This window comes from Astatotilapia calliptera, chromosome 10 (genome assembly GCF_964374335.1).
Source record: "Astatotilapia calliptera chromosome 10, fAstCal68.1, whole genome shotgun sequence".
NCBI classification, from domain to species: Eukaryota; Metazoa; Chordata; class Actinopteri; order Cichliformes; family Cichlidae; genus Astatotilapia; species Astatotilapia calliptera.
The window spans coordinates 16940071-17227138 of record NC_137431.1 but is presented as its reverse complement, the minus strand read 5'-3'; the positions used below and the strand labels follow the sequence as shown (position 1 = coordinate 17227138).

Genomic DNA, 287068 nt, shown 5'->3' with positions numbered 1-287068 from the left:
GAAATTAGAGACGAAGGATAAGTAGAAAGGACAGCATTATTCATTTAGGTGCGAATCCCCAGCTGCCTGGCTGCTTAACATTGCAAAATTCTTTCCTGAGCTGGTATGGAAGTATGAAGATTAATAGGAGTTCTAAGTGTGTTCTAATATTCCCTGTGGAGATTTATATTATGTTTTTGCTTTTTCATTCACTGACGCCTCACTTGTTGCCCTTAAGGACAAACTGTAAATTTTATGCATTGTAACCGGTTTATGTCTGCAAATTGATTTCGTTCAGCTGTAAAAACAGCTTTGATCTCGGAAAATTTCCTCCCTTTGTGATTTTATCCCATAATAATACACCAGGCATGTATTAAAAGGGAAAGTAATTGTTGTTCTGCAAGACATTAATTTATAACACTTTGTGTCTTAAAACTCATTGCAACAATTCTGAGATCATTCATAAGGTGGAAATAAATGCAAATGAAAGGTCACCTTCTTTGTATTTTTTTCAATCATTCCAGTGTTTTTCCCCATTATTCTGGCAGATTAGACCTTTTCTCAAGTTGACATTGGGCAGACACCAAACTTAATATACGTAAAAAAATAAATAGAAGAGCAAACTCTCCCACGGTGAGAGGTACAACAAAACAAACAAAGCCACAGAGTCATCAATCAACCACCTATATGGAAAAAATCTATATAAATCTTATAAAGTTTGTATCTGTCTTGCGTGGAACTTGTATGCAAAGCATACACGAGTGAAAACAGATATAAGATCCCTTGAAAAATTATATAAATGAAACGTGTATGCATTGCATAAATGTGCCTTTGGGTCAATTACATATCCTAGGAAAAAAATAAAATAAAATAAAACCCTAAAATGCAGTGTGGCAGGATGTATTAGTAACAAAAATCAAAATAAGCCTTTATAAGCAGTCAAACTAAAACAACTGAGTGGAAGCCAGGAATAAGACACAAGGCCCCAGCAGACAACATGGGACAACTCAGCATCCGGAGAATCACTATCCCTATATGTGAAGCATTGTGAAGTCTGAAATATGTGAAGTATTTTGTATTTTATCATGGAAAACAACAATTATTCGAACTGTTTCTGTTAGTTCATCTAAAGCATTCTGACAGCATTTTTTTGTATTATAGTGAAATGTGGATAATTCAGGAAGCTATCAAGTTTGATGGTGTCCTAGCTATTAAAGTAGATAAGCAGCTAATTATATATGAGCTAACTAGACCCAGATGTGCCACAATAATCCTCTTACGGGGTAATATCTAATAATTCTAGATCGTTAAGGGCATTGTTTTCGTGTTTCATCCTCTAGTATCTTGTTTCTACCCTTCATGGTTTGACACATTGCAGTATCTCTACCTTAACATGTAAACACTTACATATTGCCAAAAATATCTGCTTATTTGCGTTCCCATGCATAGGAACTTGACTGCTTGACATGAGTCAAGTCTTCTGGGAAGGCTTTCCACAAAATTTATGCATTAAATTATTTTTTTGTTTTTTTGTTTATGGGAAATTTTGACCATTCTTCTAGATTCACATTACAATACATTATTGAAAAACACTTGCAGTTCTTTTGTAGCACTAACTGGAGAAGTAGAATCACCAAACCCCCATCAGAACTGAATGTGTACATGCACTGTATTGCGAAAAATATTTGCGCTTCTTCGCCTTCGCACACCTAATATGAATTTGTGTTTACATTCCATTTATGTCTTTATGTCTTGGTGACCTCTATGCACTATGCGCTTAACAAAACAGTATTAACAGTTCTTTTTAAGATTTCTCAAATGCTTTAAATATTTTACAGAACTTAATTAAGACATCAGTTTAGTCCCAATGTGAAAGAAAAATCTTTGTCTGAATTTTTTATCAAAGAAATGTTGCTTTATTCTTTGGGTGGACTAAAGTTTCTAATGCAAACTCCTATCAGGTCGTGTTTCTCCTTGCTGTGGTTAGAAAACGTCTAAGAACCTCAAATTGCCTCAGATATTCATGCATAGCTGTCGTGTACTGGCAGCAGGCTCATACCTTAATCCCAGATTAAGCTCTGAAGCAAGGTTACTCGTTGATTAATCTTGGAAGCTGTGCATCATTTGGTACGTATCCATCAGTATTTAACTGCAACTTTCAGTTCCTCGACTGCAGAGTGTGGATTGGATGGACTGCATTAGAGAAAAATGAGACTCATTAATGATTTATCATTATGCGTTCACTTAATTTTCACTCCTTTTATCCTACTTTTAAAAATAACCTTCCCATTGATCACTTTTTGCACTTGAAAAAGCAGATTATTGGTTGACTTGTCAAGCATAAATACCTTTTCTATAAAAAGCAGCGCTTTTAGAGGCCAGTTTCTAAAAACATAATGCTGGATGTCGAAACTATTCCACTTAATTATTTTCTGGACTTAAATGGCTTGCCTGAATGGTGCATATGACCAAATCTATCAACGCCAAAAAGCAGTGAGCCAGCATCTGTGCTGCACAATTTGTGTAGAGTGCTCACTGGCAATGGCTGACACTAGTCAAACTATCAACTATAAACTGTAATTATTTTAGAAATGTTGGCACTATCTGATTGTACTAACTTGTGGTTATTGGATACTACTTCTACAGCTGCTGATAGTTAGTTCAAGCTGTAAAGAATATTTTTCAGAAAATATTAAGCTAGACAGATGTTTTGTGTACATGTGCATTGCAGGTTCATTATTCTGGTAAGTAAATACAAATGACTTGCTGTAGAAGGAAACTGACACCAATCAAGTGGTGTCCATATAGTAGGGCACGGTGTCAGGTAGACTCATTATAGCCTCTGTAACATTTAAACCAAAGTTCCCCCAGACATCACATGTTCTCGTCCTGCTCTGCCCGAGCCAGAGGTCTGCAATTCACCGTGTGGTCCTGCTACGCCTGAGCCAGTGGTATGCACTTCACCCGAGTCAGTGGTCACTGATGCAGACATGACTTGTCCTGCACCGTCTGGCCATCTGTGGCTGCCTCCTAAACTGCTAGTTCTTTGTTTTTCAATCGTATGCTCCTGTTTCTCTTTATGTTCCCTTTCAGGTCCTGTTTGTCATGGTCTGTGTATTTTTTCCAGCCTGCCATGTCTCCCTCTCTGTCACTGTCCCTCACTCTTTGTCTCTGTGTTGTTTCCTGTTTTACTATGGCAGTCCTTGTCCAGGGCTCCAGAGTGCGACCATTCTGGTCACACATGCGACCTAATTTCTAATACCTAATAAATCCTAGGTCGCATAGGTACGACCAGCTGTTCGAGTAAAAAAAAGTATCTGCGACTGTGAAAGTCTCGGTGTGGTTAACAACAGACACACATTGTGCCCATATCAGGGTCTAAACCAATCAGAGATAGTCAAGGACGAGACCTCTCTGATTGGGATTGGCCGTGGTCCAGATATTCTTTTAGGCTACGTGCTACGTGTGTGTACGTTTGAAAGTGCAGGCGGATACAGAGAGGTGAGTAGCCTAGGCCTGATAGAAGCGGATGTAATGAGAAAAGATGAAAAGAACGATTGACAACTTTTTTGTTAAGTTAAAGCCTGATCCACCCAAAATTCATAGCCAGCGTTCTGACACGGAGCCATCAACTTCTCAGGTTATGTCTAACACTGGTTCAGAGACGGCATCAGATAGTGAGCCACATACGATCGACTCCGAGCGAGAGCCCACTGAAAGTAAAAGGGAGAAAGTGTATACATTTCGAAGAGAGTGGCTTGACCAGTTTCCCTGGCTATGATACAGTAAAGCCGACAACATGATGCACTGATTTTGATGACCCCAGAAAATCTGTATTTATAAAAAGCCCTAATCAAAGCAGAAATAGATCAGAATTATTAGGAACAACTGACTGACAACGTCACAAACACCCATGAGGTAAGACAAAAAAGATACTTTTTTTGATACTAAAGACACCTTATATATTTCCTCCCAGTACCATGTCCGAACCTCTACACCCCACACACTTCTAACACTTTGATGTCTGCCAGCATTATTTGCTACATATTTCTATCTATTGCATTTGTGCTGCAGTGTCTGTCTTTTTTTATATTAGTTTGTTTTTAGTACATGTGATTGTGATGTGGTTCTTTGGCTGATATTGCAATTCCTGTATTGCTTAAATAAAGACATGCCTTTTTGTTATTTGTTACTCGTGCTTACTGACAAATTGATTGTGTTTCAGGACACTAGTTTGTTTTGTTTTAATTAAATCAATTACTTTTAAGTGCACATTTTGTAGAAACATCCTTTACAAAGATTCAATAAATCTGTCGTACAGATTTTTTTTTTCATACAATGGGGATATTTTTATATTCTTGACTCAAACTATTATAACTGTACTTTACCAATATAGTGTGAAGTATCCTGTGAACTCTTAGACATATTTTGAAATGTGGACTTGTGTATACATTTCTTTTCCATCACATAATATGACCAAAAATGATCCAAAAACCCAACTCCAATATTTCGAGAAGAAGCTTGTGTTCTGTCTGAAATTGAGTGGCCAGCACAGTCACTGACCTACTGTGCTGTTGTGGAGAAATCTGATACATAAAAAGTACTCATCACACCAATCCAACTTATGAAAGGCAATTCAGAAAGTATGGGGCAAGATGTTCCAGTACATCAATAAATGGACAGCTAAAATTCCAGAGCCTTCATGGCTGCGGTTGTGCAAATTAAATGATTCTTTCATAGCAAAGTTGGTCACCCTGACTTTTCAGCTTCTCATATCTTACATAATTCAATCTTGATATACATAATATAAGGATATCCACTTGGATAAATCAAAATTAATTCTGCAGCTGGCCATGAACACCATGCATAACAGCCTCAAAGAAAATGCACCAATACATGGCATAATCAAGACTACATACATATACAATTAGGAACAAGAAGATAAGTACATATCTCATAATGGTGTCGTTTCATGTCAGTCTTAGCTCCACTTTTAAAAAATACATAAGACTTAAATTAATAGCAAAATATTGTCTTGGAGAACTACTTTTTCATAAAGAAAAAATATTTCTGTGCCAAACCTCTTTTGTGTAAGACAGTGTTAATTAAATACTGGTGTCAACTACCTCCTCCACATTATGGTCAACCTTACTGCTAACAAAAAGAAAGCATAGTCCTTTTATCTTGTACTAATTATTTTTTACTATCGGCAGTGATTTAAATCGTTGTTATATAAAGGCGATTACACCTATTTAGATTAAATCTAACAGAAATGATGTTTTGTAATTAAAATGTACAATACTGTTGGTGTCACATTTACGTGGAAAAGAACGTTTTACCATGCTAAGCAACATCCTTGATTCAATATTTGAGGTAACTGTTTTCAGTATGACTTTATGAGTGTCTGAAAATGAGGTCTGTGTACGAAGGCTGATGCTGTCTGTAGGTTTGTATTTCAATTGCATAATTATTGTTTGATTTCAAGTTCACTATTGTTGTGTACAGAGACAAAATTACAAATTGCCTCACTGGCTAAATACCTATGGATCTAAATGTATTTGAATGTTTTTCTTTTTTTTAAACTTTTAAATAATAAAAAAACGATTATAAATATGTTTTCATGATTGAATGATGATTGAGCTTACATACTTAAAGGATCTCTTTTTGTCTTTCTTTCTTGTTCTTTGGCGGGGTAATAGGGTTTTGTGAGCATAAATCCTGTGAAATGAAAAATCACATCCAAGTTCCACGTCAGAAAGAAGACTGAATGAACAGCAGAACAGGAAAGTAAATCCTCGCAAAACATTTTACACAAAGAGGTTGGCAGACAGGTGACGACTGTCCATCAATGACGTTAATTCACACAGAAAAAATATGTGTGGGTTCATGTGGCAAATCTAAGGCTAGTTTGCACATGTTTTATATTGTTTTTGCAGTGATGGCACCCCTTTTTAAGAAATGGGAGGTGTGTTCCAACTTAAGATGGATAATACTCCTCAGCCCTGATGGGATAGTCTATCCCAGGGTGCTGGAAAGGAGTCTGTCAGCTAGTCAAACCTTGGATTCAGCAGGGACAAAGCAGTTTGTCCTTGTGGGGAACACAGAAAGAGAATGACAGAAAGGGAGACTGATAAATGATTTGGTGCAATGATTAGTAGAAGAGAAAGATGAGAATGAATGCAAAACGTTTCATTTCCTGGTTGATCTACATTCCTACCCTATTGTATGTGGCACTGGCTAAAAGCTATGTGTAGTGAAAAGAGAATAAGACTGCAGATACAAGCAGAAGAAATGGATGGTTGAATCAATGTTTCAATATTGTATTTAAAGTATGTTTGAGGTTTTTTTGTTGCTTTTTTTATTATTATTATTATTACTGTGCCTTGAAGATGCTCATTCAAAACTCAATGGATTTGGGTATTGATCTTAATGAACGTGGCTTCATAGTTTCGAGTATGTGGCTGATCCAGGAGGAAAAAAAGTAATGTAAACATGTTGGCAGCATGGATCTCTCAAAATTATTTATCTGTTTCTTTGCCACAAATATTTAAATTACTTTTCTAAAGATGAAAATGTATTATTACATTTTTGAAAAAAAAACTTGCAATTCTTATGTAGCATTAACTGAACTGGAGAACTAGAATCACCAAACACCACCAAATCACCAAAACTCGCCAATCACCAAACCCCATCAGAACAGAATGTTTTGCATGCACTATATTACAAAGTGTTTTCTCTTCTTCGCCCTCACACACGAGTTTACATCCCGTTTTTAAGCCATAGGGTTTAACATGATTTAATTCATCCCAAAGGCGTTTGGGATATCGTTTTTGAGGTCAGGAGTCTGTGCAGGCCAAGTTCTTCCACAGCAAACTTGCTCATTTATGTCTTTATGGACCTTGCTTTGTGCACTGGTTTGCAGTCTTGTTGGAACCATGGCCATGACCACGTGTGGGACCATCCTCACACCGTTCCCACAAAGTTGGAAGCAAGAAAATGTCCAAGATGTCTTGCTGTGCTTCTCCACTACTCTAGAGTCCAGTAGCAATGTGTTTTATACCACTCCATGTGGTGCAGCTGCTCATTCATGGAAACCCATCACACGAAGCTACACACTGCTCTTGAGTTATTCTGAAGGCCACATGAAGTTTGGAGGTCTGTAGCGATTGGCTCTGCAGGTGACCTCTGCACACTATGCGCCTCAGTATCCGCTGACTCCTCTCTGTAATTTTTGATGGTTTACCTGTTCATGGCTAACATGTTGTCATTCCCAATCATTATATTACCAGTAAAAGTTGACTGTGGAATATTTAGTGGCGAGGAAATTTCACAACTGGACTTGTTGTACAGCTGGCATCTATCATGTTATCATGCTGGAATTCACTGTTTCTACAACATTTCTTTGCCTAGGTGCTTGATTTTATCCACCTCTGGCCACGGAAGTGATCGGAACACCTGATGTGGCGTGAATGAGACACGGCGAGTCCACAGGTCAAGTTTCTGAGACATTTTATTGAATGCGGCGGCAGCTCACAGACTGCCAGCCGCGCATACACTACGCCACAACTCACAACTCTCTCTTCCCAAACCCTGTTTCCCCGTGTTTAACACAGCAGGCGTGATTGCGGATGCAGTGCAGGTGCATCCGAACGGCACCGCAGACCACACCTCACCACACCTGAATTTAGTGATTTAAATGGGTGAGTGAATACTTTTTGCAGTATACCATATATCTTGTGGAGAGTAGAGCCCCCGCACAGTGCAGCCAGGATGAAAGTCCAAGTAAAAATCTCATATGTATTTTTTTATTTAGATGGGTCAATCTTGCCCATTGGGAAATAAAATCCAATAAATCCTACAACTCTGTAGTTTCAGAGTGAGTCAGGATTTTAGGGCAGTACTGTGCCACATTTTGCTTAGGTGAGCATATTTTCTCATATAAATCTAATAGAAACTTATTTCCAATATCAGTGAGATACCACAAGCTGTTTTGATTTGTATGCATCCACTAACAGACAGGGTATATAGTCCACAATGCTTTCAACTGAATGGTAATTTGGCATTTTGATCAAACAAGGCAAGTAAAATTTAACAACAGGTAGCTAAACATATACTCACTGCCTTTATTGGGTACACTGTTCAACTGCTTATTTACACAAATATTAACCAGTGACATGGCAGAAACCCAATGCATACAGCTATGGTCCAAATGAGCTGCTGATGTTCAAACTGAGGATTAGAATGGGGAAGAAATGATTTAAATAACCTTAAATATGGGATGGTAGTTGATGTGAGAGACGCTAGTCTGAGCATTTCAGAAAGTAACAATCTTCTAGGATTTTCCAGCACAATCACTTCTAGGGTCTGAAATAATGACTCTTTACAACCAAGGGAGACAGAAGAGCATCTCTGAGCTCAAAACACATAGAACCTTGAAGCAGATGGACTACAGCAGCAGAGCAACGCACTAGGTGTCACTCCTGTCAGCTAATAAAAAGAAACTGAGGCTATACTGTTTGCACAGGCTCACCAAAATTTGATAATAATAGTTTGGATTGCCTGGTCTGATTTGTACTGTGACATTGAGATGGAAGGGTCAGAATTTGGTGTAAACAACATTAAAGCATGGATCCATCCTGCTTTGTATCAATGGTTCAGGTTAGTGATGGTGCTGTAATGGTGTGGGGGAATTTTTTATTTATTTATTTATTTAGGCACACTATTATTTAGGCCTTTTAGTATCAACTTTAAACACCACAGCCTGCCTAAGTATTGTTGTTCACCCCTCTATGAACACAGTGTACCCATGTTCAGATGGATAACGTGCCAAAAAGCTCAAATAATTTAATTAACAGTTTGTTAACAATGTGTGATGCCTCTCACAGTTACAAGATATCAATCCAGGAGAGCACATGCGGGAACGGATGCTTCACATCACAGAGGTGCAGCCGACCAATCTGCAGTACCGTGTGATGCTGTCATGTTGATATGGGCCAAAATCCCAAAGCAATGTTTCCCACATTTTTGAATCTATGTCACAAAGAATTAGGCTCATTCTCAAAGCAAAGGTACTAGCAAAGTAGCCAGTGAGTGTATCTTTTTATTCATTTACCCTCATCAATAGAGTTGCTGTTGCATCTGATCAACAACTCCTGGTTGATGATATTTTCAACAAACTTATTATTTAATCATCAGTATGTCAAGTTAAAGCAGACAGGCTCTAGCTGATGAGACTGTAATATTCAACCTTCCTGAAAATTAGAATTAATCTTACATGACTTAACTATGACCTTCAGAATGCAAAGAGGCAGAGCTTAAAAAAAAACATAGCACCCAGTATCAAATATTTAAATTTACTGCATACACATAGTGAGTTCTGTCACTAAATGTTCCTCTCTTTGTAAACTAGTTGATATGCAATCAATATTTTAGTCAGATATCAGTTTTTCATTATATGATAATATAGACGTGTGTGATAGAGCAACTGGGTTTACCAATGAGGCAAAAAGATTCTTTTATCTTCAGCACAGACTCTGTCTCTGTGTTTTTTCTCTAACCTGGTCTCAGATCCTACACACTCATATTGCCTAAAGACATACGGTACATTTTATCCCCAAATGCATTACCACTACAAATGCATTGGTGAGCTCTCCACAAAAGAATAATACCATAAAATACATTGACATAATTTAATTTTCTCCTAACATTCACGTGTTTCTCTGAATTTTTCAGAGAGAATAGCAGGTGAGAGTTACAAATGCGGGCACAAATAAAAGGCTGGAACACGTAACTTAATTAAAAGTCTTGAAAATGTCATTCTGTGTATTTATTAATAAAAGAAGGTTTATAATTAAGAGCCCTGATTGAATTCTGCCCTTGTCCTGAAGACGGCGTACTGAATTTAAAACATTTGCCAATTTTACTGCAAAATATAACTAGAAAAAATTGCATTTCCTGCGAAAATGCAGTGTGGATGCTGTAAAGCTGAAGCTGTCTGCTGAAGATAGTTGAAAATAGCTGAAGAAGCTGAAGAAATCAAAGTCAGTTTTTAAAAAGTTGTTGAAATTTTAATAACTTTGCAGAACGACATCAAGTTAACAAAAATGCAATAACTTAGCAGAAATGCAATAACTTAGAAGAAACATAACAATTCAGCAGAAACGTTGTAGTTTACCAGAAGCTACAACTTAGCAGAAATGTAATAATTTAGAATAACATAACTTAGCAGAAATGATATAATTTAGTAGAAAATTAATAACTTGGCAGAAATATTACAACTTATCAGAACTGCTATAATTTTGCAGAAATGTAATTATTAGGAAAAAACTGTAAACAGATAACAGCTGAAAATGATGAAGTAACCTCAAAGTTACTTGTTTAACTGTGAAAAATGACCAGAAACATTAGAAAAGGAAGAAAACCAATTCAATTCAATTTATATAGCGCCAAATCACAACAAAAGTCATAGATACAGAGAAAAACCCAACAATCATATGACCCCCTATGAGCAAGCACTTTGGCGACAGTGGGAAGGAAAAACTCCCTTTTAACAAGAAGAAACCTCCAGCAGAACCAGGCTCAGGGAGGGGCGGCCATCTGCTGCGACCGGTTGGGGTGAGAGAAGGAAGACAGGAATGCCAGCCAGCAGATAAACTGATGTGAAACAAAACCAAGGTAAAATTGCAGAATTTACACAGTTGGTGAAATGTAAAAATGGCAACAAAAAAACCCCAAACAAACAAACAAAAAAAACCACACAAACAACATTTAGGTAATAAATGCACAAGATGATTTGATGATAAATATGGTACCAATCTACAAAATACTGTCGAAATGAAGTCCGTATTGTGATATATTTCAGGTGTGGAGAGTCACACAGCTAAACAATTGATGTGCATATTTAAAGAATCAAATAAAGAAAATTGTTGTGTAATAAATTACAGTGAAAAATAATCACTGCCCTGCATTAGAGAGTGACTTATGATGAGGTATTAATTGGCTTAACTTTACCTCTAACAGCTTTTCACATAGTGCTGTGACCAGGGTGAAATCCATCATAAAGTAACTGTAAACAGTAGAACCATTAGCATGAATGTTATGGTTCTACTCTGATCAAAACTGAAGTCAGCTGTGTGACCTGATATAAAATGATAAAGAGGAACACATATAAATGGATGTGACCTTTATGAACTTTTCAAAATGACTTTATATATATCTGAACAATAGACTGGACTGGACTCATAACTCAGACGCCCTCTACAGGAAAGGGAAGAGCAGGCTGTACCTGCTGCGGAGACTCAGGTCGTTTGGAGTGGAGGGCCCACTCCTGAAGACCTTCTATGACTCTGTTGTGGCTTCTGCTATCTTTTATGGCGTGGTCTGCTGGGGCGGCAGCATCTCTGCTGGGGACAGGAAGAGACTGAACAGGCTGATCAGAAGGGCCAGCTCTGTTCTAGGATGCCCTCTGGACCCAGTGGAGGTGGTGAGTGACAGGAGAACGGCGGCTAAGCTGTCATCACTGTTGGACAACATCTCCCACCCCATGCAGCAGACTGTGACAGCACTGAGCAGCTCCTTCAGTGGGAGACTGCGGCACCCACGGTGTGGGACGGAGAGATTTCGCAGGTCTTTCCTCCCCACTGCTGTCAGACTCCATAATAAAGACTTTAACTGATCAAGCACACACATCCATACATATGCAATAATACTAAGTGCAATAATCCTTTCTGTCATCGTTGTATTTTTACTCAGTTGTATATAGTATTTGTATTTGTATTCTATTTTTATCTTATTGTATATTTATTTTATTTTATTCTACTGTATATAGTATTTTATTCTATTCTGTACAGTTGTGTACTGTATTTATTCTTATTGTTTTCTAATTTTTGCCTCATAACTTTTGCACTGTCCACTTCCTGCTGTGACAAAACAAATTTCCCACGTGTGGGACTAATAAAGGTTATCTTATCTTATCTTATCTTATATGTCTGACCCATTATCTATATATATTAGAGCAGCGGTCCCCAACCCCCGGGCCTCGGACCGGTACCGGTCCGCGAGTCGTTTGGTACCGGGTTTTACTGAGTTGAGGCTCAGGTGTGAAATGTATAGTTTTCAGGGTTTTTGTCGGTTTTCAGCGTTATTTTGTTATCGTTTTTATCGTTTACTCGGTTTTCCTTGGTCTTTTCACGTGTGTCATGAATAAATTTTCTTTTTTTCGGTACCAGTACTAGTTTTATTTTGTTGTATTTATCCGCGACACCTTAAAGGCCGGTCCATGAAAATATTGTCGGGCATAAACCGGTCCGTGGCGCAAAAAAGGTTGGGGACCGCTGTATTAGAGCAGATGTGGAAAACCACTGTTAGACCTACTCTATACTAATGTAGTTACTGACACCCCATACTAAGGCAGGATTCATACAAACACACATTATTTATTCTCTTAAACACTTCTTTTTTCACAATTTGAGATTGTGTAATTTCTATAAATAATACGTGTAATGGTTCAATAGATATAGTTATTTAAATGTCCATAATAATCACACGATCATTTTTGTACATCCTACAATTCAAGATTTAGAGCTGTGTGTCTGTATAAATTCAGCTTGCTATACTTATAGACTTAGATATATTAATCTACTATTTACCCATCCATCCATCCATTCACTTCCGCTTATCCTTTTCAGGGTCGCGGGGGGCGCTGGAGCCTATCCCAGCTGTCATAGGGCGAGAGGCGGGGTACACCCTGGACAGGTCGCCAGTCTGTCGCAAGGCTAACACACAGGGACAAACAACCATTCACACTCACATTCATTTGCACATTCACACCTAGTGACAATTTGGGTTATCCAATTAACCTATCCCCACAAGCTGCATGTCTTTGGACGGTGGGAGGAAGCCGGAGTACCCAGAGGGAACCCACGCAGACACGGGGAGAACATGCAAACTCCACACAGAAAGACCCCGGCCTGATGTTGGAATTGAACTCAGGACCTTCTTGCAGTGCGGCAACAGTGCTAACCACCGTGCCACCGTGCTTACCCAAACAAGTTAAATTGTTAAAGGCCAAGTCAGAAAATGGATGCAGAAACTTTCCATGTACTTCTAAATCAGTTTTTATACATATTCTGTAAGCTGTAAAAATGTTTTTCTCTACATAATGTATCATTATAGACATCTCTGGTAGCCTAAAGATAGTTTAAAACTTTTAAAAAATTTAACCTGTAAAACATGATAAGCAAAACCTCATTCATCCCAAAAACATCTGATTCTACAAAATTTACTATAATCAAGAAAATATAATTGTCTGTATTTATTCATGTGACCCATAATAAATACCTGCATTTATCTGGAATTTATTTATTTACTATTTCATATTTGAAAGCTCTTGGAGGGGAAGATCTTGTTTGTTAAGATACATATGTCAGAGTAAAAAAAGTATCAAAAAAGGAGATGACAATTAACATCCATGAAAAAATGCATTAGTAGATTTAGTCATTTAAAACATGAGAATAAAAAATAAATTATGTCAGTTTAATACTTTTTGCAGCATATTTCAGATCTGAGGTGCATGATAACAGAAAGCAGATCTCCCGGCTCTGCATGAACTACAGCCATGATTTGGTGAAATGATTAATAACATTGCAATAAGAAAGGGTCTTCTTACAGACAGAGTAGGGAAGACAATATGAAGAAATGTGATTTTTCAATGAAAAATCTTTTTCATGCTCTACAATCAGTAAACTCTGTAACAAACATGATCTGTAATTGTTTCAAAACTCACCAGACGACTTCATGATTGGCTCGAGGACAGGACACAAAAGACAGGGTTGTGGTAACTGTAATATGTCCTCAGAACACCTGAATGGATGTAATAAATGTGTAAGACCTCAGTTGGACATTCTTCTGGTGCAGTCACAGCCTGTGACAACAAATCTCTGTCGCACTGAGAAAGCTCATCTGCCTTTTCTTTCACTCTAATCCTGTTCAACATCTCTGCAAAGGCCACATCATCTTTCTGACGCATGATCTCGGTTAGAGTGATCATCTGAAAATGCTCCTGCCATAGGTCAGTCTGTTCTGGATCGTAAACTCAGAGAGGTTTAGACTGTCTGGTGGCAGCTGGTAAAAATCTCCAACAGCTAAAACTGACATTCCACCAAAAGGTCTCTGAGTGCCTTTGATTTGTTTCAGTCTTGCATCCACATAAGCAAAAAGGGGTTTTGAAACCATTGAAATCTCATCAATAACAATAATTTCAGCATTCATCAGCTCAGATCTGACTTCATCCAGTTGGTTACCAAGTCCTTGAATGGGTGGTTTCAGACTCCTGGGTAGTTTCAGTAGAGAATGTAATGTAGAGCCATTGATAGAAAAAGCTTCTGTACCGGTAAATGAAGTCAGTAAAACAGTTGGATTTGATATGTCAGCTTCTTCTGCATTAGCAGGCAGTCTGCTCAGGATCTTTGATGCTTCAGAGTGAATACATTTAATCAGATGTGACTTTCCAGTTCCTGCACCACCGTTGATATAGAAGAAAAATGGATCTGGGTTCAAACCACGAACTCGCTGAATACACCAGTCTCTTATAGCATAGAACACGCAGGCCTGCTTCTGGTTCAGATTCTGATACATTACACGTACCACGGCTGGATCTACTGCAGGTTGTTCTCTGATGGCTCTGATCTCTGTTACAGCATCAGACTGACGACTGTAGTCAGGGACATTTTCCTGTTCGTTCTCATCATCAGAATGTCTCTCAGGAAGATTCTCATCACATTGCAGCCTCACAACTTCAGATTCAGGAGCCAAATTACACCATTCATCGATCACAACATCCCTATTTTGTTCAAACTCTTCCAGTGCACTCTCAATATCCTCAGAGTTCTTCTCATACTTGTCTTTATTTCTTTTCACAATCCGTTTCACAGACTCACTGTGGTCTGAACATGGAAGTCGCACAAAACCCGAGTTGTAGATGGACTGATAGGTTTGGAAACATTGTGGTTTCAGTTCCTGCTCTGATCTGTGTGGAAGGTAAAGTCTCAACAGTCGTCCATAATATTGCTCAGGATCTTTTTCCTGTGAACAGTGGTAATATCTGATTATAGCTGGTTTATTATTCTTTCGCCTTTGTACAAATCCAAGCTGGTTCAGAAGAGGAAGCGATCGTGGCTCAAGAGTTGGGAGTTTGCCTTGTAATCGGAAGGTTGCCGGTTCGAGCCCTGGCTTGGACAGTCTCAGTCGTTGTGTCCTTGGGCAAGACAATTCACCCGTTGCCTACTGGTAGTGGTCAGAGGGCCCGGTGGTGCCAGTGTCCGGCAGCCTCGCCTCTGTCAGTGCGCCCCAGGGTGGCTGTGGCTACAATTGTAGCTTGCCATCACCAGTGGGTGGATGACTGGATATGTAAAGCACTTTGGGGTCCTTAGGGACTAGTAAAGCGCTATATAAATACAGGCCATTTAGAAGCACATCTTTTCCTTCATTTGGACCACTCACCAACCGGCACAGGGCAGCAAAATCAGCCAGCGACATTTCCTCATATTCTGGGGTCTCAGGTCTGCATTTGTATTTATCACTCAAACTTGTCATCCAAATATTACAACTGTCATGTGTTGTGCTTTGCAGATAGCTCATGGGGCGACTCATTTTTACCGGGTTATCATCTGTTGGTACAAATACAACACTGCGGGAACATTTTTTCATTTTTAGGCCACAGACTCGAGTCACACACTCCTGTGCGCTAATCTCTCTCTTTTTTGAGTAAGCCTGCATCACAGCTCTCATTTCATCACATTCATTGACCATGTTGTTTCCAGAGTTATCAATAACTGTCTTCAGGTATTCAGAGAGGCCAGATTCTTTCTTCGTTATATATTTACAGAGGTATTCTATACATGAATAGGCATTCAAACTGAATGAGACATCTAAATTAGAGTTCCAGGCTTCAAGCAGGTGTGGGTTGTAATTGTTGATCCAACAGTCCTTTGGGTCACGTTTCAGAATGAGACCTGTTTTCTTGTTTATGTCTTGGAGGCATTGTTCATACTCATTCATTGTCAAGTTGCATCGTGACAGAATCTGCTCTATGGTGAGGGAAGCAGCTTCAGGTTCCTTCAGGAGGTTCAACAAAGGTCTGAGTTTGGCTTTTGCAGCTTCAGTGTCTGAATCCTCATCCTGTCTCACAATCATTGTTCTTGTGGCTGGTGGTTTTGGAAACCCAAATCTACAACCAGAGTTCACACTCTTAAAGCATGTTTTTGTGTGGTTTTTTCTGTGCTTTTGTAGTTCCGTGACTTTTTTGTGCAGTACAGGTTGTTTTTCTGGGTCAGGGAGTTGAGCTGAGATGTATCTGTCCACAAAGTCACAGACAGTTTGGTCGTCATCCACATCTACTTCTACCTTTTCTTGAATCCACAGCAACATGTGTATATGCGGACTACCTCTGTGCTGGAACTCAACTCTGTAAAAGTAATCAATGATTTCACCAAGGGGCTGTGCAGGAGAAAAAAGCAAATCTCTGAACAAAGCCTCAACACACTTATCAAACATTCGCATGGTGGTTACTGGATTTGATCTTAGAATTTCACACTTTTCTGACCAGTCCAGGGCTTCAAAATCAACCTCTTCACCTTGCTGTCTCTTTATTGCTTGAATCACTTCAGGCCATCTCATCTCAGCAGCAGAGAAAGTGACAAAGAACTGAGGTGTTCCTATTTGACGAATCATACTGAATAAGTCTTTGGTAGTTTTCTGCCAGTAAGCTGGAGTTCCTCTGAGTGGCTGCATAAATCTGATTGCATCTTTATTTCTTACCAGCTTCTCTACTTCTGTCTTACTTTGTAACATTCCTGATGTGATTTTGCATCCATCTTTGGTCATAGTTTTACCTTTCCTTAGCTGTATTGTCATGCTGGAATTAGCCAAGTGTATTTCAGTGACAAACTGTGAGAAAAACAGGTAATTTGTATCTTTAGCAAATCTTGCATCAATGTTGAAAAGCCTTGACTTGAAGTAAGCACTTGGTGTGAGCTTGAGACGTCTCATTTCATCCAGTGTATTCTGACCAGTAGGAAACTGCACAGGAAATGCCATGGCTTCCAAATGAGGAGTTCTGAAGAAGCTAACAGGATTGTTTCTTTCTGCAGGAGCCACACAATATGTGTTATCAGTGAAACAGAGAATCTCTTCTGAAATGTCAACAGGCTGCAGACAACTTTCTAGAGCAAAACTTCCATTGTTCAAATCAATTTCTGGTTCCTCTGGATTTTGTTCCTCTGGTTGTTCATCACAGGATTGCATATTAATAGCTTGTTCACTTTCAGGCTCACTTTCGCACAAAAGGGCATCTTTTTCATAGTTGTCAATTTCCATTAAATCTGCTTCATCATAATCATCACTTCCCATGCTAGCTTCATCACTGCTGTCATCATCAGGTAAAGTTGGATCACAAAGCAATGCATCATCTCTGATAACAACATCTGTGTACTGTGGGTGAATCTGTTTGAGTTTACGCGGGGCTTCAATGATTTTAGACCTGGTGACAGTCTGGAACAGCTGATGGCCTTTGTAGCACAGTCGTCTTTTCAGCTTGATCCTCATTACCTGTGATTGGCTTCTGACCCTCGGTAAACAGTCAACTGTTTGTTGGACTTCAGGTGGCACACACACCACATTACCACGTATGAGTCTCTGTCTGCCCTTTGGAAGTGGAATAATCTTAGCAAAAGGTATGCATTTGGCAATCAGATGTCTCTCCAAAATGTTGAGATCACACAGTTCAGCTGGAATATCCTGCAGTTCTAAACCGTTAACAGCAGCAAGCCTTGGCATGCGTCCACTTTTGAGGGAACTGTGACACGTGTGACAGATATACTCCTTTTTTCTCTCAACAGAAAAGCTGCAGTGATCATTACATGCTTCATCACACACATGAACAAATTTACCAGTTAGACACTGCTGAGCTACAGTTTGGTGTTTTGAGTAATTTTCTCTTTTGCAGATTTTCACCTGATTAGGAAAAGAAGCTTTTAGACAAACAGTACAAACATAAGATGGTGCTGACCTAATGTTTGATCTGAAACGAGATATGGCCTCATTCATTAAACTGTTCTCTGGATGACACTGTAAACTTTCAGCTGGTCGATGCATCTGACAATATTTTCTTTTTATTTTCATTGCACATCTGATATTATGCATCTGTCTAAAAGAAAAACTGTTCCAATATTTCACTCTCATTCGTTCTCTCATATTGTCCTTGTGTTGCTGCTGAAATTGTCTTTCTTCTCCATAACGTTTAGTGATATAACATTGTTTTTTCTGTCTAAATTCTACACTTTCTTTATATAGGTTAGAAACTTATGACCTCATGTAAGCTTTATATTTCTCTCTGAATTCAGCACAAGTTCTGTATGTTCTTGTTATTCGTTCCTTCTGCTTTTCTTTGAATATAGGATTGTCTTTATACATCCTTATGACACGTTCTCTTTTTCTCTCTCTAATTTTAGTACTTTCTCTATAGATCCTTCTCATTTGCTCCTTCTGTTTTTCCTTAAAATCATCTCTTTCCTTATAGATCTTTCTCAAATGTTCCCTCTGTTTCTCTCTATATGTAGGATTTAGCTTATATAGATTACTTTTGTACACACTCTTCTTTTGTCTGTGATCAGGATCATTAGACATCTGCCTTTCTTTATTTTTCTGATTTTCCTTTCTTTTTGGTAGTTTTTGTTGGGCCAATGATCTTCTTCTCATTTTTTCCCTTTCCTGTTTACTATATTTCCGCAGTTTATGAGAAAGTTCCTGTGTTGTCTTGGTTGAACAGGAGGCAGCGGTTGGATCCTTCTGAGGAACAGAATCTGATGTTACCTGAGGTTCTCTCACAGAAGATGCAGATGTTTCTTTTTGTAAAAAATCAGAAGGATGATGGTTGCTTTCAGGAGCAGCTGTCTCATTTGAAGAATTCACTCTGGATGATGTCACTTCTGTGGTTAAAGTGTCAGTCACAGTTTTCTGTGTCTGCTCATTGGATGTCTGGGAGTTTAATTCAGGAACAGGTTCATTTAAATCTGGTGTTGGAGCACTTGTAGCGCATTGTCTGTATTCGGCATCTCTTTGGTAAGCAGCGTTTTCGCTGTGAAACTCAACAGGCTGTAGCTCATAAGTGCAGGTTGGTGCGATGCTAAACATTCGGTACAAACGTTTGCTCCTGTCAATCATGTCGTTAAGACGTGTGAATTTTAACACAACTGCAGTTCCACCACTTACACCTAGCGACAATGGCATTCCTGTAGACTTACGTGGGTGAGGGTCAAAGTATGCGTATTCACCTGAAGTCAGCCTGCAAACTGCGATGACTGTTCCTCCCATGACTAGCAAAGCGTAGCGAAACTCTGAAGCCAAACGCTGTAGTCCCTGTTCAAGGCTCGGAAAGTGATCTGTACCATCAAATGTGCTGTAACGAGCAAACTGAGACATGTCGACTTGATACTCGTGTCTGCGGCTGGTGACCACTGAGGGAAGTTCATCGCAGGCTAGAAACACGCTGTTCACAAACCTCTTTCTGGCATCTGAATACACAGCATGGCCTTTGTCCAACACACGGTTAAGATCTGCTCTGGTAATGAATTCATCCTCGTGTAAGAATGAGAGGAAAACCAAACTGTTCGCCATGCATTGCTGATTCCGGTACTTTCCATACTTAGCAGAAGCCTGGCTTCGGGATGCACAGACGCTACTCACTCGTGGGCGACTTTCACTGTTTGTAACCTGTACATGAGACGGTCCTGGAGCTTCTCCATCATGCTGCGTTTGCACAGTTTCCTGGGGTTCAGTCTGGATTACCTGCTGTACTTTAGCATTTGGCACAGATGATGAGCAAACACCTCTCTTTACTACATCTGCATAAGACACTGCGGCTGTCTGAACGCTGAGCTGCACTTCTGGACTGGGAATACTTGTAACAGACACCTTTACCTGCTCACCGGTCTGAGAAACATTTACCTGTTCCTTCTCCTTTTGCCATCTAAGCTTCTGGGACTGTGACCTTTGACCTTTCCTTGGCATTTTGTGCAAGTACAAACTGGACCTTATATGTATTTATACACAAATGTAAACAAAACTCAACCTGTAAACACTGAAAAACTCCTCAAGTTTCTATTAAATGGATAAATGTAAAACTATACAAATGGTAAAGTGTTCTTATAACTGTGTAATTGATGTAAAAGGCTGACTTAAATACAAACTCAATATAAAAGTTATTGAAAGATCTTTAAAAACAGTTTTATTGTAGCTTTTTCAAAAACTGTATATTCTCTTTTTTTAACCAGACTGGTTAATGAATAGGTCTATACTTCTGTGAAGTAATATGCACAATAAATCTCAACAATCAACAGGCTATAATAAAACTCTTAGCTTTGAAGTAGACTTTGTGTAAATCTTTTATATATCTAAAATTTAAAGCAAATATAAGGAGCTGTGGTGGTGTGGTGATCAGATGACAGGCGATGAGGATTCTTCAGCTGGATGTTCTGCAGCAGTCAATAAACAGGAAGTCCGGGTCCTCAGGGCAGCTTCTCAATGACAATTGTAACTCAATACTTACACTGAGTAACAGAAATGGGTTTGTCCTTAAATAATATTAGTATAAAGTTACTGTAGTCAAATGTTATAGTCAATGAAACAGACTTGAAAAATGTATTTGAATCTAATTTAATATTTATGTAAATACAGCAGTCTGAATGTATATATTACAAAATAACCAGATTGTCTTATTACAAATAAACCTTTAAGAGATGTATATTTTATATAATTTATTAAAGTAATTGCACCTGTAAGCCAAACAGCCAATCAATGTTTATTCCAAAGTGTAATGCAAAATTAAAATGACAAATGTAGGGCTGTGTAAGTAGTTTCTACTGTGAGTTCTACTGTACTGTAATTCTACTACTGTAATTTTAACTTTCTACTTGTGATTTCCAGCAAAATGACTGGATGTGAGAGAGTTTAACGACAGGAAAGATAGAGCAATGAGAGGGGGATCTCTCAGAATTCTGAAAACAGATCGCCGAAGTTGTGGTAACTTCAATTTCCAAAAACTTGGTTTCTTGTCAAACTTGGTTTCTTGTCAACACAGGTTTAAGCTTGTCAAAATTAGATAGAGCTCATGGCGGAGAAATGATAGAAGATAGAATGGCTTGTCAAAAACGACGGAGCAGGGAGAGGGAGAGTGATAGGACAGACTGAATTTGCTTGTTAATGGCTTGTCAATGATAGAGTGAGAGGGTTTTCTGCAGCAGGTCACCTGTAAGACAGAAAGAAAGTGGAATTACACACTTCCAATAAACCTGCCTTTACTGTATTTTTCAGACTATAAGGCACATTTAAAAGCCTTTAATTTTCTTAAAAATAGACAGTGCACCTTATGTATGGTTGTGCTTACTGATTTCAAACCAATTTTATGTGGTACACGGCACTCTGTCAAATCTGTCAAATGTTTTAGTATGACTTTGGTAAGCTACAAAGCAGCACCATTTGATGTATTGTCGGAGCATGGCTACCATAGTCAGCACCCTTATAGAGTAATTCGTACTGTGCTTCAACATAATATGGTGTGTGTGTATAAGGGCCTGGCAGCTGTTGAGAGCCATGCTTATGAAGCAGATTTCAAACTGATCAATCCACATTCATCAATCCATAAATCCTGAAAAGTGAGTGTATTGTTCTGTATTTTATGTCTTCAACTGAACAATTTTGAGAGTTATTGTAAATGAGTTGAATAAAGTTTGACTTATCTGTTTTGTTTGGCTTAATGTGCCTTAGAATTTAGTGCGCCTTACAGTCCGAAAAATACAGAACATATATATCATTACACACTGAAGAGTTGTACAGTACATTATTAGATTCAACTGAATGAAAATGTTTATCATATGGTGGTGGAACATTTCTAAGGACATTTTTGCATTCTATTAACACAATAAAAACAAACAGAGTCTGTAAACCAAGATGTGGTGCTACAGTAACTTACTATAAACATTATATGGTCAAGCTAAACCCACACAATGAAGTCAGAGCAGACAGTTTCAGACCACCTGCTTTAAACACTTCACATGCACTCAACTCACATGATCCTTAATGCCCAAAGGTCTCAAATTCCTGTTTCTGTGTGTACTTACCTGGTACAACAGTATATCATAATGTCTGGGGAGCCGTTAACATAAAAGTAAAAAATAATTTACTCAGTATGACTTTTGACAAAATGAAAAATTTGGAGACAGATGACTCCTATATATGGGCTCAAAATGTGGTCATAAATATTTTGTACTTGTAAAAAAGATTTGTATGTGTAAAAAAGATTTGTGTGTGCGTAAAAAAGATTTGTGTGTGGACTTAGAAAAAAACCCCTGCAAGTTACAAGTACGGATTTTGACCCTATTTTTCTTCCTTTCATCTGATTGGTCAATGTCATGTCAATCACAAATGTAACAATCCAATCAGAAAACAGATGGGTTTGGCTGTCGGAGGGGCGATTTTTTGAACTGCAGGTCCTTGAAGGGTGATACAGTTTGAAGCTGGAGGATCGCTATATAAATATCCGATAGCAGCTAGGTCCCCTAACTTTCAGTAGCTGTTGAAAGGAAAAAGTTGTGGTATATCAGTGGTTAGAAATACCATTATTACTTTAGGATTAGTTTAACACAAAGTCAAGGCTGACCCAGGACCATTGCTGTGAGTCACAGTGCGCAGCATAAAAGTCCTTTCACATCGGACGCAGGATGTGCTGCTAATGCTAACTGCTAACTAAAAGCAAAGGATCCAGAATTTGTTACGCTGGCTGCTGGGCTCTGTGGGTTTTTGCAGCAGCTCTACCTGTACTAGATGCACCTGCTCCTTGTCTTTTCTATCTCTGACTTTATGTCCTCTACAAGAGTTTGGTTTTTTTGCTGGTTCTTCAAATGTTCAATAAAAACATGTATGCTAATTCATAACGAAGAAAGCTTTGTAATGAAGACTGTCATTTCCAAAACACTGCCCGCCCCCACCCCGCGTCCGCAGCACTGTTGAAAAGGCTGTGGAAGTCCCTGTATTAAACACGTAGACCTGTGACACAAAAATCACCAAACTCGGACGACCACAGACTGTTTTCCTTCGTGGTGATGAAGGAAAACACTGGGTTGGCATGTAAAAGGGCATTTATTCCCTTCAAAGACCTGCAGTTCAGAAAAAGCGCCCCTCGACAGCCAAACCCATCTGTTCTCTGATTGGATTGTTACATTTGTGATTGACATGACATTGACCAATCAGATGAAAGGAAGAAAAATAGGGTCAAAATCAGATCAGCAGTCTAGAGAAAGGAAACAATTCATCAGATCACTGTTTGATGATTCAGACTGTTGAGCCTCTTCACACACAATCCAATTTACTGTGACATAAATTAACTAGTAAAATTCTCAATTTATTTAAGGCTTTATGAGCTTACTGTAGTCTAAAGAGGAGATAAATGAACTGCAGCGTCTCACATGGTTATAGCAAGTGTAATAAAAGCATTCATTACTACAGAAATACAAAGAATAGCCACCAATATTTGTTGGCACAAGTGCAGGATATGCCAAATATTTCCTAAACAGAAGCTTTGTGGCTCCAACATTTTCTACAACAGGTCAGTACTAGTAAAGTGTGAAAACCAAAACTTTTAAAAACTTTTTGCCCATCAGTAAATGGAAACATATCACAAAAAGTCAAACTACTGCATGTAAGTTGCCAAATGTGCTACGCAATGCCAGGTTCATACTGCTTCAGTTACAATCACTGTTTACTTACCAGCAAAGGCAAAACCAAAGATCTCTTTCATTCTGTGTAACAAAAGACAAAGCACAAAAACACAGAATGAGACAACTCAAATCAGCATCACAGTCAATACTGCATCACTCTGTGTAGTCCAAAAGATTCAGTATACTTCTTTGTTTACCACAGCAACAAACAACTCTCCTCTTTTTTCTACACCTTATTAAAGATTACTGTCTTCATTAAGGTAATATGTGGTTTCATCCATTTGTAATAAGCCACACACGTTTCTCAGTTATGTGATAGCTCTATTAGTTTGGTGCCATTAGATAACACAGTAGATTTAATAAGCAATGATTTGCTACACCTAGCACTGCACACTTTATCAAATTCTGACATCACAATTTCAAGGCATGAACAATCATAAATGAAAGCTTGGATGATATTTTTGTAGGCTTCAACATTTGAGTTGGTCTGCTTCCTAAAAATATTATCACCTACACACAGTATCATTTAATATGCTGTTGTTTTAAATATCTACATATCATATTTTTAATATTAATGGTGAACTGCTGCATTTTATTTATTTGAAGGTGGACTTTTTTATATTTCGTTAATTTTTCACAAAGTGAGAAGTTAACCCTTTAAGACCTACCATAGAACCAAGTTCGCCAGAGCTTATATTATATTTTTACATGCTGTGGAGCCATTTTTGGGAGCATTTCAAGTTGCTATACATCAATACAACCATTATAGCCCAAACTTTAATAATATGTCTGCATTAGGTGCATAGTAATTACATAAATTGCAAAAAAGTGCAATAAACTACAAAAAAATTGAAAATCGTTTTTGTTTTTTTAACATATATTTCTAGTTAGAGAAATTTAAGAGGCTTATCCCTCAAAACTGTAAATACAAAAAAGTTACACAAACTAGTTTCCCACCACAGGAAATTTATTTTGAGTGTCTTCATAGTTTTCTTTTTGAAATACACCAATTTTTATATACTGCAGGAAAAACGAAAATAAATATTATAGTGCAAATTTGCAAAATAACAGCATATGCATCAAAATAAACTATTTCCAGCAGTGCAATAGGAGTCCTAAGCATCCCAGAAACGACACAGAAAGTCATAAACTCAAACATAACTTTTTAAAACACATAACAAGTAAAACACAAGCTCATAAGGCCCCGATCGTAAAAAACTACATTTCCGCAAAATGACGTCACTTCCGGTTTCGGGCAGGTCATGCGGTCATGTGATAGTTCGCGCTGATGGACGTAGGAAGTGTTACAAACAGCTGATGGATCGGCGAAGCCTGTTTCTGGAATATCATGTTTTGTTGCTGCAAGTGATTTTTATGCAGTTTTTGCAAAGCTATATGTGGAAGGAAACTGTGACCTAGGACAAGCTGATGGCATCAGATGTAAGTACAACTCCTCCAGTTTCATATGCAAAAAAAATTATTGCGCTAGCTTACGTGGTTGCAGAGCTACCGGGATTTAAAAATAGTTACGCAAAACAGAGCGTGCCCGCTCCGATCGGCTGTAAAGGGTTAAACAGAGCTGCAGGTGTAGGTTTTCTTTAAAAAAAAAAACAACCTGCACAAACAAGTGCTTGTTAAACAGTTCTTAAAATTTAACTAAAAAACTAAAATTAACTTATTAAAAAAAACTTCCTGTTAAGAGATGTTATTATTCTTATATTATGTGTTTTATCCTCACTCTCTCTCTCCCTTCTGTTAATTAACTCAAAGCACAAAAACACGTTTTGGGACACAGCTAATGGCGGTAAAATGGCTCCTTTGAAGTTGCCGACCCTGCTGCTTCAGCAGCTAATCAGTGGTTCTAAAATTACCTTACAACCTAAAGAATGAGGCCGTTTTAACTGACTGATTTGTGAAGAGGAGAACTAACTTCACTTTCCTAAGAGACTCAGAAACACTAACACACCGAATGAACCAAATACAACACAATAACTGTATTAAACAATCAAATGAACCACATTAATTTCACACTGGGCCTATAGCAGCTAGGCTAGGCGTTAGCGCTTAGGTTGTTAGGGCTAGCATACCAAACACTCCTTTTAAATACTAAAATTACAACGTTTCACTAAAAAAGTAGTCATTGTGTTACTTTAACATGACTTATACTTCAACTGCCTTTATAAGTCACTAACAACAACTGGGTAAATCACTCAAACAGCTTATAGACATTTCATTTCAGAGAAGAGAGACAGAGAAGCAGCGCTTACCGGCAGGGACGAGCAGAGAGTGGGCAGAGATTCAGGCGTCAGCCGGAGACATAAAAAAAGAGGCATTCACGGGTAGTGGGAAACTCCGCAATTACACAAAATTGAAAACGTGAAAAATATATGTAAATTTAAATATTATTATACTAGATTTTTTTGCAACAAAAAGCAACTAACAGAAATTTTATTCTATATATTTTAAGAAGCCCCACATCACCGGCCTGAATGACTACAGACCGGATGCTCTTCGTGGATTACTGCTCAGCTTTTAACACCATCCTTCCACACAAACTGGTGGCCAAGCTACAAGACCTGGGGCTTCCATACAGCACCTGCATGTGGATCAACAGCTTCCTCTCGGGCCGTAGACAGAGAGTCAGAGTTGGCCATCACACATCCTCAGCCCTGAGTCTCAGCACTGGCTCACCCCAGGGCTGTGTGCTCAGTCCACTGCTCTACTCTCTCTACACACACGACTGCACTCCTCGCCACCATAGCAACATCTTTGTGAAATTTGCAGATGACACCACAGTGGTGGGGCTCATTTCCAAGGGAGACGAGTCTACGTACAGAGACGAGGTGGAGCAGCTGACGTCATGGTGTAAGGCCAATAACCTCCTCCTCAACACTTCAAAAACCAAAGAACTCATAATAGATTTCAGAAGGAAAAAGGCAGAGATCCAACCACTATTCATAAATGGGGACTGTGTAGAAAGGGTGGCAAGCTTCCGCTTCCTGGGAGTCAATATAGAGGAGAACCTTTCCTGGAGTGTGAACACCTCCGAGCTGCTGAAAAAGGCCCAACAGAGACTGTACTTCCTGAGAATTCTCAGGAGGAATAACATCACACAGAGACTGCTGGTGTCCTTCTACAGAGCCACCATTGAGAGTGTTCTAACTTACTGCATATGTATTTGGTACACTAGCTGCACAGGGGCTCAGAGGAAAGCACTCCAAGGGATCATTAACACAGCCCAAAAGATCACTGGCTGCCCTCTCCCCACACTGGAAGTTCTACACAATGCCCACTGTTTTAAAAAGGCCCAAAACATCATAAAAGACACCTCACATCCTGGCCACTCCCTGTTCGAACTGTTGCCCTCAGGCAGACGGGGCAATCAGAGCAAGGACTAATAGACTCAAACACAGCTGTTATCCAACTGCAATAACACATCTGAATACTACAAAAAAATGTCCATCACGCCACTCTTGTGTTAATCTATGCACGGCCTGAAGCATGTGTGTGGGAATGTATGTGAATGTTTTACTGTTACATCTTATTAGTATTTTAAGTATTCTATCTATTTTATTTATTGAATTTTATTGTTTTATTTATATTTTGATATTGCTAGGGATGATGCAATGATCGGGGACCATTCTTCATTTCGTTGTTCTCGTGACAATGACAATAAAGTTTCTGATTCTGATTCTGATTCTGAATAAATGTTTCAAACAGGATTCTTTGAATTTGAAATAATGGTTAAAAGACATAAATAAACACAAGGTCATTATGTTAAAATGTACTTTATTATGATAGATTTATTTAACTGACTGTAATAGCAGTAATAAGAACAGTCTTCTTCTGAACACCAACACCAAGGAGCTGGTGTTGGTGTTCATGAAGCTTCAGCTTCAAAGCTGAAGCTGTCTGCAAAAACTAGCTGAAAAAGCTGAGAAGTTGCAGAAATTGTAAAAACTTTGCAGAAGCAAAGGAACTTTGCTAAAATGGAATAACTTAGCAGAACTGCAATATCTTAGAGGAAACATAATACTTGGCAGAAATACAATAGCATAGCAGAACTTAGCAGAAATATTGTAACTTACCAGAAACACGATAACCTCTCAAAAATACAAGAATTTAGGAGAAATAGTATAAGATAATAGAAATAATATATTTAGCCAAAAATACTTAAACATTACGGAAACACGATGATTTAGAAAAATAGTACAACATAGCAGAAATACTGTGATTTACCAGAGACACTGTGATGAACTATGAATATTGTAATTTTAAATCAATACTATGTTTTAGCACAAATAGTATAATTTGACAGAAATACTATCATTGGGCAGAAATACTATGTTTCAGCACAAATACTCTGGTTTAGCACAAATATTATAACATAGCAGAAATACAATTATATAGCAGAAATACTGTATTTAGCACAAGTACCAAAAAGTAGCAGAAATACTATGATTTAGCAGTAATACTATGATTGAGCAGAAGTAGTAAGATGTAGTAAAAGTACTTTGATTTAACAGAAATACAATTATGGAGGAGTAATACTTTAAAATGGGAGAAATATTGATACACACAAACATACACAGAGCGTAAAGGGAAGAGTATTTGTGCCATGGAGTGTTAACAAGAATGTGAGGTCCATATTAGAAAAGCTGGTAAAATCATAAAAGTTTGCAGAATTGTAATGAATGATCAATATGAATTACTGGTCTGTGATAGTGTATTAATTTGTAGGGAAAAAAACATGTTGACGAAGGGGGAATCGAACCCACGACCTCTGGCTTGCAGACTGCGCCACTGGGAAAGAGAGCGGGCGACTTGAAAAACAGGGTGATGAGCAGTCAGAATTAGATCGCGGTGAGAGGCGAAAAACGCTGTTTTTTGGAATTACAAAATGTTGTGTAACTCAAAAATTAGGTGGGCTAGAAGCATAATTCTTCTACTGGCTGAATGAGCGGACTTTGGTGTACTTTGACCACGATTTTCATTGATCTTTGTACATCCGTCGCTGAGATATGACAAGGGAAGGAACGGCAGACCTCAGATATGATTGGCATGCTGGGAAGCCGTGCAGGCCCTGATATGTGCATTTGCATGTCTGAGTCCTCACAGAGGATTGGCTGCCTGGGGACCAGGAAGAAATATATAGAAATACTATGATTAAGCATAAATACTACATTTAGCAGAAATACTATATTAAGCACAAATCCTATAAAAAGCAGAAATAGTATATTAAGAACAAATCCAATAAAAAGCAAAAATACTATATTAAGCAATATAAATATCAGGAGTGTCTGAAGATATACTGGGACAAGCCTTATGTCTTAACTTTGCTTCGTTAAGGAGATATGACGATTCGAATATGCCTCTCATTACAGAAATCAAGCGGTGATTTTGAACAAGCTCTCCATTGACTTTCTATGGAGAATTTTCCGACTTTGTGTTGGTCTGAGGAGATTTGCCAAAATTCTATAAATCACACAACAATGATAGTGACATTTTCAGAAAGCCAGCAAAAATACCTACGTTTTGATGTATAATTTGTGGAAGTTGAGTGAAAATTGAGCAAGTAGCAAGAAGTTGTTCAGACATGAAGAGAAGACTGCAAAACCTTCAGTGGCACACTGGAAGCCAAGTGCATAGCAACCATAACAACGCATGTATTTTGTGAAAAATCACAATTTTGCAACTGAAAACTTTAAGAGGCATAAAAGTAAAACGGTAAAAGATTTGAAAAAGCTGATTTATACCTGAATAGCCCAATAATTTGAGAACATTTTAAAGTTTGAATGGTTGTTCTACGTGAAAATATGAGGAAGTAGTTAAGTTTCAAAAACAAGAAAATTTTAGCAGAATTGCAGAATTTTCCCATTCATTTCAATGGGACAAATTAAGCTTAATATTTTAAAAAGTATAATAGTGAAAAATACCAAAAGACATAGCACACATTAGCAGAAATAGCAATTTGAACGATGAAAATCGGCTGAAAATTGTGGAAGTAGTTAAGTGCCAAAAAGTGCACGGAAGTCCCAAGAGGAACTCAATAGTGTGGATGCTTAAAGCATCCACACAATAAAGAGAAACAGGAACTCAATAGTGTGAATGTCTACAGCATTCACACAATAATAAAGATAAAGAATAAAGAGAAACAGGATCTCAAAAGAGAAACAGGAACTCAGCCATGTTGGCTGTTGGTCAGTGTCAGAGTGAGTGACGAGTGACAGTCGCTTTGATTGGGTGACTGATGCCTCACTTTTTCAGACTTAAATGTAGAAACACTGTCCCTACATTATAAAGAGAAACAGGAACTCAATAGTGTGGATGCTTAAAGCATCCACACAATTACTATTACTTTATTGTAGATTGAGTCCAGTGCATTCACAATAAGGGAAGCAGAGGATAAGGAGACTGGGTGGATCAAGTGAAGTGTGAGAGTGAAGGGTCCTTAAACAAGGAAAAGAAATGCATGTTCTGGACCATATCAAAGCCTTTGGGTTTGTGTGTCTGTCTTTCCCTCTTATATTTCACTCATTGTACTTTAGTATAATATTCTGTGACTTTTACCTCACCTCTTCCACCCAGACAGTTAGGTAATGCAGTATAATATATCTAACAACGAAATGTGTCCCTATTCAGAAAACATCTTACCAAATCCATCTATTAAAAGTGTCTTGACTTTGTAATATTGGAGCTGGAGAATCCAGAGAGTCAAACAATTTAGGGAGGACAGCAAATATACAATATACCATGAGGAAAAACAGCATTTAATCTAAAAAAAAAAAAAGGTTGAGGATGTGTGTAAAATAGGGACAGTGTTTCTACATTTAAGCCTGAAAAAGTGAGGCATCAGTCACCCAATCAAAGTGACTGTCACTCGTCACTCACTCTGACACTGACCAACAGCCAACATGGCTGAGGCTGCCCCCTCAATTAAAAAAAAGAAAAGAAATAAAATGCCTGGAAGTGAAAGCCAGTAGCTGATTTCAACATAGTTAAGAGCTTTGCAATCAATGAGGAAGGGATGGTTTTTAAAGCTTAAGCCAAAGTACAGCCTCTTCTCACCTGATTCATTTTATCTTTGGCTTCCTAACAGTAATTCTGTATTAATCCTTGAATCTTATGAATCCTTAATAGAGTTCAATCTCTATTTTTAATCCTATGTTTACAATGTGTAAGAAGTGAGAGCTGACTTCTAATTCGACAACATTAAATGAAAGGTTAACACTTCTATGCTTGCCTTTTAATCAGTAGGAACGTGTCAACATTCACAGTTTAAGGTGTGAAACAGGAACTGATGTGTCTTTACACCTTACAGCTTAGACCAGATGTCATCAGATTCTCTTATCAGTATAAGAGGAGCACCAAAACAGGGTGTGCGCACTTTAGACCGTATTACTCAAAGTATGCTTTCACCAGCATCAACATCCATCTTCATATATATTTTTTTGTACTCTCAGTAATGACCCTAAATCGCAGATGTCAAGTACCAGGAAAATATAGTAAAAGCATCAAAAAGCTGGATGATGTGGCCCAAAAGGCATGCCAGCTGACTCCAGGTATGCAATGTGCATCTCAAGCATGCAGGGTTACTTCTCTGTAAAAAAACGAAAAAAAAACAAAAAACAAAAACATAAATAAAAAATAAAGGGGGACACAAAGTTTTGGCATGGTTTTAAAGACCATGTCACATTTGAATTCACCTTTTAACCTGCCTCTGTTCTTTCCTTGTGCATCTCTGGACTGTCTTCTACCTTTTAGAAAGCTCACTACATCCCACTCAAGCCATTTGAGCTTATAGAAGAGAGAGACTTTTTCTCCAGTGCTGGTAAATTCCTGTGTTATAGCAGCCAAAACAGCAAGAGAAAAACACCAAATGACAAAAATAAAATAATAATAGTAAGTAATAATAAGTTAAATAGAATAGCTAAATAAAATAGAATGACAAAAGAAAATAAGAGTAAGGTAAAATGACTAGCAAGAACTTAACTGGTAACTTAACAAGTAAAAAATCGAAATGCTTTGTAAAACATTGAAAATGACACATAAAACAACCGCAGCAAATATCAAATGACACTGAAGTGGTTCACTATAACCAGTTTAACGTGAAGTGAACAGTGCAATGAAGTGATTAGCGTCTCATCTTCTCTAGTGTGTCAGAGGAGATATAGCTCGTGCCAACTCTTTCAAATAGATATTTATTTTAGAGGAAGAGGACAATGTCACAGAGGAGGCAAGTACAGCAGGAAGTGGTAAGTGAAGATTGTGCTTGTGTGTTAAAAAAATAAAATAAAATTCCTGTTTCACTGTGTGAGCGCACAGCAGCATGCTGGCACAAGCCACAGTCTCCCTAAGACACTTTACAACGTTACAGTGACATCCTGACTCTCATGAGTGTCACAAAAAAAGACAAGCGTTCTCCTGGTTGCACTTTTCACCTGCTGCTTGGACACGTTGCCACTGAAAACTGCCATTTGGTTTGGTTGTTGTTGCAGTTGGGGGCATGGGTTATTTGGAAAATATGAGTGAAGAGTGATGAAAACCCCTTTATAGCTTTGTGAAAGAAATGGGTTATGTAAAGCAACATAATGCAACTCCAGTTCCCAAACAGGCACTACAATATGTAAAATGCAAAGAAATAAAAAAAAAACAGAGTCCAATGGGTTGTAAGTCTCATAAACACATTTTATTCACAGTAGAAAAGAAAGCAATCACATGGTTAACTGGAGAAAATGTATAATTATTTAAAAAAATATTCACTGATTTTGAATTTGGTGGCAGCAACATATCTCAAAAAAGCTGTGACAGGGCCATGTTTACCAGTGCAAAGCCTCCCCAAATCATTTAACAGCCCGTTCCTCTTTAGTCCAGGAGATGCAACATCCATTTTTAAAAGGTTTTACCCCGAGGAACGTCATTTCAAAATCGTTCCACAATTTTTTTCAGATTTTGATGAACCTCTGCCTATCTTTACTTTTGAGAAACTCCACCGCTCTGAGATGCTCTTTTTATATCCAATCACCTTGCTTACCTGCTGCAAATCAACCTAATTAGATGCAAATGTTCCCATAGCCTTTTCTGTTTAGCATCGCTTTCTTTTCCAGACTTTTTTTTTCTCCACCTAAACTTTTTTGAGATGTGCTGCTGGTACCAAATTCAAAATGACCTTATTGTTTTTGCTTACAGTGATAAAAAACAACAATTTTCTCACTTTAAGTATTTAATATGTTTTCTGGGTTCTTTTATAGATAAAAGTGTGTTTATGACATTTGCAAATCATTGCATTCTGTTTTTACTCAATACAACATGTTTAAAAATGATTGTCGGGGCACTGTACTGATATAAACTACACTTTATCCTTTATTCTATTGCAACACATTTTACTTTAAAATGCTATGTATTTTAAAAGGTTTCTATGCTGCCTATCCTTACTTTCAAGATACTTCAGTGTGCCCACAGTACCTGGCATCTGCTATATTTCACAAGTCCTGAATCAGTGACTTAATCTGATAGGCTTATAGCACTGTGCAATGTCACATAGATTGTCTCTTCAAATACGTATGCACCAAAGAAGAATGCTAATATTAAAAGTAAAAAAGGAGAAATTTCTTCAAAGTTGACATGGACAAAGGACTGGTTAGAGGCATAATAAACTCTTGAGTATAAGAGAAGCGAAGGACACTTAGCTGAAAAGGGTTCAAGAACTAACGTGAACAGCAACCCTATCAGAGAGGAAGTACAGAGAGAAACAGATCTGAAAGAAGCGGATCAACAACCCTCCCTGCTGCAGAGATCATTAAGACTTATTCTGCTGCATGCAGTTTGCCCAGTACTTCATTGAGAGGGACAGTTAGATCATACCCTTGTAGAATTGCAGCACAGAGTGCACTTGGGACTGCAGTGCAACAGCAAGCTCCTGTCACATTAAGTCTTTTCACATGACGCTTCCAGGGACTGCAAAAGCAAAATACAACTGCACATTACATAGTCTCAGCAGATGCTGGAAGTTGGCAATGTAAAAGAGACTTCACCCACAATACACAAGAGGCTCAAAGTCAAGATATATAAACATAGTATATTTAGGATCCACCCTGTCAACAGGAATGTTCATTGTATAAAATGATTTGCTTTGGCAAATCTATTTTAAACAACATGTCTGTTAGATAGTGTTGCAGACTTCTGCTGAACTACACTGAGATGCTTAGTGAAGACAAATGAAGACCCAAAAAAATTGTGTCACTATGTGTCACTATGCATATATATATATATATATATATATATATATATATATATATATATATATATATATATATATATATATATATATAGACTCACAGCCTTGGCCAGCCGCTTGAGGAGGTACACCAGAGAGATAGAAGGCAGGAGAATAAACCAGCTGTTCTCCACAGAACCAGCAAAGGTGTACTCTCAGTGGCAAGGGAACAATAAGAGAACAGCACCACCAAGGCTGGAGACGGAGCAATACTGGAAGGGCATATGGGAGAAGGACGCAACCCATAATGGCAATGCTCAGTGGCTAGTGGATCTGAGGGCAAACCACAGCGACCTCCCTGAACAGGGTCCAGTAACCATCACAGTGGCAGATATCCAAGAAAGGGTCTCCAGTATGAAGAGTTGGACAGCACCAGGGCCCGACATGGTTCACGCCTACTGGCTAAAGAAGCTGACTGCACTCCACGAGCGTCTGGCAGCACAAATGAACCAGCTGCTAGTTAACGAGAGACACCCGGAATGGCTAACCGAAGGTCGGACGGTCCTGATCCCCAAGGACCCCAAGAAGGGACCGGTCCCCTCCAACTACCGACCAATAACCTGCCTCAGTACTACATGGAAGCTCCTGTCAGGCATCATATCAGCTAAGATGAACAGGCACATGGGTCAATACATGAGTGGGACACAGAAAGGAATTGGCAAGAGTACCAGAGGCGCAAAACACCAGCTACTGGTAGACAGAACAGTCAGCCGAGACTGCAAGACCAGACTGACCAACCTGTGCACTGCCTGGATTGATTACAAGAAGGCCTATGACTCAATGCCCCACAGCTGGATACTGGAATGCCTAGAATTGTACAAGATCAATGGGACCCTAAGAGCCTTCATCAGGAACTCAATGGGGATGTGGCGTACAACACTAGAGGCCAACTCCAAGCCCATAGCACAAGTCACCATCAAGTGCGGGATCTACCAAGGAGATGCTCTGTCCCCACTGCTGTTCTGCATAGGCCTGAACCCCCTCAGTGAGATCATTAACAAGGCTGGCTACGGATACCGACTACGGAACGGAGCAGTTGTCAGCCACCTCCTGTACATGGATGACATCAAGCTGTATGCCAAGAGTGAACGAGACATCGATTCACTGATCCACACTACCAGGCTATACAGCAATGACATTGGAATGTCGTTCGGACTGGAGAAGTGTAGTCGGATGGTAACAAAGAGAGGGAAGGTAGTCAGAACTGAGGGGATTGAACTACCAGAAGGCAACATTGCAGACATAGAGGACAGTTACAAGTACCTGGGGATCCCGCAGGCGAATGGGAACCATAAAGAGACCGCTAGAAAAGCTGCAACCACCAAGTACCTGCAGAGGGTCAGGCAAGTCCTGAGGAGTCAGCTGAATGGTAAGAACAAGATCCGGGCCATCAACACATACGCCCTGCCCGTGATCAGGTACCCTGCTGGGGTAATAGGCTGGCCAAAGGAGGAGATAGAAGCCACTGACATAAAGACAAGAAAGCTCCTTACCATGCATGGAGGGTTTCACCCCAAGTCCAGCACCCTGAGGCTGTACGCTAAGCGGAAGGAAGGGGGCCGGGGACTGGTGAGTGTCAGCACCACAGTCCAGGATGAGACAACGAACATCCAAGAATACATTGGGAAGATGGCCCCAACTGACCGAGTGCTCAGTGAATACCTCAGGCAGCAGAAACCCAAGAAAGAGGAGGGAGACGAGGAACCATCACGGAAGGACAGGCCCCTGCACGGTATGTACCACCGGCAGATAGAGGAGGTGGCTGATATCCAGAAATCCTACCAGTGGCTGGACAAAGCTGGACTGAAAGACAGCACAGAGGCACTAATCATGGCAGCACAAGAACAAGCTCTGAGTACAAGATCCATAGAGGCTGGGGTCTATCACACCAGGCAAGACCCCAGGTGCAGGCTGTGTAAAGATGCCCCAGAGACAATCCAGCACATAACAGCAGGGTGCAAGATGCTAGCAGGCAAGGCATACATGGAACGCCATAACCAAGTGGCCGGCATAGTGTACAGGAACATCTGTGCCGAGTATAACCTGGAAGTCCCGAGATCAAAATGGGAGATGCCCCCAAGGGTGGTGGAGAATGACCGAGCTAAGATCCTGTGGGACTTCCAGATACAGACGGACAAAATGGTGGTGGCTAACCAACCGGACATAGTGGTGGTAGACAAACAGAAGAAGACGGCCGTAGTGATCGATGTAGCGGTTCCAAATGACAGCAATATCAGGAAGAAGGAACACGAGAAGCTGGAGAAATACCAAGGGCTCAGAGAAGAGCTCGAGAGGATGTGGAGGGTGAAGGTAACGGTGGTCCCCGTGGTAATCGGAGCACTAGGTGCGGTGACTCCCAAGCTAGGCGAGTGGCTCCAGCAGATCCCGGGAACAACATCGGAGATCTCTGTCCAGAAGAGCGCAGTCCTGGGAACAGCTAAGATACTGCGCAGGACCCTCAAGCTCCCAGGCCTCTGGTAGAGGACCCGAGCTTGAAGGATAAACCGCCCGCAGGGGCGTGCTGGGTGTTTTTTTTTTTTATATAGTAATAATCCACTCTTCTTTAATATGCCAGTGTGCAAATAAAATAATTATGAATATTGGGTTGTTTTGTTTTTACAGAAATCACATTTATGTAAGCATTTTAGTTATTGCTGCACAAACTAGTGTCAGAGTGTCCATCTTCCATTAAAATAGAGTCTCTGTACCAAATTTGGTTTGCATAGGTGTGAGATAAGGGCTCAGTCACATTACAGTAAAAATAGGATGGCAACCTCCCCAAGGTGATTGCATAGAACTTTTTTTTTTTACCTTCCATGACACATTGCAAGTAGCTGCAGCAACTGCAGGTGTTGCAATGTCAGCCAGAGCAAAGATCACCCGGTGAGAGGCAGGAGCAATCACTCTTATACAGAATGGTGAAGGTATGGAAATATCTGCATATTATTTAAAAATCCAGACATACTGCGAACATGTTGCAATCAATCTTAGTCAGCTGATGAGTGCAACGTGTCTGTAACGCATCCCTTTGCAATAGAGGACTAGACTCAACTGGTTAAAAGCTGGTTGTATTCCAGTTATATTCTGAAAAAGAAAGGTTGCTGACCACTTATGGTATTTTCCTATTTACCTTCAAAGGCAAAGCTACCAAACACCAGCAAAACTCTATCATTAGTCACAGATGAATTTTAGAATTTTAGTTCTGGCTGGACTCTGTCAGTAGTTAATGTGAATTTTTGTCTGTAGTTCATTACAAGCAGGTTGCATGTAACTACCCATTCAGTTGCAAACAGATAACATGACTGTCTCCATTGTATTGCTTTCTTATTGCTGTGCTGAGTCCCCAAACGGCACGTTGAGGGTGCCAGTTGACTGCAAGTGGTTATTTTAAGCAACCATTTCGGAGGCAATGAAGTCATTAGTTCATTGCACACAGTCGCAGTAATTTTGGTCATGCCACAGTTTTCCCTAGTTGTGACTGTAGTGTCACCTAACTTCACTTTAGGCAGCTTTGTGCTATTTTTAATTGCTTGTGACAAATAAACACTTTTAAAATCTATCTGATTTTATTATGCTTGATCAGAAGATCATCTTTACCAACTTTGATAAAAATATGTAGAAAAAAAAATAATGTGGCCTGCGACAATTATTTGAATGTTTTCATAAAATGCGGTATGATAGGAAACTTGGATTTAGGCCCAGACTTTGTGAATCAAGTTCATCAAGTTTAAAAGTACATAACAAAATTTAATGGGCTTCGTCTTTGCCTGTGCTTCACTTCAACCTTCATGAAAATTGGCATGATAGGCAATGACATCACAACCTCCTTGGCAGAGGAAACCAATCATTTATACAGTGGTGTAAATATCAGAGGAGACACAGGGGACATGTCCCACTCAGGACGTAGAACATGGGCATTTATCCCCATCTCATCAAATAAAAACATGAAAGTAGCAAAGGAATTATTTAGGGGGGGGGAAGATCATTTTACTTAGCAATGGGTCTTTTCTACTCCCAGAATATGAATATGAATTATGAGTTCATATAACCACTGAAGCTTTTGTAGCAAACATAATTATGCTCACCATGCACAAACACACTCAGTCACCAGCAGCAGCAGAGCCTCTCCTCTGGTGCTGTGCTCAAGCAAGCAGGTTGATAAACGTGGAAGAGTCAGAAGGAAAAGAAGTTGAATATTTTATTTTATTCTTTGTTTTTTTCTCAAACTGTGTCAAAACTAAGTAACCTGCTTCACAGACACACATTTGTGACACGTTCTGTGTTCAGAAAGTTTGGAACATGAGCTGAAATCTCAATGAATCACATACCAGATATTAAAATTAAAATAATTTATCATTGAACTGAACAGGTGACACATACATATTTAAGCAGGTTACTTCCCCAAACAAAAGACACAAAGCCATTTTGATATCAGACAGAACTGCCAACTCATTACACTCATGACTCTCATGTCTGGAATCAGAAAACCAGAGTAAAATCAGTAAGTGACAGTGGCGGCTGCTGGTAAATTATTAATTTAAATTTAAATTTTTTGGTCGTCCGATGGGTCAAACAATCTAAAGCATCTTACAGGCAGGCCAAGAAAAAAACAAACAAATCTAAAATCTACGCAAACACTTTCTTATCTTTTAAACCTTTGCAATTAAAAAAATACCCCTTTAAAAACAAAAGTATCTACATAAATCTTGAATAAACATGAACCCTTCATAACAAGACCAACTGGGGCAGGTAGCCTCTACTTGAACATGAATTTTCTCTCCAAACCACAGAAAATCCCTGGATTATCAGAATCTGCATTTTTATCATGGCCAAGCAAGGCCAACTCAAAGGCTTCACAAAATTTAACACAGTCTGTGATTCTAGACAGAAGGTGGTGATTTTTCATCACCTCTTCGTTGTGCTGTCTTCTGCCAATTTGATTGCTCTCATTCAGTTGTTCTACTTTGCTAAAAAAGTGTAGCTTCATGATACTGTCCAAGCGGTCACTGCGACTCTTGAGCCTTTTGCACTTTTCAGTTAAGTGCTTCAAGTCCCGTACACCTGTGGAGCCATGGAAAACAAAATCATTGCTCACACATCCAGTTAGCCAACTCAGCTTGTCGTATAGCGTACTGGAGAAGGTCCATGTATATGCTTTTCCACAATCGATGGACTGCTGCTGACTAAAAGCAGGGTCGGGTCCACCAACTACCTTAAAATGAAGTAGACATCTTCAGTTAAGAGCTAGCTAACAACAAGTGTCTGTTCTTGTTCAAGACAGGAGTGTTTGTGCTGTGTGAATGTTGCTGAATTGTCTGATCAAATTCTTAAACAAGGTAGGTCATTCATGCCAGTTGGTCATGCCCGTGAGGGGCAAATTTCAAGCTAAAACTGAAACTCAGCCTTTAATTTTTGTCATTAATTGTTTGTGATGGATTTGTTTCCTTGCAACATTTTTACGGATGCGGCACCTCAGCAGCCCTCTATTGATGAGCCACCACTGGTAAGTGATGCCTATTTCTGTGACTGGTTAGCAGGGGTAACATTAAATGACAAAGTATAACAATTATTTGAGAGAAACACAGAGTGCCTGAGTGTTACACCCCAGCTCTGCTAGGTGACAGGGGAGGTAGCATAAATGAGCCCAAGGACAGGAGAATCAGTTTAAAAAAAAGGTTTACTACAAACTTTGAACAGAAAACCGGCAACCAATTAACACATAAGGCATTAACATGGGTGAGACTAAAAGCTAAAATTTAACTAAGGCAAGCTAGCATCAAAAAACTCTAAACAAACTAAGCTCAACAATATACTGGGGTTAACATGCAAAGTTCAACACTATGAACAGAGTTGAGCGAGCACAGTTCAAAGAGGAAGGCAAGAAGGGCAAACTGCATGTTCACTCCTAAGCAGCAGCCCACTGAGTGAAGGATCTCCAGCCTTTTGTAGCTGCAGGTGAGCACGATCAGCCACTGATTGCTTCATGGAGCGCCACAGGATTCCCAGGAAGCCAACAGTCTATGTGGGTTGACACATGCAATCAGCATACACGAGGGCTGGCATGAGCCTCCAGCTAGCCAATCATCAGCGAGTCCTGGCACTCTTGGATTTGCTTTAAGAGAAAGGCGGTCTCACTCCCTCCGAGGCCCAGGGCCGTAACACTGAGATTTTGACATTATATTCCACTGCATGTCAAACTGCTTCATATTTCGTGAGCCTACACTCCAGTGCTCAAACAAAAACTACAAACATGCATTTTATTTCAAAGTTAGATCCTTTACATCTCATACGTGTAACTTCTCTCAGGGGATTAAAGCATCATTATCATTAGAGGTAGCAGTGTTTCATGTTTTGCTCCACATTAAAAAAAATATTGAGACAGTATTCTGGTACAAACACTTTAGGTTTGACTAAAGTGATCATTGCTCTTCTTTTTCTTGGTTGGGACAGTTGCGAGGAATGGCTCACCATGGGTATTTTTTTATGAATTTTACTTATTTTTCCTCTTTAAGCTCACTGTCCATATGTTCCATTGGTATAGAGTCCTCAGTTCAAATAGAGCAGCCATCTAACCAGCTGGTAGTCAGAATGCACGGCCCATGACCATGCTCTTTCTCAGCGAGTGGATACTGAAACTGCTGTTACTGCTGTGCTTTACAAGCTGGCTTTACGAACTGGCTGTTTGCCTGAACAAGAACAGTGGTAGTTGCACAAGCAGGCCTGATGTGGATTGAGGAGTAAAACAGAGATTAGGCTTTGTAATACTGAGATGTCTAATGTTTAACCGTCTTTGACATCCCATTTGCTCCCTTTGGCAGCCCTTTGAAGATGACGAGAGCACTGCTATTTAACTTGGTGTTTTGTGATATTTTATAGGTCTATATCCAGACGGTTATGTAATTGACTAATTGACATGTCTTCTGTTGTTTTTATGTTTATTGCTGCTCCCTGTAATATCGTATTGTTTAGAATCACCAGTTAACCTAACAAGTAGTATTTGAACTGTAGGTACCCAGAGAGGACCCACGCAGCCACAGGGAGAACATGCAAGCTCCACATATAACGTGAACCAACAGCAGGCAGGTTGACACCTGGAACTTGTTGTGAGGTAACAGTGATCTGCACCGCTGTGCCAGCCCAATAAAATGTGATAAAACAACAAAAAATAGAAGAGATTTGGCTTACTAAATGTGTAAAGCTATAATAACCACAGCAAACATCATATGACATTAAAGTGGCTCAGTTATTAATGGTGCAAAATGCAGTGGACAGTGAAATAAAGCAAATTGTAACTGTGGTGACCCCTGCATAACCTGCTGGCATGCAAATATAGCAGTTAGACTACTGTGTTTTCCTATTTGCCCTTGAAGGTACCGGGCAAACATAGTCGCTACATCCAGAGAGCAGGATTTGAACACCTGGGTGAAGCTTAGAGGAGAAAAGTACAACCAGATATTTTCTCTCTCTTTCTCCTCCTCCTCGCTCTGCCCCACTCCTTTAGTTTCATTTTTGTCTTCTTTTCACAACGCCCATTAGTGCCCCATTATTTCACACTCTCACATCTACATCACTGATGTTACTGACTGACACACCCCATTTTTGGAGCACTGAAATAAATATCTTAATTTGCAGCTATCAGCTGTGTCCCTTTCCATTTATTGTGGCCTATAAGCCGAGTTAAGACAAAATGGGGTTTCGTGCAGCAAATACCTAATTTTTCCACACCCTTACCATTTTCTACTCCACCTAAAAGGACCTCACTGATATTTTGATAAATGTCATTACTTTGATAATGTCACTGGAGCCGTCTTAGCCCTGATGAAAGTAGGGTGCTCTGTCAGGTGTTTTATTGTGCTCTTTATCTACAGATGGAAGGGCTCTGTCAATTCTTCACCCCTTTACTTAACTAGCTTTGAGAAAGGTCAGCAAATCCAGATTTTAATAAATAGGAAGTGATTCAAATCTAGTTTTTCTAGTCAGACTGTAACAAAAGTTACTCTTCTCCTTTACTACTGTTTTTCTTTCTCCATGACAATTATTCTTGGCATTAAAACAGACATCTTGATAATTAATATCAAACCTCATGTAATCATTGATCAGAAGAATACTGTAATTGCTGCCATTTAAGCCGTTAATATTGAGTTTGGTTACAAGGAACGATATAAATTATGTAATGTACATGGTAGTTCTCTCAGTCAGAGGCGGCTGAAGTGGAGACAATCATGACGACTAATAGGAGGGTGTTGTTGATGAAGTGGAAGTGAAATTATCCACAAGGATAATGAGTCATGTCTCAATGTGACTCCGTCACACCATGCCAGCACTGCAGCACCTTATGCCACTCTAAATACTGCTGCTATCTGGCAACTCTTTGCTCACTCCTGAAACTCGTTAATTGACCGCAGAAACCTTATAGTGCTTTGTCTGCAGTTTTTCATGAACCAAGGAAAAATGATTTACCATTTATTAATTCTCAATTTATTGTGCAATTATTATGCCTATTTGATTTAAAATGTATTAAAATAACCAGGGAGAATTTTGAATTTTGCCAGTTAGACCAGTTTGCTATGTTCAGTGTTGTAAAATCAAATGCTAGTTCTCTTGCTTCTTTTGTTGTTTTTGTTTTTCAGAAGGTAAAAATGCCTTCTTGTTTTTAAAACTCTTACCATTAGCTGGTAAACTTTACTTTCCATACAGTTGACATTGGTACACAGAATTTAGACAGTTGGTACAAGAAAATCTAGACGTTTCTCGGCACTTTATGGTGAATTGCAGTAAGTTAGTCATCCATGGTGGCATGCAATTAGAAGTGCCTGTGGCTATGTGCTACTTGAATTACTTCCCAAACACTATTTTCCCACAACACTGGATCTACTTCACTCACAAACAGATTCTTGAAAGGGAAACGGTCAGTCAGTAATTGGTGCATCACTTCAACTTGCATTTCAGCTTCTCTCGTCAGCTGACAATGAGTGCAGCACACGTTGCCATGTGGCTAAATGAATGCTCGACTCACAAAATCTGAGAAGATTTAGAGGTCTCTGGCTGAATTTATCCAAGTATTAACTTTTAGGAGGCTGTTCTACTGCATAAACATTACTTGACTTCTTGCTTTTACAACAATCTGAATTAAAAATTGTCACACAAGTCTATATAGTCATAAGAAAAGGCTTTCACATGTTACGCAGTCCTTTGAAAACCTAAGTACACCACATCATTTAACAGCTTGTACAACCACCTTTATCAGAAATAAGATGAAGTAGTTGTTTTCTTTCTCGCTTTGGTCTCTTACACTGATATGGAGGAATTTTCTTTTTTACAATATTACTTCAGGTCTTTCAGAGCTGATAAGGTCCCACCACAGAATCTCAATCAGGCCATTGCAACACCTTAATTCTTTTCTTTTCAAGCCTTTCAGTTTAAGATTTGCTGCTGCATTGTCGTGGTTCACCAGTTTTTAAAAAGCTTTAGCTGTTAGACAGACAGTCTCATATTTTATACTTTGTTATATAGAGTAGTTCATGGTCAGCTCAATCACTGCAAGGTGTCCAAGTCCTGTAGCTCCAAAACAAGCCCAAATCATCAACTTTCTATCATCGTGCTTACAGCTGATATGAGGTGTTTGTGGTGATATGCTGCATTTAGCTTTCTCCATACATGGCTCTGTGTATTATGGCCAAACTTCTCCACTTTGGTCTCATCTGTCCAAAGGACGTTGTTCCAGAAGTCTTTGTTCAGATGTAACTTTGCAAACCTAGGCCATGCTCCTATGTTCTTTAAAAAAAAAAAAGACGAATCTTTCTTTCTTTCTCTGTTCCAAACGAGCCAAACTCGTTTAGTCTCTTTCTTATTGTACTGTCATTAACTTTAACCGTAAACACTCTAACTGAGGCTAACTGTAGAGTGTGAGATGAAGTAGCTCTTGGGCTTTTTCAGTTTTGTTGACCATTGCGTGATCTATTTTTGGGATGATCTGAGGGGACAGCCACTACAAGAAAGATTGTGGCATTGTGCGAATACATGTCTGAATTTTCCAGACCAGCAAACTGAGGTGATTACATTTAATTAATGGATTACATCATCCATTAATTAATTGCATTTGATTAGCAGAAATTGGCTGCTATTTACCCTTTTACTCAGAAAGCAGTTTAACTATGTTTTTTGTACACACTGCATAGAGTCCTGTGGATACTTTCTTTTCCACATGACTGTAAAATAAACATGGTAGAATGTCTATAAGGGTTTTGAAGACTTTTGAAGCCATTTTCTCTAGAAGTAGAATGTTTTCCTCCTCGTAGCATGACATTTTTCTCACTGGATGGGGACCTTTGGTGGAATCAATGTGATCAAAAGTAATCACAAAAAGCAACACAATGTTTGTGTGTGCTCATCTGTACATTTGAAGGTACATAGAAATGTCTTGAAAGAAAAATACCATCATGAAACTGCTTTCTCAGAAATGGAAACATTTTTCAAAGGTATTATTACAGAAGAGTTTGTAAAGAATATTTTGTTGCTGCTGTTTTGTTCTGGGTGAAAAAAAGAGTTGCTCTCTGCTTCTCAGTTATTACAGTTCTTTGTATATCACACACGTGTGCTCGTGCTACTGAATACCAAGTAAGGAACATTAACAGACAAAGTATGCTAAATGGAGCAGGGCCCTGTTTCAGGAAGCCGGTTTAGTGGAAAAACTGAGTAAGTATACCCTGAGTTAACGAAAACTCTGGGTTTTCGGTTTCACAAAGCGAGTTCAGCTGCAGCCTGAGTGAGTCACTATGACGACACACGCCGTGAAGCTAACCTGCCCCCTAGCAGGTTTACCACAACTAACCCTGACTGTCTCCGCCCCTTTGTCGGAAACCTGACAGTAGGAAGTCTCAGACATGGCGTGTCCCTTCCTTGAAGAGCCGGTAGATATCGAAGCCCAAATTCTCCGCAGAGCTCTCCGCCGGGAGAGAGTGATTCGAGCGCGTCTGGACATCTTACCTGATGATTTCCTGTGCGAACGTTACCGTTTCTCAGCACAATCTATAATTTATTTGGATAACATCCTCAGGCCATATATTAGGCATGTGACACATCGCGGACATGCTCTCAGTTCTGTACATATTATTTGTATTGCACTTCGGTTTCTTGCAAACGGGAGCTTTCTGTATAATATTGGTGACGCTGAGCACGTTTCCAAGGCTACCGTCTGTCGGGCAGTCAGGAATGTTACAGTTGCACTGAAACGTCTCCTGTACTCGTTTGTGGTGTTCCCCGGTCATAGACCCACAAGATTTATCAAAGAGGGATGCCACAAAATTGCAGGTATCAGGATGACCAAAACTTAATGTATGATGTGGTGATACTTGAACTACTACTTAAATTTTACATTTATTTTCAGGGTTCCCAGGCGTGATTGGCTGTATAGATGGTACTCACATTCCAATTATTGCTCCTTCAGTAAATGAAGGAGACTATGTGAACAGGAAGTCTTTCCACAGCATTAATGTACAGGTACATAGTTCCCTGTAGCATTTCAAACTAACAAATTATTTCATCATAGTAATGGATGCTAATTTGTGTTCTCTGCACTGTGAAGATCATATATGATGCTGCCAACATTATCACAAATGTGGAAGCCAAGTGGCCAGGCTCTGTCCATGACTCACAAATATTCCGTGAATGTACACTGAGCACAAAATTTGGACATGGTGAGTTGAGAATACTTTAAAATATATAAAGACCAATTGCTTCAGGGACATTTGAACTGAAGTGTATCCTTCTGTCTTAGGAGAGTTCACTGGCTACTTGCTTGGTGATAGGGGGTATCCATGTTTACCCTATTTGCTTACCCCTTACCCTGACCCTGAACCGGGCCCACAGCAGCGATATAATCTGGCTAATTGCAGGACAAGAGCCAGAGTTGAAATGACTATCGGAATGCTTAAGGCCCGGTTCCAGTGCCTGCAAAGACTCAGGGTCACCCCAGAAAGGGCATGTGACATTATTGTGGCATGTGTGATTCTTCACAACATTGCCACAATTAGAGGAGAACACTGTCCTTCTGAACCAAACATCAGCAGTGATCCAAACCATGAACATCCTGACCCTCCCACGGACATACAAGATGGAAGAGCAGTCAGAGACACCATATGTCACAATCATTTCTTTTGACCCATCACCTCAACATGTTGAAAGAAGAATAAACAGATTTTTTGTTCAACTGGCTTTATTGGTCGCCTGTGTTTCCTGTACACAAAGTATTAAAAGATGTAAACCTCATAAAGTGTCTCTGTTGCTTCCTCCTCTGTAACAGCTGTCAATGTTTCTCCATTATTTTCCTGTAGTAAAGAAATAAACAACATTGCTGTTCTACTGTAAACTCATATAATCTGTGGAGTATTACTCACAACTGCATGTTGGTCTGGCTCAACAGGAGGCTGCACCAGATGCAGTACACCATCACCATCAACTGATAGAATATGAGGTTTATACAGGTCACTTATAACTTACAAGGGACCAAATGGCAATTAACAAACATACCAAGCACCTTACACTTCATTGTCATTATGCTCTCAAAGACAACCAAGACTGAGGCAAGGCAAAATCAGTAGGAAAATAACTTCACTAAAAAATAATTCATTATGGTAAAGAGTTTATCAAATGAATGAGTAGCACTGCGAAGGTGACTGTGAAGAAAGGATGTATGCACATCATGTATTATTTTGAATTTACCCCCTATGTAGGCACTTGTGTCTTGCGGGGTTATTGACTCAGAGGATGTCCCCGCAGAGATGCCTTCGGCCACAGGGCGCCCACTGTTTTGGCTGAGGGCCAACTGCTCAGCCTCTGTGAGTGGTGGTGGTGGAGGACCCCCATCTGTTTTTCGGGCCTCCGCTTTTTTTCTGTTGGCTATAACGGGTCACATTTGAGCATACAGAGTAAGCAAATATGTACTTGTAATGTGCTCAGATAATTTCAATAAGTGCTTACAGACAGAAAATTAATGTAGCCTCTAACTGCAATTGATTTACATGGGACAAACAGACCAAGCACTATGGCTCATAATACAATTACACCTTACCTGTTTGGACTATATTTTTATATTTCATTTTTACTTGCTGCCAGGAACGTTTGGGGCCTGTTGGGTTGCACCTGCGCTCACATCACGTCACAAAATAAAATGTATAAAATAACAAATAAAATAACATATGATAAAATAACGTGTTAAATGGGTGGAAATCCCTCGATCAATGTTTATATTAACACTCACGCATTGACTCTGTCGGCTATGTTTTGCCATGCATGCTCACTTTCTTTTGCAGCTGTCGCTGTGTTACTTTTTTCCGCGGAATTTGCATGTTATCGGCATATGCTGCCATCAGAATTTCGGCCTCAAGCGCTGTAAAATACATTGACCGCGCCTTCTTTCCCTCCGTCTCCATGGTGACTCGCTTAATCTGTGCTCCGCTTATCAGGGCTTTATGTATCCTCGTCCGCGCGCTTCACTTGGGGTTAAAGCAACTCCGCCTTGATTGAACTAATTGTTATCAGCCTTTCTGAAACGGAATATTCCGAGTTGGACAGTTCGGGGTTACTCAACCGTGAGTGTCGTTTTTCACTCTGAGTTTTCCAAACCGGCTTCCTGAAACAGGGCCCAGGAGCTGAAATTGTTGTTAAAGAATTGCTAATATGATCTCATTTCAATTAAGGAAAAATGCATTTTTAAGCTATTTAAGATTTAATTCCTTTGTTACCATACCTTTCTCTACTAATCTTGATTCACAATGTGCATTCTCAAATCCTTCGACAGTTTGTTAACATTGTAAACATTCTCAAATATCATAATGAATAATTACAAACAAAAGATCTGACCTTATAACAGTCAGGCAAGAATTTTCTGTTCGTTGCCATGCATATATCCAAATGAATTAGGATTTTGGATGATTTAGTGTTATTAGTTTCTATGACTTTAACTTATGAGGAAACCACATCAGTCACTGTCAATCAGAAATGTATTATATGTTGCTTTGCAGAAATCATAATACCTGTAGATATATGGCACAAACGGGTTATAACTATTATATGTAATTATAATAACAAGTTTATGTGCCTATGAATATTTTATTTTAGTGCAGCTGGTTGAGAGCATGGGGCAACACAAATCCAGCTTGAGAGAGTCAAAAGCTAGTGTACTCCTAGTCATAGATCCCAAGTCTCAAGATATTAGAGAATAGAGATGGTAGTACGTTAGGTGATTGAATATAATTAGTTGCATTGACCAACTGTTCGCCCAGGGGTTGAACGTGCAACATCTGGGTAACATCTGAGGTTGTGGCTGGAGTCTGAATGTAAGTAGTTAATGAGAATTTCCTTTTAATGTGAATTTCTGTTTATGTAGATGCAACAGATTTGCAATTTTCACCAATTTATCTCATTTAGCTATATAACTACAGATTACATGGATTTGACAATTTGATGCTATTAAATTAAAAAACCTGATAATAGACTACATCTTATTGACACTTTATTTCTATCTTGACAGACCAAACTCAGTGTGAAGACGGCAACCAATTGCAAGCAATCACACACTTGTTCCCCGTCTTCAAAGCAACCATTTCAAGGTAAAAAGAGCTCACAACGAATAATTTTAGTCGTGCCATGATTGCCAACCACTTTTTTTCCAAGTGTAACTCTGGTACACGAGTAAAAACTGTTAGTAAAACAGTAACTTACAAACTTGGCAGTTAGTACCTTTAAGTCGTTGCTAACTTCCAATTTTTTTTAAATATATACTTGACTGAAAAAGACAGTTTAGATAAAACTCCATAAGGGAGGTGAAAACCACTAATGTGTTATGACAGTAATATTTTTTTCCGTTTTTTTTTTTTTTTTTAAAACAGCTGCCTGCTGCTGTTGGAGATAAGGTTCTTGATAGCTGTGAAATTAAACCATACATCAAATTTGTCAAGAAAACTGAAACAATCAGAGCTAAAGCCAACTATAAAGGTAGGGTTGCAGAAGGTCTTTGAAACAGCTTCGTGTCCATTTTATTGTGCAGTACGGTAGCTATTTCACAACTTGGAAGAAAAGCTGCCTGGTTTAAAAGCAATTGCATTCTGCTGCAGCTCCAAGTAAGCATCAGGACTTATACAGGTGTAAGAAAAATAATTTATGTGACTAATAAATTTCCATTAGGCACATATAACCTTAATCAACAGAAAATATTATAGAAAGAGACAGAAGCAGACTGCTGAAGGAAAAGACAGTAAAGTACAAGTTGGAGTAAGAGGCCAAATATGGGATTGCGCTAACAGTTGCTGCCTGAGGCTCTCATATGTTGAGTTACTTTCTCTTCAGTGCACTAAATCAGATTCCCAGGAGACCTGCATTCAGACAAAAAGCCCTGAGACATTAGAGGAAGGGTTCTGTATAACAGAGAAAAATGAACAAAGTCAAATAGGATACTTTAAGGCACTTTAGCATCACAATGAGAACATGGCTCATTATGTGCCAGAGTGTTGTCGAACTATAAGAATTATAATAATAACTAAACAAAACTACAACTCAACAAAATCTCTTTGTGCTGTCAAAGTGATGAGTTTAAATGCGAGAGGCATTAAAGCGAAAAGCATATCTCAACCATATAAAGGGAATTAAGATAAACAAGAGAATTTAATACATTTCACATGGAAGAAATCCCACTTGATGCTCTTTGTTTTAGTAGCTTGATAAGCTAAGAAAATAGTTTCAGATTTACCACAAATAAACTCCTCTACACCACTAGAGGAAAGTGGCTAGATGCCATTTCTTTTGTTGTGCAGGGATAGCAATGGGAAAAAAATATATCACGCTTTGGAAATTCTAGCTTTCTGTCACTTCCACTTTTATTCATCCTCTACGCTTTGTTTGATAGAGATATTTTATTCATATCCAGGGGATAATTGGGGATTATCAACTCTCAGCTGGCATTTTGATGGCTTTTAAAGAACACTGATTTGCTTTGAGAGAACCAACAGTGCGTGACTAAGTTTAGCTTTATTATGAGCTTTCCAGTATACGGAAAAGAGGGTGCGACTGTGAAAACATTAAAGTGTTTCACAAGGAAAGGAAGTGAACTCAAACTAAAACAAAGTTGTCCACCCAATTAAATCAATCTCTTTTTGTTATGTAAAATATTTATGCGGTCTTGAGTTTAAAGAAGCTGCAAGTGTTGCTGGATTTTGTAAAAGTCCTGAGTGGGCTCGCATAATCACATTAGATTGGAGATACCGTTTGCGGTTTTTGGTTGTATAATGAGATTTGCTATTCTGCTTCTTTGTCATTCTTGATGGCACTGAATAAAAATGTATATTGTAATTCTTCTGCTCCTACTTGGTTTGGTCTGTATGTAGAACATCTCTCCATAAGACATAATCTTCTTCTGTTGATCTGAAGTTTCTCTGATGTTTTTTTTTTCACCATTATGTTTTCAGGGTGTCGTCTGTACATTGCAAATGCAAGGCTCTCCTATTCTTCTCTGCATTACATCTCAGAATGTAATTTTTTTTCAAATTAAAAAAGATTTTCCTTTGATCTTATGTACAAACTGATTAGAATTTAGTGGGAAATGGTCAAGTTGCGGCAGCACAGTGGCACGGTGGTTAGCACTGTTGCCGCACAGCAAGAAGGTCCTGAGTTCAATTCCAACATCAGGCCGGGGTCTTACTTTCTGTGTGGAGTTTGCATGTTCTCCCCGTGTTTGCGTGGGTTCCCTCCGGGTACTCCGGCTTCCTCCCACCGTCCAAAGACATGCAGCTTGAGGGGATAGGTTAATTGGAAAATCCAAATTGCCATTGTGTGAATGGTGTGAAAGTGCGAGTGAATGTGAGTGCGAATGGTTGTCTGTCCCTGTGTGTTGGCCCTGCGACAGACTGGCGACCTGTCCAGGGTGTACCCCGCCTCTCGCGGGGCCAGCGCCCCCCGCGACCCTGAAAAGGATAAGCGGAAGCGAATGGATGGATGGTCAAGTTGCCACAACCAGTCATCTACCTGACATAACCCTCCCCATGATAGCCATACACTCACTGGCCACTGAAATAGAGCTGCACAATTATTATCGTAATTAGTTTGAACAAGCCCCAAAAGTTGATTCTGTTCATTTGGACGTAGCGTTCAGTGGGAGAACCATTTCATCACTCATCCAAGTGACTCCCTCAGTCTCAGCTGACTGCAGGTCAGTTCCTTGATCATTAATATGCAAATTCTCATGACCATAGTTTGATCAATAGTGAGGTCGCAATCATTTCTCATGATTGTTCTTTGATTTTTGTGACACTTTCATGTAAACATAACACTGCTTACTTTGTGCAACGTTTTTGCTAATATATGCATATATGCATTTTGGTATCACTCATGCTAGTCAGTCAGTATTGGTTAATCATTTTCCGTGAATTGTGGGAGGTCAAAATCATGATGAGGACTAAAATGTGATTAATTCTGCAGCCATATATTTAAGCATCTAGACATGGCCAAGACAGCCTGCTGAAGTTCAAACTAAGCACCAGAAGGAGGAAGAAAGTTTTAAACTCTTTACAGAGAAACTTTCTGGTGAACTCAAGGAGAAGATTTCATGCCATAGGTCAGAGGAGAATGGTCAGACTGCTTGAGCTGATAGGAAGGCAACAGTAACTCAAATAATGAGTCTTTACAACCAAGGTATGCAGAAGAGCATTGCTGACTGCACAACATGTTCAACCTTGAAGCTGGTAAGACAGCAGAAGACTACACCAGGTAGCCCTCCTGTTAGCTAAGAACAGGAAGCACACCAAATTCAGACAACAGAAAATTAAAAAAAAAAATAACATGGTGATGACTAATGATGTGGGGATACTGGCTTGGCACACTTCCGGCCATGAGCAATTTTCCAGCACTTTGTTGAATTTATCAGAAGAACTAAGGCAGTTCTGAAGGCAGAACTGAGCTCAGGACTAGTGTACTAGCTGGTGAGTGTGTAATTGCTTATTTTGGGGGCACAAAAGCATAAATAACACCCTCACAACCAACCCACTGATCATTTCTGAAAACAGTTTTTCCTTTCTCCCACACTGATTTCAGTGTCTTCCTCACTTGACTGCTTCAAATGATTAAAAGCATCAAAAGGTCCTATCTTTCAGGTATACTGCACACATAACTAGTCTGGTTCATTTGTGATTGACCAGAATAGGTGATCACAAATGAAGAAATTGGTACAGCTAACGAACTTACTGAATAACTAACCTAATAATTTATTCATATCTTTCAAGATTGGATATTAGAAGAAATGCAGCCACTAGTGAGGGAATTTTCATAATATGTCAGTGGTTGTGATTAGTTCAGCTGTTAAAATGACAGTTGCTGGTGGTGCTTCTCATTTTTATGAGGTGTGTGAGTGAATGAGTAATGAATAAATTGTTGCATTTCTATTTTTTTTTTAAATATCCCACATTACAATCCCATATACTGTTCAGCATTGTAAGACATTCATTCTGCAGCCCATTGTCAGCGGTCTTGACAAGTTATAAAACAACGTTTTATCAAGCACAATGCCTTACTCAATTTGTCCCTTCCTCTTCATTCAAACTCCCACTCATGACGGTCTCCAAAATGTCATACTTTCACAAAGTTTAATGTTGTTCAGAGTTTGATGTTTGCAGTGCTTGTTATTTGTGTCTCTCCATTTATCCTTCAAAAGAAACAGTGAACTTTTTTTCCCAAAAATATTGGGCAGAGAGTTGAAAATATTAGACACACATAAAAGAAACACCTGAGCAACAGTCAAAGAGGTGAAAGCAATCATTGTAAATGCGTCATTTTCTGAATGGGTCAGTGCCCTCCCTACAAATAAGGGGAGTAATAAAAGAATCCCAGATTTTGTGTCTTAATCCAGCCGTCTGATTTCAGTCTGCCCTTCACCACATGCCAAAGTTGAACAAAATAGTTTCCCACCACCCGAAATTTATTTTGAGTGTCTTCATAGTTTTATTTTTGAAATATACCAATTTTTATATACTGAAGGAAAAACGAAAAATAAATAAATATTATAAATAAATAAATAAATATTATAACGGAAATTTGCAAATAAAAACAGCATATACATCAAAATAAACTATTTCCAGCAGTGCAAACGACACAGAAAGTCATAAAGTCAAACATAACTTTTAAAAACACCAGTATAGGCTCATAAGGCCCTGATGGTAAAAAACTACATTTCCGCAAAATGACGTCACTTCCGGTTTTGGGCAGGACATGGAGGACATGCGATAGTTCGCGCTGATGGACGTAGGAAGTGTTACAAATAGCTGATCAGATCGACAAAGCGTGTTTCTGGAATATTATGTTTTTGTTGCTGCAAGCGCTTTTTATGCAGTTTTTGCAAAGCTATATGTGGAAGGAAACTGTGACCTAGGACAAGCTGATGGCATAAGATGTAAGTACAACTCCTCTGGTTTCATATGCAAAAAAAATTTTTGCGCTAGCTTATGTGGTTGCAGTGCTACCGGGATTTAAAAATAGTTACGTAAAACGGAGCGTGCCTGCTCTGACCGGCTTTAAAGGGTTAAATGATGATTTTATTTGTCAAGGGGGAAAAAGGTATCTAAAACCTAAGTAATCCTGTGTGAAAAGGTAATTGCCACCCCATTAATTAACTGTGTATAATCACAGGAAAGCTGAGTTCAATATCACTAGTCTGTCTGTGAAAGTTCTCAGTCATCCAGGTCATCAAAGTCTAAGAAGCTTGGAAAGAAAACTTTCTGGACTTCTTTAAGTTTCCTTGAAGACGTTTCACCTCTCATCTGAGAAGCTTCTTCAATTCTAAGAGAAATTGGTGAAGAGTCCCAGATTTAAGCCCTAAGGGAATGTCCCCAAGAGAGTCATGGACTCCTCCACCTAATCACACAAGCCAAGGTGTGAAAATGGGTGTGGTTCACAATCAGCCATGAACCCATTGTGAAACCTAGCCTCACCCTATCATGTGATTTACTGAGGTCAAATGGCCCAGGGTGTGAGTAGGCGTTAAGGCGCCTGGGAAGGGATCTCAAAACTGGATAAAAATCTGGGACTCTCCACCAATTGCTTATAGAACTAAAGAAGCTTCTCAGATAAGGCTACGTTCACACTGCAGGCGAAAGCGCATCAAATCCGATTTTTTGACCCTATGCGACCCATATCCGATCATGCTATGACAGTGTGAACGGCGCAAATCCGATATTTTCAAATCCGATCTGGGTCACTTTCGTATGTGGTACTGAATCCGATACATATCCGATGTTTTAGAAAGCGACTGCTGTTTGAACGGTCAAGTCGCATTAAATCCGCCTTTTACGTCACCGACACATGACTGAAGCCAATTATCAGCGCCAGAGAAGCGCCCGAGAAGACATCGCGAACGCTTCCTGGCCATCCAGTGTGGATGTCAGTGAAACTGTTGGGAAGACAACGTAAACATTTTATTTGTACTGTATAATCTGCAGATTCTGACAGAAATCTACAGCTATCCTTTGAAGCACCGCTCCTCTCTTAAACAGCAATAAGGATCATTATTAGGTTATTTACATTATTATGTAAATAACAAAATAACTTAAAGCAAAAATTGGGAAACGTGAAGACCGAAGTCTTTATATTAAGGGCCATCAGTCAAACAATACTGTTGCTCTGGGTCTAAACAGAGCGCGTTGTGTGTGACGTCTTCTTTTGCGCATGCGGGCCGCTTCGAGCGTTCACACTAGAGCGCGTTTGCTGTCGCATTTTATTTGTAGCAATAAGGATCATTATTAGGTTATTTACATTATTATGTAAATAACAAAATAACTTAAAGCAAAAATTGGGAAACGTGAAGACCGAAGTCTTTATATTAAGGGCCATCAGTCAAACAATACTGTTGCTCTGGGTCTAAACAGAGCGCGTTGTGTGTGACGTCTTCTTTTGCGCATGCGGGCCGCTTCGAGCGTTCACACTAGAGCGCGTTTGCTGTCGCATTTTATTTGTAGTGTGAACGAGCAGACAAAAAAATCGGATTTGATCAAAAAATCGGAATTGAGCATTAAGACCTGCAGTGTGAACGTAGCCTTAGAGATGGAACGTCTTCAAGGAAACTTAAAGAAGTCCAGGCACTTTTCTATCCAAGCTCCTTAGAATATCACTATTCACACCCAGGCCTGAGTAGTGCCAGACCTGGTGAATCAAGAAATCGCTTAAATAGAACCTTTCTGAAAAAGTAAAGTAGACTATAAGATCTCAAAAAGCAACACATCATGTCAAGAAACTAAAGACACATTAAAATGTCAAATCCATTGACATCTATCAGTCTAGAAAGAGTTACAAAACCATTTAAGGCTTTAGGACTCCTGCAAACCACAGTGAGAGGCATCATCCCAAAATAGGGAAAACAGTGGTGAACCTTCAACTCATCTAGGAGTTCAGAAAAGAAAACAGAGCAACATCTAAAGAACTGTATGCCTCACTTGCCTCAGTTAAGGTCAGAGTTCATGATTCAACAATAAAAAAGAGGCTGGACAAAAATGGCACCAATTGGAGAGTTCCAAGGCAAAACCCCCTGCTTACCAAAAAGAACACAAAGGCTGGTCTCACATTTGCAAAACAACTTGAAGAGCCAAAAGTCAACATTTTTGGAAGGTTTGTGTCCCATTACATCTGGTATAAAACTAACACAGCATTTCCTAAAACACATCATCCCAATAGCCTAATATGGTATTGGTAGAGTGATGGTCTGGGGCTGCTTTGCTGCTTCAGGACGTGACTATTTGTAGGATTTTCAGCTCTCTAACTCCACCAGTTAAAAAAATGAAAGTTTTGGAGTGCGTAGTTAAAGTTTGGACTTCAATCTGATTGAGATTCTTTGGCATGCCCTCATGTTGGAAAACCCACTAATGTGGCTCAATCAAAACAATTCTGCAAAGAAGAGTGGGCCTAAATTCTTCCACAGTGATGTAAAAGATTCATTGGCAGTTATCATAAATGCTTGATTGCAGTTCTTGTGGCCAAGGGTGGCACAGCCAGTTATTAAATTTAGGGGAAAATTCCTTTTTCACATACAGCCAAGGTTTTGTTTTTTTTTGCCTAATAAATGAAATCATCATTTTAAAACTGCATTTTGCATTTACTCAAGTTATAATTGTCTAATATTAAAGTTTCTTTGATGATTAAAGTGTGACTAACATGCAAAAAACTAACAAATCAGAAAGGCTTTGGGTTTGTTTTTTTACAGCACTCTATCGCAGTTGAAGATAAAGCGCTATAATCAATACTGAGGAAGTTTCACAAAAGGTCAAAAACGTGTTAATTAGTTTGTACCAGAAGAACACAATATGAAAGCAGCAAAACTTACACTTAGATTTAGATACAGTACAAATAAAATGTCTCTCAGGGCTCCGACTGGCTTGTAGTTAATCTCCACTACATGTTCGAATTTTAATAATGCATTGCCTTTAAAAACCACACTTGTTCTCGGAGATAACACTGTGCTCAAAGCAAAAACCAAGCGTTGAATGTGTCCAAGTGAGCAATGCAGCATGTGTGAATGTGTAACAGCATAGGTGTCACATATCCCCTTGAGGTCAGTGCATAAAAATTCACCCCACATACACGGACACATACACGCACACGCGCACACAAGGTTTACAATTAGTGTTCTGGTGCAATAGGCTGCAAAAAGTGCAATTCCCCTGTATCTAGGAAGCCCAGAGATTTTCTGAGCAGACATGACCTCTGACTGGGACTATGAGTAATAGTGTGTGCAAGAGGGGCAGGGTGCAACAGCAGGTTAGAGCACTTTCATTCCTTCTCAGCACATCAAAGAAGGCAGAAACAGCATACTAAAACAAGTGACAGAGGTTTTCTTCATTCATTCTTTTAATTGTAAGTTAATAGAAGGAGTGAGAGAATGATTCATTTTCACCTAATTCTTATTTTATGACAGGAACAGTGGTTAGTGATTTGAAATTACGCTGATTCTAATTAGTGGAATACTTATCATTCTTTTGTCACATTTTTCTTGGACTACTTAATGAAGTAATCACAGGGATCATGTGATTGGCAGAAATTTTTGAGATTTCTGTGAGTCACAGTGGAAGTGATGCTGTTATTATCAAATAACTAAATTAATAATATAATAAATAGATTTTTTTTAAAAAGCAACTTGGATCGTACTGGCATCAGTTAAATTATAAGAGAGACACACTGTGAAACATATGAGCCAGTCACAGTATAGCATATGCACAGGTATGGTTCACAGCAGTTTCTTCTAATTTAGAGAGTTTTAGTTCAAAATAAATATTCAAAATTAATTAAAAGACTTCCAGCACTATGTGAAGAAGTAAATATGTGGGAAAGCAGTAGGTATTGTGGGGTACTAAAACAGCATTAGGGGGGCCTAATATCAATAACAAGTGCTTTCTCTCTGCTTCCACAGATTTGACATTGAAAAAAGCTGCAGTCTCTAAAACGTTGCAACTTATTCATCAAATAAGATTACCAACAGTTTTCTTAATCTTAAATCCCTGAAGAGTAATTTTCCGAAAATATTTTTCGGAATTATCGGCTTTCACTTGGCCTGCAGCCCTCATTAGTTACACACATGTATCCTTGCAGCCTTTGGTTAGAAGATTTAAACAAATTTTCCAGTTTATTCTTATGATCTGTGCTAATTGGATATAGCTATTTGAAGCTATCATTCACAAAGCCGCATGCAAATGATTCAATTTTCTTTGAAGAATTAATTTATGCATTACGATTTGAGTATTGTGACACAACGTCTTACAGGAACAATGTTTCTCGTCTCTAATGAATGGGATAAACAAATTATTTACTGGAGTAATAAAATCATATTTGCTGAAAATTGCCCATTATTTCTGTAATACTTTTTGTTTTTTTATCTCTTGATCCCAAAGCAAGTGTGACGAGCTTTATAATTACTTCTGCTTGGAGACGTTAACCGCCAACCAAACAGATAATATAAGGCAATCAATTTAGCCAACTGCTATAATATGTCGATGCACATTTTGTCTTCTGAGGCCTACATCTAACAGCCCGCACTGAAAAGTAAATAAATTAAATTAGGAAAGATATTTTTATTTGCTCGTGTCTGTTGAGATGTGTGACGGGCATGCATAGATAGATTCTTTTGATTGCAGCGATGTATTTTTATTCATTTAACAATCTAGTTTTATTTGTGTTTTTCACAATGGTCATACTAATTATACATTGTGACTGTGTTTTATTTTCAGGCGACTTTATTGTGTTGTGTGACAAACGAGTTTTCTGTGTGACTATTATTTTTTCACACTATTCATCTATATACTATATATATATATAATGTTCTTCCTCTACCCCCCCCCCCCCCCCCTTTTTTTGCACATGTCGAGGAGCGTGTCAGGTTACATTTCACTGTGTGTTATACTTGTATAACTATGCATGTGACAAATAAAGAACCTTGAACCTTGAACCTAACATAGAGAAATATTTGCAAATTTCTTCTTTACTTCAAGTCATTATGGTTTGTAGACGTTTGTTTATTCACGCTCTCTTAAGATCCCACTGAAGCATTTCAATGTGGTTCCTGTCTGGACTTTGACTGGGCCACTGCAATACACTGAATCACTGTCCTGTTGCTTGACATCGTGTGTTGGACAGTCGGACTCAAATTTGACTATAGAATACCTGAGTTTACAGAGGAGTTTACAGTTGACTCAATCACTGCAAGGTGAACTGTGGCTGCAAAACAAGCCCAAATCATCTCCCCTCCACCACAGTGGTTGACAGCTGGTGTGAGGTGTTTGAACTAATATGTTGTGTTATGTTTTCGCTACACGACTCTTGCTGGTGTTATGGCCAGACATCTCCAATTTGTCCTTGTGTGTCAAAAGGACATTGTTCCAAAAGTCTTGTGGTTTGTTTAGGTGCTACCTTGTGCTGCCATGTTTGTTTTTGAGAAAAGAGGTTTTCTCCTAACAGCCCTCATACTTTTTGAGCTCTTTTCTAATTGTCTGCAATGTTGCTCTTATGTTTTTTTGTTTGTAGCGTTGCATGCTACTTACCCTCCTAAATCCTGTGGAAGACTGAACCGCTGTACTTCATTTTGATTTTGTTTTTGTTATATTAAATAATATCACAACATATTATGTCACATGTCGTTGTTCATCTGTGGTGTATTAAGGATATACTAAAGATGAGGTCTGAGTGGACTGATGTATCAACCAAACACTACACATTAAGAAGTTGGTTTTAATTTAAATCATTTTTAATTTTTTTCTTGTTTGGGTTTGTGTGTCCCCTTGGTATCATTCTTGTTAAAATGATATGAGTCTGACTCTTGTTAGTTAGTCCTGACAAAAGGAGAAGTGACTGAAGCACATGCTACTGCAAATGTATGCTTTGCACCAGGTTCTTTTTACCACAAAGCTTCAATAATACACGAATGAGTCACTGTCTCTATGCGACTTCCTGTAAAGATAGGCCTTCCTGTCTCGCAGTTTCTGCCCCATTTTTTAACCTCAGTTGACATTCTACTCTTTCTGCCTTTCCTGAGTGCCTCAATCAGGCTCGATGGATACAGTCTGATTTGTCGTAATGAGTTTGGGGACCTCAAAAATGGCTGGAAATGCATTGGGAATAGTTTTCTGTCTTCTACTTCTTGCTTCTACTATTCAAGGTAATTCTGGATATCCACATGTTTTTGGGGGGTTATGATATACTGGCAAAGATTAATGTTTATCATTAGTTTTGAAATATGTTTTGGCTTCTGGTGTGACAAGCTGTGTTACTATAATCCTAAGCCTGCACCCCAGCAGACTGCAGTCTATTTTATCACCTTCAAAGTATAAGTGATTTTGTGTCCTGACTTTTGTCACTTCTAACACTATCTGATGTGTCTGACAGGGATCCAGGGTGTTGAGTTGTTCTATTATGAAAAGATGGAAGCTGTAGTGGGCCAGAATGTTTCCTTACCCTGCACTTTAAAAAGTGCTACTGATAACAAGATTGTCAGCATTGAATGGAGTAAGGAAACAAATAAAACTACAAAGCTGGGTTTGCACAGCCAATTTTATGGATTCCATCTATTCTGGCAAAATATTACCATCCAGATTGAGAAAAACGGTAGAGATGTCCTGGGTTCCCATCTAATACTTTCTGATGTGAAGAAATCGGATGAAGGCATCTATGTTTGTGACATGGCCACCTTTCCTGATGGATCCAAAAAGGTTAAAACACAGCTAATAATCAAAGGTAAGAGAACCTAGTACACACAAAGCCATATCTAAGTACCTAAACCAGACTTTGTAGACCACCCTGGATTTAATATTTAAATAGAAATGCACAACATCTTTCTATCTAATGCTGTATTGCATATATTTCACATTACTTGAGGTTGCATCAGAGCACTCAGTCTCTGCCAATCTCAGCAGCTATTTACCGCTCAGCAAATCCAAGTAAGAACGAAAAGAACACATCTAGGAGCTTTGCTAAAAGACAGTTTTCTTTTTCATATTACTTGTCTCATAACACACGACACAACACACTCTTTTGTTCAGTTGAAGATGTTGTGATCACAACACTGGCAGAAGACATATTACAAAAATGTGCTTTTCACATCACTCAGTCGGTTGATTTTTTTTTTTTACGTTTTTTGTGTGATCAACAAATCTAATTAATCTCATGTTTTCCTCAATAGATGACATTAAAATAACGTGTGATGTGAATGGCACTGTTGAAGTCCAAAATGGAGAAAATGTGACAATTCGCTGCACATCATTTCCAAACGCAAAGTACAGATGGACCAAGGTAAAGGAAACTTGGAATTTAAAACTGAATTTAACTCTGACTTCTTTTCAAAATAAAAGGTTTTTATGTGCTACATAATCATGCTTTGCCCCAGAATGATGAAGTGTTGTCAGAGACTGAATCTCTGGAGCTCTGGTGGGTGACTGATGCTAATGCAGGGGTTTATACACTGACTGTCAACACAGGAAGCAAAGAGTTTGTGGTCACAGTGCTAACGACAACCACAAGTTTGAAGACAGGTGAGCGTCTTCAGTTCATTGCTGCTGTTTGCCTCTTTGTGTCATATTCAATTTCATCATTTCCCGAGGGCTGGATTAGCAATCTAGTAGAGGGCCCAAGAGACTGAATGACTTAATAAACTGCACTGGACCAGAAAGCTGATACTTGAACTTTTGTTATTATACTGTAGCTCACTCAATTTTAATTTTTAATTAGCTGAAGGGAAGGCAAGAGATTCAAAGGATTGTGATGCTGCCAGCCATGTTATGAGAATGTGGAAGGAACTAGGAATAAATTGGGAACTACTAAAACTAAAAAGAAAAAGAAACTCAATTATTTGCTTTAAATCGGTTGTCCATTGGGATTTGAAGGAATACTGAATTACACCCAGCTAAAACATAATTCAAAAGTTTAAATTTCAATACAACCAAGCAGCATGTGGTCTGCCTGCCACCACTGGTTAAATAGTTTGATGGAGTGCTGTGAGCTGGCTGTGCTCAGTTAGGAAAATAATCCCCAGTTGTCTACTTTTTCATCCTTTGTAGACGCTTCTCATGAGAATTTGAATACGTGACAAAAAAATACAAACAGTAGCCACACAGACGTCACAACTTACTTCCCGTTCTTTCATTCTATGTTTCAAACCACAAGCACAAACACACAAACACAACGCACTGCACACTATAACAGTAGCTCAACACCAGCTATGAATCGTGATATGGGGTAAGAGCACAGTCTGTTGGTCAGATTGGAGTAGTACAGCAAATGTAGAACTGAAAACGTCGAAATAGGTCACAATTTCCCGTAGCTCTCATCTAAATTTAATAGAAATGTACATTATCAAACTATGGCATCTCAGTTGTGTCTCATTGGACATCAAACCTCTCTGGGTGTATATATCAGGGTAGGCACGGTAGCATTAAAATTGACACTCAGAAGAGAAACTGTCCTAATTAAAAAGAAACACCTGTACATTGTACTATTGATATTGCAAATTCATGCCAACACCGTTACCTCATAAATCTGTGCCCAAGGCTCCAAACTCTAGATACTTGAAATATTTTAGTTGTATTGATTATGCATATTCTCCCGAATGCCAACATGAGCCGTGTTTTAATGATGTATTACTCTTCATTGGGTAATTTAAAGTTTTCGTCAACTATAATTATAATCCCTACTCTTTATGCAGGTTCAATGAATAGCTTTACATTTGGGAAATACATTGAACACACAGCTCTATATCTCATATTAAATACGAGGCTCTGACCGTAAAGTTTGAGTGTTGGCGAGCAAGCAATTAAGTTTATTTCCCAATAGATTGAAGTATGTTGTAAACAGTAATGCAAGCTAGCATGATTCTAATGTGATGGATAGACTACAGATTTCTACAATATGAAGACACAACCAATCTGCACAGTACATTCTGATAACAGGATTATTTCTTCTTTCACTGTCTTGACAGTGTCACCACAGGGTTTGACTGAATCAGCAGGCATCAGCCTTACAACATCACCAACCCCCGAGCTTTCAACCCACACAGATCGGACCACCTTCATTGCTACAAATGCTCCAAACACCACAAATGTTACAATCACAGCTGATGAGCACATAACCTCTTTTACAAATTCTACACACATCTCTGTCACAGCATCCCCTACCACACACTCTCACACCCAAGATTTGTTCAATACGACTGTCCAGAGGACAACAGAATCAGGCTATCCTAGCACAATGTTGACCTCAACGCAAGAATCGGCCAGTGATGAGATGAGGAATGAGACTGAGGTACATACAGAGCAACCAGAGGGCATTTCCTCAGCAACGCCAGAAGAATACAGCACCACAGGAAACATTTTTAAAAGTCCTGAAAGACCTTCATCTGGAGATAAATATGGAGAAAATGAAAATAAGGGTAAAGTTTTAAAACCGCAGTATTTTACTTTATTTACATCTAAACATGTATCGGTACGATGTGAGAATTTTTTTATACATTGCCAGTCTGCCTCTAGCTCGTTAGTGATGCTATTAGACCATTTGGTGCATTTTCTTTGGGGACTACCAACAAAGTGAGCACTTCGGTTTGTGAATATCAAGGCAAGGTCACAGTGTTGGGGAAAAAAATTGCTTGTAAACAGGCAAACAGCAGATATAAATGCTCAAAAGGCAAAACCTGAAAAGCCAGAGATTCTTTGCTTTCACCATCTGCATCTTCATCATATATTGCTCAGCCTCCGGCTAGAGGCCTTTCCCAGGTAGAAAACTCATTAAGAGGAGCATCTACTTCTAGGGATGCTGCATGACAAACTGAGGGGGAGGATTGTAAGACACACTTCTCTGCCTCGAGGCAGAAAGTTTCTGCGTTGTAGCTTTACATTTATTATCAGTATTTGTTGAAGTTTTGCTCGGTTTCACCAGAGCAAGACAATCAATATGTTAGAAACTGCAGCTGTTGCTGTACAAATAATCACATTTTCCCTTCTCACAATCTGCTTCTTAGATACGGCACCGATTCATCTGTTGTTGGTGGTAATCATTGTTCCGGTGCTGGTATTGATCGCCGTGGCTGGCTTTCTTTTTAGAAGACAAGTTATAAAAACCAGGTAAAACCCTTACTATCTATGCATTCAACCGTCCTCCACACCTGCACAGGGTCGTGCACTGGGTGACCCTCAATGACCTCAAAAATATTGATATCTGTCAAATTTTCCAGTAGACACACATGACCTACAATACATACCTCCACATTCAATTCAATTCAATTTTATTTATATAGCGCCAAATCACAACAAAAGTTGCCTCAATGCTTTCTGGTTTCAACTAACTGTCTAACAATGCCACAAGTCAATATTTGCACTCTGACTCTGTCTTTGTAGGCTGGATTCGCCGCCTTCGTTCAAACCCCCTCCACCTCCAGTGAAGTATACAGCAATAAGACACAGCGAGACTCTGACAGACTCTTTTCCCATTTCAAGGTGCAACTCTTTAACAGAGACTCAAATATGAATGACTCAAATTTTTGTCCTCTCTTGGTCATGTTGAGAGTTACAGAATGAAGTTATTTTTACTCATTACAAACCAGTCACAGGAAATTTTCCAAATGTGGCTCTGTGTATATACTTTGTGAGGTTTTTTGGGGGGGGGGTTGTTTGTTTGTTTTTGTATAAAATGCACCCAAATATATCAATAGCTGAAAATGAACGCATATTAAAGTTCATTAAACTGACTTTTAAACCGTGTTTGTGTTATTTACTTTTCTCTTGTGACATTGTTTCAAATATTGTACTGCTTACTCCATATACTACCAATTCATACACAGTGACAGAACTTTTTAAGGTGTACTTTCTATAGTTTCTTTATCTTTCAAAGGAATGCTGCTTCTGCTGTAATACTTCATTCATTAGTCTGACGAGGCATTTCCTGCCCAGAAACCCAAGGATTTTCTCTAATTTAGCTCAGTATGTTTAGTTGATGCAACAATGTTACAAATGTCTTAATATCAAAGACCCCTGTTGTCCACAGGTACCGCAGAGCGACAATCATGATCACAAAGCAGGGCTAAAACCACAAACCACATGGGCTTAATGGCTAAAAGAAACATAGCAACCACTTGATGAAAGAAAATATGAATCAGTATGGGTTTCATAAACATTAACAAGTGAAGTTCTCTGATGTTTTTTTAAATATATTTTTTAATCCTTTGAGTTAATGAATTGCTAAGTTTTAATGAGCAATTTAAATGGATACTGCTTATATTTATTTAGCCATCGACATTTGTGTTTATCTGCCCTGCAGACACTCACGTATGTAGATGTTCTGGGAAACTTTTCACAACTGCATTTTTTTTCTTATTTTCCAACCACAACAGCTAAACCACAAAGCGCTACGTCTATGCAAGATTTAAATTCTTGATATATACATAGCATACGTAACAATGGCCCTTGCATACAGCTGACAGAACACTATAAATGTGAGCTTATCGTTCAAGACCACATTGTGGTTTTCACCATTTTTCGACTCTTTATTTCTTTTTTAACTCTAACGTTGAGAGCAGACCAGTCTGTGTGAAATTCTCTGCTTTCTTATTGTAGATAGTTTTTTACTGTATTTGTTTATAACTGTGACAAACAATATTAAAGTTGCTATCGTTTCTAAACAGTTGTCATGTTTATATTATAATACAGCGATCTATATGAAATTATTCTGTATCCCACTGTAGTGTTGAGACTGCGTGCCTCAGAATGAGGTTACCTCGCTTCCTGTTTGTAACTGAAGAACATTCAGTTTTCAAAGTACCGTGATACCAGCGAGGTAACAGAGGGAGGGTAAAAATAGACTACAGTGTTGCACATCTCACTGATTAAACAACGTGATGCCCTGTAACCTGAGAGCAGTCGTATCAGACAGAGAACACGTTTTCTTCAAGACGGCTGGAATATGGGTAGGATATGAAGACCTTTTAGAAATTTTAAAGTTATACATATCTGTTATATCTATATCTATATATATATATATATATATATATATATATATATATATATATATATATATGATATGTATATTTCACAACATTATTCATATCTCACATACGTCGTATATCGCTAAGTATAATTCTGTATAATTTGCTATTTTCCAAAATACTAGAAAAATATTTTTCTAGTTATGTTATGATTATGCCAGGACAAAAGATAAAAGTCAAAACTCCAGGCTGACTGAGTTAGTAATCATGTCTGTGTATATATGTATGTAATCGTATGGTTCTTTGTCTACAGTAGTTAAGCATGTTGTGCTTGTGGGAACATGGCAAAAGCATTTTATGTAAATTTGTCAATAATTTCTAGTTGTGAACAAAACTGAGAGGGAAAGATTACTTTTGAAAAGCAAACCTACGACGCTTCGCTTGTAGAAACACTCGAAGCTGTATACGTTAATAACTTTAAAGTAGCCATATCAGGCTTTAAAGTATGCAAGGTCGTAGTTTTCTTAAAAATTCTCCTCTTCACCATCAGTGATTGGATTTGTCCAACAATGTTAAAGCATCTAATTGTTTTTAGAAAACATGCTAGAATCATTTCTTTTTCTCTTTGATACTGTGATGCATAGAAAGGGGGTTGTAATATTAATGACAGCGCAAGAAAATAAATAGGTTTGAAATATGAACACTGAGTTCTAAAATGTGTCATTTTTCAATATTAGTGGTCATTTTGTTTTTGTCTCTTAGTAGATATTCTAACTGGAGCCGTGGCGCTGCTATCTGTGGCCCTGTCGATCTCTTTATGCCTCAATGTGATCTTTTGCATCAAGCGAAGAACTATTTTGTGCAGAGGTAAGGTGATATGTAATCTAAATGTATTCACAGTTATTTCTAACGCACTCTTTACTTTCTGTAAATTTGCAACATATTTTATTCACACAGAAAAAAATGGATCCTGCTGCCCCCACACTTCTGAAGAAGAAACGTATGTTTTTTAATATATATTTGTTTATTTATTTATTTTGTTGGCAATGTATTATTTAGTCCAATAGACAACACTTGATTGTAAGTAACAGTAATAGATACTGGAGTATTTTCATTTTATTTTTTGATAAAATTACAATATGCAAATAGCATCACATTGTTTAAACAAACTGTCCAAATGTTCTTTCATATTTTGAAGCCTGTCACACAATGAAGGGCATTATTTTCATGACCTTAATCATCAAGAGCAGAGGGAAAATCCCCACAATCATCATGAGCAACAGGAAAATCCAATCTATGGCAACATCAGCACAGAGAGAAGAAGTGAGTGTGTCTGCTTTCTGACTCGTTTCGAAAAAAACAAGACAAAATCAGTGCGTTAGCATTAAGAAACACTTGTATACCTTAATGTATAACTGTGTATGGTTTGCTGATATATACAAAAACATTTTTGGCAAAAACAAACATGGAAAACATGTTTTAATATGGACTAAAACTTAATGGATTAACATGTGCAAATTTGCCTTAATTGTACATCCCCCCAATTGTTGACTTATAATTTAGTTGTCTTGTTATTAGCATTCCGTCCGAATGTTTAACCCTGTAAGACCCAACCCATCAAAAAATAGCCAGAAAATTCTGATTTTTTGGAACTGAGATGTTTATTAGCCCTTAAAACAAAATCCACAATTTTTCTTCGCTATATCATGTTGTGTATGATCATGTTGACGAGGTCTCAGAAACTCATGTATCAAATATGATACAAAGGGCATTGTTGTTAATAAAAGAAAACATTATTTGTGTTTTACTTCAGGTTCTGCAGAGGGTTGCTATGAGATGATGACCATGCAACGCACAAGAGAAAGTAAGAAGGTAAGTGCTGTTCATAAGTTTATTCAAATCTATCTGCAAGTGTATTTTAGTGGATTAACATATTCCTATTACATGATCCAGTAAAGACTTTGAAATACCCTAATAAGACTCTCATAAATTAATAAAAAGCTCATTTAACTCCATCTTTATTTACAGAATTTCTATTAACTGCATAACTCACAGGTTCTTTGAAGTTCCTTTGAGTTGTTACATACAGTATTCTGCACACTAATGTATGTGAATGGCACTTGTAACTTGTGTATATAGTTCTTCTGTCATTCTTACACTTCTTTCATTGATTACTTTACTTGCTGATGATGTGACTTGTGAAATATATGTTAGTCACGTAAAATTAGCGCGTCGATTGATAGCGTTTAAAAATGTGAAAGGATGACACATTATGCTTCTGTGTCGGCGCTACTCAATTAAAGAAGAAATATCAAAATAATTACTGTTTGACACAGTTAGTCGCTTACTTTTAAAACGCTCATTTGTTGAGCGCTTGTGATTGTTGAATTTGAACAAAGACTATTCATCATCTTGGCTAAATCTGTTACTGCCTGATGCTTTTAAGAGTGTACTGCTCTGGAGTAAAGAGACGCGCCAAAATTATTACAAAAGACAAGAACAAAATTGCGAAATGGAATGCAGCGCAATAAACATTTTACCTTATTTCCATAACTGAAGATACAATTGTAACCAAAAATAACTGATTAGTTGCCGTGCCCTCCTTCTACTTTCTATTTTTTGTGATGGTAGGAATTCATTTTACTTGTTTTTCACTTTGTCCTACTGCACACGGTTTGCAGTTATGATTTTGACCAAACTCGACACTAAGTTCAGTTACATCGTTTCTTTTACAACCATTTTATAACCATTAAGGAGACTAAGATAGATATTATGACATAAAATGGACTTCAACTGTCAGTATTTCACACAGTATAATAATGTTCTGCACTGACTATCTGACTATACTCAAGAAGTCAGCTCAATCTAAAACTAAATACTTACATTTTGTGCAAAAATACAACAGTCAAATCAGTTGAACTGATGCTTACAGAAGTGCTTTCAAAACGGAAGGCAACTGACACCAGAGACTCTTTGTGGTCAATAAAGCTGTGAACCAATGAACACAATTAAGCCTGAAGCCTTCTAAAAATAAACTCGACAAACTCAAATACATGAGAACATACACAGGAGCCACTAAATAGGATGCAGAAACCGGTGCAGAGTAAAGCAAAACCTGAAATCAATTTTACAATCAATCTATTTTTGTCTGTGTTGTCTGAAACCAGCCTTTCCAGAATGACCTGAATTACGCCTCACTGGACCTGAAGACTGCAAAGAAACGAAAGAAGAAGCATCGCCATCAGCATAGCCAGTCACAGGGACGAAATCATTTCCCCGAACAGCTGTCAGTCCACCACACACCTCCTCCGAATACATTCTTGGAGGTGGATGCAGACATGGATGCTCATCTTCCGTCCAGAGACACCAGCACCATGGTTTCACACAGCAGCATCTACCTCAACAGTCAACAAATAGCTCAACAGACAGAGGAAATGGAAAGAGAAAAGAATCTGACGCTGGAGAGGAATGTTGGTTGGAATAGTATGCGAAGGCGCGAGGATGGAGGAAATCAAGAGAGTGAAGAAATGAAAGATGAACAAGAGTGTAACAATGGGAGTTTATGTGAACAGCTTTCAGAAGTAGAAACCTTTCAGAGCTGCACAGATCCTTTCATTGGTAGCTTTAGCCAGGATGGTCACCAGCACGGTTAAACAAACATATCAAGTTTTACTGTTTCAAACTGTTTTGAACTGAAATCTATATCACCTGAAAAAGACTTTTTGGTTTTTATTTTATTTTATGTGCAAAAAACAAACTACTGTCTATTACTACAGCTGTAAAATGAAACTACGTCACCTAAAATATTCAAACTGCTTGCAGGGTTGAGCAATTTCCTCTCCGAGATAGACAAGATGAGGTCTCCTCATTGAGCAACAGAGGAAGAAAAGTGTACCTTTCATGCAGAGGGTGTAATAAATGTAAATAAAGCTAAAAGGAAACTCTTTGCGTGACATTTAGATGTCAAGGCCCGTGTGGAAATTTTTCAGTTTATTGCAAAAGATGAGGAAAACACCAAATCATCACAGGCCATGGAAGAACTCTCACTGTTTTGATGTCTCATCATCATATATTACCAGATGTCTCATAGAAAGGTGTGAAGAAATTATTTCTTACATTTGTTTTCCACGATGTGGGCGCTGGCTATGTGCTGAGAGGGAATGTTTCACTGAAAAACTCGACATGCTCAGCATATGTGAAACCGCCTCTCGGTAATGCTAAGGGTGAAGATAACATTAACGTGACGATAACGTTTAAAAAACAGAGAAGTAAAAACAAAAAAGGGGGGGGAAGCTTTAAGTGGGACATAAGTGATGACATTTTGTTTTCCCTGTGGGCACCTTACTTTGTTGTAAATGTCATGTAGGATTTCACACGTCATGGTTATGACAATGGTTGTTACTTTAGTAATCTATTGCACATATGAGCTAATTTGCCATCTGCTTAAATGATTATTTCCCTCACTGTAATCCCTTGGCAGGATAATTTACTGCCCGGCTATCTGCCGAGGGAATTGAGCTATGGAGTGAACTCAGCAGTCAGAAGCCTGCAGCCCACTCTTTGTTGACAGTTTTTCAATAGCTGACCATGGCCTACTTCCCCTCTATGGATTAAATTTTGCCCTTGGGCATTTTGGATGCAACTCTTGCAGACATATGGGAATGTCACAAAAGAAACTTTTCACGGATAACAGGCACCGTTAGTAACTGTCATGTATGAGGACATAAAGGCAGTCATTTATACAGGATGTTTTCAAAATTATAAAGTCACGCTTCTATAAAGAATCAGTTGTAATTAGGAGCAGTTTATCATTTAAATATGGGTATTAATCTTATACTGTAGCCTATTAAGTTGATTTGCAGTGGGCATTTCCTAAGTTACTCTTTAAATAAGTATGAATTGACAACTTAGCTTTTAGATCTATCTTAATCGTGTAATTGAAAAAAGAGATAACGCTTTTAATGTGTTCTGTAATCTAATATGACATGATGAGAAGCAAAAGGCAACACACTTATCTTTACATAGACAAAGGAAAATGTACTGTTTTATACTATGCTCTTAGAGTAAACATACAACCAAGTACCAAAGTTTATGACTGGGTTACAGTAAAGTATTAAAGGGACATTGACAATGCAGGAAATCATTCAACTACGTAACGTCTTCATAATAATGATTTGAGTAATTAAATGATTATGCAGTCCACAAGAATGGCTCAGCCAAGCTGACGCCCATTTTGGGGACCCTGCAGAGAATCGTGCTTCACTGCTGACTTAACTTTGATCAAGCGGTAAGAAAATGAGGTACATTTTCAAAGGTATTTATCTGCCTTTCAGCAAGGCTCAGCAAAAATCTGCAAATTGCATGATGTGGCTGTGAGGAGACAGAAAATACAAAAGAAGATTAATTTTTTAGTTAAAAAAATAAAATGAAAAAAAAAAGTAAAGTAAAAAAAAAAAAATTAGTAGTAATTAAGATATGACATTGGCTTTCAAACTCACAGTACAAATTTGTGGTTGCATAATCACAACCCCTTAACGCCTAGTGTATCGTATTTGATACATACAGTTTTTTTGTGACTTTTTAAACTGAAATGCCAGATGTAGCAAATACAATACAAATTAAACACCATATATGGAAATTAAAACGTATAATAATTTATAAACAAATTTGTCAGATGGCTCAATAAACTCTCTGTTTTCAAGAATTAGAATTTTCTGCCGATTGTTTCACAGCTCAGGCTTTAAAGGGTTAATTTCAGCCATGAAAAAGCAATGCAACAATTCTCTTTCAGCTTGTAGTCGGGCATGTGGTTTCTTTGTAAGATTGCTATCATTGTACAGTTTGCTTATGATGCCACATGTGACCTGCAGTAATTGGAACAGGTGTTATTTTTAAGTTGCTTATTTGTTTCATGTATGTGTGCGAAGAGAGCGAGAGGAGGGGGGATGAGATGAAACAAAGATTACATGACAGATATGAAATATAAAGTGGGTTACACTGCAGCTTGTGAATTGTGCATTAAATTTCTATAGTGCGTTTCGAACAACTGTTAAAGTAAGTGTGACATTCAATAGAATAGTTCAGTAGAGACAAACAGCTCACGATCCAAAGCACACCACTGAAGGTGACTGCGGGAAAGGTTAATGCTGGACATCTTAATACAGAAAAGGCAGCATTTGGTGATGTCCATGGGTTCTGGACGTCAGGTAAATGTTGACATCCATCCAAGTATTAAAAACTAGTCATAATTTTTTAAATTATGTTAGCTTGTTCAATTACAAAATACTTTTGAGCCTCTGAAAATGGGGGATTATGTATAAAAATGCATGCAATTTTAAAACAACTAACACAATACTTTTGTTAAAGCACTTACATTAAAGCTAAAAGTTCGCACCTCAATGTAATCACATCTTGATTGTTTGATTTAAAACCCACTGTGGTGATGGACAGAGGCAATATTAGCAAAAAAAAAAGTACTTTGTTCAAAAACCTATGGACTTAACTGTAAGTGGGTTTTCTAATCTGTTCCACCTCCTTGTAAAACTGCTATTAGTCATCTAAATTTATTTGGCAATGGTTACAACGGACAAAGGTTGCAATCAAGGATATCAATATTATTATGAACGCGTTATTTTTTTTAAATCTTTAATAATAATTTTGCTACTCAGACAGTTACAGGTTGAGGCCAAGTATACTGTTTTCAAAGAACATAACCTTATTTTGTATTATAAACAACAGAACTCAGATTGTAGTATTTCAACCTCATAATACACAAATGATGCTAAAATTCTAACATTTGTAACTACTGCCATAACAATCTAGGATATTATTTTCAGTACATAAAGTACTTACCAGCAGATACAGTTGCACAAAGGAGTAGCAACCAGAGACCTTAAAAGAAAGAAACAAATTGAAGGATCAGTATTTTTAAGTAATAAGTGCCGCTGGAGATTTATTTTTGATTTGTTCTTTTTAAAGGATGTTAAGTTATACTGTATTTTTAAGTATTTTTTAAGTAGTGATTACTCACAAGTACTAATTTAAGTAATGAGTGCCAACCATAGTTCTTTAGAGAGAAAAACTAAATTGTAGCAAAGTGGTTTGTTCTGAGGCAGTGAAGGGTCATATTATCCACTTGCGGCCTACCTGTAGAGACTGGCTAGCTTCTCGGCTGTTTTTCTCAAACTATGATAGGAAGCTCGCTACGGTACAACAACTCATTTCTGTTATTAAGTTTAAATAGCATGGTTTGGTTACGACCTTGGTTACCTGCACGAACCTGAATAAACCATAAATTTAGGTCTTCCACCTTTCAGACGGCAACCCAATGCTACTATGCTAGTAAAATACAGTAGCAAACAGGCAGAGAGATGATGGTAGATAATTTACACGAAATATAAGAATGTATAACAAAAATTTAAAAAAATAAAATAAAAATATCATGTTATCTTTCACTTTTTTTCTAACCAGCCGGAAATGGAAACTTTTTTTTTCACAGACTACGTAGTGAAGCCTCTGATGGGCGGAGACGATCTTCGTAACCAACATGGCAGCGTGCATGTGAATGTCATGCAGTTGTTGCGAATTATTCAGGTGCGCTTATTTCAAATGCGAATATTCCGTTGTTAAAGCCTATATGTGACTTATATCTTGTCGATTTGTACCGTCACCCAACCCAGACAATCTAAAAGTGGGATCATTTGTTCAGTACCGCAGCTGATCACCGCTCATGCTAACATATTAGCTTAGAAGTAGACAAATTTCCATGATGGATCCTGACCAACAGCTGAGAAACGTAAGTCACTTTAAGTCACTGCTTTATAACCCAATCAGCAACACGGCTGGATGATGAGTGTGAGTGTATGTTTTTCAGCTGCGGGATTTTCTTCTGGTTTACAACCGAATGACTGAAATCTGCTTCCAGCGATGCAGCAGCAACTTCAACTACAGAAACCTCACAATGGACGAGGTAGGAAAAGCGAAGATCACAGTTACTGTGTCGGCTACGTGGTGGTATTGTTTGATTGCCGTGTTCTGCGTCTCAACACGATTTCTTTCAAGTGTTTTTTTCTGTCGGCTGTTCCATTTAGGGGTCGCCACAGCGGATCGTCTGCCTTCATCTCACTTTACCCCTAGCATCGTCCTCTGTCACATCAACCTTTCCCCTCCTCCACTATATCCATGAATTTTCTCTGTGGTCAATGGATTTTCCTCTTTTCTTCCTGCCTACTGTCTCAACCGTCAACAAACTTTGTCCAATATATCACCTATCTCTCCTATGCACGTCCAAACCTTCTCTACCTTACCTCTCTAACTTCGTCTCCAAATTGCCAAATCTAAGCTCTTTAATATACTCATCTCTAAATCTGTCCATCCTGGTCATGCTGCTTTATTGTATTTACAAACACATTTGATGTTGTGTAACATCTTTGACAGAGAGGACTTTGCCTGTGACCCTACTCTGTGAAAGAGAAACTTTGTAGCATTCATAGGCCCTTACTGAATTTAACCTGCAATAAAGAAGCCAGTTTTATGTTGCAGCTTGAATATTTTCAGTCCAGTCAAACCACTAAAAATAGTCCCAGCCAGGATGTGGATAACACATTTGCCTACTAATGCATATATACTGTGTGATCACAATATACTGTAGTTTTCTGCTTTCTACCTCTGACTGCTGTTTGCCTTCCAGGAGCGCTGTGTGGACAACTGTGCAGGGAAGCTCATTCGATCTAACCATCGTTTAATGGGCACCTATGTGCAGCTGATGCCTCGGATGGTCCAGCGGCGGATGGAGGAGCTGGAGAGCAAAGCTGCAGAGAATGCCAAGGAAGAGGCAGCATCTGGAGCTGCTGGGACTGAAATTTCAGCAACACATCATGCTCCTAACACCTCATCTCCACTTCCAGCTGAGCTGGATGCGTCTGTGTCCTCAGAACTCAAATTATCAGCTGCCACACCGCTCACTCCCACAAATGAAACGCTAAATGCTCCAGTGCTTGATAAAGCTGGCATTGGACCTTCATATACAGGAGGATTTTCTCAGCCTTCAGTAGCTGGTGGCCAGATTGATTCTGCCAGCTCTCCGGCACTGTTTACGTCATCTAACTCTTCATACTTATCAGAAGATGCATCTAAATCAGAGAGCCTATCAGGACAAAAAGAGTCTAATAAATAGGGTATAGTTGATATCTTGTGACCAAATGTCAGCATTTTTTTTCCTTTTCCTTAGTCAGCAATAGATGAATCTAAAGTCAATTAATGACCATGAAAGGCATTACATGTTACAGGTTTGACACAGTTATCGATCAAGAGCGTTATATGAATCATTTTGATCAAAAGGCATGAGGAGGAGGAATGTCATTCATGATAGGAATTTCAATTGTGCAGTAATTTTATGGTGACTTCTTACACAGTAGGGAAAAAATTGTAAAAGGTTAACATTAAAAGGCTACCCATAAAAGGTGATGTTGTTTGCTAATGAGAGTTGTTTGACAGCATGTGTGTGTTTGTGTGCATCTGTACCTACAATTCAATTTTATTTATATAGTGCCAATTCATAACAAGAGTCTCCTCAAAGCTCTTTATATTGTAAGGTAAGTACCCGAAACTATTAGAAAGAACCACCAACTATCACATGATCTCCTAAAAACAAGCGCTGGGTGACAGTTGGAAGGGAAAACACTCTTTTAAAAGGAAGAAACCTCCAGCAGGATTATGCTCAGGGAGTAGCAGCTATCTGCCACGACCAATTTGGGATGAGGGGAAAGAGAAGAGAACAAAGAGAGATGGGACAAAGGACACACTACAGGAGAAAGAGTCAGAGTTTGGTTGTTACTCATGATTAAATGCAGTTGTGTGTATATACACACAGGGAGTGAAAAGGACTGAGTAAAAAAAAAAAGCCGGGGATTTCAACAATAAATGCATGATTCTAAATCAAAGCACAATCGTACACCTGGTATAAAGACCAATCTGGTGTTTACCCAGATGTGCTTAGCCAAGACAGATGTTTTTTGGAATTGCACAGTTTAACAGTACAGCGTGTAGTATATAGTGTAAGTTATAAAATGGTAGGATGACCCTCTCTGAAAAATGACAGCTTTTAAAATATAACAGTGACAGAACGTTACTTTTATGGTTTGAAAACATTAAAGGCCATCCCGCCTTCATCCTGTTCAGGTGTCTGAACACAGTCGGGGGAACGCCACGTGCTCTGGCTTGTGTAGCTCTGAAGGCAGTTCACGACCTTTGTCACATATCATCATCTTCCCCTCCTCCCCATCATTTCCTGTGTTTGCACAATCTGTGTTGCACACCCTCTAAATCCAGAAGGAGAGCCGCAATAAACAGCCAGCAACTGTGCGTTCCTATGGCTGTGAATGAAGACGTTTGGTTCCAGTTATTGATGTTGTTTGGAGAAAATGTTTTTTGCCACAATATTTCACCGCCCTGCTGCTGCAGAGAGGGAGCCAATGAGATTTACATTCCTTGTCAATAACAAGCTAGTTAAAACAGATGAGGGGATTTCACGTTGCCATAGGGAGTTATTTGTCCTAAAAACACTAAGTAACTGAAGAACATAAATCTTGCTGTTTTGTTATTTTTCAAGTTATAAATTGGCAAAAAAAAAAAAAAATCTATGTAAGAACAACCAAGTTTATGAAACTATGACACTTAATAGTTTTAATTTGTATACATATATAATCCTGTTGTGATGCATTAAAATGCTATGAAAATTCATAATTAGCCAACATTAATTACTGGGTTATTCTTTAATAATAATGGATTGGATTTATATAGCGCTTTTCAAGGCACCCAAAGCACTTTACAATACCACTATTCATTCACTCTCACATTCACACACTGGTGGAGGCAAGCTACGGTTGTAGCCACAGCTGCCCTGGGGCAGACTGACAGAAGCGAGGCTGCCATATCGCGCCATCGGCCCCTCTGGCCAACACCAGTAGGGTAAAGTGTCTTGCCCAAGGACACAACGACCAGGACAGAGAGCCCAGGGATTGAACCGGCGACCTTCCGGTTACAGATGCGCTTCCCAACCCCCTGACCCCCTGAGCCACATTCTTCAACACAGTTTGAACTCTCTTAGATAAGTTTTCTTGTAATTTCTTTAAGTAGTCTTCAGTTCTTTAGGCTTTTTGAAGGACATTCAAAGCTCTTTTTTGGCTGTTGGGTGCCTTTGATTCCATTCTCTGTCAACATGATCTCAAACTGCTTCCCAATGTTGAGGTCCGACCTCTGGGGAGGCCAATCCATGACTGATAGTGTGGCCTTTTCATCCGTGTTTCTTTCAGATACTGTTAATCTGCTGTAGATAGTTTTTTAGTCCTGCCACCTGCCATCACCAGTAGGCGGTAGGTGAAGTGACTTGCCCAAGGACAGAACGACCAAAACAGACAGAGCTGGGGATCGAACCGGCAACCTGCTGGTTACAAGATGAGCTTCAGCAGACCTCAGAACATCTAAATACCCTGCTTGCTTTTGCATGGTTGCGTTGCCTCCAGCAGGGAGCGCTGGTGCTTCGGTGTCCCGGGATATGGTTGCCAGTAGCGGACACCTCCTCGAACTTCTCTCCAGCAGTAGCCCACATCAGCTCTGAGGAGCGGGGCGTGGACTCGGAGCGACCATTCCCTGCTCTTAAATTTGAGGAGACGGCAGACTTTCGCGGGGGAAAAAGAAACCAACAAGAAATCGATCGCTCACCAGCTGGTAAAAGGTTTGAAAACTTTTTTTCTATACAGTTCATACTTTTCCTAAACATACAACAAACCCGAGAAGCTTCGTTGTTGACTGAACTTGAACATTTTTTTACAGTAGTTTTCAAAGTGATCCAATAGGCCAGCCCATCCGATTCAACGGAGGCAGATGAAGCCAAGAGGAAACGTGGGGGCTTTATATTCTGCTGGCTTCTGGATATTTTTGCAGCAAAAATAGTGAATTTAACATTTTGATCATTTTTAAGGCGCCCACGGACCTTAAAACTAGTCAGCCATCAGAATAGCGCTGATAGCAATCTAGATTCAAAAGTGAGTGATGTCTGATAATGTGCTGGAAGGTGTGCAAAGCTTTTAAGTGTGAGGGGGTGAAAACCTATTAATAAAACCTCTTACAGGCTCTGTGATCCTGAGCTTAAACCAGGCGGAACCTGCAGCATACCCATGGATGACATCTTCACACAGTGCAGAGAGGGCAACTCTGTGGCTGTTCGTCTGTGGCTGGACAACACGGAGAATGACCTCAACCTGGGGTAAGCAGATAACTGTGCACACTCATTCAAACAGACAAGGCTTTGAAGAGGACTGCTGCTGGACTTTCTGCTGAATCCAGCTGTGATGTTGAAGCCTGTGCAACGAGACCTGGACTTTTAAAGAATTTGTATTAAAAGCAAATGATTCTTTGGTGTTTTTGTGTGCTGGTGTGCATTAGAAAAAGGTGATCTTTGGCGCATTGGAGCTGGTCACATAGTTTCCATATTGTTCTCGCTCTGCAACTCCACGTACTGCTGAGCATCACTAAGCTACAGTCTGTACTTTTTCCCCCCCTTCTTCTTATGAGGTCATTTCCAAAAACTGCTTATGGGTAATTCAGAGGAGGTTTCACAGTAACTTACGTGACTCAGAGAGCTTAAGATTTGCCCCTCTAGAAGTGTGTTGTGTTTAAAAAACAGCTACTTTTAAAGAAGCCACACTTTGGGATTAAAAGTGAAATCCAAACTATTACTGCCAGATGATTTTATATTAATCAAAGGGTGCAGCCCCGTCAACATCTGCCCTTTCCAAAAAGAAGACCTCACTGCTAAAGATCTCAGTTATCTCATTCTTTGGTCAGGCCATATATGTGCAGTTTGTTGACGTTGCCTCTGAGGGCTGCAGAGCTTCTAGCCAACCACGCAACAGCCAAGACCATTTCCTCTGTTTCAGCTCCATACAGGGCCAAGCCCTCGCCGACAGAGCTACCCAGACAGCTCTCTGCAGTCCCGCATAAACATTTGAGAGGCCACTCATTATGCTGGAGGCCTCCTTTTTGGCTCTTACTCTGAGGAAGCTCAGCTATGCGGTCAGGCCTGTTTTTACCTTTAGAATATCTAATAATGTGCAATTAAAGCGTCATGTGTCGGCAGGGGAAATGTGCTACATGTTAGTGGAATTCCTTTACCTCTACATCTGGTACAAAAGGAAAGGGAACTTAGAAACAAACATTTTACCAAACAAACAAAAAAGCTGTTTCAGATCAGCCCCCTGGAAACGTGTGACATAAAGAGACATGAGGAGAAAGAGAGAGAGAATGTGTAGCTCAGGATTCCACTGTGTTTTTTCCACCCTGTCATTCCTGAGTTTTTTTCTCTCTCTTCTGTTACTTTTTATAGCCCAAAGGGCTGGTTAGACTGCACTGTCTGTCCACACAGTGCTGGATCAGAACAGACAGAATGTGCCTAACTGGCATTTCACTTAAGTGTTAACCTAGTTCTGGAGCTACTTCCTACGGGCTGTACAAGCTCTCTTAGGGTTTATTGTTAAATAGAGTGAAGAGGTTGTGGCTTTGCAACGAGCTGCGAGAATCCCCAGCAGCTGCCTTGGGGTCAGGTAAAGCAAAACGGGTGAAAGAGGGCCAAGTCACATGGAGGTGATATCCTGGGCTCCTCGCAGGCTGCTAGAGTGCAGTGCTGCAAGTGTTTGCGCCTTTACATATGTTAGTAGCTATTCCAGCTTGCACTGGCATTTTTATCACATGCCAGTCATCAGAGGAGTCACCAGAGGAGTATAGGCTGCAGGAAAAGTGCAGTAGCATATGCTTAAGTCTAAATAAAGATTAGCAGTTGGTGTGTGTGTGTGTCTGTGTGTGAGAACCTGGGTGTCTCCGTGTCATAGAGGAAGCCACACATGTACAATTTTGTCAGAGGCCGCCAGCATCCTCCTACATGCAGTTCAGCGAAACAAGAATGTCATCACCTCACAGTGACACACACTTCATCAACTGAAAATATACTTGTCAGACTTTATAAAGTAAGTTTACAGTAAAAGTATGTCTTCTTTGCTTCCCGTACTGTGCTTGCCCTGTGGCTTAGTGATGACCACGGCTTCAGCCCTCTCCACTGGGCGTGCAGGGAAGGGAAGAACGGCGTTGTCGACATGCTCATCATGCGAGGTGCCCGCATAAATGTGATGAACCGTGGTGACGATACGCCGCTGCATCTCGCCGCAAGTCATGGACACAGAGACATCGTGGCCAAGGTAAACACAGCGCTTTATACAATACACTTTATATATTCACGTAGGCACTTTTTTTCTAGAGCTGAGTGCTTGCTATCTGACATTCACACACATTTACATACCGATCAACTCAGAACGACTGAACTGCCAACCTTCCAGTTAGCAGATGACCTGCTCTCCTGAACCAAAGCAACCCAGATACAGATACAGTGTTGTTAATCAGTGGGTCTGTGTATGTGTTTTATTTTTTTTTAGGTGGGTCAAATCTTATTTATCATTATGCCCTTTTGTTTTTTAATGGCAGCTGATCCAGTGCAAAGCCGACCCCAACACAGTCAATGAGCACGGGAACACCCCGCTCCACTACGCCTGCTTCTGGGGCCAGGATGAAGTGGCCGAGGTGCAGTACTTTACTATATACCCATACACAGATGCTCTCTCTTTACTTTACCATTATCTCTTTGCTCCCTCTTCTGGTCAGAGATGGTCACTGCAGTCTTTTTCTGTGAAGCTCTTCAGTATCTAATCTGTGCACATTACATTGTTTGACCACTTTTTCTTTTAGGACCTGGTGGCCAGTGGTGCCCAGGTGTGTATATGCAATAGGTATGGACAAACACCTTTGGACAAAGCCAAGCCTCACCTAAGACAGCTGCTACAAGGTGCTACAGGGGACTATTTTTGGATATTTTAACAGACAAACAGGGGTTTTTTGAAAAGGAAATAATTATGCATTCTTAATTTTTGTTGTTTTCTTTTTAGAAAAGGCAGAGAAAATGGGCCAGAGTCTGATCAAAGTTCCATACAAGGAAACTTTCTGGAAGGGCACCATGCGGACACGACCCCGTGAGTAGCATTTATTCCACACTCTAGGGGCCAATCATCATATCAAAGCAGAATGTTTGCAATAATAGCGATGTTTTTGACCTTGTAGGTAATGGCACCCTCAACAAGCAGGCTGGTATCGATTATAAGCAACTCTCGCTGCTGGCAAAGATCAATGAAAACCAGTCTGGAGAGGTTAGCTGCACTCTGTTTTTATTGCTGCGTGCCAGTCTTTTTCAGCTCCCCGGCTGTTTAACACCATGCGCTCTGTTTGTAGTTATGGCAGGGTCGGTGGCAAGGGGACGAAATTGTAGTAAAAGTGCTACAAGTGAGAGACTGGACCACCAGGAAGAGCAGAGACTTCAACGAGGAACATCCTAAACTGAGGTGATTCAAATAACCGTACTGTAGGAATGAGAAAGGTTATAGTGGTGGGTCTGGGGCAGCAGTGCTTCTTGTGGTATCCGAACAATGAATCGGTATTCCATTGCATTGACTGTATATGAAAGATGGATCTAGCCATTGTTACAGCACGCACTGGTTTGTGGAGTTACATTTCGACTCTTATGACCTTTGCCATAATTCTTGAGCCAGAACTCACCATATTTGGACAATTGTATTATGAATTTGGGTGGGTAAACGGCACAAGGAGTCATCATATTTATCATAAAGCTAAATATTCCAGGAGGCACTAACACTGCATGTATCATACAGTTCAGTGACTTAGTTTGGTGGTGTTAAATTCACACTGTATCTTGGCCCTAATAATGCATAATTTTGAGCTTTAAGCTTTAAATGAGATAGTGTAAATAAAAAAAACATATCCTGGGAATTTATCTTTATAATTTAATTCTTGAATTAAGCTTGTTTCACCTCTGCTTTTCGTGTCATGGATCATGGGCAAACATCACAGGGTCACATGCTGTCAGCCTGCGTGTTTATGTAAACTGAGGCAAATACATTTGGTGCTGCAGTTTCTTATCTTGAGTCGGCTTAGCGTCTGTTTGAGTTACATAGAATCAGTCGACATTTGGCCTGGTGGCCATGCACTGGTAAACACAGTCCTTGTGTAGAGTACAGATGACCGCGATGAACCGCCGGTGAAGTCTGTGGTCAAAGATTAGCTAGGATGTTGTGCAGGATTCTTATGCAATGGAGGAGAGGACCCTTTATTTTTGCTAAGTCGGGTTCTACAGCAAACATGAACCTCTTTTATAAGATGAAACCAGACCCTTCACAATGTGACTCAAGCATTACTTTCTAATCCTGTTTTCTGTTATGAACTTATCGTGCAATAACCGTCGAACCCTGCAGAACGTGTTAAGACGGGCCCAGGCGGGCCCACAGAATGACTTCAGCATTCTGAAGCGTCCTCTGAATAGTATTAAATCACCTGAGCAAAACTGCATTCCCATCTCATCTACTTTTAATAAATTCTGTCATCCTCGGGATAAAATGACCAGAACAGAAGGTGAGAGAATCCTTTGAGCAGGCCAAATCAAAGAAACCTCACCAGGAAGGCTGAGTGCGCAGTAGGAACGTCCTGGCTGTGCTTGATGCAATCATCAAAGCGCTGGTTATGCGTGCGCCGAAGATTAGAGGCAACATAAGCTCTTTCATGTACTGCAAAAATAGGTGACAGTGAAATGCAAAAACACTGCTGCTGGGCTTAACTTTAAAGGTGACACAAATGGTGGGGTGGTTTCTCGTGGATTTGCAAAGCATTCTCGTGATTCAGACCAAACTTTGAGGCCATTTCTTCTCTGTTAGTCTCTTCTTATCCCAGACAGACCATCTTGAGCTTAGAATAAATAGCTATTTATTAAATAATATTTAGAAACACTTCACAATCTCTCTTTTTTTTCTGTTGTGGCTTGATAGGATTTTTTCTCACCCAAACATCCTACCTGTTCTTGGGGCCTGTCAGTCACCGCCATCCCCTCACCCTATAATCATTACCCACTACATGCCCTACGGATCCCTCTACAACATATTACACCAGGGCACCAGTAAGTCATTTGACAATGTGTGCATGCGTTAAAATGAAAAGGCTCAAATTTGTCTTTTGTCTCAGCCTGAAAGAGCTAAGACTGCGGCAGGTTTGCCACTGTGGATGACGCTGTGTGGCTTCATACATTATGGATAAAGAAACGTATTTGTGCATGCATCTTTCTCTCACTTATTTCTCTTATTTCTCTCACTCCCCCCCATCTCACTCATTCATGTCAGCTAGTCAGTTAAGTGACATTTAGATGTTGGTATCATGGCACTTAATTAAACCCCATATCCTACTTCTGCCTTCTGTTCCCTCAGCTCTCGTGGTCGACCAGAGCCAGGCAGTGAAGTTTGCACTGGACATTGCCAGTGGCATGGCTTTCCTCCACACCTTAGAACCAATGGTTTCGCGGCTTTACCTCAACAGTAAGCACATCATGGTGAGAGGCCTTTCTGCTGTCTTTTATTTCATTAGATATCCGCATGTTTATTATCAGATGTGATCACAAGATGTAATTCGTCTACAGATTGATGAGGACATGACCGCCAGGATAAGTATGGCGGATGCTAAGTTGTCCTTCCAGTGTCCTGGTCGTATGTACTCTCCAGCGTGGATGGCTCCTGAAGGTATTTATTCCCTTTTGTTTTTCTCCTCGCTCACTCACTGTTCCCTCCTGCTTCCTGCTCACTAAATGCCTCCTTCGACTTTATGAGTCTTTCAGCCAGGAGGAAACTGCGCTGTATAATTTAGTACCAATTAAGAAGCAGTCGTGCTGTTTTACCTGGTAAAGTTACATAATGAAGATCTAAGCTATAGTGCTTATGTTTATGGGGTTTTTTTTCTTTCTTCAGCTTTGCAGAAGAAGCCCGAGGACATTAACAGAAGATCTGCAGACATGTGGAGTTTCGCTGTGTTATTGTGGGAGCTCGTTACCAGAGAAGTCCCCTTTGCTGATCTCTCACACATGGAGATAGGCATGAAAGTAAGTTGACACAGTATTTATCTGCCCATAGGCTTCAACATTACATTACAAACACGTGCAGCTTTTCTACTTAACACCGCCCCAATATAAACAGGTGTCTCTCGAGGGTCTTCGGCCGACCATTCCCCCGGGGATTTCCCCTCACATCTGTAAGCTGATGAGGCTCTGCATGAATGAAGACCCAGCCAAGAGACCCAAGTTTGATATGATTGTTCCCATCTTGGAGAAAATGCAAGACAAGTGAATGCTTGTGCATCAGTTCACGCACTTCCTTTTTCATGTTTAATCACCAAACCACTCTATAGCATCACTTCCTTTATGTATCTGCCAAGCCACTGTAAATAATTCCAGGAACCACTTCAGCGACCCACAGTTCAGACACTAATATTGTATTGCTTTTCTTGTATAAGTTAAATTTGTAGTTAAATGTTCTTTTTGGCTAAGCAGCTCTTTTGTAATGACTGAGACTTGGTCACTGAAATGCTGGCAAGCTCTTTTTTTGATCCAGTGTGGATTTCATTCAGTGAAATATGTATAGAATCGATTCTTTTATGCACACCACTGACTGCCAATGCAATAAATGTTTTATATTTATGACAAATGCTTGTTCGTTTCATTTGAGACATCATTTTACTTTCATCACAGACTAAACATTGTCACATTTTCACTTCTTAAAAATCGTTTTCGCTACCTGGATGGGGTTTTGTTTATGTCATTGGGATTTTCTGTCAATGATTGCTTCCGCTCTTTTGTCTCCGGTGGAAAATTCTTCAAATATTACACAATTCTTCACTTAAACTCGTGGAGAAAAAAACAGATTTTGGTGGTTAAAGGTCAAGGTAAGTGACTTTACAGCCATTTTTTGGTCTTAAGAATTCACACTCTGATTCTGACACTGACTGATGTCTAAACACTATGATATTAAAGATCAGCTTCTCAAAAACCAAGATTGCAATATTTTAACTAAGACTAGATGTGACGAAAGCATTTTTCCAATTTGGAAAACTAACTAGAATAAAGTAGAAAATAAAAAGGAAATCTTTTTAGTTTTAGTATTTGGCAGTTTATTTGAATGTGTTTGGTGAAACTTCGGATATGAGTCAACTGCTTTCAAAAGTTCCATGTTTTTACTGTAATGCTAAATCTAACCTCTGCCATATCTGCCCTCCATACCGTAATAATTAAGAAGACAAACTAACACTAATACTTTTAAACAATAAAAACGAAACTAAAATGATCAAAACCCAATCTGGAAATTACGTGAAACTAAACCGAATTTAAAAAATCAGTAGAGTCATATCATACTAATATGATAACGATATTAGAAAAAAAAATGCAATAACTGTCAGAGATATCACGGTGTACTTCAAAAATGTTTGACCTTATTCCATGTTTGGTTGGATTGGGAATCAGTCATCTTGGTTGCTTGCACATTCAAGTTAATAACTATATAGAAATTTGAATATTTTGTTGATTCTTTGCAGTAGTATCCATATTTACATGTGTCATAATAGACCCGCTGGTACTGGTGATAGCGTTACACTTATAAAATAATAAATTATGAATCAGTAACGCATGCACACACAAAGGAAATAAGCAACTTACAACTGTTTTGACCAAAATTAAGACTTTATTGGTTTTATTTTAAGATAGCGGACATAAAGCAGAATATACTGACGATCAGCACATTGAATTTATAGTCCCAAATTTATAAAAGTTTGCTTAGGCAGCTATTTCTGGACTTCAGTCACTGTGTAATTAAGGAAGAATTTGGTCAAAGGGGAGGTAAAAATATAAACGGTCAGCGCGTGACCTCAGCTTTGATAATCTTTAATTGACTTCATTTGACAGCTGCAGACTGTGGGCCAATCAGAAAACAGGAGGGGGGGGGGGAGCGCACGAGTGAACCCGGCCTCACGTGACGTGTCAGCTGACTTTTTCAGAAGTCAGAGGAAGCAGCAGCAGCGGCTGAGGTGACAGTCGGACTTCCACAAAGAAAGAAGGCTGCCGTGCTCCTTTCGTTGCACTTTGTGGACGTGGGAGCTGGGCCGCTCTTGACCTTCCCGCTTCTCACTCAGGGAAAACTGCGGCACTTTGTTATATTCAGAGGTATGGTATCAGAAGAGTAGCTAGCTTTGTTAAGTGTGTGTTCTCGCTGCTGCTGTGTTAGTAGCTGACATACAGAGGAATATTGCTTGCGGTTGTTTGTGAGTCACTTATTCTGAAGCTGAAGCTGAAGCTGAAGTGTTAAGTTAAGCACCGCGACAGTAAGTGTTACTTCCTTGACACCCATCCTTGTTTTGTTCTTGTTGTGCCTGTTGTGTTGCTGTCCTGTACAGAGGCTGAGGCAAACGCTCTCTGAGGACACCTGCTGTCTGGACCATGAGGCTCTCCTCTCAGCCGCCCTCCTTTGGGCTGATAACCTGCTCTTTGGTCTTGATATTGCCGCTGTTTGGCTCCTGTCATCCAGCGCAGCTTTCCGGAAACCCCAGCCTGGTGTTCATGGAGCAGCTGAGCCACTCAAGTGTCAGATTCAACTGGAGAAATGTCACCTGCTACGTCTGCAAAGCTGTCTTCACCATTGTTGATGTTGCCCTTCTGGTAATGTGTTAAAAATGTCCTATTAAACCACAAGTTGCACAAGTGCAACAGACCATCCGGTCCTTAGAGCAGCTCAGGAAGTCATTTGTTTTAAAAGTGAAAAACATTTAGGAGACGTTTACTGGAGTATTAAAACTGCATTTAAGTGTAGTTATACATTACTTGTTGTTGTGGACTGCATTTTGACTACATGTATAATTAGAGCTTACGTTTTTACAGTCCGTAGAAAATCTTGATCAAAGTCCAACAAATGTTGGAAGACTGCAGCTGCCTCATAAAATGCTGTGCAGGAAGATTATGTTTTCCATATTAACCTGCATCATGAAATAGTGAGAGGTGCTTCTAGTATATTCAATATTCCCTTTACCATTTACATCAGTGTGTTTTCTAATGTTGAGAAGTAGAAACATTTAAACTGGATGGCTGAAGACTAGATTTGATATCAACATATGCTTCTGGTTTAACTGTTTTTTGTTTTTTTGTTTGTTTGTTTTTTATTTCTTCTTTGTGATTTGTGGTTTGTTCTGTTTATTGCACATTGTCCAACTTCCTAAACTGAACAAGGGACTTCTCTTAAGCTGTGGCAGTTACGCTTTTATTTATTTGTTTATTCAATTCTGGTACAGCCAAATTGGGTTAAAAAGACAATAAATCTGAGCAGTTCGCATTATGTTTCCAAATGTGAATCACCAATTATGTTAGAGAATATTACTGCACTTGCAGAGCATAAAAAGTTTAAAAATGTTCGTGGTGTATGATACAAGTCGTATGACACTCTGCTTCTTCTGTGTTTAGCATAAAAGTCCTTAGACTATGTCATGTGGTCTCTATTGACCACAAATAACATGTTTATCGTTAGCTGTAACTGCTGACCTCAACCACATGTGTTTGCATATTCTCCTGTTTTTTAAGTGCAGATGCTGCACTTAAATTCTGTGACTTATGTTCGTACTGTGAAATGTTTCTTTTGAGCATGTTTAAATTCAGATTGTTCTAAACAAATTTTAGCTTGGCCTGCTTTGCAGGAAGTTCAAATGCAGTGGTTCGTTTTCTTAATTTCCTCCTCTCAGAGCTTGTTTTTTCTCTGTTAACCCCTTCCCCCAGAGTGATGCAAATGAAGAGCGAGTGGCACAAGCAGTAGGTGAGGCGTGTATCCGTCTCCATCTGGCTGATGAGCAAGTCTGTCGGGATATAATTGAGCTGTTCAGGGATGACTTCATAAGGGCCCTGCAGGAGTCATTTCTGTGGCCCACTGAAGCGTGTGCTATACTGGTGGGCCCTTCCTGTGGCAAATTTGATGTGTATGCACCTTGGAACATCACTTTGCCAAATGTTCCTAAGCCCCCCGTTAAACCACCCTCTCCTCCCAAACCGGGTTCTCCACAGAGCAGAGTACTGTTTCTCACAGACGTCCACTGGGACAGGGTGAGTGTGTGAAACGAAAAGAGCCAAAATTGAAGTGAAATCCTGGCAAACTTGGCTATTCTTGTCCTAATTTTGTGTATATATGTAGTCCCTCAAAGTGTGTCTGTCAGTAGGTGTGTATATGAAACCTTTTTATATTAAGGTCATACGTTTGTTAAAAACAAGGTTAAAGTTAGTGATTTACAGCGTCTGTATATTTTCGGCTTGACTCAGCATAAAGTGTTATGGCTTTGATCACCTGACTTGTTTTGGTTTAACTCGTGCCTTAAAAAAAAATATTACTCTTTGTTCCTCCTGACAGGAATATGACGTCGGCAGTGCTGCAGACTGCAAGGAACCTCTGTGTTGTCGTAACAATTCAGGCTCTCCAAACTTGAGCAGGAGGAAGGCTGGGCACTGGGGAACTTATGGAAAGTGTGACCTGCCTCTTTGGACAGTGGAGAACCTTCTGGAAAATGCTGCCAAAGCTGGGCCATGGGACTGGGTTTACTGGACTGGAGACATACCAGCACACAATGTGTGGTCACAGACCAGGGAGCAGCAGTTGTCAGAGCTTACTGTCATCTCCAGACTCATCCACAAGTAAGTTAGCTTTAAGTTTAACTGACTTTTTTTGATACGTGCTACTTTAGCTCATAAAACAGCAGATCAGAGTAGTTTTAATATTATAAAACTAACAATATATGTTGTGCTGGTTTATGGCTACATTCATTACAAACACACTGTAGTCTGACTCAGACCATGTTAACATTCATAGGGTTGTCCAGTCATAAGTTTGTCATGTGCTATCTTGAACTGGTCCAATCTCATGTTGACTCTTAACTTTTGTCCTCAGACACCTGGGACCTAATGTGATGGTTTACCCTGCTGTAGGAAACCACGAGAGCACACCAGTAAACAGCTTCCCTCCACCCTATATTCATGGCAACAGATCCTCTTCCTGGCTATATGACCAAATGGCAGAGGAATGGGCCCCGTGGTTGCCAGATCAGGCATTGAAGACTTTAAGGTTACTGAATTTTATGATTTTATTATATGTGAATGTCCTTTGCCACAGTACTGCAGTTAAAGCTACCCGTAGGTAACAAAGCATTTACACTGGAACACGAGGAAACTGTGTTTATGATGCAGTTTCACTTTGACTGGTTACCAGTGATGGAAAGTGTTTCTTATAAACTTACTGGCCACTTTTTTAGGTGTAGCTGTTAAACTGCTCATTAATGCAGATATCTAAACAGCCAATCACATAGCAGCAACTAACCTGATTAACTGCTCATTAATGCAACTATCTCATTAGGCAATCACATGACAGCCACTCAGTGTGTTTAATCACGCAGACATGATGAAGACAGTCTGCTGAAGTTCAAACCGAACATCAGAATGTGGAACATGGTTATTTAATTTAATTTGAATGTGGTATGGTTGGTGGTGTCAGATGGACTGGTGTGATTATGTCCGAAACTGCTGATCTGTTGGGATTTTCCCACTCAACCATTTCTAGGATTTACAGAGAATGGGCTGAAAAAGAGAAAATGCCCAGTGAACAGCAGTTCTTTGGGTGAAAATTCCTTGTTGATGCCAGAGGTCGGAGAAGAACCTAAAGAACCATTTGTTACAACCATGGTATACAAATGGGCTACAAAAGACCACTTCGGTCCCAGTCCTGTTGTTGTATACACTCACTGGCCTCTGCTGGCCAGTGAGTGTATACAACACTTTGAGCTTCAATAAGTGACCCAGAGCCTGATAATGTCTAGAGTTTCATTTAAATTTGAGTCATTCAGAGGTCCTGTTGTTGTAATTACAGATATGGAGGATTCTACACAGTGCAGATTCAGCCTGGTCTGAGGCTGGTTTCTCTCAATATGAACTTTTGTGCACGAGAAAACTTTTGGCTGATGGTGAACTCCACCGATCCCGGGGATCAGCTGCAGTGGCTCATACACATTCTCCAGGCCAGCGAGGACAAGGGAGAAAAAGTGAGTTTGATCATTTAACACTGTGACATTGGGATTCTCTTATTTTAATTACCTCTGATCTCATTTATTAAGCAAAGGAAAACATTTATTTTTCTTTAAAAATATCTCCTCCTTTATTGTAGGTACATATCATTGGTCACATCCCACCTGGCCTTTGTCTTAGCAGCTGGAGCTGGAACTATTATCACATTGTCAACAGGTAGCTGCAGTAGCCACTGAAGATTTAATATAAAGCTGTTAGAAACTGTTAGAAGATAACTGGAGTACTAAAGTCAGTCTGGCTACCTCTTTGTCACTTGGAGAATGATTTGGGCTCGTATTCATTAAGCAATGGTTTATTGTTTAATTGCAGAGCATTAAATGTTTCCCAATGTGAATTTAGAAAAGGTGCGTGTGTAATGCTGATCAATGCAACTAAATCCCAATAAGCAGTATTCTTGGAATTACAGCAGCGAGATACAGAGCTGGCTTATTACTAGAAACACTTTTCAGCATCTGAAGCATGTGAACAGAGATGAATTGGTTGGTTTCTCTTTGGTAAACTACTCTCGCATCCTTTCTTCAGGTATGAAAGTACAATCACTGGACAGTTTTTTGGCCATACGCACCTGGATGAGTTCCAGATGTTTTATGATGAGGAAACCATGACCCACCCATTGGGGGTAGTGTTTATTGCTCCCAGTGTCACTACCTTTGTTGGCCTTAATCCAGGTGAGTTAATAATTGAGTTAAATCATCTTCCAGCATTTCATAAGCAGCACACTCACACGCAGCAAAAATATATCTTTTCAGGATACCGTGTCTACTATGTTGATGGGAACTACCAAGGAAGCTCTCGGCTGGTACTCGACCATGAAACCTACATCATGAACCTTACAGAGGCAAACCACAGTCCATGGGCACCACATAGTCCACAAAAGGATCCTAAATGGACACTACTGTACCGTGCCACTGAAGCTTATGGTCTGTCTACTCTGTTCCCCTCCGATTTTAATCGGCTGATTGGGACCTTTATCAATGATGATCCTGTCTTCCAGAAGTTCTGGTATTTGAGGTATAAAGGACACGTCTCAAAGCCTTGCAAAGAGGTCTGCAAGACCGGTATACTGTGCTACCTGCGAAGTGGGCGTTATGATGACCTGAAGCAGTGCGACTACCTTAATGGTTTTAAAGGAAGCTTAGCCAGAGCTGCCACAAAAACTCTCTGTTGATCTGATGGAGTTTAGCCTGGAAAAGGCAGGGTGAGGGGGAAAAAGCAATATGACTAAATATGATACTGAGCCAAAAACAAATCATCCTCTGTTGCAGATGGACAATGATTGTTTTTTTTGTTTTTATAGGTTTGGTTTCATAAAGTCACTTGACCTATTATTCATGTTCACATGGATGTGGAACTTAGAAACCCAACTTGAGTATTTGCTGTGCCTCATCACTAATAATGTGTTTTAAATCACTTAGATGAATGTGGGACGGTTGACTTTTTTTCTTTAATGTCAGTTGTGAAAAGGGTGGTTAAAATTGTTCTGAAGCGCACACAGTGTTAGGCATTACAAGGATTCTTCAGTTCTCATGATTTAAGCAGTTCTTTTGAAGCCAGTGCCTTTTCTTTTTTTCTTTTTTTTTGTTAAACATGAACTTATCGATTCTTGCGATATATCTTTTAAACCTCTGTCCCTCTGAAATTTTAGTCATCCATTAATTTTCTTCTTTTTATATAAATTTGGGGTTGCAAAGTGGCTGGAGCCTTTCCAGCGGTCGTGGGGCAAGAGGTGGAGCACACCCTCTATAGGTTGCAAGCCTGTGGCTAACACAGACAGGCAGCCATTCACACCCACATTGACACAAGAACCGACACATATACAGTAACCTTGCAAACTCCACACAGAAAGACACCTGCTGGCAGACCTTATTCTTGTGCCGCGATGAAGCTAATCTCAGTCCCACAGTGTGACTCAAATGTTCTGGCACTTTAATATCTTTTTTTTTTAAGTCCTTCGTCAGCACCATTGTTTGGATTTTAGGCCTGTGCTTTATGTAATCCACCTTATGTGCAACATTTTTTGCCTCGGCAAAAACATCTTTTAGCCAACCAAAGAGCAGTATTTTACATTCCTAATGTTTACTTCTGCCTGCACTTTGTTTTTAGCCACTTTCTTTAGCAGTGAATAAATCTGACATGCTTGTTTGGCTCCTCAAATCTGGGGAATTAATGGTGTAACAGGAAAGTGCTTGTAATATAAGCAGTAATTTAAGCGATTGTACAGAGTGTGAATAAAATTGCTTGCTCGTTACCTATTTGTGGGGCAAATATTGAGTTTAAATTAAAATGATTATTTTTAATTAATCAAACACATGCACAGCTCCAACACTTTATTACAGTTTTTTGTTCTTCAGAAATTTGATACAAAAACTGCCATCAAATCATTATTTGCATTGAAGTGACCCTTAATTCATCAAAATCAATACAGTTTCTACAATAGCTGCTGCTTTGAAAGCTCAAATTCTAAATCATTGTGAGACTAACATCTTTTCTGAGCTCTCGTTAGCAATGTCTTAGCTTCCTCTCTCCCTTTTCCACATTTCCACCAAAGACAACTCTAACCCTAACCAATACCTAGGCTACTTTAGGTTTCAATAAATCCTCAAGTGGGGCTGAATAGGTAACAGCATTGGGAAATAGTTCACAAATAAAGCACTGAGCTATGAAAAGAAAAGCCACATATAGCTTTATAATTTCATGAATGCTAAATGTTGATCATTTTACTACATACAAAAGTACCTGCACATACAGATTAATTTAAATGTGGACATTATTCTTTGTGTATTGGTAATTCTCCATGTCTCACAAATTTAAGTGGCAAAAGCTGAGAGTAGAATTTTAGTCTACATTATTTGTAAAGTGGAGAATTGTAAGCACTTAAGATCACAACATTTAAACATGTAAATGTGCGGTATTCCTCTGGTCAATTTTAAACACCAAAACTGCATTTTTTAAATTAGTGTTCAATTTGCATATTTCTGTTCATTATGCATCATTAAAGCTAGAACAGGTTTTCCCATCTTTCGATCTTTCTTTTATTCAGATTCTAAGAAGAACATAGTGACACCAAAGTCTTCCTTGTACAGGTCCCAGGTCTTTGGTTTGTGTGGGTTGTCCAGCTCTTCCCTGGGTAAAAACAACCTGAGGACAGTTTAAAGAGTGTAAGTCATGATAATACAGTCAAAAGAATACAAAAAAACGGTCTCTGATCTGCTGAAATAGAAAAAGAAACACACTTGTTATCTTCTATGAAGGATGTATTGAACCAGAAGTAGAATGGAACATCTTCATATCCTTTCGGGAGACCCTAAGGGTGATGAGAACAGATCACATGAATCTAATTCACAAGCTTTCCTTTAATATAGGTGAAAGGTGAAAAAGTAAGCACTCACTGCACTCGATTCAAACATGACCTTCACATCTCCTTCAACCACAGGTCCATTCTGCAGGCTGATGACTGCTGCGTTATTACCCACATCAGGAAATACCTAACAAAACGCATAAACGGGTTAAAACGCTAAAACTCTTCAATCCTGTTGTGTGAATTTGTGAGTGTGTGACAGACTTACCGTGCAGTTCTCCTGCTTGGCACACACACACTCAAACACCAGCTCTTTTCTCACAATTATCTTGACCTTGAAATCGCTACCATTACCTTTACCAACGCCTGAGCAGGGGTAGAGGGAGAAAAAAAAAAAAAGCTCATATGTGCCACTGTTGGTGGTGCAGCTATAAACGAACATGATTCAGGTTTTCTAGTTTACCTGCTATGGAGTGGATACGGATGCTTTTAATCCTGAGGCTTTTCGGTGGAGGCAATTGTCTGTTGAACTTATTCTTCATGATTTCATAGTACCCTACGTACCGGCTCTGCAGGACACAAAAACAACAAAACCTTTTAACATATTGTGGCTGTAGGAGGTAGAGCAAGCCATCTACTAATTGGAAGGTTGGTGGTTTGATCCCTGGCTCTGCCTAGTCTGCATACCAAATATCCTTGGGCAAGATATTAACCCCAAGTAGCTATGTGATGCATCCATCGGAGTATGAATGTGTGTGAATGGTGGTTAGAAAGCATAGAAGATAGTGAATATGTGAATTTGGCATGTTCTATAGAGCGCTTTGAGTACTCTGGGAAAGTAGAAAAGAATAAGAATCAGTCCATTTACCATTAAAAAAAGCAAGCATTTAGTTTTTGTACGTGTATTCCAACAGGCTTAAGAAGATGTTGAGACTCCAGAATCCCTTTTATGCTTCTTGGAATTGATTTCACCAGTGCCTAAAACTCTAATATACTTATTCCAAAAGACATTCCTTTACTATTTGTTTTGATGATGGTTGTGAAGAGCGATGTCTCACAGGTACGCCCAAAATCTCCCACAAATGATTTGTAAGACAGAACCATTGGCTGTTTCCAAATACTTTCCTAGAAAAGGTTTGGCCAAAACCTGGCAACTTTCTGTGGCGATGTTACAAATTTTGTAAAAAAAAACAAAACAAAACAGTTGCCTCACATGTGAAGAAGGCCGTTGTATTGCTGCCATGCTTTTGTGTTTCTGCCACATGGAGCTGCTCATCATAATGATTAGAGGTCTTCACTACAAAGAGTTTTTGATGACTTGTTGTTACCTGAGAGGGAGTCTCCACCCCCTGAAACTTGGAGCTCTGACTTTTGTCCGTCCTCCGCTCGCCAAAATACTCCAGACTGTCCTTCAGTGCGAAAAGAAACAGATGTAAGGATATAGCTTTGTTTTAAAGCACTTATCTATTTACCCTAGTTTCACAAGTAAGTAAGAGAGATGTACCTGTGCACTCTCAAACTGGTCACTGTCGATAAGCCAGGTGCACACCATAGTACCGGTGCGTCCTGGGAAAGGGAGCAGTAGAATTCACATTTAAAAAGACGCATATTTTCAAATAAGTGAGCCAATGATAATGAGTCAAGGAGAGCTCACTAATGTTACCTTTCCCTCCTTTGCAGTGGATCGCAATGATGTTTTGGGGATCAGCAGACATCCACTCTCTCACGCTCGCTGTGTATTTGAGCATGTCCCTGAAACAATCCAGTACAAGAACAAAGAAATAAGGTGTGAAAATACTAATTGGCACTGGAATTGATGCAGTTGTGATGCATCTTTTTCCTGGATCCGAGTCATTTATAGAAATGCTTGAAGTCTCAACATTGGTATAGGTTTACTACAAGAAAAAGATCCAGATTAAAGAAAAGGCCACATATGAAACAGAAACCGTGCTCACTCCAAGGAGGGGACATTGTGGTCATCAATAAACACCCGTTCAACCCTGTAGTGGAAGAACTGGGGGTCGTAGCCTTTCTCACCTGGAAGCAAAAAGAAACTACGCTGTTTTGTAATCCTCAACAAAAGGGCATACAGTGCATGTGAGGAAAGGTGGTGCACACTTACTGCAAAGATTGTAAACTTTATAATGGCCTTCATGTTTAGTGTCTAGAAACCTTGCCACTTCCTGCACAAAGAGAGAAGAGAAGTCAGTTAAAAGCCAATGGTAACTGTGATTGGGATCATCTTGATCTTTGTCTATGTTATTATTATGTTTGTAAAATGAAGCAGGTGGTGCATGGTTCGCATCCAAGGCCACTCACTTACCCTGATTGGATTCCTATAGAAGGCTTGCTTCCCAGAGGAGGGGAAAGACATGGCGATGACGCGGTCTACAGAGCGGGTAAAGATGCAAAATCATTGTTTTTCTTTTTTTTAAATCTCAAAATGTATTTTCCTGACATGCATAATTGTTTAACTTCAAACACCTGCCTGTGACATAGGTAAGATCGAGGTCAAATCCATCCTTCTGATAACGCCGCTTGTTTTCAGAAATCTGAAAAATAAGCAATTTTTCCAGTGTTCTTTCTTGATGCCAACCCTAACACTTGTAACTGTCCAGTTTGCGTCTAGAATGACGACCTTACCATCCTCCTGGTGACTTTCTCCAGCTCTTTCTTCTGAGCAGCCAGTCTGAAAACCCTCACGAGGATTATTATTCTCAAGAAGCGGAGAAATGTCACAACCCTGAAAGGAAAATTGCAAAAGTGAATCATTATTCCAGGTGTTCGAAGTCCAGTGCATTCAAAAGGAGATTATAAAATCTGTAATATGGTTTACGATACTCTATGCAACTACTGCATGTAGCTTAAAACCATATGGTTAAGCTAAACAGTCATTAGACAATCAGCCAAGTCAGTCATTCATTCTCAGATTTTCACCACCAAATAAGAAAACAAAAATAACTTCAACATTTTTTTGCTTTTGTTTTTAAAGTACAATATGGCTAATTGCAAATTTACTGAAAACATTGCTCTATTGCTTTCTTTTTGGAGTAGTTTGTACACAGATCTATGAGGTCAGTCAGGAATCATAAGAGAAAACAAGTAGGTGGGCTATTGGTGTAAATTCCCATATGGAAAAGAAATACAAGATTTTTTTTAATTCAAATATTAAATGTGTTATACTATGATATGCTCATTAAAGTGGCCCCTTTTGCATTTTTCTTATCCAACAAAATGTTTATTTACTGATCATACTTAATTATTTAATTGTTCCTTCCGACTGTATGCCTGTTGTGATGGGAATGCAATGAGCAAACATGTACCTGGGGATGAGGCTGGGACCTGACAGGTCAGAGAAGGTGTAGACCATGGTGACCACCAGTGTGACAATCACCACGCAGGCGTCTATGATGTTCAGCTTGGAGCTGAAGTACACTTTGAAACTAAAAGGAGGCCAAGATAAGTGGAAACATGACACAAGACAATTAGTAAACAGCTGGAGAAAGACTCCGCACAGATCATGCAATGGACATATTCAGTGATTTCTCTGACACTCTGATGACTGTGCCATTACATTTCCTAATCCCTAACCCAAAACATTTCCTGTCTGACTTCCTTTTCACAACTTCCTGTTTAATGACAAATCAGACTTGGTTTCAGCTGATTCAAAACTCCGGTGGGAATCACTGCTTTAAACATTTCTCTTTCTCACATTAGCACGGAAACAGTTGCGATCGCGATCCACTGCATCAATGTGAGCACTTCTTCTAGCGCAGTGTCAGCAAAAAGTTACTTTTGCAAAAGTAAGTTTTGTCTGATTTGTTAGGCAATCCACTGGCTTCCTCAGAACAGAGGCTATTCTTCCTGGAAGGCTGGCTCATGCGCATGACTTCTTACTCACAAACGGGTGTTGATGGTTACAGAGGTGCAGAAAACAACGACTAGACTCCCACAAGCATTTCTCACTCACCCCTCCACATAGACACGCAGGAGGACATCGGCAAGGAAGAAGAAAGAGATGGTGAGGGACACAGCCTCTAACGCATTTCCAGCATCTCTACTCTTGGCTGGCAGCGAGAGATCCACAATCACCAGCACAAAGTCCACTATGATCAGTGTTACTCCAAATAAACTGGAAAGAAAGACATGCAAATGATGATAAAACATCCACTTAATTAAAAAGACAAGCAGGTAGGGGTGTACCCTTTTCCAATTTGCAAAAAAACACACTCACCGAAAGCCAAAGGACATGACAAACGGGGCTATCCTTTTCCGAAGATTGCTGCAAAACAGGGGACAGGGTTATATGTGCCTGTATGTAGAGCTGAAGGGTTGTGCAAATTGGATCTCTGTAAACTTACTAGTACAGCGTGTCTGGTAGTGCACTCTCCTCCTTTCCATCATCAATCTCTACTTTAGCGTTCTCCATCTTTGTCATGTTTCTGAGAAGACAGATAGAGATTACGGACAAAGACACACAAATATATGTATTTGTTTGATATATAGAGAGAGATAAATAAATAAAAACCTCACCCATTTACACTTGATTCTAACCCTGGGCTAAAGTACACAGAGGACATGATGCTTCTGTTTCCTTTCTCTTTTTGTCCTGAACGTGGAGTTTCTGCATTTGGAGACAAAAGCGTGATAAGATTGAGTGCACCCATTTCGGCGCGATGCTACGTGGTTACAATGTGGAAACAAATGAGACAAGAGTGCATAAACTTTGTGTCATCGTCCTAAAACGCTGCTTTTCTTCAAACCAGTCTCTCACGCATTTCCCGGTGCTACCTGCAGGATGCAGGAGTCCACAGCGCGTCCCTAAACCACTACATTCAGCTGCAGCACGTACAAAGAAACTGCTCAAGAAAGGAATCGCTCATTCCGTTTACCTCTGGGTAAATTTTAACAAAATTTCACCGCCCGGTCCACAGTCTGTGTGATCACCATTCACTGTCCTGTTGCTTTCCTTGCAGCGTTGACGCGTTCACAACAAATCAGACCCTCAAAAAGCCCAACTAAACTAAACTCCCACCGCCTGCTTACCGTCGGGACTGTCATTCGTCAAATTATAGGAGACTTCGTCTTGTGACTTCTCCCGGGGACAAAGGAAGACGGTTCAAAGGTTAACCGGGTGGATTTTTTTCTATCCATCCACTATTCCTCATCGTTTTTGCAAACGTAGCGGTTTCGAACTTCCTGGAGCTCAGTAGAAAAAAAAAAGAAAAAACAGGAGGAAAAAATGCCCCCCCTCTTTATTCATATTTCCTCCTCAGCTTACTTTGACTCAAAAACAGAGTCTGACGGTAACCCTTCTGCACAGACGTATTTAAACCGCCGATAGTTACTAAACTAGCCCAACGGGCTGCCTAATTTGGAACATCTGGTTCTAATAGACTGGCCAAAATAACGAAATAGTACATTCCTGCCTTTTGCGTCACTTGTTTGTTTGTTTTTTGTCATGAATTCATGAAATTTGGGTATGATATTCAGAAAAGTAAAAAGTAAAAAAAAAAAATGAAATAAATACATAGAAAACACAAAATACCTCAACTACTCCCTTTAGGGGTCGCCACAGCGCATGTCTGCCTCCATCTGACCCATTTTCCTTGCATCATCTTTTATTACAACAACCCTCTGCGTGTTTACTTCACATGCAGAGGGTCATTTATCGTCTTCCCACACGCTGACTTCCTACACTACAGTTTGCACCTTTCCCGTGTTTTATACCATTGCATATTAAATATGTGTAAATATTATAACTTTAGTGTCCTGGGTAATGTTCACCCGGATGCTCTGCTGTTCATGAAATTACTAAGAAATCATATATTGCATTACTTTATTGCTCGAATTAGTGTTTGAAGTAGGACATTTATATAAAAAGAATGTAATTTTTTTTAGGAATAATTGTCTCCCCCCAATAGATCACTGTGTTATATTTAAAAGGCAAACCCCACAAGCAGCGCTTCTGGTATGTAAAGAATGGAGCTCTTTCAACATTTTCGGTCAGTGAAGCTATTTGCAGCTCTGAGATCAGCTCTACTTTCAAGACAATGCGATGGTTTATGAAGGAGCAAGCACAAAACTGACCTGAGTTCAGTGTTTGACGAAACCGTTCTAGTCCGAATCCTCTAATGTGAAACATGCAGACGCCCAGCCTATAAATAATGCTGACAAATTTTAGGGGAAGAGAACACTGAACCTGAAGAAAACAAGGGAAGCTTTGTGAAATGAAGGTAAGGCTTGTGGCTTCGAGATTCTTCAGGTGTTTAAAAAAAGCATTTAAAGTTTTGGATAACTTTTTGATTTTTCTTAAAGTTTTAATCTAAATTGTCTTGTTTATTTTAGAAAACGTGGTTTTTCCTAAAAGTCATGCCAGTGTTGCTGTTCTTGACTCTGCTGTGCCCAGTCTTGGTCTCCTCTTCACAGCCGTCTGTATGTATCTACTCTGTAACAAATATTTTCATTTATTTTTGTATTGACTGTGAAAACTGAAAATGTTTGCCTTAAATTGTGTTTTTTCTAGATGTGTAGAAAAAAACTGTGATGCATTACTTGCTTCCTCTGTGTGTTATCAGAATAAAAACAGAGGTATTTTTTTCCTTCCTTATTTTAAGGCAACAGACTCGTGCGGGCCTGAGTTTGCTGTTCTCAAGCGCAGCATAAGGAAACTTGAAAATAGTCTTTTGATCAGAAAATGGCAGGTTGAGCACTTGCAGACGCACAAATACTTCCGTCCGTTTCAGCCTGCTGCGTCTAACAGCAAACCTCAGGCTGATTCAGACCCCGATTCTGGTTTAAACCACAACAAGAGCGCAGCACTAGATGGACTGGATATGACGCTGACTAAACCACTTCCACCGACAGGCAGTTTAATTGTATATGATAAAGGTAAGAAAAGCGCACTATGTTTGGTGCAAATCTACAGTGCATGACGCATTTTTCTATTTCTAGTTCACTGAGTTTTGCACATGCACAGCTATTTTTACTTGACATGCAACACAAAGTCAAAATGTCAATGTAAGAACAATAATCAGCAATCTCTGAAGCATTTAGTCTTTCTTCTAGACTGTTCTGAACTGTTCGACAGACAGAGACCATCAAGCGGTTTCTACCGCATAAGACCCAAATTACATCAGGAGCCCTTTTTAGTTTACTGTGACATGGATGATGGAGGAGGGTGGACAGTGTTTCAAAAACGCCGGCATGGAAGAGTTGACTTTCACAGGTAATTGTGCAGAAGAAGTAGCCCACAGCATGTGGGTGGAAGATCCCACAGCCTGTCTATCTAGTATGATGCTGATAAAGCTTGTGGGGTTTTCTGTTTGAAGTCAACTGCCAGCCTACTTCTCATTTCAGAGACTGGGTGGACTACAGAGATGGCTTTGGCGACTTCAAACTGTGGAATGACGAGTTTTGGTTGGGCAATGAACATATTTACTCTCTGCTCTCAGAAGGTCAGCAGGTCACGTTATGCACTAATGCTTCACATTAGACACCCAGTATGTGTTTTTTCATTCATATGTTGCATTTTAAAAAGTTCTATTTCCTGTCTTATTAGCTTCTCCTTTACCAACTTTACTTTGTGTCTTTTTTGTGCTAAAGGTAAGAACCTTGTGAAGATCGATCTTATGGATTGGGATGGACAGAGAAGCTATGCGTTTTATGACAACTTCAGGATCACCGATGAGGCTGTGAGAAAAACACTTTGTGTAGCTTTTCCTTAGAATCATAAGTATAACGATCCTCCCAGGAAACATTGTTCTAATGCTCATTCCAGGATAAATATCGTCTTCAGTATGGGCAGTACAGTGGGTCAGCGGGAGATGCTCTCAGTGGAAGCAGGGGTGTGGTGGAGCAGTGGTCTTCTTGCCTCAGTGGCATGCATTTCAGCACCAGGGATCAGGTTAGTCGCACATCTGTCAAAACCATTACCACTCCAAGATGGCAAGTTGATGTTTCACAGCACGTCTAATAGACTACTCATGTGCAAATGATGAATGTGAAAACACTGATGCCGGTGGTTGACAGGATAACGACCGGTACCTCCAGGGAAGCTGTGCCCAGGAGAATAAAGCAGGTTGGTGGTACAACAGGTGAGGCTGTCACCCACCCTTTCTGTTTCATGATGAGTCTGCATCACTTCAAATGTGATTATGAAGTTTCTGTCCCTTCACCGGGTTTTGTAATTTGGAAAATTTACCTTTGACATTGTGCCCTTAACTTCTGATCTACAGATGTCATGCAGCCAACTTAAATGGAAAATTCTATCGCAGAGGGAAGTACAAAGCCGAGTATGATGACGGTATTGTTTGGGGGACCTGGAAAGGCCTTTGGTATTCACTTAAACACACCACCATGAAGGTGCGGCCTCTGGTTTTCCTAGACGCCGTGGGCAGTGGAGCGGGCGAAATTTAAAAACCTAAACGCTAAAAAACAAAAACAAACATTCTTTGCCATATTTTAATTTCTCCCTTTGCTATTTTTCTATCAAATATCAGTAATACCGTATTGTATGCATTTCTTTCTGTAAAGTGTCTATTAACCAAACACTAAAATAAACAGCATTTCATCCATAACACCTCTCTGATGTTCATTTGATTGTCCTCAAGCATAGTTACAATGGATACAACTGTGTAATTTTCATTACATATTTGACACTGCTTAGATCTCACATTAAACAGTGAAGCTGTCAGGATCTGGAGACTCGACTGGAAAGTGCTATCAGGCACCTGAGTTCCTTGGTCTCCACCCCTGGGCGGAGCCATCTCCCTGCTGCAGTCCTGCACACCTGAGACTGATTCGGGGTAATCAGGTTGAGGATTTAAGGTCCCCTCAGACTCTCCTTCACCGCCAGTGCGTCAAAGACCTCACGTTGGTATAGACTCTACGGCTTTTCACGCTCTTGCCACTTTTTCATTGTTAACCTTGGTTTCATGTGCATTTCCTGGACCTTCGTTGTCATCGCCCTCAACCCCAGCTCGCCTTACCTGCCCTCCAGCCTCACTCACCACCTTGGACACAGCGGAACTCAGGTCTGCCAGCCGTTCCACTACTCCCCTGGACTACCACCGCCTCTCCCTGAAAGCGAGATTCACGCCGATCACCAACGCAACCGCTCCGTTCCCGTCTCAACCTGCTAAATCCCCGTTCACCCCCGACCCACGGCTACTTCGTTAGCAACTCCTTGTCACGAATTCACTGGTTGACTAAATAATAAACACTGCAAAACGTTTGAGCCGTCTCTGTTTGTGGTTATCTGCAATCGAGTCCAATTTAGCTATCGGCCCGTGGCCATTGTGACAGAAGCAGTGTAGCTGGTGCGGTTTCAGTATTGTAGAGTACTGTAATTGCAGAAGACTTGGCAGCACTATAAAAGAAACACATACAGTTATGTGGAAATAAAACTAGAGCATTATCTGGGCCTAGGTATTGATTTTAAGAGTGCATTTAGAAAATGTGACAGGTTTATTGTACCAGCTGTTGAAGTACAGAGGAGAAATGTATTTCCAAAGTGTGTTAAAAATCTCAGCAATGGCATACAGTGAATTAAATAAAACTTTCAGTCAGTAATAATATTACAAAATATCAAAAACAAACCTTAAAAAATTCCAAACTAAAGTAAAAAATAAGAACTTTAAAAGATAAACATATAGAGATAAATCTAACATTACAATACATAGGTGGGTACAGAGATGTAGGGTGAAGGGTAAAGAATAAATGTGATTTTCAGTGGCAGCTTTTCTCAGCTGTCGTTTGTGATCTACTCCTCCTCCCATACATATGACGAGGACAGATCTAGATCCAGCATCTTTTGTTCTGCCTTGCTCAGCTTGTAGGGAGAGCCATCACTGCTGGTGTACTCCTCAGTCACGGGCAGAGAGTGGCAGCGACCTTTCCTCTGGTCTGAAGATGAAGCAGTAAAGCTGGAGCTGCGCTTGCGCCCCTTGGCTGCAGAGTTGGACTGAGCCTCCTTTAATTTCCGGGCCAGGATGTTCCTCTGAATTGGTGAGGGGCCACGACGATTCCAGTTCTGTTCAGCCCGATCCAAACTCAACTGGTTCACTTCCTGAGAACTAACAAGTGCTGCGGCGGGACCCCCGATCCCTGAAACTTGGTCACTGTTTTTTCTCCTCTCTGCTGTGCTATTAAAGTCAGATTTACCCTGTGTCCCAGATGCTGAAATTGTGTTTGTGTTGGTTCCAGCATGTTTGATTTCATTAATGTGTGAAAGCACTGGTTTCTCTGTCCAGGGGTTCCTCTGGTCACTTTTCTGTAATCTGGATCTAGCCCACTCTGAAGCCCCATGCTCTGGAATTGGATAAGAGCGATATGGCTGTCTCTCCCACCCTCCTTTGCTCCAACAGCTTCCTTCGGGAAGAGTCCGAGATCCCACCTGGAAAGGACATAACGGTTAATCTTGACCATTCGTGGCACTAAAATGTTTTACAGCAATAATAAATAAACAAAATAAAAAATAAATTAAAATCATACTAAAGAGTATATAAGTTACCTGGGTCAGGCTTCTTTCTCTGAACTGTCTGGACTGTGAGAAGGACGGTAGCTGAGGTTTGGCATCATTAAAACTGGAAGTCCGTCGGAAATTTGGATTCTTATGACAAGAGTTTCCCGCTGCTGCATGTCCTTCTTCTCTGAAACCTGTTAGCCCACTCCTCTCTACCATCTCTACCCAGTCAGCAGTGCGGTCATGCCACTTGGAGCTGCTCCTACTTGCGTGAGCAGCAACAGGAGGACCTACGATCAGTTCCACTCTAGGACTCAGTCTGTCCGGTGTGGCCCTAAAAGTTTGTGGTGGTGGTTCAGAAAAGGGAGCTGCAATGTGAAAATTCTTGAGTTTAGAATCACCCTGTAGACCTAAAGGGGAGGCAGAATGAGCAAATCCAATCGGTGTAGGAATGGGAGAGATGGTGGGTGAAGCAGATGTGTCTACAACAGTGTCATGGACAGGGCTGGAAGAGACATGGTACAGCTGTGTAGCCTCCTTTAAGCCCTTCTTCTTCATCTCTTTCAACTGTTGTTGTGCCAATTTGTACCTAGGCAAAAAATAGTTTCCGGTTTATTGTGTGTGTGTTTTTTTTAATAGCTGTGACAAAAAGGGCGACATCTGGGATAGAATATTATAAATTTTAAAACATACCCAAATATTGGTGGAAACACCTTCTGGCCAGTGGGAGATAGTCTTTCTGGGTCCTGTGGGAGTGGTATCACCACGGTCTGTGAGAGAGGTTGACTTCCCAAGAAAGCCCCATCTTTTTGGGCTGCAGCCACACCCACGCCCCCTGAAGGGCTGTGAACATCAGACAGGCTGGGTCTTTGTAGGCTGTGCCCACAGATGGAAGCCTCATCTGAGAGCTTGCGCCCTCCAGGAGAATGCATGGAGCTTCTCCGGACAGAGCTGCACTGAGGGCTCTGGCAAAATTTTCTCCACACCGTCACCACAACAGTAGCCATAATCACAGCCAGACAAAGGGAGATACCAACTACCACAATCATGTTACCGCCCAAGGGTGCAACTCCAACCGGTGCAGGTGAGAGAGATGGAGAAGGAGCTGGTACCACTGGGACAAAAAGAAAAACAAAGTTTGGACACAAAACTGAAGAGAAAAAGCTTTAATCTAAGATACTGAAGTTTAGAAAGAGCAAGTTAAGGGTAAACAAACTCACCGACACAATCCTCTAATGAACACAGGGACTGCTCCTTGATCATGCCAGTGCACTGCATCCCTCGCACACCTGAGGGCAGTAAACACTCACGCACTCGTTCCCTCACCCCTTCTCCACAGCTCACGCTGCACACACTCCACGGCTGCCATGGCCCCCATGACTCTGCAGGATGCAAGGAAAGTGTTAAAACACGATAAAGCAGATTAGTAGTTTAAAACCTTTAACTCTGCATTGCTACATAAATTCCCTCCACTCCAATACACCAAAAACACACGGGCTAAACAATCTCACCTGCACTTTTGTAAGCCACCAGACACGTCTGTGCTGGACTGGGCGAGCGGCTGTAGTTGAAAACAAAGCGAAAGCAGTACTTATGCCTTCCCGGGTAAAACACGGAGCAGTTGAATTCAGTTTCATTCTCTCCCTGAGTCAGCCAGTTAAAGGCCAACGGGGGAGAAGTGGGCTCCTCTGCAGATGAAGCAGCATCACTATACAGTAATACTTTCCCATTGATGTGAGCACAGGGCGGGGTGATCAATTTAACAGTCATAGTGCCCTCACAGCCACTCTTGTACGCATTGGCATTTTCCACTAGCAGCTTATAGGAGAAGATACGGGACAGGTAGAGCGGTCCAGAGCTCTTCACCTCCTGTGCTGTGTGAGGAGACTGTAGAGCAACTCTTATGAAATCTCTGTCTGTGAATGGGAAGGCACAGGACAGTTCAACACTCTGAGAACGGAGGGGTTTGATTGGGATTCGCGTGAGGGCTCGGACCTTGTTGATGCTCTTATGACCTATTTGGTTGTACTCCATGTAGCTGACTTCTAGTGAGAGAGCAGAATCAATGCCGCTGGAACAAGCCTGAAAGTGTTCATTAGTGGATATCCCAACCTGAAGAGAAACAACAGAAGAGAAGTATGATAATTATTTATGGTCATTGTTTTACAGCAGTATACACTGAAATGTTGTTTTTATTGCCTGAAAGGATCCAGAGTGGTTCCCAGCTCTCTCCACGGCAATATGAAAGGTTGGCCAATGGACTTGTAGTTCTGAACTCCACCACCAGGTAGTGCTCTCTATGCTACTGCCCTCTGTGCTATTAGTAGGGAAAACAGTGGAGATGCTGGTTTGTCTCAGCAGGAACCGGAAAGTTCCTGCGTACGGGAAGCAGGAGCAGTTGAACTCCACCCTGCCAGCCGGTTGATTGTTGTGGAGAGTCTTGGTCAGAACAGTGGTGTTGCTTTCCGTGTTGACGAGAGATAGGCTCCTTCTCCGGATGGTGCTGCTGTTGGATTTTATGCTGAAGTCCACAAATACACTGCTGTTGCTTAGGGCAGAATGCAAAGAGGGCCAGATATTGAGCCCTGCAAAAGCTGCAGGAAAGAAAACACACAAGTAGATGTGAGAAAGACAGAGAAAGGAAAAAGAAAATGTTACACATTGTTCTACAAGTGGTGAATACACCTTCTTAATATGTCCACAATGGGTAAAATTAAGTCTGGTTGTAGTTAACCATTAATGCATTTATTTAAAAAAAAATCCAGATTTTCCAAGCATGCAAGCAAAGTTTTACTGTACCTAAAGGTTTTTTCTAGTTCCATTTTGTTAGGTAAATTAATCAGAATGATAAGCTCAAGTGTGAGTTAATATTTGTGGCTGTTTAAAAAAATACTAGGAGTGTATGGGTCTGTTCATTTTTGTTGGTAATTTTACAAATTGTAGAAGGTTTTCTAGTAAAACTTGGCCTCAATTGTGAGTTTATAAAGCGTCAGTTTTGACAACACATTGTAACCATAATTTATAACAACGTGTCCTATGTCTAATTATAATACTTTTATAAACCTCTTATACATTTCCCTTATCCAACATCAGATATATTGCCCAAACAACCACAAAGTATAGTTTTTTGCTCAGAACGACAGAACAAGCTCAGTGGAGTCCACATTAACAGGTTCAAAAGCAGTAAAGTATAGATATCAAACAGACAAAGAGTTAAACATGTTTGAGTATATAAGCCAGGAATCAGGGTGCTATTAGTGGGGGGAAACGCACTAGTAGCATGTTATTTTAAGAGCTATTGTGCTCTGTATTGTGTAAATCCTGTTGTTGGGACCTCACATCCTCACAAAGGAAAGCGGGTGTCTGAAGAGGCCACGCATTAGCCTCGTTCAACAGTCAATTAAAATGCAGTAAGATGATAGATTTGTAGAAACTCACCATATCCAATGAGCACTAGCAGGAAGGACAGCAGTGAGACAGCCTGTGGCATTCCGATACCTGTGCCTCCTTCTTCTCCAACACCACATGATCGTCCTATTCCACCATCACAACGCTGTAAAAAGCTTTAAATGGGGAAATCATAGAACAATAAAACAAAAAAACCAAGAAGATAATCCACAGAGAAGTACTAGATAGCAGTTAAGTGTGTGTACAAGAAGCTGTGCGCTCTTCTGCATGTATGGAAAACAGGAAGGCTAGAGTATGAACAGTGAACATGACTTTTCTGAATTTACACTGGCGTCTTCCTCTTCCTTTCATCTTCACAATGGGTATGGGGAGCTGCCACCATCACACAAGAGAGGTTTCAAAAAAAAGAAGGGGAGGGGGCTTTGTTCATCACAAACATGTAGTAGGCTGAAGCCAAACACTTGTCTGAATTGATCTATATAACAAACAATGTATATATATATTTTTTTTTTTTTCAAAAACCGACTATTTCAGACTTTTGAAGTCAGAGCAGAATCAGAAAATTTACTACTAGTTATTATTTCCATCATAAAGTCAGCCAAACTTCCAAGCAAATACAAAGTTAAGGTGGAGCCTGGTGTTTGCTTGTTTTTAACCCCCTGCTCATACTGTGTAGCTCATTTGGGTGAATATTTTCAGGATATGACTGGTTTTTAATCCGCGAATAAACACAGCGCCCTTTGTATGCGCAATACCTTCTGCTTAGTGAATCTAAACCTTGATTTTCAGTCTAGATTAGCATGCATGGTGCTTTACATAGTGACTCTAACCCTTTACTGTTTTGTGTAGTGCAGTCTGATTAAATCAAATTGTACTCACGTGTCTTGAAGACTCAGAAAAGTATGGTTCCTCGACGCTTTCCCCCGCACAGCACCCACAGTAACTGTCCCTCCATATGCTCGTTGCGAATTTCTTTTGCCAGATAAGCTGCTAATAAATTTCACTGACAGTCAGGGGGACAAGTATGACAGCCCCACGAGCGCTCCAGAGGCGCGCGCTGGGGTTCAGAGCGCGTGAAAGAGATCCGCTCAGTAAGGTCAACAAGAGGGCGTATTATGTTTGCGACAAACTCCCTTTTCCTCTCAGAAATTAGACACGCAGTTAAACGGTTTACGACTTAAGTCTTAAATATTATCTGCCTTGAAGCTTCCATTTAAGAAGATATTTAAAAAATAAAGAACGTTTTGCGTCCAAAACGACTCTCGCCCTTTTTATTCCTGCCTGAGATTAATAGCAGGTAAAATGAAGCAGTGAGAAGTGGAACTGGTTCTAACGTGCTTTAGCTCTGGGAAATTTCATGCTAGATGAAAAAAGGCACAAATGAAAGATACATTTCCTGCTCTGGCAGTTAAAGGATCGCATTGCATTAAGTCTATCATTCCAAAGATCGATATCAGTTTTAACAGGCGCCCGGATCATCAAAACATTTAAGATGGCAGTGCCGCAGGAAAAATATGTGAAATTCAACATAGGGATCTGTAGTTCAATACTTTATGTGACAGTGTGAGAAAAAAAATCTAACGTTTTAATCAGTATTGTATAGTAAACTATATATGTCGTTTTTCTATGATTAACCAATTAGAGTTAAAAATAAAATAAAATAAAATAAAATAAAAGCACACCAAATCATAAATTATGCAGAAAGCCGTAGTCAATCTCATTGTAAGAGCAACTGGACTCATGTCGTGCGGTAAAATGTTCACCTAACCTAAATATTGTGCATGCATCCCCAATTATGAGAATCAGACCTGCCTCGGCTCGGCTCGGCTCGGCTCTCGAGACTTCCTGAACTAGTTGAATTCATCTATCAATAAGCGGGCCACATGGCAGGGTAATCTAATCAACTCTGCAGACCTTCATTCTTCCTCTGGCGAGAGTCCACACAGAACAGGAAACCTCTCTGGAGATGAAACGTTCATGTTCACAATGGGAACAATGAACTTTTCTATTCTGTTTGTTAAAATACTTTATGGTGACAACAGAAGCACCATTCTAACACTACTTGTTGCCATAGGCTCCTCATTCATATGTAGTTACTTGCTATATGGTAACTGTGGGTGAATATGATAAAGTATTGTTTTGAAAGATTTGTTGTGCCAGTTGATCACGTGCTTAACTTTCAGTTTTGCCTTCAAAACACACACTCTGGTATTTGTCTAGCACAACTTTCCTCTGAACTGGGACTGAGTATTACTCACATGCACTCTGTAAACTGGATTGACAGGAGACGCATTTTAGTCTGTCTTGTCTGGTCTTGAATTTACCCAAAGCTATTACACTCACAGGAGCGTTTGCTGGGAAAGGGACAGGAACTGATGTTGATGGACTAAATTAAATGACCAACAAAAGATGCAATGTGGAGCAGGTCATTTGGATTAATTGAAACCTGGGCATCTATGTCAGCAGGGAACGCTACAGTCCCTAACCACTTATTATATATTTTACTCTGGAAAATGTCATTAGCGATGGTATTTTTCATAACAGAATGCTTTGGTTGCATTGAATAGGTATACCCGACTTTTCCAGAATGAGTACATTGTGAATGAAAACAAAGTATAAAACATAAAGTGCCGTTTTCCAAAAAGCATTTATTACCAAACACACCCGATGGTCACTCTACCAACGAGAGTGGACCTGAAGCTTGAAACATTTTGAAAACAGTCCAGTATCGCTCGTAGTTCTAGATAAAAACATATCTATAGGTGGATTCACAGTGCTCTATTATAATCAGAACACCAAATGGATACATACATTGGATACATACAGCATGTATGAAAAGTACAGCACCTGTAGAGGTCAGCTGATATAGTTTTTTTTTTTTAAAGAAATCATCTGTTAATATATTCCACTTTAATTGTAAACAGGTTAAAATAGGTTTGGGTAGAATCTTAAACCCTCAACAGAGTCATCTCTACAAAGGTGGCCCATCTTCTCAGCCAGCAACAACCTGGACATGGGGAGTGAAGAAGGCAAATAAATTACAACATGACAAACTGCAGCAACAAAGAACTATAAAATATGAGACACAGACAAGTATTTCACACTTCTACACCATGACGATAAAGTAAAACTGACTGACATGACTAACTTACCGCTCTTTTGACAGAAGAACAGAGAGACCCAAGAGCTTTGCAAACTCCTCTGCAGTCAAGGAGCCTTTCTCTGACACCTGTCCATGACAGGAAGAGATACAGAATTGGTTATAAATGTATCGGTTTTCTCTTAACCTTCAGAAAACGTGTAGTTGAACGCTTGTTCACACTTGTTGGAGCAGTGTCTGTACTGCACAGATTGTTCTTGGTTAGAAGAAAGCAATTGCTACTTATTCACCTTTTTTTCTGTGTTGAAATAACTCTCTGTTGACCAAAATCAGCTTAGTTTAATGCAACCCATAAATCAGTATCATAGATTAGATTACCTAGTGAAGTCATTTAAAGGAGTAGCCAACTTAGCCATTTAGTATTTTCCTAGCAATAACAAGGTTAGACAACTTGCAGTAATTTCCCTGAAGTTGGTAGGGATATATATAGAATTATACATTTTTGTGCTATAACAAAGAGTTCATGTTAAAGGCTATGCTGTGCTGGGAGAAGATCATTTGCTGACATTAGTGGACTGAGTTTTTAAGCTTACTCTAGCCAGTGTTTTACACTAGCTTGCAGTGTGGCAATAAAGGGAGGAACTGAGTAGAGTCTAACCAATATCAGAGTTTTTAGACCAATACCAATACCGATATTTGATCATTTAAAAATCTGATATACTGTCCAGTTTTTTTAATTATTCTGTCAGACACTCAAAACATAAACAGATTTCCCTAACATTTGTTATCTGTAGTTATTAATTTACTTGTTTGCCCAATTCTGGGCCGATCAGCTGTTTGTTGTGTTTGTGGTTCCAAACATACATCGCAGAACGCTCTCCGGTGAACGAACTGTGCAAGCTCAACACTCATAACATGTTTGAATAGTGTGTCTTTTGTCTCGTCTTTAGTTAAAAATAAATAAATAAATCAATTATCAGCCATTATAAATGCTGACCCTGATAGATCAGCAAATAGCCAATATCACCAATATCGCCACAACAGCTCATCTGGCTCCATCTCAACCTCTCCTCTAATGCCCTTATACAGAACTACAGTTCTTATCTAGGCAGCCCATCATATGCTTTCTCTACAGCCACACACAGTCCTTCTGATTTTCTCTATAATTCTCCATCAGGACTACACAGAACAGTTAAGGGTTAGACCCACTATGTAAAGCACCATGCATGCTAATTTTTGCTTTCTGATTCACCAGCTGTCCTTCATCCATTCTCCCCTCCTTCTGATTTTCTACATTCATCAGCTCCTTCCATCTTAGCACACTCTCTTCGCTTTTTAGCACATTTTCCATCTCTATCCTTACTTACCCTAACCTGCTGCACATCCTTTCCAGCTTGGCCTCTCTGTCTAGCAAATATATACAAGTCCTTTTCCCCTTCCTTTGTGTCCGGCTTCACATAGAACCTACTATAAGTCTTTTCCTTTGCCACCTCTCTCATTGCCATATGCTCCCAATACGCCTGTCTACTTTCTTTATTTCCTTGATTATCCCAGTTTTTTCTTTGCTAACCTCTTCCTTTTCATGACAAAATCATGCCCCGAGTCCTTTAAAAAGATGCCAGCCAACATACTGTTTTGAGCAAATAAAAGGTTGTTACATGTAAATTGCTTTACATTCCTATTCACAGCACCTTTAAATTATTTAGTTCATTTTGATAAGTAGTGGAATGTGATGTTTAGTCACCCTAAAGCATGATAACGTCACAGACTGTATTATGATTGTAACAGTTAAAGCTTACATTGTCCAGTGCTGAAGCTATCATTTCCTCTTCACTGTGAGACTGCAGCTGGACCACCATCACTCCGCTATCAAACACACGCAACCTACACACAAGATGAGATATGAGAAAAAAGGGGTTAAGTGTGCATGGAAGGAATAGAGACCAGTTTTAGGGTTTTAGGCTGTTTTATTAAATATTATAGACAGTTAAAATATGGCAACTAGCTTGTAGTGCTGGGATCAACTTTGTACGCAAACAGTAAAACAAGCCAGTTTTTTGTTTTTTTTTCTGAAACTGAGAAGTAACAGGAAATGACAGCTGCGGAGGCCTGGACAGCCCTTCAATCAACAGGAAGCCTGGCAGGAAGAGCCTGGCCTTTGTGAAGTGGGCACCAACCTAGCACTATAGTAACATAGCCTGTCTCTATTCAAATTAATTTAGTGCACACCTAATTTAAAACGGAATACAAAGACAAATGCAACACAAACTCACCTCAACGGGAGCTTCAATGACTCAAACATTTTACACGCATTCACCAAATCTTCTGGAGATAACAGCTGTGGAAAGAGGAAAAAAAATAACCAAAGATGTTTGTGTGTAGTGTGGAAGTACAATGTTGTGTTACAGTTATGTGTGCATTTTCGAAGAATTACCTCCATCCCTCTAGCACGATTGACGAGACAGTACACCTCTGTAAGAGCCATCATACCTCCACGTTCCTGTGAGAGTGGGGAGTGGGAGAAAGAACGTGAGAGAAAGAGGATCATGAAGAGAATAAAATAAAAGCAAGTAAGTAAATATAAAAGGTATCTCTTTTTTCCTGTTTCACCCCCCACCCCCCAAAAAATAAAAATCACACCCACCTCCAGAGGGGCCTGCAGCATATCCCCCAGTTGCTTAGCCAGTTGCAGGTGATAATGTGTACCGGATCCATGTGTTTCTCTGGTAACAGGGTTAGCGATACCCATGCTCAAGAGGTATGCCTTAAACCGTATTGTCTATTGAATAAAACACAAGAATAAATAAAAAACAAGCTGCTAAAAAAGTTATTTTAGAGTCACAATTTTCTAAAACGCTAAGGTAACCGTATCATGCAATAAAACATGTGTTGTGTTAAATTTGTGCGATTTGTGTGATTCAATAAGATGTGAGGAGGATTACAGTACAGTGACTTGAAGGTACAGATATTATCCTTCATGTTTCTGTCTCATCACATCAGGAAACTCTTTACCTCATCTTCTGTTATGTCTCCCTGCTTGTCTTTGATCTTGTTGGCTATAGATCTGGAGAGCTCCACCATCTCTTTGGCCTGTTAGGAAGAGAATCATGAAGAAAATCCCACTAAGGAAATGAGTTTTACACAGCTCTGCTATTTATGATTATATAAATTTACACATTTGTCAGTGGATAACTTAAAGCTTCCCTAATTCTGTTATAACTCAGCAACTATAGAAACATGTAAACATGAAATGAGAGCTTCCTTACCTTCACCATCAGCTTACTGAGGTCCTCAAAGGCCTGAAAAGCAGAGACTGAATGAGTAATGGCTTTCAAAATTGTTGACAATAAAATAAACCACAAAACTTCCTGGCTGCAGATATAATTTAAATGTCATTCCACAGCAAACCCCCCACCCCTGTAGCTGGATATAAAACATACTTCCTAACTTTAAACCCCATTTTTGTAAAAGCTATACTTGCCATGTATTTGTATCTGTCATTTGGATTAAATTAGTATTTTTAAATACTGATATATCATATAATGTATTCAATAGAAGTTATATAAACAACTTTCCAGTTGCCTTCCAGAGTGTCACAGTGGCTGTGGTCATCTTGCTTTGCAATAACGTCCAATGTTGACAAGTTTTTACAGAAGAAAAAACTAATAAAAAATGTAAAAAAAAAAAAAAAGTCCAAATCCAAACCATATTTATTTTAAAATATATTTACAGTTAATTTAGTCAAAATGACTTTGGTTAAATACAAGACCTCAGCTAAGGGTTTCAAGGAGATGGCGATGGATTTTATCCATAACTCTGCATCAGAGAGAGTATACCATAATTCCAGTTCTGGCCCATTTCTCACTCTTTATTTTTCCCATTACCTCAGAAATGTTTTTGTCTGTTTCTTTCCTCTTCTCCTCGATCTTCCTCTCAATGCCAACAATCCCAACTGCACGTGTCTTTCCTGCCTACATGACCACAAAGGAAAAGAAAACACACATAATCAAGTTAAACACGGGCAACTTGTCTCAAAGGACAAGGAAGGACAAAAACAAACAAAAGAAATCCAGGAGGGAACTCTTTGTGGTCAGCAGTTGTTATAGTACATACGTTAATTTTACTGACCATTATCCTGTTCAACAAAAAATGAAGTAATGTACTTTTTGGAGACACATGACCTAATGCAAGTGGAATGACTTCTTGCACTAATTTCTGTGAAACATTAAATCTAATTTGATGCATATTGATACTTAAAAAAAAACGTTGGAAAAATCTAAATGTCAGGCAGTAATTCTTACTAATTGTTAAAAACTGAAAGGTACAAGAATTAAGTGCCTACGCTGCCATCATGTGGAACATATCTTACACTGACAGTGACTCCAAGCTTCATTTTATCATATACTGAACTGTTACGGTACATGGAAGTTGCGTTTATACGCTGGTGAGTGAAAACAATGTGCCACCTACACCTACAAATCCCCATAAACATAACAGAGCACAAAGGACAGATGGTTATCAGTGAGGAAACACGGTGTGCTCTTTTGTTTCTAACCTGAGATCCAGTTCCTGTGGGAATGGGCTGTGAAACTGGTGTATTCTCCCACCTTTTCTTGGTCATCTCTTCAGTGAGCCTCCTGTAAAACTGCAAGGAAAAACAACAAAACAGAGCCATGTCAGTTCCAAGTCATCAAAAAAAAAAGCAGTACAAAAAGTGAAAATGAGGAAGTTGAATCACTACCTCAATCTGCCCATGTTCCTTAAAGGATAGCTTGATGTAAGAGTACTTGCTGTATTGGTATGGACCTGGCTCCTTGTTGGCAGGTACTGGATGCAGGTGGATCACTATTTTTGCACTTAAGAATAAGAAAAACCAGTAGTTAGGAGATACATATTTTCTTGTACTAAATTTAAGTTAGTGTATTTATATGTTCTCTGTGAAGGTTCTCCGTCATCCAGGTCATTGTAGTCTAAGGAGCTTGGAAAGAAAAGCTTCTGGTCTTCTTTAAGTTTCTTGAAGGGAGTCCCCATCAATTGCTCCTTACAGGATTTATTAGTTTACTCTCCCCATACTTTTTTATTCTGTAGCTGTTACCACATCTATTGATGTAAGAGTGATGCTTGCCTCTTTCAAAGTACAACTAGTGAGATCATCATGTTTTGATCTTTGTTTTCACTACATATTTAGTAGCAATGGAGCCTAGTTAGCTCTCCTATCTTGTCCCTTTTGTCTTACTTCTCTCTGTCCCTTTGAAGAAGTGAGGCTCCATAAATATTAAAGAGGTACATATTATTTCTAAGTTGCAGTGAATAGACAGAAAAATAAACTGTAGAAAACTAAACAGCAGAAAGAAGAAGAGAAATAACAATTTTAACATAAAGCAGTGACACACTCTGTAGCCTGATCAACCCTGGCATGGCCTCCTTGGATGAGGGTGTCTAGTGATAATAGCCGAAACGCCTGATGAATCCAAAAGTTTACTACTGACGATGTGTCCCAAATTTTAATATGATAAGATAGATCAGATCTCTAATTTCTAAACCAAACCAATGAAGAAAAAAATGGCAGATTAGCTGGTGTAAAAGACCAAAAGTTGAGGCACACTAGATGTGTGCCGCTGGTAAAGTTTCTGGGCTGCCTTTACTAATAACAGCCATCCCTCAAGATTCTCTCCATTTAAAGCAATGCATTATCAGGGATTGTAACATCTAGTCCTTTTACTGAATCAGTAAGGGGCAACACAGATGCTATTTATAATAATTTGGCAGTTGTCTATCCTAAATAATTTAGACCTTTTGCTCTTTATCACACTATTTATGTACAAAATTGACATGATGCACACAATAGACTATTGAATAAGTAAACATTAGGACTGATATTCACAATGATTTAAGTGCATTCCTGATAATTTTTAACTGTCTTTGTTGACCATTGCAGTGTGCTGAAAAAAAAATGTATTCAGCAGTGTTTACCTCTTTCCTATTCCTGCAGCCTGCTCCTCAAAGAAGATGATCTGTGACAGGGGCATGGCGATGCAGCATTCCTGGAGACAGCAAAGGCAAAAGGAGCCATCATATCAGCAATAGGCACCAGCTGGCACACAAGGTGGGTAGTTAGGGTGTGTTTAATGCTCCCTTACATGATTTTTGATATCCCTCCAGATTAAACGATGGGTGCTCAGCAAGGTAACTCCGAGATCCAGCTTAGCCTGTACAATGACACGAAAGACTTGACGTTACTTACTTGCGCAGCTTTCCGAGCTACAAACACTCCCCACGGTACACATGCAACCACATAAAGCAACAACTCTTCATCAGCATCTGACATATATGGTTTTTGTAACAGTAATATGGTGTAAGTTTTAGCCACCGCGTTGTTGGACCAGGCTGTTAAATCACAAAGCAAAACGATACCTTATCATCACCGTCATACAGTCTGACACCTCGCTGCTGGATCACTAAAGTTTCGTTTATTTCTAGGAGCCCATTTGACCACGAAAACCGGTCCATTTTTAAGAAAAGCAAGAACAATTCAGGTCGCACTTCACTTCTTCTCCGGTAAGACTCATCCTATGTTTTCTTCCTGTATGCTGTTCAAAATTCGCCTGCGACAAAAACCAAAATAGATATTATAATATAAGCTAAAGTCAACTGAACTCACAAATATATTGTTTATACATTAACTCTCTTCATTGGTGATGTTACCCCAGTTAACTGTAGCTTTGATATTTTTTCTCTAACACTTTTGCTACACGCTGTATTTTTTAAACTAGCTACCTCTAAGGGGTCCTTTCAGTGTTGACGTTCACAGCGCCAGCTGTCAGGAGCTAGCAGGACTGCTATCTTCCCGGGTTAATTTGAGATTTTAAAATATATATTTTGACATTTTTTCACTCCTATTTAATAGATCATCAAAAAATGTAACGATGATTGAATGAAAACACCTGCAAATATTTGTTTCCGGGTGTCTAGTCGTTTCTCTAGTTGCGCTGTCCTCCGAGTCGAGTTAGCTGTAGCCCGCTAGCTTGTTGTTAGCTGCGGGCAAATCTGGTACAGACGGGTTCTGCTCTGCAGACTGCTCCTCTTCTTTGGAAGTCATTGTTGTATTGTATGTAACGATCATGCAATTTTTAAGTAGTATGCTGCGAATATTTATTGCTTTAAATTTCGACGAATTAATAGTATAAGTGAGTAACTTTGGTCATCAAAATAAAAGTCATCTGAATGAATTTGACATCATTTGACTTAATCTGCTGTATCATAATCAGTCTGTTTATTTAAGTTCAGCTTTTTGGTAGTATTCATTGTTAAAGAGTCTAGCGTTTGTTTAAGTCAACAAACATGGATAAGAAATCATTTGACATTGTATTGGATGAGATAAGAAAGGTAAGAAGCGGCTAATGTCAAAATATCTTATTTATTTTGGAATCGCTTAAGCTTCTAGCTTGCTCTCTCGTCATCCTGTTTCTGTAGTGCGTCTTGACCGATCAGCGCATCAGAGCCATTGAGCAGGTGCATGGCTATTTCTCCAGTAAACAGGTAAATGTTTTACAAGCTTCCTCCATATTTAATAGCCCCAGCTATCCTCATGTGATAAAAGATTAGATTAATTAAGATTAGATTAATCAATCACAAAGCAAAACGATACCTCGAATCATAGATTACTCACTGTATAACCCGTGTTGCATGATCGTTTGTTTACAGTTGTTACAAGATGAATTGTATGATTATTTATTAAAAAAGAGGATGATTGCAAAGAACTCATATTTCAGGATAAAAACACACACACACACACACACACACACACACACACACACACACACACACACACACACACATATATATATATATATATATATATATATATATATATATATATATATATATATATATATATATATATATATACATACACATACATACACACACATAAACACTTTTTTAATGCTTCTGCTTCTGCACTAATACTGTCCTGAAAAATCCACAGGTGATGGAAATATTGAAGTATTTCTCATGGGCTGAACCACAGATCAAAGCTGTTAAAGCTCTGCAGCATGTAAGTAAACCACTGATTTATTTTTATTTATTTGTTCGATTGGGGCCCCAGTTTTATTTTCTCTATTTATATTGTGTGAGATAATCAACTACAACGTTAAAGAAATTAAGACTACCTGCCTAATATTGTGTAGGTCAACCTTCCACCAGCAAAATGGCTCTGAACCTTAGGGACATGGACACGGGACCTCTGGGGGTTTCCTGTTGTGTACAGGGACAGCGGATTCGTTTGGTCCTGATGGTTTCGGGGTGGGGCCTCTGTGGATCAGGGTTGTTCCTACAAATCTTCCTGATGTTTGTTTGGGATCATGGAAGTTTGAAGGCCAGGTCAATGTCAGCAAATCTTTGTCATGCTCTTTGAGTTGTTCCTGAGCATTTGTTTTTTGGGGTTTAACGGTGCATTGTCCTACTGGGGGAGGCCCCTGTCGTTGGGGAGAGCCATTGCCATAGGGGGGTGTGCTTAGTCTACAGCAACGTGGGTGGTATGTGTCAAAGTAATATTTACATAAATAGCTGGTCACAGAATTGAACTGTAGCAATAGTCAAACTATGGTATTTTTATACACTTTCATAATTGTTTGTAATCTGTATCACAGATGTATCTGTGATTAATATAAACAAGTGCAGCAAATACTATGAACTTAGAAAATGTGTTTGTTTAAGTGAAGTTGAAACCTCTTTGTTCCTCAAATATGCTTTCTAATCTGTTGCCTTTAGAAAATGGTTGCAATCCCCACAACAGAAGTCGCAAATATCTTGAACTGCTTCACGTTCTCAAAAGACAGACTGATTGTCTTGGAACTGATAGCCTTGTGAGTACATTTTACAAATGTGTCCAGTAGGTTAAACAACTCATTTTAAACACTGTAACTCAGATGTTGCGTTTAAATCTTAGTGATTTGTACAATTGTTGACTAACTGTTATCCCTTTAAATATTACTCTTCCCATTCAGAAACATTTCAGATGCTCAGAATTATCGGCCAGTGGAGGATCTCTTTCGTATACACTTGTCTGAGAAGAAGCGTGCCCGCAGGATCCTGGAACAGGCAAGTTTAACTTTTAAAAAAATAAGGAGATGATAAACTGTTGTCTGTTGTTTAGGAAGAAGTAATTAATGTAATAAAAAACTAAGATAAACTTTTAAACTAAGAGTGCTATTGTGTTATTTTCCATTAGTTTGCATATTTTAATGTACACACACACACATACAACCTTTAAAATAATAATATTTCTCTCTTATTAGGTCTGTAAGGTTGGCTGCAAGGCTCCCATAGCAATGATCTCCTCCTGTGGAATAATACCAGGAAATCCATATCCTAAAGGCAAACCCAGCTTGGTCACTGGGTCATTTCCTGTAAGTATGAGGTTTGTTGAAGGATACCCAAGTTCTGAACTAACAGACTTTACATACAACTAACATTGCATTACATTACATTGGAAATAAAAATTGATTTTTTTTATTTAAATTGTAAACAACAAAATGGTGCTCAAAGGAGCTTGCAAAGAAAAGCGTCTGGAATTCTTTAAGTTGCTAGAATCACATGAGCCAATTAGAGGATCATCAAGGGGTCCTTTTGTCCCTCTTTGGGAGGATACTCCCACTGGGTTTAAATCTGGGACTCCCCACCATTTGACCTTAGAACTGAAGAAGCTTCTCGGATGAGAGGTGAAACGTCTTCTAGCAACTTAAAGAAGTCCAGACGCTTTTCTTTGCAAGCTCCTTTGACTACGATGACCTGGATGACTGAGAACCTTCACAGACAACAAAATGGTGCATTTCTGGATGTCCTTATCTGTTTTAAATGGGCCTAGTCATTTGAAATAATATAATTTTGTTTTATGGTAACAGGGAAACCCACCAGTAAAAAAGGAAGGCGAGAAGAAAGAAGACACCTCTAACAATATGGAGGGGAAAGGAATTGCTTCCCGAATTATAGGACCATTCAAACCTGTAAGCATGAACGTCAAACACAGACTATAATGATGGTATAAAAAAATAATTTGCTTCACTTGTTAACCATTGATCATACAAAGGATGTTTTTTCTTATTTTCCTTGATTCTTCCTCACATTCTGACTTTATGTATTCCAGTTATACAGAACTTGCTGATCACCTAAGTGTTTTATATCTTTGTGATCCTTTTTTCAAGTTCCCCTCAACATACAATCCTCATCGACCTGTTCCTTACCCAATACCACCGTGCCGACCCCACGCCACCATTGCACCAAGTAAGAAACACCACAGAAGCAACACACTCCCACCTCTGGTTTCCTTTGCATTTCCCTATACAACCTATCAGTTATTGAAAAGGTGGATACCAAGCTCCGAGACAATTCAATTAATACTGATGCCTAAAGAGGTGCACTTAACCATGTTTTCTTATTGCCATCTGGGATTGGTTTGGGTGCAGTAAGTAGTGGGGTGTGTGATTCTTTTATGTGTATGAATGTGTGGTGGACACGCTTAATATTTACAACTGCTGCTTAGGTGCATACAACAACGCAGGCCTTGTTTCTATGGGAGGGGTTATAACAGCCAACGTACCCCCACCCCCCTACAACTCCACCCACAAAGTAGCAGGTATGATCCAATGACAGCAACCATGTACGTGTGAGTGTGAGAGCAAATAGACACTCGTTGAAGCTTGCTGCCTAACACACTGGCATGCTGCTTACCTGTGCTTCTCCAGTTTAATGGCTTTATCAGGTAAAGATGTCTTTCCCACTTCTCTTGGGAACACTGAGTGACCAGAAATAAAGTCCACTGTGATTTTAATTAAAATCGTCCATTTAGATTAGTCGGAGAACATTTTATTGTCGTTTTTCCCATCCACTTCCAGTATTACAGTATTTCGGATACATTTAACTTGATAATTCTTCTTGTAATAAATGTGGAGGACTAAACTGAAAAAGTACCAAATTACCTTTCAGTGCAAGTGATGCAGTAGCACAGTACAACACTACAAAGCACCCAGCACATGTACCAGACAAATGAGAAGTAGTTTCAGTAAAAACAAATCAGTGATTTTTCTACTGTTTTTTTTTTTTTTTTCTCTTGTAGATATTTTGGTTTTCTGGTCAGTCAGTGTAGATGTATGTTTTTGATCACTTGTGGGGTTGGGATTTGGGTTGACTAGCCTGGGAATAACTTCAAACTAATGTCACTCGTTTTCTTTCTGGATTCATGCTTTGTGCTGGCATTTAACACGCATCGCTTGGGATGACTTGTTTTCCAAATGCAGCGTCTTATCACTTTTCACAATTGAAATACATCTTTTGAAGGCCTTTGGGGAGATTTGTGATCTTAAATGCAAAGATTTATTGTAGCCAGAATGTTCAGATAAAAACAATTTTAGCATGTCCCAGTGTGTTATGTAAACCTTTCCCCAAAGGTAAAAAGAAGACATATTTTGATCTTGAAAATTGTTTTAAATTTCAATTTAATGAGCTGCATGTATGAATGCTCTATATGCAAGTTTATTGGCTCTTTGCTGGGCGTTCCTGCCTCCATCCTGGAGTAAAACATGTTTGTAAACAGTATTACTAAAAAAAACCATTTAAAAAATAAATAAAATGCAACATTTTTTCGATTTAAGTCCATGCATGTCAGATAATAGTAGTCATTAGTTCGCACATTTAGCTAACTATAATCTCCTTCTTTACAGGTTACAATAAACCAGGCAATCCACAGAACACCACACCTGGAATTAACAGCGGGCCCCTCCTCATTCCTCATGGGTCCACACCAGTCCCAAACCAGGCCTCTCCTGCTCCTCCCACTACCCCCATCACGCCAGTTTTCCCAGGAATGGTGCCCTCTCACAACCTCAACGCCCCCTCTCCCTCACCTGCTCCATCCCCATCTGTAATCAAAGCAGGACCACAGACTCCCACTGGTCATGCTACACCTACACCCTCATCTGTCATTAAAGCGCACACCCCATCAGGCACACCTTGTGGAACTCCTGTCCCTGGCAGTGGGGGCTTCTCCCCTTTCCACGCAATTTCCCGACCAGGCACCCCTGCTACTTCACGCAGTGCCCCAGAGTCCCTGTCTCAGACGAACTCCAGTCAGCAGAAGGTTTATTCTCAGTCCACAGAACACCAGTCAGGATCACCCTTCCCTGGCATACACCCACAAGCAGGTAACTCTTCTGGGTCAGTGATCCGAAGTTACACCCCATCTGGACCGCAGTCTCTTCCCCCTGGACGCTCCACGCCAGTAATTCCGAGCTGTTCCACCCCAGGTCCCAGTCCTAAACCTTCCCCTGCTCATTCTGCACAGGCTCAGGCAGTTGTGGCTGGAGCCTTGAACAGACACAGTGCGGGTAGTAGCAGTGGCAGTAATAGCCCTGTACCCTCTGCCTTCAAGGGTACCTCTCGCTCTGGCACACCAAGCTCTGCACAGGCTGCTCTAGCACGTCCCTACGGCCTCTCACACCCTTCAGGTTCTCCTCAAGTCTCTCTCCCTAGTCCTGTTGGTCTCACTGGCCTACAAGCGCTGTCTTCCAGCAATGCACCCTCTCATTACCCGGGCCTGTCACCTTTTCCCTCCCTTTCTTCATCTCTGCCTCCTTCAACTGTCCCCTCATCCATGCCAACAATGTCCCCAACTACCAAGATTTCTAACCACCCACCAACAACCATCTACTCTGGCTTGGCTCCAAATGCTCCTCCGAGTGCAGCCTCTCCTTTTGGTCTAGGCCTCACCTCTGCTCCCTCTATATTCCCAGGCCTTCCACCTGGGGCTAGCCCAACTGCCTTCCCTGGACTTGGTGTGGCAGGGGGGCATGGTGCTGGGAGCCCTGTTTTAACTTCATTTATTGGACTACCAGGGGCCACTCCATCTACAGTGGCATCAGTGGCACCACTGCAGGCGGCGGCGGCGGCAGCAGCAGCAGCAGTCGGCGTTCCATCATCTTCACCAGTTTTACCAGGCTTTGCGTCTGCCTTCAGCTCCAATTTCCAGCCTGGGTATGTGTCCTCTTTACTAGCCAGTATACAGAAACTGGGCTGTGTGTGCCATAATCTGCTCTATGTGTGACAATACAGCATTGACTTCCTGATATTAAACTGAGTTTGAACGCCAAACGCTTACCTGTTATAGTATTCATGTATTGTAGTAATGAAAGGGAAAAGTAGACTGCATTAAGAATTTGGACACGATGACACCATGTGACACAGATTTCCAGTAGCTTATAAAATAGCTGGAAAAAAGGGCATCGTAAATCATAACTACTTTCCACTTTGTTATTGTCTGATAACCGAACAGTTCATTTAGATAGTGCAAGGAGCACATGGAGTGCAAGCATTAGACTTTTTTTTGTGATGTCTCAAATAGTCCTTCAGCAGCATTGCTCAACTGTTTACTCCGTCATATGTAGTGTGATATGTTTTCCTTGAACAAGTAATGCAAGCAGAAGGTTTCCTTTTGTTGAACTCGAAAGGGACAAACTGTCTTGTAGGAGGAATTAAATGAGCCACCACATTATTTAGTAACAACAAGTATAATAATATGCACACACATGACAAGTGTCATATCATAAGCTGCCTTTATGTTGCTAGTATAATTCTTACATTCTTATGAAAAGTAGTCTTAGAATTGGCTGGATACTAACACCATGCACACAGACTTAGAGAGTCTTCGCTGGTTGCATGGCAACGGCTCAGCTGTACAGCAGTACATGGACTTTTTGTCAGCTGTTTTTAAATGTCAGCTCGTGTACACATTAAAAAAAGGACAGATAACATGCAGGTGGTGTTATTGTTTATTATGTGCCATTTTTAAGACCATGCATGCGCATATTCCAGGTTGAGCGGTGGACTCCAGCCTCCAGGCAGTAGCGGGTTTCCTGGCTTACTGTCGTTCCAAGTGCCAGGCTTCTCTCCCTCTGCCTCCCCCGCTGCACTCAGTGGCCTCCACAACCCAGCTGTGCAGTCTGCCCTGCTGCAGGTAAATGCGCACAAAACCACACACACACAAATGTTCTGACCAAGTTTTAAAAAAACAAAAAGAACTGAATATTATGTTGTTGTAAACACTGATTTTCTTATCTTGTTCCAGCCTCATCCCCCTTCTGCTTTGGAGAACTTCACTACTCAACCTAACAGCTTCACCAACTACCCTGCAGGCCCAGGACACACGTTCCCTATCCAATCGGGGCTGCACCAACCGTTGGGCTGGCCGTGAAACCTACAATAGTTGTGAAACATTGAGTAAAAAAGTAACATTGACTCCTGCCACACCTCTTAGCAGGTGATACAATTTCTATTTGTCCTTGAACCCCAGATGAGCACATGACAGTTAATCACTGTGTATGTTGGAACAGGAGTGAAATGGGTCAAATAGTCTGTGGGGGAAAAGGCATAATTGTAATAGTGAAGCGTTGTAAATATTAATTGTGAAAGTTGTTAGTTTGACAGGTAGACTGTGAGTGATTTCATTATTAGCCTGACTTGCCTGTTTTTAATCAAACTTAGAACATTTATAAATGAATAATGAATTATAGAGTATTAGAAAAGTCCACATAACATTATGTAATAAATTGACCTCAGTCCTGAGCCACAGTAGTATCTCATTTCCAATTACAGAGCAAATGAAATGCTAATGAAATAGATTGACAGGCATAAGATATAGTATTGTAACATGATTTTTTTTTTTGATGATGTCCCCATTATGCTAATTTCTAATCTAAAAATTTACAGCACAGTGGTCTTCTTTAACATGTGAAAATGTTAAGTTTGTCTCAGTTTTTTTTTTCTTCTAAAAACATCAGGTTTTTAGCAGTACACTTTGGGCTGTTTTAAATTGGTAACGAGGGGGTGCTTCACCAATTCTTGTTTGTTCAGTTATGTAACACAAAAATAGGTAAATGAGAACAGTTTTATTTACAGTTAAGCTGCATTAAATTAAAGTTACTGTGAGCACAGCGTGTAGAAAAGGGGCAGACAGATCCGATTCTGTAATTTTAGCGATGGAAACAACTTCTTTTTTTTCTGCTAATGCTGGGACATTGCCACCACCTCAGTTGCTGGGAGTGCACGGAGATTCTTGATGCTTTTGTAGCTGAAGTGCAGATCATTGTAAGGACTCTGTCTACATCTCAGTTTCAAATTGAGTGTTTCCAGCACTTCTAAACTTCATTTGGAGAAGGCTTTCGTAAAGAATAAATAGGAAAAACCTCACAAAGCATAGCAGGGGCACATACTAAAGTATGCAAACTACAAATGAATGTGCTGTGTCAGGGGTTAGTTTGTAGTACATACAAAAACTTGCATTTGGCAGCTCTACACAAGTGTGTTTTTTGTTTGGTTTTTTTTTTCATTCTTTTCTTTTCAGTGAACATATTTGTGACTGCAATTTTCTGTGATTCTCATGTTTACAAAGTTTATTTCTCATATGTGACACTGCTGTGACTGCTACTACAACATTTATCCAGAATAAGGGTATGCAGGCATTTTTTTTTTGACATTGTCACTTTTTTTTTATTATATTCTGTAGTTTAACAGATTGAAAGCTGTACTTTTGCCCCTCTTTGCTCCTTAGGAGTTTTCTATTCTACTGGGATTATCTCAATGACAATGACCTTTGTCTTGAGTAATAGATGTTTTGTATGCTACACAGTTTTTATTTTATTTTTTGCCCTTTTTAAAAAAATGTTTCCAGTGAACTGCTGGTTACTGTATCTGTAGTCTATGTGATGCCATTACTGTCAACATCTCTTGAATAAAAATACTGGAGCTGGACAAAATAATGGAAACAAAGTTTATTTTAACCATAAAGCTACACGTATACATCAACTCAATTTTGAAGATTCACTTAACTACAAATCCTAAATGACTGCATCTATTTAATATCCACTTTGGTTCCTAACCTTGATTTGAATGGTTTTACAACCTGCGTACGTTCCACTTACCCCACCATATGCAAAGCTTATCACAAGCGTCGCTATTGCTCAACACACAAAGTCATGTGTCAATTAGTCATGGAAAAAATTTTTCCATTTGAGTTCTTTGATCAGAATATGTTTGCTAATTATATATAAAAAAACTTTTTGTGATTTTTGTTTTGTACAGTTTAGCTTTTTTGTAAAACTATTAAACACTTTTTCAGTCAGTGCAATTAGGATTATTCATCTAAACCTGTATACATGTATTTAATTTTCTAGGGAATTACAGAAGTAAAAAGGGTTATTGCTCCAATGGATCCTCAGCAGTAAAGCTGGCTGGCTGATTTTCCCCTACATAGTAAAAGTACAGCATAAGTAAATTGAATTACATTTTACATCGTACGTACACTGTACTGTTCAGGTCGTGGGCAATGTTATGGAGTGACATTTTTGTGTGTAACGTGAAGTGTACTTTGCAACATTTCACAAAATCTGCTTTCAACATCAGGCTTTAACTGGTTCCTCATTCTAGTAGTAAGGGAAACAAAGGAATGCATTTCTATTTGACAGAAGCATGGTGGGGAAATTATTAAAATGTAATTATAGCTTAATTATATTATTTCCAGCTTACATCTTACTATAAATTACATTTTAATCGTGAACACAAATTGTATCTTATTTGATTTAAATGATTTGTTTCTTTGCTATCTATCCGTCTATCTTAAAATGAAATAAAACCCGAAGATCTTTAGTGTTAAACTTAAAGCATTAAGAAATAAAAAATAATGAAAATACAAAATTATAATACGGTTTTTTTATGTAAACATCACAGCAGAAATAAAAGTTTATAGTAATAAATATATCGATATACTGTACTGTTTCCCATGTGGTTCATACATGTCACGTGGTTTTTGATTTTCTTCTTCTTTTCTTTTTTTGCACGTGCTATCTAGAATTTTACAGCCTCTAAGATTATCCATTTGCCTGGAAGAATCATGATGATAGTACTCTGTTACTGTGGCGATGATTGACCCTGAATCAGAGCCACGCCTACACCTTGAGCCACATTGTATTGCAGCAGGGCTTCTTTAAAAGGCGCACTTGCTCCAGTTCAGGCACACTTCAACAAACTCTCTCTAAACGCACTTCCTACTAACCACTCTCAGTTTTACCAGCATATGGAAATGGAAGACCAGATGGAAAGCCAGAAGAGGAGAGGAATGAGCAAAGAGGACTTGATATGTAAGCTGACTTTCAATATCATTATTATTATTACTTCGTGTTTTTAGGGTTCGATATCCTGTTACTGGCTGTGCTAAGTAAGCTATTACTATTACTACTACTACTTCATTCGAGAACAGAGTTATATCCTTCTCCAACAAGGCACAGTGTTATTGTTGGCCAACAATTACATGTAAAATATCATCCTTGTTCTGTGAGTCATTTTAGTATCAGTTTTATATCTGTATAGTCGGTGTGGAGATGGAAAGCAGCTAAACAGACTAGGGTTATAGTTTGACTCTATCGTCATAGTGACAGAAATCACATGCCACCAAGACAAACAGTCCCAAAGCATGTGACTTTTTTTATGTGTGTGTGCACTGGTGAAAAGGAAGCGCTGTCATGTTCGCATGTATGGAAATGTCCTTTATGTGGGCGTTGATAAGGGGTTGTTTCCATATCACTTTTTACCCCATTGTTTTTATTATCACCAGCCTGTCGGACAAGATAATGCCAAACGGATAGCTGTGCGGGCAGCATTTCTATTTTTGACGTAGGTAAAATATTACCTGGGTGCAGAGATCGGTTAGTGTACTGAGACAGCTAAGATTTCCTTAAATGTCTTAGCTAAGTTTCTACAACTCAACTAAAAGTATGCAAGTATGCTTATTATTTTTTCTCTAAAATGAAATATACAGATATTAAAAACAGGCACAATGAAAGCTGTGATTGAAATAACATGATCATCTTGTATTATTTTTAAAATATATAACTTCTAAATAATAATGGATTGGATTTATATAGCGCTTTTCAAGGCACCCAAAGCACTTTACAATACCACTATTCATTCACTCTCACATTCACACACTGGTGGAGGCAAGCTACAGTTGTAGCCACAGCTGCACTGGGGTAGACTGACAGAAGCGAGGCTGCCATATCGCGCCATCGCCCCTCTGGCCAAGACCCGTAGGCAAGTAGGGTAAAGTGTCTTGCCCAGGGACACAACGACCAGGACAGAGAGCCCTGGGATCGAACCGGCGACCTTCCGGTTACAGATGCGATTCCCAACCCCCTGAGCCACGGTCGCCCAATAATAGCCATAGAACATATGAAACATCTGAGGTGGGTTTGCAAGGTGGATTGAAACGCCTGCAGACTTCAGTACAGTGGTCTCAGTCTCACAGCAACACATTCAAACCACAGGAAGCTGTTTCCTGTTGCTGATCTATGTCCTCTTGTTTGAAGGCATAAACAACACCTTTCTTTCTTCTTCTTCTTTTTTTTTTTTTTTTTACCACAGAAAAGATACCACAGAGCATAATAGCAAAATAAAGGTCATCTCTCAACTTTATATTAAAGTATACTTAAGATCATCCTATAGTAGCCCTGTTTAGTGATTCACATTGGAGTCATTTTGTAATGCTTTTATTGTAAACCATATAAAGAGGCTCAAATGCTGTTATTAGAGGTAAACCCTATTACACATAGCACCTCTCCCAAATTAATTTTTTTTAAAGGAGATGATATTGCATGACTAAACATTTGTGTAAACTGTAGGATGGAAAACTGAGTGTGAGTGTAATTGTCTGAAGGAAAATATGAATTACAACTGTGTAAACAGGCCTTCTTATTTACCCGTGCCTGCGCTCTGGTTTCCACCCACGCACTTTTGCATTGTGTGGCGGCCTACTTGGCAGATGAGGGTTAAAAGCCGTCCCTCAGGTGTCCTGTGTGGTAGATACAGAAAGCCAAAAGATCTCACCTCCAGTTCCAAAGGGATCCACAATAAATTTAAGCAGGTTAGTCATCTGGGACATTCTGTACTTATATGTCTCAGATAAGTTTTTTTTTTGCCTTGTTACAATTCCAGGCGCTCATTTTATTTTTATTATTCCCAATGAAAACCAGCTCACGTATAAAATAAGCAGATAAATTAGCCGTGAAGCTGAGACTTACGCTTCAACATTACAACATTTCCCTAATGCTGCTTAATAATCCAACATAAAGTTAAACATCATTGTTTAATGGCCACGTCACAAAACCGCAGAGAAAGACTGTACACCATGAGTCTGGAATACACTGACCCTTCTCTGTTTTTAATGGCTTCTTTTCACAAACAAAGCAGAAATCCCAAGATTGTATTGCGTGAGTAAATATTTCAGTGTGTGCACAGAGCATGGGAGAGTGTTTTCATGTGTACGCTAACAGTTTAGCTCTCTGTGTATCTGTGTTTGCTCTAGGATGGAAATCTGAGGAAATATACACAGATAGGTATCACAATAACAAAGAAAATATTTATTTTAATGGTTGACACGGACCTTTTGTTTATACCCAACATTTAAGATAAGCTGGAAATGTGAGGAGCAGTCCAACAATAAGACCATTATGAACTGTGGGAAAATATTAATTACAATTGTCGGCACGTAATCCACTTTTGAATAGTTTGTTGATCTTTTAGCAGCTGAAGCTTGAGAGCTTGAAGAAGATCTTTGTGTACCTCACCGAATCAGAACCAATTTTCTATGTAAGCGTGATTAAAGCTAATACTTATGACAAGGTAACTTTCTTCTCCATCCACGTATGGGTGTCAAAGTGTGCCAAACACTGTTTTTCTCTCTCTTTAGCCGAACGCACAGGGTCTTTGGGAGCATGCGGCTGGATCATAGTTATACTCGCTGGCCTGTTCACAGTTCTGCTCTTCCCCATAACGATCTGGTTTTGTCTGAAGGTGAGCGAGATAACTAAATAAGCACAGTGGGCTGAGGAGCTGAAACCACAGTTTCCTTTGCTGCTGTGAACATGAACTCAGCTTGTGTTTTTGGTCTTGCAGATCGTTCAGGAGTATGAGCGAGCTGTCATCTTCCGACTGGGCCGCATCACAGACAGGAAGCCTAAAGGACCAGGTAGAAACGCTCAGGGTTTGCACATTTGTTGGGTTCTTAGACAAAAGAATTTGTATTTACTTTATTTATTTTGTCCACAGGAATTTTCTTTGTTTTGCCATGCACTGACTCCTTTGTGAAAGTGGATCTGCGAACCATTTCATTTGACATCCCACCACAAGAGGTAGGATTGTAGACGAACAACAAAATGATGTAAAATTGCCCCCTTGCAGCATTATAAAATGACTCATCATGCTGGTATATGTATTTCTTTTATAGATCCTGACCAAAGATTCAGTTACAGTTAGCGTAGATGGCGTGGTCTACTTCCGCGTCAGTGACCCCATCGCATCTGTGGCCAATGTTAGCAATGCTGACTTTTCCACCCGTCTGCTGGCACAAACCACCCTTAGAAATGTCCTGGGAACCAAGAACCTGGCTGAAGTCTTGTCTGACCGCGAGGGCATCGCTCACAGCATGCAGGTATAAAACGTGTGTGATGTGGTTTTTAGAGGTTTTTCAGAAGCCAGAAAATCCCCTTTAGATGAATCTGAATATGAAAAACCCAGTTCCATTTTATTTTTGGCATCATATTTCTAATACCTAAAAAAAGACTCGGATGTGCGTAGTATCTGCTCTGTTTCCCAAACATACTCTGTATTTACACTGTAAGCTGTAGCTGTGATCATCTCTTCTTCTTGACTTTTCCAGTCTAACTTGGATGAAGCCACAGACAACTGGGGGATCAAGGTGGAGCGTGTGGAGATAAAAGACGTGAAGCTGCCGGTTCAGCTGCAGAGGGCCATGGCCGCTGAGGCCGAGGCTGCGCGAGAGGCCAGGGCTAAGGTCTGGAAATGTCGCACATGAAATACTTCCTAGAAGTGCATTATTCATTTCACGCTTTTGACTTTTAAATGACTTATTTTGCATTTCCTGATTACTCACTCTGTTTTGATCCACGCACAGGTGATCGCAGCAGAGGGTGAGATGAATGCATCCCGGGCCCTGAAAGAGGCTTCCCTTGTGATTGCCGAGTCTCCCTCAGCCCTTCAGCTTCGCTACCTCCAGACTCTCAACACCATCGCAGCAGAGAAGAACTCCACCATTATCTTCCCCCTGCCCATGGATGTCATTTCCCACTTCATGAGGAAGTGAGGTCGCCGGCTTGATGACGCCTCAGCTTGTTGCTCATCGTGAAGCTTGAATCAAACGACTGATTTGCATATATGTGCATAAAAAAACAAAAAGCTGTTGCGAATGCCAAACAGTAATCACAGAAAATCTTCATGTTTACTTCAAGGTGTGACTTGACTAAACCTGTTGTTATTTGTCTAGAACAATATTCTGATAAACTTTTCCAGTAAGTTGTCTGCAATTCATTATACAGTGCACGAATGACTGAATGTTTTCTTATATTTCCGTAAATGAACAAAGCTTTTGCTGCTTTGTAATTATTGTGTTTGTAACATTCTTTATAGTTTATATTCTCATCGCTTAACAGATTGTTATTTCTCTTTTGAATTTATTTGTTAACTACCAAAAGATTCTTTCATTTCCAAAAATAAAAGTAATATAAAAAGAAGTAACATCTTGTGTAGAGAATTATTTCGTGGCGTCTTAAAAGATGAGAAGATTGTTGTTTGAAGAAAAGACAAGTGATGACAAAAAGTAAGTCAGGGCTTTGAACTATTAAACTAGCTCTGAATATACAGCAGCTAAACACACGTTAGTACTACTAAAATGAACACAAGGATTTCCCTCACTTTTCTTAAACATTTTAATACTCTGCTCTCCCCCAAAAAGAACAAATCAAAGGCATCAACATACTGTGCATCACATTACATTGATGAACTATTTCATTCTTCATTTTCTAGGTCTCCTACGCTACAGTTACATTTTTGACAATCACAAATGCTGAGAGGTTAAATAAGAGAAAGGGAGAGCGATAAAACAGCAAAGACAGAAAAGAAAAACAAAACAAAAAACATGCTTCTATTACTCTGTTGGTGCACTAAGACACAGCTCATGTTGTAAATGTATTTACATTCAAACGTACAATCAGTGCCAGAACAAACAATATTCTGTAAACCTTGTTCCTCTACCAGTTCCAAAATGAGTCTTTGTATAGTTTACACACACAAATTCAAATTTAAGAGCTGAAAGTCGACAAACATTTGCTACGACAGCATTTAAATATTAAAATGGGCATTTTGCCCCCTAATAAATGGAATAAATTACTCGTGTATTACGGGGAGGCTCAGCCAAGTGCTACATGTTAAATGGCTGCTACATAGTCGTCAGACAAAAGGTCCTTGTATATTAAACAAAATCACATGAACAAATTGTAAAAAAGGAAAAAAAAAACCCTAAAACGCAGTAGTTAGGTTTTTGACATTCAGCACATAGTAAGATGTCCACAGGACACATTGCAGGGTCACTACAATACCAGTTTATTGTTTAGAAATGAAAGTCCATTCAGTGGTGAAATATTCATTAAATACGACACTGGTAACTTTGCGCTGTCACTTGTAAACAGTAGTTTTGTTGCATCCATGTTGACTGTAGTTTTTTGCAGCTTAAATAACTTTTTAGGAGAAACCTAAAGAATCTTTCAGTGTCGGTGAATTGTGGTCCTAAAAAAACTGAAAACACAGTGACTTTCTGACTGGCATGTTCTTTTTGACATTCTCAAAAACTGTTAGTATAGGTACAAAATCAGTCACAATTGAGATACTTTTTTCCCCCCCCTTTTCAACGCCAACATTTGCTCGTTTAAGAACAGTTAACCCTGTGTACGTCTCATACAAAAAAAAAGATCCATGAAAAGAATCCCGCTTCTATTTCTTTCTTTCTTTTCAGGACTGTCAAAAGTGCTGGTATAGCAAATACAACTTTAGTTAAAGGTAATGAAAAACTGGTAACTCAGAAACGCCATATATTTTACATGCTGGTAACATTTTCATCTGTAAGTGAACAGAAGATGAAACCAGGGGCGGTTTTAGAAATGTTAAGAATTGGTGCCCCCCGACGCAGCCCTATTCCCCCCTTTCATGCATCTATTAAACTATTAACAATATTTGATCAGCTTCTAAATCTAACTCATGCTCCCATTAGCGCTGCCAACTTCATCTTTTCTCCTGGGCCTGATGTATTTACAGTGACCCCTTTTTAACATATCTGGACTTTTTTAGCTTTGTTGTTGTTGTTGTTGTTGTTGTTGTTTATTTGTGAGTAAATCTGAGATTATACTGTACACAAATTTGATCTTGGCTTGTTCGAAGCTGGACGAGAGATTAAGACCCTGAGGGGAAGTTAATCTGAAGAGTACAGTACAGGAGGCAGGTATAACATACTGTGTGCTATAAAATATTTCTCATTTGTATATATCAGTTGTTGGTTTCTCTGTTGTATTTGATATAAATGAAAAATGATCTTGGGGAATATCTTGGAAATGTATAATGCTGTGTTGAGAAGCTCTCTCTATATTTATATAAAAAAGAAAGGATTTCTAATCTAATTTTAGAAAACAACTCCCTGAACAATATATTCTCGCACACCGGAAATCCAGCGTAGCTCGCAACAACATGATAATCAAAGAATAAAAAGTGTTGTTCAGATAAACAAACCAGAAGAATATCTGAAGAAGTTAACAGACCGAGAAAGGACTACGTTACTGTACTACACCACGAAGAGGTAAACGGAGGGTTCGTTTTTGAAAATTTACATAGCTTATAGATACTATATTTTACCATACGACACCATCAATGTACAGTTTTCTGCAGAAGTTTGTGCATCAGTGGGCAAATTACATTCTTTACAGCATGTTGTCTTATAAAAATCTTTAAGGTCTGTTAAGTTAACAAAGCTTTGATGCTTTAAAAGTTAGCTAGCTATTAAATAGTAAGATAGATTTTGTGCATGCTGCAAAGTTTTAAAGTTAATGAAACAAGAATCTGGGCATTAGGGTCTGAACAAAAGGGTTTCACTTCAAAAACTTTGCAGTCTCCTCAGAGGTGCAAAACTTTTGCAAAAAACTGCATGTGTGAAGACAACCAGTCACATAATATGCAGTATATCCGCTTTCTCCTCAGGTACATCACGTTCGACTTGTGACCTGTAGGTGATATTTTATAAGTAACTAACGCCATTTATCTTCTTCACACCTCGAGCTTAATAAATAGACAAATCACAGCAATAATAAGTTCCATGTTAAAACTGGAAGACTTTCACAGTACATGCTTGCTAAGTAGCAAAACACATGTAATAAATTAGATAGAAACGTTTCTTTATAAAGAAATCCACAACATTTAAAACAGTGATTCCTGTGCTAGGTTTTCCCCCCTTAGCTTTGAGCTCCGCGGTAGCTGTGTGATTTTTGTTGACGTTGCCGTTGAGCTAGAGACACAACAGACGGCACATTCCCACTGAGGTAAATCCAAAATGGCAGACATAGTTTTTGCAAGTTGACCTGAGGGATCCCAGAAGTGAAGAGTAGCTCATGTGTAGGAAGACCTGGCAAGGTTTTAAAAGACATAAGTTCTTTGTGTTTTGCTGATAAAAATGGCTGGGGTTCCAAGTAAATCTGTCAGCTAAAATTAAGTAATTACAAAATTTTAAATACAGTTTGAGGAAGGTAAGAAACATGACTTTTAGGTGTTTTTTTTAATATACAAACCAATTCTTTATCCAAAGTCCTTTATAAATAAAACATTGGTCGTTCTCTGCTGGTGAGGTTGCAGGACCCAGTTTAAGGCGCTTTGTTAGGGATTTTTTTAGAGATACAATCCAAAAAAGGAGAAACATTAATTCATGATTTCATGAAAGCATGGGAAACTAATCCCAATTAGAAATTATAGCTTATTTTACATAGTTGATATATTTGTGTTCGTACCACCCCAGAGTATGTGCTGTAGTGCCAGCAGTGTGCTACTTTCCATCTGTAAATGTGCACTGTTGTACTATGTACTGTGCAGGACTCACAACTACCCATGCAGGGGAAGTTTACAGCACCGTTTGTGCCGCTATCATACATTATCTACAACCTACAAGTCAAGACTATTTCAGTAAAAGTGTGGGCTGGGAAAAAGGAGCTTGCTGTCATTATCACAGTATGTATCCACATTGTGTTTCTGTGTATGATGATACTTTCATATGATGGACACCAACAGCTGTAGAGCCTGATAAAAGTACAGGACTGTGTAACCTCATTGCTTTAGCACTGAGTGTACAGTCTGTCCAGTTTATGCTGTGATGACTGGAAACCACAGGCTTGCAAAAAACAACAAACTGAAGGTTGGGAAAGAGAAAATAAAATAAAGGTCAAATGAGTCAGAAGAGAAAATTGAGAAGGGAAAGAACTTATCTCTGCAAAGAGCTGAGAGAAGTATTTGAATTACAGCGACTGCGTGATGCCCTGTGCGTGGGTGTGACATGGGTGGGTGAGTAATTCTGATTAGTTACTGCCCTGTGTGTGGGTGTGGCTGGTCCCGGTGAGAGATTCTGATTGGTAGCAGCAGCTCTGTGGGAGGGAGAGGAGTACTGGGCCTGCTGAGGACAGCCATGGCAGTGAGTGGGGGAGTCACACCCTGCTACAGGTGAAGAGGAAAATAATGGGGATGAGGGAAGTGGTGAGGTAGAGAAGGAGCGGTGGAGTGGGGAGGACGCTGGAGACACGAGAGGGCTGGTCTGGAGACGCCACAGCAACTCCTCGTTGTTCCGACTCAGGCGCTTCTTCTCAGTGCTCTCCTTCTCAACGGACTCGTGGAGGTTTGCGTTCTCCTCAGACAGTTGTCTGCAGGGAAAAAGACAAAAAGGGAGGTAAAGTTAACTTTCACCTCAAAGGTTGACTCTGGATGTACCTACAGGAGAGGTAGGCATGAAGTAGTGAATGCTGAGCATTAATGTTAATGATGATGCCTCTTACCTGGACAGGGCTAGGTTCTTTTCAATGCGAGCTTTAAGATCTTCATTCTGCTGTTGCAGAACCTGCACTTTTTCCTCGAGGAACACGTTCTTTTGGGCCTGCTCAAAAGCAGAAAACAACCATACCGCAATCTATCATTATACAGACCACACTGACCTTTCTGTCTATTCAAAATAGTGCGAATTTGTGGAAAAGGCAGTGTAGAAGATGCTGGTTACGGTGGCTTATTTGAGCCTACCACTTTCTCCAGGTCAGAGATCTTCTTCTCCTGCTGGTGTATCTGCTGGTTCTTCATTTCCACGACCTCCTTCAAACTCTTGAGGTCTTGCTCGATGTGTTGATATGGCGCTAAAGCATCCTGCCAAAAAATAAGCGCATTTAAAAATAAATGAATGAAAGGGAGTGTTTGAATAAAAGGCACCCAGCGTCTCAGAAGTATGCCAAGTTTCTGTTTGCGCTCTTTGTATATATATGCAGGGTATTTACTCACCACTATCTGTTCATCTGTGCTCCTCCTCAAAGCCTCCTCAAAGCGTTTGGCCTTGTCCCTCAGACTCTGGTTTTGAAAGGTGAGCGTATCCACTTGATCCTGAGAAAATGCACACACAAAAATACAAGATTACACACTGTACCAGTACAGACGTCTATGTTTAAACCTAAAAAAAAGATCTTCTTTTCAGTATCATACCTGTAGAGAAAGTCTAAGCTTCTCAAAGTCCTCCTCTAGAAGGATCTTCTGTTGCTCGTGAGCTTTCCTTAAGTCTATGTGCAGATTTAGAAGGATGATAAAAGAAGAGAGCTGGTGTGACTCCCTGCAGTGCTTGCATCATATTGTGTTTTTTTTTTTTATTAAACAAACCCCACATTCATACCTCTCATAGTACGGGCGTGCTCTTCATGGAGTGTTGCCATGGTGATGTTGTGCATGTCTCTGAGTTCCTGAATGGCTGCCTGATGGCTGACTGTCATCTCTTCGATCTAACGCACAGCCACACACGTGTACACGTGCACGTTAAAGCCAGCTAATAACAGAAACAAACCAGTCACCTCCCACCGATGCCTTTCTCCTACCTGCTCCTGCTGTTGAGTCCTACACTCCTCCATCTCTGACCGATGCTCCGCCTTCAGGTGCTCCGCCTCTGCTGAGTGACACTTCCTGAGTCCTTCCTCCACAGCAGCCAGCTCTGCCTCCTGTTGCAGCTGCAGCTCCTGCAGCTCTCGCTCAAACGCCACCTCCAGCGCTGCCTTCTCTCTCTGGAGTCTCTCCCAGCGCACTGAGTTTGAGGCTGTGCATGAAGTACATCTAGTCATCTAGTTATGCGATGAGGACACTAGCAGCTATAGAAAGCTTAAAACCAACATTTCTATTTGGAAATCATTAATGCAAGTCGTTTTATGTTGAAATATAAAATGTAAAAATAAAAATATCTGCCTTTTACACTGATTACACCTTTACAATTCACTGTATGAACAGCCCAGGTGTGAATAATAGGTAGTTATAATGGTCTAGTGATTCTAACTAGAATACATTAACTGTGCTTTAGTTAATGTAACAGCCGTACATTACTTTAAGTGATTTGATTTTTACCCATTTCCTCTCTGATCTTTTGCATTTCCAAAGACAACTTCCTTTGATTTTCTTCTGCGGTTTCATTCTGAAAAACAAAAATGAACGTCATTGTTGACACAGTGCACAGCCCAAGTACAAATCAACTGGAATTCTTAAACTCAAATGACCTCAGACTGGCCTTGAATTTGGCCAAAGAGAATAATAAAAGTTTAAATAATGAACAGAAGGCCAATAGTCTATCTTTGAAATGATTTAATTATGGATTTACTGGCCTTTTAACTACAAAAAACTTGTTGACACTGGGTTTGTTTGGCATTTTAGCTGCAGTACTGACTGCTTTAGTGACATTTAAAAGATTTGACAGAAAAATAAGCATTGTAAGAACCTGTTAAATAATCTGAATTTAGTAAAGTAGAAAAAAGTCTAGCTCATGCCCTAAATTGAGTATTACTGCTTTGTACAATTCACTTACTAGGATGTTATTTGTGAGGCTACAGGTAAGGTTGATGGGTATATTAACAGATGCGTTTTTCATTCATTAACCAACGTAGTGGACAGCATGCTTTGATTTGAAATGTACCCAAAAATCCACACTGCCACAAACAGCTCTTAATCTTTACCTTAAATAGCAGTAAGGGATTTTTTTTTACTGCCAGAAAAAAAAATTCTGTTGCTAATCAGAAGCTTTCCAGATGTTATTGCACTGATTAAAGCCTCAAACCATATCAGAGCCCTGACTGTGGTTCACAGATGGCTGTAGACATTCACTTTACTTCTCTCATACATGATGACGATGATTCAAACCAAAAGTTTCAAATTTGCATTTTCTTGTTGGTGCAAAAATACTCTTTTATGTCAGATTATGTTGTCTTTAGTAATTTTGGTAGGCTCTGCTTGAGAAAAGGGAAACATATGTGCGTTTGTGACACATAACAAAGTGCCCAAAGACACAATTTCAAATAGTTTTTTTGCTAAGTTGTGTATTATGTTTAGACACCACACTAGTTTAGGTGTTTTTTTGTGTGTGAATGATTCATAGGTTAATGTTAAGTGTCTTAAACAAAAGGCCATTCATCAGAAAATGGTCGGGTTCACGTACAGGACTGAAAATGAGTGAAAAAGCAGCCAATGATGCCAAAGACCTTCAGAAACCCTACCTACCGCTTAACACCACTTTAAAAAAGTACAAGAAAGTCTGGCTTATACAGAACTGTTTACACAGTATTATATACAATGCTCTAGCTGTAGTTTTTGACTGATGCCAGCAGAGGGAGCTCAAATCCACTCAAAAGTCACACTTGTACTTTCCCTGTCTTGAATATCTGCAGTGTGGACCTGTGATTGCAGCACTCAGACAATGACCATAAAGAAGTCAGACAGTCCCCCGACAGTCTGGCACTGGTATTACTACCACAGCACCTCAGAGGTGAAATCATCCCATTAGACAGAGAACTGGATGAAACCAGATCAGTGACACACTGAACTCTGGTAGACCCTTTCCACAGTCACACTGTTCAAACTGTTTGTCATCCAGCATGTCATTGACCATGCTGTGAACACTTCATGCTGTTAAATACTGCATGTGCCCTTAAATTCACGCGTGTGCACTGTGTGCACGTGTGTCATACATATTAGGCTTGGTGTAAACACTAAGACTGCGGTATTATGTTGTAAATCTGCATGGGATGGCAGGTGAACCTTTAAGCCTTAATATGGTGATTACAGTAATACTGTGCACAGTATCATTCCAGTTCGCTACCTTGAGGCAATAATGCTGAGTGGTGACTATGAAAGCTTCTAGACCCAGCGAAGTCTTCTTCAGTTCATCTCTAAGAGCTTTCAGCTGCCTCTCCTGCTGTTCACAGCGTCCCTGCAGCCTCTGAACCTGAAAAGCGACACAGAATAATACCAGAATGAACAGCCCAAACAGTGCTGCAGAGTTTCTCAGTTACCCACCTCTTCTCTTTGCTTTTCTTTTTCTCTCTCCTCCGCTTGCCTCTGTTTCTCTTTCTGTTGAGCCTCCTCTTTCTCTCTCTGCAGGTTCTCCTGCTGTTCTTGCTGTAGCCTCAGGGGGGCCACGCGGCGAGGGGAACCAGAGGGAGCTGAGCCCCGGACTGCTGCTGCACGCAACAAAGACAATCAAATAAGGTTAGAATGAGCGTGTGTGTGTGTGTATGTGTGTGTGTGTGTGTGTTTTAAGGAAACTAACAAGACATTAGGGACTCACAAATGTATCAACTGAACATCAGCCAATTAAACATATATACCGAAGTTTATCTGTTCTGTCACATCAGTTTTAGTGTTGAATGACAGTGACAAAAAGGAGAGGCACTTTTAAAACAGTTCAGTAGTTTCCCAGCATAAAGAGGTAACAAACAGGAAGTAAATACATGAAACCAAAAAAATATCCTTAATGGAATCTGGCAATTTTAAACATCAAAATTCAACTGGTGAATCAGTGATCGCATTTTCAGGATAAATGGTAGTAATTTAATTAAATCTATTTTTTAATACAGTCTTCAGGTAGTTTCTCATAATGAACCATTTAAACTCATGATAAATGTGTAAACTTCTCTCATATAACGATTTAACACCACGATTATGCTAACGTGGGTGTTTTATTTACAACATGCATATGTAAAGAAACATTTGGGCACATCAAAGTAACGGTGTCTGAAGGGGCACAATCATTAAATCATAGCTGACACACAAGCAAGGCGATTAACCCTTGCGCCACCTTGTTACAGTGCGAGTGTGTGTATACCATAAAATTTACTCTATATTAGCAACAGACTCACAAACCAGCCTGTAGGTGGAAATGTGCTTGCACACAAAATAAAATCACAGCAGAACACCAAATCACCTGCCTCAACGTTATAATTCAGGCCTGCTGGAGCATGGGGAGTGGTCTCCATGGCAACACGAGGCTGGGCTTGGGGAGCAGGGTCCCAGGTAATGAGTGCAAAATTGTTTGGAGGGAGGTGGGGGTGCGGAGGGTAAAATACAAAAAAAAAGAAAGAAAAAAAGAGCAACGAACGGATAGAGCGGAATAGCTGCAGATGAACTGAATAACTGTCTTGGTGATTGATGTCTATAACCCGTTTAACCAAATATAACCAAAGGGCTTTGGGTAGAAATGTAACACATTAGTAGGAGTAGCTCTCTGAAAAAATGACAGAAATAAAGACCAAAAGGTAAAAAACTGCAGAGATGTTTTGATGTCATCTGTTAAAAAAATGCAAGCGTCAGCAATTGTTCCAGAGCTCCATCTATCTCAATGTCCTTTCTTTGCCTTGAAGCCTTATTAGGAATCCCTTTCCCTTATTTTCAGCAAATGCTCTCTGCCTCTTTTTCAGGCACATGTGCACAAGCATGCATGTGCACACACCTAGACATGTGCAGGTTCTAGTTGAAAGGTTAGAGAGAGGATACTGAATACTACAGTGGGGCAAAAAAGTATTTAGTCAGCCACCGATTGTGCAAGTTCCCCCACTTAAAATGATGACAGAGGTCAGTAATTTGCACCAGAGGTACACTTCAACTGTGAGAGACAGAATGTGAAAAAAAAATCCATGAATTCACATGGTAGGATTTGTAAAGAATTTATTCGGAAATCAGGGTGGAAAATAAGTATTTGGTCACCTCAAACAAGGAAAATCTCTGGCTCTCACAGACCTGTAACGTCTTCTGTAAGAAGCTTTTCTGTCCCCCACTCGTTACCTGTATGAATGGCACCTGTTTGAACTCATCATCTGTATAAAAGACACCTGTCCACAGCCTCAAACAGTCAGACTCCAAACTCCGCCATGGCCAAGACCAAAGAGCTTTCGAAGGACACCAGGAAAAGTATTGTAGACCTGCACCAGACTGGGAAGAGTGAATCTACAATAGGCAAGCAGCTTGGTGTGAAAAAATCAACTGTGGGAGCAATCATCAGAAAATGGAAGACATACAAGACCACTGATAATCTCCCTCGATCTGGGGCTCCACGCAAGATCTCATCCCGTGGGGTCAAAATGATCATGAGAACGGTGAGCAAAGATCCCAGAACCACACGGGGGGACCTGGTGAATGACCTGCAGAGAGCTGGGACCAAAGTAACAAAGGTCACCATCAGTAACACACTACAACGGCAGGGAATCAAATCCCGCAGTGCCAGACGTGTTCCGCTGCTGAAGCCAGTGCATGTCCAGGCCCGTCTGAAGTTTGCCAGAGAGCACATGGATGATACAGCAGAGGATTGGGAGAATGTCATGTGGTCAGATGAAACCAAAGTAGAACTTTTTGGTATAAACTCAACTCGTCGTGTTTGGAGGAAGAAGAATACTGAGTTGCATCCCAAGAACACCATACCTACTGTGAAGCATGGGGGTGGAAACATCATGCTATGGGGCTGTTTTTCTGCCAAGGGGACAGGACGACTGATCCGTGTTAAGGACAGAATGAATGGGGCCATGTATCGTGAGATTTTGAGCCAAAACCTCCTTCCATCAGTGAGAACTTTGAAGATGAAACGAGGCTGGGTCTTCCAACATGACAATGATCCAAAACACACCGCCCGGGCAACAAAGGAGTGGCTCCGTAAGAAGCATTTGAAAGTCCTGGAGTGGCCTAGCCAGTCTCCAGACCTCAACCCCATAGAAAATCTGTGGCGGGAGTTGAAAGTCCGTGTTGCTCGGCGACAGCCCCAAAACATCACTGCTCTCGAGAAGATCTGCATGGAGGAATGGGCCAAAATACCAGCTACTGTGTGTGCAAACCTGGTAAAGACCTATAGTAAACGTTTGACCTCTGTTATTGCCAACAAAGGTTATGTTACAAAGTATTGAGTTGTATTTTTGTTATTGACCAAATACTTATTTTCCACCCTGATTTACAAATAAATTCTTTACAAATCCTACCATGTGAATTCATGGATTTTTTTTTCACATTCTGTCTCTCACAGTTGAAGTGTACCTCTGGTGCAAATTACTGACCTCTGTCATCATTTTAGGTGGGGGAACTTGCACAATCGGTGGCTGACTAAATACTTTTTTGCCCCACTGTAAATGAGCCTATATGGATGAGTGTGAAGGCAGCATGCAGATGAGAGCGGAGAGGTGGATGGATGAGAAATAACGATGCAAGAAACAATGAGAAAAGGTAATGGCAAATCTTGCGGAGAGCATAGATGGAAGTGTTTGTCTGTGTGTTTTTAGGGTGTTCTTAAAGATATCAAGGCCGAGATATTCACGAGGTGAATATCAGTTTCACTTTCTCTCGCTAGCATCTTGCTGGGATCGTGTCCAGAGCAACTTCAAGGTGGAACAACAGTGTGCAAATTTCAGTAAACAAGAGCAAAATCAATGATGCTGGGAATTTGAAAGAAGAAAAATGCTTTCATTTTGGGACCGTGTAGGAGTAGACGAGGTCCGAGAAAGTAGCAGTAAAGACAAAGGTGAACAGCAGCACCAAAGTGAGAAAATAAGTGGCCTGAGGAGATGTGTTTGACTCTGCTAGGAAACATCTGGATTCTCTCCGCAATCCCAAAAGAAAATTACTCTGCTCTTTCCAGACCACATGGATGAAACCACAACATAGAAGAAATTGTTAAATATCACAAATCTCCACCTCAAACTGTTTAGAACCACATCTGGGTATTAGAAATATTTGGGGGGCGGGACACCCCAGAGCAGAGTGAGGTGGAGCTATACAATACGTGTCTTATTGATCAGGATGAATAGTGTACAATTAGTCAGCCACCGGGATTCTGGCACAGGCTTTTTTAATTACATACAATTTGACTTGCCATCGTAGGACAAGCACAGGTGTCTATATTACCATCAATAGTTTTCTGCCCCTGTGTGCGAGTCAAACTGTTCGATTTCTAGCACCTCTGTTTTGTATTGTAGACAAAGAAAACCACTATTCCATATATCTACACTTTGCATAATAACAAAGAGGAAAAACTTACCTGGAGACTGAGGTTTGGGAGGAACCACAGCCAGCCTTTTTGGAGAGGACGGGAGAGAACGTGTGACTTCTGAACTCCGCTGAAACTCCTTCCTGCTCACTGTCACGACACAAGGTGTTGATTAGGCTCCGAATATCACACAGTGACATTTGGCTAGTACAGCATGTCAGATATACACACATGAGTGTCAAATCGACTTTGCCTGCCTGCCTCAATCTTTTTTTATTGTACTTTTTTCCATTTCTTGGCTGATTTTCCTCCTCTCCTAACTTTTTTCCAATCTTTCCAGTTACCCCTTCTGCTTTCATCTCCAGCTACATCCCCCCTGCTGTGTAGTATAACTATGTCCCACAGGATTGCGGGTCAAAAAGAAGCTGAGCAGATGTGCTAAAAATCCTCCTTCGTCTATGTGACACTATTGCACTTTGTAGTCAAGACAGGAAACAATTAGGAACTCCCAATGATTTATTAATATTATTTCAACCCTCAAAAACATTCTCCTGCGTTTCACATTGAATCTTTTGCAGAATAGTGAATGTAAGAACAAGTGGCTGGATTTGAAACAAGTACACGGGAGCTCGAAATGTAGAAAATTGGGGCGAAAAATTCTAAGTGGAGGAGAAAAAAGAGGTGACGCAAATAAAGAAGTAGGAAGGAAGGAAGTTTCAAGAGGTTAGCAGGGAGACTGGTGTGAAGAAGGCAGGAGAGTGGGAGCGAGACCTTGAAAAGAAACTAATTAGACCTGTTACGGGAAAGAAGCCTCTGATCCTGAACAAATCCCCATATAACCCTGGAGGTTTCTTTTGCTCTGCAGCAACACTGTGTGTGCGGTGTTCAGTGTGCATGTTTTGGTAAAATCATGCAAATGTGGCTCTCAGAGGGAATCTTTATTGCCACACACTGTCACATCACATCACCGTACTGACTCGAACACACAGTGAGGCTTTGTAGAATCTGAATTTAAATCTGGATGGGCTACTTGAAAATAAAAGGTCAGCAGATGCTTGTGATGTGAAGCTGTTTAGGATAGCACAGCTACATTTCCCATTGCCTACACGGAACACCATGCTTGTATGAGCACCTTTTCCAAACAAGTAGAACATGTTCAGATGACGATACAGATATTTTTTACATGAAATAACCGTTGTTATTTTTTACAGGCTGAAGCAGAAATACACGTGCTCATGACATGTTACTTCAGTTTTTTTGCTGCTAAAAGTGTTTCTACAAGTTACTTAATCATGGGGGTGTATTTAGTTTTTCCACATACAGTTTCTGCATTTCTGTCAGGGTCCTGGGTCTGAGCGACCCAGGATCCCTGGGCAGTCATGGACTTGTGATATTATATGTATTTTTGGTGTTGCTGCCCCTCTTCTCCATGTTTGTAGATATGAGTGTGTGTGTGGGTGTGTGTATGGGTACAGGTGTGTCTGAACACTTGTTTACAGGCGCCTTCAGGCCTGGTGGGTGTGGCCCTGCTAGGGGACTGGCCACACCCAAGCCACACACCCGCTGCTGATCACGGCTCGTCGGGGGAGCTACTTAGGAGAGTCTTGGAGCTCCCACCGATGTGGGATCATTGAGTTAGACTCCCAAGTCAGTGTTACTCCAGGAAGTACTGATCGTGTTTGCCCGCGGGGGTCAGTGTCTAACGGCTGCTTCCATTGTTTTCCCTGCAGGAGGAGCATGGAGAGGAAGGACAGCACGCACAGGGTGTGCACAGTCACGACAGCGGGGCGCACGAACACGGACGCCACTGGAAGACACACGCGGGAGTCTTGGGGAGCACGGGGATTAATTGTGCATCAGTATTTACCGCACTGTAAATAAACGCACAGTCTACACACAGAGCTCCGCGCTTGGGTCCTCACTCCCTACATCCCCACGGTCTGCCAGCCAGACCGTGACAATTTCGGCTTGATTTTTGGTAAATAAATAATAAATAATGAAACACTGCATGTGTTGGTGCTCATCTGAGGTTCTATTTACCTCATTGTGGGACCTGATGCATAAAACCTTAGAATTCAAAGATGGTGTACCTTCTGTTTTATTGCCATGACTGTACATATGAGTCTGTACAACCCTATAGAGAGCCAAAAAAAGCCTTAATGCAACGCTAATATAAAAAAAGGGTATGAGTCAGGTTGCCAGGAACTTTCTACATCAATAATTCATAACACACTCTGTATCAGCTCAGGGCACACAGGGTGAAGGATATTTTCTCATCCCCACAACACCGTCTGCATCCCTGATAAGAACCTGTTGGCAACAATAGCGATGTCTGCATTGTTTTGTCTCAAATGTATTTCGCTTATGTCACAGAAGAGAACATGTAGCTCTGTGTCATCTATTCAAGCAGAAGCAGGACATTTTTATAACATCATATAAATGTGGCAGAGTGAAGTGCGATACTATGGAGCGCCTGGTGTTACTTCATGTATGATAATACAAATGCATTTGAAAAAGAATATTGCTGCTGTCAATTCCATCCTCTTATTCCTGGTGGCACTCGATTGGATATGCTGCATAGTGTGCCTCCTCTAATGTGGATTTCTCATGATATTTTTAATTATTTTAACATATGTGCACAATAGGTGCCTGTAAACCACATATGTGACGACAGCGTGAGACAATAGGACACAATCTGTTACTGGAAACATGCATCTCTCTCTTTTGCACACATCCATAGAGAACAAATGTGCATGTAAAATATATATTTCCTACATTTACTACACAGAGCTTATGGGTTTCGACTGATGTGTGGTAGTGCAGAAATGTTAGCTGTGCCAAATCACAGAAAAAACAAAAAAATGCTTTCAGTTTTATCAAACCAAGACTCTGTGCGCTGTTCCAGGAAAACTACTGACCTCCAGGGGAGCTTCTTGACTGGGGTGGCAGGTAGCGTCGGGGCAGTGCCGGAGTGGAGGGGGGCTGGAGGCTGTTGCTGCGACATTGTGCCCCTCTCTGGTGATCTGTTGACGCAGTGCCAGTTGTCACTCTATGAAGAGGAGGCTCCTCACTCACACTCAGACCTAGAATACAAAAAAAACAAAAACCAACTCATTACCTTCAGAGTTTTCTGCCCTATTTTCTGTATTTCACATCTCTTGCGATCACATATTATTCCTATAACTGGACAGGGTTATATTCTGACTGAATTTAGGGTCACTGGACCGGGAAATGGTTTCTAACCTCAGGGTCTCACTGCTGCTGCCCCCAATTTCTTGTCCGTTAACCTGGGACATACACTTGTCTTTCATATACCCACACAATCTCAAACACACACACATACAGGGATTTGTTTACACAGGGAAACATCGACAGGCATACAATACTTGGAACATGTATACTTGCAGTGATTACTGCTCTTCCTGACTCTTAATGGAGCTCTAATCTATTGAAAAACGGACAGATAGTTTACACACTCTCTCTCGCACGGCATAAATCCTGCTCATCTCCCCGTTCCTGATCAATAGTGACACAAGAGATTACCGGCATTTCTCAAGCTTCAAAATTTTTCCATCAAACAGGGATTAAGAATTGGTTTTAAAGCTGATCGAAAGAAGCTATGAAATTATCATTAAGCCATTTAGCACAACTTGTACCTCACTGTAACGCAAGTTGGTTGCTTAACAACACAGGAAAAAAATCCTGTTTGAATGTATCTATCAATACTTTCCTTTGACCAGCCGCAAGCCCATAGTGACTGCAAACTTACTTTGCTCTTTGATGCATGAATATTGTGCAAATATAAAAACAGCAATATTATATGTAATATTCCAGAAGCAGGAAACAACCTGGACAGGTCACCAGTCCATCACTGCAAACTCTCACATCCACCCCTACAGCCAATTTAGAGTCACCAGTTAACCTTACTAGCATGTCTTATTGTTCACTGATTTGTCAGCACACAGTTGACATATGTTGCATTCCCCAAGCTTCCATATTATCCCAGAGCTCCTCTGGGAGTTCATTACTAAGGCTGCTGACAGTCTGACAGCATTTCTTTCTCATTAACCAGCTGAAGATATGGTCAGTTTATCTCATTCAAATCTAATCTTGGAGAGAGGAGTGGACTACGTTCACAGAGCTCTGTGGCTCAACCTGTCAGCATCCTTTATATTAGAGGTTTAAAAGATGAAAACCTAGCCTAGAACATTTAAACTGAGTTGACATAGATCAGTTGGCTGGCTGATATAAACAGAGATGAGCTCATTCGTCAGAGGTCAAATATGGACAAATGAACTCCCGGAGCACAGAGAGGAAGAGAAAACGATGATGTGGGGAATACAAAACTGGGGAATGCTGTGAAAGAGAAGATGGCGACTATTTTGAGGGCTTAGAGAAGGAGAAAAGGGGGGATGCATTTCATTATCAAGCTGATATGCATCACTTATTGGCTAATTGCCAGCTGATGATGGATAACAGAGAAAGAAAGAGGGAAAAGGCTGGATGCATGGAATTAGGAGGAAGGCAACAAAAGGATATAAAAAGACCTACAAGGAGCAATAATTGGTGCTGCAATGGAGCCAGCAGCAAGCTTAGTATTTTACAGAGACGGATGAAAAATAGCAAAGAAATGAAAAAGGGACCATGAATAAGAGGAAACAGCTGGGAACAAAAGACAGCAGGCTTTTGTTCTCAGCGGGAGGCCATTTTATTGGATGGGTTTGTTCCTCATAGCTAAACCAAGACCAGCAGAACTGACCTGGCTTTTTGGTTTTCACTGGTATTCACTGGCAAAAACGACATTTTAATTTGAAAGTGAAATAGTCAAATGCTTCGTTCTCACTGCGACATGAACTCTTTTGGTGTTTTTCACATTCACATTTATAGCACGGAACTGATCAAGCCCATTCACGTTGAAAGTAACCCAGGGGGAATGCATCCAGGTGCAAACATGCATACGCAGGCGCTGATGTAGGAGCTTGCAGTGCAGCTTGCAGTGCTGACATGGCAAATCAATAGCCCCCCTTTTTTTCCTGAAAAACACCTACCACCCAACAAAAAGGCGAATGATGTATTATGTATTATATGAAAAGAAGAACCATGCGGTAACAGATTCTTTGAGATATTTGTAAGATAACTAATGAAGCAGGTAAAGGGGTTACATTGGTCCTGTTTTAAGTCAGGGCAGCACGGTGGTGGTTAGCACTGTTGCCTCACACCAAGAAGATCGTGACTTTGATTTCACCATATTTCCTTCATGTCCTTTCCTTCACCAGCTCTCTCCCAAAGACAAATAACCTAGTTGGGTTAGGTTAACTGCTGATTCTAAATTGTCATAGGTGTGAATGTGAGAGCATATTGTTGTCTGTCTCTCTGCGTTAGCCCTGCAACAGACTGGCGACCTGTCCAGGGTGTACTCTGCCGTTCATCACATGTTAACTGGGATAGGCTCCTGCGACCCTGATAAGAACAAGTGGAAGAGTATAGATGTTTTAAGTTGTGGTTTGTGAGCATTTCTCGTTAATACCTACTGAGCTGGAGGTACTCGTGTCCTGTATACTGTATAAATAGATGAAGCAGCCTCACAGTGCGCAAATATTTCATTTAAAATCACTACACTCAAACTTGTACTTGAAGAACAAAAGAAGTACAAAAAGTATTCATGTTGACACAATGAACAGATATCATCGTTTCCCTGTTAATATTATTATGTTTAACTTTAAGTTAATGTTAATTAATGCGCTTTCTTTGCGTTTTAATCAATAAATCCATTCCTTTATTTTATCTCACTTTTTTTTGTTTAACAACAAAAGTACAAATACCTTAAGACAGAGATTACACCTTGCGCCTTAAAATGACTGAGTTTAAGTCATTAAAAGAAATAATAATTAAATAATATTTTTATTTTATTTTTAATAATAATTAGAAGAAATAATCAGAAAAACAAACAGCAAGAAATTAATTCACAAAGTTAAAAGTAACAGATCCAGGTTTGCTTGCACGCTGCTTTTGTAGTGTGATTTAAAACAAACTATAAGTGATGAGTAATGTAAGTCAGTGTGTAAACCTACTGAAAATTTTTTCCATTTATACACCAACTTTTAAGCCTAACCCTAATATTAACTTTTTAAACTTTTTTTTTAATTAGACCACATGTTCTCACAGACAGATGTCAGTTTCCTTTAACACTGTTCAGTGCGAAAGACAGCGTGTGTAATGAAGCTTGAAACTCATATTCATCAGAGGCCATAATTTGTTCTGCTTATTAATGGCTTCCTGCTGATTCCTTCCTTCAGCTGGTTTTAAAGGTGGAATAAATGAAATTCAGAACAACTGTCAAAAGAAAAAAAAATCTAGCCACATAAGGAAGGGAATTTGACTCCATCGACTCTATCCAGTATTTGTAGATGAACCAGTAAAAGAATATTTGGAAGAAAAGCTATCTAAATAAAATCACATTAATAATATTAAATATTAAAAACTGGTCAACAAACAGATTAACTTGAATACTGGGTTTCCAAAGCATGCTAACAGAGTAAGATGAATAAAACATAGAATAAGATACAGATTTGATATTCAATATTCAGGTTACATTAATCGTTTTAATTGAAAGTGCAACCTGGAATTGACAAAGGAGGTTGATTGGTTCAAAATTAGAAAGTGTGGCTTTAAATATGCTCCAAACTGAAATTTATCTCAAGCTACATTAACTTAAAACTTTAAGTTAAGATTGTCACCAAATGTCTTCTCATGGTAACTAAAAAACAGTTTGCAAACGCACGGAATTGTACATCCCACAATTCTCAGTTTTATATCAGGGAATAAAATGCTACAATCATGTGTGATGTTCTTGAAAGTCATGGTAAGGTTATATCTGAATATATAAATATCAAATTAATAACCCCACAGAGCAAAGGCATGGGTTGTAGACAGTCGAATTAAATGATAACACAGGAGCTGACGGCAGCAGCCTCGGGCCTCCTTTCCTCTCTTAGGACACAGATGCCAAGAGATTAAAAGTTCATTCCAGCTAAAAGGACAGCGTTTCTCCTCTCATGGTCAACAAGAGAGAGATGCTCCTCTATGATAAGGAGCACTGACTGAAAGCAGTCAAATGGTAATTTAAAGTTCAGTCTTAAGAAATGATCTCAGAGTTAGACTGGAGGAAAAGCATTTTCTCTTGATTAACCTCCTAAGACCCGAACTCTTCCAGAGGATGCATTTTTAATTTCTCTTTGACATTTGGGCATATTGGGGCCCGATGAATGTAAAAACAAAGAATTATCAAATGTTTTTTTTTTTTTACCTGCTTTTTGTTTCTAAGAAAAATGAGAGCCACAAATGAAGATATTTGTTAGAATTTTGATAGAACAGTGGCAGTATAATGTCCTCGTAAGTGGATATCAGGCCCTTGTAGAGCATAAGTGAGTATTTTGGTCTAAATAAAATGTGATGTCCACATATGTGGACGCAGGGTCCTAGAAGGTTAAATATAACACTGCTGTTAGGCTCTTGATCAGTCTTGAAGAAAGTAGATTTCTGAACATTCAAAGCAGGAGAGAATAAGCGAAAGATTTAGGATGGAGAGAGGAGGCAGTAGAAGGAGACCATCTGTTAACCACAGTCTGGGTTCAAAGTGACAGCCAGAATCATCCCTGCTGAAGTGTTCTTAAGCCGAGCCATTTGCTCTGCATTTCTTTCAGCTTCTGGTCACAAGCTTGGACAAAAACAGTCATTTCACTCACTGAGGCAACATCACGAGAAGTGAGCACAGGCAGTCAGCACTATTTCAGCAGTATTCAGACTCTGTCTCCAGGCACTAAGCCTTTTACAGAATAAGTTAATGAAAATGCATTTACCACCATGGTGCTGCTACACCCGCCTGTTAGTTATTGACACTTTTTGGGATAATATCAAGCTCCCTGTTTAGGTTTCTGAAAGAACAAAGCAAAAAAATAAATATTCATTTATTAATTTTACAAGCTTACATTTTTCAGCCATGAAATTACATATAACAAGTGTGACGACATTATTTATGTGTCTATAAAAGAGGTTGCCTTTGAGGCTGTGAAATAAAAAATATAATAAAAAGGCAAAAACTAGTAAATAAAAAACAGGAAAAGAAACGATACTGGCTGACAACATGAAACTTTCTAATAAAACTCAAACAAAACTTAACTTGTGTTAGCAGCTATTTTGTTATTCCAAAATCTTTTCAAAAATGTTTGACTTCCTGCAATTATCTCATTAAAAAAGATATTTCCTGGAGTTATTTGCTTCTTCTAAGAGATGCATCAGTGAAAAACTAAAATAGCAATAAGAGCTCCTCAGCGGGGAGAGAACGAAGGACAGGGGTGCTGCCTCTTGACTAATATGCATGCATCTTTGTCAGTCTAAAGCATCTTTTAAGCTCATAAAGCTCGATTAACACAGAGCTGGTTGAAATAGAGTGGGAGTTTAGCAGTTAATAAACAGCCCCGTCGAGCCCATCCTCACCGCTAGAGCACTGCCGCTTCAATAAGCCTCTGCCATGTTAGTTTTTTCTCTCCTCTACCACAGAATGCCAGCCATATCTAATTGGCCCATCTAATGTTCTCCTCCACCAGCGTGTGTGTGTGTATGCTTATAAGTGTGTGCGCACATGCACCACAGAAACCATCTGTTCACAGTGAGCGAGCATGAGTCAGAGACTAGATCTGAGCCATGGCATCTGGGGTACGGCATTCACTCTCCTCTCTATGCAGCTCTCCGCATGCCTCGCTTTCCGCTCCTTTTTCCCCCGTCTTCCTTCCTCTCTCCCCTTAGCTCATTTTGACTCATTGAATTTGCTTTCACCGCTGCATCTCCCTTCAGCTCTTCTTCTCCCCTCAGCTCCCTGCTCGCTCCAGCCCGCCCTTCGTTTGATTTCTTACAATATTTTATTATCGCAAGACAAGACAAATAGAGCTGATAATACACAGTTTGTTTTGGCGATTGAGTTTCTGTCATGGAGTCGGTGTTGCTCAAAGGCACAGGCTTAATCAACTGTCTTCTGCTGGAATCTTCTCTCAGCTATGAAACAGAGTCTGTCAATCACAGAGGAATTAACAGCACACACCCCTCTTTCATGTGCGGATGCAAGAGGGGTGTCTTCAGTGCAAAAGCACGCAGACATCCACACACACACACATGAAACATCTTGGGAGATGTCAGCCACTGGGCTAAAGCATGGATTGAATTAATGGCTAATCAATGCCATGTAGAGTAAGCTATGTGCCTCTAGATACTCTACTCTAGCCTCTAGACTAACTCATACATATTTCCATGTATACTTATATACAAACCGCTGATAAGAATCAATTATGGTCAAAGCAGTTTAGCCTAGTATTAGCTTAGTGTGTGAATGTTATGTGTTCCTATGCAGAAAAATGCCCTAATTCCAATTAGCTCTAATAGTATCAAATAATTGCAAATAATTTTCATTAATTTCCCCAGTTTCCTGATGCTGTATGACTCTTTTTTTCATCCCACTGTAATAATAAAGTTGAATGGCTTATAGTTGAACAAGCCATCAGCTATTTTTACTGAAGCTACTATCTACGCTAGTCCTGCACCGTACACACACACACACACACACACACACACACACACACACACACACACACACACACACACACACACACACACACACACACACACACACACACACACACACACACACACACACACACACACAACCCACTGAGCTGGAGGATGAACTACAACAGTGGGAAGTATAAACTCCAGGGACATTCCTCTAACCCACTTTACTAGTGCCCTGCAATCTTTTCCCAAACGCGTTACTCCTTAATGATTTCTTCTATCAGTACCATCCAGAGCACTAACGGAGTCCGTTTTGCTCGTTGATCAATGGGGAATGCTTCTCTCTGCACAAGTAGGTACTAGGTTGCTGGAGCTCCCCTGACATCCTTGACAGAAGGATGTGAGAATGCATCTGTCAGTCTTTCTGTTCTTTGATCGAAGCTGGAGCGTGGTGAGATGGGGCAAAGATCCCAGAGCAGAGGAGGAAAATCAGGTATTGCAAATTTCTCTCTACAAATGAGTTTGTGCAGAAACACGGACCAGTCTCTCAGAAAGTGCCGTGAGCTATATAAAGATTTCTAAAGGCATTTTTTGGGGGGTAAAACTGACAATATTTAAAATTCAAATTGAGGAAAGGCTTCGGTTTAAATGAAACGTCAGTCTTCCTGTATTTTGACAGCTTTAATATATTATTGAAAAAACCCATGTTAGCTAAATCTCTGACTAATGTTTGATACAGTTGTGGTCAGATGTTTATATACACAAGTTTGAATTTATTATGGATTTTCTCTAAACCACACAGGGTCAAAAGTATACATACACTCACTTAAACCTTTTAATAAGCATGCCTACTAATGTCTCATTAGTAATCATGACTGACTGCATGGCTGACTTTGGCAGGACTCGTTGGATTGACCAAAGCACACAGAGTCATAGGACGATCTAATATTGAGAACTGTAGATTTACACAAGTTGGGAAGGTCTCTTGGAGTCATTTCTACGCAAATGCAGCTTCCAGCATCATCAGTTCAAACAACTGTGTTTAAGTACAAGTTATTTGCATGTATCACAACTTCGTCAAGGTCTGGAACAAGACACAAATTGTCACCCTGAGGTGAGAAGAAGTGCTTAGGATGTTTGGGAGCAACCCAGAAACTGACAAGGCTGAAGTCTGCAATGAACTGGGAAATGCTGCAACACCTACATTCCTTTACACAGTAAAGCAAGTTTTACATTGCCATGGACAACTGAACCCAACTGAAGTTTGTAGCTGCCCACATAAACAAACCAAATGCTGGAGAACGGTTTTATGGCCAGAGGAGACAAAGATTAAGCTATTTATTTACAAGAACTAGAAGGTATGTTTGAAGGACAAAAGTGAGGCATTCAAATCTAAGAACTGTCATGTGGATTAGAGAAACTCCTAAATACATTTATTGTTGTGGTTTTAAACTCATTATACATATAAATGTATGGCAACTCACCCTAATCTCTTTTTTTTTTTTTCTTTTTTTTTCTTCTTCTTATCCCACAACTTAGACATTCACATTATTCACACTCTCATTACACATACATATAGGATCTTGGGGGTGGGCACAATCACGGAGTCCAAATTACCATCAGGGTGTACACCTCACCCCTGGCGTCGTTGCCCACCTCTCAATTTTAAATACACTTAGACATTGAGGGCTATCAGGAGGGACTATGCGCTTACCTGCTGCTCCTTGGCAGGTAGCTCCATGCCCTCCTGGGTTTTAATTGCACCTTAGAACACACATGCATCAACACTACAATGAGCGGGTGGAGGGAGGTTTGGAGTCTTCTCTCACCCCCATTCTCTGCGGCCTGCTGGAGCGGGAGGGCTAGGTGGAGTTGGCCGTCCGACTGTGGTCTGGAGTGTGGAGCCTTCCTGCTGCTGCGGAGTCGGGGCGGTCTGCCTCTCCCCACCGCAGGGAAAAGGGTAACACCACCTGGGTCTGGGTGCAGTTCCCCCCTCCAGGAGCAAGGGTACCTAGACCCGGTTTGTAGAGTACGCTTGGGGAGTGTGATCGTGTGTACAGCGTCTCTTTATGTCTGTCTCCACGTTGGTTGAGTGTGGAGTGAGTGCATATGAGAGCATGAGGGGGGGAATGGATGTTTGTATCTGTGTGTGCCTGTATTTCTGTGTCTATATGTCAGGCTGGGTATCAGACGCCACCTCTCTGGGGACACCTCAGGCCCTCCAAGGTTTGGAGGCCTATCTCCACCTACCACCACTCCCTCAGGCGTTGGTGGTTCTTTGTGTCTGGGGGTGGGCGTCCAGGTACACACCGGCTCACTCCTTGGCGGCCGCTTATCGGGGCCTGGAGCCTGGGGCTCGGTCACTCAGGCACAGCTGGCAGCCGGCGGAGCTCACGGGCGCGTCACTGCAACTCCCCCTGGCTTCTGCTCCGCGGCTGCTGAGTGAGCCCTCATCTGGGACTCTCCTCAGCTCTTACTGGAACAGTGGCGCGGCTGCCCCTCTGTTGGTCTTCCATGGTTTCTTGTGTTCTGGGGGCCTCTGGATGTCTGGAGTTTTGATCTCCTCCATACCTGCTTCACACCCTGGAGGACAGGGCTGTGGCCCCCCCACACTCCCTAGCAGATCGTTACATGGAGAAACCTTTGGAATACAAGCGCGCTGATCCACACAGGTATGCACACGGGTGTTCACTGCTCGTAGACCCAAATTACACCTTTCTTGGCTGCTACTTCGAAGCACATCTGTCCTGCGTGCTGCACAACAACATTGAATATTTAGTATTTACTGCTGTTTACACTTAGCTAGATTAATGCGATGGTGTTGTGTTTAGTATGTTGCTTTGTTTTTTGTTTTTTTTTTGTCTTTTTTTGCTTGTTTTCTATTCTTCTCTCAACAGGTGATCCAGGAGATTTTTTATTTTTTTTCTCCCCCCCTTTCTCACTGTCCCTCTCCCCTTCTGTTTTTCCTTTCCTTCCTCTTTCTTTCTCCCTTTCCTATCTCTCACTCATGTCTGTCCCATCTGTAACATCTGAAAATAAAATATAATAAATAATAAAAACAAAGATCGACCAAATGGACCAATACGGCAATGCCACGATGATCCATTTGGCAAAGTAAATCCATTGGGTATCCTTGTTGGTCTTCAGACAACAATTCTGATGGCTAAAGAACCAAATGGGACAGGCGAAAAAAAAAAAAAAAAAAAAAACTCACCCTAATCTCGCAAAGAGAAGAGCTAGTATGACTGTTAAACTTATCCCCCCAAGAAAGTAAAGTAAAGTAAGACAAAAAGACATCAGACAACCTTGTGCTTGAAGCTCATCAAGTGCTCACACAGCAGGAAAGAAAAAGGAGGATCTGCAGTCGGGGGTTCAAAAAGGGCCCAGAGTTCAAATACTTCACTGATAAAGGCCACAAGCACCACGCAGAGTCAAAAGTGGAAATAAATGTTTCTGCTCTCCCCTTCTGTCTCCTGCACTGCATGCCACGTACAAACACACCAACAGACACACACATAAAACTTAACATCAAAGGACCTTAATCTTCCTCCTCTCACGTCTATCATCCTCTATTCCATTTTAGCTTCACCTTACACTGCAGCCGTTCAACAGCAGGAAGAGGAATATTCTGCTGCAGGCACTACTTTTAACAATTTCTAGTCTTCTCTGTTGTCCTGGCAGGTGCTGCTACACTTTCTGAGTATATTTGATGTATAAAGGTTTAACTGCCTAAGGAGTTTTGACCGACAGGTGATTGGCTACTGCACATTAATACCGAGAGCTTTTTAAATAGACAATGTGCCAGCAAGAAAGATCATGTCACATTGTGTTTGTTCTTCTCTGATTTAGTAGTACAAGTGTGTCATTACAGTATGTGAAGAGCTGCAGTGTGTCCTGATGTAATTAATGAATGTTTGCTCAGCAGAAATATCTTAAATCAAATTTCACTTATGTGCGACATTATTTGAAATATTTTATTTTAAGAAAAAAACTGTAGAAATGAAGGTTTTATATAAAATGAAGAATGTAAATTGATTACTTTTGGTCATTATCCTATTAGAGCACTTAATTATGAACAAATTTTACCATCTAGGTGTTGATTTGAGGTGAAGGATTTGGAGGTAGTCCTAATTCACTGTTCCATCCACTTTGTGCAATGCACCAGTGCCACGGCGAGAAAACAACCCATTATTTGTTCACTGTGGAAAGTGATGCTGATGAATCAGCAGTTTCCATGGTTGTTACTGAACATCCTAACCAGTTTTCTCCCATCTACGGGTGACAGTTTGGGTGTTCTCCCAGACCTTTGCCAAGTGGTGACATATCCACATAAGTTGTACTTGCAGTTGTTTAAATTGAGGATGCTGAGATGTATAGTTGCTTAGAAATAGCTCCAAAAGACAATAAATATTCATGAATAAAGGATTCTTAAAATCACTGATTTCAGCTTGACACACATACACGTGCCCCCACTCTTAGTCAGTAATAGTGCTATTTCCTTCATCAATACGTACAAAGTTTAAAACAATAAAAACATTTTTTTTCTCCTGAAGCACATAGGCTTTTCAAAAAATAAAACCTCCCTATTTATGCAGCTTTGTTTAAAAAAAAAGAAGAAAAAGATAAACACATTCTGCTTTGGAAACCCAGAGGGATTCCTCTTTTCCCTGTTGCACTGCAGAGAGCCGTTCCCTCAGTACTGCACAGTTTGTGTTCACTTTTTAACCAATGGCAAAGAAAAGACAAGGATAAAAAAAAAGGATGAGCACAAGGGGGGAAATGAGGGAAAGGAGCGATGACATAACAGGGGGCCTGATGTGCGTGAGAGCGAGGCGCTTACGTCAACTGTAACTGGGAGAGGAAGAGCAAGCATTTCCTATGTAGGTCACATTAAATACACATGCAGCCATCACAAAATTCAGCCAACTATCTAACCAGTCTGCCAAGCAGCACTGGGATCACAACTGTAAATTCTTCCAGGCCCCTGCTACTGTGAAAATGAAAACTATTCACACAAGCATTGCTGTTATCTCTGCTAATGCTGACAGAATCTGCAGCACAGACCCAGTTACAGTAAGAGCCTGTAAAATTACTGGTAAGTCTGGGTAACGATGATGTGTGCTGTGTCGTTTTGACAAACCTCTAAGCGTAAGAATGGAAAGACCAACGTGGCCTGTGCACAAACCTATTGATGATAAAACACTAATGCGAATTGACAGCTACACACTGCACTGCTAGTGACTATAATCTGATTTTTCTTTGGTGTCCTCGTGTGTTATGGAAGATGTGCTTCTTGAATCTGTGTCTCTGCACACGATAATTACGTTGATATTGTGTGTGAAAATTCAGAGTGAAGGATAAATTGCAGGAGGGGTGGAACTCAAAGAGAAAGCAAACCCTAACATAATGCATGTGGGTGGGGGCTGTTTATGCAAACTATATTCATCAGGGAAAACACAGTGGAAGGCAACAAAAGCGCTTAAGTGCTTATCACTCTTAATGTATCATAATGTGGTGATAAAGTCGGCATTAAAGTTAACAGGCAGGCATTCGCGTGACGTGAACGTGGCATCATAGAAAAGCAGACGTGTGCATGGAAGGGCCTCTATCTGACGCGTGGTAATGGTGGTGTCAACAGATTTGAGCTGACTCACGGTGAGCTGTTCTGCAGGGGTCACTCTGTGTGCTGTCAGCAGAATGGGCCGAGGAGACAGAGGACACGCTGGAGCTCCGGACGAAGCCAAATGCCGCCAGGCGGCCCGCGGGCAGGCGGCTGGAGCTGAAACCTGGGGGGCGAAGACCCGACTGACTTGCTTTGGGAAGCAGAGACCTGCAGGCCGCTGCAGCCTGGGGCTGGGCTGCTGCTGTCGTAGTAGCGGGTGGGGTGGCAGCCTGGTCATCTGAGAATCAAGCATAAATCATGTTATCTCATGTGTATTACTGAGAATTCTAAAAAACGAATCAAGACATGCGCAATGAACTGAGAAAAAAAGAACTACTTCACTGCATTTCATCATATCTGGCTCTACTGCATTTATGCTCCTTTTATCTAAGTTGCAACAAATGAATCCTGATATACAGGGAAAGTGATTTTGTGTACAGATGTCTGTGTGTGTGCATGTATGTGTGTGTGTTAGTACTTATTGACTAAACTCATTAGGCAAAATATATACAAGAAGCTCAACAGTTGTGATGTTTATCCCCCTGTGAACCATTCATTATCCTGTGTTGACTAAGCTCTCAGTGGGCACCAGGAAGTTCATCATTCTATGACTATGACTGCTGCGCCAAGTAAATATAATAAGTATACACACAACAACCTGTGAACAGCTGTGTTTGGCTCTGCTGGTGATTGCAGACTGGGCTACTGGCCAGCGGTTTCTCAAATGTCAGCGCTATCATGGTATTCAATGTGACACTCACAGATTAGGTCATTGTTAATATATCTATCTAACCCATAACCTTACTGCCTTATTATCAGTAACCCTTCAAAGTTATCTCGAAGACTAAAAGCAGTCGTTTCCAAACTTGAAAGGTATGGAAGGTAAATTTTAAAAAAGAGAAACTATTGTTATTGAAGGACAAAAGGAAAATGTTTGGAATCAAGGAGAGAAATTGAGGTTAAAAAGGTAATCACAGCCTCATATAGGAAGCTATTGTCAGGGAACGATTGTGAGAAATCCTCTCTTTGCTGTAATCTATGGTTTCCAATGGCAATACAGATGAAATGTGAAGGCATGAACAACAAAGGCTACACACAAATATACACACAATGGGCAGTGGGCAAATCCCCAGGCCATGGATAAAAGCTCCATCTTGGCTGCACTAGCCTGCAGAACAAGGTCTAGATCCTGGGTGGAAGAGGAGCTTTATCCCCTGCTGGCTACAGAGATAAGGTAGGCAGCCCTCATTTCCTCTCCATTTGGCACAGCTGCATGTGCCAGTGCATGCTATGGGGGCAACCACATCGTGAGGACAAGAGAAAGAAAGAAAAACTTTGTGAAGGAGAAATAAAACTCTGTTGGAACAGAGAGGGGAAAACCCGGGAGAAAAATTAAAAAAAGCTTCCAGTCTAGCTCCCTTCCAGCATCATCAATGCTGCTGCTCACACTTGTCATGTCCTCCCTCGATCCTTAGCGCCCGTCTGTGTGCCATGCGGTCTGTTCATTAGGTTGGAGCTTGCTCCTCTAGAGTGAGAAGGTCAGGATCATTCAAGATAAATGGTCTCATTTCTATTCTATCCTCCCAACCCCCACTCCTCTGTACTCATTCACTCTGAGAGACAACAGAGAGAAGTGAGCTTGGCAATCATCAACTATAGCCTAAATACCACAGCCGCAGACTGCTTGTGAATATAGAAAGCAGTAACCGGTGTCTTTATTCCACACATCTCAAAGTTCTCTGTGATAAAGTCACCATCAAAAAGCTTATATATAAAGGTCCTTTAGGCTATAATTGTTTTCCCTTAGAAAACCCTAAGAGTTTTGCCAATGCTAAAGACGTGAGCAAAACCATATTTCCGTCCACTGCCTTTGAATGAAAGCAAGGACATTAAGTAATTTAGGCCAGAAAAATTCAATGGGATAGGCAGCTGGGAAAGGTGCAACAATCGCCAGTCTTTTAGAGTCAGGTCAAGGTGAGACACAAAAACCTGCACCGATTACCTCCACTGAGTCTGAAATTCCATGTAAATGTAACACCTGAGTTTATTACAACCTCTGCAGCAGAACATGCACAAAGCATCAGGATCACTGCTTTTAGAGTAGATGAGAGTGTCAGCACGAAGAAGCTGTGGTTGCTACAACACATATGAGAAGAAGGTCCTTATTATAAAAACAATACAGTATTTAGACGTATCTATATAGTAATTAAGTAAGTAGTTTGAGTAGCTTGACAGCTACACAATAACTTTATAGCATAACTACTATAATCTGTGTGACACAGAGAGATTTCCTCTTCTCTCACATGTTGTTATTCACAGCGATGAATGAAATAAAGGGGTGGGGGGTAGGGTGGGGGGTTCTAGTTAGTGTTTTCCCAGGAGACTGATGAGAAAAAATGAAAAACTCAAATAATTTCAGCATTTCAGGTGCCGTTTATCCAACCATGCAAAGGGCATGGAGGATTCCAGAAGGAAGATAGTGACATCACTTAAGTGTTAATTGCTTTGTACTTCAAAGGCTTTAGTTCCCAGAGGGCCAAGCGGCATGTAGTTGCTATGCATATGTATTAATAAGGATTATGATAAGGAAGCCCAGCACATCATGAAACTATGCTGATCAACTGTGCATGTTCAGTTTTGGGTATGTATGTATGTATTTTGTGTATATATGTATATATTAAAGTACACATGTAGATGTACAAAGTCTCTCCGGATGTTATCAGTTTGTGTCTGCGTTGGCACCCTCAGCTACACAGCAAATCAAACATGCATGGGAGTGATAAATGACACAGCCTGCCAGCAGTGTGCAGGATGATGAGAAAATTTTAGACTCCAATATTGCATTAACAGTTGAGCTGTGACTTAAATCTGAGTTCGGCAGCCAGAGATGCTATCTGAACCCTCAGAATTGGAAATTTTTTGTGCGCGAAGAGGAAAATGTGAGCAAGTAGTTATTTATTTATTTGATTTTGGTGATGGCAGCGTACTGGTGTGGAACGAGTCCCCTCAGAGTGTCTCTAAAAGATTCCCAATCAGATCAAAATTAATCTCAGAGAACGCATTTTAATGAGCTGCCTTCATCTTGGGCCAAGTTGATAAGGGGAGGAAAGGGTCTCAAAACTGCTTGGTGCGGCAGAGGAGAAGAAAGGTAACGCAGCATAAATTTTGGGTTGCTGAAATAGAATCTGACATGAGCTCAGATGACTCAAAAGAGGTCATTTACAGTTGCTATCCTTGCTGCTTTCTGTGTGGAAAATTCAGATCTGGTCAAATGTTTAATTTACCTGTATTATCCGGGTCTTTCTGATTAGTTGCTGGGGTGACAGGTTGGACCGGCTGGCTGAAGAATTGTGTTGACCTCTGACCTTGACTAGGTCCTCTGCCCTTGGCCGCGATCGTAGCCGTTCTGGTGACAGCTCCCAGTCCCAGACGCAGACCTCTGCCAGACCGCAGGAGACTGCCACTCCCTCCTGCCTGAGCAGCCGTCCTGCTCTGCAGAGGGTCCTCAGCGGAGCAGCCTTTCAAGCTGACGGATCTTCCAACCTAGAAATCAAAATCACCAAATGGAGTCAAATGCCATCAAAATAACTGACATGCTGTGTTTTCTGAAGCCATTTCTGTGCAGTTAAATCACATAAGAGCTTTCCATTTTTCATTGCAGCATTTCAAGTATGGGCCACACTTAAATTCATGACTAAGATAATAACAGCGTTTTCTTTTGTTTTTTTTAACATTTGTGTGTGTTTGCTTTAAAACCCCCTTCAGACTTTCACCCACGTTTGTTAGCAACAATGTCTGGATACTGTAGCAGCTTTAATTTTGTGCAAAAATGCAACGCACCCTGTAATCTAATAGCAGCATGATGCTGATTATTGAAAAAAAAAGTATTTCTATCCTCAGTTTGGAACTCTGCTGCATGCTTCTTTTTCTTATATTGTGAGTAGAAGCAATCAAATCTGATGAAAAATGGAACCCAGCAAATCAGATGTTATTAACTCTAAATGAAAATGTAACAGTCCTGCAGGGAAACTGGAAGCTGCGGAATAAATTTGAAATGTTGACACTCTCAACAGTGTTACTGTGTTCTAGGCAAAATGCTAACACACATACATTGTCATGTGAAGCACTGAAAACTAACTCGTCCCCCGCGGACTTTGCACTTCAACAAGCATTAAATATTTATTTCCCCATGTTCGTGTTTGACTGCGTATATAAGTATGAATGCAAAATGAATTTATTGAATCAGTATCAATAAGAAATAGGTTTAGAAGCAATAATGAAGGTCCTCTGAGAGTGATCATAAAATGCAAAAGGCCTGTTATCAATTATACATGGTTTACTAGGCCTATCAGCATGATGGAAGCATTAACATGCTTAGTCAATAAACTGTGCGTAAGACTCATAATCAAAGAAAGACTTAAAATCACATCTCTACAGTAAACAGGACTCACCTCTGATGGTGTCCCATAGAAGTTGTCTGCCTTGCTGCCCAGTTTTGGAGGTGCTGTGTGGCTATGGGCGTGTACGGGTGGAACAGTGTTTGTGTGTCCAGGAGCCCTTATACTCCTATTCAGTATTCCTGATGGAAAAATGTTTGTCTGCATCTCCTGGCGGTACTTATCATAAAGCAGATTGGAGGCACAAAGAACTGGGGCTCCTCGGGTTTCCGGATCAGGCCTTGGGGGCTCTTTAGTTGTGTCTTTAAAAGATGTGGGTGTTTGGCTGTGGGTGCATGCGGACAGCCTGGATGGTAGCGAGGATACCTGATACGGTCCATCAGAAGCCTGAGGCTTAAACTGAGGATTCTTTCGGACGTAGGTAATGATTTTGGGGCGAACTCCTTTAGGTTTCAGTTTAGGTGATGGCGAGCTGTCTTTGGGGGAGTTGTTGTTGTTAGAGCTGGGGGAGCTTTGCTGGTTGTTAAGAGGCGCTTTGGGGATTCCACTTGTGCTTATATTAGTTTTGACTGGTGCTCTCAAGCAACTGTTGCCATAGCCCTGAGCTGATGTTGATACAGCAGGGATATGTCTAACCACTCCAGAGACATTCCTAGAAACGAGGTACATGGAGGGTTGCCTGCATGGTGAGCCCTGGGGTGTCCTGAGAGGGGAGTGTGGAGGGGTTGATGACCTGGATTCAACCCCAGTTCTGTTGGGACTAGAGCAATTCCTTCTGTATGTAAGCTGAGTCTGGGGTCTCTTCTCTAAGGTGGAAGGGTTTGAGGGATTGGAACTGTGGCGTGCACTTGTAGCTGGCTGTTTTTCCGCTGGTGGAGTCTCCCTTTGGGATGTCTGGCTGGGTTGCCTCAGCTGGGAGACTACAGATGTGTTGTACAGGTGGGAGAAATCAGATGGTTCACGTAAAGATGTTTTTGTAAACTTTCTGTTTGACCCATTACTGTGTGGATCTGCAGAGAGGTTAAGAGGAGACGGTTGCCCTGTCTCAGTTTGCTGAGTGTTGGAGTCTGCACTCCTCGCTCTTCCCATCTCCGTCTGACAGAGGGGCCTCACAAGCTGTTGGCGCCGTGGTGGCAGCACCCTCTCCTCAAATCCAGCCTTTCTCCTTTGGCCTAGCCCTCCATCAGAGGACAAGCCATTTCTATGACTTCTCTCATCTTTTCTCTGATCCTGGTATGAGAATGCTGGGTTAAGGGTCTCCTGAGGATGCATCGGTGGGGAGTTCTGATTGGCATCTACAGGGGCTGCCCTTCTTCTGTTCTGGGCTGAGGTAGTGTTTTGGGCATTGTGATAAGGGTTGGTCTTCGACAGAGAGGCGAGAGAAGTTTCTCCATCACCATCCAGAGCACTAGACAGGCTTCCACTGAGGGAAACAGCTGACAGGCTGGAGACAAACACATTCGTCTCAGACTTAGACTCCTTCAGACCTCCCTTCCATCTTTCTCTGCCTGACCTGGTGTCCTGTTTCTCTGCTGTCACACATGCGTCTAGCTCCTCAGTGCTATGACAGGCGATCCTTTTCTGAACCTCTTTGCCTCTCTGAATTTTACTCTCCACTCTGTTGCTGTCATTGTCATTTCTCCTCACGCCGGTAGAAGCAGAGCTGGCTGTTGAACTCGATGATATTGACATGGCACCTTCATCTTTTCCATCTTTCATGCTTCCACAATCGTCCTCCTCCTCATTCTCCTCCTGCTTCCTGCTTCCCAGGTAAGTATGTATCTCCTGACGTGCCAAAAGTTCATAGTCAGACTCCACGCATTGCTGCTCTGATCCCCAAAACTCTAACTTTTCTGGGGAGTCGCTCTGAGAGACCAAGGGAGGAATAGAGCTTGTGCCGTATCCCGTGTCCTCATACAAACCTCTTCTTTCTTGATCACTGATTGAGGATAACTGATTGGCGTTGTCATCTCCAGACTGAGTGAACTGGATCTGGGTTTTATTTCCAATCTTTTCTCCTCTGTCAACACTGACCCTCAGGCCTTGGATACTAGTTGGATTGCTCATGTTGAATTGATTTTTGTCACACTCAAAGACACCTGCAGGGTACTGAGGCCATTTATGGAGCTACAAAAGTTACTTCCCTCACTGCCTTTTCTCTTCAGGGTCTGATGACGGCTCTTTTGAATAAGCCAGGGACAAAATGTCATCTCATGAAACCTTTCTCACTTCACCTTTCTTATTTTGCATTTACGGCGAGTTAAAAAGCGGTCTCTGATGGTTTTTCACCACGATGAAGGTCTTTCAATCTGAAATAAAAGACAACAAAGGGAACTGTCAGAAAAAAAAGCATCAAGTACACTTAATAAGCAGCCATTCTGCAGTTCCCCCACAGAGTCACTTAATTTTTTTTAATATTCAGCCTGCTCTGGGTAGCAGCAATTATGAAATCAGCTGTGTACGGCGAACCATTTTCTGCTCTTAATGTATGACTCATATCAGTGGATAGCCATTTGAAAAAAAACCTGGTTGCCTATGAGAGAAGAATCACTGGAAGTATAACAAGAAAATTACAGTTTTAATACTACCTTGTTTCTATTTCAGAGGCATCAGAGACTTTACAAGTAGAGGAGAACTCTTGACTCCCACTTAGAGATTTCTTGTGTTATAGTGGGTGGTTGCAAGGCAGTTTAGCATAAATGGGGCCTATGGAGCTGGTGCCATGTACAGTGGGGCAAAAAAGTATTTAGTCAGCCACCGATTGTGCAAGTTCCCCCACTTAAAATGATGACAGAGGTCAGTAATTTGCACCAGAGGTACACTTCAACTGTGAGAGACAGAATGTGAAAAAAAAAATCCATGAATTCACATGGTAGGATTTGTAAAGAATTTATTCGTAAATTAGGGTGGAAAATAAGTATTTGGTCACCTCAAACAAGGAAAATCTCTGGCCCTCACAGACCTGTAACGTCTTCTGTAAGAAGCTTTTCTGCCCCCCACTCGTTACCTGTATGAATGGCACCTGTTTGAACTCATCATCTGTATAAAAGACACCTGTCCACAGCCTCAAACAGTCAGACTCCAAACTCCGCCATGGCCAAGACCAAAGAGCTTTCGAAGGACACCAGGAAAAGTATTGTAGACCTGCACCAGACTGGGAAGAGTGAATCTACAATAGACAAGCAGCTTGGTGTGAAAAAATCAACTGTGGGAGCAATCATCAGAAAATGGAAGACATACAAGACCACTGATAATCTCCCTCGATCTGGGGCTCCACGCAAGATCTCATCCCGTGGGGTCAAAATGATCATGAGAACGGTGAGCAAAGATCCCAGAACCACACGGGGGGACCTGGTGAATGACCTGCAGAGAGCTGGGACCAAAGTAACAAAGGTCACCATCAGTAACACACTACAACGGCAGGGAATCAAATCCTGCAGTGCCAGACGTGTTCCGCTGCTGAAGCCAGTGCATGTCCAGGCCCGTCTGAAGTTTGCCAGAGAGCACATGGATGATACAGCAGAGGATTGGGAGAATGTCATGTGGTCAGATGAAACCAAAGTAGAACTTTTTGATATAAACTCAACTCGTCGTGTTTGGAGGAAGAAGAATACTGAGTTGCATCCCAAGAACACCATACCTACTGTGAAGCATGGGGGTGGAAACATCATGCTATGGGGCTGTTTTTCTGCCAAGGGGACAGGACGACTGATCCGTGTTAAGGACAGAATGAATGGGGCCATGTATCGTGAGATTTTGAGCCAAAACCTCCTTCCATCAGTGAGAACTTTGAAGATGAAACGAGGCTGGGTCTTCCAACATGACAATGATCCAAAACACACCGCCCGGGCAACAAAGGAGTGGCTCCGTAAGAAGCATTTGAAAGTCCTGGAGTGGCCTAGCCAGTCTCCAGACCTCAACCCCATAGAAAATCTGTGGCGGGAGTTGAAAGTCCGTGTTGCTCGGCGACAGCCCCAAAACATCACTGCTCTCGAGAAGATCTGCACGGAGGAATGGGCCAAAATACCAGCTACTGTGTGTGCAAACCTGGTAAAGACCTATAGTAAACGTTTGACCTCTGTTATTGCCAACAAAGGTTATGTTACAAAGTATTGAGTTGTATTTTTGTTATTGACCAAATACTTATTTTCCACCCTGATTTACGAATAAATTCTTTACAAATCCTACCATGTGGATTCATGGATTTTTTTTTCACATTCTGTCTCTCACAGTTGAAGTGTACCTCTGGTGCAAATTACTGACCTCTGTCATCATTTTAGGTGGGGGAACTTGCACAATCGGTGGCTGACTAAATACTTTTTTGCCCCACTGTAACATGCACACAATTACAGCAGTTTGCAAGTTTTATTGTGTGTTCAAAAAGAACTTGGAGGTTTTAACTTATCATTTTTATGAGAATTAGATATTAGTTCTCTAAGTAATAATGTTCATTTTAATTTCAGGCATCATCAAAGTCATTCTAGACACAAGTCTGGCCACTTGGCAGCCATCTTGAAATGCCTCCAGATACTTATTTTAAAACATTATCCAAATTATCTTTAAGTTCAATGGTTTCAATGGACATTTTGTCCCAGTAGCTAAACTTCTACCAGTAAATTCACCCTTGAATTTCTGGGAGTGCCATGTCTCCTCCTTATAAGCGAATCACTTGGAAACTGGTGCACTTGATATTGGCAAAATTAGGTTCTTTGTAAGTAAAGCGCGACATACTGGCAGCTCCAGTTTATTGGAGTCGGTTTTTAAAATAGGCAATAAATGAAAATGTAAAAAGTAAAGAAGATGCAGGAGAAACACCGTTCAACCATGTTATTGTGCTGACGTTGCACAGTTTGTTCTCCACAGGGCACCCTGCAACTCCCCTGTTGCAGCAATTTGGAACCTACAAACAGCCAAGTGATCTAAGTCACGTTAAAGGCCAGTCCGTGAAAATATTGTCGGACATAAACCGGTCCGTGGCCCAAAAAAGGTTGGGGGCGGCTGCCCTACAAGAGAGAGAGAGCAGAGACATGTCCAGAGGTGGTGAAACTAAGTAAGTACTTCACCTAAGAACAGTGTTACGTTCATTTGTCTAGGGCTGCTACGCCAGTATCTTTTGGATGCAAGTGTTGCATTTTGTACTCTATTTTCTAATATGCTGAAAAAATTATATTTCAGCTCAACAATGAGCTAACAGATAACACTACCCAGCTATGTATAATTAGTTAAAATCAATATCCACCTGCGACACTGGAGCGACAGATGCATTTTGAATCGGTAATTTACATAAAATTTAAATAATTCTGTATAATGGGTCTTTTACATTATGCATTTTATGTGTATTTTGAGGCTAAACATTGCCTGTTTCACTGAATTGAGCACCAAAATCTTTGTTTCACTATTTTGAAAACCAGTTATTTTATGCAAAACAGCATCCATAAAGCGCATCACTGAGGTAATAGCAATGTTCTTACTGTGATCAGCACGAGTACAGGGACAGTTACTGTAGATGTTCACTTTAGTCGTGAGAGATATGTGAAGAGAGAAGTACAGTGTGTTTGCATGTAAGTGAAGGAGTCACCCTGGGGATGGTTGATGAAGGCAAGTAAGAGGAAGGCGGAAAGGGTGAGAAGTGATTTGTAATGAGCTTTTTTTTCCTCAAGAGACAATGTGAAATAGAAAGCAAGATGAGAACTGGGTGAAAAGACTTGTAATAAAAGCTTTTCCGATCATTAAGTTTTTATAGAACATATAACACAAGCAAGCAGTGTCTCCAATATGTTCAAAGGCAGGCATCATCCTAACATGAAAAAGATGAAAATTAGGTGCAGGGGTCGTTAATGGCGAGGACCAGAAAGAGCAGTTCAGAAGGGATAAATCCATGCGGTATGTCTGATCACTACAGGAGGGTTTCCACTCTCCTCTCAGCATGTTTTCTGTAGCGGGTGGATGTAGTTAATGGCATGATTGGACTGTACACAACAACGGCATGTCCTGCTGCATTTAAAATCTGCAGTCTCTAAAACTGTGTTTTAAATACTTGCGTTAGCCTTTAATGCACAAATGAGGCCGTAGAGCTGAAACATATTACTACATATCATATTACGAGATGAGTTAAACATGCGGTATAAAACACGCACACTCAAACGCTCTCGAAATAAACACTTCCGGCTGTCTCCTTAAATTTCTCCATAATTATACGAGAGCTCTACGAGGAATTCTCTTTCTGCCTTGAACCAGAAGCATTAAAACCATTGAATATTAATGGTTTCAGCTCCTTTGCCCTTCAGGGAGAGCATCTTTTGCTCACTTGTTCTGTAGGCCTGTTTCCTGCATCATAGAGAAAATTCATACAAAACAAGCGTCAGATTTCAATCAATTGCCGTCAAAACTGTCTGGATCAATTCATCTGTCTGTGCAGTCAAAGAATGAAGTAAAATATGTCTTAAACCATCACACTGAATGTTTGAGTAGCAAAGTATGAATAGCTCTCCCACCTTCTAATTATATGTGCAGCAGGGGTGTCTGTTCTCATTAGCGAGTGGCTTTTCCACGTGCCCCGTGACAGCTCTCACTGCCTGTGGCACGTTTGATATTCCACAAAACCTAGAGAGCTAAATTCTCTCTAAATGTAAAAGCAATAAAAGTTGGCTTTAGCAAACTAAAATGAGGTCATTTTTATAAAAGAATTTCAGTTATAAAATCTAAAAACCCAAGTTTTTTATTGAGATTGTGGTAAAGTAAACATCCCCCCCCCACACACACACACACACAATGGGAACACATGGAAATTCACTGTGCCTGACAAACAGAACATGGAGGATAATCCACACAATGTCTGCTCCCCTCTGCCTGTGTGTACCCTGCTCATATTTACCCTTGATTGGCGCAAACAATCAAATAATTAGCTAATTGCTCACACAGAGGCGGGGACAGAGACCGATAGGAGGGAAGGAAAGTGGCAGAGAGCTGTGCTACAGGGTGAGAGAATTCCCTGAGAAGACATGTGTGGCAGATCAATTTTGGCACTGATGTAGTGCTGCAGCTTGTGCTGATGACAGCACTCTCGGGAGGCTGGATGCTGAGCTCGGTCACAGTGGCTGAACCAGAATAAGCTGCATTTCACCTAACTGAGAAAATCCAAAACAGAAAACAATCCAGCAAAACTCTAATCATAACATGAAAAATAATAGAATCAAAAAGAATAGTAGAAACTGGTGGATGATAGTAAAACAAAAAGAAAAAAATCTGAAACATGAAAAGAAAAAAAACCCTCAGCTGCCTTTCCTCGTTATTAGGCTATTTTGATGTCACACACGCTCAGATCCTCTAAGTAAAGAAGATCACATGCGAGGGAGTGTTGGTTGAAGGCGTGTCGGTTGGCAGGAATATGAATTATGCAATTACAAAATCTAACAAATATGAAAAATCTCTTTGATCACCCAGCTCGGAGCAAAGGAAAAACTGCAAATATGAAAAACTAAGTGGACAGGGTACTATGCATTATATAAGAGTAGTTATGAGTTATAAACGCACAGTTGCCACAAGCACTCCTGGCACAGCCAAACCCTTATTTACATTATACAAGCCAAGCCTGTCTGCACTTGCTCGCCACACGTATATATAAAAACACATACATGCATGTTCATTTATAATGTTATTCCCTTTATCTTCATATACAGTGAAATGGCAAAAATTGCTGTTCAGAAAGACCAAACAAATGAATACAAACATATATTCATTCTGCCTATTTGAAGCTACATACTCATTGTAGAAGACAAAGTAATTCATTACAAGCGCTATTAATGTCAGTGTTTGATGAACACCTATTTTTACATTTGTAAAAGCGACACTGCAGTAAACGTTATTTAGAAAAATGTATTTACAAAAATATTGTAGAGGTAACGTATGTAAAGGCGACAACTTACATGTAACGTACACGTTAGATTGCCATTGATAAGCTCTACACATAATATAAATTTCATTTGTAATGATTTGAGTGACCCAAATTGAATCACAAACTTATGATACCTGGATATATCATAAGTATATATATATATATATATATATATATATATATATATATATATGTATATAAAAAAAAAAATATATATATATATATATATATATATATATATATATATATAGTCAATCCAGGTATCATAAAAGGTTTATATAGTAAGTTTCCAGATTGTTAGGGAGTTAGGGAACAAATATATGCTATAGTATTTTTTAACATTTATTTTCCTTTTATCCGAATTGAATAAATAGCATAAGCTGCTTGAGGATAATATTGTAATCTGTGCCACATCATTCAGATTTAGGTGTTAAGAAGGAAGGCTGGCTTTGTTTCACCTAACTGTACATGTACATGTTGAGTTAAGTATTCAGACTGAGCTCATCTGGGAAATAATAGATGTAGGCATAACCCAACAAAGCTGTTATCGGATGCAGATAATACATTTCCTCATGCTCGAATTTACCACAAGTGAAAAAGGTCAGTCATACAATAAAGATCTGAAGGTCACTTTTATGCTTTTACATTCCTATGCATTCTACTGTGCATCAATTTCACATGTAAACTCACACCTACACGCAACTGTTGTTAGAGGCGCACTCAGCCACAAGCACGCACAGCGCGTACAAAATACACACAGTACTAAACATAAATGAGCGAAGGAGCAATCATATCCCTGCAAAAAGGTGGAAAGGTGCATAGCTTAAGTGATGGGAGCGTGGGCTGTGATATGGGGATATCTTGGCAGTGCTTAAATTTGGAGAATGACACTTGTATTTGTGATATTTTTCACTGGGCTCCTATCCCACGAAGTGCTGCGTTTAAGACGGAAAGCTCTTTTTAGAAGGTGAAAGATGAGAGGTTGGTAACAATACATGACAGGGGTCTCAAGGAAACTCGAAAGTGGTGTTGAGTTAAGAAAAGACGGAGGCTTTCCTTAACCTTCCGTTTTTGTCTCCAAGCAGGAATGAGTCTGTGTGGGTGAGAGACTGAGACACAGACCTGAGGTGAGAGAAATGAGACATGCAAATAGATACAGAAAAGAGAGTTGTTGCTGGAGCACACGAGTGTTCTAATTAGTGCTCATTTGGCCCTCTATAGGATGCACTACAGAGCCCCTTTTCTGAAGCGACTTACTGATAAAAGCCCAAGAGAGCAAATCAGTTAACAAAAATCTGTTACAAGATTTAATACTAATTGGTACTGGTCATGTCGCTGAAACTGAGAGTTGTTGTTTTTTTCGTTTTTAATCTCTCGACTGTGGGTACACATAAATAAATCTCCTGACAAAAGTAAAGCCAGGCTGTAGGAGCCTGTGTGTCTAGTTGTTGTTTTGCTTGCTTTGCTTCTATTCTTCTCTTCTACACTGGTGTCTGCTCAACCTTGATCGTTTACACCTGCATCTACACTCCAATCAGTTTGTCTAAGCTGTGACTCAAATAGTCTGCATTCACACAAGTGTGTTCACTAGAAATGCACCAACTGCAATTTTCTTCAGTTTTTTTTCTAAGTGTGACCCACTGATGCCTATTTTGTTTGTCAGTTTTCTTCCTAAGCATTAAAACTGACAGTATGAATAAAACGTTTCTTTAATGTAAAATCTGATTTTCATAATGAAAGAAATTAAAACGTACAATTTTCCTTCGACTCCAATACGTTATGGGGTTCCTGTACAATAATCTTTAGCTGACGTATTACGAAAAAAAAGTCGATGAAACAGATATCTGTAATAAAATAAATGTTATTTCTTTTATTATGCCATTTATTCTAGCATGTTTACATACACTCAATACAAAAAGAACATCAACCTTTTTCTCTTTTTCACTAGTCTCCATAGTTTTTCTTGTAACCGCTTTGATCTTTTGCTCATACCGAGGCTGCTGTCTTGTGGTTGGCTCTGACATCTGCATAGCTCTACCTTTAGCCACATCACTAAAATGGCCATTTTTAGTCAGGGTGAGGATTAAGTATTTTACTCTGTGACTTCACTCACAGTGAAGAACTTCCACGTTAATGACGTGTTAGCGTGCATGGCTGTTTGCCTGTGAAACCTGCGCTTGTGTTGTGCAGGCATGAAACAGACCAGCTTGTAATTACACATGAGTGAGGCTGACCGGGCAGTCACCAGTCTGGGACGAGAACGCTGGAATTTGTCCAGTTCCACTTCCTGACTGGTCGATCGGTGCATCTCTGCTGTTCACTCAATCAAGGATTGTTACATGAAGTGAGCGCACTGACGATGTACTCATAAACGTCACAAAGTTAACTCTTGGCTACGCAATGGAAAGACAGGGTTCCAAACAATGTCAGCCAATAATAGCATCAATGATGATGTCAGCGATAGCTAAATGAGATTTTTTTCAGCCATCTAAAGCACGTCATGTTGGTGTAATGGTGTTTAATGTTGCGTGTATGTCAATTTTAATCTTGACTGTAGAAAAATGTTATTTTATGTGTGCTCAGAGGCACAGAAAGATGTAGAAGTTCAGACGTGCAACAGCTGGCCAAATTAACCTGTTGAAATTCACATACTCCACAACTAAGTATGCAGTAGATCGTGTACTACATGAAACAATGGAAGTACTTGACTTGACACACTAATAGCTATTTCCTGGCCACATTAGCAACTCTTTATTTTAGTTTTGCCTACCTACCAGCTTTTTATTTTTTTATCTCCACTCCAACAGTAGAGCTCAAATTAAAGTAACCATCTAACTGTGTTCTAACCTCTCACTTACAATTACAAATTGAATTGTTCAATATGTTGCTATAAGGCATTTCTAATGAATATTTGACTTATAGAGAGAATGCTGTGTTTTGTTTTTTAACTGGATGAAGAAAACTGTGTCTCTAAAGACACTAATGTCTTGCAATAGTAAGAGTGGTGAAGATTCAGCCTCCTCTCTTCAGTCCTCTACTTCCTCTCAGGTCAAAATATGAGCCAAAATATGTGAGAGGTTTTTACAGATTTCAAGAAGGGTAGGGGCTGCCAGTCTTGGATTCATTCAGGGGATCAAAGTTGAGTGCCGCAAAGAATTTTTTCCAGATAAAAAAAACATGAAATTTCAAAGGAATATGCCCCGGCATCTTATATATTCTTCTTTGAAAGCAAGTAAGGAAATTTGATGGGCATATCTTTTTGTTCTTCTGTTGCTGAGTTGGTTTACATTTTCTGTATCGCATGAACGCATGTGACAGTACAAAGGCAGTCACCTGTGTAGACACATCAACACGAGCCTTCCCCCTCAGTGTCTTTGTTGCTGGTCCAGCAGCACATGTGGCTATTACAGAAGCCATTTGTCTTTGGCACTTTGCTTTATTTCTCTCCTCCCCCACTGGAGAGCAGACAGGTTTTACAGCTCTGTGGTCCCAAGGGGAAACCCAGGAACACACACATATATTCATTGCCCCATGCCCTATCGCTCTTTCATCCACACATACCTCTGCTGAGATGTAAATTCCATCACATTGCAATATTAGCAAAAGGGGAAAAAACTCAAATGGACAAAGCGACGACATAATTTATGACTCCTGATTGTTCCCGCATTTGAAAATTGGATTGTGCAAGATTTGCATTAAAATGCAGTGGAGCGGTTATCCTTAAAATCTTTTTTTCTCTCTCTCTCTAATTCAGTCCATGCTGTGTCTTTGCATACATGCAATTAATCACCAGTGAAATTACCCTTGTGTGTCCTTGTACAATGAACATGTTGGAGAGTGTGAACTTGTGAAAAGCCGTGTTCTAGAGCCGTGGATAGATGTAAGACATAAAAACTATCATATTTGTGCTAATTTGGTGGGGGTGGAGGATGTTGTCTTTATATTGCATTCCTTAACGTAATCATCCAGCAGGATAAAGCTTAGCGAAAAAACCTATTCACAAATTAGCTAAGAATTAGTCATCCATTCCTTCCTTTTCAACCCCACTACCGCCACCTCATCGCTGTCTGCGAACCACACAGACAGAAATAGGAGTGAAATAAGCTAAACGCTCCATTTTCACAAGACACAATAGATAGCCTGCAGACAGAATTTCACAAGTGATGATTCACTGAAGTATGCTCGACTGTTTATACGTGTGAACCGAGCAATAACCCAGTATGCACACAGCAAAGGGATTACCATCACACAGAAACAGCGAGGCAAACAGGAGCGCAAAAATAACCAGAAATAGTCTTCTCCAGCTCCTTGATTGTTGTTTTGCACCGATTTTCTTTATAGCTGTGCTTACAGACATGCTCCTCATCAACCAGCATCGCCTCGCTGACACAATTTAGCTCACAACACTGAGCTCAGCGATGTCCCTTCAGTTCTTTGGTGTTATGCCTTTCTCAACAACTCTGTCTCTTTTGCTCCCCTCTTCTCTTTCATCCCAATAATACAGAGTTAATAAGGGCAGGGTGAGGTAATCAATCTCATTTTCATCCTTATAGATGGCACATCAGCAGGCTACATCTGCCCAAATGATTTCCTCTCAGCTCATCCCCCCACTCTACTCCTACAGTTGGACACCTTTTTGTACCCCGGGGGAGGGGAATAAGTCTATATCGCAGGGGAATCGGTAACAGGATTTCTACAGGATCTTGAGTCATAGTGGGTGGTCATATATGAGTGAATAAGGGAGAATGAGAATATCAGATGATCTCCAATAAAAGCTGATTTATTCCCTTATTTCGGGCAGGCAGGCGGCGTTTGGCGCCTGCTATGAAATCAGCAGCAGATCACAATATGCCAGAAATTAGATTTATTAGGTGAAACCAAATGAAAAACGGTCAAACGCTGGCATGGGTTCACGTGCACATCCATCCATCAAAACGTGTTCGCACGCTAGGTTTGTCCCATTGTTGCCAACACGGGAGGCAGAACAAAAACAAAAGGACTTCTGATCCGAAAAACCCCATAAAGCACCAAGGTGATCACCGAGTGCATGCGAAATGAAAGATCATCAAACACGAGAATCACCTTCACACACAACAGCTCACGCTCAGGCAGTGACTATCGCTGCAGCAGGGGCAGACAAAGAAACAGCTCCTAACTGGGGGGGGAATGAGGCTTAAAAAAACAAAAACAAAACAAAAGGTCTGCATGCATGCACACATCTATTTATGGGATTTACCATCTCCTTATTTATTTATTTATTTTAGCCTTGCTTTTTATGCAAAAACACGGGATGAATCTCTACTAAATTGGACACGGTCCCGCTTCGCTGTCTATTTCACCAGGCTATGCAGTCGGTAATGCCGGACTGGGATAAAGTGAGGGCAGACAATAATAATAAACTTTATGGTGCAACGTGATCTACATGGTTAAACTACAATTTTACATTTTACATTTTTTTAAATGTAAGAATGGGGCACATAAAAAGCAAGACCAATGCAACAAAAGCCGACCTAAGATGAAATGAAAGAAAAAGGCAGGAAATATGAGGGAAAAAATAAATAAATAAAAACGACAACAAAGCTGAGTCCTTTCTGGATATTCAACCTGAACCATCAGGTTAAAAGCAGCAACTACGTGCCATTAAAACACGTGTTTGCAAAGGTCCAGACAAGGGTTTATTGAGGTAAGGGGAGCAGAAAAGAGGGTGTTTGTCCATGCTGGCTGCTGGGAGCAGCACCACCGCATTGTTATTAGTAAAGCCCCTCCACCCACTAGCCTCACTCCTGTCGCAGAAAAAAAAATGTTAACTCTTCCATAGCTGGCTGTGCAAAACTGTATGAGGCGGGACAAAGAGGAGGTCATTTCAAATGCAAAGCGGTGCAATGATAGTGCAATTCTCCGTGGGACTGTGAGGATGCCACAAGCTCACCAAGACTCGCAGACATACACAGTCAGACATAAAGCAGGAGAGGCGAGACGGACCAGACAAAGAGAAGCTGAGAGCAACTTAGACGAGCTGAGTCACTTGTGTTTATTTCGAGAGAATATAGAAACAGAAAATGATGCTGCGGAGTGCCAAGGGGGTGCAAAGGAGCGGGGATGTGACGGATTCTGGTTAGTATTGTAATGTGCAAGCGTATGTGCAATGAGCAAGTGGTAAACCCCTGGGGTATGGGGGAGGGAGAGCTGCCCAAGGATCAGTGAGAGGTGAGCAAAGAATAGGGCAAGATGAGGGGTTTTTGGGAGGGGCAATGATATGCAAAAAGTGCGTGTGTGGGGGGGGGGCTTTTTTTAAGAGTTTTCATACATTCAATAATGGAAAGCTAGAAAGTACAACACAGGAGAAGAATCCCCTTGTGCTGCTGTTCTGGGAGTGGATTTTATTTGGTGGGAGTAAGTCTAAAAAAAGAACATAGATGTACACTGTTGAGAAGTTTCATAAAACATTAATGAGGTAGACCTAACCAAGGATAACTACAGCGGTTCTTTCTATCACACGCGTGCTTTTAAGTTCACTGACACAATTCTATAAAGTTTCTTAATAACATCTGTAGCTTAATCAAATAATATGAGACAAATATACAAATAAGATACATTTAAAATAAAAAAAGCAAAATCAGGTGAGCGCTTAAACTGTCTGACACAAGTGAATAAAGGTCTTTCATGTCTGTTCCTGGTGGGACACGGAAAACTGTATGTGTGTGTGTTTGTGTGTCATGAAGGGAGGCGTGCCTCTCTTTTCACCCTGTAATGTCTTGCCTGCGACTGCAGGGGAGGAGCTACAATAAGCTCAATGCCACCTTCCAGACAAAAGCAGCGTGAATTCGAGAATGCGTGTGCTGATGCTCGGTTCACACATAAGGCACATGCGTGTGTACGTGCACTTGCAAGTGCAGAGCGTCTTGCGTCCAAAGTGTGGAGGATTTTTACAATTGTGTTATTAAAATAACTGCAACCTTTTCTATCATTTTCTTACATTAAACCTATTTCACCACTATCGGGAAACCGCTGTTATATTTATTAGTAGACCGCAATCATCCAAGCAAAAATGTTAAAAAAAAAAAAAAGACAAAAATGTTTCAAAATAATTAAAACCTTGCACTTGTGACATGTTATTCAAAGGCACACTGACCAACTTTAGTGTCCTTCTCAGCTTCAGTTCACTTCCCATCTCAATTTCTCCCTCTCTCCCTTCCTTCCTCCTCCTTCTCCTCCGTTCTGTCCTATTAAATAACCTTGAAGGTCATACCGGTGTGCTACATTCATAGGCTTTTCTGTACCTACAGAAACAAATACATACACACACACACACGGTATAGGAACCTCACGCTTAGACAAAACACACAAAGTCAGACACGCACACACACACAGCCGGCAGTGGTATTTCTGGCAGAGATCTGATAAATTGATCGCTCTTCAGACCTAGCAGAGGTCAGATGTAATGAATCAATCACACATGCATCAGCATCGAGAGCAGCAACTAGAGCAGTCAGTGTACAGCCAAGGCCGTAAGATCTGCTTTCCTGCTTTGATGCAGTGTCAACCTCCACGTTAACATGATCGGGAGGGATTGGTGAGATTTAGCAAAACGGACTTGAAGATCCATAAATGTGGGAAGTCTCTGATACTGAGATCAATAGTGGCAGCAGACAATTCCAATAAATGCTGAAAACATCACTTATTTTTACACGGAAACTGTCAGATTAGAGGCACATTGTTTACATACTTCAGTAGTACAGGCAAATTCTGAACTTTAACGGTTGCAAACTAGAACGGATTTGAAAAAAGTACAAGAACTTCGGCCAAGCAGCTGAAAAAGGGGGATTCACCCCAACAAAGACACCCCCATCCAACTGCCTTAAGGACAATCCAATCATCCGACACCGGTCAATTGAAACAACAGCGTGAAATCCCTCAGTCACTTTTAATTGTTCCATCCGTTGTTTTCTTTTGTCAGGTCTCAAGTCTCCAACAATGAGACTGAGAAAATGGGAAGTGTTGCAAATGGAATTGAAGTATCAATACAACCTCTGTGCCGTGAATTCCTTGAAAGCAGTCAAGATACTGAAGAATTAGTGTTTGCATGAGTGTGCAGCAGTGTCACTCGTGGACTTAGAAATGAAAAGTTATTAATCATACTATCAGACTTCAAACCTTGGTATTATAAATGTACATTTGTCCACTTTCACTGGTAAAAAGCTTAAGCCTGAGCGGGCAAACACGACAAGAAATTTAAAATATTGCAGCTTTTCCGCTATCAGTTAACAAGAATTATATGTTATGTATTAGAAAGCTGTGAGAGTCTTTGCTTTTGAAGTCTATACACTCACAAAAAATAGCTCATCAATAAATGACATTTGGCGAGAAATGAAAACAAAATCCTTCAAAATCAAGTCCATATCATCTCTCAGTGCAGTGGATCTGGTTTAAATCCTAAAATCTATAGTGGATCATTAGCAACACTCACAGAGACTTGACCTGCTCCATCCATCTCCATCGCACCGTCTCTTCCTTCTGACCTCACTTTCTCTCCAACACTGTGGCTCAACTTCGAGGTTACAGCTATTTATATGTAGAGTCGAGCTAAATTCCTTCGCGCATTGCCGTGATGCGGGCCTAGTCAAAAACAAACTGTATTTATGGTGCTGGTCGAACCGAGTCCGGCAGCAAGACCCGAAATCCTACGAGCAAAATAAGTGCGACACTTTTTCGGGAAATCAATGCTAGCCCTCCGAGCAAAATAAGCACGGGGTGTTTACAGTCGTGCGACTTACCTGCAGCTTTCTCTGTTGCTGATTCATTGAAGAATGTCGGTGAAAACCCAGGAGTTGCCAGCGCGTCTCTCCACTTCCTCCCCACTCTCCCTGGCTGCCAGAAACGACGCACAGAGAGATAGAGAGATAGAGAGAGAGAGAGAGGTACTGCGGACAGCAGGAGGAGGAGGGAACTGGAGGAGGAGCGGTGCTGATGCTGCAGCCGACACCTGGCTGAGCATCCTTCTGCTCAGACGGCCGGGCTTTTTTAACACACGTGCGCCCTCTGCTGGAACATGTGGGAAGCAGCTCTTCCCACGTGGTGGGATTCCAATATGACCGCGACTGGATTTTGAAAAGCTGAATTACAAGTCCTACCGTGCTATAAATTCAAAAATCATTTAAGCATTACAGACATATGGAGTCTACATACTGACACATAGCAGGATATGTGTAGGATTTGTGTGTGTGTGTGTGTGTGTGTGTGTGTGTGTGTGTGTGTGTGTGTGTGTGTGTGTGTGTGTGTGTGTGTGTGTGTGTGTGTGTGTGTGTGTGAGAAGATGTATATACAATTAGGTTCATAGGTTTTTGGAAAATGACAAATTTTCCAAGATTTTAAATCAATCAAGTGGGCCTAACATTGATGTCCTAAAATATCTCAGTTGTGAATAAAAGATTCTGTTTTTTATTTATAGTTTACACAGTTACACGCTTTTCCTGTATTTCAGTATTTTATGTTCATCTCTTTCATACTGTTGTAGGTCCATACATAGTGATTTGGCACAACATGTAGATTCCTTTGAGTTAAATTCCTTTTATAAAATTATGGGAAGTGCTTTGGCTATAAAACTGTAATTGAAGAACTACAAATGCAGTGAAACTATGATATGTGTGAAAAGTTAAAGATCTGCCATCTACAGTTAAAGAAATCAATTGTATCCACACCCCTAATTATAGCTTCCCTGCGGCTGGCCCTGGGCTCATTAGATTCAGTGAAGGAATATCTTAATGCTTCAGGTTATCAAGACATTTTAGACAAGTCTCTGCTTCCGTCATGGGAACAGTTTAGGGTTTAGGGAACACAGTATTTAGATCCCACTTCCGCTTTGCACAAAGCGAGATTCATATAGTTGGATGTGTTTATTGTGAAAGAACTTGACTGGCGAACACAGAGCCTTGTCCTCAGTCTCATTAAACACTTTTGGGATGAACTAGCAGAAAAACTTCAAATGTCCAACATCACTGCTTCACTGCTTCTTTCATTCAAAATGCAAGCATCATTTTGATAGTGAAAACCATGTTTAAAGAAATAAAACATGAAGCCAGTCATTTTGATCATACAATCAAAATTTTATTAAGTTCAGTTTGTGTGTTACATATTTTAATGACAGTGGTGTAAAACTCAGCCAAACAGTATCCAATTACATTTGTAAAAATTCAGCATGGGTATTAAAACACATCAATAAACAGGAGAAAACATGTAAAATGAATGGCGGACATATAACTTCCTCAAAAGAGACATTTCATTTGATTAGAAAAAACAAACAAGTGGTAAAAATTTGGCCTCTCTTATTTTGCATTAGAAAATACATGCTACAAACCACAAATGCAAAGATACAGCAGCCAGCACTGTGAAAATCCACTGTCACTTAAAGTTGGAGGACATGAACTGAAAATCTGAAACTGTCATTGCTTTCATCCTAAACATGTACAAAGATTCAGAAGTTAGATTTACTGCCATTACCAATGGGAGAGCTAACACAACGCACAAGTTAAACAACTTGCAATAGTGTTGTCTACACTCCTGGAACATTAGTTTGTGTATTACATTCTGCGTTGCAGATCTTTGCTTTACAATGTTTCATGATTGCTGCTTAAGAAAACAAAGATATAAACAAACATACCACTGCATTAAAACTGTACTGTTAAACCACAACTGAACATGAGGACCAAGTTTTGGACCTCAAAAGGCATCAATGAAAAATTTTCACATGTAGAAACGGTAAAGCACAGCGAACTGCAGCTGCTTTTATACATCCAGACAATGACCTGACCACAGATTTCTGTTAGTGAAGAATTATGTCACAGATAAGCCAAGTGTAATGTGAGAGCTTGTAATGGAGCAATGTTAGAACAGTATACTTTCTATTGTTACATAAGAACTGGGAGATTTTAGAGAACTTAGGTATTCATACCAACCTGTATTTTATACTTACATGTGTTATCTGATGATAAGACTGCTGCACATACACTCAGGTCCATAAGTATATGGACAATGACACACTTTATTTGTGTTTGTTTTTTTGTAATTTAGCCTTTGTGGACCACCACACAACGATGGATTTTAAATCAAAAATAAACCAAAATAAACAGCTGCCAAATCAATAATCTGTTACAAGAAGGGACACAGGGGGGCAGCTGAGCAACACCAGAAAGCGTAGGAAACTACAGGAGAAACTAAAGTGGATGATCGCAGAATTCTTTTCAGAATCAGAATCAGAATCAGAATACTTTATTAATCCCGAAGGAAATTAGGGTAACAGCAGGCAGCACGCTAATGGCGCATGCGCACTTACAAAGGAACCTTCTGACCAACTTTACACAAACATCACTTTGGGGAGACATGTCAGAAAGGTAGGCTGATAGGAAAAAAACAACAAAAATACATAACATGAGGTAAGAGGAGGAGAAAAAAAACTCCACTCAGACTGAGCTCCTAGTGGGAGAACAGTTTGATAACAGAAAAAACACCTCAGCACAAAAAGCACATGACTATCAGTACACCATAGAAACACAAGAAAGGGTAAGAGAGAGCCGGTGTAGACAGCGCATCTGGTCCTGCAGCGTGTCTGCGCTGGTCCAGTCGACTGCCATCTTCCCCGGTAGGGCACAAGCATCGAAGGCGTTTGGAAAGGGAGGGGGGATCAGTGTGTGCATATCAGTGTATGTGTGTGTGTGTCCAGAGTTCAGCTGAGACAGTGTCCTTCGCCCCGCCAGGCTAAGTAAACAGTCTTCCAGCCAACCCAGGCCAACCCAGGTGGTCTTGCATGGAATGGGGGGGACGGTCTAAACACAGTCGTTATCAGAGTGTTCTTGACTTTCTTGGTTAAGAAAGTCAAGAACACTCTTTAGGAGGTAGTTAGTTGCCTTCATGAATGGAAATCGAGTCATTTTAAAAGAGGATTCAATCTGCTGGTTAAACTCAACAAGAGACAGGCCAGATTAGACTTTGCCAGAAATATATCTAAAAGAACCTGCACGGATGAAGCCAATAATAATGGGAAAAGGATAGTGAAGCAGGAAAAAAACAACTCATGATCCAAAGCATAACACATCATCTGTCAAACACGGTGGAGTCAGTGCTATGGCATGAGTATGTATGGCTGCCAGTGGAACCAGTTTACTAGAGTTTATTGATGACGATTCAGCTGCTGATATAAGTAGCAGGATGAACTGTGAAGCATGCAGGGCTGTACTCTATGTTCCAATTCAACCCGGTTGTACAATGGACACTTCGCAGTGCAAACTGGATAATGACCAAACACATTCTGCAAAAGCAACTTTCTCAAGGCAAAGAAAGGCTATGTTCTTTAATGGCCATATCAGTTACATCAAGCCAACAGAGTTACACTTTCAGAAGAAAAAACTGAACTAATTTCTGGATGTCAGACCATCACTGACTGTAAAAGATTTTTGCCCAGTTATTAAAAGCAACCCTTGTTAATTTCTCCAGGGTTTTTTTGTCCCTGATAATTAAATTCAGAAATTGTATAAACACTTTGAATTAAAGTCTGCACTTCCCTTGATTCACATCTTGATCATTTGATTTAAAATCTCTTGGTACAGAATGGAGGCAAAAGCACTAAAAAATGTGTCATTGTCCAACAAAGACTCATGAACCTAACTGATGAACTTTTGATACAACATACAAACATCATCATCAACAACAACAACAAAAATCCATCCATCATTGATCATTGCAGACCTTTCTGGCACCCACATATTGGCTTTTGTACATATTCCTGCTGTCAAAAATGTGGCTCAGTCACAGGTTGTAGACGTAAGTACAACCCAATATGAAAAGAAACAGAGACTATGCCCCCCCCCAACCTCTTTAAGACAATGATGTATTCTGTATCTCCAACATAAGCCCTAATTCCTGATAGTCAAGTAATAATTGGCACTTGAATCGGAACCTTATTGCAAAATACAGAACATGTCAGTTATGGCTGTGTTCTCCCTGCAGCTGAAGAAGTAAGTCAGAAGTTTGTGAATTTTAGGTATGAGGTATTTATCTTTACCTTCCCTAAAAGAAAGTTCTGCCAGTGAGCTGACACAGACTGACTGCTGGCTATCAAGGATGCATGTCTTGGAAGCAGCGTGATCTGATGATGGAGATTTGCAAATTCCTACAAATCTCCATCATTCTCTTCCCTTACATCAATGCCATTGGACAGAAAGGCTTCTTTTTCTGGTGATGCTGACTTGTGGTTAAGCCCTAAGCCCATCATCTCTGTGTCCGGAGTCGAATGAGCTGCAGCTGACAGGGTGCTGTGACGGATACCATAGCTGAAGTAGATCGCGAAACCTGGAAAGGCAAAAAGAACCGGTGTTATGGAATCCTAGCTTTTTAATGCAAATACACCTGCTGAACTTTTCAGTCTAAAAACATGTACCTTTTTAATAACATTGACATTTTCGCAACCAACTGACAAAGTATGTTTACTCGTGTTTTGTAAATGTTTCAGATCGGTCTGCGAACACATTGCAATGTCAAGTCAAAGCAGCTAGCCCATTTCAAGCAGCTAAAGCAAGTAAAATAGTCAGCTGGGTGTGTGAGACTTTTCAGCATCATCCTAGGTAAGTGTAGCGAGCAGAATTCTTGCAGTTAAAAAAAGAACGATGGAGTGTAACTACCTATGGCCATCCAGATTGAGAATTTAACCCAAGTGCGTTCTTCAAGCTGCATCATCAGGTAGATATTGACAAACATGCTGATCACTGGAATGAAGGGCAGCATGGGCACCTGGGAGACAAATACCACAAAAGGAGAAAGCGTAACAGTATCCATTAAAACTTAGCGAGCGTGAACTCTCAGGGGGCAGAGGTAGTGCTGAAAGGGCTTAAATCAAACCTTGAAGGAGAGTTTAGTGTGGTTCTGGGGCTGTCTCCAGATGATGAAGACCACGAAAAGACACATCATGAAGATGACGCTGAGGGCTACCAAGTTCCACGAAGCAAGATCTCCATAAGATGCCAGAACACTGAATGCCAGCATCAGCATTCCTTTAAAATGAAAGAAATGTTATTATCTTATGTGTAATACTTCACAAGTGCAATGTGATTTTTAACAGTGAAGATACTGGAAATAAATCCATCACCTACATTCAAGGCGAGCACACTTGTTGGGTTGTTTACCAAAGATCTAACGCCTTCATTTTATTGAGTAAGCAAATAAATGTTATTTCTACAGCACATTTAAAACTAAAGTGCTTTACAAGGTCTTTATACTTGATTTTCTTACATTATTTGTATGATTTTATTGCCATTTTAAGGCAGTCCTGGTTTAATAACATACCGAGGAGAAAGACACAGACGTTGACAGTGAAGCCTGACAGTTTGGATGGTGTGGGGTTGTCTGGGAACAGCAAGGTTTTGAAGCTGAGCCTCTCTTCCATACCGGGCAGGATGTTGCCCTCATTCAACTCCATCTCCTCGTGGCTACTGACAATCTGGTAACCCATGCTGGGCCGGTACCTGAAACAACAAGAACAAACACCCATAATGAAGTGTTCAGACATAGCAGTTGTACTCTGTGTTCCTGCCACTTAAAATAGTTGCTAGCACCGGTGACAAAGCTGGTAATGCACACTGCAACATTAGCACACAATGAACCTGCTTATAAGCAATGTCAATGCTGCGTATGTTTGAAATAGCTTCCAATAGTTTTGTTGGCTAGCATAAACAACTATAAACATGTTCAGACCGTGTCCAAGCTGATATATTCTCACCAACCTGAGCACCAGGATACAGGCAGCCACTAATGTGTAGGCTAGCAGCGTCCCTATCGACATCAGGTCCACCAGGTCCTTCAGCTCGAACATTAACACCATGACAACTTCACAGTACAAGGAGACAAAAAATAAAAATTTAAAGTGAGAATGCTTGTTTGATCCCATCAATTATTTTCCATACTTGTCTTAGAAGAATAAATTAAGATGTGTCTAACATTCAGCATGCTTATACAGTTACTGTGAGCATAGAAGTATGCTGATCATAAGCTCAAATGATGCCATTGAGTACAGCCTCATAAAGATGCTAGCTCGAATGTACATATTCTTTTCACAATAGTGATTCCCAAAGTGTGGGTCATGACCCTCTGGTGTTCCAATGGTTTACCACACACACAAGAAATCTTTGCTACAAAAAAATGTATAATATATAATTATATGAGTTCAAAATTTACTTGAAATTTCACAACTACAATCTTCTTAGGGTGCTGTATTAGGATATAGGGTAAAAATAGCATTATGGAGCGAAGCCAGCAACCACCTGGCGGCAAAGTCATTCCATTTCATTTATATGACACTCTTATTTTTCCGCTCTATTTTTTAAATGGGGCAAAATCTCATATCACGTCACTGGTGGGGAAAGATAAAAAATGAAGCAGGAAAAGAAGTTAATAGTAAATCAATCTCAACAAAACAAATCAAGAAAAAATTAAAAACCTGTTGATTAAAGTTTTGATTAAAGGTTTGCATGTTTTCAGTTTTAAAAAGGGCCCCAGTTGGGAATGGATAAAGTATAGGCTGGAGGTGGCAAAAAGAGCTGCCTCTATTAAAAAAAAAAGTTATAAAAAGTTTTTAAACTTAATCTTTCAAAAACCAAAAAGTCTCTGCTTTGTTCTTTTTCTCTTCAATTCAAACCTGACCTTCTATCACTGCCTCTCTCAAGTCCCTCTACTCAAATACAGGAATTTGCGTTTTTATTTAACGCCCCCCTTTATCTTACCAGCTATAGCCCCGGCAGCAACAGTAGATGTTACGGGAGATTTTCTCTCGCTGATGTTGGCCAAGAAGGAGAAGAGCAGGCCATCCTGCGCCATGGCAAGGATGATACGAGGTAGGGGGAACATGGAACCCAACAGACTGGGGTAAAGGTGGGGGGAGGGCATCATATTGTGATGGCAGCGGTTTGGTGTAACGTGAGGGACAAGGGGGAAAGAAGAATTAGGAAAGGTCAGCGAGTACCAAGGGAAGATTCAGAGAAAGTAGACGTATGTGGGTGGAAAGATCTGGGGGTTAAAGAACATGCTGCAGCGTGCCAGACTGGCAACACTGTTGAAGAACAACATGCTGGGACAAGGATACTCTGATGTCAGCATGTAAAATTTGGCCCCCAGTATGACTGCATGTTTTGCACATGCTGTTACTGTCAGTTTTAGTCCACGTACCATGCGGTTTAGTTTGGATTAGTGCTGGTGCACATCTCCTTCTCAAGATGCAAGTTAGAAAATATGTCTCAAGTTTCCCAACAGAAAAAACAATGGAAGACTTATAGTATAGACACAATAACCTTGACTCCCTCAGCCAACTAAACAGAGACCTGGCTATGTAAAACACTTAATAATTAGTTTTTAATGCTAACGCATGTTAGTATCTCACCTGCCAGAGAGGAAGTGACAAAAGTTGCATTTAGTGGGGTTTTGGTGCAGGAGTTGACCCTGGCCAAGGACTTTGATAACAGCCCATCATCAGCCATAGCCATGATCACACGAGGAACAGGGTACAGACAACCCAGCAAGCTAACATGGGGGGAAGGGCGTACCAAAATATAAAGTATCCACAGGAGCAACCATGTGAAACATGCATAAGCAAAGACAACAGCACACATATGCAAGGAGCATTACATTCAACATAGATACAGCAGATTAAGACAAAAGAAAAAAACACAGAACACAGGATACTTAAATATGTTGTGCATACATTTTAAGTTAGGAACACATGTGCAACACTTTGTAATGTAACTTTGTAATATGTAAATAACAATTTAATGCAATTTTTTTGCAGATCTTATGCACCCATATTTTATTCAAAATAAAACGTGACAAAAATCAATGTTTAAACTGAGAAAATGTACCATTAAAACAAAGATACTAGCTCATTTTTATATTTAATATTAGCTGAATTTAATATGTCTTAGTATAGATGGGACAGGGCCATGCTGTTTGCCACTGTGTGGCATCCTCTCTTCTTTTAACAACAGTCTCGAAACATTCGAGAACTAAGGAGATCAGCTGCTGAACCTTTGAAAGAGGAATGTTATCTCACTCTTATCTGATTTGAGCTGTTCAACAGCCCTGGGTCTTGTTTATCGTATTTTTCACTACACGTTTATTTTCAATTCATTTTATTTTTATAGCACCAATTCATAAAAACAGCGCCTCAAGACTCTTTATACTGAAAGATATGGACCTTACAATAATACCAAGTGCTTGCTCAAATACCTTTCAGCAAGCACTTGGTGACACTGGGAAGGAAAAGCTCCCTTTTAACAGTAAGAAACCCTCTGGCAGAACCAGGCTCAGGGAGCGACAGCCATCCACCACGACCTTTTTGTGATGATAGGAGAAAAAATATTTCATGTAAATCTTTTCAGCTGGTGAAAGGTCTGGACTCCAAGTAGGCCCTTTGAGCACCCTCTGCTACTATGAAACCATGCAGTTCTAAGTGTTTCAAGAAGTGGTTTAACACAGTCTTGCTGAGATATGCAGCATATGTCACTATAAAACCTTTAATGTACTAATGCACTAATGCATCCCCTTAAAATCAGAGATGCATACTTTTGGACACAGCGATGACAACATGCATAGTCTCTCTCCTTACTAGTCCAGAGGACACGGTGTCCAAGTTTACCTAAGGGAATTTCAAATTGCATTTCACTGGACCACAGCTTTGGCCCAGAGAAGACAGCATTTCTAGATCATGTTCATAAATAGTTTCTTCTCTGCATGATAGAGCTTTAACCTTTGTGAATCATGCCTGGTTTTAATGCAGTGTTGCCCGAGGGGCCGAAGCACATGAGCTTCCAATATTGATTTCTGGCTATTGCCTTTAGTGCAGCGATGAACCATTTAAGATAATATCAAAATGTTCTTTTTCAGCTGTTTGTTGCACCCATGCCCAGTCTGGTGCCATCAAATTCTAAATTATCATTGTATCGTAATTTTTATCATGAAATAGTAAAATACTCAGTTTAAACATTTGATGTGTTTTCTATGTTCTATCATGAATAAAATATTGGTTGATTGTTGCTATTATTAATTGCTAAATATAACATATATGGACCATCATTTAAAGTGATTAGAAACTAATTGTTAGTAAAAAAAAAAAAAGTCACCTGCCTTAGCCTTTCTGAGTCCCTGTTACATAATCGCCTTCACACACTGATGGTGCAGCTATATTCTCAGCAGCATGTTTTATTTTTAGTTAAGGCATCAAATGCTTTCCGAAGTTAAATATACACTCTCGCTCAGAAACACAAACATAAATATATGTGTGTGTGTGTAGTTATCTGAGACAGAACCGTGTACACAACTGCGCATTTAAAATGAATGATAGTCTTTGGTTACGCTCCAGAAAGCAGATGTAGTGAAGATTCTGAGTTTGCTAATCCTGAAATAGGGGAAATTCTGGATCTTCTGTTCCAAAAAACAGGAGCTTAAACTCTGAGTTAGTTACTGACTCCTGCCCTCCTGCTGCAGCTGTAGCAGCTGAGTGACAGTGTTTCATTTCCCCATTCAAACATCTATATTTTGATAGGATTCCAGTTTGATTTTTTTAAAGGAAAATTGCAGTTGTCTAATGATGACTGAGTGGACAATGCTGAATAAATGTCATAGTCCACAAGGAACAAATTTATATTCCTCAGCCTAATAGAATATCTACTGGTATTCACAGTTGCTTATCTTAGTGGTAATCAGTTCAAAGTTTACTCAGAACAAGATCTAGTACATGTGCATTGTGCTTCTAAGTTCAAATCTCTTACCTTGTAGACAGAGCGCAAAGAGAGCCTACAGCTACGGCATATTTCGCGCCCCCCCAGCCCACATAATTAAAAGCTGTAGGCAGAGGGCTGTTGCTGTCCAGCAGGTAGTATGGCATCATGAGGGTGAGAGCACCAGAAACGCTGAAGTAGATCACAAAGCAGATGAGCAATGAGGATACGATACCAAAAGGAATGGCTCGCTGGGGGTTCTTCACCTCTTCACCTAGGACATATATAATATATAGACACAGTTAAGAGCCAAGATATGCAAATCTGCTTCTGTATGACTTCAACGGGTGCAGAAATATCTTCAGGTAATGTGCCATTTTTTGCTTATATTTATATTTGAAAAACATCGTCAGAAGACAGAAATTCTTACTTTCAGCGTTTGAACATGAGGCAGAAAAGTGAATATGTGAAAATTCAGTGGAACGAAAACACAGAACACAGTACAAACTCTAGTGTTGGATGGATGATGGATGGATATTCAGATTTTGGAGGAGTTTTATGCTTTCATCTGAGAATTGTCCATTTGAATGCAGGGTGCAGGCACTGTATTCAGAAAGGTAACATAATTTACAGAAGTGCTGCAGTTGAATCGAGAAGTGCATGCAAAGTTTTGTGGAAATTAACTGAATGCTAAGTGGTTGACTGAACCTGTAAATAGTAGTGAAATTACTTTACCTTCTTAGTTATTTCCTAAATCGCCCCATCGTCTGCTATACAGCTATGTCTTTGTTACTAGCCACTCCCAATTCATTGCAAGGTTTGAAGATATTAGCTTATTTTTTGGGGGGAGCCACCATGCTGAGGGGCCTAACTGCTCAGCTGCAGGTGATTATGTAGGAAGGCCTTGCTGTGTAATAAAACCACATTACGGTGATGGAGCGAGTGCATAAGACGCACAGTTACGTGTCAAAGCAGGCCCAAAGTACTGTAAAATAAAAGAGCTCTGAAACGTGACGGAGACAACTGCTGTGTGGATGATATGTGTGTGTGTGTTTGTGTGTGTCTGTGTGTGTGTGTCAGGGGGAAATGGAGTATGGCTTCATGCCAACTTAACTCTTACTGCCATACACACACACACATGCAAAAAGATCATTGTGAGTTTGTGTTATGTCTGACAATCGTAATTTAAGGCTAACTGGTCAGCTTGCCAGCCAGTTAAAATTCAGGAAACCTATGGGTGGGAAAAACCTTGTAACATGTATAAAGAAACAAGGCTGTTCACAAACTCTGCAAAACTCAGGGAAAAACCTCTGGAATGCCCTCTTCCAAAACCCTGTTTGTTCCCCCCTAACCTGAGTAGCAGTCTTTTGGCCTTCAGCCAATAGCAGAAATAAGTCAAACGCAGTAAAGTGCATCTTTAATTTCTCTCTTGCCCCCCTGTTATGTAATACTTCTGGATGTTTAGGAAAGCTCGGGGCTGAAACGGTTCCAAAAAGATTGAGTTACATTCCCCCCTCTCTCCCTGAAAATGGAAACACACCCATGAGGCCGTCAAAGGGAGATGTATGTGAAACTGCGAGACGTGAAGCAGAGGGAGTCAAAAACAGAAGGTCGACAGAGTTTTCAGGTCAGATCAGCACTAACCTGTGGTAGCAATGCAGTCAAATCCTACAAACCCATAGAAACAGGTAGCGGCTCCTGACAGGACACCGGTGAATCCAAATGGCATGAAGCCGCCGATTCCTAAACTCTCTGCACTTGGCAGGACGTCTGTCACACTAAACCAGAGGAATATAAATAATATGAAATATAGTTCTAAAAGAATGTCATCCAGATAAAAACAAAATAGAGTAACAGAGACAGTTAAAGGGAAAGATTCAGCATTGAATATGTCCTTACTTGGTGCTGTTTGTTGTATAACTTGCATGTAGGATCTCTTCAGGGTCTAGCTGCCAGTTTTTAATATTGCCTTTGACGAATCCAGAGATCACCATGAACACCAAGACTAGGACATTGATACAAGTGAAGACCTTGTTCACCATTGCTGATTCTTTGACCCCAAATGCCAGCAGACCTTAGAATTGCAAAGGACAAAGAAATGGAAAATGAAAAATGTCTTGGGAAAATGTGTTAAGTGTAATATTAAATGTTTTCTATGTCTTCTTACTTGTAAGAATGATTATGATGAAAGCACCAAATATGTCAGGATACTCTGCCAGTGCTCCTGGTACATTCAGGGCCATGTACTGTCTGCAGAACTGCCCTATGGGGTTCCCTATCAACTCATCAAAAGTGGCGCTCCATGCACGAGCCACGCTGGAGGCACCTGAGACGAAGAAAAAAACATTCTTGAAGACAAATTTCCTCCTACACATGACCTTAAACTAGGCAAAATAGAAACAATAAAGCAGTGGTGCTTTATGCTTACCAATGACGTAGGAAAGAATGAGATTCCATCCAGTGATGAAGGCCCACAGCTCCCCTACAGTCACATAGGAGTACAGATAAGCCGAGCCTGTTTTGGGAACACGGGCTCCAAACTCAGCGTAGCAAAGCCCGGCTAACACTGAGGCTATAGCTGCTATTAGGAATGACAGCACAATAGCAGGACCTGTGGAAGGTGGTGGGAATCATATGATTAAAAACTTTCAGGTTTTTCCTCAATACGCATGTTTTCACTATCAAAAGTAATGTCACTTGCCTGAATTCTCTCTTGCAACAGCACCAGCGAGCACATAAACACCAGCACCCAATGTACTGCCCACACCGAGGGCTACCAGGTCAAAGGTGTTGAGACATCGGCACAGACGGGAGTCCTCGGAGTTAGAGTTTACCACTTTCACCCTCATCAGCTGCTTCCTGAAAGTGGAAGCAGCGTGCAGAAGGCTCTTTATAGCCATGGATCACACTCTGGTCTCAGCAAAAGTCAGGGTTTAGGGGTTCAGAGGTCACAACCTAAAGATGAAAGACAGTAAGTTTAAAAAACACGCTTAGTTTTTCATCTCCCCTGTTTAAACAAAGGACTCCGAATCATTTCTGACAATAGCTAAGGAAGCTCATTATAGTGCGTTACTCATTGCAGAAAATAAACTAAAAGTATCTGCCAGGATTGTTACTGTTTATCCCATGTTTGGATCATACAGCTAAGTCATTTGCACAAGATAAACACAAGTAACAGGGAGTAGCAGCCTGACAAGTATCCAGACACCTTGTCAGATTACAGTGACCTAAGGATATGAACACGAGAGGTCATGCGGACAGTGCAACAGTTTTGCCGCAGCTCACGGAAACTTCCACCCAAGGACAAGCTGATGTGAGAACACTGTCGTCGCACTTACCTCTGAGAATAATCAGGCTCACATTCAATTTTCCAGCCTAGCACATCACACGTTAATTATGAATTACACTGTATAAAGATGTCTAATAAATGAGCTTGTATCCAAACCAAGCAAAATTACACACATATATCTAAAGCCGACTTAGACGACGCTGTAAAATATAGCATATGTAAATACAAATATAATATCACATGCAACCAGCCACATTTTAGGGAATAAATGAAAATAACTGCTCAGGACAAAAAACACTGTACAGATATTTTCATGTCACTGAACTAAAAAACAAAACAAAGAAAAAACAAACAAACATAGAATCTTTGAAAAAAGGCAAGAAAATACAATAACTCATATTTACATTAAACAAATGGGGAAATTTTAGTAATGTGCTGGCACAATGAAATGATTCTATTCCTTGTTGCATCAAGCTGTCCACCATTATCAAACTGAAACTGCTACAGAAGTCACACCTGCAGCAGTGTAGAGGTCACTATAGTTTGCATGTTGTCAGTGATTCTAAATGATGATACACGTTCAACGGTAAGCTCGATGGCCATTCATTAGATTTTCACAGGTGACTGCCTCTTCTATTTTCCACTATTAAGGGCCTAGATAATGAACATATGCCTTTTGATTAGATGCACACCAATTGGTCCTTTATTAGTTAAATGAGAAAATCAAATGTTAATATTTTCCTGGTAGATTCTGAGATTTACAGACCAAACAGTTGATAGAGAATATAATCAAAAGCGAAGATAAGTGTTAGTTCCAGCCTTCAATTACAGAATTGATATATCTGATTCATATACTGCATTACATAAAAAACTAGCATTTTTTCAAAGTAAAATGTGACTTCAGGTTGCCATTTCTCCTTAATGCATGCCATGTATTAACCCTATATTATTTCACTCATTCAGCAAATGAAAGTGAATGGTTAACGTGTATAGACATGCAGAAAAGTAACAATGTGCAAGTAAAAGTTGAGAAATGATATGCTTTATTCATCTTAAGAACAACCATTGTACAAATAATCTATTAAATCTGGACTAAACCAGAAGCACTAATACTGCATACTGCTTTGATTATCACAGCATTACACATGCTGCATCTGTCTATGATCTCAGAAGCTCATAAATACAAATTTGTAATAAAAATCCAATTTAGTGTAAAGATTTTAAAAAATGTTCTGGTGCAGTCATAAAATCCTTGCAGAAAAAAACAAAAAACAAACCAATGAAAGTGACCTATATATATCACACAACCCCTGACTGACTTGAGTATACGGGTCAGTCTGGGGTCACAACTTTCTGTCGAAAAATCTACATTTTGTCAGATTTTGTTCAAATTGAATGAAATCTGATCATTCAAAACAAACTAAAATACGCCTTCTGAACCTTATGTCAAAGTAACCTGTTCGTTGTGAAGGCAGAAAAAGACAGAACAGAGTACTTACTCAAACACACCTACAGGTACACTTCAGCGCTCGACCTAACAACTCCTGATGAAATGATAAGCGACGACAGAAGGATTAAACTGTGCATTTGTTAACTTTTCTTTAAGCTGCTGTGAAGACTGTGGGGCTTTGGACAGTAGGCGATCTGAAATAGAATCTAGAAGAATCACATGGCTTGGCTATTCCAAGCAGTGGGCACACATGCACACATGTGCAGACTTAATTCCTGCAGACTTCGGATGACTTAATAAATGCATTTCTACCAGAAGAACTCTTGTACATAGACTAATATAACAGCAGCATTGTACTTGCATATTACATTTACAACAGTATGCAATATAAAGCATGGTCCCTTGTAAGACACATTAAAAAGTATTTGGCAGGGTACTTTGGATAATATGTTAAAGAAGTGGAAGGGAGGAACTGAACAGAAAAGGGGTGTAAGCCCTTTCAACCAATGAAGTTAGACCATAAATATGACACTTCTGGACATTTGGAAAATGGCTGGCTTAAAGAAGACTTAATAGTCATTCCATAAATAGCCTTAGTTGTTATTGTAGAGTCTTTACCTTACAATATAAAGTTCCTTGAGGTGACTGAGTTTGGAAAGAAACGCGTCTGGACTTCTTTACGTTTTTTGAAGCTGTTTCACTTCTCATCCGAGGAGCTTTTTCAGCTCTAAGAGCAATTGGTGGAGAGTCCCAGATTTTTAGCCCCTATTGGGAGTGTCCCTAAGAGGGTCCTGGACACTTAAAAATCTGTCAAATTTGATATCTCGGGTGTGGGGTTAAAATTACTTAACTGAAGCTTTAAAAGAGCTTAATGTGATTGGTAGGCCTGAAAATTGCCTTTAATGAAATAATACATAAATGAATACATAAAAAATAAAGTATTCAGGAACACCACAAACAAAATGGGCAAGTGGGGTGCGTTAACCTTAATAGACAGAGCATGAGAAAACAGTGAGCAAAAGTATCCAAGGCAGTAATCAAATATAAAAGCACAAACACTGAGCAGACACCTCTGTCGATCATTGAAAACAATCAAAACGGCCCCTGGGAATGCTAATTGAGCTTTCTCAGTAGCAGATGAATGATTCTATGTCCAAAAACAGCTGGAAGAATACCAGAAGCGAAGAACTGTTTATAAGTAAAAGAGTCAACTGGTATCTGTCTAACCCGCCCCCCCCCCCCCCCCAAAAAAAAAACAACCTTGCCGACATGATGTCTATGAATGATTAATGGTTTGAAACTGGCAGTGTTTTTAGTTGGCAGTGAGTGAGGATTACTATGTTTTCAGATAATCTCTGATTACAATTCAATTCCAAAAACATTAAGTGATCAAGATAAGAGGGATAGTGTTTTTAGGCTGAAAATTGCCCAATAAAGGGTTAAGTAATCTAGATAATTAGTCGTGCAGGGAAGAGAGTGAGTTTTAACATTGCATTTCAGTTCAGCTACATGACAATGATTATTGAAAGAGGTTGGGAGTTCACTGGGATTCGGCAGGGCTGTTGTAAGAGGAAAAGACTTACTGACAAGAGCATCACTGAATTTATTTGCAGTAAAGTCAGTGGTAGAGACAAAGATGGGCTGAAGTTTAATAAAAAGCTTTGTGGTCTGATGGAAATTTACCCTCTACATCTAAGTTCTCTAGACTTTGATCAGGTCAGGACAACACGGACAACACGTGTGAATGTTTAAACAGCTAGAATGAGTACCCTGACACCCATTGACAGAGTAACAGAGAAAAGTGCAGAAAATGATGTGCTGTGTTTTTTGGTTTTGTTTCGGCAAATCGATATATTAAAAAGCACGACAAGCTAAAGAGTCCAAAAGCAGAGAAACTGCCAAGAGAAACAAAGGACACTTAACACACTTTTTATAAAAATCAACACCTCTCTCACAACTTTGAGGAAGACTGGTGGCTGAATTTAGTCATACTGGCTTTACCATAAAGAAGTCCAAGTAAACTGAGATAATTAAATCACAAGTCACCTTTAAACAAAGTAACAAAAACAGACAGAAAAAAACTGTATCAGTGACACACTTTGTCAGGTCAATAATAATAATAATAATAATAATAATAATAATAATAATGATGATGATGATGATAATAATAATACAGGATTTAACTAAATAGGTTTATTTTTGACAATGACAGCTTCTATTCATCTGTACAGTACAGTGAATGGCTGAGCACAGGTGCTGAATCCATTCAGTCCAGTGTGAAGGGCATTAGCATGGAAGAGGATGGATTATTGATTTAGTCATCTGTTTTCCTGTTTTCTTCATTTCATTGGAGGAAGAAATGTAAGTGTAGATATGGGACCAGACATTCCAGACTACATTTAAATATTACAAAGGTCGAAATTGGACACTTTGTGCTATTCTGTTTTAAAACTACTAGCTAACTATAAGTGTGGGTAAGAATTAACAACAGGCCTAATGTTTCCTGTGCTGGCTTCTGTTAATGAATTTGAAACTTTTATCTGATAAAATAAAGACATTTCTGTCTGAACGTAGCATGTCACTGTGGAAATAGCTAACGCTAGCAATGCTGGATAAAGTTAATGCTGTCAGCTTGATGAGGGCTAACACAGAGGTGGTAGAGGAAAAAAAGCGTAGCATTAACTATGGGACTGTGTTGGTATTAAATTTAGTAGCATTAGCTTTGCAAAGGTTAGACTGCAGCAGGTCTGCTGTTGTTTTCCATAGCCGTTAGCGATAACATCTTAAGCGCACAGGCTGCTAACTACATGTATAAAACTAGCTACAACTAGTTGTTTGACTGTATTTTAACCATGCAAATGTTTGCATGAAACAATATCAGCCTTCATTTATTGACATGTATGCTAATTGTGCACAGTTGCGCCAATGAAGAAGCTTTATTTCGCACAAACGTAGACAGGGGCGGCGCATGGAGCTGCGTAAAAGACAGGGTCCCTCTTCTGAAATCTCGGCACGCCTTTCTCCATCAGCTGAATCTGCTAAAGCGGCAGGTTTGATTAGAACTAGAAAGGCAGCTCTGGAAGAAGTGTTTGGGAGGACTGGAGACAAACAAGGTAAATTTTCTAAACTGACATCTGTAGCTTCAGTAAGTTTTTGAGAGCAAATTTAAGAACCTACTTTTTTCCATACCACTGGAGTTATCAACTAGCTGTTGCAAACTCCATGACAAGTGTGTATGTTTCAGTGTACTGAAGAGGATCAAATAATTTACTCTAAATTTACTCTACAGTAAAGGCAATGGCTGAGCTGCCAACTGAGCGGGGTTTCCCTGGACCACCACCTGCCAACAACGGGCAACAACCTTCTTCAAGAAGGTAAGCGTGCCATCTCTCTCCCTCCCTCCTCTGTTTGTCTCCTCCGTTAAAAAAGCATCTCACGGGCAGTTCCTTCAGCTTCCCTGATGCTCGCCTCTCTTCTCTATTGACATTTTAATAGTTCATTGTTAACACGATGTCTGACCCGGTATGTTGCCGCATCGGCATTCCGTTTGCTGCAATCGCAAAAATGCGCACATGGCTGGAGGAAGTTTTTCGTGATAGCTGTTAATAGAATCATTTATATACAAGGAGGAGGAAAAGTTTGTTTAAAAAAAATACTATTTCACTATTTAAACCTGAAGTCAGTGTCTACCAGCTGGCCTGTATGTGTGGAAAGACAGAAAAAATTATTTAACGTCACATCTCGAGTTATCCGCAGTTCAATTAAGACAGGGGTTTTAGGCCATGTGCGTAAATGCGCACCAGGCTGTGTGAGGCTGTGGCAGTATTAACGTCAGGTTTTTGGATGTTATATTCGGACATTAATCTAGCACCATTACAAAGTAACATTAACGAGTGCATTTTAGACAAACATTTCGATAATTATATATAATAGGGCTGATCGAGGGAAGTAACTTGAAAATGTCTCTGTGTGCGCGCACAGCGGGGAAAATATAGCTTTTCCAGGTGTCAAAATTTCTGTAGACATTCTGTCTATTCTGTCTAAAAGTCTGATAACCAATCAGCTCGCTGAACAAGTGGATTTGGCTGCATGTAAAACAGGCTGCGTGAAGAACCACGATCGGGGTTGTCTCTCCCTCCTGCTGAAGCTCCAGATTTTAAGTTCGGCTCCATCATCAAAATCCTAGTATTACTAAAGATTAGAAATATGTGGCTCCCTTAAACAATAATGGTGAATAAATGAACATTCTTAGTGGTACCTGATGCGCTTTTTTGTCACAAGCACATCAGGTACAAAAAAGACAGGTTTTTTAAATATTTTTTTTTAATGTTTAAGTTTGTTAAATGTAGTGCAAGGTGGTGAAGGTTTTTTTTTTTTTAATCCTTTTTTGATGATTCAATGCAAAAAAGAAAGGTTTGAGATCACTTTGTACAAGTACAGGGTACCTTTGTATGTGTGTACACATGGACAGTGCTATGACAAAGTATTGGCCCTTTTCTGATTTCTCAGACCATCAAACAAATTTTATTATTATATGACAAAAAAACCCCCAAAATAAATGCAAATTGCAGTTTTTAAAAGATTATTTAATTTATTAAGAGCCAAAAATATCCAGAATTTGCTTCCTGTAAAACAGTAATTGTAAAAAACTAACTGGTTGCTCCACACTTGGCAACAGGAATTGCAATCAACTATCAACTGCTCTAACGTGAAATAATAATAACTTCACTGTCGAGGAATTTCGGCCACTCGTCTTTGCAGAATTGATTTTGAGTTAGCTATGATGGAGGCTTTTCCTGTATAAACAGCCTGTTTAAGGTCTCACCATAGCATCTCATTGTGATGTAAGAATTTGACTAGACCACTCCAAAACCTTCCTTTTGTTTATGAGTGTGTGTGTGTTTTTTTTTAATCATTCAGAAGTGAACTTGTTGATGCATATCTCAGATACCCAGGAAAATACTCAGTACTGTTTTACCAGTATCCCACAGGGAAAATATTTAACCTGTCCTGCAACAACAGAAGTAATGTCAAAGAAATCCTTTCTTGAAAAAATGTAACCTGTTAACTTTCAGTTAGATTTAACAAAATAAGTACCTATTTAAGATTGAGTTAATTTAAGAGGTTTTATTCATTTTACAAGTTATTTCGGTACAGATCGTGAAGGTAAAATATATTTGAGAACTTCCTAACAAACAGAGGGTACAACAAACAACACAATACCTAACACGTGGAAATAATTAAATTATTGTAGGAGAAGAAATTAAGATAAAAGCTACAAATGAAAGTTGGATGTGGTATTAGTAACAGATACAGCCACTTCAAATGCCCGCCTCATTCCTGACAGGACCATGACCTGTCCCAAGCAGCATTTATGAAAACCAGTGGTAATGTCTTGTACATCCACCAGGGGGCACTAATGGAAGTTGATTCACTTCCAGCTTTCTACACATGTATCAATGCAAAATATAAATGCAAACTGATTACTGGTTGGTCCTGTCAGAGAAGAGCGTATTTTAGATGTGGTACAATAATAATTACATATATTAGCTAGTTATGTAGTCTTATAATATATGGATTGCTGTAGCTCAGGTGGCAGAGCAGGTCAGCCACTAATCAGAAGGTCGGTGGTTCGATCCCAGGCTGCATCCTGGCTGCATGTCAAATATCCTTGGGCAAGATACTAACCCCATGTTTGCCTACTGGTGGTGGTCAGAGGGCCTGGTGGCGCCTGTGTCCGGCAGCCTCGCCTCTGTCAGTGCGCCCCAGGGCAGCTGTGGCTACAATGTAGCTTGCCATTGCCAGTGTGTGAATGGGTGAATGACTGAATGTAGTGTAAAGCGCTTTGGGGTCCTATGGACTAGAAAAGCGCTATACAAATGCAGGCCATTGCATCATTTTTAAATGCAGTAAATTGCTCGCTGTTAACCACCTGTTTTTCTTTTAATTCTCCTTCCACACTCTGCACATTTCTGATAAATCACTGCGGTAATTTTAACAACTTTTACAGACAGGTAGGCAGAGGGCAGACCGACATTAGCATCACAGCAGATTCCTTTGTCACACATTAGGTGATTCATCAAACAGCTCTCTGAACCCCCACAGAAGGGCAGCAACTTCCAAACCCCACGCAAATATCCTGTCAGTGCTGGTTGTGATTTTAAAACTTGTAAACGGTGTTCCAGGAATCATTGATAGAAAGTATTTATAGAACACTGTTATAAAAACAGTCACCTTCTTTGTATTTTCCCGAACTATAGGGAGGGATTTTTGCTTTTCTCATTTTAGTGCTTGTTGTTAAGCTGCCGTGCTTCATTTGCATATCGTCACCACTTAATGATGTGAAACAGACAAGCAGCACCCCACCCTCCCCCCAGCTCTGCCTGTCTGTGAAGCCTTCTTATTCAATGCCAATTATGTGTTTTGTCCTTCAATAAAATTAATCAAAAACGATTTTTAGATTACTTACATTACTGTAAAAATCCCGTTTTAAAAGTATGCAGTCCAGAGTTCGTTACTGTTGTTAATACATTTGCAAACTTTGTAACATCATGGTAGATTTATACCAGAGTGTAACCCAAAACGATGCAGAAGTCATTTCAACTTGCAATGATCTGACAAACCAGAACATGCCTGTTTAGTGTATTAAGGTCAGAGAAGGTCAGTCACAGAAACAGTTTTCAGCGCAGCGTTCATGAAACCCCCGACATCAGAAAGTCAGGTTTTTTTTACTCTTGTGGTAACTGTGAGAGCATGTGCTGCTCTCCTTGAAACAAATTGAAGGTTTCAACAGAAAGAACAAAAGCTCACTATCAAGTGGGAAAATCTTAAATATATGGAATTCACATAGTAGTATAGACTCCATTTTTTGCCAGTCTTCTAATGCCCCCGCTTTCAGGAAGGCACCATGAGGTTGCTTTGTTTGTTTGCTCACATTTTCAAAGACCCAGCCCAGCCCTCATAAACAGCCTAAACAGCTGATAAGAGTTACACACCTACACACACCTATCAAGTTAACACAGGTGGAATACACTTGGATTTGGATGGTTGCAAGGTTAAAACAGAACTTGAAGAAACATTCCACCCTAAGGTACAAAACAATTATAAGGCAAAGACCTTTATAAAAATAATACTGAGAAAATCATCGGACTGAAAGCAGCAATATTGAGTGGCTGTATCTGTATACTAAGCTAAACTAGTTATACTAAAATAAAGACAATATAAAAAAACAGACGGCTAACTGTGAACGATTGAACTGGTCACTGTCCGCATTTTAAAACGGACCTCACAGCTGGCTACAACAACATAAGAACCTCAGTTCCATCAGAGCTATAATCTGTTCAAATAAACACCCAACATAATCACTAAATGCAGAATTCTACAGATACATTTTATGCATACACAGAAAAGCACTAAGTGATGCCTGTCCAGCAGAATTAGGAAGACACCCACTGATAATTAGACTGAATTAAATAAAGTAAAACATTTTTGATCACCATAAGTCCAGCTCCTAAGACACACTTCATTCTAAAGCCCTCTAAACCCAAAGAATGAGCCTGACTGATCTCACAAAAACACTGCTTTCCAAACACCAGCCAGCTAATTATAACAAAATGCAAATAAATGTATGTAAGAAAAACAGTCAGAGATAGAAAGTAGAGACAGCTCTTAACGCAAGGACACAGAACATGCGATCAGTGTTTGACTGGTCAGTTTGAAACAAAGACACATTTCCTCCTAGATTGGAAGTCATTCAATGAAGTAAGGAACACTTACTTAAACCACTTCACTTCTGTAATTCCAAATTTCCACGAGCTAAGCAACATTTCAAAATAAAAGTATATTCCCAGGAGAAGGACACAGGGCATGACTGGCTGCCTGATATATGTCAACATGCCACCACCTAAGGGACAGTGAATGACCTACACACCCACACAGACACACAAACTCAAACATGCACATGCGCACACAGGCATATAATAAATGTATGTATTTATTTATTTATATATGTGTGTGTGTGTTCTGTTTTTCCATTATTGTGATACGTCATTATCGGTATCACCATCGCCCGCCTCTGGTGGTACTCGATATCTTAATAACCATTTATACACATATTTACTAAAGCTGGACTTGCTTATATTTTTCACACTGCTTTGATAAGTCAAAGTCAAAATCCAGTTGCAACTTGCTTCATCTTAACTGTGATGGTATAAACAGAAGCTACACATTGTTTAGGGAAAATGTGAGCTCATGCTGGTCTGAGCTGAAGCTATCTAGATAATGAACATATGCCCTTTTCTAGAGGAAACAAGTGTAAATATAAAACGAACTCACTGCAGTAATAGCAAACAGTACTGTGCATGTGAGAGATTGGATTTCCTTGTTGACATGACAGCCTTAAAGTTTCAGAAAGTTTTCATATTGACTTAAATGGGATGGGATTTAACACCTTAGGATGAGGTATTTTTCTCATTCTCATTGCAGTGCCTTTGCTTTCACCACCACCTGTGGTTTTACAGTACAAAACAGTACTTCAAGTCTTACAGCCACCCTTTTCCCTACATACATTACAGGCCATTGTTGGATAAGTTCAATTGCAGCTCCGATAGATTCAGATCTAGCAGTTTCCAGGATTTATTATTCATTTTTAATAGTTTTGGCTACTGACCATGTGCTTTAAGTAGCTCATTATTGTAGTGTTGCATTAAAACAAACTTCTTTCAGTAGGATACAAGTGCAGGAAAAAGGAAATTCTAAATGGTTGTAGAGAGACCACTGGGTGCTCCTAATTTTATGTAGGAAAACACATTTCTCCCCCAGAAAATCATTCCAAGCTGGGGTACAGTACTACTAAGTTATCAGTTCGGTAGTACTTGATCACTTTCCTGCATTTGTGACACAGAAATGATAACATTACAACAGTAGTATTTTACCTTAATGCAGCAGCTGGGCAAAATGTATCTAAGGTATTGGATGCTTCCCTGCAAAGCCTAATAAGATGAAGCTGTAGAACCCCACAACACAGTCTCCCACAATGGTGAAAGTTTGGTCTTTGGATGCAGTGAGGAGTTTCGGGGTTACTCTATTTAACGCATGGAGATGGAGGAGGAGATAGAGGTGCAAACACGCAGCCCCGCCTGCTCATTACTATCAGCCATTACTATGATGCTATAACCTTCTGGCTTAAACTACACTAGATGATTAAGTCACACACCTGAGAACTGTTGAAATCAATAACCAGAAATTCACGTGTCTGGAAATTGGTAGTCTGCAATTTTGGAGGGCACAACTGCTCCAGTTAACTTCCAAGTCAAAAAGATAAGAAACATACATTTTAAAAAAACATATAACGAGTAAATTATAGCCATTTTATGGATGATTTGCTGTTTCCAGAGGATCAAAGGTAATTGACTGATTAGTGGTTGGCTGTGTGAGGCTTATTCTCTCGATATTTCATTGCAATAATAAGGAAATAGTTGGACTTGTATTTGGCAGCTGTTCACTGGAATTTCTGATATGCTAAAAGTTGAAAGACCTGTGTGGGCAAGGGAGAAGGTCATAATTAGACATTAGCCTAAAGATGGGCAAGTTAGACTTTGCTAGAAAACATGTAAAAGAGGCCACACATTCATCTATCCATCTCCTTCATCCATCCTCTTCTGGTTGTCTGCTTATTATGGAAGCAATGCTATGGCATGTGCATTTACGGCTGCCAGCTGCGAGTGTGTATTAATGATGTGACTGCCAATAGAAGCAGCAGGATGAATTGTGATGTGCACAGGGCTGAAGCATCCTGCTAAAAAAAACCAAGAGACTTGGTTTATTAAGCCAAAGATATTATTCAAAGTTCTTCTATTTGTGCTGCCCACAGGCTGCAGATAGTAAAGCTAGTAGCTAAATCTGGTACAACCTTTTCTCTTAGGAGATTAAAGTTTTTCTTTTGTTTGTACATGGCCCCTGACAAATAAAGTGGAAATGAAATGAAACAAACATGAAAAAGGTTAGTCAGGTCAATAAACGATGCTGATCATTCATGTTTGTGTCAATAACACAAACATGAATGTCTATGCATTATTAGGCTGTGCATTTGAAATATTGTCAGCATGTGGTATAACAGAGGCGTCGTTTTGAGGTGAATGAACAGCAAAGTAAAAACACAAAACCTCATGTCAGTATGGATGGATTTACAACAATATTATTTTAACTTTAAATCTAATGCTTTAAAAGCGCACAAAAAGCGTTCTCAGTAACAACTGAATGATTTTTCAGTTTACTACCAGCTGCAAAAAATACCAAGTAGCAAACCAACTGTTAATAAGTAAAAGAAATAAATGAGCAACAGCAGATAGTATCTCTTTAAAAACTGGGTTGACATATCTATAGCACAAGCAAAACTTAAGCTGAGAAACTATTCTGACCGCAGGATAATGATTAACGTTTTGTACCCAGTGTTATATTTCCTTAAAGTAGAAATATATCGGTGCAAGTCCCTGCACCAGTCATTTTCTGGTTTAAACTTCTTCCTTGGAGAACAAATGACATGATATAAAAGAATTATACTTATTTATCTTGCAGCTTTAACTGCTTTTTGGTAGTTTATTTTATAAATTCATATAAAGTAGAGAAGGCTGTCTCATTTTTAATTAGTGTTCATTTGCCTTTCAACTTTCTCCATTCCTGAACTAAATGAACTAATTAGCAGGAGTTGGTGTTATGCTTTCTCCATTTCAGTTTAGCGACACACAATGATTACTGAGGGAGGTTAAAAGGTGAGGGTGAAATTTTAAAAGTGTGAACAAAAGAGATCCATTAAAAACATCGAGCTTGTGGTTTGATATAAATTTGTCCTCTACATCTAGGGCCTCTGGGCTGAGATGAGGGCAAGAATGTAACCTTAGGGATGAGCAGGTACTACAACAGACTATAGTTGTGATTCAAGTTGTAGTTATGCATACATCACACATGAATGTTTTAAGAGCTAGAATAAGTACCCGGCCACACTGTGACAAAGCAACTCAGAGAAGTTCTGAAAATTATGTGTTGATTTTATTTTACCTGTGTTATCTGATTACTTATATTTGCAGCAATATCTTGGTATCATCTTCAGTTCCACACGGTAACATGTTGTGTTTCTTATTGGCTAACCAAGATAGAGGTGGTATGCCCCACAGGGTCACCTTGAACCCGTAAACCTTGTCAGTTGTAACTGAACAATGTGTATTGATAGGTGGCACCACCTCTATGGACAAACAAAGAACAAGATGAGTAATACAGTATCAGTAACAGTTAGCCACTGTGTCAGATCCAAATGTTTCATAAAGACATAAAATGTTTCCACAACACTTGTCAGCATTACCAAAAATCTAGGCCTCTTATTTGAGTCAAATCAAATTTCTAGTATATTAGTTTTTCAGATCAATTTAAGCCAAAAGCAACAGAATGTTATGTAAGTAAGTCAAACTTGAAGTTAATCTAAACACTTGTAAAAAAAAAAGAAAGAAAAAGAAAAGAAGATGAAAAATAGCCAGCATGGATTTTACCACGTGAGAGGGCGGACCCAAATGCAGGACTCAGGAAACAGGAATGACTCAAACAAAAAAATCTGCTTTAATGTAAAAAGTAAAAGGTATAAAAATGTTGTTACTATAGACATTATCAGGCTGGTGAAGTAAACAAAACAGAAGACACAGAGAACAACAGAAAATAAAACAGAAAGACACAACTGAATGGAAGCAAAGGTTAACTTGGCATAAGGGTGGAGAGAAAGACAAGACAGAGGAACGCATAAAGATGCAGGGCAATGCAGATCAGTACACCAAGGAACACAACAGGGTACTAACCCAGTGTAAACAGTAACTACAACTAAGACGAACCAAAGACTCAGAGGAATACAATAAGTCTTAAGAAGATAATCGAAAAGAGCCACAGAAAATAGACAAAGCTTTTAAACTTGTAAACACAGGGAATTAAATGAAAGCAGCCATTCAACAAATAGTACACTATATATTAACTATAAAGGGACCAATACTTAGTTGAAAATGATGAACTAAATATATCTAAGGCCACAAGGGAAGCAATATTACAAAAGAAACAAAACTTTTCTTTTGAAATATTTTGTCCTTTTAAAAATACAAAGGAAACATTACCTCACAATGTCAAACGTGGGGTCCAAAATGCAGGGATCATGACAGTTCCCCCATTTTCTTAACAGTCCTACTCCCCATACTTTCCTAACAGAGGGCACATACAATATCAAAGTAAGTACTCATAATGCAGAGACGAGTAGGTCTCTGCATTATGATAAACTCTAAAGTTCTTATCCTGCATTAAAAATTCAGAATGTTATTGCTATTATAAGTAATAGAAATTGACAAAGCAACATCAGAGATATTAAGTGAATTGAAATGACTTACTCCTGGAAAATTAGGGTGTGGGAATTGTGGTTTTTCAGTAGCAGCTGAATGATTTTATGTTCAAACAAGTTGGAAAAATATCAGAAGCAAGTCAACTGTTAATAAGTAAAAGAAGGAAATGGGCAGCACCTGGGCATCAGGTAGTAACTCCTTAAACAGGTTGTTTTGGTGGACATATTGTTTTAAAGTCAAACTAAAGTGAAACTATACTTGCGAGAAAGAAAAAAAGAGGCTGGCAACATACCAGGCTGGCTGGTAATAACTAATAATACTTCTACTCTTTCTCCTCTTTCCTGACGCAGGTAAAAAATACTAATGTTTTTTAGGTCAGGTCAGGAATAGTTCATGCTGTTTTTGCACAAAATTAAAAGGAAATAAAAAGAAGGCTGTATTTATTGACATCTCTGGAATCACTTTTATGACTGGTGGTGGTCAATAAAAAGCTACAGAACTCTGAAAGTGATACTGTTTCAGTGTAAAGCGTGACTTATTTCATTGTGATTGGCTAGTCAACTTATAGTTGCAGAGTTTTTGTTGCCAAAGATGAAAAAAAAAACCAGAAAAGCACGACTGCACTTTTGACCTAATAAGCAAAAATGTAACTTTATATTTCAAAGTACTATATTTGTGTATACTTGTGATATATATTGATTTTTATATATAAACCTGGCCAAGAGCGCAGCAGAGACTGTGACAAATATAAATATATGCCAAGAAAGAAATACACTTGACACAATGTAAAGTGAGTGAACTCACCACCAAGATCATATGCAGTAACATATCGTCGAGAACTTCAAGAGCATATGTTTAACTGTTAGGTTATGTTACATTGACCAAAAGATCTCTTTCATCAACATTTTACAATGAACTTAATTCCACTCATAGCAGATTATTACTCTGTAGATTACTCCAGGAAAAAGTGGAACTCTAAAATATTCAGAGTTAAAGCATAAAAAGTATTCTGGTTATTACGAAGAACGAAAAGTTACAGGTTTCATAAATCCCTACCCACTCAATACAAACCTTCTACCTGGAATCTTATTCTTAGCATTCCTATTTCAGCAACAAATCAATTCCAAAAGCAGGAACACACAATGTCTGAGTGTGTTACTCATAACTGTGATGGGTATAAATAGAAGCCACAAATCAGGTAGAGACACAGTAATGAGGAAATATGAATAAGCCCTTCATGGTGCGGAAGCCTCCATAATCTCAGTGATCCTGGAAAGCTTACACACACACACACACACACACACACATACAAACAAACACACAGACACACACACTTATTTAAGTGTGTAGGGGTTGCAGATAGACTAACACAGTCAACAACTTCACCACTAGTGACCCACATTCAGGGGTGCTAAAGTTAGACTGACTCGAGCTGGTCTGAGCTGCAATGGTCTAGATCTGAAAGGTCAGATTACTCTTTCTTTAAATGCCTTTATAACATGAACTCTTGTCGATTATATGTTACTGTATAATGAGCCTCTCTATTTTTCTCAAGAATATAAGCATAAATACAAAAAACTCATTGTGGTAATAGCAAAACAATAGATATTCCACTTTATTTGAGTTTTGTTTTGTTTTTTGCAGAAAAAAGAATAAAATGTCGACTTGACAAGTCAGTATCCAATTAGGAGACAAGTATTTAACTCTTAACACCTTCATACTAACCAAAGCAGGATCTGAATCAGTTTGAAGATGTGTTATGTTTTCCATTATGGTACTTACTGCACAACACCTTTACTTTACTCCTACTTATGGTTTGCAGTCAGATGTTAGTGGCCACTTTCTGCTTTCACTCTAATTTAGATTGCCGAAACTCCACCAAGGCCACACGACACATTCGGGTTCAAGACCTTCTCAATCCTGGGTTTAGGCTACTTTTAAATAGCAAAATGACCCTGGCTCAGATCCAACCTAGAGATATCATAGGCTCTGTAGTGGATCTGCAAACCAGGTCCAGATCACAGTCCACCTGCACATCAGGATGTGACAGGTCAAAATAACGTTAACTGTAAGACTTATTTATTGAAGTCCAGTCAGACCCCTGACTTGTGACCTAAAAAAACAGCTTCACCAAACCTTTCCATTTCAGTACTAAAAAACTCCAAGCACTGTAGTATGCAGAACTTGTTCACTCGATATTCATCAAAGTAATTTTTAAGGTGAAACTACTGAGATAAATCAAGGACATTAACTTGCCAAGTATTTAGTTTGCTTTCTGGTTAACTAGCTCATGACAGCAGATGATCGGTTTACAATCACAATGCTTTGTTTCACTTTTTCCTCTAATATCACCTGCTGTTATTATGAAAATTTGTCTACATTGTAAGAAATGAAGTTTTAAATTACTTTTTAAATTTTTGTTTGTTCGTTTTTTAGGATTTTTTTTCCTTTATAACGTTTTTTTCTTTTTAGGTGTTATGATGCCAGAGATGCCCATAAAATTGCCCAGATCAGCCGATTACTTCCCATAGGCTGGCACTTAACTGGAGCTTCACGGTACCAGATGATAACTACCCTGGGAGAAGGAGTCTATGGCACGGTTGGAAAATTCATTAGGCTCAATGACATGAAGAGCGTAGCCATCAAAATAGTTAAGACTGATTGCTTCAGAAATGGACTGGCAAACTTGGAGGTAGGAAAGACTTGGCTTGATGCAGTTAATCCAACAATTGTATTTGAAGAAATTCCTCTAAAATATTTACTTGAAGCTAAAACTCATATGTTGCCAGGTGGCTGCCCTGCTGAAGTTAAAGTTGTACAAATCTGAAAGGTATAACTTGGTTCAGTTTTACAACGTTCTTACCGATGGGCAAAAATTATGTCTCGAATTCGAGCTTTTGGACAAGAACCTTTATGAATTCATGAAGGAAAGACAATTCCGACCACTCGCTCTAAACTCAGTTAGAGCCATCACCCAGCAGGTGTGTTTAACTGTATTCTCTACATAAATAAAGTTTTTCAGATGGATGCTGATTACATTAATACAAAGGTGTGTGGTTTTTTGTTTTTTTTGGGGGTTTTTTTTAGATTGCGAAAGCACTGGATCATTTGAAGTCTGTACGTTTGATACATGCAGACCTCAAGCTGGAAAATGTGATGCTTGTCAACCATCAGAAACAACCTTATAGGGTCAAAGTGATTGACTTTAGCTTGGCATGTGAAACCTCCGCTGCCTCGATGGGCTCTTGCATTCAGTCCCGTTCATACCGGTTAGTAGCTGTAACCAAAGTGGCTTTTTCTCTTAAAGGTCAATACTGGATACTCCCCTGCTGTTTCTGTGATGGGCTTCTTGGCTGTATAACTAATCCAGTTGTCACTTTTGTTGTTAATAATTGACAGTTACTGTTTTTCCTGTTTGTCCTAAATCAGGTCCCCAGAGATTATTCTCGGGGCTCCATTTACAGAGGCCATAGATGTATGGTCTCTGGGCTGCATTGCTGCTAATCTGTACCTTGGCTCCATGCTCTACCCTGGTGAGAATGAATATGAGGTGGTAAGTATAACTAGCGCTTCTCCTTTGAAGAACTTAAAGCTTTATTTAAAGGATTACAACACATTATGTTAAAGTTGTTGGACTCTGAATTTGACCAATTGGTCTGTATTTCCAGATGAGGTACATAGTGGAGACTCAGGGCCAGCCTCCAGGCAAGATCCTCGACAGTGGGCTCAAGACTGCCTTTTATTTCAACACGCAGTTGTATTTCACCACCAGCACGTGGAAACTCAAGGTTCTTAGTACTTTACAATTTTTTACTTTACAAATTTACAATTTATCAGTGTTGATGAGTTTCCTGTCTTTTCAGACACCTGAGCAGTTTGTCAGTGAGACAGGGATTAAGTTCACTGAGAAAAGGATGATGAAGTTGACCTCTCTTGATGACCTTAAAAATGTAGGTGTACTTCTTGACTGTTCTATTTTGTATGTTTAAAACTAAATATAGATTTTATTTATAGAATAAATATTTAAACAAAACTCCCAAAAAGAAACAACTTAAAATTCAGAGTTTTTAGGGGCCTTTTCTTTCTTTGATGTTTCAGCTCTGGTTCACACGTCATCAAAATTATACCAGTAAATCCGCAGAAATCTGTGATCTGCTGGTGTTTATCGAGCTGCTTAAAGGAATGCTTCAGCTTGATCCTGAAAGACGGATGACGCCCAGTCAGGTGCTGCAGCACGACTTCACAACACTGCGCCACATATCGCGCTGTACCCCTACAGCTTCGAGTAAGATATTACTTCTCTTTTGAAACACTGGTTCTCCACATACAACACATTTCCACTGTGAGCATATGTTCTGTATCTCGCTTTATGTGGAAAATGTTGTATTCAGATGAGTGAGTCAATAATTTGGTACATGGCTTGATTGTTTTGCAGTGTTAACTCTTGCTTTCAGAAGATGAGCATCTGTCAGTAACGACTGGTGGTACCTGTGTGCAGGTCTCTGCAGCAACCATCCTCCAGGACCAGCCATGCTACCCAGCAAAATCAACCTTGCCCTCGAGCTGAGCACAGCATCCAAGTGAGGCGCCATTCTCACTCTAGGACCACCTGTCCTCCTCTGCAAAATCATCCTCGCCCTCCATCTATGCGCTACAGCCCTTATTCCAGAACAACCCACCTTGCTCAGCAAAATCATCCTTGCCTTCCCGTGTTACACCACTGCTGTTGCTTCAGGACCATCTGTCCTTACCAGCACGATCATCCTCGCTCTCCAACTGTGCGCCACTGGCTCTACTTTACGACCACACACCCTCCCCAACAATAAACACTTTGCTCCCTAGCTCAGCACGGCACCCAGGTGCGGTATCACTGCCTTTACTGCAGGACTACCCATCCTTGCAGCAATATCCTTCTGGCCTTGCAGCTAAACTCCACTGTCTTTACTCTAGGACCACCCATTCTGCTTAGCAATGCCGTCCTCACCCTCCAGCCAAACACTGCACCCCTGCACAAAGTCTAGGACCACAGTGAAGTCCTTAGCAAGACTCACCAAATCAAACCAGAGTCTTAAAAAAAATTTAATGACTGATTAGACAATGTGAGTAAGAGTCTCTGACCAATCTGAAAGATCATTGTGATTTAAAAAGGGTTCCATTGTTGGATGTAGGACAATTATAGCTCACCACAAAGTAAGAATCAGAATACTGTATTAATCCCTAAGCAAATTATGTAGAGAAAGATGAACAATGGGGAAGACTATGTTGAGAGGTTGCATAGGAGTGCCAGATGGAACTCTTGAGATTGCAGCATCCACACTTTTAATCACATCTTCCCTATTGAGACTGATCAACGGGACACTGGCTGAGCACAAATGCTGGAGACAGACATTTCTGCTCAGGAGTAAACCAAAAAAAAAGAAATAAAAAAAAAAAACATGAAAAATAGACCTGATAGGTTATATGTACCAATCTCTTATAAGAAGAAGTCATAATTAAAAGCAATCTGTTGCCATCATTGCAATAGTCAGGGGGCTTAGACCATTTAAAATTTGTTTTTCCAATGAATTACTTTATTTTCACTCACATGTTGTTGTATGAAGTACTTATTCTTTATTGTATTTTCTAATAAGTGGAACAATATTAAAACAATAAACTTGTGATTTCTCTAATTTAAGAACCAGCTTCATTTTTTTTTTATTATTCTAATGCATCATGATGACAGGGTTAGTAATGTTTTCCACAGGTCAGTTTGAGGTTCTTTCATAAAATACATACCCTTGAGACAGTGGGTGCCATTTTGCTGAAAATAGTGAGGGGAGGGAAAGGGGGTGGGGGTGTAGACTTCAAAATAAAAGTGTGTGTGTGTGTGTGTGTGTGTATGAGAGAGAGAGAGAGAGACAATGGGAAACAACCCAGACTCTCAAGCCAAAAGCCTGCTACAGTAATTGGGGAAAATAAGTAATGTAACTATTGTAGTAATTACAAAAATATCAAACGCTGTCTCTCTGAAGTTCGTCAATAAACGGGGTTTACGATAGCAACAATCTTGCTGCAATTTGTCTATAAATTGCAATTTAAATGAGCTTTACAGTAGCTATGTACTCCCGGACAGCTGTACTGAAAACAAAAGGTTATTGTACAACTGGAAATCGGAGTAATGTCAAATCGGGGCGTCGGTGATTTTAATTTCTACTGTTACTGTCCTCGATCGAGGACAAGAGGAAGACCACCGATTGATAGTTCAGGTTCAGGTCCCACTCAGTCCTGGGTTTAGAGCAGTTTTAAATCCTGCACGGTGCTCCAGATCTTACATGGCAAGAATCCTTGCACGCATCAGGCCACCGTTGGATAACTTAGAGTCACGTGTCCGGGAATTGCAGTTCATTTTGTGTGATTGCATCTTCAAAGGATGCATCACAAGTACCCCCTTAATGTAGAATTAACAGAAGCTTCCTTAACTAGGATACAGTTGCACACAGACACGCTGCAGAAGACGGCAGCACAGACAACCGAGCAGTAAAAATGGGGGTCCGAGTGAAAAGAGCATGTGTTTTACAGCATGGACCCCCTATTCGCTTTACTCAAATGTACACAGGAAAATGAGTCTCCTCAAAGATCCCTAACACTAACTTGGACAGCAGTCAAGCCTGCTATACAGTAGTGTTAAGTGCCCGATCACTTTCATGCAGTCGCTACGTAGCTATTGTAAGCAGTACTTTACCTTAACGGGCATAAGGAGGAGAGGTATTTACAGTTTCCCTGGGAGGCCCGAGAAGAGGAAGCTGTAGAACCCCCAAACTCTCGTCTCACACGACGCTGGTCAGGAAAGTCTCGTCTTTAAATGTAGAAAAGATATATTTAGGTCTTGAGTGGCTATGTCTAGGTAGTTGAGCTAGAGGAGGGGATAGAAAGGCAAAAACAGCTTGTCCCACCCGCTCTTTACTATTGCGCAATCGCCTCCTGGCTGAAATCGCACTGGATGACACCAAATCCCACATGTGGCAGCTGGCTGAAGTCAGTAACAAAGTATCATTTTACATAAACAGAGTTGCCAAGAGTGTAGAAACTGGCGGTTTGCAATTTTTTGAAAACGTTTTCCATGTTATCATTTTAAATAAATCAGTGATACCCATTTCCCCCAAGTTTAAAGAGATATTGTAGTTTTAAAAACCCTACGGTGAAGAACACTGGGTGTAAGTTTGGATTGTTCTTTTATGATCATAATACTTACATAAAACACGACATCGTGAGGGACAGTTGTTGCTTAATGGCAGCAAGACAGAATCATTCAAATGTTCATTTTATTTACAGGCAAATAAACGGCTAAAACAGAATTCTTGCAAAGCTGAAAACAAAGCCCTCAGATTCTTAAAGAGCATTTAAACAGAGAGGTGTGAGGAATACTAACAGGATGAAGCAGGGATCACAGAAAGATCACATCTGGACTGTTAGGAAACAAAAGTTGGATACCATTCTTTGCCTGCGTGCATCTGACCTTTTAGCTCGTATGGCAAAGATGAGTCTGCTGTACAGAGTTGGAGTGAATAGTGTTCATTCAGGAATCAGTCTCAAAAAATAATCCATGTCAAGAACTTCTACACATTTAAAATATTGCCAGCAGTGAACAGTCTCTTTGAGCTGACAATACAAGGCCTAATTTCAGCATCAGTATAAACACACCTTTCTATACAATACAATATATACAATATTTACAAGATCTTTTTTTCAGTCATGGTCTCAGTTGTTGAGTTATTAAGCTGGGTGACACATCCCTTCTCTGGGAATCCCATTTAGTGATCTGTAATCCGGATGAAAAGTTGCTTCTCCTCTATGATTTGACTTCTAAAAGTGGTTTGATGTCTTTAATCCCATGCTCTGCTGCCACAGCTATGATGTGGTCCAGGGCATTCATTTGGCCCAACATCTTCACAACATCTTTGACCTGCTCCCTGTTGTAAGACATGACATGACATGCACTATGAGCACTACAAAAAATACTCATTACAACACAGCTTAAAAGCACTCATTGTGAAAAAGGAAGAGTTAATATGATAAAACAACACCGACAATGCAATTGTTCCTAAAGCACATTCAATACCATTCTTGCAGATATAGCTATTAGTAAATTCAAGGCGCCAAGTTGTATATACAAAGCCGTGTAGAGGTCCTTACTTTGAAGTGCGCCGCTCAATATCAGACCCGACCAGTGCGCTGCGGTGGATTGAGTTGGCCAGGTGGGTGAGGTAGCGACAGAATGGCTCCAACTGAGGCAACGTCTGCTGGCCCTTCAATCCAGAAAACCAGTGCGATGGCAAGCACTCCACCACCTGAGAAGCACACGAGAACGAATTAAACAATAGCTTTGTGTTATCATGTTCAGCGAGCCACTAATGGTAAAAAGATAACCAACTAACATCTAACACCCCAGCAGAAGGGCCAGTTTTTAATAATCATGCGACTTAAAAATAGCAACTGACCATGTAGTCATAAACAGGTACAACAGACCCCTCCTTCAAAATATTTTGTCTGTGCATGCTCACTCTTTACCACAATGATCTCAGCCAACAAATCTTATTGTATTTTACATGGTTGTAAATAACGAGTATGCAAGGTGGGGAAAAAAATGATGTATCGATCACAGTTTGTCACATGAGCAAACTAAAATTACTGCCTTACAGTTTGTGAGCAGTAATTTTTACAGTTTGTAAAATATATCATTTTAAACAAAATTTAATAGGTAGGACCAAAAATTTGTGTCACTAATTCTTATATTACCAAATGTGAAATCTTCTCATCTGCTTTGGAATATCAAGGTTTACAGCACTTTTAAAACAAATCAACTGAAAGCGCAGTTATCAGTTTAAAACTATATATGACAAGTAAAACCACGGTCAGAGAAAAGTTCTAAATTCAGTTTTTCTCAAAAACAAGTGAAGTAGTGATGACTGAGAACCTACACAGACGTAGTGATATCGGTACAATGTTCTCACACATAATATCCGTTCATGATGGATGGAAGGATATTTTGTTAAGTAAAAGAAATCTGCAATGCTCAGTTTAATCTGATTTATCTATTGAATGAAATCCACCCCTACTAAGTGATTACATTTTATCTACCTTTTGGCACTTCTGAATATTTTCCTCCCATGTATCTGTGGTCTGCAGTGCAGAGAGGATATATCGGTTGAGAGTGCTGTCCAAGGCCAAGTCTTTCAGAGAGGACATGGATAAGATACCGTCCCACTGCAGGATGTTGCCCAGCAGCTAAGCATGAAGGAGACAAGAGTTAGACTGGACTCAAAGGCAGCAACACAAAAGTACATAATATCAGTGTGAAGATACTTTGATTATCAGCCCGCTGCAGCTGCTTTTCAAATTATACAGATCTCATTGTGTGATCTCCAACAATCAGGCAAGCTATTCATGTGATGCTATCAGTTCAGCAACTGACTGGAGGAAGTAATTTAAAGACACACACACACACACACACACACACACACACACACACACACACACACACACACACACACACACACACACACACACACACACACACACACACACACACACACACACACACACACACATTTGCACACATACCTTCACACAGGACCAGAACTGCCTCTGATAGAATAAGTAGGGACCACTGTTCTTGTTCTCCAGGATGCTGAATAAAAGCAAGAGAGATTGCTTTAAGCAGCTTTAAGTGCTTATTGTAAATATAGAAAAAATACTAAGTGGAATCAAAATGTTAATATTGTTATTAATAAGAACATACTTCTTGGGGTACAGTGGAAGAAAGACATCTTCATCCAGAGTCCTCCTGGTCCGTAAGACAATTGTTTTCAATAGCTCCTAAAAGAAGGGGGGGGGGAAATCAAGGTAATGACAGCAGTTCTTCTAAAAATATCAGGTAATCTAACAGCCAATGTATTTTGAGGAAAAAGATGATGAGGGTGGGGAGTACCTGTGTGTATCGGTTGTCCCCGTGCAGCACAGTGGGATAGCCTTTTAGCAGTCTGTGAATGAAGCTCACAAACCTGGTTGTTTGACTGCTGGAAAGTGGGTCCCACACCTGCTCTGCCAACACTGCCACATGCACAAAGTAGAGAGAAATGCATATAGTAGGAGTAATTTTCTACAGGCTTGCAAGCCAAGGACATCTCTGAGCATGCTATGCCTCGAACCTGACAGTTTGGAGAGGATGACCTTCTCCACTATAGCAGGCAGCAAGCCGATGTCGCCATCTCCTTTTTGCAACGTGCTGTTCTCTTCAAAGCCGTAAAACAGCAGCGACTCAAACCAGAGCATGTACTCAAAGTTTGCACACTGCGCCTGCACAGTGAATAGAGAAAAAAAAGATTCCATCACCATTCCTCATCCAATTTCCTTTCAAAAAGGAACTGGTTACACTGATAATACACCCATGCCCTACCTCGAGAGGGTTCCATGTAATCAGCTGCAGACGGACTAAGGGGTTAAAGAGCTTGGGCAGACAGAGGCCTATGTAAGCATCTCTGTAGGTGTTGGCATACTCCTTCCTCCACACTTCAAAGTGGGATTTGATGTAGTCGAGAGAATGAAAGTCCTCCACAACATCCTCAAATACCTTCTTACTTTCCCTTATTATACGATCTGGGTAGCACAAAGAGATCACGTCAGATTTTAAAAAATTATTTTCAATATCAGTTGAATCTCATATGTATGGTACGTAATACATTTATTAGACTAACAACCAATGTAAGGTAAATGCCACAGCTGCCCTAAATTAACAGTATTGATAATTACCTAAATCATTTTTAGGTTTCTGTAACCAGTGTGCACAGGCTCTTTAATCAAAACGATACTTTCAATGCAAAAATATAACTACTATTTTTCATTCATTTTCAAATTTACTCTTTGTTTACTAAAAAAGGCAGGAAAAATATTAACGCACATCTTTGGTGCAGTTTTTTTTAAACTTATATTCCTAAACAGAAAACCATTTGTTTTCTTGTTGAATGTTATATTCAAATAATTTGACTTATTTCAGAGAAATTCATTGAATTCAGTTTGTTAAATTTAAACAAGATTTTGACAGATTTCTTTTTTTTTTTTTTAGTTAACATTGTTGAACACTGCATACAATATACATTTACTTTTTAATGTATTTTTTATTTATTTATTTTTAAATACAGGAACATACCTCTCTCCATGTTGAAGCTGGTGATGTCAGTAGAAGTCTCCTCGTCATCAGATGATAAGCCTTCTTTATGTTCTGCCCTCTTTCCATTCTGCTCTCTGGCTTGTCGTCGACGTGTCCTGTATTCATCCACGAATACAAAGGAAGCCAAATTAAAAACATGAGCAGAAATTGCCTTTTACCAACTTGGCACTAAGGTGACACTCTCATGGTCAAGACTTAAAATCTGATGCACAGAAAACCTTTTTTTTTTTTACAAATCTATAGCTGGATTCACATTATTCGTTTCTGTGTAACTGTAATTGGCTTCGCATTTGTGGCCAAAAGTACAGCACAATACAGCATTTCCACAGGGAGAGGAATGTGAGAACAAGTTGGTACCTTCGTGCTTCTCTTTCAGCTATCCTCCTCTGACGACTGTGCTCTTGGTATGCTGCGCGATCTCGGCCAAATGAGTCTAGATTAGGAGCCATGACAGCTTTATCTGCAAGAGACAGGAGTAATGTTAGAGCCAGTAATGAGAAGCTAAGCCAACCCATAGCCTCATTCTTATTCTGATGACTAATTCCAAACTAAAACATGGGTACTCAAATAAGAAAGTATAATTAAAGGCTTAAAAATAAATTAGACGATCAGATCAAAATCTGTTTGAAATTTATCAAGCAGGTGAAGATATTGCCCTAGCCTTCCTATCTACTGGGCACCACTGGCAACAAAACATATTAAATCCAAACAATGTTTTTATCAATCACTTTTTGGTGTCAATTACTTACCAGGCTGGAACTTCACTTATGGCACAGTCAACGTGACAGATGACATATCACTTAATTTGTTTTTTTAAATGCCATCTTTACACAGTCATCTTTACTTGAGCTGAGTTACAAACACCCAGCTGACTTTCAGATTCGGCCATTAAAGGACAGCCGAAACAGCTCCCTCAACAAAGCTTTTTCCATAAACGTACATGCTCATCCACTCGACAACACACATCACTTAGCTTTAATCGTATTTGTGAGAGAAATGTGATGCGATACAACAGCGTGAACCGCAGACACACGCAGACATAACACGCACATACAGAGAGCTAATGAGGCCGTTCAAATAAATCATAAAAACCTTCAAGATGGACTGACTTGAAAGGCTTGCAAACTCCGACGATTCATCTTTAATATCATCCTGTCGTCTCTGGACAAGTCGCGTGGCCCGTTGCCTTAGTAACTGGTGCATGGCAGCCTCCAGCTCCAGGACAGCAGGCACCTGAAAAATATGATGCCTTCTGTGACCTCTGACCCAGCAAAAGTGGGACTCCGAGTCACAGGGATGTCTTGCTGAAGGGATAAAAGAAGTGGGATGGACAGTATAATACTGGAACCAAAATATTGCTGGTGTTGGGTGAAAATGTGCTATTCTGGGGGAGGCTCTCTGAAGTAAAGCCTGAACTTAGTGGACTTAGTTAGTTTAAACACTGAAAAGTGACAAAGTTAAGGGTCAACTTAGATTATTTGTATAGAAAATATAGTGAAGTTCATCATTTCTACCCAACATAAACAATATCATGATCCAGACATGTATATACTGTATGAAAGCACTCCACATTAATTCATGCTGACAATGGAAGGTTAGTGGCCCATTTGGAGCACAGATTAGTTGAGGAAACATAATGGTGGTGGGAAGGCCAGTTCTTCCATCATTCCATATAGTTGCTGTAAGACCAAAACTAAATTATTCTGTGAAGACATGCATTCAGAAGTAGCTATCTGGACTCGTTGTGAAAATATTTTAATACATACTTGTCTAATCTACTGTAATAATTTCTTTTGCAGCTCGAATCCATCTTTCATAAATCTAGTATCGTATTATATGAACAAAAACTAGTATATATTATTTCTGTTTAAACAGCTGATAATGTTAAACAACCTGAACAGGTATATTTATATATTCATAAATATATTTTTAATTAATGAGAGCAGTTTTGAAGAAACTGAGAAATACCTAAAGTGTGCTTCAAGCAACATATATGTACTGTCACATTTGCTTGTTAGCACTGTTAACTAGCCGTAATTATTCAACAGTTAAAAAAAATAAATATAATTACAATTAATCCTCAAAAGACAGCATTTCGATAGACTGTACCCCTTGGAAATCCACATTACGTGGAGATAACACAGACACAAAACAGCATACAGCTAATGAGACTGCAGGCGAATTCTCCCTTACCTTTTCACTGAAACACTCAAGCAAGTCTCCAACATACCCTCGCATCTCTTGCAAGAACTTATATTGCTCTGCATTGTCATTGGATGAGTCCTCCAGCTGCTGTATGGTACGCTCAGAAGCAGCAAGGTCTTCATTGATCTGTTTGTAGCGGTCGACATTTCCATTGTGGCCTGCATGCATTTGGCTGAGCCTGTAGACACATGACATACAAGGACAGAATGAGTTAGATGGTTGTAAAGCTAGTGCAATCTTAATTACAAGCTCTGCAGATAGAAAAGTTTGAAGTACACCAACAATAATAAACAGCAACTAGAGAGGCAACATTTTTGCCTCTCTGGTCCTTAGATCTGTGGACTGTGTGTCTCGGTCATCAGGACCACAGCAAACAGAGATGGCAGCAGCCGAGCTGAGGACTGAAAACAGACGTTGGTGCAGTTTTCTACTGGACCTACCTATCCTGCAGGCGTTTCTTTACCAGATCAATGGATACCGGGATTAGATCATTAAGAGAGGCCCCATAGTGAACGGAACCATTGTCAGCTTGTCCAGTCTGTTTGGCAGTCTGTGGAGCCACTGTACTGTAGGTGTAAGGCATGCTGTAGGAAGAGCCATACGGCTGGCTCTCATAGCTGTTCTGGTAGTAGACTGTGCTGTCTTCTGGCTGACTGCTTTGGACCTATTCATTAGGAACACACAAAACACAAAACACTTCAGCTACTAAAAATAACAGCATTGCTCCAACTAACGATTAAAGCACAAATTTTCAACCCCATAAACTATTCAATATATTAGGGTGGCACAATGGATCAAATTTTAATTTCAATCATGATTTTGGCTTCCCACAATTAATTAAACATGATCAAGCGATATTGAAAATGCATGCTGCACTATAAAATGCAAAGGCAAATCAAGCCTTTCCTAAACATTGCATATGCTTAACACAGCTGCTCCCTGCACCATGTAGTTTCCTATACTAGCTTGGATGAGGAACAACTTTAAAAGACTGATGTACAGCAAAAGTCAGACACAGTGAAGAGCTTGTGCCCGATCATTACGCATCGTTCGGAAATGCGTCACTCGATTCAAAGTGACTTGAGTGACGTTAACCAAGAAGAAATCATATGCAAAGAGTTCTGTAAAGGTGTGTCTGCCTCGCAAAGCAACACAACTTATTCAAGCTGCTTCCAGCTCACAAAGATGCACTGAAATCACCAACACAATTGCATTCCATTTGACCAAAGTGTGTGTCCACTAAACATTGTGAGTAACAAATTCACATCCATTATGCAGGTATAATAAATGTTGTGAAACACTATATTTTACTTCACAATACCAAAGTGAAAACAAAGGGTGGTGGCAGTCTGAGTACCAATGCCCTGAAATCCCTTACCCTGGCCACCTTATCCAACTCATCCAGTTGGACTAAATCACCCATGTTCTGGGTCTGCCCCTGGGCTTCCTCCCAGTAAGACATGCCCAGAATACCTCACGTAGAAATGGTAAATGGCCTGTATTTATATAGCGCTTTACTAGTGCCTAAGGACCCCAAAGCGCTTTACATATCCAGTCATCCACCCATTCACACACACATTCACACACTGGTGATGGCAAGCTACATTGTAGCCACAGCCACCCTGGGGCGCACTGACAGAGGCGAGGCTGCCGGACACTGGCGCCACCGGGCCCTCTGACCACCACCAGTAGGCAACGGGTGAAGTGTCTTGCCCAAGGACACAACGACCGAGACTGTCCAAGCCGGGGCTCGAACCGGCAACCTTCCGATTGCAAGGCAAACTCCCAACTCTTGAGCCACGATCGCCCACGTAGAAGGTGGTACCCTAGTCAGATGCCTGAACCCCCTAACTTACTCCTTTATATTTGTAAAAGAGCAGCAGCTCTACTCCGAGTCCCTTTCGAACGACCAATCTTCAGCCACCTGGGAACCCATTCTGCTTCTATCTATGACTAACAAGTGAGGCTAGGCAGATACTGATTAGTAAATAGACAGCTTCATGACTACAAAAGATTGGTGCAGCATCTGCATCACTGTGGATGCCGCTCCAATTCATCTATCGATCTCTCCCTCCACTCTCTGCTTACTCGTGAACAAGACCTCGTCCCTGACCTGGAGTTATCACTCCATCCTTTTCCGATTGAGAACCGTGGTCTCAGGCTTGGAGTTCCCGATTCTCCTTCCAGCCGCTTCACACTCGTCCAAAATGCTCCAGTGCAAGCTAAAGGTCACTACCAAATTACCTAAATACGCTCAAGCTTCACAAAGATTGAGATGCTCTTACACACCATCTAAAGACATTGTTCCAATATATTCATATGGAAGAACAAATATTTAAATTTCTCCACTTAATTGAAAAACAGAAAAACTCTGATTAAGGGAAAGCCCCAGTTTTTTAGTAAACAATACAATGGCAGCACAGAATCAAACAGTAAGTAAAAACACAAACATCATTCACTGTCAACAGTCACACCTGATAGGAGAATATTTTTATTATATCTCTCTATCCAGAGATTCAGTACATCTTACCTGGGGTATGCTGATCCCTTTCCTAATTTGCTCCTGCTCCCAGCGGCTCACCTCCTCATCCTGTCCGGTATCCAGTGCTTCATCATCACTACCCTCAATACCTGTACACATATGAAAGACACATCCATTTTTAATAAAGTTAAAAAAACAAACAAATCTGATTCAGAATAGTAGTCAGTAGACAGCAAGCAGGGAAGCTGAATAGAGTACCAATCTCCTCGGCTATCTTTTGTCTCTGGCTTTTGTTCCTGACGCCGCTGAAGCGGATCCTTTTCTCTTCCTCATCTTCGTCATCGCTGGCATCTTGGTCTTCTCGTACCAGACGTTTCTTGGGCGCCTCTGTTTCAACCAGAGGAGCATCACCTCCCAGCTCTCTAGCAAGCTGCCGGCGTTTTCTGGCAGCATGGATAAATGCTGCATCAGGAATCTCCCCTGGAATAAAGTCAGAAAAGTCTTCATCTAACTTCTTGTGATGCTGTGCAAACAACGAACAATACAGCTTGTGTGTTTGGGGCATAGCACTAATGCAGTTAAACTAACACAGCAGAGTGGTAGATGTAAAACGCTGCACCTGTTCTCAAGATATCAAAACCAAAGACACTGATATTCCTTGTTACATAACACACAGAAAAACTCCACAGCTATTACAATGCCAATAAACTGTCATGAATGTGCTCCTGTGATGACAGTCCTTTCAGATAGGTACTGTGGTGGAAGTGTGTGTCGTATATACCTGGTCTCAAGCTGCCAAGTGTGGAAAGTGTGTTGAATGTTGCTCCTGTGCTGTTGCTTCTGGACACTTGACTGTTTGTCTGACCACTTTGACTCCTTGCATCCTCCTCCTGTTCATCAGCACTCTCCACCTCCATTTCTTCCTCTCCCTGTTCACTACTTGCTCTGCTAATAACTTCTTCTTTAACTGCAGGCTGAGCTGGAGCATCTAGAAAAAACAAAAAACAGGAATGCAGTGAAAGATGCATCAAGTCGAGTGAAATCATTTATGGCATAGTTGTGACTGTCAGATGTGGCTGACAACACAACTACTATGGTTAAAGAAGGTGGGGGGCCTCTGACAATTAATTGGCTGAAACATTGGAAGTATTTGCTAACGTAATTTAATGTCACAGTTAAAAAAAAATTATAGTTCTACTGCTTAATTAGGCTTCACCTTATTTCATAGTTGGGCGCTAATATATAGATAAGTAGTAAATATAATATTTCATGGTTCACATGACAGCACATAACGCATGGCATTGACAGTAGGCTAACACACCTGATTTGACATCCTGTTTGGTAGATCCAGACCTCTCCAAGTCCTCCTTGTATTCTTTCTTGAGTTGTTTCAGAATCTTTTTGCTGTGATTGGATTTCTTCACTCGGAACACCTCTGAGCCGTCTGTTTACAAACAAGTCGTAGCACAAAGTTAATAATGAGTCCAATTAACCATGCACAACGTGCATGTTAGCTTGGTGGTCAATAACTTTCTTCCCTCTACAGTGCCTGGAGTAGGAAGTGTAGTTTGCGCAGAATATGCAGAAACTGTTTGATAACGATCATACTTAAAACTGCCACGCTTTCTCCGGCTAATGTGAACAAGCTAGCTAGCTTAGCATCGGTTTGGCTACCAAAGTTACCTTCTTCATCGACGAAGCTCAGCAAACTGGCCTTCGTGGGTCCTGGCACGGCAGTCGTATCTTTGACCTTCTTTTCCTTCTTGACGGCTCTAACGCTGTTAGCCTGAAGGCCGTTACTATGACAGCTCTCTGTAGTGCTGAGCACTCCGGTAGCGTTGCTGTTGGAAGTCTCCATAAATGGGATTTCGGTAGGCCCAAACATTGTCGGCGCCAGCTGCGGCTGCTGACTCTCCTCCTGCTCATCCTCGTCGGACTCATTCCGACGTCTAAAGTTAGCTCTTTTCGCCTTCTTAAACATTTTTTTTAGTTTACCAGCTAAATGCAACAGTGCACGTACAAACACGGTTCATCTTAAAAATGTAACTCGAGCCGAAAGATGTCACAACCACACACCATGTCAGCCATTTTCTTTCAGAGAGATGTGCAGTGGATGCCGCGGTGCTAGACGGCTGTCTTTCCTTGGCTGTGATTGGCTGTTTCGCTGTCAGGCAACCGATTCTTCTTCGGTGTTTCTCGGGAGTTATTGTCCTTTCTCCACTGAAAGGACTTTTGAAATACTGCCTCCTTTGTAGTTTTAACTAGCTATTGTCCCGCGTCCTGAACCGCATGCGGCTCTTTTAGGTTTTTCCAGCAGTTCAGTGTAATTCTGACAAAGAACGAGGCAAAAAATAATATTTATAATATTAATATGTAATAATAATTAAAAAAAACTGTTAAATTTTTTTTTATTATGATTTCTTGTGATTCTTGTCCAGCTATAAAATTGGGCAACCTAGCTGACTTTTATGTGCCTACGTCAAATGATGTGCCTACTGACACAGTGTCCAATTTTAAACAGTCTGTTTAATTTAACAAATTGCTGTACTGACAGTAAATTTGATTTAATTTGCATAGAGTGGCCTTCTTAACTCTTTGGCCACTTTCTTTCAAGCTAGGCCTTAATACTTTTTTCTGTCACTTCCTAATTGTTCAATAAAAAGCTAAAACCTTTTTTTATTATAATAAAAATACAAAGTTAAAGTAGAAAAATTGTAACTTTACACTGCGGAGTCACATGTGATTTTAAATCACTATCAATTAGTGCTTTAAATATAAGTAATGGTGGCATGCTAATTTATACTTAAAAGACTGTGTTACCTTCATTATATGAGCTACACTTCTTTTTCTTCAAGAACTGCTTTTGGTCTGTGGCTCCGCGAGGTGGGGTAGTGCTGTGGGTTCGGGGGCATGTGCCAGGAAAGCTGTCAGGGCAGGTTGGATCAACTGACTGACTGTCTTCCCTGTTTTAGTAGCTCGTGGGGTCCGAAGAGAGGGAGACCTGAGCCAGAGACACGATGGCTGAAAAGTAATTGCTGAAAAAATAAAATAAAATAAAACCCTCACTTGCCCCGCAACACTGACTATGTCTGTGTGTGTCGTGCCGGGGTCCAAGACAGGGAGTTGTGTCACATAAAGGTTGCCGACCCCTGGTCTGTGGTGTGTCCAGTTGTGTTAGTCTCCTGACGGAATCTGTGTATCAGGTTCTCCCTTTAATGCAAATCTTTAATGTTGCCCCTCTACATGTCCTAACTTTGCAGACCTGTATTCACCACCCTGCTCCACAAGTCAGGATGTTCTTCACTGTCATTTTTACAGTTAGTAATAAACAGTGTTCTAGACAGGTGATGGTGAACATCTTAACCTACTTCTAATTATTTGTGCTTCTCTGTTGGTTTTGCTGCTTTATATTGTATGTTTTCCTTTTATTGTTAGTTTTATTTTGATGTGAATCACCGGTCATTTACTATATGAATAAATGTACTTACTTTCTTATTAGTTTTGTGCTACAAACTCAATGACATTGTCATTACTTTATTATTATCCTCCAAATTATTCTATAGTCTTCTGCTACATGTTTTTCAGAAACAGTACCTTTCTGCTTCCCACACTAGTATTACATTTTTCCACTCATGAGTTAATTTCAGATTGGTGAACTGTTGTTCATATACTAGATGTTCAGATAAGTTAAAGTGTAGTTCAGTAAATCCCGGTGTAGAGGGGCCACGGTGGAAAATGTCTCACTAAGAAATAAGTGACATAATAACTACAGCAGATTTGTGCTCGTTGTGGATGCATTGTGGTCAGATGAACGCTGTACTGGTCCAAAGGTTTAGTCCTCTTTGTGCGTCTTACATTTTATACATTTGCATTTTATATAAGCAGATTCCAGAACAAAGATTCAAACAGAAGATTATTAGGTTTATTTTAAACTGATAAAAGCTTCAAAGTCAGCCCTGCTGCCCAGCACCCATACGTTTGGATTTTTCGGAAAGTTATTTTGAACAATTTTTCAGATGAACTTTAATTTCAATAGTCAAAAACTGTGTTTATTGAATAATCTGTCAAATTTGCAAAGGAGTGCTTTACATTTGTCCTGTTTGTCCACAAATACATTTTTAAAAGCTAGTTATATATTAGTAGTTACAGCCCATAATTACTATTAAAAATGTTCCAAAAACAAAAATTCCAAATTAAATCCAAAGTGGCATCTCTCTTTCTCTCTCTTGCATACAGATCATGTACAGAACTGATGTCTGTTGAAAAAAATCTCTATCTCCTCGACTGATATGATCTTGTCATGAAACGGCTGTGGCAGGCAGGAGATAAGGGCCCAAATGCAGAACTCAAAACACGGAGATGAACTGATGGGGGCTAGTTTATTGTTGCAAAAGTCACACAAAAACACTTGCAAAACCAAACCAAAACCTAGAAACTGGGAACTAAAAACAAAACACCGGGAAACTAAGGATGGTGATTTCTGGGAGCACAACAGGAGAAACCCACACAGCATGAAAGGATGACACGAAACTGACAGATAGAAACACAGGGCTAAAACACACTGAGGGATAACGAGGGAATGGGACACAGGAGGAGATCACAGCTGGGACTGAGCACACTTGACGAGACTAAGAGGAGACAAGGCTAGAGACACAGACATGAGACAAGGGACCATCAAAGTAAAATGACATGAACACAAGGGGAGCACAGAGAACACCCAAACACTGGAAGAAAAATAACACAAAACCCACAAAACTCGAAAAAATTAAAAAACACAGACCATAAACATGGAGTCATCAGACTCCGGACCATGACAGATCTTCCTTGGAAACACTTTGTGTGTTTGGTTTTGTGCTGTTGGTGATATTTGTTATATTGTTTGAAGTACTGTATTAGTTTTTGCTCTCTCCTCTTCAGCAGGGCCATGCAGATGCTGAAGCTCACTGACATGTGCAGCACAGAAAGAAGGATGTGTGCAGGTGGGATTGTGTAGTGTCATAAAAGCCCCTGAAGCGTCATGTGGACAGACCATCCAGCTACACGTGGAAAATGAACTCACTTGACAGTATTTTGTAGATCTTTAAATGCACATCATTTGCATGTCTACAAATTTACTTATTAACTGAAAAAACTGGAACGCCGTTCTAGATCATTTATTTTAACCTGCTGCAGCCCCTGGATGTTACTGATTTCTGTCTCCTTTTAATGGCTGACTGCAAGCCAGAAATCAGCGAGCCGTATATGTTGGCTCCAGTTTACTATGACAAGTTCAGCAAGTTCATTCTTCAAAGTTCATGCATGCACCTGCAGAAGAAATGGAGGTAGAGCTGGCCACAACCAAGTCTCGCAAAAAGTCAGGGATTAAAAAATATTATCATTTACTTGTCGGTTGAATTTAGAAAGCCAACAACTTTTTGTGTTGTTTTAAAACAGCAAATTGTTTTCTTTCATCACTATACCACAGTTAGCCATTCAGAGGACTTGATGCACACCCAAATTAGCTGATGTCGTCTGTAATGGTAAAATGGTCTGTATTTGTATAGCGCTTTCCATAATCCCTAAGGACCCCGAAGCACTTTACACTACATTCACACACAGGTGATGGCAAGCTACATTGTGCCACAGCTGCCCTGGGGCGCACTGACAGAGGCGGGGCTGCCGGACACTGGCGCCACTGGGCCCTCTGACCACCACCAGTAGGCAACGGGTGAAGTATCTTGCACAAGGACACAACGACCGAGACTGTCCAAGCTGGGGGTCGAACCGGCAACCTTCCGATTACAAGACAAACTGCCAACTCTTGAGCCACGATCGCCGCCTGTAGTTCTGTACCAACCCAAAAGAAATGTTATGGAAAGTTGTATAATCTCAGAGCAGTGTCACTATGGTTTGTCAGCCCCTGACACACTGTTAATGACAGAAAAAGCAACAAATCTCAAGTGTTACAGTAAAGAGTCACAGAAACGTACGAATCAAACAAACAAGCTGTTGAAAATCGCTTCTGTTTTAATGTATAAATTTTGACTTCCTAGGCTCAGCATGAAGAAATTTATTGGACCAACAATATCGGATAAAAATGTATTTTATCTAATATCATCCGAGTGTCTCCTTGACTTGATCTACAATGGTGTATACTGTTTATCCTCAGCTCAACATATTTGGTCGAATACTGCCACCTACTGTACGAGTTTATGTTTTACCAGAGCTTCATAAACTTCATGATAAAATTAATAAATGAATGGATAAAAGTAATAACAATAAATACATAAACATGTAAATGGCATCATGTCATGTTCTTCTTGTAATCAGAAGGTTGCCGGTTCGAGCCTCGGCTCGGACAGTCTCGGTCGTTGTGTCGTTGGGCAAGACACTTCACCCGTTGCCTACTGGTGGTGGTCAGAGGGCCCAGTGGCGCCAGTGTCCGGCAGCCCCGCCTCTGTCAGTGCGCCCCAGGGCAGCTGTGGCACAATGTAGCTTGCCATCACCAGTGTGTGAATGGGTGGATGACTGAATGCCATTTTACCATTTTTTTTCTTCTTTTTTTGACAAGCAAAGACTTTTACATATATTTTCTCTTACGTTCAGTAAAATCCCTTGGAAATTATACTTCATATCTTAGCTTATGTCCCACAAATATAGAATATTCATTACACCTAGATATTGTCTATTGTCAGATATTGTGTTCTTTCTGATAAACATGTTGCTACTTATAGATTTTGCTACATTGTGTCTAAATCTTAATCTTTACAAAATAAAATCTAAAAACGATTAAACACTATTTAAATTAACTATAACTGGTGATGACTTTGCACACAAATAAGGTTTTAAATGCTTTTTTCCTGGAAATTATGCCTTTACTGCCATCTTTATTGTTGCAAAATACACCCTTAATTTTGAATTCTGAATTCAACGAATCGCTCTCTCTCATGCTTTTGTGGCTACTTGGAATCTCTGGTGACAAAAACCTGAATAATATGAAGTGATCTTTTAATTTGTCACATTGGAAAACACTTTGTGTGCAGATCCAGTATCTCATTTAAAAATACATCCTCTTGCTTCACCTCTGAGATTGAAATTGTCACACTAGCAGAACTAGCAGATATACGTTAGTGAACTTTTGCTGCAAACAGTTTTTCAACACTGCATTTGAAATGACCTGCCACATCCTCCATTGGTGTGCAAGTGGGATTGTGTGGTGGGATACATGTCTCTGAGGCCTCAGATGAACAGACCATGCTGCAGCATGTGAAAGATTCACTCACTGGACAGTATTCTGTAAATTTCCATCAGAATTGTTTTAAAGCATGCTCAATCCTCCAGTCATCTCTTGAACACCACCAAGTCATTGGTTCAGGTATGTGGATGACACCTGGGTAAAAATCAAATCTCAGGATGTGCCCCAATTCACTGATTCACAAACACATCAAATTCATCAGGGAGGATATGAAAAGTGGCAGGTGAGTCTTCTTAGACTGTGAGATTTCCATCAGTAATGGTGAACATTTAAAAGTTGATTTGTACCGTAAACCTATGCATACGGATCAGTATTTAAGGTTTGGGTCTCATCATCCTCTGGAGAACAAACTGGGTGTCATCAGGGAGAACATCATCCCCACAGACACAGCGGCCAGGGAAGCAGAAGAACATCATATCAAGAAGGCCCTGAGTAAATGTGGTTATCCCAGCTGGACATTTGTCAAAGCTGGGAAGCACCTAAAGAATGCTCCAGGCGTTCCAAGAGAAAAGGACAACTGCTACCTAAGCGAAAACCTTTAGTGATCCGTTATGTGTCAGGAGTATTGGAAAAGCTGAGACACTTTCGGTGTCATGGTGTCTCTGTGGCTATTAAACCCCAAAACATGCTGAGGCAAAAATTGGTCCACCCCAAGGATGTGTAAACAGAGTAATATAGTGTACGCTGTTAAGTGCCAGGAGGATGATGCCATGATTGTGATGCCATGATTTATACATCGGGGAAATCAAACAACCTCTGGCTAAGAGGATGGCACAACACAGAAGAGCTACCTCATCAGGTCAGGACTCTGCAGTCTATTTACACCTACAAGTCAGTGGACACTCTTTCAAGGATGAGGATGTACACATCCTGGACAGGGAGGAACGTTGGTTTGAGCGTGGAGTCAAGGAGAGGCCATTTATGTGAAAAGGGAAAGACCATCTCTGAATCGAGGAGGGGGCCTAAGGGTACATCTTTCACCATCTTACAATGCTGTGATTGCAGCCATTCCCCAACTCTCACTGCTACTGGTTAATGGTCATGGTCATCAATCATATTAATGATCAAGAAACTGCCAGCATTGAAAACAGCCCATTGTTAGTCTTGATTTGATTTTACAAGGTTTGAGCATTACAAGGTTAAAACAGATCAGTGTACAGCAGTGGTTTGTGCTATGGCTCAATAAAAAGGTCAGTATGTTTTGAAACACTCTGCTGAAAATGAGCTCTATTAAACAAAAGCGCATGGAAAATTTTGACAAAACTAAATTTCATAAAACCACTAATAATTTTGTCTTCACCTGTAAATTAACTGAAGAAAGCCAACTGCTTTAGGTTTTATGACAGCAAATATTTTTCATTCATCACTGTAATATTTTCACCCTTCCCTGAAATCCATTGGAAGTCATACCTCATATAAATATAAATTATAATGCTTATGTTATTGTCTCTGTAAAGCACTTTGAATCACCTTGTTGTTGAATTGTGCTATACAAATAAACTTGCCTTGCCTTGCCTTATTGAGAACCTTATAAAAACACACCTATCTCATAGACACTTGGTTATTAAACAGTTGATTTTAATCTGCTTTTCCTGGGTGTTAATCTTAGACTCCCACTCCTCATTTGCCTTTGAATGCCTTCACTGATTCCATACACTGATATTGTCGCCCTTTGATATCTGTGTCCCACGTCTTGCCGTGAATCTCTCACTCCTTTCTTATCAAAGATTTGGCCATGGGAAAAACCATGGCCACATTCAGTTTCATTGCCATTTAAGCTTTACATACACCACCAGCAAACAACAGTTGATAACAGCCACTGTTTACAAAATCCTACAAACACAAGAGGCGAGTGATCCTTGGAGGGGCATTTATTTGATGGTGAGATGTCTCAACATAAGGGGGTTTAAAGGGAGCGTTCAGTTTGGGATTGTGTCTTCTAGTTCAATAAATACCACAATCTCCAGTCTAATATAAAGTGTTAAAATGAAAGGTCAGAGACACCCACAATGGACACATGTAATTTGGGCTTAATGATGTAAAATGGTGCATTTGCTCTAACTTTGAAGTACTTAACTCCCCAACCTTTGATTTAAGAAAAAAATATTGATCACTTTGTTTTGTACTTTTATTTTCCTGTATACACTGCAAAACATTTGAACCACCCTTCATTTCTGTATATATTTATTCTGTATATATTCTGCAGCAAAAAAAATAGGAAAATGTCAGGCAACGAGTTGACACAGGACCTGCGAATACTTCTGGTGCTTTTCTCCAAAGCATAATCAGACATGGCCAAGAAACCATTCCCAAGGAAGGGAAACAGGGAAAAGGTTTGAAGTATGCCAAATTACAGAAGAACTCAACTGAAAATCAGTGGTAACAGATTTTAGGCTTAGATCATCATGACTATGAGAGGAGGTAGAGCAGTGAGAGTCGAAACCTGTCTGGCAGCTTTTGCAATCAGAATAATGATCCGAATGCAGTGTTGTGCCAAATACATTTTGCTTTTCCAACATGAGCTCTATAGGCTCCTCTTGCTCATGTTTTTTTTATTTATATCTTTATTTATTCATTTCTTTTAGTATTTTTTCAGTTATTACAGTATATGTGTAGCGTGACAATGTCTAAGTTTACTCTGCTGCGTCAAAGACGAGCAGGAAAGTTCCATCTTGGCACTGAAAATGGATTTGACTTGGCCCATTTTGCATTAGGCATGTATGCACAGTTACTCTGTCTGCTAGTCATCATCAAGATCTGTGGTATTTAGAGCCTGATATAAAACAACAACAACAACAACAACAACAACAAACAAATTAGAGTGCTCATTCTCCTGCTAAAGCACATACACACAATTACAGTATCACTTGACCAGTTGTGAATGATTCATATTGCATATTTTGGCCAAATCATCTGCAACTTCAATTAAACATGCAGGAAAGACAAAAGGAAAATATGCATTTTTTTGAAAAAGCGCTCATTATTTAGGAGGCAAAACAGGATTAGAGGTCACTAACTGGCAGCCTATGGCTGTAGCCATCTTTGTCTGCAGCCATTTTATAACGTCACAGTGGGAAAATGATAAATACTAAATGAAACAATACATGAAGTGACTGCTGAATTGCATTTAGCTGCTTTCGTTTCAGGGTTCTGCGTCTGTTCAAACAGCCGTGAGTTATTGGTACACTTGATTTTTGACAGTTGTGCTTTTCCAGCTGTGACAAGTAAGTGCTTATTCGCATTAAAATTCATGTTTGGATATAGACAGGTTGAAAGATGGACAAAATAAAATATGCATAACCTTGCAGGTAGAAGTAAATACCTGTTGGAAACTGCTGATAGACTTTCCCCTCCCCTTTTCTCACAAATGTCTAAAAAAGAGAAAGAAAGAAAGAAAGAAAGGCCTTTCATTTTGGCTCACTTTCGTTCACCAGTCATTATCTCTGGACTGTTTCTTTCACTTACCTGACAACAGCGTTTTGAAAAATAGTCTTGAGAAGATGAAAGATTTCAAATGCCTAGCTTTGAAATTGCACCTGATTGCTACAGTATGTATGATGGCATCTCAAACACATTATGGACAATGGAGGCAAGGAGAGGAGGTTATTTCTGTCCTGAATGGTGCAGATGCATACCGGAGACTTCGACAATGTTCAGTTCCGTTAATAAATGCCAGACATGTGTGCTGCCGTTAGTCAGAGTCATTACAGAGCCATTACAGAGACACAGTGCAGTCGACACTGCAGCAGTGATAATAACTGCTGAAATTAAAGTGTCACCGCAGATGAAGCTGGAGTGATATGTTGTGATTAATTAACGACAAGATGACCCTTTGCCATTAAAACAATAATTGGAGATAAATACCTTCCCATTATCTGTAGCATTTCAGTTTTAACGTCCCACAGCCCCATTTTTCACCTTAACGCATATACACTGAAGCACAAAACATATGATCCTGGTATGTAGTGAGGTATTCACGCACAGTAACTGACATCGATAAGAGCACGTTGGTTTTGAATCTTGATCAGCTTTGGATTGTATAATCAAAAAAATGTAAAGACATTTTTTTTGTATGTTCATACTTTGGAAACCTGTTTCTATGGGTATTGGTTAGATCCTCATAAAAAAGCCACAAAAAAAAAAGCCCTGATCCATCATGCCATGGCAGCTTGATATTGGCAGGAGATACTTTTGGTCCTGTGGGTTGTGTGGTTGTCTTCTAAATGGGGTTTGTTGCAGTTAATCCTGTGGATGCTCAGTTTGGGGAATTTAGAGCCTGAGTCAGTGCCTTGGGCTGTTGCTATGTAGGGCTTTCTTACTATGGGAACCTTTACCCCATGTTTTCACTTAATACACTGTGTCCTCTGGTAACATAACAGTACATTTAAGCAAAAGTTAGGCTTTATCAGCCGATTAAACCAGGCAGGGAACACCACATTGACCTGGTCATAGACCCACAAGTTTAAAAAAAATGGTACAGACAAATTTAGATTGATTGTCATTTTGTATTCCAAACAAGCAGGGACATGGAATTCATCGAATAACCACTTGGGGGCACTGTAGCCCCTTGTAAGATACAAAAAAGGGTGCTTTATTTGTGGCCAAGGTAGGCTCATAGTTCACTCATGTATAAATGCTAATGAAATACAATGACATTTCCTGATCCAGTCAATGTATCTGAAACAGGCCAGGATGAATATAGATTACATCAATACTGACTACTCAAAGGTTCATAAGGCTCATCAAATCATTCCTCTCATCTTTAAGGGGAAGCTGTTGCTAGGCTCTGTGATCATTTCAGGTATTTGTTTGTTAAAAAGAAAGAAGGATTTCATTTCAGGCGAATATCGTTACTTGGTGAGTTGTTGTCTGTGTGCAGGGGGCTGTGGTAAAAGGAAGCAGTATAGGCAGTGTCTGTCTTCTTTAAGCAGTGTCGCAGGAGTGATGCCATGTTAAATTCCTCCCCCAGGATACAGTAGCTGTAAAAGCAAAGTTATAGAAGTCAAGGTTTCATTTGCACCAATGGTACAAACATCAGGGTTGAATAACGGAGCTTATTAAATGCACTGGGTGAGCGTCAATACGTAAAATAGACAGAATGAGAACGACTGTAGGAAAACTGTGTTCTTTTGCTTTCATGAATGCAATCATCATTTTATTAAAGGCAAAGCCAGTCTGCTTTTAAAACACCTGCCTTATTTTTGACTGCACATTAACTCTCACACGTGTCCCAGTACTCTCAGGTAATTCTGTGCTTTTAAGACAGAAAATTAATGCTATAATGCGGGCTCCCACACACACACATACATACAGAGCTGCAACAAATGAATACTGTGGATAACTAATATTTAGCTCTGACAGGGGGTCAGGATTTACAGAGGTAATTTCTGAATCCTTTGTGCCATCAGAGTACATTATTCCTCCTCCGGCACAGATGCAGGATTGGTCTTACTACCAATCACAAGATGAAATCAACTAAGTAACTGCTCTGTTATCAGGGACGCAAGCTGTCTTGACACAAATGAACCCCGAAATTTGTTTTACATTTTTCGGAAAATGTGTAGAAACACATTTAGAAGTACTGACAAAAAAGGAGAGGTTTGGATCGATAGTCCGCACTCTTCATTTTCTGAAAGTGGTCAATGTGGCTTGTGTGAATGCATGTGATGTATTGTTTACACAGTTATTGCAAGGTAAATATGGGGTTTGGGACCACTGTGAGCATGGGCCTGTTTGAGAGTTGTATATGGTTCATGAGCATTGATCTTTGATGAATGATATGAGCCAGTAAAGCGAATGAAGGCTACCTTCTCTGGTGATGAAGATAAAAGATTTTTTTTTTTTGTGGTGATAGAGAAACACTTGCTGTTTGCGGTGCTGAGCACAGTGGCTATTCTTGGAAGAACTGATAAGTTTATGAGAAATGGACAATAACCACTGAATAGGTGGAACACCTCTTTGAAAATAGCAACATATCTAAAGAAAGGCAAGCACAAATGGAATTTTAAGGACTTTAATGCAGTCCAGTAGGCCCAAAAGAGATGACATCTAATGAAAAAGTCACTATTCTCAAGAACCATTTTGAGCTAAACCCTTGGTGGGTAGCAGAAAGGTTCAGATTTGAGCTGGTCAGTGGCACTGGAGCAATTCTAACTGTGGTGAAAACCTTGATTCAGAAATCAATTCATCACCAGTGGAAAAAAAAAGAAACAGCGAGCCACAGAAACCATTCTCTCAAAATGTTTTCAGCTTTGTCATAAATTCAGGTTGTTCTAAACACAGAGAAAGCCAAAAGCTCTGGAGTGAAGTTGTTACATTTAGGGTATGTCGCATTTACAAAAGGTGAAAAACAGGTGAAAAAAATCACTATATATGAGTGACATTTCAAAAATGCCATCATGGTCGCATTAACACGGAGTACCATTCTAAGAGGGTAAAGATGCTGAACTGTATAAAATGACATTCTTTACAGCGGTTGCTTGTTTAGTGATGGAAATAGATGTTTGTGCTGCAAGAAGTGTACCACAAGGAACTCATGGAAAGAAACTGCCACATTTGCCACTGCAGCGATGCAAAGTTAAGCTTCAAGTTTATGGTGGTTGCATACCTGCTTAGGGAGGATCACGGATAGTAAAAAAAAACAAAAAACGTATAATCATACTGTCATCATGCATCATGTTCCTCATGAATTGAACAAACAGAGATCAGAATCAGAATCAGAATCAGAAAGGGTTTTATTGCCAAATGTTGAGCGGGTTTACAACATTAGGAAATTGCAACATTAGGATCTCTCCTTCTTTCCTTGAAAAAGGGGAGCTAAAGAGGCCGGAAGAAGCTAACATTATATCTCCAGTTAGCACAGTGAACAATACGAGTACCAATATTGCCGGGGGAGAAAAGAGAGATGTCGCTCAGCTTATGTGAGGATTATAAAATGTCAGCAAATCAGACAGTTGAAACACACACCAACCCCCTGCCTATTTGTGGAGCTTTAAGGAACCCTGGGAGGAGCTAAGGTCTTTTTTAAGACTTAGTAGCAGCTTAGTAGCAGCAGGTGTTTTTAGAGTGATGACAATAAACCCCACACACTTCAGAAATATCAGTAAGATTTCTTTTTCTGACAGACATACATTTAGAATTAGGCTGATAAAAAAAAAATACTGACTAGTGATCGAGTTTTTGCTCACTATGATTCCAGTTTATCAGTGCAGTGTGTGAACCAGCTGTTTTCCCAGCATAAGGACAAGTCCAAGATTATTTAAAGCAGATATTAACATATATGTGTTTGTAGTCTACAGCTGAAAAATACATGCGCTCTAATCAAAAGCTGTGACATTCTGTCTAATTAGAAAAACACCCACCACCACTTCTAAATTATATACAGTCATGTGAAAAAGAAAGTTTACACTGAACTCTATAGCTCGTAGAACTACCTTCAGCAGCAGCAACTTCAGAAGCAATTGCTTTCTGTATGACTTTATTGTGGAGCAATTTTGGCCCACTCTTCTTCACAGCATCGCTTCAGGTGAAGTTTACAGGTATTCGCTTATGCACAGCTCTCTTAAGGTCCTGCCACAGCATTTCAGTCAGGCCGAGGTCTCTACTTTCACTGGGCCATCACAACATCTCAATTATTTTCTTTTTCAGCCATTTTGTTGTAGTTTTGCTGCTGTGCTTGGGATCATTGTCCTGTTGCATGACCCGGTTTCAACCAAGCTTTAGCTGTCAGACAGTTGGCCTCACATTGACTCCACAATACTTTGACAAACAGAGGAGTTCATGGTTGACCAAATGACGGCAAGGTGCTCAGGTCCTGTGGCTGCAAAACAAGTCCAAATCATTACTCCTCTGCAGAAACACCTCTTACAAACGGTGCTTGACAGTTTGTAAGAGGTGTTTGTTCAGATATACTGTGTTTGGTTTTTGCCAAATGCGGCACTGTGTGTGGCCGAGCATCTCCACTTTCTCATTTGTCTCATTTGTCCAAATGACATTCAGATTTAGAGTCATGCTTTCCAAACCTAATCACTGCTGTCAGGGTCTTTTTAAAAAAGAAACTACCTTCTATCTGTCAACTGTTTCAAATAAGCCATATTTGTTCAGTTGTTTTCTGGAATATTTTGCAGTTTCTTTCCACATTGCACAGTCTGACCTTGGGGTGAGTCTGCTGGTCCGTTCACTCCCGGGATGTACGCTGAATGCTCCAGACCAACACACTGCCAAAACGTCCGCTTTTTCGCAGATGATCAATTAATCAAGTGAATTTGATTAGCAGCACCTCGCTGCCTCTTTCCCTGTTAATTACTATGGAAGAAGCAAGGGCGTAGTTTAGTTTTCACTGCACAGAGTCCCGAGACAACTTTATTTTTCAGATGACTGTATGAACCCACTGAAAACACAACCAGCAGAACATTACGCAGCACGCATTTGTAGATTTTTGTAGGGATCATACTGTGAAGACTCTCAAAGAACATAACATGTTTCATTTAGATCAGGCATCTGCCCACGCACATTTAACTACGCGTGAATAAATGGATGAGAATGTCACAAGAATATTTCTCATATTTGTGAAGCTGAGGGTGAACATTTGAATACCTATCCAGATTGTGAAATTAGTCAAAATTGCTTTACATGTGTTCAAATTGCTAGGTTTATGTAAGAAGACTGGGAAATGCATTTGTTAGTTTTCAAAAGTATACACAAATACGCCACAATGTGCCAGTAAAAATATCTTTATATTTCTGTTCATGTCACCTAGGAGAACGTATGCTGTAGGCTTATGTAGCAGCGTGAGATGATAATGTAGGATCTATGCACTAACCCAGAATTGTAAAAGCTGCAGTGACCTCCAAGTGCCTCCTTCATGCATTATAATAAAATTTAACTTTAACCATTTCATGCTTCTTTTCCTCTCCCTTTCACCCTTCCCTTCAGCTTTTTTCTCCTTTTCCCGTCTTCTAAGGAAACGGTTGGGGGTTTTCTTTGCGCCTCACTTTAGGATTGCCGATCGAGAAGCGGTAAGGACTTTTAAAATAAAGTGCGAGGAAGAAAGTTGTCTCAAACTACTGTGTCAGCAACATCACCTTTCCTCTCCTCCAGCCTACCTCCTCTCTCAACTATCACTCAAGGCGACATCAAAGCCTAATCACTGGGAGACTTAGCTAAAGTTACACATCCTGTCCAAGAAAAAAAAAAGTTCTTTTCAGTGTTTTTGCTCACATCTATGTTTACACATAGTCACACACTCATGAATTCTCACACACCCACGCGCTAACCTCTAGCGTTGCGTGAATATATTTCTAATACTGTCACCCCACTCACAGCCCCCTCGTGGGCGTGCTTGGGACTAGGCATCGGATTTGTGATGAGGATTTAAGAACACTAGCACGCACTGATGTGTAACATGTGACAAAGGAGAAACCGTAGCATCCTTTCAGGGATGCTGCTGAACTTCCTGAGAGCAGCTGTGTGCAATGCAGATGCAGGCTAGAGTTAAGAAAAGGAGTGGTGGAGATGATTAAAGAGAACACAGAGAGAAAATGATGATGTTTAAACCCTCTTTGAAGCCTCAAACTGGTAAATAAATGATGTGCTCAAGAAGACTTAAGAAATGGCTGCGGCTCCTACACCTGCGGCTCAGTGCTTAAATATTCATTTCCTGTCATAGTCTCTCTCACACACACACACTCGAGTGCACGTATAACTTATAAAAGTGAATGCATATGTCTTAAAGATGCATGATGCATTAGGAACAAACATGCCGCTCACAAACTGTTGTCTTCAAGTGCATGTAGAAAAGAAGAGAATGCAACATTTTCTTCCTAATGATCAACTCAAACATCCTCAGAACCCCCTCATCAGCGGACAGCACAGTGGAAAAGAAGCGAAAGCCCTTGGTGCCTTTCATCAGCTCCCTTACTATTCTTTCATCCCTGCAATGCCCATAATGGTCCTGAGATTAGTGCTGGATGTGTTAGCTAAACTTCTCATTTGGCAGAATGGGAGGGTGAGTACACTCTTGCTTGAGAGAATTACTGCAGGAAAAAATGAAAAGAGAGAATTTTCAATGCGGATGTTTAGAAGATGAAAGAGGGGCTAATTCAGAGAGGAACTTCAACATTTTAGCATAAACTAAAGTAATAAGTATTTATGTCACAATTGCACACATTGACAAACAAACACACATTCGGCAGCAGATGTTATCTCTCATTGCGGGCCAACCAGCACAGATTGCGCTGAAGTTTTGATGATTAAAGACAATAGATTTAAATTAATTTCAGCTAACTGTCCTGTGATTGACAATCCATTGTATATAAAACAGTGGAAATCATCCTGGAGTAGGAATTGACTCCTTTTCGTGCACTTTAAAACAACTACTTGACTACAGTTTGGCTCACACGATGTACAAAAGCACATCTCCAACCCATTCTTCATCACCGTCTGCTGATTAATCATTGTATCTGACTGCTCATTAGACCATCTCCTTTAAAGCTGCTTGACTTTGTTTCGACTTCTTTTTCCCGACATCTCTTCGTTTCACGTTTCTCTCTCTGATTTGTCTTTCTTCCTGGGCTCCTCATTTCCTAGTCAACGTATGTTTCAGACACTCCTTCAGAGGCGTTCTCCTCTGTCAGTTTGAGCACAGATCTTTCAGCACCTTGATTTCAGAGTAATTACGTAGGGATAAATGATGACTCTCCTTGAATGCGTTTCTCCCCTCTTTCCTGTCAACCCATCAGGAACAGGACCTGGGGCACAGCAATCACTCACTATTACACTGCAGGCGGGAGTCAGAATCTCCCAAAAGTTTACACGTAAAGACAAAAAGATTTTTTTTTCCATGATTGCGGCGTTATTACATAAGAATAAGACTCTCCTTGAATGCAAGGAGAGAAGTCAACAGGAAAAAGACAAGGGGAACAGCAATCACTCGCAAGTGCTCTGCAGGAGGGAGTTAGAGCTTGAAAAAAATATATATAGTCCCTTTTTTCTTCCTTTTTTCAATCATTATGGCTTTGGCTTACCATGCATGCTATTTTTCAGCACCATACTGCGTCACATTCATACAGTTTTAAAGGTTCCACCAGGGAGTTGGCAAGGGCAGGCTCATTTTGGCATCTGCCGCTGAGCAGCTCCACTGGAACAACTGGGTGTAGCGCAAATGTACTTAAATAACAGGTTTAGAGGGACAGCTCCACCTACCTCACAGTTTATCACCTGTTCTTCAGTTTCAATCTACAGTTCTTGCAATCAAACTAAACTTTTCTCATCTTCATGTCACTGTTTAGGATTTCCAAAGTACTTTGGTCTCTTTAAATGTTTCATTCAGATCTTCTCTCTGTGTGTACAAAAGAAAAGCCCAGATAACTGAAGGTTTTTCATGTCTTTGTCTTGAGATTATGTTCTGCCACCTTTATAGAGTGCCTTTTGCTCTTGAAGGCCAAGGGCTATGTGAAGTATATCAGTCAACAGCATCAAAATCCAACCGGATCTTAAGTTTGATATCCAGCAGGTTAACAATAACACTTTGAGATTTTGGGCAGGTACGAGACATATATGAGTGATGTTTCAAGCCCATGATGTGGATAAAAGCGTCCTTGGTACACAATGAATTGGCAAAACAAACAACAGAGACACTTTGTAATATATCCTCTCAGGGACACATCCAAGCTCAGCATGGTTAAAAACCCACTGTTGCCCCAGCAGAAGGCCTCGCACCAGGGCCTTGATTTAATCATTGCCCAGCAAGGGGAGAGGCCAAGCAGGCAACAAAGCTGCCCTCCAGCCTTCCATCCTCCTGCCATCAATGCTCCCAGTAGGTTGACCCAGGAGAGGCCAACCCTCACCCTCCACCTGGGTTGTTTGAAGATGAGAGCAGCTTAGTATAAGGGGAGGGAGGGCCAAGAGGAGGAGAGGTAGATGAAACCCCGGTTGTTCTCTTTGAACTGCTAATCACTGTGTTTAAAGCTGACCTCGCTTCCCGTCTCTTTTTGGCTCATTAAAATACGTACCGTGATAAAGGGTCAGGATGGGAGTTCATCATGAAGCATGATTCTACCAGTCAGACACGCACACTTAAGTTTCTCCAAGATAAAAATAACCAGGAGAGAACTTTGGGTCACTGGTATTTAAATAAAAATGTTTTGTAACCCCTACCTAGACTAATTTGCTTTTCATTAATGGTTTCTATAAATACAGAAACAAACAAATAAAAAAACATAATAGATGATCAGCAGTCTAACCAAAAAAAGATGCCATTGCTGTAAAACATGCCTATATATATACATATATAGTAGTGTGACTCTGGTCTGAGATGCATTCAGGTCAGATGTGCATTGTTAATCACGTCTACAGGATCTTGATCCAATTTGGATAAATCTGAACAAGCCAACAGAGACTGCAGGGAGAGGAAGGGCTAGGCATGGAAGGAGAGCATGATGAGGCAGCAGAGAAGGAGAGTAGGGTAGCAAGGGATCAATCAATCATCACTCCTGTTGGTTTATATTGACTCTGCAGTCCCACTGGGCTACCATGGTCAATGTGCTTTCAGGCATTTTGCGTGGGTCGATGGAGGAGCGTGCCTGGCTTAACACTCACCTTTTAAAGGGATTTGTTGTGTGTTTATAATATATTAGATGTTTTTATACAGTGTGCATTGGGAGGTTTTTGTAATTGTATGTCATGAGGAAAGTGCATTAGTGTGTGATATGTGCTTACACGTTTTAGAAATTACAATCCATAAGTGTCAAATAGCCGCTGGGCATCAGATTTTGCCAAGTTCAAGGGGTTGAGCTTTTAAAATTTGTTGACCTTGCTACCACGCTGCATTGTACAATGGCAGCTTCCCAAAAACCAGCATCAAGATTGGCTTTTGCCCACGTGCCTGTGCTTGGCAGTCGTGTCATATAAAAAATGCTATCCGTGCCAGGTATTGTGTAAATATTAGCCCAAACTGATGCAAATCTATGACAATGGCTCATTCAGTTTGAAGTGCAATAATTGAGGTCATTAAAAAAAAAGATTTATTCCTCCAAGTTCTTGATCAATTAATCATAGATCTGCAAAATCAATAGACATGGCCTTTATATCCTCAGAAACTTTTTTAGAACAGTCAACAACGGTCAGTATTTTCCTGTGGTGTTTATAACAGAAATGTCATTTGTGCATTAAACTAATATTTCCCATGTTAGGTTAATTATGTAGTCATTAGTGAAACACTGTTACTTGCATACTCACTACACTATATAACAGTCAAACAGCTAAAAGCTAGGGCGGGCAAGTTTTTAGCTAATAGCTCTTTGAGAATAAATTCAAAAACACTATTTTATGCTTCCTGTCTTATATTTGGTAATTTCTGGATTCAGCTAAATAAATAGGAACAAATTGGCAAAAGGCTGCTAGTAACAAAGCCCCTAAAGAATTTAACAGTGGTTCTTTGCTAAGTGGTCGTTTATAGACATGACACCGGTTCTACCCTTGAGTTAGGTGCTCTTTTATATTTGCATGAACATATGTCAGAGTTAAGTGGCCAGTTTGCTTTAAGCAATACTTTCTTTCTATAACAGAGGGAAATATCATAGCTTTATCGCTAATATAACAGTTATGTTGTAACACAATAATATTAAATATTAGAATTAAATATTAATATTAGAATGCAAAAAATTGACTTTAAGTGGCAGTCAAAACTAGAATTTTATTTTTGTTCTATTTTATTTTAGCTATTATCACAGTTTCCCTAAAACCTACTGCTTACTATAAACACCTTTTGCATAAAAAAAAAGAAAAAGAAAAAAACCCCAAAACAAACAAACCAGTCAGTTTAAACGTGATAATTTCCCGGGTTAACAGAATCAGAATCAGAATCAGAATCAGAATCAGAATACTTTATTGATCCCTGGGGGAAATTATTTTTTGTTACAGTGCTCCATTTTAAACCAACATTAAGACAAGACAGACAATACGCTAACTAAGAATAGTACAATATATACATATATATACATACATACATACATACATAAGTCACTAATAAATAAATATTTGGAAAAGAAACATGTGTAGTTGTAGCAGCAAACAGTGTGTTAAGTGGATGCGTTGTACAGGGAGATGGCCACAGGCAGGAAAGATTTCCTGTGTCGTTCAGTGGTGCTTTTCGGTAATCTCAGTCTCTCACTGAACGAGCTCCTGTGACTGACCAACATGTCATGGAGTGGGTGGGAGGTGTTATCCAACATTGTCTTTATCTTGGACAGCATCCGCCTCTCCGACACCACCTTGAGGGAGTCCAGCTCCATCCCCACAACATTGCTGGCCTTACGGATCAGTTTATTAAGTCTGTTGGCATCTGCGACCCTCAATCAAAGAATCAAAGCCAACACTGAAACAAAAGTCAGCTGTTAGTAGGATGCTTGAGGAACGCTGAGCGAAGGTTTTGTTTAACTTCCTGCTGTGTAATGTGTGGTTTTTCCACCATCCAATTTGCTGAGCATCTCCGACACTGTGACCCTTCTTTTATTAACAGTCTGAGCAGCGTAAGAGGGGACAATGTTTCTTTGAGCTGGCAGCCTCACTCAATAGAGTCAAGGTAATAAAACGAGTTTGAGAGAGAAAGACTGAAAAACAAGCAGAGAGTTAGATTGAGTTGAGTTGAGCAGTAGCGGGTGGACTGGCCAAAACGTGAAAAGGCTTTCTCTCTGACAGGTTATTGATTAGCTCATACTTCCCAAAAGGATTCTTGAAGACTATTAAAGGGAGAAATTGATGCTATTTGCTAAAGCAATCCCTCTTTTCACTGAACCAAGCCTTCGTCTGCTTTCCTCTTAATACTTGACGTTGTTTGAAATATTGATAGGATTTGAGATAGTTAGAAAAGTGTAGATCAATGAACAAAAAAAGGAGAAAAAAAACCAGACTCCATGCCAAAACAATTTCCCTTCACACACCTTTATTTTTACAAACCCAATAACCAATTCCTAGTAATTTGGGATGCTGTGTAAAATAAATGAATAAAACCCTTATTTTATTTACAATAGAACACAGAAAACGTTTTGAAGATTTAACCTGAAATAAATGCCACATTTTAAGAGAAATATTAGCTCATTTTGAATTTAATAGGACCAACATATCTGGAAAAAGATGAAACAGGGCCATGTTTACAACTGTGCAGCATGCCCTCGTCTTTTAACAGCAGTCTGATTGTTACTCAGTCCTGGGTCTTATTTGTCATAATGTTTTTATTTCATTTTGTGTTAAATGTTTTCAGTTGGTGAAAGATCTTGATTGCAGACAGGCCAGTTAAGCACCCAGACTCATGCGACGCCATGCTGTTGTAATAGATGCAGTATGCAATTTAGCACCACTTTGCTGAAATATGGACATCCCTGAATAGAAGATCATCTACCTGGGAGCATAAGTTACTCTAAAACCTGTACATACCTTTGAGTATTGATGGTGCCTTTTCAGATCTGCATGCTGACTATCAGAGATTTGAGTCAACTGAGTCCAGATAATAAGCCAGATGATCCTCCTCCTCTTTAGTCCAGAGGGCACAGCATCCATGTTTTCCAAAAAGAATTTAAAATTGGACTTGTCTGCCCACAGGCCATGTTTCCACTGTGCTTAAGTCCATTTTAGATGAGTTTTGGTACGTAGAAGATCACGTGTAGCTTCTTTTTTGTAAGTCTTGTATGACAACTTGTATTTATGGATGGAACAGTGAACTGTGTTGTGATTTCTGGAAATGTTCCTAAGCCATGCAGAGATTTCCCTGACAGAATCATGCCTGTTTTTAATGCAGTACCATCTGAGGGCTGGAAGATCACTGGCATCCAGTACAGAGATTTCTCCATATTCTCTGAATCTTTTGACGATATCATGTTCTGTACATGCTGTGGATGATATTCAAAGTCCTCAGAATTTTACTTAGTAAACCTCTGGCCAACTTTATTTCTTAGAAAATCTGCCCCTTTAAGATTCTCTTTTTATACCGACTTTATAATTACCAATAAGACTAACTAGTTGAAAAATGTTCCCCGAGCTGTTTTTTGCAGTACCAATTACCTTTTCAGCTTTTTCTTGCCCTCGTTCGAATGTTTTGGAAATGTCTTGCTGGCAGCAAATTCAGAGCTCATGTTTCTTCTTAAAATGGTTGTAATTTAGTAAGTTTAAACACTTGATATATTTTCTATGTTGTATTGTAAATAGAATATGTGTTGTTTGTGTTTTTATTGACATTTTAAAGAGCATACCAACGTCTTTAAATTTAGGGTTGTAAAAGCTCAAAGGGCTCCTGAAGGGTGAATAAAATAACTGCACGGAAATTGAATTTAGTCTCAAATATAATACAGCTCTATGATTCATTCTAGCCCTGCGGAGATCTCTGTTTGAACAGTATATCTTCTTCTTCTGGCTGGTCCCTTTAGGTGTTGCCACAGTGGATCATCTGCCTTCATCTGACCTTATCCCCAGCATCTTCCTTTGTCACACTAACCCTGTGCATATCCTCCTTCATTACATCCATGAATCTTCTCTCTGGTCTTCATCTTTTTCTCCTGCCAGCAGATCATTTTCAAAATCCTTTCCCCAATATGTCAGTGATTCCTCCACTACACATATTCAGCCTTGCCTTTCTAACTTTGTCTCCAAACCAATCATCCCAAACTGTCCCTTTGGATAGCATGTGCAATTATAAAAATGGTTTCCCTGTATATACATTTTCTAAGCCATCCCTAAGATAATAATGTGTCTGAAAGAGCTATGACAATAACCACTGCTGACCTTTAGGATGTTGACAGAATCACTTATTTCCTGACTTTAACAACCTCATACATATGAGGCCTGGACTGTTTGCAGACACGTATACAGTCTGGACTAGATCCCTTGTGGAATTTGTTAACATATACAGGTGGATAAGCAAACACGTGCTTCACATACACGGTCCATAAAAATTCCACCACTGCTGCCATCCACACTCAGCTCTCACAAATCCATTTCCATGTTTCCACTAATCTGTGTATTACGGTTGTGGATGAACGCTACAGCTCACTATGTGTAGTGTCCATGTGTTTGCATGTGTTGTGAAATTGGAAATAGCAAGGAATTAAATAATCAAACTGAATCCACTTACAATTTCTACTTTTATAAAGGGAAAGGGAAACGTAAATATAAGTTGAAGCTTATTAATAATGAAACCATGCCCTGTTGAAGGCTCTGCTGTCATTACTCATTACTTGACTTTCAACTTAAATCTGAAAAATTTCTACCTTGTTCTATTGTGTCTTTTTGGAGGATTTAACATGGAATCTACTGCTTTGCAAAAATATATGCTGTAATATAATAATACTGATAGTGCTGTATTACTTGCCAACCTAACCTATTTGTTCTTTGAGATGGTTTAATAAGGTCATCATGATAAACTGTCATCAAGCTCTTCCAGAAGGCCTGTCAGGGAATGATTTATACTGACTTTGAAGGGGAAAATAATAATTAAAAGCTAGATGGCAGCAATCCACACTGATTATGCATAACATTATGACCACCTGCCTAATATTATGTTGGTCCCCCTTTTGCTGCCAAAATAGCCCTGACCCACTGAGGCACGGACTTCAATAGAGCCCCGAAGGTGTGCTGTGGTATCTGGCACCAAGGTGTTAGCAACCTATCCTTTAAGTCCTGTAAACTTTGAAGACTTGTTTGTTCTGCACGTCACACAGATGCTTGATGGGATTGAGATCTGGGAATTTGGAGGTCATGTCAACTCCTCAAACCATTCATGAATCATTTTTGCTTCGTCGCAGAGTGGATTATCAAGCTGAAAGAGGCCACAGCCATCAGGGAATATCGTTTCGATGAAAGAAATGGTACGTATCAAAGTAACATCTGCATGGAGTCAAGTGCAGGACTCAAGGTTTCCCAGCAGAACCTTGCCCAAAGTGTCGCCCTGCCTTCACTAGCTTGCCTTACTCCCGTAGTGCTTCTTGGTGCCAGGTGTTCTACAGGTAGGCAACACATATGCACCCAGCCATCCACCTAATGTAAAAGAAAATGTGACTCATCAGATCAGGCCACCCTCTTACATTGTTCCAAGATCCAGTTCTGATGCTCATGAGCCCATTGTTTGTGCTTCTAGTTGTAGACAGCCTGTGGTATGTGTGTGGTATGTATTCTGACACCTTGCTGTCAGAATCAGCATGAACTTTTCTGGCACCCCAAAAGGTCGATTCTGTTCATCTGGACGTAGCGTTTTCAGTGGGAGAAACGTTTCATCACTCATCCAAGTGACTTCTTCAGTCTCAGCTGACTGCAGGTTTCCCCAACCTTATAAACAGCACATTTGCACAATGACTGAAACTAGCACCACTGAATGAACAATGGGATGTGAGAGCTGGCAGTCTAAGCTACAGTAGACCATCTATTGGATCAGATCACACACACACACACACCCACACACCCTCTCCTCATGTGCATCACTTAGCCATGGCCACCCATGAGCCTGTCACTGGTTTACCACTGTTCCTTCCTTGGGTCACTCCCTTGGACCCAGACATCTCGCCATCACAATTTGGCCCTTATCACACTCACTCAAATCCTTACACTTGTCCATTTTTCGTGCTTCCAACACATCAGGTTTAAGGATAAAAAGTTCACTTGCTCCCTAATGTATCTCACCCACTAACAGGTGCCACAATGAAGAAAAACAGAGAAGTGTTATTCACTTCACCTGTCATTGACCACATGTTATGCCTGATGCATGTAAAAGTTACTAATCAAAATGTAACTTAATAGAGCCAGTTGTTTCCTGTTTGGTGGTTGTGGCTGCTAGTCTATTGTTAGAATGGCTGGTTTGGCCCTACCTAGCTTATCACATAGATTCTGTAGGGAATCGGGGACTTAAAAGACACACAAAAACACTGGTTACTATTTTAAAATGGACTTTACTGAGACCCAAAACATAGAAATGAAAATAAGCAATTTTAGCAAATAAATGGGCCCTTAAAGGAGGTCAACAAAACAGAACTCTGCTCAAAATGCTTCTAACAAAACAATAAGGTAACTCATAAACAGAGCTTTCAGTGGAAACACAGGTACTAGCTGATTGGACCATTATAAACCCATAGTTGAAAACAACAGAGACAATAAGTAAAGCAAAGAAAACCACCCAACATGCTTTTAAAGGTGAAGCGTTTCTATTTAAGAAGGCTCCACAGCCACGTAGTGCAACTGAAACAACAATTTACAGGAATGAAAAGGATCAAGTGTGATGTCTAAATGTGCAATTCAACATTACAGGCTGTGATTGTGTATTGTTTATTTTTAATCGACTATAAATCAACTTTAGTTTAGCAATAAGATATATAACCATTATCATGTCCACTCTTACATAATATCTCGGCTGGGATCTCACTGGATTTAAAAAAAAGACAATGAAAGACTTGCGCCAGTAATGTACACAATAAAAGGCTGATCACTAAATGAGAAACACAAAGACCAGAAGCTTATTTTTTAGATTGAGCAGTGTACTGGCACAAATCCCAGACCACTTTTATGTCTGAGACCTCAGACATCAGTCTCAGCTCTTGTTTATTACTGTGCTACAGTATATGATTAAACCTACAATCTTTTGATACAACTTAATTTTTGAGCTGCCGAGTAGACCGTTTTAAGTCAAAAAAGGTCAGCTATCCTCTCTTAGCTTATGATTAATGGAGCAGTTTGTTTTCCCAGAAGCTGTCAGGACTAAGAAGAATAAAAAAATACTGAGAAAAATTCTGTTAAATTGGTACAAGATAAGTACATGGCCATGAGCCTAAGTAGATAGTGGTGGTATTATGTAGCGTTAAGAATATAATGTACTTTTGGAGCGATTTCAAAAGTAACACCATCAATAACAGAACAAATGTTTACAGTGGTTATTTTAAAAAAAGTAGCAACTCTTGCTTATACCAAACTGCTTAAATCACCAATGTCCTATGCTTAGGGCTTTGTGAGGCAGATATGCATAGATGGCATCTATGCACACACTTATTCCATGCTGCATCTATATAGACAGATAATTTCTTTTACCTTGCAAGAAAAAACATGTCCCAACTCAAGTTATCTCACAGTTCATCCATAATCAAACCTGACACTTCTTTCCTCTACTCCCCCCTTTCCTCCTGTCCCTCATCTTCCCCTTCCCCACCTGCCCTCCTTCTGCTTTCACATCCCAAAATACCAGGCTGCTGAACAGCAGACTCTACCTGTAAGCCCCAGGCCAATTAGTGTGGGGTTGCAGCATTGTTATCTTCCTGTCATGGTGGGTTTCTCCTGCCTACTATGTTTGTGGCAACACAAACTGTCGCTGTGGCTTCTGCTGCTGCTGCTGCCGGGCCACAGGCAACTTGAGAACTGGAGATAGGGATGGGTGAGGAAAAGAGGAGGAAAAGAAATTTGCTCTATTTAACCAGGGACAACTTCTAAAATGAAATTCTGGGAAAGTTCTGCATAACAATGTGTCCAGTTTGTCTTTGTGCATTACCACAGGCATAATGAGAATGAGACAAAAGAATGATGAGGGTACTTCTCAGATGAGTGGTTGAAAGCACACCTCGGTCATGACCACATTACATAAGATTGATAATCATCATGCAGTGATGTGAACACTGAGGAAAGAGGTGGGGGGGAGAAGGTTAAGGTCAACTAACTTATTTTTAGAAGGTTTTTTTTTTTTTTTTTTTTTACACACTGTCTGGCCCACATAAACGTGATGTGTGTTCAGTGGTGTGCACCCTGGGGGTTGGGCAGACCCTAACCTCAGTTATGCTCTGTTCTGTGGCTAGAAAGGGGATTTCAGCATTTCAGGAAACTGACTAGTGTGGAATTACTTCTTTATTTATTACTTGTTTCTTGCCTGCTCCACCGTTGTACAAAAAAAAAGAGAACAGCTTCATTTGCAGACAAGAAACTAAGCTTTGTTTCACCTTGTTAAAAAGTAATCCATTTGTAAATTTAAGATTACGCTTAAACAATCTTCGACTATCCAACTACATTTATATAAATAAGGCCATAAAATGGTCAAATTTGACTCATATCTTTTAAGCTTGATTTTTCATCCACCAGTGTGGGTCAAAGGAAAACTGTGGCATAAGGAAATGCTGAAACTGTTAAACTGTACATGCCATATCTATAAGGATATTTAATGGGACAGTGGTGACAAAGTTCAACGGGACCCTTGATACTATCTGTGCTTCTGGCTTTTGAAAGATTACGGGGGAATCTCAAAACAGTGAAAAAGAAAAGAGACTTACAATGCAACAACAGCACTGCTAAACTCTGAAAAAACTTTTGGGCCACTGAGTCAGACTAGTGTGGTCAGTGCAGTGCATATGTGAAAGGGCCATAAGAGTGATCATGTTTGGTGCAAAGGTGTAGAGGAACAGAGATCATACAAAGGTGAGAGGATGCCACGACGCAGACACGATATCAACACCTGCAAGCAGACGCACCTACACTGTAACTAAATCATCTAATAATAAACTAATTAGAATCCATTTACTCTGAGCTAACCAAAATTAAACTAATTGGCAGTTAACTGAGAATAAAACAGAGATCAAATGAGGGTCAGGAGGGTCATAAAATTAGGAATGCACCTGAGTTGGCATTTCAGTGAGTGTGGGAAGCATGCAAGTTCCAAAATATTGTAAAATCTAAAATTACACCCTACCTGCTCTCTGAAGAATTAATTAATCTTTAATCATTCATTGTCAGATGTAAGTAGAACATTTAAATCATTCTAAATAAATCTTCAATTCACAATTTATTGCAGGCACTTATTATGACTTTTGTCTCTGGTCAAAAATGATCTGGACCACGATGTAAAGACGTAAAATGTGAACACTAAGTAAGGGTTACATAGACATTGATATTCTCATTTAGTTATGAACCCAAAACCTTTACTGATCAGCCTTGAGCTTTTGTAATTATTAAAAGAAAACATTTGCATTTAACAAATTTGATTTGCTGTGATTCTCTCCCAATTTACGTGTTAAAAAGCTTTAATCATCATTCCCTACCGCATAAAGAAACTGCTAGACTGCTGTTATAAAAAGTACTTATCTAGTCACCCGTCTGGCCAAAAATGAGGTTGTGAAACAGCGGGGACAAGAGTTAATGGCAGTATAGTCCCAACTCTGATTTTTAGGCTCAAAACTGGCTTAGAGCGACCCATGTGGTAAAGTCACTGTACAGCACTACAGTAGAAATCCCCACATTTAAACGAGATGATGGTCGTAACACATCCAGGGTGTTGTGACTATTACTGTGTACAAAGGCTTCAGTGGACAGCAGGAATAACAATAATGATGTCTGTGTGTGAGCATATGCCACTATGATAACTTTAACTTTGCCTTATACACTAAAGACAACTGAAGTGGTGTGAAACAGGAGAAGCTTGCCACAATGCGGCCTCATGTATCTGGGGCACCTGATATATTAAGACGCGTACAACATTCATTTTGTCAAAGTTTGAAAGAAAGAGAAAAAAGTTTCCTTCCAAAAGAAAATCTAAATATGCTAGCGATAGCTTTCTAAATATACTATACCAGCCAGGACCTTAGCCCCTGCAGCCCCTCCTGTTAGTGGTAGGGCAGCACGATCTTACCTGTGTTGGTGTTGTTCTAATGTCACCATAACAATGTTTGCCCAAGATCAGCATTGCAACTGACCAATGATGTTGTCCGAGCATTCCGTTAGCATTAGCCAGGAAGTTAGCTACTGCTTCTGATTCAGTAAAAGGAGTAGATGTTTTAGTCCCTGACATTGCATTGCTTTAAATGGAGAGAATCTTGAGGAATGGCTGTTATGAGGAAAGGCAGCCCAGAAAATTTACCAGCAGCACACATCGTTTTGTGCCTCAACTTTCGGTCTTTTACCCAAGTTAATCTGCCATTTTTTGGGGATTAGAGATCTGATTTAGATCATCATATTAAGATTTGGGGCACATCATCAGTAGTGGACCTTGGATTAATCGGGTGTTTCGGCCATTCTCACTAGACACCCTCATCCCTGGAGTGTGTCACTGGTTTATGTTAAATTGTTATTTCTTCTCTTCTTTCTTCTCTTTAGTTTTCCACAGTTTATTTTCTCCTATCTATTTGCTGTAACTCAGAAATAATACTTACCTCTAGCATTTATGGAGCCTCACTTCTTCAAAGGGATAGAAAAGGTGATAGAGTGAAGTAAGACAAAAGGGACAAAAGGGACAAGATAGGAAAGAGCAGAGAGTAGAGCTGGAAGGGGGCGCCTGATTTGGCACCATAATAATGCTTGCCCAGGATCAACATTGCAACTGCATTGCAATCTTTCTTGATAAAATATTTATTATATTAAATAAATAAACTTGAAACACTTAACATTTGTTATAGAAAATTATGGTGTTTTTCACCATTTTTTCCTCCTTCCAAAACTATGACATTGCAACAACAGGACTGGTCGGTTGCAGTGCTGATCCTGGACCAGCATTAATATGATAATGCAGGAACATGACTTTGGTGTAAGTCAGTTCCTACCTTCACCTATGGTCATGGTCCTGAGTAGTGAAGAATAACGTTGTGGATACAAGCAGCAGAAATGAGTTTCCTTCAAAAGCTTACTGGGCTTTGCCTTTGAGATACTGTGAAAAGCTTGGTTCACAAGGGACTCTTAGTAGAGCTGCTGCTCCTCCACATCAAAAGCCTGATTAGGTTGCTTAATTGACTCCTCCTGGGTGTGGCGTTTTGTGCATCACTCATCAGACCACATCGTCTTTTTTTTCACACATGTAAACTGGTGCCTTTTTTGACATCTCTAAACTCTCACGTGATATCTGCAATCAGGGGTTTATACACTGCAGCCCCAGGATGTGCTTGCTGACACAGTTTGATCCTGTTTTGCATCAAGCTTCTCAGTTACCCGAGGGAAAGTTATGCTTCTGTTTCATTTTCTCACACGTCACATTAATGCACAAGCTCACCATTATCAAATGTATGCTGTCAACCACAATATCTTTCCCGTACATCTAAATGCAGTTATCACTTTAGTCACTGTTCCTATTGAAACAGTAGGCAGTTGTGTAGTCTTTGTGGCTGAAGCACCTACCATCTGTGCCCCAAGAATGGATCTTCTTTCAAAATTACTTAGGCTTCATCCAAAATCAAACTCAACTGTGTTTGTTCAGCATTTTTTTTACATTCCAGAGAGCATTTCTAGATCCAGTGCACCTGTTTGCAAGTATCTGCATTTTTTATGTTTCTCCATTCATTAATTCATGTTTTTCTTTTCTCTTTTTATGTTAACTGTCTGTAGGTAGTAGAAACAGGGTAATTACAAATGTCTTTCATCCATTGGGAAATTAGGTTACATTTTAAATCTAAAGTAATTATCCAGTTAAATGTTAAATTAAAAGATTTTAGCCAGAAACCCGAACATTTGCTAAAATAAAACCTCTATTACACAAAAAAACCCATTTACAATTACATTGAAATTACATTAAAACATTACTGAACTTAAAAAAGAACTTAACAAAATAAAATGGAGCAGTTACACTTTTCAAGAAAATAACTAAAAATGCTTTGGATAAATGATAAATGAAAACATAGAAAAGGAAAGGAACATAGATTCAAAAAAAATGCTATAAAACTGATCAGGGAGCACTCCACAGTGGAAATGGATAATTACCCAAAGCCTACTACAAAAGCAACCCCAGAGTTTCTTGAGGCACACTACCTCCCAAATCACTCACCTGTTCTCTACCCAATTGAGGGTGCTCTTCAGACATTAGAGACAAAACAGTAAACAGTAAAATAGCGTTTGGTGTCCGTGGATTCTAGACTTCAGGAAGTCATTGCCTGCAAAGCAGTTTCATGAAAGAATTAAAAAACATGGCCTCTATTCAAATTTATCTTAGTTTGTTGGGCTATCTTTGAGTGTCATTGTCCGTAAACATACAGATCTAACTCTAGCTATCTGCCTGCTCTTCTAAAGAGCATTTATTTACTCCCTCACTCAAATGCTGTTTATTATCTGTTTATATCTTGATGTGAAAAACGATAAACTCATATCTGAACGCTCGTAACCTCAGTGAAACATTTATTATATCAAATGAAAACTCTCAGTGAGCAATATACGATAATCAAATGCTTTCTCCCCACTGAGCACCTTCCAAAACATGGTGTGCTAGCAGAAATGGCTAAATGCCATTTGCCTTTATTAGCAACAGCTTCAATGTCCACAGCACCACAATTCACAGCCTCAGGTCATGTGACATTCAAACAGGTCACGACACACTGCAATTGTACACTTAGCTTTATTGATTTTGAGCAGTGTGTCGTCTAGTTATCTGTTTAGTGTTTGTTGTTTACTCTTTGATTGCTTAGCAATAGTGTGTTCTATTGTGTAATATCTGCAGATGCTTTTTTTCATTTTGAATTCTGTTTTCATCGTTTGTAATGTTTCCAGTTTCATCTTTCATGATCTTACATTCTCTTATGTCTCATCCAAAAAGATACACTTAGGAGTTTAAGAAAAAAAATATCAAACATGCACAAGGTCACGGTGTGTTTTGCTACAAAAGACAATCAAATTAGTTAAACCTTGACTTGACAATAAAATTGCAATTTTTAAAAGTGCAGCAATCTTTTGGTCTGCATCTGAAGTCTCAATTTCTTTAGCTGAAATCTAGAGCAGGATGTGTTACCTCTCAATTCATCATGGCACCTAGCAAGAGCAAACCACTGTCTAATTGAATGACGGAAGGGTCAGAACTTCACTAATGTGACTTTTGGGAGATTGTCTTTAAACACAAGTTTAATGAGAAGATAGGAAAATCAAAAAAACAACTCCTGCCTAGAATAAAATTATGAAAAAAGAGCAGTTATTCCCACAGCTCTTGCTTGAACTTTGCTTTGTCGAGACATTTGTGCTGCTTAAATTTCATATCTAGGCATTTTGGCAACATGCACAGAGAATAGAGAAGACAAGGAAGAAGAATACAGATGACCCGATACTAGTTTGCAGCATTTGAAGCAACTATCAGCTATTTAAGATGAGTGACAGAGGACATTTTCTTAATGTTCTGAGATGGGATAAGCTTTGATAAATAAAATCTAGGCCTCTGATTCATTGGTAGTTGTCGCATGCACATCACCCACTTAGATACTTTCATCATCTGTATTTTTGTTTTCTTTCTCAAGCACAGCCCACACAAACGCCTTGAGACTTATAAAGAGCCTGTCTTCTTAGCATCCAACATCAACGCAGATCAGATTTTTGTGGACTGTTTGCCTTTAAAATCAGAATCCTACAGGACTCATGGAACTGTCGCAGGACTGGAGCAACACTGAACTCATTTGAGTTTGGGAATCAAGTGAGATAAAGCTTAGGGGTGGATAAAAGCATATAAAACATTTATGTCTAATTGTGTGTTAATATCACGTATTATCCCAGAAACTGTACAGCATGTTAAAATGGCTCAAATTGTAATAATTTAATCAAGAAGGCAGAAAATGTGCACACTAGAGATCAAGGGAAGAAACCTTTTGTCAGAGCTTTAACCTTTACCCTTCACTACACAGACGTAGTGGACTACAAATGTCACTTTTCTGTCACAGTTCACTGCTCATACAGAAAAAGGTGGCTGTGCAAGCAATGACTTTATGTATTTAATTTACCAGAATCTGATTATAGTAGTCAATAAATCATAAAAATACCTGCCAATTTATGAAGGTAACTTTGCCACTGCAGCACTGAATTATAATGTTCTGCGCAATTTCCTATTTTGAATCCAACTTGTATTCCTTTCTTTCAGCCTGAGTCACTGCTTGCCCTTTCCGGACCTGTCCACAAATCTCCAAACTCATCTACATGTAGCTTACAAATCCACAAAGGTTACTCTGCCCTCATCTACCATTCCTCTCATAGCAGGGTGAGTTCTACCAAGTAAACAAACGGCTGAGTGTTGGACTGTTATTTAGATTCAGACCTTAGACTGCTGCTGACAGTCTCTTGTGGGACTGCAACTTGCTTTCATTTCTCTGCTTGAATCTTCTAGTCCCTTTTCTCTCTGAGCTGTCTTAGCATGCACCTAGTCAATAATAAATTCTTCCTGACATCAGCGTAAGTTTCAATTCCAGCTACTGGTTCCTTTTTTATTGTGTCCACTATTATGACTAATAGCTATAGAAGCTCATTTGTGCTGATGCCTGTGGGTCTCCTGGGCATGCGAGTCAGGAGGTGGGCGTTTCCATAACCACCATTGTTTTTAGTTATTATTGTGCCATACTATGTAGCTTTCCTCTTATGGACTGTCTTTTTATATTATGATTTTTAGGTCCTGTTGCGTTTTTTATTACTTGTCTTTTTTATGTTTCAGCTTTTGCATCTCTTGGGTGACTGGTGTTGATTAAAGTAAAATAAACAATCAAAAATGTTTAGACAAAGTTTGAGCAGGAAGACAGTTATTCTAAATTGCTCGTTATGCCAAGTCCCCATCTCCTGCTTCTCTGTCTGTCAGACAATCATCTTAACAGCTGTGGAGCACTTGCTCTAGTGTAAACATCATTGTATCTTTACTGTGTCCTTGCAGTTCACTAGGACCCTTTATTTTTACCACGTCCTCTTATGCTCATTAATAGTTTTTACAGTAGATGTTCCATTCCTCCAAAATGGATACAAGCAGTCCCAGAAAAAGGGGCTCTATGAACATTTTATACATAATCAGTTTGAACTTTTATGTAAAATTCATGATATCACATTTGTGTCCAGTTGTGAAGGTATTTAGCTATGCAGAGTGTGCAATCCATGGAAATGTGCTTGTGTGCTATAAAAAGCCATCAGCCAGTGCATAGTCTGATGGTGATATGTCAAATGGTGAATGATTAAAAAATTGGGTTGATTAAGCAAAGGGATTTCAGCTGACTTCACACTGAAATACAGTAACATAAAAAAAACTATAAAACATCCAAAAATAAGAAAGTAGCCACTGTAGACAGTTTCAATTATCTTCAAAACTAAGTTTCAATTTCGTTTTTCTTTTTCTTCTTTTCTGTAAAAAAAGAAACAAACAAACAAAACCCTTCAATCTTCTTAATAACTGGCTGAAGGACAAACAACAAGACAAGCAGAAGCCCACTGACCGGTTGCTTGAGAGGCTGGCCCCTGGTGACAGTAAACAGCTAGAATATGTAGACAATGGTCAGAAAAGGCTATGCATAGGGGCCAGTGAAAGTGTAGCTGGCTTGTAGTCCTCCCACTCGCTCACAATTACAAAATGGTACTTCTAAATCCTGTGCTTGTTTTGTTCCTTTTCAACAAAAATCAACAAAAGGTTTGTCTTCACTTTTGACCACAGATCCATGTGTTACAACACAGCTCAGGAGCCATGGCACAAAAATATGGACTGATACCAGAGTTAATAAAAAAAGGTGAGTGAGTTTTGACTCAATTTTTGCATGTGTGAAGATAAAATCCAATTACAAGAAAAACACAGCCAGAAGAGCACGATGAGTTCAAGCAGCAACGGGAGGTGGTTAACAGGAGAGTGGAGAGAAATAGAGAGATGGTGGCTGCACTTTCTTTGTTCTGTATTTTGTTTTAGGTTTAACAACACTTGTTGCCATTTCATTACCGCGATCTAAAAAACTGCTTGTGGGGGGGTTGATTCTGGCGTGGTTGTTCCTGCTGAGCGGCCGTCCTCATTAGGTGACCTTGTTGGTGAACTACCTTTGTTTTCTTCGGAGTAGAAAAACAAGAGGCGAGAGGCGGGGTGTCCGCTCGACAGGGCGCCCGTCTATCAAAGCGCTAGCAGAGAGACGGACTCACAACCACATCCGTGGCCAATTTAGAATCGCATATTAACCTAACATGCATATCAAATCCCAAACCTTCTTACCTTCTGATGTGAGGCAAAAGTGTTAACCGCTGCTCCACCACTAAATCTGAGGGGTAAAAACACAAGAAACATTTAGTAAACTGATGTTAGTAAAGCATAACCAAAAAAAAAAAAAAAGAAAATAGAAAAAAAAAAAACAATAAATGAGACATCCTGAAGTCCTGCAGGACTAGTAGAACAATGCTCTCGTTCACTGGAGCAGCACCTTTTGTGACTGTAATGACACACACACAGTGGAGTGGCAGTCCTTCTGACACTATTCACAGCTGCAGGGGATGGTTAGTCCTGCCCACCCAGTCTGGGCCTGCCCATAATAATAGGTGTGGATACAAGCAATTGTTATTACCAGCTCCAACAAAGAAGAATTTTTCTTTACTGTCGGGTGCTGCTATGAGAAAAAGATCATCCTTCCATCACTGCTGGTAAGAATCAGAGAAGTACAAAGGTGGGATGTGTTAACTGGCAGCAGCTTTGATATGAAACTAAACTGCTCTAGCAACGATAAAAATGACTAAAACACTTACCTTCTTTTCTCTGTTCTTGCACTGCTTTTGGCAAAAGTTATTGTCTTCCTTAGCTAAAATATGTGCTGACCTACCTCTTTTTCATGTTTTCTTTTTTTCAGGTTACACACACAGGTGTGTCTGGTGACCGGGACTGCAGGGGCGTTGTTGTTCCTGCTCCATTAGAGTCCTGTTTGATGAACTGTTCCTGGTGCTTATTGTACTTTAGAAGTGTGCTAAATTTCAGTTCAGTCCAGTGTAGAAATTGTTCCACTAAGGTTGGGCCAGAAAAAAAAGAAAGAATAAAAAAAAAGAGAGTAAGAGAGTGAAAAAAAAATCTCACTGTGTGTGGGAGAAAATGGAGGAGCTTTCAGCTTTTTTTCTTTTTTAAAGCAGAGGAGGAAGAGACCCATGAATAGTAGTAAGCCTCATTACTTTGGTAAATGGGTAAATGCCCCATGGCCTGTACCACCTACAGTATGCCAGCTGCAGGAGCAAATTGGTCTCCAGGGACTCATAGACAGCTGTGTGTGTGCATGTGTGTTTGCCAGAAACACTGTGAGAGTGAGAGAAATAACGACTGACAGAAGCCACTACAAAACATTGAAGTCAGATAAATAACAAATTAACTAACTTGCTAACACAGCAGAAGAACACAGACTGACTGTGCGACTTATTTCCATTCATAGTTAAAATGAAGGGCAGCATTGTCAGAAATTTTAGGTGGAAAAAAAGAGATCTTTTTCCTAACCTTCACTTTACTAAAAGCCTTCAAACTTTCTTCAAGACTGTCAGGAGCAGTTTAGAGAGAGAAGAAAACTTTAACACACCAATGTTGGGTAAAATCTCTCTTCCCTAGTATTTTACTATCTATCTATCTATCTATCTATCTATCTATCTATCTATCTATCTATCTATCTATCTATCTATCTATCTATCTATCTATCTATCTATCTATCTATCTATCTATCTATCTATCTATCTATCTATCTATCTATCTATCTATCTATCTATCAAGAAGTTATTAGCTGTACCAAAGTGACTTGGTTTTATATATTGTTTGGTATGTTTAAAGAATCCTCTAGGCAGATAACATTTATACGTATTTTTATTTATTCAAAAAAATTGTTTTCATAGTTGACAACAGTGATAATAACGCACTAAGGCTCCAACTAGCTAATAAATGTATAATAACATATCATCAGTCATTCTTTGTCTATAAGATACATTCTCATCAAGTCCTTTGACAGCATCCCTTGACTGCAGCATTAATCCGCACAGTTACGTGAGCTTCAGTGAGTGAGAACGCTGTTAACTGGTTGACTAATTGACATAATGCAGCAGTTTTGTTGGTACCAAATTGTCAGTTGCTCCTCTTTTTATCTTTAGTGAAACACAGTTTACAAGTATGGACTTGGCATGGTTGTCATTCAAAAGATTTATCTTTAACAAGCAGTGGGCACTGCCATTGTTCAGCAGAATCCCAGTTTAGATCACAGAAGGCTTTCAAAGTGTCTGTTCCTGCCTCCAAGGAAATCTTATTTGTTGTTTGTGTGCTCTATTATGTGCTTGTTGGATTATTGCAGAGAAAATATGTGGAAACAAAATTCTTCGCTTGCCTTGGTTAAATGTCTGCAGCTCAGCATTCGGTTGCTTTTGGCTTCCCTTTTTCCTCAGCCACCTGTAATTCTCACACAGTGCTGGAGAGTTCACCATCAAGGTCAGGAAGTACAGTCAGACTGAACAGATATTTACAGAGACCAACAAAAGGGATGTGGGAGAGAGAAGAGAAAAAGAGCCTGACTTCTTTTTGGTATTGTGTGTGTTTAAGGAGACCTCAGTACAGACAGCATTTCAGGATAAAAAAAAAAAAAGAAAGAAAAGAAAAAACCTTTTCAGTCCTATGAGCCAGACAGATCAGACACACAAACACAAAGCAGAACCACCCAAACAGACGCACCAAGTCTGGGCTTTTGTAAGCAATGAAAGGTGGAAGTAGTCGCACAAAGAAAAGGACAAATAAATACTTACCTGCTGGGTTTCAGACATAAATGCACACACACATGCAGACAGACAAACACACACATACACGCGCACACACATACAGATTCTGATTCACGATAGCTTTCCCCCTCCTGAAGTATGTGTGATGAATCGAATCATCTTGAGAAGCTGAAGGCCCCAGTCGATGGTAGGAGGCAGTGGGATCACACACCACAGGTTTTTGTATATGCCTATTCATCCCCCAAAAGGGGGGTGGATACACATTCTTTTATTTAATTTCCAAGATTTTTAACTAATTTTTAACTTTCACATGTTCCCCTTTTATATAAGGTTTGCTTATTCTTTGGACAGTTGTCTGAAAACTTGTGTGATTCTTCAATCTAAGGCATTCGCGAATAAGATGAAGCAATTACAGTATATGGTTAATTAGGGGCTGACATTTTATTATCTTGATATTTTGTGAATTAATTATGTTGATTGAGCCACTTAAAAGCTTATTATCTTCCTGTAATGCACCACAGTTCATTACAAGTACTTTCTGGCTATTATTCACTTCAGCAATGATTGCATGTATAAGCAGTCAAGCACGATAAACAAAGGTGCGTTTATAAAATTAAAACTTATAGCAACTTCTCAAGAAACATACATTTTATAGTGAAAACTATCCCGGAAAAACCTTTTCTGACACTTGGGCTTTGCCATCATATTTCTGTCAACTCAAGTGCAGTGAAAAATAGTCTTATAACAATAGAAACATCCTTTTTGTGTATTAGCGGTGTGAGCTGATATGCTTTCATTGAATTCTCAACCAGCCAACTGGACTTTGTGAGATTTGGGTAATGGTCAATAAATGAGTCATCATTTACTTCACTAGGAATTATGACAAAGGCTCCTCAGCAGTGAAATGTAAACAACATTTCTTGATTTCGTGGAAGACACAAAATAGGTCAAATCACTATTAGAACAACCAGTTGTTGTAAATGTCATCCAGGGGATTGTTGATCTGCAGTCATTGTCTACCTGCTAGGACTGGGTTTGATTTTGCCTTCGAGGTGAACAAGGTGCCTTTGAGATTTTGATCCATATTAACATAGAAGACCTATGGCTGCTATATTAAGGTGACTATGGATGACATTCGAGTGCTGTGAAAGAAACCAGTGCATTCAAAGATGCTCATCTTCATGTCTTGATTGTAACAAGAGGTTATTTGAATTACTATTTCTTTGAAATGTTCTCTTTTTCAGATCAGTCCCTGGTTTAGTGGGAAAATCCCAAAATAGATTCCCAAAATACTCAGACATGCCCTTCTTTCACCAAGTCATTTTGCTTCCCCAGTCTGAATCTTGTTTGAACTTCATGCATGAAGTTGCTGCTATGTGACTGAATTAGATAAGCAGAGGAAAATGGATGAATGGATGGATGAATATCTGCATTAATGAGGAGCTGAAGAGGTGTACCTAAAAAATAGGCAGTGTATGAGCAAACGATATTGTATTTTTGATTTTTTTTGTTTTTGTTTTGGCAATCGAGCTGTCACAATTCTGAACCTTGTTTGGAGCAAAATTGCTGATAAGCTGTAGCGTACTCATTATTTTGATAGAAAATATGATCGAATAATTTTAGTGCGATCATTTTAATTTGTATTCCATTAGACTGATGATATCAATAAGTTTGTTGCAACTTGTAATACCACATTGGAAATATCAGAGCTAACAAAATTCCCACACATCCTCCTTGTAATTAGCATTAGCAGGCTGACATGGCTATTTCCCCCCAGTTGGCTCCTCATACTTATGGTAAATTTGATATGACACAAACACGGTATTAACATCAGAGTGAAGATGTCAGCAGAGAGGATGCTCTTATGCCAGGTCCTTCAGTTCAGTTCAGTGTAGCTCTTAATGGGATTTTTAGGATGTAATATGCTTCAGGATTTTTAAGCACTGACAACCCTATGTCAATTATGGATGCTATTTTGGTCTGCTACTGAGGCTAAAAAAGACCCCTCTTTGCATCATAATATGGGAAGAAAAGAGGACCATACTTCTAAGATGATGTCTGAATTAGGAGCTTAACAGGTATAAGCTTAGATAAGAGCAGCAAATGTTAAGGACTAATGACCAAGATGAAGTTTCTTGCCTCTCTAGAGAGTGAAGGTCGTCTTGTGAATTAATAAGTAAAACTTTTTGGTATTTTAAGAACATTTAAAACATTTTTGCTACAAAAGTGCCTTAAAGTCAAAGAAATTTAAATGCTTTATAGGCAGCAGTCAGAATACCGAGACATCTAACCTGTTTTCAATCTCAGGTCCCTGTCAGAGAGTGGACAGTAGTGCTGTGGCATGATGCACTCAGTTTATGGCAATAAAAATGACGGTCTTATTACTGACTTGTTATGTATGGATGCTTGTAAAGGACTCCCTTGGTATCACATTTAATTATAATGGCTAAATGTCTCTTTTCAACGTGCAGCTTTAATGTTGTGAATTTTAGCGCCCAAACTTGGAGCAGATTCAAAGCAAAATTGAAATTGAAACTAAAACAAAGTGAAGTATATACAAAGCACAGTCCCTCCAAACAGGACGTTTACTGTGGTGCTTGAGCTTCCTCCATCATCACCCCTGCAGCCTCCAAACTTGCTGTTTATATAGAGGACCGTCATCTTTCAACTTTGCTTATTGGTGTGTTTGATGCATCAGGGGGCTGACATCAAAAGACACCTTATTTGAAATGCCAGTGTCATCTTACAAAGCAGCAGTATTTGACGTCATGGGAAGAAGGCATGAACAATTAAAAAAACACAAGTTTCGAAAAAAGAAAATAAAAGCAGTAATCATTGGCTAAACCTCCCTCCTGCCTTTATGTTTAATTGGCAGTCAGAAAGGTTGTCCATCCATCCATCCTTCCATCCATCCTTCCATCCATTGTTCAGAGTTGTGGTGGGACTGGAGTCTGTCACGGGGCAAAAGGCAGGGTGCACACAGAGGCAGACAATCATTCATGCACACATTTAGCACTCAATTTAGAAATGTCAGTTAACCTAAACCATGCATGTCTTTGGACTGTAACCCTTTCACATAGGAAGTGGCATGAACTGAACTGACTGCTCGGTTGTGTGAAGGGCCTAAAATCTGTGTTGAGCTGCCTGCTGTTCTCTGCCTGTAATATACAATTTTTTTTCCGTGTACAATATGTGCCCACTCCCCGTTATTCTGCATTCCTGTTGATTGTATGAATGTACTTCACACCAAGCCACAAGGTTCACCACGGCACACACGAGTCCTCCCTGGCTAGTGCTTGTGTTGCGTTTTGCTTGACGCAGTGGGGAAACCTTTTCTGTGTAGCACAAGCAACAGAAAAGAATGGATTTCAGAGCGCAGCGCATGGGCCTTCTTATGTGAAAGAGCATCATAGGAAACCAGAGTGCTCAGACAGAACCCAAGCATGGGGAGAACATGCAAACTCCGCGCAGAAAGCAGGGCAGTAGATTCAAGCCTAGGAGCTTCTTGCTGTGAAGCAACAGTGCTAACCGCACCACTGTGCTGCCAAACAAAAAAATATTAAACTAAATCAACAAATGAAAAACAGTGTGCACAGTGTGTATATTGCTTTATCTTTCACTTGACACTCGTCTCTTTTTAAACTTGGGGAAGCACGGAGTCACATGCACTTAGCCGGACTTACTCCCAAGGCACACAACAGCGAGGCTCAGATTGCAACCCACGTCGGGTCTTCATTCTCTGGTGAGCTCTTATCCCACAATGCAATTCATAGTCATAGCCACATTTACTCACCACAATTCATATAGAAAATTCAATACTACAAAAGCTATATCTGTTCAATTCAATATATACTTAAAAAACCAGAATGATTTTTCCCGAAGCTGTTTAAAGGACAAATATTTGAAAAATCTAGTCAAGTAGCTGGAACGAAGTAATGGTGGCATGTCTCTGCCTATCTCTGCAAATGATGCATTTCAGTGTTTATGAGTGTTCAGCTGGGTGATTTAACAGGAGCAGCCTCTGTTACGCGGTATGGCGGCCCCCTTCCCTCTGTCTTTCTCGCTCTCTCAAAAAAGCACACGCACATATTCACAAACACACTTTACTAGCTAGTTGTCCTTGCTGTGCCTCATAAAGGCAGACTGAGGATAGTTTCAGGCAATAAAAAACAGCCTGTGAAATCGCATTGCATGTGAAGTCACAACAGATGGCTACTACCGCTATGTCCTCACAGAATATCACACAGGAAAGGACACCATAAAGATGAGCTGCACATACTGCTGCTCATCTACGCTTCCCCTGAAAGAGGACATGAGATCTTGTTAAAGACAAGGTTGCATATTTAAAGCTGTACTCAACAGCTGCTTATTGTGCTGTAAGTGAAATACTAGAATAACATGGGGGGAAAAAAATCCAAACCAACGATGAGACCCAGTAGGGGGCAGAATTAGTCCAGAAGAAAATAACAAGGAAAAGGAAATGGGAAGAGGAATGGGTGGAAAAATCTACCTGGCTACATAACAAGGTGTTCTTAAGCAAGGCAGGAATGTCACATGCTATACTACACCACACTGGCATGATTAGAAGACCTATGGCTGCTATAGATGGAGTGTGTGCAGCTTTTATCTCCATGGTAACGCTGCAAGTTTTTCTTCAGCCTTTTTAAAAGCAACTGCAACATAAATATCTCCTAATGAAGATGTGGGTGGGTGGTTGGGGGGGGGGGGGGGGGGGTAGATGCTGTCTGTATTGTTCAGTGGATCAGCAGCTTAATTGTTACTCTGGAGGGTTGTGCCAAAAAGAAATGCAAAAAAAAGCAGGGGATGGAGAAGACAAGGGACGGGTGAAATGGCACAACAAACCCACTTCACTTAATTATCTTAAGTGAATTAGCCCAGTCATCGCTGCTCCGTAGTTGAATATGCACTGGCCAAATAATGGTTGTGGAGACGATGAAAGCACCTTAATGGCCCTGTTGGTTTTCAAGTGGCTCTGCCTTTCAACAGCCTCTGCATGGCCACAGAAGGAAGATAGCACTTAAACCCTCTGACTAAATAGCCATATTGGATGGATTTTTTTTTCGGGCAAAACGAAGAAACCACAGTTCTTTACATATGTGCAAATCACGCTGAGTGATATCTTGACATATCATTAACACATTTTATTTCATTAAAGTGGTTGAGAAATGGATGGATGGATGAGTGGATGGAGACATGAACTGAAATGGAAGAAGTAGAATATAAAATAAGCAAATAAAGATGTTTTTTTTTTCCAGTGTTGACAGTTTCCAAGGGAATGGTTTGGACTTTAATCACCACAACACTGTTTTGCCAGTTACAGAACCATCAGATATAGACTATTTCTTTCATAGAAAGGCAGAATTACCACAACACATTTAGGCCATTCTTCTCGTGATTTGCTTTTACAGGCCTGTCATGTAAAAAAAAAAAGATGTCAAACACAAAAACAATCTCAGCAAGCAATAGCAGATGGCAATTGCAGGACCTTTCCTCTTCACCTTCAAAAGACTGCGCAGTCTCTAATTATATAGGTGAAAGAGCCACTAACAGATGTAGTTTTAGATGTAAAAAAGAAAAATTAGGCTGAACTCTGTCATACCAAGAAGAAGCTGTAATAGCCGAGATTAGGTCTTCCATCTGAAAGGTTGACGGGAAAAGATGTTCTTTTACAGGTAAGATTCTTGGGTTGAATGTCAGAACTCTTGGGGATAAAGGTGAAAGCCAGAGGGATTTTGCAAACATCCTTTTTTCCTTTTGGTAAAAGACCTCCATTACCCATTACTACCTGTATTTGATGACTATATTTCATATTATCTTCCCATTTCTCAGGTCAGTCAGTCTAAGGCAGGTTAAAACAAGGTAGAAAGACAAAGATATAACTCAGATAGATATAAGACAAAGATTCAAGCTCAGGTTCTCTACCAGAGGCCAGGGAGCTTGATGGTCCTGCGCAGTATCTTTGCTGTTTCCAAGGACTGCACTCTTTTGGTCAGAGATCTCAGATGTTGTTCCTGGGATCTGCTGGAGCCGCTTGCCTAGCTTGGGGGTCACTGCACCGAGTGCTCCATTTACCATTGGGACCACTGTTGCCTTCACCCTCCACATCTTGTGGAGGACGTGTGTGTGTGTGTGTGTGTGTGTGTGTGTGTGTGTGTGTGTGCATGTGTGTATATTTTATACTTACTAAAAGTCCAAAGACTAAGTGAAACAGAGGACATTAAAATGAGTTTCTGATTTTCTTTTATTAAGCAGCCATGAGCCATTCGTTGTGTGCATTGATGACTTATGAGTGACAGCAGGGAGATTGAGACAAGGACACAAATAACCGGAGAACCTGGTTTAGTACACTTGCTTTAATGAAATATTTGTACTCCCAGTTCACATTGTCTGTTTCATTACTGTTCTCAAGGTCTCTTACACAATGTCATCACCAACACCTCTTGTTTGTTTTTCTTTTCCAGTCTCTACACGTCTTGTAGTTCAGCTCCGTGCGTGTGTATGTGTATGCATCTGCAAGATATTGCAGTGAATACTGTAATGTATTACTCACCATGTTAGAATATGGAGCTGAAATAAGACCACTTCAAACCCCACATGAAAAAAAGTGCAAGGTAAACGAACAAACAAAAGAGAGGATTTTTTCAGTTGGATCAGAAGGCAAAGAGCTCTTGGATCTCACCCATGCTCAGATTAGCTTTTGTTTTATTGTCAACTACACTTCAGTCCACATTTGAAAAGTTTCATCACCTGAAAAATGTGTCTAAACTTGGGCTGAAGGACACATGAAAACCTGCCAAGGTACTAAAAAGCCCATCTGCAGTAGGACACCTTACAATAGGTGTAACCAGGACCACACATGCATGTACAGCCTTGCAACCGGGGTTTTAAAAATTGTACCACCACCTTCAGAAGCAACCAACAATATCAATCAGTAGTTTAATCTTTATACTTACTCTGTCGCTCTTTCTGTTTTTATATTATATACTACAGAATAGCGTCGTATAGTAAAGTATTCATATATACATCCAGGTGTTTTATTAGGATCTTGAAACAAAAACCTTAGCTCCTTTCTGAGATCCCAAGTTTTTCAAAGTAAAATAAATATATATGTGTTCTGCCAAAAGGGTCAGGTTAGGTAGATGAGCTGATTTTTATGACATGAATTTGAAATGAACAAAATAAGTGCAATCTATTTTTTTTTTCATTTAACTTTATTATTTGTATTTTCAGCAACAGACTACAACCACAGAAAAGCCCTGACACTGATTAAACACTCAGTTTGTATGATGTCAAAACTTTTGAAAAATGACCCTGGCCTCCTAGCTTCTGCTTTTATTCTGTGACAAGGGCTCCTTTTTAAACTCGAAAACTCGTAACTGTGACAAACTCCGTCTTATCTATTAGATACTCTGCTCTTCTTCACCTCTCAAGTAGCTCTTTTGGTGTCATCTGTCGATCAGACTCCTCCTGTCCTCTGTACAGAACTCCTTGTTAAAGAGAGGCCATCAGCAATGAAATGGGACCAGGTTTATCATTTTTAATGTGTTGAGTGGATTGCAAACATCGGTTTGCAAATACTGGATTTATGCAATAAATGAAACCATTATTTATGTAGCTATAACCATAAAGCTGTGGTGTGGATGTACTTGTTTTCATAGCTAGTTTATTCTCAATAAATGTTGACCTATTAGGTAGCAAATTCTCTTAACTGTGTAAATTACATCACAGGATTAAGAACATACTCAGATGACCCCAAACACAAACAATACTGCACTGTATCCTTGTCCATCTTTATGCGGTTATACAGAGATTCTGGTGGTTTCTTGGAAAGCTCAGAATCCAAAAACAGACAACATAGAACTGAACTGTCAGCTGACACACAAAGAAGGAATCCATGACAGAGCATAAGAGGAACAAGATAAGTCTCTGGCAGGATCATCAGGGTTAATATGATCTAGAATTACCAAGTGCAACTGAGAGAGTCTGAGCGTCACTACTACACGAGTGGACGGAACAATCTGGCGGAGAACGGGAGGATGAGCTGGTGCTTAGAAGCAGGAGACTGATTGCAGGTGTGTAAGCTGGCACAGAGCAGGAACCAGGAGAAGGCCACAAATGTGCTAAACTGAACGTAGAAGGTGAAGGGAGAGAGATAGAGCACACACAAAATACTTATGCCCAAAAATGGCCTAAAATTTGATTACATGTAAATTTTCCATGTATATGGAAGGTAACATTTTACATTTGATTAAATTCACTTGATTGCTATAAATTCAGTTTATAGCATATTTTCCTTAATGACTAATTATTTTAACACATAAACCTTTGATTTCATATATTTCAGTTGGATTTTACTCAAAATCATTGCTTCATGTTCACGAGATCTATTAATCATTATTTGAGTGCAGATAAAGCAGGCTGATGCTGGATTACATGAGGGACTGTGACAATGTTGGTCCATATTTTTTACAATACAGGCTGTGATTTATGAGAGACTTATGTTTGTTGTCTCCATTAATAGACAATATCTAAAATTTGAGTTTGTAGATTTTAGTTCAAATAAACTCAAACTAAAGTGAAAACTAAATGTCACGCTGGACGGAGGCCAGCAACTTGAACAGAACCCAAGCGCAGACACACAGAGCGGAAGCAAGAGAGCGTTTTAACACAATTTATTGGTGAATATATAATATAGGTGAAAACACAAGGACGTGGCAAACTGTGGTGTGGAAACGTAGCCGTGGAACTATTAGAGTGGCATGAACGTTAGGACAACTGGATCTAGGCAGGTAAGTATTGGTCACACTGGGGAGAGAGGAGAGCGGAGTTAGAGCTGGGTTAAAGGATTACCAAAGAGGGTAAGTATAACAGTTTTTCAAGCTTACTTGCAGGAGGTGAAGGTGTGGTATTGAGGGGGAGGTGAGGCAATTCCTCGGAGTTTGAAAAAGGTGAAATGGCTCCTAATTCCTGGCACCACTGGGACCACTTTGGACTTTATCTTCCACATCTGCGCCAGTTGTTTCTTCAGTCTGTAGGACTTCCTTATCTCCTTGTCCTCCTTCCACTCATGTTGCTGTGCACTGGGATTGCCACATCTATCACAACTGTCTTCTGCTCCTCTCGACCACCACTATGTCTGGTTGGTTTTTCAAACAGCTGCTTGTCTGTCTGGAACCTTCAGTCCCACAGGACCTAATGTCTCCCATTGGGATTTGGGGAGTTCTAGTCCATATGCGGCAAAGATATTCCTCCGCACTATCCCAGCCACTTGGTTGTGCTTGCCTCCTACATCCTGCTGCTATCTGGTGGATAGTCTCTGAGGCACCTTTGCACAACCTGCAACTTGGGTCCTCCCTCTTTGGATCTGGTGCCTACATCCTGCTCTTATGATGCCACGATCAGAGCCTCTGTGCTGTTCTTTAGGTCAACCTTTTCTTGCCACAAGTAGGATTTCTTGATGTCAGCAACGTTTTCTACCTATCAATGGTGCATACCATGTAGGGGCTTGGTCTTCCATGATAGTTTCTCCTCCTGTTCCTCATCACCGTCTGTCTTCAGCTCCCTGAGGCACTCTTGGAGCTGCTCCTTCCACGGGGCTGCCTTCCTAATGTATTTGTGGATGCTCCGTGTTTCCTCCAGGACTGTGGCTCTGACACTCACAAATCCTCACCCTTCCTCTTTCTGTAGCTCATAGAGCTTCAGGGTGTTGGAGTTTGGGTGGAGTTCTCCCGTTAATAGAATTAACCCTTTTATGTACAGCTGATCCCATTACATCTTACTATTCCCCCCCAGTAAGCACCATACGGTCTAGCTATATTGGAGCAAAGAGGTTTCAAGTTCTCCCAGTCCTCCAAAACCCTTTAGTGAGAAAAATCTTTTCAGCTGTAGAAACTTATTACGTTGCGCTGCAAGACAAACACTGTTATATATGCCAACAGAAACATTTGAGAGCTTTCTCCACTCATATGTACACATATGCCCGCACACACTCAAACACACAAACCAGAGTCTGCCTTCACTGGGCTGTTTCTGCCTGTTGGGATTCAATTAAAGTAACTTAAATGATACTGGGATGACTGCTTCATATCCTAACAGGCTGAGCTTACACATGTCCTCTTCTTCCCTGCTATATTTCATTAATAGCACATTGCCTTAAGAGGGAGACTGGAGTGGAACAAAGGGTTGGATAGAAGAAAACAGAAAGTGGGGAGGCAAAGGAGAAAAAAAAAGAGTGACGAGGATGATTAGCTGGCTCCTAAACAAAAACAAAAATACTTGCAGTAAACATGATTTGTTGATTGGTTACTGTGCGACCTGATCTGCCTGAAGGCTACTGTTGTCATCGTGGTTGTAAAAACGCAGATAAAAGGAGGGATATCAAACGCACACTGCATACATGCAACATTTACAGATGTCTTGTGTCCTCTTTCAGTTTCAGACACACCTATTTCTAATACAACATTGCAAAATAGCTCCGGGTATTAAAGTGTAAAGTGGATTAAGCTGTTAATAGTGTTGGAGATATAAAAATCTCTTGCACCCTCCACAGCATTAATTACAATATATCACTGCCTCCACATCACTGCAACTTTCTTTTCTTTTTTTTTAAAATAGCAAACAGAGATTTCTGTTATTGCAGCACCCTGGAGAAGGTGAGTGTTTCTTCATTTAAAACCAGACTATCTCTCTGTTAGCGAAGGACAAGACCAGAGAGATGAGATGAAGGCATAAAAAGGAAGACAGTTTTATAACAACACTGCTACTTATCTCCCTCATCTCTCTTTCCCTCCTTTTCCTCGCTTTCACCCTCCCTCGATTCCCCTGGTTGCTTTGTAATGAAGTTATCCCAAAGCAGAGATCTGAGCTCAAGCTATCTTCGACAGAAAAGGGATAGAGGGAGCAACAGAATCACAGAAAAGAACTATCAAAGACAACAGTGAGGAAAAAAAAAAGCCTGGGAAGAAATGAAGGCGATGGATAATAAGGGAGAAGAGAGTGATGGAAGCAGAGATGTAAGAATGTGCAAGAATTGAAAAGATGCACTTTAGATGCCTGAATGTAATCACTGTGACATATTCAATAATCTGCTGCATTTATTAACTAAAACTATCCATTGCATTACAGAGAAAGTAGAACTCTACACAATTATCAGCATTAATATAAGAAGTTTTTCAATATTCTGTGCCTACTACTGCATAGGGTTAGGATACCCCTTTCCTTGACCTAATTATGGGGAAAGAATAGCTTGTATCGCTGAGGGCTGTCTGCTATACTTCTAAAATGTGCAAACATTTAGAAGAACTCCACCATTCAGGAGTAAATATGTGTTTTGAGTTTGTCACAATAAAACTAGGAGCTATATTTTCACAATAAAAGAAGTTTATGAAATTAGGTTTCAATATCATAAAAAAAATGACCAGCCTTCTCTGCTGCAAAATGATGGGGGCATTTCTGCTGAAGGAAAACTCAGCTCATTTTGTTTTAACCCAACCACACGGGTTATCGGGGGGTATGACATGCACTGTGGAAAAATGATATTATTGTCACTTAGCAGCTGTTTTTCTGGTACAGTCAGATGAGAATATTTTCTATTTGTGATGTAATTTCCTACAGCATGACTGGAAGAGTCCATTAAAACGCCAACATTTGAAAGATCGAATGCTAACATAATTGCAAATTCTCCTTCTATAGATAATAATTTCTGCTAATATTGTAGCTTTACTGAGGCACGTAAGAAGCAGTTGTTGTGGACTAAGTTATGAACTACACATTGGTGACTTACCCTTACTTAGCCTGCGTACTGCCGTCAAGGACAGTGTACAAGAGGCTTAGTAAATATCACTATAAATATAAGTTAGATGAGCCTGATAAAATCTATGAATATCCTCTTAGTAATTATTTGAGTTTGATAAGTTTAAATGAATGTCTAAAATGTTAACGTATGTGTTTGTGTTAAATTAAGGTATTTATTTACATTTATCTCGGACAAAAAATTCATGTGGTTCACAGAATACCTTCTTTGCATGTACTTAATATTTTTGTTTAAAATTCATTTCAAATTCAAAATATTTGATAAATAGGTATCTATACTCATCAGTATCTTGTACTAAAATCATTAATTATTCAAATCAGTATTATTTATTGTCAGCACCTACAACTGAAAAGTGTAAGTAAAACACGATAACATAGAGTAATTGACTACCATGAGCCTTTTTCATTGTTTTGTTCATTTAGTTTTTTAAATACTCTGAGCTTTTGTGTTTGCTCTCCTGGTTTGCCATTGATCCTTCAAGTATGTAAGGCTTTGAGCTAAAAGGGAAACAGAAACATTTGATGAAAATTCCAAATGAAAATTAAATTTTCATTTGGAAAAATGTTTAACATGTGGTCATTTTTCATACATGTATTATGAAACACACAACTACATATTAGTTTTGTTTTTTTAGACTTAGACTACCAGTGAAATACTATAACTGGTGGTGGTCAGAGGGCAGCGGTGGCTGCAATGTAGCTTGCCATCACCAGTGTGTGAATGTGTGTGTATGTGAATGACTGAATGATCCTGAATGTGTTCTTTGGGGTCCAGAGGCACTAAGTAAAGGGCTATACAACGACAGGCCATTTATCATATTTAATATTAAGTACAATTTTGATTACGTTCAGTTTACAATATTAAGTAAATGGAACAAAATTTTGAATTAACATCTAGCATCTATATTTCAGTTACATTAACCAAGCATGTCAGTGTTATTTACTCAGTTTTTTCATGTTTGTGTAACAACTAAAATTAGTCATTTCAACTTAATATGTTTAAGCTTTAGTTATTCGATTGATCAAGTATATTGAACAGATTTGACTGGTTTCCAATCTACTCAATATTTAAGTGTTGCCTCAAAGATTTTAAGTAAATGTCAGTTTTAATTTTTATAGTGTAGACGTGGCTCTCAATCCTACAATAGGGTTGCTCATAAATTTAATGCATCTCTTCTTAAACTGAAGAGATTTCACTAAGGAGACCAAGCTGTTCTGCATCCGTTTAATTCTGAAACCATAGCTATCATCCTAACTGCTGGCTGTAAAAACAATAGATTGCCAGTTGTAACTCTTTGCAGACTTTAAAGGTAACTATACATTATTATCATAGGAATTAATCAGATGTAGTCAAGCCTTTTCACAACTGTAGACCCTTTAATTCACACACGATGCAGGAAAAGTGGGCAGTAAAGTTATTTTTTATGCACTCAGTAGCACGTAAATGAATCAGAACGGTAGCAATATTGAAATGTATTGACTTTGTATTATCAAACATTAAACAAAAGCCTAACTAGAGTAGTTAAAAGCTTTTAAGAACCCAGCCTTTCATTTCTACATCTTTTCACTTTATTACCTGAGATGATGCTGTCCAAATCTAATCCCAACAAGCGGCAGAAAACTGTGAGCACCCTTATTAAATGTATGAAATGTAAAATATGCAGAATATATTTGTGGATATGGAGAGGTAATGCAGAGTTAATGTCATTCTCCACCCACTACTGAGCTATACATAATCAAGGTTTATTCCTTTAGACAGCCTGAAACCTGGTGGTATCTTTTTGCCATAGGTTGGTAATAGGCTGGTTGAGGTGCTGGCTAATGAGGAGGAAACCCAAACTCATGAATTAATCTAAACTCTCAGGAGGTGTACATGGGATGACGGTCATATGGTTACCAAATTGCTGCTTGTACTTCACAACTTGTCTCAAATTTTTTACCTGAGGGGCTTTAAGTAACTGCCAAAGTTGACACTCGGGAGAAACTGACTCAGTAACTGACTTTGTCCAAGTGGTGCTTTGCTACCCCTGCGTATCACCAAGGGAGGATCCATGAGGGGAATGTAATCAGTAGTGAACCTGACCTTGTTAAGTAGGACACTCAAGGAACTCTCTGGGGGTATTCATGTGTCAGCATCTACTGTAGCTTTTATAATATCTCCCCTTTTTTGCTCACTTGCTCCTCATCCCCTTTTTACTTCTCATTAGCAAAATTTTGGTCACCATTAAATGAAGTACTGCACAAGCTACAGAAAAACTGTGGAACAAGCGCTCACTAAATCACATCAATATCATATTACCTGATTTATGAAAACTCCTTTCCTCACTTTTATTTTTATTTCAACACTGGCTTAGCTTGAAATAAGACCCAATCTCCATTTATTGAGGGCAGCCCTGTGGTCATATACCTTGCTTCTTCATTTCCTCAATTTTGTGTTTATTTTTCTCTTACACTCTCTTTCTTTCTCCCAGGCTGACACTAAATCACTTACAATCCTAATTTTCCAGCAAAGTAAAAGTACATATGAGGATGCTGTTTAGAAATAGCGTGCACAAAGCACAGTTTCATGCATATACAGATGTCGGTGCCTGTAAGGCAGGATACAACTTATCTGCTGCTTTTCATAAGGGGGAAAAGAATATCACACACACACACATAGAAAAACAAATGGTGTGAACAGGCAGAAGTGATTAAAGTATCTCTAATTACAGTCTAAAAATGGTGTTTTGCTTTGCCACAAAGCTGTTTTACTATTAATGCTGAAGAAGCAAGTTCTGCCCCGAGGTGTTTGATTCCCTCTCTCTTTATGTTTGCCTTCAAAATGTAATGAAAGAAAACATTTGTACACGCAGTTTTTTTAGGCAACACTATGCAATTACTGCTAATGCAGCTTTGTATCTAACAATAATAGCAAAACCTTATTTCAACATACAACGTCAGAAGTCAAAATCTAAGGAGGCAGCTCCCTTGAAATTTATCACTTCTTCACGAAACAAGGACATTTTCGGAGGGAAATTAAAGTCAGAAGGCTGTAGTCAAAATGAAAACTCACGAAAATTTGATGAAACACCAGCCCTGCATTGTGTTACCTTTTATTTCTAATTGTGTTTGACACAAAGAAAGTCTTTTATTTGAACATGAAGGTTCCAAGCCTATGCAGACTGTCCAAACAATAGCAAACAATCATGCGCAAAAATACCTACTGCTCAAACCACCTTTGCCTGAGAAACAAAACTAGCTATGGGGATGGAGAGAAAAGTAGAAAGAGTGTAGAAAGGCAGAATCACTGTGTTACTAGGTGGTTACTGCATTTAGAAAGCGCCAAGGCTTTACAAGACTCAAGGTTGCTACAGTGATGCTACAATGGGTGGTGATTGATCGAAATAGCTGTTCTAAATTGTATAATGAGTGTGAGGTGATGGGATCATGACCATGGTAAAGAGACCAGACAGCGCTTGATTTTCCACTCTGGGAGCTTATCACTTAAAGTCATATCATCTGCTGTAGCGACAAAACCCGTCCGCTCACATCAAATCACTCAAACTGATGGAGACAAGAAGGAGATTGACAGGCAGACGCGCAAGCACGCACCTACACCCACTCACACGCGCGCAAACAAAGAGCACAAACTGTGCATCTGTGTAAATATAAGGTGACTAATCAGCACAGTTGCTAATAGCTATCCCAATATAAAACACAGTGACACTGTGTCATGTGATTAACACCATATTTTTATGTTTATGTATCATCTCTATGACCCTGTAAGTCTCTTACAAAGAAAAGAAAGATTATGTGTAGGTGGAATCACAATTGGTAAGAAGAGGTGGGGAAATGGTTATGATTGGTTGTATCATTATACTGTTTGAGGCTGGAGAACGTTGTTGTAATCCTTCCTAAGAATCAGCTGCAGAATGATTAAGAGATTAAAGTATGTGAATATCTTTTATGTTAGCAAGATAGGTGCGCACAAGAATATTTACATAATGGTTAAACATAGATGTAGAATTCGTCACATAGAAAAAAAGCAAAAACTATAGGTTTTGACAGTTTGGTTGCAACCTGCACAAGTAGGGTTTGCTTTATATGTTATTGATAGTGACATAGCAATATGGTTGTGCATCAATTAACTTTATGAAGTAGTGTAACTTCTTTTACTTGTTCTGAACGTCTTTCATCTTTAACCAGGCAAACACAATGTTACATGCTCAAATGTTACATGCTACAGCTGTAACAAGTGAGAAAAGCAAGTCTACTTTAACTACTGAGTCAGAAAAAAATATGTGAAATTGAGAATTAATCCTAATATTTTAAGACTCACATAAGTCCAAACATTTCCCAGATATTTCCCCTACAGCAGTTCATCGTGTTGTGCCGCTGACCTTCATTGTGTCAACAAAGCGAAGCTACTGCAGTGAAGGCTTGATGAGCTTTGAAGCTAATTCATATTTCCAGTGGATTAATTTCCACTGGAGCTTCTCTGTTGTTGTTTGAATGATTTATCCAGCTTCTTCTTAGTTAGCACCAATATAGTCAGAGAAATGAATGATATAAATGCCCAGTACTGATTTGAAGAATTACCCTTAAATAAGATATTCTCCTTTTTACTGTCCACTCTTTTGGAAAGTTGTCTTTTCTGTTAACAATATCTAAGAGTCAGTAAGAAATTAAGGCGGCTGACTATAGAGGAAGAGTGAGTGAGACAATCAGATATTCAGGGTCACTGATTGCAAAACAAAAATAGACAGAATAATAGAAAATAACCACAAATAAAAATGAATGGCAAATGCTTTGATAGGTAAAGATCTGCATACAAAGATTGAGGGTTACAATGTAACGATAGCAGGCGAAGTAAGCCACAGCGACGAGAGGGGCAGAGGATGGTGATGACAGAATTCTACGAGCATATGTGAGAAAACAGAGAGCGAAAGGAAGAGGAAGGAAACAGAGAGGCAACAAATGCATGAACAAGGCGCCCTCCCTCCCTTGTCGGGTGAGACCAGTGTAAATGAGATCGACTCATTTCCAACACATAGACACAAGCACCCACCCCCATCTGTCTTTGACAAACATGCCCTCATACGCACATAAGCGCATGTGCGCACACAGCTACACACGCACACCAGCAACAGCAACCAGAGATGAAAGGAATCAATAGATTATAGCAGACATCTGAAGAGTCCAGTCTACTCCCGGGAGGATCAACCGTAATTGGTCCAGACAAACAGCCAAAGGACAACAACAATAACAAAGCCTCCACGCACACTGAATGCAGCAATTAATAAATCCGAACAGGAATAGCAAATTAAATGTATGAACAAATATTGACAGGGCTTTGAACACATCTCCATTATTCACAGCCTGTTGTTGTGGTCTGCCGGTTTCAGAGACCATTTTTGCATTGGCATTTGCATATCTAAATGAGTGAGCATCGCATCTTCATGGAGCCATGCTTGGTTTTGGTATGTGGTGTTTCTTTGCTTTTGCTGGTTTGTAGCTTGTTAGCTAATAAACAATTCCAGGGTTTAGCTTTCAAATTCAACTGGACGGTGCAGATGGAATAAAGAAAACAAAAAAAGAAAAGAAAACTGCCTCAGAATACTCGGTAGAGCTCTTGTTATGTCGGATTTGTAAGTCAGTGCTTATGAGTCTTTGTGTGTGTTTGCCTCACCTTGGAAGAAGAAGAGATGGAATCCCTACTGTGCTCCTTTGGATCCAAGGTGGAAGAAATAAGCATCTGGCCCATCTAATTGATTTAGTCCATCAGCAGTGTTACTGGAGGCGTGACTGAGAACCACATCCAACAGCACAGTGATCGCTTTAAGGCTAGGTGGCTCAGTCAATCTCTTTAGATCTTCAATAGAGCCAAAACGACTGAATTAAGCAATGGGAGAGGAAAAACAGAGGTCCTGATGTGGGTGTATGTGGGGGTGTGTGTGCAAACATATGTGTTCTCTTTAATGACAGTGTTTGTGTAATTTGTGAAATGCAATTTTGAAACGAAAGACTTGTTTTGTACAACTTCATGCATGAATATGGGAAAAACAATTGAGGCCAAGGAAAGAAAGACACATATCTGTAGTGGGCACATTAGACAGGGAGAAAGTTATTTTTTAAAAATTTATATCTAATATTATATATATATATTTTTTTAACATAAGTCTTCAAACATCTCTTACCAACAACTGTTTTTTCATAGTAAAAAGCACACAAGCCAAGTTAAAAAGAAATGAAATCATTTAATGGCATTAGGAACAAGGTGGAAGTGAAACAGAAATAGAAAAAAGATTTTATGTCTACAAAAAATAATCAAAACACACAAAAAAGTTAAAACTGCGTTACTAAAACCGTGATTTTTTGTGAGAATGTCTCATGACAGTGACGTAAGCGAGTGGTTCGTGACAACAGCTGTGTGCAGGTCAACAATGGATTATATATCGAGTGCGGAGAGAGTATGAGCGTGCAGCGTTTAAAGCGTGGAAGTACTGACCTTACTTTGAGTTTGATTCCATAAAAAGTGACAAAAACATTAGTGTCCGTTGTGCGTGGGAAGAAAACTTCTTTTTACACCAAACCCCCCCCCCTAAACAAGCTCCGAGTGCGCTATGACGTAATGGGAAATTCACAGAGAAACTCGCGGATTCTTCCACTGACCACTGCGGCACACCTGCACCAGGGTAAACCTCCGCCTACCGCACTCCTGCTTTACAGGTGAAAATAGAGCAACAGGACCTTTGACTTTATTTATTTTCTGCTGTGTTTTACTTGCATCTATTTGAAAGACTGAGTGTAAACACAAAAAATATTTTGTTTTATGTGCTGGAATGTGCAGAAAATAGGTTTAAATGTTAAACTAATTTCTTCAAGTCAGAAAATGGTGCATATAATTTAAATTTTGCTTGATGCATAAAGTTAAAAGATTAAAACTGATAAAACAAGTTTAAAAAAAGAGACTTTTGCATTTGATTACATTTTGTATGATGGATTATGCAGAAAAGGTAGAATTGGGCTGAAAGATCTATCGCTTTATCACCTCTTCAGGTTGTAAATCGTGTTTTTAAAAAGTAACTAAGTAACTAAGTATTTTGCACAACTCTGTTGCTTGTGAAGCTCGCACACAAGAATTTCACTCACATGTGCTGTACCAATGTACCTGCACATGTGATGTGACAATAAAAGTGATTTGATTTGATTTGAAGTAACTAAGTAATGAATTACTTTTGAAAATAAGTAATCAGTAAAGTAACGGGATTACTTTTTTGGGGAAGTAATCAGTAATTAGTTACTGATTACTTTTTTCAAGTAACTTGACCAACACTGGTCATAATAACAGACATGCCTGTGTCCTGTTAACAAAGAATAATGCCTGTGAAGCTTAAAGGTCATCAGGTGTTCTTCATTTATGCGCTGTGGATAAATCTGCTCTCTTTGAAGGAAAATTGATGGGAAACCAACCTGCAAGGCAGGTAACTCCTGGCTCTGTTTTCACTTGCTCATTTACAATCTGTATGTTTTTATACACATGCGCACACATGTACTGAAACAAAGTGGGACGAAGCAAGTAAAGATGAGCAAATTGCTTGTGATTTATCTTGTCAGCAGACGCATTGTCTCCTACTGATCACTCTGGCCAATATATGTAATGCAGAGAAGCTAGAATTTACTGTAATGACACTTTTAATAGCCTCTTTGACTCATTAGCAAGGTAGGCCTCCAGAGAAATGATTCAGATAATGAAGAAAGCATTTTCAGATTAGCATGTATGTAACATCATTTGACCCTTGCCAAGTCATACCGGCAAGGTATCGTGACATCATGTTGCTAGTTGCAATCACCTGTAACGATGGTGCTGCACCAAAAAACTCTTTGTGATTGCTTTGGTCACCTGTAGTTTACCTGGAAGATGCCGACTTGTTGCAACAGTTCGTGTTGTATTTTTCACAGTTTCACAAATGCTTGGAGAGTAGCTGACAAGCTGGCATCTTTCATGCAAACTACAGCAATCTGCAAAGCAACTGAACCAGTCAAGAAATGCACATTCGCACCATCTCGCACCTGGTGGTTGTGAGATGGTGGTAGACTGGTCTCATATTCTTTTCACTCTGTATTGCCAAGATAATTGTCATGCATCCAAAATGTCAGATACGTTGTTGTCATGTTTGCGAGCACGCGTCTGCAATACCTCAACAAATGGCAGGAGTGGAATTATAAACAATGGTTAAAGATTTGCCATTTTCTGAGTATATTAATTCATACACAGATCCACTTAACTGCCTGCCTTCTTCAAAAGAGAATACTGTAAGAAAGAACAACAAAAATGTTCACAAAAATTGGAACATAAACATCAACATTAATATATTTTCATTACAAATTCTAAAATTTGAATATCTTTAACAGTTACTAAATAGACCCTTTAGTAAGTTTAGTTTTCACAGCTAGATAAACACATTTGACTTCGAGACTAAAATCCTGATTGTGCTCTTCTAGTGTGTTAAAAATGGAAATATGAAAACAGTGTGCTCTCATGACAATAATGTGCAAATCATTTATTAAATGTGTGATGAAGAGTTCTTTCGTAGCCGGTTAGAATTTCTCTGGAGTATCCCCCACCAGTCTGCCAATGCGTCACCATGTACCGCTGTGAATTAATTAAATGAAAGAAAAAAGGGAAAACGTACCACATCAGATCTGTGCATGTCCCTTATATAAAGAAAAATGTCTCTCATGCACAAGAGCACCATAAAAGAGTTTAAAAAATTTGTGGAGCTCTTTGTGTGTAGGATCTTCTTAACATGCTGACCTTCGAGAATAGCAGGTCAGATATTAGACTCATGTCTTATGTCACTCCTCATAAAAAGCCAAAGCTATACCTAAACATGCCAGACACTGTCCACATTGTGCACCCCCCCCCCCCCCCCATTAAAAACAGAAACAAGTGTTATCAAAGAAAGTCTCCAGAAGAAAAAAAATGAAATAAAAATGATGAAACTGAGTGCTGTAGAGCAAAATACTATGATGAATGTATCAACTGATACATCGACATACTATCATGTTTAAATATATTACTTAAGCTTGGTATCATTGTGAGAATGAGAACCCTAGTTACATTTCTGTAACAATTAGACTGAGTAACATCTTTGTATCACTTGCAACACAGAACAAGTCTGAAATTTGTCTTTGTGAAACACTCAGCTAACTAAAGCTACTTTCAGCTGCTCCCTTATTCACAAGAGGTTGCCACAGCAGGTAGCTCCGCATGTTTGATTTGGCAGATTTTTCCACCAGATGCCCTTCCTGACGCAACCTCAAGGGATTTCTGTCTCCTTCTGGTATTGAACAGGTAATCTTCACCACTCAGCTCACCAAAAAATAGAATTGTTTTAGAAAATACCTTAAATAGCAATGTCTTAATAGCAGAAGACACACAGTTTGTGTGCAGAGCTCACAGACACCACGAGGCACTTTTCATGGATGCTGAGCTTTTTCTTATCCGCACTGCTCTCTAATTTGACATTTATTACATCTATTACAGACTAATCTAAACTAAAATGATCTCTAGCTGTGTGTCCTGCCAGGCAATGTTCACACCACCTGTATTCTTCTTTCCATCAGTCTTGCATGTATTGAAGCTGAAACTTTTTTGAATTTTAATTCAAAGAACAATCGACACACTGATGGCAACTATTGTAGAAGAAAGAAATATATTAAGATTGTGGTTCACTGCTTGGATGGTTGTTGCTGTCTTTTTATTTTATTTTTTCCACAGAGCTCATAACCTCCTAGCCTCTCCGTGCCTCCTCGCAGTGAAGAACATGGTTAAAATCGATCTAGTTGTCCAGCCCACTAGTCACAAGACTTGTTCCACCTAATCAACCAGCTATTAGTTTGCTTGATTTTTACTGCACAATCCTGAACACTTTGGTTCACAGTCAACTAGCTCACAGCTTGTTGCAACTTCTAGCACAGTTTACTTTAAGCCTGTTCCTGTATCTCTTTGTTAGCTTGTCAATAGGCTACCAACAAAGAACATGGTTCCTGGGGAACATAGTAACTTTTTAGGATGCAACTTCCCCCCCAAAAAAGAGAATGGTTGCTCAAATAGGTCTAGTTCCCTTTATGACCTGTGCTGGCACAAGCTTTGGAGCATGGGAGGAAGAAAGAATACCTACAAAAAAATCCACACAGGTAGAGGTCTCAAAAGCTACACAGAGAGACCAGCCAAAGAAGCGTCATACTGTGAAGTGACAGCGTTACACTACGATGCCACCTACAGAGTGTTTGTCCTCAGTAACATCTCATGCATAGTTTCTGGAGAGTCAAATCTATTCCTGAGCCTTCTCTGTAGCTCTTGGTGGGTTTTAACCCTTACCACCAGCAAACTTCCTAGCCTTCACAGAAGTTTTGCTTTCTGTCTGCCTGCCTTGGCCAGAGGCTATCCACATGAGCAGAAAATATGAGTAGATGTTTCAGCAAATATAAATAACCTTTGTTTTGATTCAGTCGAGATCTGAAGATCAGGAAGGTTAATAGCAGGGAATAATGGAGGCAGTTTCAGTGATCTGCAAATATAATTTTAACACAATGTGAAAGTTTATAAACCTTGTTATTACAGGTTTGATATTTACTATGATTTGTCCAGTCAGGATAACAGTGAATACAGTCTATCTAATGGAAAAAAGGGGGTGGCAATAAAACGGCTGATCCTTTTAACCTTTTCTATCTCTCACAAATGACATTGATCAGAGGGAAAGACCATGTGTTTATGCATTTAAAAAGAAACAGGTTGAGAAGAATTGATATAGACAGAGCTATTTGCTCATTACCTCTCCATAAAAGCCATTTCATGATATAACTGCCCTTAATACCTCGATTTTTCCTGTCTGGTCCAATCCACAACCATCCATCCATCCATTCGCTTCCGCTTATCCTTTTCAGGGTCGCGGGGGGCGCTGGAACCTATCCCAGCTGTCATAGGGCAGGGTACACCCTGGACAGGTCGCCAGTCTGTCGCAGGGCTAACACACAGGGACAGACAACCATTCACACTCACATTCACACCTAGTGACAATTTGGATTAATCAATTAACCTATCCCCACAAGCTGCATGTCTTTGGACGGTGGGAGGAAGCCGGAGTACCCGGAGAGAACCCACGCAAACACGGGGAGAACATACAAACTCCACACAGAAAGACCCCGGCCTGATGTTGGAATTGAACTCAGGACCTTCTTGCTGTGCGGCAACAGTGCTAACCACCGTGCCACCGTGCTGCCCTCCAATCCACAACCTTCCCTACTTTACTTACTCCCATGTGAGCTATTCCTCCCCCAAACCAGCCCCCCCATCAAGACTAGAGGTGTTTAAAGAACTTCTATTAAATACTAAACTGCATACTTGCATACTTAAAAGAAAGCTACTGTACAACATGTTCCTTTTTAGGTCTAAGCCAAAAGATATTTTGCATGCTTGGATAATGGCTTCTTAGAGAAAAACCTCACACATACACTTATATAACACCCCCCAATCTGCACACAGATTACAATCAGCTACTTAATCCATCAATCAATTACAGATACTCCTGATCTTGTTCTGTGTATAAAGCACACTTGTACACAGAATCAGTTTCTTCCATTCCAACCTCTGGACTTGAACTATGGCCAAGACTAAAGAGCTTTCAAAAGACGTCAGGGACATGATTGCAGATTTGCTATTTTTCTGTCACAGTGCAGGGTACAGGATGACTTCATTGCATTTAGGAGCCAATCTTTCGCCAGATGGGTTGTAGACTGGTTGTGCAGCATGACAATGACCCAAAAAATATTAAAAGGCAATAAATGAGAGGGTAAAACAAGGAGTTATATTAAGGTCAATTAGCGTCTCAAGACCTTATTTCTATGAAAAATATGTGGAGAGAGCAGCACAAGTTGCCAAATAGCAGCCAAGAAAGCAAAAAGATTTAGAGTTTCTGTAAAGAGAAGTGGGCCGAAATCCCTCCTGAGAGCTGTCCAAACTTGATCACCAACTACAAGAAACATCTTACCACTGTGCATGCCAACAAGGGTTTCTCCACTCAGTGCTGTCATTTATACTTGGGAATCAAATACAAATCTTTCACTCAGTAGTTTATAACTTTTATATAATGCCGTTTTTGTACACCAGCAATAACACCTATGCTACAAATCACCTCTAATCAAAAAGTTTAATCATAATTACTTTTGCTTCAGAATATTTCTGCCTTTGGTATATGTTTATTTTTTTCCTTTTCACCGAGGGAGATGGATTTTAAATCATCATCTTTGTGCTAATGGTTAAATAAAAATAAATGGACTGGCCTCAACCTGCTGCACGGTCCTATGCATATGTGTTTCTAAAAACTCAAGCTACTGGATAACTGGTTTGTTGATAAGAGTAGAGACCACTAAATTTGAAGCCTTGTGCATTCGTGTAGGTGTATATTTGTGCTTCGAAATGTGAGTTTATGATATTTTGAATCAACATGAACATCCATTTTCTCACCGCAAGCTCTCTGTCTCTCCAGAGGTGATTTTTTTCTCCCTTTCCAATTACTATTATGCGCTTTCTAAGGGCTTTTTCTGTTTCGCGATTAACTGAAAATGTGTTTACAGTTAGATTAGCTATCCTGTCACTTTTGTTGTCTGTGATTTAGTGGCTTACTGTTTTTGCGTGTGCTTATTTTTGTGTGTGTGTGTGTGTGTATTCATAATGGGCTGCAATGCATGTTCTTGGGAGAGGGTTAAGGTGATTTAGTGGCAGCAGAACAGAATTCAGAGCAGACAGGGTGAGCAGGAGCCCAGACAGTTCTTAGTGGTGACACTAAACGATAATCATTTTGTTATTGTTGTTTTGTCCCTTGCTATGGCACAGCATTTCAAAAGAACTACAACAAATTAAACACAGCTTTAGTTTGAGTTTGCACATGAGGAGAAGGAGTAGAGTTCCTCTTTTTTTTCCTTGAAGAAGACTAGGGGGCAAAGCAGAGAGGCTGGCATGATTCAGAGATAACAGCAGTGACCCTGAGTTAATTGGCAATTAGAGCGCTGCCAGCGTTATTGTCGAAGGTTTTCATAAGGATACTCTTGCATAAATGTGTGTTTTTGTGTGTATACCAAGTCTGTTTCCATTAAACGTTAATGCGCAGGAGACCAGTGTTTCCAGTTTCTTACATGGCCCTATTCATATCTGTCATCTGTGTACCCAGCTGGTTCTTTCTTTTAGTTTTTTTTCTTGCTTGTACAATTTTTGGCCTGCTATGGCAACAGCAACTATCTGTTCTATCTAGATTATGCCGTTGCAGTCAACAATTGCCATTAGCAGAACGCTATTGTTCCCAGATAGAGTACATGCAAACAACATGTTACTATATGCTTATTAAATGCATTCGATATATGCATGTGTATTGGAAGATAAAATCTTTTCCTAATTGCTGAACTGCAAATTCTTGTTTTGCTTTTTACCTTGAAGTACTAAGAGAGGGATGAAGAAAGAGGTGATAAGGGAGAGAAAGATAGAGAGAACAAGGTGCCTTCACTTTGAAATTCCATCTTTCGAAGGATGGATTCCCTGCTGAGAGCCTTAGGCTTTGTCCTTCTTTCAGCCCCTTCTTTGTGTGCGCATGTGTGTATGTCAGGTACAGAGTCAGTGGTTATAGTCTGGCTATCAGCCCCCAGTGTCAGTCTAGTCCGCTATCAGCCCCGCTACACACACACACACACACACACACACACACACACACACACACACACACACACACACACACACACACACACACACACACACTCCTGAGTCACCACAGTTACTCTCAGAGCCCCCTCAGGATAGTTCATGAACTTCTGAGCACCATGTTTTAAAAAACTGAGTTCAAAATGCACCAGGTTGCCACAGAAAAACCACAGATATCTCCCTTATATCGTGAAGTTACTAGTGCGTCCTGAGATAAGAATATATAAATGCTAAATGTCAATAGAGTAAATCAAACTACCTCAGCTTTTCTCGGAATACACACACAAATTCACCCAGTCACATTAATTCAG

At 39.8% G+C, this 287068-nt stretch overlaps 15 protein-coding genes across 29 annotated transcripts; 9 read left to right on the top strand and 6 right to left on the bottom strand.

Moving 5' to 3' along the window:
• Positions 1-59536: 59536 nt before the first annotated feature.
• LOC113030755 (uncharacterized) lies at positions 59537-64267 on the top strand. The gene is made up of 7 exons (XM_026182446.2): positions 59537-59695; positions 59923-60270; positions 60716-60825; positions 60920-61064; positions 62507-62956; positions 63542-63644; positions 63918-64267. Exons 1-7 carry the CDS (start codon positions 59614-59616, stop codon positions 64045-64047), a joined length of 1368 nt encoding a protein of 455 aa, XP_026038231.2. The 5' UTR covers positions 59537-59613; the 3' UTR covers positions 64048-64267.
• Positions 64268-65346: 1079 nt separating this feature from the next.
• On the top strand, positions 65347-69444 carry LOC113030756 (uncharacterized). Of its 2 annotated transcripts, none has more exons than XM_026182447.2 (6): positions 65347-65482; positions 66263-66367; positions 66458-66500; positions 66699-66823; positions 67314-67372; positions 68668-69444. In XM_026182447.2, exons 1-6 carry the CDS (start codon positions 65479-65481, stop codon positions 69151-69153), a joined length of 822 nt encoding a protein of 273 aa, XP_026038232.1. In that variant the 5' UTR covers positions 65347-65478; the 3' UTR covers positions 69154-69444. The 2 variants fall into 2 exon arrangements, with proteins under 2 accessions (XP_026038232.1, XP_026038233.1); XM_026182448.2 differs by having other exon boundaries at positions 65380-65482; positions 66266-66367.
• A 3526-nt stretch (positions 69445-72970) lies between these two features.
• timm10b (translocase of inner mitochondrial membrane 10 homolog B (yeast)) lies at positions 72971-74965 on the top strand. 2 transcript variants are annotated; one of them, XM_026182449.2, is made up of 4 exons: positions 72975-73093; positions 73180-73295; positions 73374-73469; positions 74190-74965. In XM_026182449.2, the coding sequence occupies exons 2-4, from the start codon at positions 73266-73268 to the stop codon at positions 74673-74675; spliced, it is 612 nt and encodes a 203-aa protein (XP_026038234.2). In that variant the 5' UTR covers positions 72975-73093; positions 73180-73265; the 3' UTR covers positions 74676-74965. The 2 variants fall into 2 exon arrangements, with proteins under 2 accessions (XP_080163231.1, XP_026038234.2); XM_080307105.1 differs by having other exon boundaries at positions 72971-73295.
• A 2116-nt stretch (positions 74966-77081) lies between these two features.
• On the top strand, positions 77082-84132 carry ilk (integrin-linked kinase). Of its 2 annotated transcripts, none has more exons than XM_026182870.2 (13): positions 77082-77234; positions 77631-77765; positions 79584-79749; positions 80033-80128; positions 80294-80390; positions 80491-80574; positions 80663-80748; positions 80831-80940; positions 82435-82562; positions 82867-82988; positions 83076-83175; positions 83401-83531; positions 83626-84132. In XM_026182870.2, the coding sequence occupies exons 2-13, from the start codon at positions 77677-77679 to the stop codon at positions 83773-83775; spliced, it is 1359 nt and encodes a 452-aa protein (XP_026038655.1). In that variant the 5' UTR covers positions 77082-77234; positions 77631-77676; the 3' UTR covers positions 83776-84132. The 2 variants fall into 2 exon arrangements, with proteins under 2 accessions (XP_026038655.1, XP_080163230.1); XM_080307104.1 differs by lacking the exon at positions 77082-77234 and adding an exon at positions 77523-77544.
• Positions 84133-85459: 1327 nt separating this feature from the next.
• Positions 85460-91827, top strand: smpd1 (sphingomyelin phosphodiesterase 1). Its single transcript, XM_026181716.2, has 9 exons — positions 85460-85640; positions 85871-86132; positions 87237-87557; positions 87859-88139; positions 88393-88566; positions 89365-89536; positions 89659-89735; positions 90102-90247; positions 90329-91827. Exons 2-9 carry the CDS (start codon positions 85914-85916, stop codon positions 90745-90747), a joined length of 1809 nt encoding a protein of 602 aa, XP_026037501.1. The 5' UTR covers positions 85460-85640; positions 85871-85913; the 3' UTR covers positions 90748-91827.
• Positions 91828-91891: 64 nt separating this feature from the next.
• On the bottom strand, positions 91892-98544 carry tpte (transmembrane phosphatase with tensin homology). Of its 3 annotated transcripts, none has more exons than XM_026181718.2 (19): positions 98426-98544; positions 97411-97501; positions 97239-97319; positions 97112-97159; positions 96848-97009; positions 96201-96320; positions 95521-95620; positions 95366-95429; positions 95201-95265; positions 95000-95060; positions 94833-94914; positions 94541-94629; positions 94382-94443; positions 94206-94286; positions 93341-93446; positions 93146-93243; positions 92969-93064; positions 92813-92883; positions 91892-92717 (listed from the first exon to the last, which is right to left on the bottom strand). In XM_026181718.2, exons 2-19 carry the CDS (start codon positions 97455-97457, stop codon positions 92612-92614), a joined length of 1539 nt encoding a protein of 512 aa, XP_026037503.2. In that variant the 5' UTR covers positions 97458-97501; positions 98426-98544; the 3' UTR covers positions 91892-92611. The 3 variants fall into 3 exon arrangements, with proteins under 3 accessions (XP_026037503.2, XP_026037505.2, XP_026037502.2); XM_026181720.2 differs by lacking the exon at positions 98426-98544 and adding an exon at positions 97924-98236; XM_026181717.2 differs by lacking the exon at positions 98426-98544 and adding an exon at positions 97770-97938.
• Positions 98545-98918: 374 nt separating this feature from the next.
• On the top strand, positions 98919-101456 carry fgl1b (fibrinogen like 1B). Of its 2 annotated transcripts, none has more exons than XM_026181723.2 (9): positions 98919-99113; positions 99226-99312; positions 99495-99768; positions 99946-100105; positions 100237-100334; positions 100483-100571; positions 100658-100783; positions 100909-100973; positions 101115-101456. In XM_026181723.2, exons 1-9 carry the CDS (start codon positions 99108-99110, stop codon positions 101293-101295), a joined length of 1086 nt encoding a protein of 361 aa, XP_026037508.2. In that variant the 5' UTR covers positions 98919-99107; the 3' UTR covers positions 101296-101456. The 2 variants fall into 2 exon arrangements, with proteins under 2 accessions (XP_026037508.2, XP_080163229.1); XM_080307103.1 differs by having other exon boundaries at positions 98999-99113; positions 100909-100957.
• An 870-nt stretch (positions 101457-102326) lies between these two features.
• Positions 102327-107769, bottom strand: thsd1 (thrombospondin, type I, domain containing 1). Of its 2 annotated transcripts, XM_026181714.2 has the most exons (8): positions 107630-107769; positions 106781-106905; positions 105542-105936; positions 104854-105454; positions 104563-104724; positions 104036-104456; positions 103391-103931; positions 102327-103273 (listed from the first exon to the last, which is right to left on the bottom strand). In XM_026181714.2, exons 2-8 carry the CDS (start codon positions 106830-106832, stop codon positions 102641-102643), a joined length of 2805 nt encoding a protein of 934 aa, XP_026037499.2. In that variant the 5' UTR covers positions 106833-106905; positions 107630-107769; the 3' UTR covers positions 102327-102640. The 2 variants fall into 2 exon arrangements, with proteins under 2 accessions (XP_026037499.2, XP_026037500.2); XM_026181715.2 differs by lacking the exon at positions 107630-107769 and having other exon boundaries at positions 106781-106970.
• Positions 107770-109378: 1609 nt separating this feature from the next.
• Positions 109379-116399, bottom strand: vps36 (vacuolar protein sorting 36 homolog). The gene is made up of 14 exons (XM_026182040.2): positions 116265-116399; positions 115991-116059; positions 115824-115894; positions 114592-114706; positions 114406-114495; positions 113735-113821; positions 113117-113149; positions 112863-112940; positions 112495-112629; positions 112285-112350; positions 112124-112188; positions 111650-111734; positions 109903-109979; positions 109379-109757 (listed from the first exon to the last, which is right to left on the bottom strand). Exons 1-14 carry the CDS (start codon positions 116358-116360, stop codon positions 109676-109678), a joined length of 1149 nt encoding a protein of 382 aa, XP_026037825.1. The 5' UTR covers positions 116361-116399; the 3' UTR covers positions 109379-109675.
• On the top strand, positions 116312-125656 carry proser1 (proline and serine rich 1). Of its 3 annotated transcripts, none has more exons than XM_080307102.1 (12): positions 116312-116408; positions 117324-117389; positions 117838-117906; positions 118623-118717; positions 118859-118952; positions 119150-119260; positions 119756-119857; positions 120056-120134; positions 120394-120486; positions 121571-122879; positions 123717-123858; positions 123970-125656. In XM_080307102.1, the coding sequence occupies exons 3-12, from the start codon at positions 117841-117843 to the stop codon at positions 124093-124095; spliced, it is 2217 nt and encodes a 738-aa protein (XP_080163228.1). In that variant the 5' UTR covers positions 116312-116408; positions 117324-117389; positions 117838-117840; the 3' UTR covers positions 124096-125656. The 3 variants fall into 3 exon arrangements, with proteins under 3 accessions (XP_080163228.1, XP_026037821.2, XP_026037822.2); XM_026182036.2 differs by lacking the exon at positions 116312-116408 and adding an exon at positions 116846-117236; XM_026182037.2 differs by lacking the exons at positions 116312-116408; positions 120394-120486 and adding an exon at positions 116846-117236.
• Positions 125657-126745: 1089 nt separating this feature from the next.
• stoml3b (stomatin (EPB72)-like 3b) lies at positions 126746-131479 on the top strand. The gene is made up of 7 exons (XM_026181981.2): positions 126746-127036; positions 129640-129743; positions 129846-129918; positions 129999-130081; positions 130177-130380; positions 130609-130743; positions 130864-131479. Exons 1-7 carry the CDS (start codon positions 126973-126975, stop codon positions 131050-131052), a joined length of 852 nt encoding a protein of 283 aa, XP_026037766.1. The 5' UTR covers positions 126746-126972; the 3' UTR covers positions 131053-131479.
• Positions 131480-134235: 2756 nt separating this feature from the next.
• Positions 134236-179717, bottom strand: mtus2a (microtubule associated tumor suppressor candidate 2a). Of its 2 annotated transcripts, none has more exons than XM_026181596.2 (16): positions 179581-179717; positions 162967-165221; positions 161800-162058; positions 158508-158753; positions 146211-146375; positions 143344-143442; positions 139347-139510; positions 139150-139275; positions 137409-137475; positions 136892-137106; positions 136693-136798; positions 136509-136582; positions 136311-136409; positions 136059-136178; positions 135821-135921; positions 134236-135688 (listed from the first exon to the last, which is right to left on the bottom strand). In XM_026181596.2, the coding sequence occupies exons 2-16, from the start codon at positions 164977-164979 to the stop codon at positions 135256-135258; spliced, it is 4287 nt and encodes a 1428-aa protein (XP_026037381.2). In that variant the 5' UTR covers positions 164980-165221; positions 179581-179717; the 3' UTR covers positions 134236-135255. The 2 variants fall into 2 exon arrangements, with proteins under 2 accessions (XP_026037381.2, XP_080163227.1); XM_080307101.1 differs by having other exon boundaries at positions 134525-135688; positions 135821-135918.
• A 3417-nt stretch (positions 179718-183134) lies between these two features.
• Positions 183135-213518, bottom strand: slc7a1a (solute carrier family 7 member 1a). Of its 3 annotated transcripts, none has more exons than XM_026181148.2 (13): positions 213381-213518; positions 192257-192510; positions 191984-192166; positions 191723-191881; positions 191455-191629; positions 191200-191333; positions 189607-189829; positions 186571-186707; positions 185575-185677; positions 185138-185316; positions 184694-184845; positions 184477-184585; positions 183135-184147 (listed from the first exon to the last, which is right to left on the bottom strand). In XM_026181148.2, the coding sequence occupies exons 2-13, from the start codon at positions 192453-192455 to the stop codon at positions 183969-183971; spliced, it is 1932 nt and encodes a 643-aa protein (XP_026036933.1). In that variant the 5' UTR covers positions 192456-192510; positions 213381-213518; the 3' UTR covers positions 183135-183968. The 3 variants fall into 3 exon arrangements, with proteins under 3 accessions (XP_026036933.1, XP_026036930.1, XP_080163225.1); XM_026181145.2 differs by lacking the exon at positions 186571-186707 and adding an exon at positions 187224-187363 and having other exon boundaries at positions 183833-184147; XM_080307099.1 differs by lacking the exons at positions 186571-186707; positions 213381-213518 and adding exons at positions 187224-187363; positions 202071-202202 and having other exon boundaries at positions 183833-184147.
• Positions 197248-212333, top strand: LOC113030077 (homeodomain-interacting protein kinase 1-like). 3 transcript variants are annotated; one of them, XM_026181149.2, is made up of 10 exons: positions 197248-197407; positions 197584-197668; positions 209132-209351; positions 209449-209640; positions 209747-209928; positions 210089-210212; positions 210328-210447; positions 210523-210609; positions 210758-210944; positions 211158-212333. In XM_026181149.2, the coding sequence occupies exons 1-10, from the start codon at positions 197263-197265 to the stop codon at positions 211241-211243; spliced, it is 1428 nt and encodes a 475-aa protein (XP_026036934.2). In that variant the 5' UTR covers positions 197248-197262; the 3' UTR covers positions 211244-212333. The 3 variants fall into 3 exon arrangements, with proteins under 3 accessions (XP_026036934.2, XP_080163226.1, XP_026036935.1); XM_080307100.1 differs by having other exon boundaries at positions 211114-212333; XM_026181150.2 differs by having other exon boundaries at positions 211095-212333.
• A 425-nt stretch (positions 213519-213943) lies between the features above and the next one.
• On the bottom strand, positions 213944-224665 carry paxbp1 (PAX3 and PAX7 binding protein 1). Its single transcript, XM_026181144.2, has 18 exons — positions 224236-224665; positions 223874-223996; positions 223334-223540; positions 222811-223032; positions 222601-222701; positions 220511-220734; positions 220059-220248; positions 218975-219098; positions 218223-218325; positions 217845-217960; positions 217095-217294; positions 216847-216994; positions 216627-216748; positions 216438-216514; positions 216260-216326; positions 215777-215923; positions 214832-214986; positions 213944-214608 (listed from the first exon to the last, which is right to left on the bottom strand). The coding sequence occupies exons 1-18, from the start codon at positions 224531-224533 to the stop codon at positions 214488-214490; spliced, it is 2745 nt and encodes a 914-aa protein (XP_026036929.1). The 5' UTR covers positions 224534-224665; the 3' UTR covers positions 213944-214487.
• Positions 224666-287068: the final 62403 nt, after the last annotated feature.

Excerpts from the sequence above, each read along its gene's own strand:
- stoml3b (XM_026181981.2), top strand. The coding sequence starts at position 126,973 with ATGGAAATGGAAGACCAGATGGAAAGCCAGAAGAGGAGAGGAATGAGC. Across the intron at positions 127,037-129,639 it reads GAGCAAAGAGGACTTGATAT|CCGAACGCACAGGGTCTTTG; the intron begins GTAAGCTGACTT and ends CTCTCTCTTTAG. Across the intron at positions 129,744-129,845 it reads CGATCTGGTTTTGTCTGAAG|ATCGTTCAGGAGTATGAGCG; the intron begins GTGAGCGAGATA and ends TTGGTCTTGCAG.
- fgl1b (XM_026181723.2), top strand. Across the intron at positions 99,769-99,945 it reads TTTAATTGTATATGATAAAG|ACTGTTCTGAACTGTTCGAC; the intron begins GTAAGAAAAGCG and ends TCTTTCTTCTAG. Across the intron at positions 100,974-101,114 it reads GCAGGTTGGTGGTACAACAG|ATGTCATGCAGCCAACTTAA; the intron begins GTGAGGCTGTCA and ends TCTGATCTACAG.
- tpte (XM_026181718.2), bottom strand. The coding sequence starts at position 97,457 with ATGTCCTCTGTGTACTTTAGCCCAGGGTTAGAATCAAGTGTAAATGG. Across the intron at positions 94,287-94,381 it reads ACCAGTTTGAGAGTGCACAG|GACAGTCTGGAGTATTTTGG; the intron begins GTACATCTCTCT and ends TTCGCACTGAAG. Across the intron at positions 93,065-93,145 it reads CCAAGCAGGAGAACTGCACG|GTATTTCCTGATGTGGGTAA; the intron begins GTAAGTCTGTCA and ends GCGTTTTGTTAG.
- slc7a1a (XM_026181145.2), bottom strand. The coding sequence starts at position 192,455 with ATGGCTATAAAGAGCCTTCTGCACGCTGCTTCCACTTTCAGGAAGCAG. Across the intron at positions 191,334-191,454 it reads TATACAACAAACAGCACCAA|TGTGACAGACGTCCTGCCAA; the intron begins GTAAGGACATAT and ends CCTCTGGTTTAG. Across the intron at positions 189,830-191,199 it reads TGACTGCATTGCTACCACAG|GTGAAGAGGTGAAGAACCCC; the intron begins GTTAGTGCTGAT and ends TATATGTCCTAG.
- proser1 (XM_026182036.2), top strand. The coding sequence starts at position 117,192 with ATGGATAAGAAATCATTTGACATTGTATTGGATGAGATAAGAAAG. Across the intron at positions 117,390-117,837 it reads GCTATTTCTCCAGTAAACAG|GTGATGGAAATATTGAAGTA; the intron begins GTAAATGTTTTA and ends AAAAATCCACAG. Across the intron at positions 122,880-123,716 it reads AGCTCCAATTTCCAGCCTGG|GTTGAGCGGTGGACTCCAGC; the intron begins GTATGTGTCCTC and ends CGCATATTCCAG.
- LOC113030077 (XM_080307100.1), top strand. The coding sequence starts at position 197,263 with ATGGAGCTGCGTAAAAGACAGGGTCCCTCTTCTGAAATCTCGGCACGC. Across the intron at positions 197,408-197,583 it reads GAGGACTGGAGACAAACAAG|TAAAGGCAATGGCTGAGCTG; the intron begins GTAAATTTTCTA and ends TTTACTCTACAG. Across the intron at positions 209,641-209,746 it reads TTAGAGCCATCACCCAGCAG|ATTGCGAAAGCACTGGATCA; the intron begins GTGTGTTTAACT and ends GGTTTTTTTTAG.
- mtus2a (XM_026181596.2), bottom strand. The coding sequence starts at position 164,979 with ATGAGCAATCCAACTAGTATCCAAGGCCTGAGGGTCAGTGTTGACAGA. Across the intron at positions 158,754-161,799 it reads GAAAGACCCGGATAATACAG|ATGACCAGGCTGCCACCCCA; the intron begins GTAAATTAAACA and ends CTTGATTCTCAG. Across the intron at positions 136,799-136,891 it reads GGACTCAACAGCAGGAGCAG|ATCGAAGAGATGACAGTCAG; the intron begins GTAGGAGAAAGG and ends GCTGTGCGTTAG.
- vps36 (XM_026182040.2), bottom strand. The coding sequence starts at position 116,360 with ATGGACCGGTTTTCGTGGTCAAATGGGCTCCTAGAAATAAACGAAACT. Across the intron at positions 115,895-115,990 it reads GGAGGGATATCAAAAATCAT|GAATGCTGCATCGCCATGCC; the intron begins GTAAGGGAGCAT and ends TGCTGTCTCCAG. Across the intron at positions 111,735-112,123 it reads TCATTGAAGCTCCCGTTGAG|GTTGCGTGTGTTTGATAGCG; the intron begins GTGAGTTTGTGT and ends TCTTGTGTGTAG.
- ilk (XM_026182870.2), top strand. The coding sequence starts at position 77,677 with ATGGATGACATCTTCACACAGTGCAGAGAGGGCAACTCTGTGGCTGTT. Across the intron at positions 80,749-80,830 it reads ATGAAAACCAGTCTGGAGAG|TTATGGCAGGGTCGGTGGCA; the intron begins GTTAGCTGCACT and ends CTCTGTTTGTAG. Across the intron at positions 83,176-83,400 it reads AGCGTGGATGGCTCCTGAAG|CTTTGCAGAAGAAGCCCGAG; the intron begins GTATTTATTCCC and ends TTCTTTCTTCAG.
- smpd1 (XM_026181716.2), top strand. The coding sequence starts at position 85,914 with ATGAGGCTCTCCTCTCAGCCGCCCTCCTTTGGGCTGATAACCTGCTCT. Across the intron at positions 86,133-87,236 it reads TTGTTGATGTTGCCCTTCTG|AGTGATGCAAATGAAGAGCG; the intron begins GTAATGTGTTAA and ends CCCTTCCCCCAG. Across the intron at positions 88,140-88,392 it reads ATCTCCAGACTCATCCACAA|ACACCTGGGACCTAATGTGA; the intron begins GTAAGTTAGCTT and ends TTTTGTCCTCAG.
- LOC113030755 (XM_026182446.2), top strand. The coding sequence starts at position 59,614 with ATGAGTTTGGGGACCTCAAAAATGGCTGGAAATGCATTGGGAATAGTT. Across the intron at positions 61,065-62,506 it reads AACCACAAGTTTGAAGACAG|TGTCACCACAGGGTTTGACT; the intron begins GTGAGCGTCTTC and ends CTGTCTTGACAG. Across the intron at positions 62,957-63,541 it reads TGGAGAAAATGAAAATAAGG|ATACGGCACCGATTCATCTG; the intron begins GTAAAGTTTTAA and ends TCTGCTTCTTAG.
- paxbp1 (XM_026181144.2), bottom strand. The coding sequence starts at position 224,533 with ATGTTTAAGAAGGCGAAAAGAGCTAACTTTAGACGTCGGAATGAGTCC. Across the intron at positions 216,515-216,626 it reads GGGACAACCGATACACACAG|GAGCTATTGAAAACAATTGT; the intron begins GTACTCCCCACC and ends CCCTTCTTTTAG. Across the intron at positions 214,987-215,776 it reads ATATTCAGAAGTGCCAAAAG|GTGGTGGAGTGCTTGCCATC; the intron begins GTAGATAAAATG and ends TGTGCTTCTCAG.
- LOC113030756 (XM_026182447.2), top strand. Across the intron at positions 66,501-66,698 it reads CACACTTCTGAAGAAGAAAC|CCTGTCACACAATGAAGGGC; the intron begins GTATGTTTTTTA and ends CATATTTTGAAG. Across the intron at positions 66,824-67,313 it reads CATCAGCACAGAGAGAAGAA|GTTCTGCAGAGGGTTGCTAT; the intron begins GTGAGTGTGTCT and ends GTTTTACTTCAG.
- thsd1 (XM_026181714.2), bottom strand. The coding sequence starts at position 106,832 with ATGCCACAGGCTGTCTCACTGCTGTCCTTCCTGCTAGTGCTCATTGGA. Across the intron at positions 105,455-105,541 it reads ACCACTCTGGATCCTTTCAG|GTTGGGATATCCACTAATGA; the intron begins GCAATAAAAACA and ends GTTTCTCTTCAG. Across the intron at positions 104,457-104,562 it reads TTCATTAGAGGATTGTGTCG|TGGTACCAGCTCCTTCTCCA; the intron begins GTGAGTTTGTTT and ends TTTTTGTCCCAG.
- timm10b (XM_080307105.1), top strand. The coding sequence starts at position 73,266 with ATGATGGATCCTGACCAACAGCTGAGAAAC. Across the intron at positions 73,296-73,373 it reads CTGACCAACAGCTGAGAAAC|CTGCGGGATTTTCTTCTGGT; the intron begins GTAAGTCACTTT and ends TATGTTTTTCAG. Across the intron at positions 73,470-74,189 it reads GAAACCTCACAATGGACGAG|GAGCGCTGTGTGGACAACTG; the intron begins GTAGGAAAAGCG and ends TTTGCCTTCCAG.